The sequence below is a fragment of the Microcaecilia unicolor genome, chromosome 8, assembly GCF_901765095.1.
Source record: "Microcaecilia unicolor chromosome 8, aMicUni1.1, whole genome shotgun sequence".
Taxonomy (NCBI): Eukaryota; Metazoa; Chordata; class Amphibia; order Gymnophiona; family Siphonopidae; genus Microcaecilia; species Microcaecilia unicolor.
The window spans coordinates 189808951-190068938 of NC_044038.1; the positions used below are offsets into that span (position 1 = coordinate 189808951).

The following is a 259988-nucleotide window of genomic DNA, read 5'->3' on the forward strand; positions in this document are numbered from 1 at the left end:
TTTTCATCTCTAAGTGTCAATCTTTTAGAATTCATTTCCTACTTTACTACGACTTGAGCAGAGCTACTGGAAATTCAGGAAAAAAACATTAAAACATTTATTTTTGATTGTTCATAATTTGGTTGCTATATTTCTTTATTGTTATGGGTTTTCTGCTGAACTTTGTTTTTTTTTATGAGTATTTCTTGAATATTGAAATCCTGTGAGATCTTAATTTGTAAATTTTATTGTACACCACATTAAACCCATATTGGGGCTATAGCAGTCTATAAGCATTGTATCTGTATTGGTATTGGCATACAGCTCTTACACTCTCAGAGATACTACTACTACTACTTAACATTTCTAAAGCGCTACTAGGGTTATGCAGCGCCGTACAGTTTAACATAGAAGGACAGTCCCTGCTCAAAGAGCTTACAATCTAACAGATACTGTGAAACTACACTGAGAGGCACTCTGACAGTGCATGTAGCTGCTATACACACACGCATGCATGCATGCACCCCCAGAGCTCTTACAAAATCAGAGAGACTGTGAGACTGCATAGAACTGGTATACACTCACATTCACTGTGACCCTGCACGGAGCTTTTACACATACAGATACACACTCACACCCTGTGACACTCCACAGAACTGCTACCCACTCACTGACATTGTCACACTGCATAGAGCAAAGACACATACATAGCCTGTGACACTGCAGAGAACGTCTACACACACCCTGTGACATTGCATAGAGGTTCTACCTACTCGTGCCCCGATGATCAAAGGTAAATACGGGCACTAGAGGCACTGGGCAGGGCACAGCGTTGCCATTTTGGAGGTGGCGCTGGAAGGAGAAGGGAGTGCTAATCCCTCTTTCAGCATCTGAAGGTACAGGGGTGAGGGTTTGGGGGCACTGCTTTTTAACATATTTATATCAATGACCTACAGATAGGAGTAACTAGTGAGGTTATTAAATTTGCTGATGACACAAAGTTATTCAAAGTTGTTAAATTGTGAGAGGATTGTGAAAAATTACCTTACGAGACTAGGAGACTGATCATCTAAATGGCAGATGATGTTTAATATGAGCAAGTGCAAAGTGATGCATGTGGAAAAGAGGAACCTGAATTATAGCTACATAATGCAAGGTTCCACATTAGGAGTCACCGACCAGGAAAGGGATCTAGGTGTCATCACTGATGATACGTTGAAACCCTCTGCTCAGTGTGCTGCAGTGGCTAAGAAAGCAAATAGAATATTAGGTATTATTAGGAAAGGAATGGAAAACAAAAAATAGGACGTTATAATGCATTTGTATCGTTCCATGGTGCGACCGCACCTTGAATGTTGTGTTCAAATCTGGTCATTGCATCTCAAAAAAGATATAGTGGAATTGGAAAAGGTACAGAGAAGGGCGATGAAAATGATAAAGGGGATGGGATAACTTCCCTATAAGGAAAGGCTAAAGCGGCTGGGGCTCTTCAGCTTGGAGAAAAGACGGCTGAGGGGAGATATGACATGGGTCTATAAAATAATGAATGGAGTGGAATGGGTAGACGTGAATCGTTTGTTTACTCTTTCCAAAAATATTAGGGGGCACGAAATGAAGCTACATTGTAGTAAATTTAAAATAAATCAGAGAAATGTTTTCTTCACTCAACGTGTAATTAAGCTCTGTAATTCATTGCCAAATAATGTAGTAAAAGCAGCTAGCGGGATTTAAGAAAGGTTTGGATGTCTTCCTAAAGGAAAAGTACAATAGACCATTATTAAAATGGACTTGGGGAAAATCCACTGCTTATTTCTAGGATAAGCACCATAAAATATATTGTACGTTTTAGGGATTTTTCCAGGTACTTGTGACCTGGATTGGCCAGTGTTGGAAATAGGATGCTGGGCTTGATGGACCTTCGGTCACTTATGTACTTATAATACACTGGGCAGGGCAGGACAGGACGCTGCCATTTTGTAGGCAGCACTTCTCCCTCCTGCTACAATCAGGTACGGGGGCGCATGGGGCCGCTAGACCACCAGGGCAGGTGGGGGGTGGGGGTGGGTGTGAGGGGGTACTGGGGCTGGAGAACCAACAGACCTCCAGCCCCCTCCCCCATCCTTGGTTTGGGAGGCTGGAGGTTCACCAGACTTTCACCCTACCATGTCGCTGTCTGAGGGGGGCACTAACGATGGTGGGAGTTCAGTCGACCCCCGGGCATGGTAGCAGCCCAGGATGACAATGACAGCCCCGGGTTGCCTCTGATGGGAGGGGGTATGGTGGCAGGATCAAAGCCTTAACCCTAATGCCAGCTCTGAGCTGGCGTAGGGTTAAGGTTCTATTCCCCCCTACGATCAGAGTGCTGTACTGCAGAGCTCATTTAAATAATTTAAATTAGCTTTATGGTGTTCCTGTGCTCTCGCGCCAGACACCCTTTGACCACAGGCGCTGTGTAAATGCGGGCGCTAGTCCGGCACTAGTGGTCTCTAGCACCTGCATTAACTTTTGATCATCTGGGCCTCATAGACACTTTAACTGCATAGAGCTGCTTTCACACACCATGTGGCACTGCATAGAGCTGGTACAAACTCACACACACTGTGACACTAGCCAGAGATGCTACACTCACATACACCATGTGACACTGCATAGAGCTGCCACTCACTCATAGCCTATGATGTGCATGCACACTCAGTGACTGTTCATAGAGTTGCTGCACATGCACACACTTGCAGATTAATTACTTGTTGAATGAAGAAATATTTTATTTTATTTAAGTGTACTATTTATTGACCATTTAACCCTACACTCTGTTTTTAATTCACAATAGGACACTGCCTCCTATCTCATGACTTTTTAATTTCCTCAGGAGTTGTTCATGAAGTATTTTGTTAAATGCCTTCTGAAAATCTAGATGCACAATATCAGCCAGCTGACCTTTATCCATATAGTTATTGATCCCTTTCAAAATTTGTAGCAGATGGATGAAGCAAGATTTCTCTTGGCTAGCTAAATCCATGTTGCTTTATCCCATTACTTCATGCCTATGTGTATATTCAGCACAGACACCAGGCTCACTGCTCTATGATTTCCTGGGTCAATTCTGAAACCTTTTTTAAAAACTAGCTACCCTCCAATCTTCCAGTGATATTAAAGATTACTAATAATAGATCTGCAGTTTAATTTTTTATTTCTGTCAGTACTTTGAGATGTTTACCATCCAGTCCAGGTGATTTGATACTACTCTTTAGGACCCAAGAGGCAGACAGAGCATGGGTGAGGGATATAGATTTGTTAGGAACTGGGCAACATTCTAGGAAAGGAGAAGCCTATTCCAAAAACTTGCTGAAGCTCTCTTGTTTCCTCTCTCCCTCCCACAATTGAAGAGATTTCCCTGAGAAGGGCTTGAAAGCTTGCTTTTCTGCTCTTCATGGAAGTACTGTTTGTTGTTTTAAAGCAATAATTGGGTAGTGATGAAGTATGATAAATGAGGTATCTTTTTAAAGAAAAAAATCTACTTTTTTAATTACATTTATGGGGTTTTTTTGTCCATTCATTCTTCCCCTTTATCTTCTCCCCAGGAGGGGATTGCCTAAGTAAGAAATAATGACCAGACAGAAGACAACATATTAATAATGCCATGTATTAAACATAATAAAATACAGAACAACACGCATACATTGAAATGTCTATACGCAAATGCCAGGAACCTGAGGCATAAGATGGGAGAGCTGGAGTACATTGCACACAATGAAAAACTGGATATTATAGGCATCTCTGAGACCTGGTGGAAGGAAGATAACCAATGGGACACAGTCATACAGGGCTACAAATTATATTGTAGCGATAGGGTGGATAGGATTGGAGTAGGGGTAGCACTGCATGTAAATGAGAACCTTGACTCAGATAGGCTGCAAATATTGCAGGAGACAAAACATCTATTGGAATCCTTGTGAATTGAAATTCCAAGTGAAAAGGGTAAAGGACGGTGATAGGAGTGTACTACCGTCCGATTGGCCAAGACAAGCAGACGGACGCAGCAATGACAAGGGAAATTAGGGAAGCGAATAAAAAGGGAAATGTAATATTAATGGGTGACTTCAATTATCCGGATATAGACTGGGTGAATGAAATATCGGTACACGCAAGGGAGGTGAAATTTCTTGATGAAATCAAGGACGGCTTAATGGAACAGCTGGTTCAGGAGCCGACAAGAGAAGGAAAAATACTAGACTTAATCATTAGTGGAGCTCATGATCTGGTGCAGGGGGTAACGGTGCGAGGGCCGCTTGATAACAGTGATCATATGATCGGTTTTGATATTGGCTGCGAAGTAAGTGAACTCAGGAAATCAAATACATTAGCGTTTAACTTTAGAAAAGGAGATTATGATAAAATGAGAACAACGGTGAAAAAAGACTGAAGGGAGCAGCTGAAAGGGTAAAAAACTTGAATCAGGCGTGGATGCTGTTCAAAAACACCATCCTAGAAGTACAGGACAAATATATTCTGCGTATTAGAAAAAGAGGAAAAAAGACCAAACGTCAGCCGGCATGGCTAAACGGTAAGGTAAAGGAAGCTATTAGAGCCAAAAAACAATCCTTCAGAAAATGGAGAAGGGAACAGACTGAAGACAATAAGATAAAACATAAGGAATGTCAAACCGAATGCAAAAAGGAGATAAGGAGGGCTAAGAAGGACTTTGAAAAAAAGTTAGCGTTAGAAGCAAAAACACATAGCAAAAATATTTTTAGGTATATTAAAAGCAGGAAGCCGGCTAAAGAATCGGTAGGACCGCTGGACGACTGTGGTGTTAAAGGGGCGATCAGGGAAGACAAAGCCGTAGCGGAGAAATTGAATGAATTCTTTGCTTCGGTCTTCACCGAGGAGGATTTGGGAAGGATACCGGTGCCGGAAAAGGGATTTGAAGCAGAAGAGTCAGAAAGACTAAATGATTTAACTGTAAACTTGGAGGATGTAATGGGGCAGTTCTGCAAACTGAAAAGTAGTAAATCACCGGGACCAGATGGTGTTCATCACAGAGTATTAATAGAGCTGAAAAATGAACTTGTGGAGCTACTGTTAGTAATATGCAATTTATCCCTAAAAACAGGTGTGGTACCGGAAGATTGGAGGGTGGCCAATGTAACGCCGATTTTTTAAAAGGGTTCCAGAGGCGATCCGGGAAATTATAGACTGGTGAGTCTGACATCGGTGCCGGGAAAAATGGTGGAGGCTATTATTAAGAATACAATTACAGAGACAAAAGCATGGGCTACTGAGACAAAGTCAGCATGGTTTTAGTGAAGGGAAGTCTTGCCTCACAAATCTCTGCATTTTTTTGAGGGGGTGAACAAACATGTGGACAAAGGGGAGCCGGTGGATATTGTATATCTAGATTTTCAGAAGGCGTTTGACAAAGTGCCGCATGAAAGACTCCAAAGGAAACTGGAGAGTAATGGGATCGGAGGCAGTGTATTATTATGGATTAATAGCTGGTTAAAGGATAGGAAGCAGAGAGTAGGGTTAAATGGCCATTATTCTCGAAGGAGAAGGGTGGTTAGTGGGGTCTCTCAGGGGTCTGTGCTGGGACCGCTGCTTTTTAACATATTTATAAATGACCTTGAGATGGGAATAACTAGTGAGGTAATTAAATTCGCAGATGACACAAAATTATCCGGGGTTGTCTCATCGCGGGAGGAGTGTGAAAAATTACAAGAAGACCTTGTGAGACTGGGGGATTGGGTGTCCAAATGGCAGATGAAGTTCAACATTGACAAGTGTAATGTGATGCATGTGGGAAGGAGAAACCCGAACTACAGCTATGTTATGCAAGGTTCCGCGTTAGGAGTTACGGACCGAGAAAGGGATCTGGGAGTCATCGTGGATAAGACGTTGAAATATTCAGCTCAATGTGCTGCGGCGGCTAAGAAGGCAAACAGAATGTTGAGTATTATTAGAAAAGGGATGGAAACCAAGCATGAGGATGTTATAATGCCTTTATATTGCTCCACGGTGCGACCGCACCCGGAGTATTGTGTTTAGTTCTGGTCGCCTCATCTCAAAAAAGATATAAAGGAATTGGAGAAGGTGCAGAGAAGGGCGACAAAAATGATAAAGGGGATGGGACGACTACCCTATGAGGAGAAGTTAAGACGGCTAGGACTCTTTAGCCTGGAGAGAAGGTGGCTGAGAGATGATATGTGTAGCTGGGTTGCCCATCCAGGACCCAGCCAGGCTCGATCCTGCTTAGCTGCCTCTTCCTCCACACGACTGTTGCCTTCACTCCATAGCAATCTGGCTCCTCTGAGCCTTGACTCCAGGCCCTGTGAACTCCCAGGACTTCCTCCTCCCTCCGTTCCTTTCACAGAGGCACATTCAAAGCCCAATGTTTATAAGTAAGAGCTTTTATTTTCTTGCTTCAAATCAACAAAACACCCTTCACTCCAGGTTGTTTAGGCTAGCAGCCCAGAGCACAATTCAGGTTCAACATAGTAAAATTCAGGTTCAAAAACAGTCCATATAACTTCAAACTCAGGTTCAAAAACAGTCCATATAACTTCACTTCACTTTAGCTCAGATTACTTCACTTAGGGAACAGTACATTCTCAGAGGGAAAAACCAAATAGCTTGGTAGGTTGCAGCCCAGACCTTTTTAGTATGAAACAGTTTACACAGTCTTTCTTGCACCTTCTTACAGCACGGTTACATAGCTTTATTCCCACCTGGTTCAGCTGGGGTTTCAATTGTGCCCAGCTCTCTTTCTCTCCCACAGGCTGCACCTGTTTCCTCTTTAGTAGAGATTTCCCCCAGTGCCTCAGCCTCTCTCCTCCGGTCTTCCACCAGGCTCTCCAAGGTACAGCTAGCCACCCTCTTACAGCAGCTTTTTGGGTTTGAGCCAGGGCTCCAATCTTCATCTGTTCCTCCCCTAGTCCTTCAGTAATCTCCATTTTATCCTCCTCTTCAACTTCCCCCGTCCCCAATCTCTCCAGCTGGCCCTCATCACCTTCCTCAGAGACCATTTCCCAATCTTCTATCTCCTCCCCTAACTCATAAGTACATAAGTACATAAGTAGTGCCATACTGGGAAAGACCAAAGGTCCATCTAGCCCAGCATCCTGTCACCGACAGTGGCCAATCCAGGTCAAGGGCACCTGGCACGCTCCCCAAACGTAAAAACATTCCAGACAAGTTATACCTAAAAATGCGGAATTTTTCCAAGTCCATTTAATAGCGGTCTATGGACTTGTCCTTTAGGAATCTATCTAACCCCTTTGTAAACTCCGTCAAGCTAACCGCCCGTACCACGTTCTCCGGCAACGAATTCCAGAGTCTAATTACACGTTGGGTGAAGAAAAATTTTCTCCGATTCGTTTTAAATTTACCACACTGTAGCTTCAATTCATGCCCTCTAGTCCTAGTATTTTTGGATAGCGTGAACAGTCGCTTCACATCCACCCGATCCATTCCACTCATTATTTTATACACTTCTATCATATCTCCCCTCAGCCGTCTCTTCTCCAAGCTGAAAAGCCCTAGCCTTCTCAGCCTCTCTTCATAGGAAAGTCGTCCCATCCCCACTATCATTTTCGTCGCCCTTCGCTGTACCTTTTCCAATTCTACTATATCTTTTTTGAGATACGGAGACCAGTACTGAACACAATACTCCAGGTGCGGTCGCACCATGGAGCGATACAACGGCATTATAACATCCGCACACCTGGACTCCATACCCTTCCTAATAACACCCAACATTCTATTCGCTTTCCTAGCCGCAGCAGCACACTGAGCAGAAGGTTTCAGCGTATCATCGACGACGACACCCAGATCCCTTTCTTGATCCGTAACTCCTAACGCGGAACCTTGCAAGACGTAGCTATAATTCGGGTTCCTCTTACCCACATGCATCACTTTGCACTTGTCAACATTGAACTTCATCTGCCACTTGCACGCCCATTCTCCCAGTCTCGCAAGGTCCTCCTGTAATCGTTCACATTCCTCCTGCGACTTGACGACCCTGAATAATTTTGTGTCATCGGCGAATTTAATTACCTCACTAGTTATTCCCATCTCTAGGTCATTTATAAATACATTAAAAAGCAACGGACCCAGCACAGACCCCTGCGGGACCCCACTAACTACCCTCCTCCACTGAGAATACTGGCCACGCAATCCTACTCTCTGCTTCCTATCTTTCAACCAGTTCTTAATCCATAATAATACCCTACCTCCGATTCCATGACTCTGCAATTTCTTCAGGAGTCTTTCGTGCGGCACTTTGTCAAATGCCTTCTGAAAATCCAGATATACAATATCAACCGGCTCCCCATTGTCCACATGTTTGCTTACCCCCTCAAAAAAATGCATTAGATTGGTGAGGCAAGACTTCCCTTCACTAAATCCGTGCTGACTTTGTCTCATCAGTCCATGTTTTTATATATGCTCTGCAATTTTATTCTTAATAATAGCCTCCACCATCTTGCCCGGCACCGACGTTAGACTCACCGGTCTATAATTTCCCGGATCTCCTCTGGAACCCTTCTTAAAAATCGGAGTAACATTGGCTACCCTCCAGTCTTCCGGTACTACACTCGATTTTAGGGACAGATTGCATATTTCTAACAGTAGCTCCGCAAGTTCATTTTTTAGTTCTATTAATACTCTGGGATGAATACCATCAGGTCCCGGTGATTTACTACTCTTCAGCTTGCTGAACTGACCCATTACATCCTCCAAGGTTACAGAGAATTTGTTTAGTTTCTCCGACTCCCCCGCTTCAAATATTCTTTCCGGCACCGGTGTCCCCCCCAAATCCTCCTCGGTGAAGACCGAAGCAAAGAATTCATTTAATTTCTCCGCTACGGCTTTGTCCTCCTTGATCGCCCCTTTAACACCATTTTCGTCCAGCGGCCCAACCGACTCTTTGGCCGGTTTCCTGCTTTTAATGTATCTAAACAAATTTTTACTGTGTATTTTTGCTTCCAACGCTAATTTCTTCTCAAAGTCCTTTTTTGCCCTCCTTATCTCCGCTTTGCATTTGGCTTGGCACCTTATGATCTATCCTGTTACTTTCAGTTGGTTCTCTTCTCCACTTTCTGAAGGATTGTTTTTTGGCTCTAATGATTTCCTTTATCTTACTGTTTAGCCACGCCGGCTGACGTTTAGTCTTTTTTCCCTTTTTTCTAATACGTGGGATATATTTGTCCTGAACCTCCAGGATGGTGTTTTTAAACAGCATCCACGCCTGATGCAAGTTTTTTACTCTGCGAGCTGCTCCTTTCAGTCTTTTTTTCACCATTTTTCTCATTTTGTCGTAATCACCTTTTCTATAGTTAAACGCTAGCGTACTTGATTTCCTAGTTTCACTTCCTTCAATGCCAATATCAAAACCGATCATATTATGATCACTGTTATCAAGCGGCCCTCGTATCGTTACCCCCTGCACTAGATCATGAGCACCACTAAGGACTAAGTCTAGTATTTTTCCTTCTCTTGTCGGTTCCATGAAGCTGTCCTTGATTTCATCAAGAAATCTTATGTCCCTTGCGTTTACAGATGTTACATTAACCCAGTCTATATGCGGGTAATTGAAATCCCCCATTATTATTGTGTTGCCCAGTTTGTTTGCGTCCCTGATTTCCTTTAACATTTCCGCATCCGTCTGTTCGTCCTGGCCAGGCGGACGGTAGTACACTCCTATCACTATCCTTTTCCCCTTTGCACATGGAATTTCAATCCACAGTGATTCCAAGGAGTGTTTTGTTTCCTGCAGAATTTTCAATCTATTTGATTCAAGGCTCTCGTTAATATACAATGCTACCCCTCCACCAATCCGATTCACCCTATCACTACGATATAATTTGTACCCCGGTATGACAGTGTCCCACTGGTTATCCTCCTTCCACCAGGTCTCAGAGATGCCTATTATATCTAATTTTTCATTTAGTGCAATATATTCCAACTCCCCCATCTTATTTCTTAGGCTCCTGGCATTCGCATATAGACATTTCAAACTATGTTTGTTGTTCCTAAGTACATCATGCTTAGTACTTGACAGTATTAATTGGCAATCTTTTGTCTGATTTTTATTGTTATTTAAAGATACCTGATCTACTACAATCTCTTTTGCAACCTCACTATCAGGATACTCTATCTTCCCTGTTATGGTGATATCTCTGAAAGATACCTTATCCCGAACCATGCTCTTTTGAGCGACTGTCGGCCTTCCCCCCATTTCTAGTTTAAAAGCTGCTCTATCTCCTTCTTAAACGCCGATGCCAGCCGGGTGGGGAAGAGAAGGATTCTGGGACTGGTAGTTCCTCCCCTTCTTCCTTAACCCAGTCAACCTCTCTGCCTCTGGTAGCCCAGCTTTCTGAATGTGGGTGTTGTGCACATGAAATCTGCCCCATTGGGATTCCCCGGCTCCCTGTACCCCCTTTCTTCATGCCTTCCCGGATCCCCTTTCACCTGCACTCTCACATATGATAGAGGTTTACAAAATAATGAGCAGGATAGAGCGGACAGATGTGAAGCGTTTGTTTACGCTTTCTAACAATAATAGAACCAGGGGACACAAGATGAAATTAGAATGTGGTAGGTTTAAAACAAATTGGAAAAAGTTTTTCTTTACTCAGCGCTTATGGAACTCATTGCCGGAGAAGGTAGTGATGGCAGCTGGCCTTGCTGAGTTTAAAGGGGGTCTGGACAGATTTCTGAAGGAAAAGTCCATTGATCGTTATTAAATTTTGGGGTTTTTTGCCAGGTTCTTGGGGCCTGGATTGGCCGCTGTCGGAGACAGAGTGCTAGGCTTGATGGACCTTTGGTCTTTTCCCAGCGTGGCAGTGCTTATGTGCTAACTTGGGGAAAAAAACAACAGTCACTCAGGAGCACATGGTTCGCAGTGAAGTATCTTTGAAGGTTAGTATGAAAACAGAGAAGTTAGGGCATTCTTTGAAGGATAGATTCTGATAGAGAGGTTGCAACAAAGAGAAAGTGAATCAGAGGCCTTTAAAGGGAAAGCAGATTAAAGATTGCAATTTATCTCTGTCAACTGCTAAGAAACTTGCAGATACAAAAAAAAAAACATACACTTTGAAAAGTTTGTATACAAATGCTAGAAGCCTTAAAGAATAAGATGGGATAATTAGAGTATATAACACTAAATGAAGGCATCTCAGAGACCTGGTGGAAGATGCTGACTTTAAGATTGTAAGCTGCTGAGACTTCATGGGCAGGATAGAAAGCTTTAAATAAACTTGAAAATTAATGGGACACTGTCAGGCATATTTTCAAAGCACTTAGCCTTCCAAAGTTGAAAATATGCCTCCATGGCACTCATTTTCAAAGCAGATGGATTTTCCATGTCTGTGCTCACTTTGCCCCCTGGTGGCCGGACCCTGTGGCTGCTATAGACTGTTTTTTTTGCTGTTTCCCAAGCATGTTTCAGAAGTCATTCCAGTCCGGTTCGGATCTTCCTGCTTGCCAAACTTGCTTGGGTTGTTTGGAACTAAGCAGCACCCTTACCTGTGACCTCACTTGTAATTGCCTTTATTATGCACCTGGCCCTTTCAGCTAGGCCTTTGCAACGCCAAAGGTCGAGGTTAGTTGGTGTGCTGTTAGGAGCACTTCTGCCTTGCTTTGTTGGAGCTTCCCTGCTTTACCCTTTTGTTGCTGATAGGAGCACTTCTGCCTTGGTGTGCTGTTAGGAGCACTTCTGCCTTGCTTTGTTTGAGCTTCCCTGCTGTACTCTTTTGGTGCTGATAGGATCACTTCTATTCTGCCTTGCCTTGTTCTTGTTTAGTCCTGTTTCAGTCAAGCTTGTTTCTTTACCTTGTATCCTCTGTGAGCATCCTGAACCCTAATCCTGTTTCAGTCAAGCTTTTCTGTACCTTGTATCCTGTGTGAGAACCCTGAGTCCCAACCCCCTCTCAGTCAAGCTTGTTTCTGTACCTTGTATCCTGTGTGAGAATCCTGAACCCTAATCCTGTTTCAGTCAAGCTTGTTTCTGTACCTTGTATCCTGTCTGAGTCTCCTGAACCCTGAAGTCCTGAGTCCTGTTTTAGGCAAACTTGTTTAGAATTCTGTGTCCGGTGTGAGAATCCTGTTGTTCCAGTCTGTCTGCAAGCTCAGTCCAGTAAGTCCTGCTGGCCACCTGCACCTGGGGGCTCAACCCCTGGGGAATGGTGGTCAAGCGCAGGTGATGACCGGTTGCTCTGTCCTGCTTATTCCCTGCTTGCCTATCGCTTTAGTTCCAGTTCGGTTGTTCCAGCTTTGCCTGTCTACAGCTTATCCTGCCTTGCTTGTTTACCCAGTCCTGGTTGGGGGTCTTGCCTACTGCTGCCGCTTGTCGGCAGTGGTCCAAGGGCTCACGTTGTTCCAGTGTCCGAGAGCCTGAGACCGTGACAGAAAATATCCAAGTGGGCAAGTTGTACAACCTGTCTTTGGACTCATTTGTTCTTTTTCTGAGTTGGATAGTGGAGAGGTGGATTTGGTCATGGTGTGAAGGAAAGTAAAGAGCTAGAGAGTGGTTTGTTTACTGTCTTTGTCCGCCCCAGTCTGAAACCTTTATCCCCCAAATTTCCTGCCTTGCTTCTTCTCCATCTCACCTCCTGAATCCCTTCACCACACCTGCTAGCCCCTACCCACACCCATCCCCTACTGTCTCTCAGGCCCCTTTCCCCCTTTGCTGTGTCCCTTGCCCAAACTCCCAAACCCCCAACTCCTCCCTTAATACCTCCTTACCTGCTTCTATTGTTTTTCTCCTTGTGTCACGTTTGTGAGTCCTTGTGCCCAGGCAGAGTACAGAGATGAAGACTGGAACCTGTGCTCTGCAGGGCAGCCGAGCAACCCCAAGGCTTCACCTGTGATGGCCGCCATTCCCTGAGGGTTGAGCCCCCAGGTGCAGGCAGCCGACAGGACTTCTGGATGCAGGTGGGGGTCAGACGGCCGCAGGCAGCAGGCAAAGAAGACTCGGACAGCAAGTGGTGAGTGGGACAGGCAGTAGCACAGGAGTCGTTTGGCACAGACAGTGGTCCGGTCAGGCCGCAGGCAGAGATTCTCTAGGAACTGGCGAGAAGTCAGGTCAGGCAGCTAGCAGAGAGTAGTCGAGGTTCAGGCAGTGGTCAGGACAGGCAGCAAGCAGAGAGTAGTCGAGGTTCAGGCAGTGGTCAGGACAGGCAGCAAGCAGAGAGTAGTCGAGGTTCAGGCAGTGGTCAGGTCAGGCGGCAAGCAGAGAGTAGTCGAGGTTCAGGCATTGGTCAGGTCAGGCAGCAAGCAGAGAGTAGTCAAGGTTCAGTCAGTGGTCAGCAACGAGGTAGACAGAAGAGTGAGTAGATGACGAAGTCTCACAATAGCACAAACGAACCTACCGAAGTAGAAGCCGAAGCAAAGTTGATGGGAGAAAGCTGTTCCTTAAATAGCCCCCACCATCAGGGAGACAAGCATCAGCTGGCAGGGAGACAGAAATCAACTGGCAAGGGAGATACAGATTGGCCAGCCGGCAGGAGGAGGCGGCACCAGGACGCAAGTGGCCTTTCCGGGCGTTGGAGGCGTGGCCCGAGTTCCCAGGCCCCACACCCGGAAGAGAAACACTAATCTTGGAGCACGGGAGCTACCAAAATGGCCAGCGCTCCAAACTGCAGTGGTGGCAAGAGCGAGAGTAAGAGCGCCGTGCCGCCAAGATGGTTGTCGTAGCAAGAAGGAGGAAGAGTGGTGTCAGAGCGTCGGCCCAGCCAGCATGGTCGACGCTCCCCCTCACGGAGGCGGGGCCGAGGAGCGGGCAAGACACGCAGCAGGTGAGGAGCGTGACACCTTGCGCCACTGTGCTGTGCCTCAGTCCCAGTTTGTCAGTGTCCTGGTGAGTAAGTGCTATGTGCTGTTGCAGGTGGTGGGTCAGTATCTTACTAGGTGGTGCTGAGCTATGCAGTAGGTGAAAAATTCGATTGGATCTTTGCTGAAGCCAGGAAGGCTTCATCAGCAGCTCCTACATCTCAGGCAGGTGTCAGGTTCTCAGGTTCAGAGCCCGTGGGGCCGGGCTTTGGAGCAAACGTGAGCCCTTGGGCTGCTGCTGAGGAGCGGCAGCAGCAGGCAAAACCCCCCAACCAACACTGGGCAAGCATACCGGCACCGGCAAGGACTGCAGGCACCGCCTAGCGAGCCGGAACACAAGGACTGGAATCCCCCAGACTGGAGGACACAGGACTGGAACACTGCACTGGAACACACCGGACTGGAACACACACCGGACCGGAACACACTGGACTGGAGCACACTGGACTGGTACGAACAGCTTCACCTGCACTTAGCCACTGCTCCCCAAGGGTTGAGCCCCTGGGTTCGAGTGGCCAGCAGGACTTACCAGAAACCGGATGACACAGGGACCTGGACTAGAACAAGCTTGACACTGAAGTGGTCCTAAATCCTAAACTGGCAAAAAGTGTTCCTAAGCCCGACACCAACAGAAGAGCTCCTAAGCCCTACACTAACAGCAGTGCTCCTAACAGCAACTAACAGGGGTGCCCCTACGCCCTACACTAACAGAAGTGCAGGGAAGCCACAAGGGAAAAGCAAGGAAGAAAAAAACACAAGAACTAGCAAAGGTGCTTCCTAAGCACCAAGCTACAGCTGTGCCCCACAGCACTAAACTAACCAAGCACTAAACCCACAGAAGTGCTTCTAACAGAAACTAACAGGGGATCAGGGAAGCCACAAGGAAACAAGCAGGGAAGCTAAACACGAATCAAAGTGCACACTGCACTAACACTAACCTGGACCTTTAGCAAAAGCAAGCAGGGAAACTAGACACAAAGTCAGAAGTGCACACTGCACCACCCTACCTCAAGCAAACGTTGCAAAGGCCCTGAAGGGAAGAACACCACTTCCTTATCAAGGCCCTCCCTGATGATGTCACACTCCCTAGACCCAGGCAGACAGCACACTGAAACCCAGAGAGGCCCAACCCACACCAATGCAGCACCGTGAAGCACTTGAAGCCAGTACACCCAAAGAGAGGTAGAGCTAACTCAGTCCACACACACAGCTGTAGTAAAGTGAAACAATTAGAGTCATGCTGCTGGAAGCTGCCAGCATAGAGAGAGAGAGCTAGCTCAGAAAGGACAGACAAAAGAAACAGAAGCCAGCTAAGAAGCTGACCCCCAGGAAAAAGGTAAGTTTGAGAGGGGTTTTGACCACAATCATAACAGCACCTCCCCCTCAAGGTTCCCGTGTCTCCACGGGAGCTCCAGGTCTCCAAAGAAAATTTAGGTCTCCATGGGTAACTGTGATGAAATCTCCCAATGGGTTTCACAACATAAATCTGGACGGCTGGGCAGGAAGTAACTAGTACATCTGGAACTTGGAAACCAGAGTGGCTTTGGCCGCCACGATTCTCTTTAGGACGGCTGCTAGGCAGGATCAGAGTCTTGGATGCAACAAGTGGAGTCCCATTCAACAGGAACTCTCTCCTGAAGGAGTCCACAACTTCCTTGACCTCCTGGCACTCCACTGTAGCAGCCAGAACTGGGCTAGAGCCAACACCCATCCTGGAATCTGAAGCCGGACAGGAACTCGAACTGGACTTCAGACTAGACCTTGCCTCTTGGCTGGAGCTGGAACTCAGAAGGAGTTCAACATCTTGGCTGAAATGGGAACTTGGAGTAGACTCAGCATCTTGCCTGAGACTGCAACCTGATCCGGCCTCAGCATCTTGGCCGGAACTGCCACTCAATTCGGACTCAGCCTCTTGGCTGGACTCGGTACTCAGCGTAGACTCAGCATCTCGGCTGGCACTGGAACTCGCTCCGGCCTCAGCATCTTGGCCGGAACTGCAACTCACACCGGACTCAGCCTCTTGGCCGGAACTGCTACTCAATTCGGACTCAGCATCTTGGCTGGACTCGGTACTCAGCGTAGACTCAGCATCTCGGCTGGCACTGGAACTTGCTTCGGACTCAGCATCTTGACCAGGACTGCAACTTGATCCGGACTCAGCATCTTGCCTGGGACTGGAACTCCAACTTGACCCGGACTCAGCATCTTGGCCGGGACTGCAACTTGACCCAGACTCAGCATCTTGACCGGGACGGCAACTCTTACCGGACTCAGCATCTTGGCCGGGACTGTGACTCTCACCGGACTCAACATCTTGACCGGAGCTGCAACTCAATTCTGATTCAGCATCTTGGCTGGACTCTGCACTCAGTGCAGACTCAGCACTCATCGTGGACTCATCATCTCGGTTGGGCACTGCACTCGGTGTAGACTCAGCATCATGGCTGGGACTGCAACTTGATCCAGACTCAGCATTTTGACTGGAACTGCAACTCGATCCAGACTCAGCATCTTGACTGGAACTGCAACTCGATCCAGACTCAGCATCTTGACTGGAACTACAACTCGATCCAGACTCAGCATCTTGGCTGCCACTGCTGCACCTCGATCCGGACTCAGCATCTTGGCTGCCACTGCTGCACCTCGGAGTGGACACAGCATCACGGCTGGCCTCAGCACTCTGTGTAGACTCAGTCCACAGCATGGACTCAGCATCTTGACCTGGACTGGCACTTGGTCCGGGACTACTAAGCCACCTTCTTTCAGCTTGGGCCTCAGGAGTATCCCGCAGGGCTGGATCCGATAGGAGTTGGAAGCGGTAAAAAAACAGCTTGGTAGAGGGATCCATAGCAGAAACTGGGTTTTCTTTAAACCCAAGCCAGGAGACACGTTTTCTCTCTGCGGCAGCTTCAGGGGTATCCTTCAAGGCTGGATCAGACAAAAGTGCAACCCAGTAATCCTGGAGTGTCAGAAATGGATCCAGCTCAAAAACTGGGTTGGAACTGAGATCCGAGCTGGAACTAGGAGGCACGGTTTGAAGTGCCACTCGAACTGGACTCAGAGACTTGCCTGGAAGCACAGCATGGACTGGACTCAGAGACTCGATTAACAGCCCCACTTGGACTGGAATTGGAGGCGCGGTCAGCGTCCCTCGGACTGGACTCTGAAGCTTGCGTGGAGGCACCACCTGGACTGGCACCGGAGGCTCGGTGAGAAGCGCCCCCCCCCAGACTGGAATCGGAGGCTCGGTCAGCAGCGTCCCACGGACTGGACTCCGAAGCTTGAGTGGAAGCGCCACTTGAACTAGCATTGGAGGCTCGATCAGAAGTGTCCCTTGGACTGGACTCTGAAGCTTTGCTGGACGCGCTGCTCGAACTGGATTTAGAGGCTTGGCTGGGTGCGCTGCTTGACCTGGATTCAGAGGCTTGGCTGAGCGCGCCGCTGGGACTGGACTGGACTCCAGCTGAGCCCATAGTGTAGAATTCCCAAGACGTCTCCTCTCAGCAACAGCTTCAGGAGTGTCCCACAAAACTGGATTCAAGACAAGGCTGCGGCGATATTCAGAGAGCGTGATAAAAGGGTCAGTGTCCGAAACTGGATTTTCAACGATCCCAAGCAGCCGGACACATTTTCTCTCAGCTGTCGCTTCAGGGGTCTTCTTCAAAACAGGATGAGACAAAAGTTTCCCACGATACTGAAGAAGAGTCATAGAAGGATCAAGAACAACAATGGAGCTGGATCCCAGCTGGGTGGGGGTTCTTGCCGGGCTCATGGCCTTTGCAATCTGTCAGGTTCTCAGGTTCAGAGCCCGCGGGGCCGGGCTGTGGATCAAATGTGAGCCCTTGGGCTGCTGCCGAGGAGCGGCAGCAGCAGGCAAAAACCCCCAACTAACACTGGGCAAGCACACCGGCACCGTCAAGGACTGCAGGCACTGCCCAGGAAGCCGGAACACAAGGACTGGAATCCCCCGGACTGGAGGACACAGGACTGGAACACTGGACTGGCACACACCGGACTGGAACACACACCGGACCGGAACACACTGGACTGGGGCACACTGGACTGGTCCGAACAGCTTCACCTGCACTTAGCCACTGCCCCCCAAGGATTGAGCCCCTGGGTTCGAGTGGCCGGCAGGACTTACCGGAAACCGGATGACACAGGGACCAGGACTAGAACAAGCTTGACACTGAAGTGGTCCTAAATCCTAAACTGGCAAAAAGTGTTCCTAAGCCCGACACCAACAGAAGAGCTCCTAAGTCCTACACTAACAACAGTGCTCCTAACAGCAACTAACAGGGGTGCCCCTACGCCCTACACTAACAGAAGTGCAGGGAAGCCACAAGGGAAAAGCAAGGAAGAAAAAAACACAAGAACTAGCAAAGGTGCTTCCTAAGCACCAAGCTACAGCTGTGCCCCACAGCACCAAGCACTAAACCCACAGAAGTGCTTCTAACAGAAACTAACAGGGGAGCAGGGAAGCCACAAGGAAACAAGCAGGGAAGCTAAACACGAATCAAAGTGCACACTGCACTAACACTAACCTGGACCTTTAGCAAAAGCAAGCAGGGAAACTAGACACAAAGTCAGAAGTGCACCACCCTACCTCAAGCAAATGTTGCAAAGGCCCTGAAGGGAAGAACACCACTTCCTTATCAAGGCCCTCCCTGATGATGTCACACTCCATAGACCCAGGCAGACAGCACACTGAAACCCAGAGAGGCCCAACCCACACCAATGCAGCATCGTGAAGCACTTGAAGCCAGTATACCCAAAGAGAGGTAGAGCTAACTCAGTCCACACACACAGCTGTAGTAAAGTGAAACAATTAGAGTAATGCTGCTGGAAGCTGCCAGCATAGAGAGAGAGAGCTAGCTCAGAAAGGACAGACAAAAGAAACAGAAGCCAGCTAAGAAGCTGACCCCCAGGAAAAAGGTAAGTTTGAGAGGGGGTTTTGACCACAATCATAACAGCAGGGGACTCATATGGTGGGGAGTTATGCCATCTGCATGTTGGCCTCCGAAGTAGAATGGAACAGCAAAAGTCTGGTAGCAATATTTTGGCACGGATTAGCTCAATCCATTAAGGATGAACTAGCAGGGTGAGATCGTCCCTCTTCTCTGGATTACCTAATTGGTCTCTGCAATTGGATCGATATCTGTTTTCAGGAGCAAGCCCGAGAACATCGCTCTGTCCACCAGATGGTTCAGTTGGGGCTCGGCTCCCAACAACAGCCCCTCCTGCTCTTCCAAAGACTCTGTATCACCAGATGCTAGATAACCTATGCAAGAGAGACACTCTCCTAGTTCAGAGTAAAAGAGGCATTGTTGCCAAACCTTGAATATATTATGGAGAGAAGAGTCACTATTGGGCTCATTTTTCGAAAGAGAAGGGTGCCCATCTTTCAACACAAATCGGGAGATGGGCATCCTTCTCCCAGGGTCACCCAAATCAGCATAATTGAAAGTTGATTTTGGGCGCCCTCAACTGCTTTCCGTCATGGTCTGGTCAGTAGCAGGTGGGCAAGACTTGCACACTGCTGCATAGTGAGTTCTAAAGTCCTAGCCCAGGAGGACTATGGATGGCCAATGAACCCCAGATACTTCACCCCCAGGTGCAGACAGCCGGTAGGACTTGGCACTACTAGGGGAATAACTATTTCCCAAGTGCACTCCAATTATAAATATACAAACTTTTTAATATAACAGTGCAAAAACATCCAATTACATTTTTAAATCACACACATATTTTGCAGGGTTCCCATGTACCCATAATCCAACCCTTATTACACAAACTCAATGAAGATGGCTCACAATAATTCGGCACAACCTATTGTGATAAAGTCACATCCAGGATAGTTGGGTTAAGACAGTTTCAGTCTGAAATACAAGTCCCAGAAGGCATTGCAGGCAAGGAGCCAGGGGGTGAGATGATGAACCCGGACTGGACTCCTAACTGCAGAAGCCAGGGATTGATTAGGCAGGTGGGAAGGAGTCCCAGAGGAATCCAGTTCAGGAGGAGAGAAGCAGTTGCAGGCTGAAATTCCTTGGGCAAGAGAGGTCCCTAAAGTACTGAAGCAGGCTGAAATCCCTTGGGTGTGAGGAAGTCCCTAAAATATTGAAACCTCCTGAAGGTAAAGGCTGCTTTGTGATTTAACTGTGATGATGAACTGATTGAACTGTTTGTCTTGGGAATTGAACTACTGCTTATTGTGCACTGGATAAAGAGCCCAGACTGGAGCTGACTGTGAGCCTGTATTGCATCCTGGTATGTGCTGATAGCCTACTGCTTAAAGGGGACTATTTGCCACACACTTTCAGGTGGCTTATATGTGCTTAAGATTGAAGGTGAAGGCTGCTGTTGGAACTGTGCACCAGGCCTACTAGAAACCTGCATGGAATAAAGTCCTTAAGATTGAAGTTGCTGGTGGACATTTATTTCTTGACTGTACCGGGAGCCTGTGGCTGGAGGAGATTGTTCTATCCTTGGCTGCACCTAGAGGTACCTGGTTACAAATGGCACCCCAGATGGGACTGAACATGGATCCATGCAAGCCGGAGAGTCTGGTCGTGGTGGCCTAAATGCTTAAATCCTGGATGCCTCAGGTAAGAGGTACCTAGGGGGGGCCAAGGCTGGATAAAGAGTGGGCAAAGGAAGCGAAGTGGGGAAGACCAGGAGTGGACCAGGCTAGCTTTAAAAGGGGGCCCAGTGTAAAGATATCACACTTGGGTCTCTTTCTTTTTTTGGCTTTACAGGGTGAATGCGGTGGAGATCTGGAGCTGGAGCTAGACGCTGGGAGTGGAAGCTAGGAGATGGAAGCAGGTAGCTTGGGCTGGAATCTCCATGAAGTCGGAAGATAGTGAGGCCCTCTTAAGAATTGCGAATCCCTGGGAAGGTCCCAAAGGGACTCACAATTTCTTAAGTGGGGGGGGGGGGGGTATGTGATAAAGTCACATCCAGGATACTTGGGTTAAGGCAGTTTCAGTCTGAAATACAAGTCCCAGAAGGCATTGCAGGCAAGGAGCCAGGGGGTGAGATGAGGAACCCGGACTGGACTCCTAACTGCAATAGGGGAAGACATGGGTGTAAGCTGGCAGGACGTGTAGATGGGCTGCCACTAGGGGGAAAGAGAGTTAGGAAACCCTGTGTGCAGGAGCTCATCATTAGTCTAATGCTTAACTCAGCTGGTATGGGTGTGGTGGAAGCTAATGGAAGGAGAATGATTGGTTGTGAGAGCAGAAGCCAGGGATTGATTAGGCAGGTGGGAAGGAGTCCCAGAGGAGTTCAGTTCAGGAGGAGAGAAGCAGTTGTAGGCTGAAAATCCTTGGGCAAGAGAGGTCTCTAAAGTACTGAAGCAGGCTGAAATCCCTTGGGTGTGAGGAAGTCCCTAAAGTATTGAAACCTCCTGAAGGTAAAGGCTGCTTTGTGATTTAACTGGGATGATGAACTGATTGAACTGTTTGTCTTGGGAATTGAACTACTGCTTATTGTGCACTGGATAAAGAGCCCAGACTGGAGCTGACTGTGAGCCTGTATTGCATCCTGGTATGTGCTGATAGCCTACTGCTTAAAGGGGACTATTTGCCACACACTTTCAGGTGGCTTATATGTGCTTAAGATTGAAGGTGAAGGCTGCTGTTGGAACTGTGTATCAGGCCTACTAGAAACCTGCATGGAATAAAGTCCTTAAGATTGAAGTTGCTGGTGGACATTTATTTCTTGACTGTACCGGGAGCCCGTGGCTGGAGGAGGAGATTGTGCTATCCTTGGCTGCACTTAGAGGTACCTGGTTACACTATTCAGTCGTTAATTATACCAAGCAGGTCTCATAATTGTCCAAAGGTTCAATCAAAAGCGGGACCCTGACCCGCTATGTAATGATGTCCAAACCTGCAAAAACACTTGTGCTCAGTTTTTTTGTTGACTCAGATATTATTCGTCACTTGTACCATCCAACTCCTATGAGTCACGGGTCACTATGGCGGGTACTGGAACGCCACAAAACCAACAATCCATGCTAAAGAGCAAGGATCCCGCTTTTGATTGAACTTTTGGACAATTATGAGACCTGCTTGGTATAATTAACGACTGAATAGATTGTGACGAATGATTGTGAGCCATCTTCATTGAGTTTGTGTAATAAGGGTTGGATTATGGGTACATGGGAACCCTGCAAAATGTGTGTGATTTAAAAATTGAATTGGATGTTTTTGCGTTGTTATATTAAAAAGTTTGTATATTTATAATTGGAGTGCACTTGGGATAGTTATATAGTACTGTACTCTGATTTAAAACAACATTCCCCTGTATTTGTATACAGATAGGGGAATGCCAACCAGAGGTAGATGCCAGGCTAAGACCATAAGGTTGGCATCACAAGCTGAAGACTGAGGCAAATGCCCTCAGAGGAAGAACTCAGGGAGATACAGGCAGTGACTAGCAACGGAGAAGAACAGAAAAGGTGGAAGTTCACCAGCATTTAGCTCAAGGAATTTAGGAAGAGGTTCAGTGAAAAACATTCTGTGACTAAAAGAGAGACGCTCACAGTGGGATTGTTCAGTGACTTCAGGCAGACGAATGGCTGGAGAGTTCAGTAACTTCAAACAGATGCTCACAGCAGGCAGACTCTAGCTTTCAGATAGACTCTCACAGTAAAAAGGCTTTGAAGCTTCAGGCAGGTTCTCACAGAAGAAGAGTTCTATAACTTCAGGCAGACACTCACAGTAGAAAGAGCGCTAAGGCTTACTGGCAGATGCTCACAGTAGAAAGAGCTCTAAGGCTTTTTGGCAGACACTCACAGTAGAAAATTCTATACCTTCTGACAGACGCTCACAGTAGAAAGAGCTCTATGGCTTTCTGGCAGACACTCACAGTAGAAAGAGCTCTCTGGCAGACGCTCACAGTAGAAAGTTCTGTACCTTCAGGCAGATGCTCACAGTAGAAAGAGCTCTCTGGCAGATGCTCACAGTAGAAAGTTCTGTACCTTCTGATAGGCTCTCACAGTAGAAAGAGCTCTAAGGCTTTCTGGCAGATGCTCACAGTAGAAAGCTCTGTACCTTCAGGCAGATGCTCACAGTAGAAAGTTCTGTACCTATTGACAGATGCTCACAGTAGAAAGAGCTCTATGGCTTTCTGGCAGACACTCACAGTAGAAAGAGCTCTCTGGCAGACGCTCACAGTAGAAAGTTCTGTACCTTCAGGCAGATGCTCACAGTAGAAAGAGCTCTCTGGCAGACACTCACAGTAGAAAGTTCTGTACCTTCTGACAGACATTCACAGTAGAAAGCTCTATGGCTTACTGGCAGACGCTCACAGTAGAAAGTTCTGTACCTTCTGACAGATGTTTACAATAGAAAGATTTCTATGGCTTACTGGCAGATGCTCCCAGTAGAAAGTTCTGTACCTTCTGACAGAAGCTTACATTAGAAAGAGCTCTATGGCTTACGGGCAGACGCTCACAGTAGAAAGTTCTATATCTTCAGGCAGATGCTCACAGTAGAAAATTCTATACCTTCTGACAGACGCTCACAGTAGAAAGAGCTCTATGGCTTTCTGGCAGACACTCACAGTAGAAAGAGCTCTCTGGCAGACGCTCACAGTAGAAAGTTCTGTACCTTCAGGCAGATGCTCACAGTAGAAAGAGCTCTCTGGCAGATGCTCACAGTAGAAAGTTCTGTACCTTCTGATAGGCTCTCACAGTAGAAAGAGCTCTAAGGCTTTCTGGCAGATGCTCACAGTAGAAAGCTCTGTACCTTCAGGCAGATGCTCACAGTAGAAAGTTCTGTACCTACTGACAGATGCTCACAGTAGAAAGAGCTCTATGGCTTTCTGGCAGACACTCACAGTAGAAAGAGCTCTCTGGCAGACGCTCACAGTAGAAAGTTCTGTACCTTCAGGCAGATGCTCACAGTAGAAAGAGCTCTTTGGCAGACACTCACAGTAGAAAGTTCTGTACCTTCTGACAGACATTCACAGTAGAAAGCTCTATGGCTTACTGGCAGACGCTCACATTAGAAAGTTCTGTACCTTCTGACAGATGTTCACAGTAGAAAGTTCTGTACCTTCTGACAGATGTTCACAGTAGAAAGATTTCTATGGCTTACTGGCAGATGCTCCCAGTAGAAAGTTCTGTACCTTCTGACAGAAGCTTACATTAGAAAGAGCTCTATGGCTTACGGGCAGACGCTCACAGTAGAAAGTTCTATATCTTCAGGCAGATGCTCACAGTAGAAAATTCTATACCTTCTGACAGACGCTCACAGTAGAAAGAGCTCTATGGCTTTCTGGCAGACACTCACAGTAGAAAGAGCTCTCTGGCAGACGCTCACAGTAGAAAGTTCTGTACCTTCAGGCAGATGCTCACAGTAGAAAGAGCTCTCTGGCAGACACTCACAGTAGAAAGTTCTGTACCTTCTGACAGATGTTCACAGTGGAAAGTTCTGTACCTTCTGACAGATGTTCACAGTAGAAAGATTTCTATGGCTTACTGGCAGATGCTCCCAGTAGAAAGTTCTGTACCTTCTGACAGAAGCTTACATTAGAAAGAGCTCTATGGCTTACGGGCAGATGCTCACAGTAGAAAGCTCTGTACCTTCAGGCAGATGCTCACAGTAGAAAGAGCTCTATGGCTTTCTGGCAGACACTCACAGTAGAAAGAGCTCTCTGGCAGACGCTCACAGTAGAAAGTTCTGTACCTTCAGGCAGATGCTCACAGTAGAAAGAGCTCTCTGGCAGACACTCACAGTACAAAGTTCTGTACCTTCTGACAGACATTCAGAGTAGAAAGCTCTATGGCTTACTGGCAGACGCTCACAGTAGAATGTTCTGTACCTTCTGACAGATGTTCACAGTAGAAAGTTCTGTACCTTCTGACAGATGTTCACAGTAGAAAGATTTCTATGGCTTACTGGCAGATGCTCCCAGTAGAAAGTTCTGTACCTTCTGACAGTAGCTTACATTAGAAAGAGCTCTATGGCTTACGGGCAGACGCTCACAGTAGAAAGTTCTATATCTTCAGGCAGATGCTCACAGTAGAAAATTCTATACCTTCTGACAGACGCTCACAGTAGAAAGAGCTCTATGGCTTTCTGGCAGACACTCACAGTAGAAAGAGCTCTCTGGCAGACGCTCACAGTAGAAAGTTCTGTACCTTCAGGCAGATGCTCACAGTAGAAAGAGCTCTCTGGCAGATGCTCCCAGTAGAAAGTTCTGTACCTTCTGACAGTAGCTTACATTAGAAAGAGCTCTATGGCTTACGGGCAGACGCTCACAGTAGAAAGTTCTATATCTTCAGGCAGATGCTCACAGTAGAAAATTCTATACCTTCTGACAGACGCTCACAGTAGAAAGAGCTCTATGGCTTTCTGGCAGACACTCACAGTAGAAAGAGCTCTCTGGCAGACGCTCACAGTAGAAAGTTCTGTACCTTCAGGCAGATGCTCACAGTAGAAAGAGCTCTCTGGCAGATGCTCACAGTAGAAAGTTCTGTACCTTCTGATAGGCTCTCACAGTAGAAAGAGCTCTAAGGCTTTCTGGCAGATGCTCACAGTAGAAAGCTCTGTACCTTCAGGCAGATGCTCACAGTAGAAAGTTCTGTACCTACTGACAGATGCTCACAGTAGAAAGTGTTCTATGGCTTTCTGGCAGATACTCACAGTATATAACAAAATGTACAAAACTGGGTAACAATATTCCAATATAGCTGTAGAACTAGCTGCTGCATACACTATCAATCACAGATATACACAAGTTGCAAACCTTTATTATTATGACATATGTAAACATTATAGTACTACATGCATAAAATATACAAAATACTCCAAACACAGTACACTCTCACCACTCATACCACCACACTTCAAACATACATCAACTACTATCATACAGCACTAAAATCACTGAGTCTTATCAAATATTAATGGACACAGTTGGCAGTAAAACACAGAGACATGCCATAACTGTAACAATTGTCCAGCCTAAGGCAGCGCACTTGCTAGAATGCTATTAAAGTGGTCTCAGATTGTCTGTGCAGTTGCAGATTTGGCCAACTAAACAGTTCAAAACAGTCCCACTGTAAATATCACAAACTACAAACACTGTACCCGTCCGCACAGGACAGCATCAAGTCACCGCATCCCTTTATAATGTTCTGTCACTGCCAGCAACATGTCTCCAAAAATATGACTGTTACCAATCATAAAACCAGAAAGTTCTTCAAACTGTCTCAATACTTCTAGCAGCCCAATTTGCCACACCTCTCAGCTGTGACCCTACACGGTCCATGTTTTGCTCCTCCTAGCATCTTCAGGGATCTGTGCAGTTGAAACACAATTATGAAATCACTCAAGCATCACCACATTCATACTAACACTTATATCTCTTAAATATCTAAACACATTACTATTGAAAAGTTTTACCGACCTCAACGAATGACCGGGAAACCAAATCAGGGTCCCATACCAGGCTGCGGGCAGAGCACTTAGGAATGCGCATAAAAGTGTGGCAGGAAACTTATCCTTAAATACCCCACACATCACATAACTAACCACTCTATTTCCCTATTTAGCCCATAGGGGGCCACAATATTCCATTGAAAATCAGCCATTGTTCCTTTCTTACCAATATCAATGGAATATTACCACCCCTAGGAGCAGCACCATATGTAGAACAACAAACTTTAAGTCTTGTATCCCATGACTCATGCACTGACAATGGGAAACAAGGGGAGCTTCCACACGCTGTAGCCATATATTACTTAAGTGTTCCGCAATGCGAGACTTGATCCTGCGTATAGTCTGGCCAATGTACCATAAACCACAGGGACACACAATCCCATAAACACATTGGGCCGAATTACAATCGGTCCAACTGTGCAAATGGAACTTGTGCCCCTGTGTATGAGGAATAACCACTTCCTTAGTCTGTAGAGCATATTTACAGTAAATGCACCGCTCACATCTATAATGTCCCCTCGTACCTTCATCATCTTGTGCATGTGCACTAGAATCCCTTACATGAGGGAACAATATTTCTCCTAAATTCTGCCCTCTAGTGAAGGCAAACATGGGCACTTGCTGAAATTGCGGATGTATTGTCAAAGTCCCCCAGTGTTTTTGAATAATCTACACAATGGAAGTAGGTGCATGTGTATATGGTAGCACACAAATAAGACGAGATGAGGATTTTACTGGCGGGTTTTGTCTCGACCATTCCGGCTGGACATTAAATGCTCAGTTTGCCGCTTTGCGCAGAATTCTAGAAGGATACCCTCACTGCTGAAAGCGGGTTATCATTGACTCCGCTTGTTTCTGATAAACTGAGCGTCAACTGCATAATCTACGCACCCGCAAAAGCTGACTGCTCAGAATATTATTTTTTTAATTCTGAGGATGGATAGTGTAAAATGGAATTGCGGTCAGTGGCTTTACGGTAAGAGCTGGTAATAAACTGTCCACCAGAATAACTGATATTGACATCAAGAAAATTGACATTAGATCCTCCTATATGGTGCTCAAACTGGATGTCACTATCCCTTGAATTAAAATAATCTAAAAAATGGTCCAAGTCTACCCTAGTTCCCTTCCAAATAAGAATAACATCATCAATATATCTAAGCCAACCCACCATGTCAGCAAAAAGAGATGATGAATATACAGCCATATTTTAAAATTGGGCCATGTATAAATATGAATGAAATTCCTAACACAGGCTCACACTCCCTGTGTGAATATATCGTGGAACTCCCACCAAGTCAGCAGCTTAAACAGATATTTTAAATGTGGAGAATAAAAGCCTCAGAGTCGCCGCCCAACCAATCCACCTCAGTGGACTATAAGGCATGAGCTCGGCATGCCATCGTATAGCTTTAAAAAAAACTCCACATGTACTAAATGTCAATCACCAATTCTATTATGTGATCTGCTGTTTACTTTCTGTGTCCACTATAACTTCTATCAATGTACTGTATCCTCTTAGTGAGAACTCTTAAAGCAACCCAAATCCTGTTACATCCTGTTGAATGCAAATCTAACAAGTCTTTCAAGAAGAAGTCACCCAAAACCACTTAGCTCAATGTTATCGCTAAAGTGTCCTTCTCCGGGCAGCACTTCTCACTTCATGACCCGACAGGGAGCCCCCGTTTCGCGAATGCTGCGTCAGGGGTAATTTCCAAAGTTCGTCCTCACAAAATTGCATCCACTGCCATTTCTCTGTTTCCTTCTAAGGCTTACTGCAAAACGGTAAGCCTCTCATTATCACAGACGCCATTTTAAAGCAATCTGGGCTCCTCCCATCTCTTCTTCAAATCCAGATTGCATCATTTCCTCCAGCTGTATCAATTTGAATATGTCAATTCTGGATCTCATGTACTATATATCAATCTCTTAAAAAAAAAAGCTAACCACTCCACTCTCACATTTAATCCTTCTGGTTCAACAGTATTAAAATAGAAGATCCATTTTTGTTCTCTCTGACGGAGCATTCTACTCAAATCACCCCGTCTCAATGAAGGTTTAATTTGTTCTAACACCATACAAGAAAGATCATGAAATTTATGTTGGTATCTTTCATTATGGGTCACCATCGGTGCCTCATGCTTACCCAATTTCATGCAGGACTGATGTTCCATCAGCCTCACTTTTAAACTCCTGGTGGTTTGCCCAATATACAATAGTCCACAAGGGCATTGAATAACATAAATTACCCCAGTGGATTCACAAGTACTTGTTGCTTTCAAAATACATTTACGCCCTGTTCTGGGCTGAATAAATTCACTGCCTTCAGCCATTTAATGGCATACCGTACAACGCCTGCATTTTTTATGATTGCCCACTTCTGTCAATTATTTTTTAGGTGACCACACATCATTCACACTTAACCGATCTCCCACATTACATCCTCTTTGGTATGAGAACAAAATATTCGATTGTGCAAACATGAGATGTGTTCTAAGTAGCTCAAAAGCCAATATATCTTCTTCTTGACATTTGGATTTGTATTCTAATAGTGCTTCCCTTGGGTTGAATTTAGCTCTCTTCGCTTTTTTCCTAATCAACTGTTTCGGATAACCCCGTTGTAAAAATGTCTCACTTATTGCTTTTGTGCTTAACTTGAAATCGCTTTCTTGAGAACATATACGTCTATGACGCAAAAATTGGGCGTATGGGATATTGTTCTTCATATGAGGCGAGTGCATACTCCCATAATGTAACAGGGAGTTCCGATCTGTTGGTTTGGAAAATACTCTCCCTCTTTCTGCACCCATATGTCCAAAAAGGCTATATGTTGTTTAGGACTCACGATTTCAAATTTTATCCTGGGATGACAAAGATTCAGATCACATAATAGAACTGGTGATTGACATTTAGTACATGTGGAGTTTTTTTTTAAGCTATATGATGGCACGTCAAGCTCATGCCTTATAGTCCGCTGAGGTGGACTGGCTGGGCGGCGACTCTGAGGCTTTTTTTCTCCACATTTAAAATATCTGATTAAACTGCTGACTTGGTGGGAGTTCCACGATATAGTCACACAGGGAGTGTGAGCCTGTGTTAGGAATTTAATTCATTGATATAGTGTTGCAGGAATTGAGATAGGAATTTGTGATACTTCAGGAGTCAGACAGCACACACCAGTATGAGAGAGAAATCTTCTTTATTTGCCAGCAAACAAAGCAGGACATCAGTTCTAGCTCTCTTCTCTTCTCTTAGCTCTTTGTGTCTTTCTCTCAGCTCTCTGTGTCTTTGTCTCAGCTGCTTCTCTTCTTATGCTGTCTTCTCCTTCTTCTGTCTGTTCCTTCTGTCCTTCTCTTTCTTCTGAGCTCCTTCTGACGTAAACTGCTTCTGCTCCCACTTAAATAGGGTCCTAAGCCCTCCTCCTAGCCTAGCCCCCTTTACTCCCAATTGGTTAAGAAACTGATTGGCTACCTTGCCTCAACCAATCATTACTTTTGAAATATCAGTTACATAGGTTCCAGACATCCTAGACTGACCTGTGACCTGGGGCCCCTCATGCCAGACATTTGGTCTCCAGTCTCTTACATTTCTCATTATGATTGATGTCTCATCTATAGCTTAAACTGGATTCCCTTAGAGACTAAGAGGCCCCATCTAACATTGGTTATTCTCATATTCCTAATCAGCTTCATACTACCTACTAACTAAACTCTGGCATTCATTAAAGAGGTCAAAAGTCAGTCTTACTTAATAGCATACATATCAGGCTATTACTTTCAAGATCATTTCTACATTTTACCTATAATTAATCAAGGAGAAGAGAGCTGACTAATTCTGACCTCGTTCACCTTTCAGCTTCCTTCACAAAACTAGCTAAGACCACAGAAAACTCAAAACATATGTTGGCCTCTCCACAACAGACAAAGAGTAACATTAGATTTAAAAAGGTATTCTACATTTAACTACACAGAGTAAACATATTCTAAAATAAGCATTCTTATAAGACATATCTAAACATCAGGAATATCTAGAATTATTTAGAATCTAACTATTTCCTTATAACAAAATCTACATATCAAGAACTTCTGAAATAGTATTTCAGCCTTTTAAACTTCAGCATGTCTGGCTCATTCCTTTGTTCATTCATAATAGTTTACAGCTGTGCCAGCATTTAGCAATCCATCCCTCACAAGGGTCTTTCTGACCTTTCTGACCCAGCCCGGCAAGACTTTCAAATAATATGAACCATCTGGCATTCCTTCATTCTGCTTGCAAAATAAAAGCTAGAATTCAAACACCACTTTTAAACCCCAGATTTTAACAGAATTAACCCTTAATATGATTTCTTATATATATAATTATGCCATGGCTGCCTCAATAGCTTGAGTGTATTATTATCCATGTATAAATATGCCACCAAGGCGACCCCCTTCATTTGATGATAAAATTGCTGTCCAAAAACAATTAAAAGTTGTTTTAGATAACTAATTTGTGTTATGATTGGGGTCTGAACCCCTCTCAAACTTACCTCTTTCCTGGGGGTCAGCTTCTTAGCTGGCTTCTGTTTCTTTTCTCTGTCCTTTCTGAGCTGGCTCTGTCTCTCTGTGCTGGCAGCTTCCAGCAGCATGGGGTTAATTGTTTTACTTTACTACAGCTGTGTGTTGCCTGAGTTACTTTGGGTGTACTGGCTTCAAGTGTTTCACGGTTTTGCATTGGTGTGGGTTGGGCCTCTCTGGGTCAGTGTGCTTTTGCCTAGGTCTAGGGAGTGTGACATCATCAGGGAGGGCCTTGATAAGGAAGTGGTCTTGTTTCCTTCAGGGCCTTGGCAACAGTTGTGTTTGCTTTAGGTAGGGTGGTGCAGTGTGCACTTCTGACATTGTGTCTAGGGTCCCTGCTTGCTTTTGCTAAGGTCCAGGTTAGTGTTAGTGCAGTGTGCACTGGTGTCTATGTGTTTAGCTTTCCTGCTTTTCCCTTTGGTTCCCCTGCCTTTCCCTCTTGGTTTTGGAAGCATTGCTATGTGTAGGGCTTTGGAAGCTCTGTTGCTGATAGAAGTACTTCAGGGTTTGGTGTTGTTAGGAACACTGCAGAGTTTGCTGTTAGAAGTACTTCTGGTGTTTGTGCTATTAGGAGCATTGCAGTCTTTGCTGTTGGTGTTTGGTGCTTTAGAAGCACTTTTGGCTTATGTGTTAGCTTCACTGCTTTTTCCTTGTGGCTCCCCTGTCTTCCCCTTTTAGTGCTAGGAGCTCTTCTGGTTGCTTGCCAGAGTAGTGCTTAGGAAGCACCTTGTTAGTTGTATCTAGCTTGCTAGAGCAGTGCTTAGGTAGCTGGTTTAGTTTTGTGTTTAGCTTATTAGTGTAAAGCTCTGCTTGTAGCTTGGTGCTTAGTAGCACCTGTGTTAGCTTTGTATTTAGTACCCTGCTCTGTTAGTTTAGGGCTTAGGAAGTCCCTTTCTTGAGCAGGGCTTAGGAGCTCCTGTTTAGTATAGGGCTTAGGAAGTCCTTTTGTCAGTTTACTGTTAGGAACACTCCTGCTGGTTTAGGGCTTGGGAGCAAGTAGATCAGTTTAGGTTTAGGAGCACTTCTGTTTCCAGTCCTGGTCCCTATGTCATCCGGTATCCAGTAAGTCCTGTCGGCTACTCGAACCCAGGAGCTCAACTTCTGGGGGGCTTAGTAGCTAAGTGCAGGTGAAGCTGTGTGGACCAGTCCAGTGTGCTCCAGTCCCATGTTCCAGTCCTGTGTCCTCCAGTCCGGGGGACCAGTCCAGTGTGTTCCGGTCCGGTGTGTGTTCCAGTCTGGTGTGCTCCAGTCCAGTGTGTTCCGGTCCGGTGTGTGTTCCAGTCCGAGGGATTGCAGTCCAGTGTTCCAGTCCTGTGTCCTCCAGTCCGGGGGATTCCAGTCCAGGTGTTCCGGTTCGCTGGGCAGTGCCTGCAGTCCCTGCTGGTGTGCTTACCCAGTGTTGGTTGGTGGGTTTTGCCTGCTGCTGTCGCTCCTCGGCAGCAGCCCAAGGGCTCACGTTTGCTCCAGAGCCCGGCCCCGCGGGCTCTGAACCTGAGAACCTGACAATTTGGCCATATCAAGCAGCAAAGATGCCTTATTGCCTGATAATGCTAAAGTGTTGAACCACCTATCCAGCATCTCAACTGCTGCTCGCTGGGGTATGTTAGTATATAATGATCTGACATCCAACGTTGCTAATGTGATGTCATGATTATCCAGTGTCTGAAACTGATCTAATAATTGTACAAGATGACCTGAGTCCTTCACATATGATGTGATGTGTGTTAGACAAGGACGTAAATGAAAATCTACAAACTGAGACAAAGGTTCAAACAAAGATCCTCGGCTAGAAACAATAGGGCGACCTGGTGGGTTGGTAATGCTTTTGTGAATCTTTCGAGCAAAACAGATGATAGGACATTTGGGAAACCGATTATACAGGTACTTAAACTCACATATGGAAATGATACCAGATTGAAATGCTGCAGTGAGTAATGAATGAACCTGCTGTTGATATGTCCCCGTTGGATCATCATCCATCTTTTGATAACATTATTAATCTGACAACTGTCTGACAGCTTACTGCTCATAATCACATCTATTAAGCACCACAACACCACCCCCTTTATAAGCCTGAAGTATGACAATAGAATTATCCCCCCTAAGATCATAGTAACATAGTAACATAGTAACATAGTAGATGACGGCAGAAAAAGACCTGCACTGTCCATCTAGTCTGCCCAACAAGATAAACCCATATGTGCTACTTCTTGTGTATACCTTACCTTGATTTGTATCTGCCATTTTCAGGACACAGACCGTAGAAGTCTTGCCCAGAACTAGCCCCACCACCCAAACACCAGCCCCGCCTCCCAATCTCGGCTAAGCTTCTGAGGATCCATTCTCTTCATAGCCGTCAAACGTTCCATCTCACAGATATACCACAAGTTGGAGATCCACCTAACCCCTTCCAATGCTGTGCTAAATTTAGACGGGCAGCATGCATGGCATGTCTAACTAACAAGGACTGCTGAAGTGTAAGACCCAATGGCTTCCGTCCCAACAAGAACACAGCTGGGTGCCACTGGACATCTCTACCCACCCACAATTGAATCCGAGACTGAATCGCCCTCCAAAAAGCTCTAGCTTTAGGACACTTCCACCAAATGTGACCCATCGTCCCCGGGACCAAATAGCCTCTCCAACAATTGGGGGACTCATTGGGAAACATATGATGAAGACGCACTGGCGTAAGATACCAACAATAAAATACCTTCATTGCATTTTCCTTCAAAGCAACAGCTAATGAGGATTTCAAAAGTGCTCTTTCCATGAGCAGCCAATCTGCATCTGATATTTCAATCCCTAACTCCTTCTCCCATTAGCATGAGCCAAACAGTGGTAACCATGACATTAGCATAGATCCAATCAGGTATATCTACTGTCATATTATCCATATCCTGAGGGCACCTATAAAAATCAGAGTATTTCCTGGTTTAAGTTAGAGAGAAGGGTTGCCACTCTCTCTCTCCAAGGGAAACCAATGTGACCAGCAGAATTGACAAATTACCTAATTGCTTTCCCTTGTAAAACCTTTAATTGGTAAAAGAAATTATAAAAGATTAGGAACTAATTAACACCTGTTTGCAGCTGGATTATTATATTCCTATAATTAATTGATTGTACGTGCCTGTTGTCAATCACTGATTTGACTTGTACCTTGGCAAATAAACTCCTCATCCCAAATGATGTTCTGTGGACTTCACTTAATGATCAAAGGCTGTAAGTATAAATGCTTTTGCTGTATCAGGCTATCTTTCGCTGCATTGTATAACTTATAACCTAAATCCAGTTTGTCATAAGGCTGGTATCTTTTCCTTAGACCTAACGTCTCTCTTAGTGGCAATTCCTTTTAGAACTTCACAACTTCTTGATTACCCAAGTACTAGTGCTATTTAGAGATGGAGTCAGCCTTCTTGGGGGTTCTCTCTGCCACTGGACAGCTGAGCTCCAGTACCAGACAGAACCTAGGGGTCTCTGAACTTTATATTAAAACAACACAGGCCAACAAGAAAAGCTATGCCCAAGCTACTAGTAACAAGCTAGAAACTCACAAATTAAGAACTACATCCGGATTGTCCCTAAGGAACAAGGTAATGGGCAGCAAGCCCCGCTGGACGGATGAATCTCGCCGGACTCATGGCCTTTGCATTCTGTCAGTCTTCTTCCCTGGAAGCACTGGGTTTGTGAGCCCTTGAACCACTACCATGGAGCGACAGTGGCAGGCAAGGTCACCTTCAAAGCAGAGACGAGGCAAGGCTGGACCGGAACCCCAGACTGGAGTTCTGCACTGGAATACACAGGACTGGAACGCACCGGACGGGTGCGCACTGGACTAGAACCCACTGGACTGGTACACACTGGAGTGGAGCCCACTGGACTGGAACACACGGGACCGGAACCTGCTGGACAGGAACACACTGGACCTAGGCTTTACCTACGCTTAGCCACCGTTCCCCGAGGGTTGAGCCCTCAGGTTCGGGCAGCTGGCAGGGCTTACAGGAAAACCGGAACTGGAACTAGCAAGCAGGAACAACAGGAATCAGGATACAGAAGTGCCCCCAGGCACCTAGGTGAAAGCAAGGCAGACAGGCAGGGAATGTCTGGGTTCCGGCAATAGGTCTGGCCACAGGCAGAGAATATCCGGGTTCAGGCAGAAGCCGGGTCAGGCAGCAGGCAGCAAGTATCGGGGTTTAGGCAGAGAGTAGTCAGATTCAGGCAATGGTCAGGTCAAGTAGCAAGACTATGGCTGGAGCTCCAGTAGCAAGGAGTACTGGCAGCAGACAGGACTAGGGCTGAAGCTCCAGAAGCAAGGAAAACACACACGGGAAAACCAGAAAGCTAAACGCAAGAAAACTAGTAAAGCTGTACACAAGCTATCAAGAAAGCTATGCCCAAGCTAGCTAGTCACAAGCTAGAAACTCACACTAAGCAAAACACAGGAGAACTAGTGAAGCTGTACACAAGCCAACAAGAAAAGCTATGCCCAAGCTACTAGTAGCATGCTAGAAACTCACACTGAACTGGACAAGGTAGCAGTGCACAAAGCACTCTAACATACGATGGACCTTAGACGATGCAAAGGCCAAGGCTGCAGTCGCTAAGTGATTAATAAAGCCCTTCAACACCTGAGGAGCAGCTGCAGCCATCAGTAAGCAACTACGGAGGCTGTCCAGGCACAAACAAGAGAGACAAGTCCGGCAGCCTGGAAGAACCGGACCGGACTGGGCTAAAGTCTGGAACGGGTAGGAACAGCAAGACAAACTATGGCAGCCACTGGCTCTGGCCACCAGCGGGTGAGAGGAGCACAAACCAAGGAGCAGGCAGAGCGCACACAGAACATAGAGAGACTTAGAATACCTAGGTGCAGCACAGAGGAGCAAACAGAGCCAGGCTGGAGACAGAGGTAGAGCTAACTCAGGCAGCACCCCCAGGTGCAGTAGAGTGGAGTAATTAGAGCCATGCTGGAAGCAGCCAGCACACAGAAGGAAAACTACTCCAGAAAGGATAGGTAGAAGCCAGCTTAGAAGCTGACCCCCAGAAATAAGGTAAGTCTGAGGGTGGTCATGGCCACAGACGTGACAAACACCCACTGCTGAAAAGTGGCCAAAGTGGGATCCATCGGACTATGGGGAACCCAAGTATATGGTAGATGATATTTCTGCAAAAACGTCTGACTAGGGGTCTCTAAAGCAGCTTGAGAATTTAACATACTCTTCTCTTCAGATCCTGTATCTGAAAAATACAATCATAATCTTAATTTGTGGAAAAAAGTTAAATAACCAAACCCGGATATTAAATGGATCATGAAATTGGGTGGGCACAAAGGTAAGACCAAAATCCAAAATTTGTAATTGGACCTTGGTAAGTTGTCTAGATGACAAATTAAATACTATATTTGTGTTTTCTTCCCTTGTCTCTATGGACGCACCACCGGCGCCATGGAAGCTCCCTCGTTTCTCTGGTTGACTGCCCCTAAAAAACTGGAACTCTCAATTTGAGCACTGCCCCCTTGTTCAACAATGGATCAATTGCTACTACTACTTGACCCTTCCTCACCTGAAGAGTAACTAGATTAATTAAGGAAGGACACATGTTTGTTCTTACGATTTCGCCTGGACTTCCTGCTACAGTCCATCCAGGAATACACAAAACCCTTTGTGTAGTCCTGTTCATCACGTTTGTATTTAGATATCTTCTGCATCCTGATTTCATGCTTATAATGATCCATCAACTGAAGATGCTCCCTGTATTTAAGCTCATAAGTTTCTGGGGTTGTCTGCCGTTTCATGTACTCTAATTTGGTATTCAGTTCCTCCGTAGTACTAGTTATCAATTTATTATAGTAATGAGCATTAAATCCAGGGAACAACATGAGATAATGTTGTTCAATAGTGTAACATACTCTAAATCTTCTAAAAAATTAGGTTCCTTATATAAATACAGTCCACGAGGGACCCGTTTAACTCTACAATATATGAAATTCAGACCTAATGACAAACTTATGTACACATTGTATATCATTGCAGTCTAAATGTGTTGCACTATCTGTAGTGTCAAACAAATGTGTGCCCCCCCAACAACGTAGCAATCATATCCATTGTAAATCCCGATTGTTACAGATACGACATACGTTTCTCTGTGTTTTACTACCAACTGTGTCCATTATTATATCATACGACTCAGTGATTTTAGTGCTGTATTATAGTAGTTGATGTATATTTGAAGTTTGATGAGTGGTGGTATGAGTGGGTGAGAGTGTACTGTGATTGGAGTATTTTGTATATTTTATGCATGTAGTAATATAATGTTTATATATTTGATAATAACAAAGGTTTGCAACTTGTGCATAGCTGTGATTGATAGTATATGCAGATGCTCCCAGTAGACAGACGAGTAACTTTGGAGAATAAAGCAGCTTCGGGAGACCCCCTCTAAAGGCAAAGGAGGAAAGCCATTGCCGAAGCCCCGAGTGTCCCAATTCATAGGAATTTAAAGGAATAGGCTGGCATCGGGCGTGACCAGGCAAACGCTGATGGGGGGAAGAATATGATGTCAGTCATTGAAGCGCACGTCCTCTAGCCTCGGGGCTATGCCACAGAATTAATGCGACGCCCCCCCTATAACAGAGGAAAGCTGGTTGTTGTCAGATGCTCTGCCCATTCGCCACCACTGAACGTCCAGGTGAGGAGCGCGACACTGGTTTTGTACCTGCCATGTGGTTGGCAATAACACACCTTGCAAGACATCTAACCACTAGGCACTATCTGGAGGAGTGTTCTAGTGGTTAGAGCACTGGTCTCGACATCCAGAGGTGCCTGATTAAAATCCCACTGCTTCTCCTTGTGATCTTGGGCAAATTACTTAACCCTCCATTGCCTCAAGTACAAACTTAAATTGTGAGCCCTCCAGGGACAGGGAAATATCCAGTGTACCTGGAAGTAACTCACCTTGAGCTACTACTGAAAAAAGTGTGAGCAAAATCCAAATAAATAGAAAATCTGCTATTGTGCTGGCTAAAATTTGTATGTGGCACAGCAAGTGGGGGGAGGGGGGGGATATATTTAGTGACTGGTTTGAGGAAAAAGGTACCAGGACTCATGCAGAGTCTGCCTTAAGGATGTGGAGTAACCATGCCCTTTGGTCTGCCATTTATAGTTTATTTACATTTGCTAGCTACCAAGGCATTTACACTGCAGCTACCAAGGCAGAACGGAGTGCTGTACAGACTAAAAATCAAATTTGAAAGAGAAAAGAACTCCATTAAATGATAGGAAAGAGAGGGAAGCTTAGATTAGCTCCACTGGGAGGAGTACTGCTTCTGATGCTGAGGGTCACAGGCTCAAGGCTGGCTGGTGGACCAATGAGTGAAATAATAAAGGATAGGGATATTGCTGAATTGTTAACGGGTGGAGAGAAAGTTTTGGTCAACCAGAAACAAAAGGTGCCATCCATGGGCGTATTTGGTAATTTCATTTTGGGGGGGGGGGGGGGGGGCAAAGGGTGTGGCATGGCTTATTAGTGGAAGGATCTTCCAACATAGGACATTATCATGCAGGTAATTGCTAATAAAGCCTCTTGAACAATTGCCTGCATGTTAGTGTCCTATGTTGGAAGACCCTTCCACTACTCTCTGTTCCTCCGCTTCAGTGGTTTTTATCACTATACAAAACAGGGAACCACAGAAACACTGAAATAGAAATCTCCCTCAAGAAAGCCAGACTCTGTAAGCAGTGCAAACACTGGTAAAAAAAAACCAGAAATGTATTTTCTCCTGCACTCTGCAAAATACAAAATTAGAAAAGATGTACAATTCACAAAGCAGGCACATCTCAGTCCTTAAAAAGTATAAAATAATTTTTTTTAATTTTTCTACCTTTGTTGTCGGAGTACTTTATTTTTCTAATTGAGCTGGTCCCAGCCTCTTTTCCACTTTCCATGTCAGTCTTCTCTAAATTATTTTCCACGTTGGCATTTCAATTTCTTCTCTCTCATCTTGGCTTCTTTCTTTCCTTCTCTACATCTGTCTGGCAGTGACCTTTCATTTCATGTGTCCCCCCCCCCCCCCATTATTTGTGTTTATCCCACTTTCTCTCACCTTAGTCTCTGTTTCTCTTCTCATCTACCTACTAGCTTTTATCATTGCTCCCTCTGTCTCTCACTTATCCAGTCTCCTAAACCCCTATCTTTCCCCCACTTCTTTAGCCCCCATTCCCATCCTCTTAGCCCTCATCTACCCTCCACTGGATCTCATCACCCTATCAGTCCCCAGCTCCATCCCTGTCTCTCATTCCCTTGCTTCCAAGGTCATTCTTATATCTCTTACCCTATACTCAATGCCCTTCCTTCCTCTCCCCCCTTGCAAGGTCCAGTGCCGCTCCACCTCCCTCCAAGATATGCCCCCCCCCACAAGGTCCAGTGTCGCTTTCCTTCCCTTTCCCCCTCCACAAAGTCTGGTGTTGCTTTCCCTCACTCCCCCCCACAAGTTTGGTGTCACTCTCCCACTCTTCCTCCCTCCCCCCACAGGGTCGGTGTCACTTTCCCTCCGTCTCTCCCTCCTTTCTCACACCCGTCCTTCCTCCCTCCCTCCCTACAAGTCCAGTGTCGCATGCTCACTCGCTCTCCCTCCATCCCTCCCTCCCCCCCACTGCCGCTGCTGCTGCTGCTGCCACCACCACCAGGTCCTGTGTCACACATTCTCCCTCCCCCTGCTGCTTGCTCTGGTGTCATGCTTTCTCTCTTTCCCCTCCTTGCCCCCCCCCCCCAAAGCTGCAGTCTTTCCATCTTCCTGGCTGCCGGCCGCATTAGCAATGTAAGCACGCTGCCTTTGCTCGGCCCAGAAGACTTCTCTCTACAGCGAGCAAGCTGCCTATGCGGAAACAGGAAGTCACAACAGACGGTGCCGCCATCTTGCCATCTACCAGCCTACTGCGGGTTTTGTCCTTTTGCACACTTCTAGTGGCCATACCCTGTCCCTCTCGCGTCGGCTGTTCCCGTTCCGTTTGTGGGCTAGCTGCTCTTTCTTCTGAGGTTTTTATTACACGGATTAAATTTTAATTCACATTGGAGGGTCTGCAGGGAACCGGAGCAGTTCTTTTCAGCGACTGTCTCCGGACATGTCGTCAGCGCATCTTTCTCCTCTAACATTTCTACATCCATCTGTTCATCCTGGTCAGGTGAACGGTAGTACACTCCTATCATTATCCTTTTCCCCTTTACACATGGAATTTCAATCCATAGTGATTCCAAGATATGTTTTGTTTCCTGCAGAATTTTCAATCTATTTGATTCAAGGCTCTCTTTAATATAGAATGCTACTTCTCCACCAATTCGATCCACCCTATCACTACGATATAATTTGTACCCTGGTATGACAGTGTCCCACTGGTTATCCTTGTTCCACCAGGTCTCAGAGATGCCTATTATATCTAATTTTTAATTTAGTGCAATATATTCTAACTCTCCCATCTTATTTCTTAGGCTTCTGGCATTCGCATATAGACATTTCAAACTGTTTGTTGTTCCTATTTACATCATACTCAGTACTTGACAGTATTAATTTGCAATCTATTGTCTGATTTGTATTTTTATTTAAGGACACCTGATCTACTACAGTCTCTTTGCAACCTATCAGGATACCCTATCTTCCCTGTTTTGGTGATATTTTTGAAAGATACCTTATCCCGAGCCATGCGCTTTTGAGCGACTGTCGGCCTTCCCCCGTTTCTAGTTTAAAAGCTGCTCTAGCTCCTTTTTAAATGCTGATGCAAGCAGCCTGTTCCCACCCTGGTTAAGGTGGGGCCCATCCTTTCGAAATAGGCTCCCCCTTCCCCAGAATGTTGCCCAGTTCCTAACAAATCTAAAACCCTCCTCCCTGTACCAGCATCTCATCCACGCATTGAGACTCCGGAGCTCTGCCTGTCTCTTGGGCCCTGCACGTGGAACAGGTAACATTTCAGAAAATGCTACCCTAGAGGTTCTGGATTTGAGCTTTCTACCTAAGAGCCTAAATTTGGCTTCCAGAACCTCTCTCCCACATTTTCCTATGTCATTGGTACCCACATGTACCAAGAGAGTCGACTTCTCCCCAGCACTATCTAAAATCCTATCTAGGTGACACGTGAGGTCCGCCACGTTCGCACCAGGCAGGCAAGTTACCAGGTGATCCTCAAGTCCACCAGCCACCCAGCTATCTATATGCCTAATGATCGAATCACCAACTACAACAGCTGTCCTAACCCTTCCCTCCTGGGCAGCACTTGGAGACATATCCTCGGTGCAAGAAGATAGTACATCCCCTGGTGGGCAGGTCCTGGTTACAGGAGTACTTCCTACTTCACCAGGGTGATGCTCTCCTTCTACACCTCCCTCGTCCAAGGTAGCAGAGGGGCTACCAGACTGGAGGTGGGACTTCCCTACAACATCCCTGTAGGTCTTCTCTATTTACCTCTCTGTCTCCCTCAGCTCCACCAAGTCTGCTACTCTAGCCTCAAGAGAACAGACACGTTTAGCTAGGAGCTCTTTGCATCAGGCACACACATATGACATCTCACCAACTTGGAGATAATCATACATGTGACACTCAATGCAAAAGACTGGATAGCACCTTTCTTGCTGCTGGGCTGCTGACTCCATCTTAGTGTTTTTGAGTTTTTCAATATTTTAAAACTTGCTACAGTATTAAGGATATTAGCCTAATTTAAAAATGTCTTTTAGTTTATATAGTATATGGTATGATTTATTTAGTGTTTCCTTCTTAGATGGTAATGAAATGTATTTAAAACTCTGTAAGAGCACTCCTTGCTTTTTACCCTAATTACAATAACTGACTATAAATGAAGAGTTGTCCTAGGGGTGGGCGGGAAGACTAAACTAGATCCTGCAGTGCCTGCTAGAGTCTATCTGTTAATACTGTGGTACAAAGTTTTTAAAACTAAGTGGAAAAGACTATGGCGATTAGCTGATAAAATTGCTTTTTATATTTTTATTTTGCCTAACACTAACCTACAATTCCTCCTTTAAACCCCAATCTTTAAGTTCCCAAAGCAGAAAGCAAAATAATGTTCACTTACCAGAGAAATGTCCTCTTCTCTCGGAACTTCTCAGAAAGAAAGTTCAGTGGGACCTTTCCTCTTTATATAGTTTTGAATCTAAGGGGCCTTTTCGAAATAGGCTCTTTGAAGCTAACTCAGCAGCCTATGCAAATATTCTACTTTCCCACACCATAGTTAGCACCTAATTGAGGTCGCTGGATGTGCTACCTCTCCAGCAGCCAAAGAACAGAAAATAACTGCCTTTTAGAACAAGAGGTTTTGGCTGTTAAGTTTCTATCTCTAGAAAAGGTTTCAGTTTAAAACTATGGGAAAAGGGTTGTACATTGTACACTATGGCAACTAGTTAATAATGCTTGCTTTTTTTCTCTCTTTATTCCCCCCTTAATACTAAACTAGGTCCTGCTTACTTTTCTTTCTCTCTCTTTTTATTCCCCCTTAATACTAAACTAGATAAAGTCCAATACCACTCCCCTCCTGCCTAGGGTTACCATATGGCTCCAGAAAAAGGAGGACACATTGATCCAGTCTGGGTTTTGCTTCCATTGATAGCAATGGAAGTAAAACCCAGACTGGCTCAATCTGCCCTCCTTTTTCTGGGGCCATATGCTGCGAACCTCCCAAAGCCGTTGGGCGGCCCTGCGGGGCTTTTCTTCTGCTGCGTCCACCTTCTGTGATGTCACTTCCTGAAGGCAGACACGACATGATAAAGTAAATTCTCCGAAGACAAGCAGGCTGATATTCTCACAAGTGGGTGATGTCACATCGGCCCCGGAGGATTTTAAAGCAAAATCTAAAAATCTCTTTAACGGCGTTCCATCGCGCGAGCAATCGCACCGCATATGTGCACACACATCTTCCCACTCGCCGTGCGGACACGCCCCTCAGTTCCTCTTTTTCCGCGTCTGAGGAGACACGGAGTTCGTTAGTGCTTCGTGTTTTCTTCAGGTCCTCGGAGTTAAATCTCTTTTTTATTTTACCCTTTTGGGTGTTATTTTTTCATTTGTACTTTACTCATGGCAGGCTCATTGTAGCTTACATATACAGGTACTTTTTGTACCTGGGGCAAGGAAAGGTTAAGTAATTGCCAGAGTCACAAGGGGCTGTGCCTGAAATGAGAATCAAAACTTATAGGTATTTCTTTATAAGTTTATTTTTTCTTATTAAAAAAGAGTGTGCTGGTAAATTGTTATCTGTGGGCTCTCTCTCGCCAGCAAAGTAAAAGAGAATTCAGGAGGCCAAGCCCACATTTTAGGAATCCATTTGTTAAAGTCCCAAAATTATTAAAAACTTAACAAATGGCTCTCGAGAGCTGTGAGAGCCTGCTCCAGCACACCACTGACTAAGCCTTGTACCCGCTGCAACTGGATGCATCGAGTGAGCCTTGGCGCCTCCTGCTTTGCAGGTCATTTGGGCGCATCGGCGGACGTGTCTTGGGCCGGATCATCTCCCTGAGAAGTGCAAGTAGTGTCTCAAAATGACGAGACGTATGCTACTTGCCAGGGATGCCCAAAGGAGATAAATTTTTGAGTCCTATAGAGACCGATGCACGCTGGGTACAGTGATGCATCGAGTGAGTCTCCACCTGCCTCGGCGCCTCCTGCTTTGCAGGTCATTCGGGCGCATCGGCGGACATCGGTACCATCGGTGCCCAGAGCTTTGCTCCCTCTGTTATGGAGGTATCCTGGCATCGGACATCGGTACCATCGGTACCAGATGTCATGGGTACCATCGGTACCAGGTATCATGGGTACCATCGGTACCAGGTATCATCGGTACCATGGGTACCAGGTATCATCGGTACCATGGGTACCATCGATACCAGATATCATGACTATCATCGGTACCAGGTACCATCAGTACCATGGGTACCATTGGTACCAGGTATCATGGGTACCATCGGTACCAGATGTCAAGGGTACCATCGGTACCAGGTATCATGGGTACCATCGGTACCAGGTATAATCGGTACCATGGGTACCATCGATACCAGATATCATGACTATCATCGGTACCAGGTACCATCAGTACCATGGGTACCATTGGTACCAGGTATCATGGGTACCATCGGTACCTTCGGTGCCATGGGTACTATCGGTACCATCGGTCCCATCTCTGTTATGGACACGGTACTATGGGTACCATCGAGTGCCATTGGTGCTAGCGCTTCCTGCGGCATCTAGCTTTTCACCTGGGATTAGATCTCCTTCACCGATGCTGCCTCCGGTATTGGTGTTCGCAGCCTACTGGGTCGATTCTCCTTCACTGGAGTCGTCTGGAGAGTCAACTTCTCGACCCCGTCGTAGAGGTTACCGGGCCTCCATGTCGGACGGGTTTGGATCTGAGCTGCTCTGTCTGAGTTGTTAGCTCAATTCAATGATGGCTCATCTGATGAACATGAAGGTCATGGGGTTTTCTCTGCTGAGAATTCTCTAGATCTTCTATCTGTCTCGACACATTACAGTGGAGACTGTTAATCAGCCCAAGGCCCCAGATGCTTGAGGTCCTGGACTATCCATCTTCACCTAAGTCTTCTACCACATGATATAAAAAGACTGAATCCCAGTATCGGATCCACGGAGAACCCAGTTTCATTAGGCCTCAGTTACCTCATGATTCTGCGGTGGTGGATTCTGTTCTCAGAACAGATAGGAGTTCTAAAAACTTGCTTCAGCGCCCCCGGGGCCAGAGCATACATCCTTAGCCTCTTTTGGGAGAATGGCGTACCAGGCTGGCATGATCACGTCCAAAATCGAGTCCTGCCAGATCTTTACGAGCATTCCCACTGGAGCAGGCTAAACCTTTTCACCAGGTGGTCAGGTAGCACACGGTGTGTCGCAGGTTCCTGTCCAGGGGCATTTTCGACACTTGTAATGTAACATCTAGATTTCTGCTCTGGGTATAGTGATGCGCAGACTCTCATGACTGCGTGCCTCTCACCTGGAGGAGGGAACTCAGCAGAAAACTGTAGATATTCTGTGCATACACTTCCTCATCTCGGAAGTTCTTTAAATGGAAGAGAAGTTTTCCTTGTGCCTTAAGGGATCGTACGTATACTCCTGCTTCTCGACAGCCGGTTCAGGCTATGCCACAGCACGCTCGTTCTAGTCAACGTCGTGCACCTAATCAGGCCCCTGCAGCTACTCCGCAAAAACCAGGGACGGGTTTTTGACTGGCTCCAATTCAGCATAGCCACCATAAAAAAAAAAAAAAAAATGTCCGTACCGGCTAATCTGCCTGTCGGGGGGAGGTCTAACTTTTCTCCACCAAAGGTGGCTTCTTGTAACCTCCAACCGGTGGGTTCTTCAAATAGTCCGGTTAGGATACATTCTCAATCTGGAATCAAACCCTCCACATTGCTCATTGGGAGCTTAATCCTTTAGCTTCCATCACAAGTGGGTACTTGCAGAGGAACTCTCCGCCTTTCTCAGCGCCAATGCAGTCGAGCCCGTTCCACCAGGGCAAGAAGGGTTGAGATTCTATTCCAGGTGCTTCCTTGTGGGTTGCATCCCATCATAGACATAAGGGGCCTACACAGATATTTGGTTCAGGATGCTTTCCCTGGGCATCCTTCTTCCCATACTGCAGGAAAACGATTGGCTATGCTCTCTGGACTTACAGGATACTTATACCCGTATCAACAGATTACAGCACAGTAAATATTGAGACTTCTAGGCACATGGCTTCCACAGTTCACGTAACTCCCATGGCACATTTACACATGACATCCGCTCAGTGCATCCTGGCTTCCCAGTGGTATCAAGTTCAGGCTATCTGGAGGATGTGACTCAACTGTTCACCAGTTTTCGGAATTCCCTTCAGAGGTGGTCAATTCTCTCCAATTTGATTCTGGGGCGTCCCTTCCAACTTCCTCAGCCACAAAAGCTGCTTACGAAGGTTGCATCCCTCCTGGGGTCGGCTATCCAACCAAATTATTCTAATTCAACCAAACAATCGGGTTGCAATGTACTCGATAACAAAGGGGTACTGGATCTTGCCCTCTGAGTCAGGATGCCATGCAGATGTAGCGGTGGGCCTGCCAACGCGGCATGTTTTCTCCAAGCCACTTATCTAGTTGGCGTAAACAGCAGTCTGGCCGACAGGCTGAGCAGGATAATGCTACAGTCATGGTTGTTGAGCGTGGCTGTAGCTCGAAAGATCTTCCGGGAGTGAGACACCCCCTCAGTGGATCTTTTTGTCACTTAGTCCAATCACAAAGTCCCTCAGTTCTGTTCCAGGCTGCAGGTTCACGGTAGGCTAGCATCGGATGCCTTTCTCCTTCATTGGGGGACAGGCTTTCTGTATGCGTATCCTCCCATACCTCTGGTGGAAAAGACTTTGCTGATTCTCAAGCAAGATTGTGTAGCCATGATTCTGATCGCTCCCTTCTAGCCGCGTCAGATATGGTTCCCTCTTCTTCTGGAGTTGGAATGTTTTCCAGCTCTCATTACGCAGAACGAGGGGGCACTTCTACATCCCATCCTCCAATCTCTGGCTCACACGGTCTGGATGTTGAGAGTATGGATTTCGTTGAGTCTTCCAGAGAGTGTCTCCCGAGTCTTGCTTGCTTCCAGAAAAGATTCCACGAAGAGGTGTTATTCTTTTTCATGGAAGGGGTTTGCCGTCTGGTGTGACAGCAAGGCCCTAGATCCTGCCTCTTGTCTTATACAGACCTTGCTTGAGTTCTTTCTACATCTGTCTGAGTCTGGTCTCAAGACCAACTCTGTCAGTGTTCATCTTCGTGCAATAAGTGCTTATCATCAATGTGTAAAAGGTCAGCCTTTAGCCGTCCACTTCATGAGAGGTTTACTTCTCCCCCAATATTGAGAGAATTCCTTGTATGTGTCTAGGGGGGGGGGGGTTATTTCTGTTGGGCTTAGCACCCCCAATAATTTTGAAAATTGGCTCTTATGCTTCGGTCAAAGCCCTTATCAATCCTTCTCCAGTATCTTGGGGTCTCAATGTCGTTTTCATCCAGCTGCTGAAAGCTCAATTCGGGCCACTGGATTCCTGCCATCTGAAGTATTGGACCTGGAAGGTCGTTTTCCTTGGTAGCTGTTCCTTCAACTCGTAAGGCCGGTGAGCTTCAGACTCTAGTAGCTCAAGCGCCTTACCTTACTTTTCATCTTAACAGCATGCAGCCAAAGTTCTTACTGGCGGTGGTATCGGAGTACCATCTGATCCAGTCAATTGTCTTGCCAACATTCTTTCTCCCTCATCTTACAAGCCCTGGCGAAAGAAAGCTGCGCACTTTTTACGTGGAACAGACGAGCCCCCTCAGACAGTCCGCCCAGTTGTTTATTTCTTTTAATGCCAATAGAGAGGAGTTGCTGTCGGAAACCGCACCATTTCTTCTTGGCTAGCAGATTGCATTTCCTTCGTTTTTGTCCAAGCTGGACTGACTCTAGAGGGCCATGTCACGGCTCACAAAATTAGAGCCATGGCTGAGTCGGTGGCTCATCTAAGATCAGTCACTATTGAAGAGATCTGCAAAGCTGCGGCATGGTAATCAGTCCACACATTCACATCTCACTACTGCCGTCAGCAGGATAGCCAACGCGACAGTCGGTTTGGCAGTCGGGGCTGCAGAACTTATTTGGGGTTTAGAATCCAACTCCAACCCTCCTAGGCCCATTTTTGTTCTGTTCCAGGCTACACTCATTTAGATGTTTCTTCTTTTCAGGTCAATTTTTATTCTGGCCTTGCCGTTGTGAGACTCAATTGACCACTGTTTGTTGTGTTGTGTAAGCCTGGAAGCTAGGGATACCCCACTTGTGAGAATATCAGCCTGCTTGTCTTTGGAGAAAGAGTAGTTACTTACCTGTAACAGGTGTTCTCCGAAGACAGCAGGCTGCATATTCTCACAAACCCTCCCACCTCCCCTTTTGGAGTTGTCTCCTTCATCTTTTGGATTTAACTGAGGGGCGTGTCTGCACGGCGAGCAGGAAGATGTGTGCGCACATGCGCAGTGCGATCGCTCGCGCGACAAAACACCATTAAAGAGATTTTGCTTTAAAATCCTCCGGGGCCAACGTGACGTCACCCACTTGTGAGAATATGCAGCTTGCTGTCTTCGGAGAACACCTGTTACAGGTAAGTAACTACTCTCTCCCTGACGGGGCTGGCTAAAGGCAGCCTGTTTACAGTGCTGCCTGTGCTAGTCATCCTCCGCTGCTGGGAGGGCCGCAGGGAGGGAGGGAGGAAGGAAGGAAGGAGGGGAAGGGAAGGCGGGAACACAGATGTTGGACCCGCAAGGGGGTGGGGTGGAGTGAGGGGAGAGGAAGAGGGATGATGGACTGACTCAGAAAAGAAAGGGAGGTGGAAAGGGAGGATTTTTGGCTGAGGGGGAGGGGATTCAGGGCACAAGAGAGATGCTGACCCTGTGGTGGGTAGCTGTAGCATCGGAAAGAGAGGGAGAAATACTGGCCCCATGGTTAAAGGGGTTGCAGGACAGCGCTAAGTAGCATCCCCTTCCATTGGCAGAGGGAGATGGCCTTAAGACATCTCCTTGTTGGTCCTGAAGCTGAAGTTTGTCAGAGGAGCCAGAAGATGGAGTGGGCAGGTTTAGGGTGTGTGATAAGGGTATTTATTGGGCAGAGTTGGGTGTGGCTTAAATCTGTCTCAAACATCAGGACCTTGGCAGCTCTGCCTTAGTGATTTTCAATGTTATTTCATGATATTGGGATATTTATCTACATATGGTAAGCTTTCAAATAAATAAAAACAATTCCACACATAGGCAGTCATACCCATTTGCTATTGTTTTTATACAAAAATATCTTTATTGTCATCATAAGCAAAAATAACGGCATACAGCGTAGCACTGAAATTCACAATATAGCATTGCCAAATGACAAAAGCAATCTCTTAAGCAATGACAATTTTTTTTTCAATTTAACCCTCTCCCCTTCACAGACCCCTCGAAATCTCTCTCATCCCCTCTTAACAGAAAGAATGCAAAACAATAAAAACTTAATAAGTTTGCTATTGTTTTCGATAGCGTTTGTTAATGTTTGGACGGCTCAATATGGCGACAAGCTCCACTCGCTACCTTCAGCCTAAAGATAAGCTCCATTGCCGTGGTAGCTGCTCTCTACTTCCAACTTGTCTTGTCTTTGATCGCCCAAGCGTTGTTCCCTTCTCTGACGCAACTTTTTAAATTCTGCACGCGTCCTACCTACCCTCCTCTGACGCAACTTCCTGTTTCCGGCAAGGTGGGACGCATTGGAGGAAGAGAAGTAGAGAACGGAACTTGCGTCAGAGGAAGACGGCCGGGGCACCTGAAAAGAAAAGCCGTGGGACTGGTGGTGGTGGGCAACTTTAGGTATGAGTTTGGTGGTGATAATGATGATGATGATGATGGTGGGTGGGGTGAGGTAGGAGGTGCTGGGTCGCGGTCAGGGAGGAGAACTGAGAAGGTTAGATGTGTTGGACTGGGGAGAGCGGAAGCGACAGGGAGAGATAGTAGACCAATGTGTTGGGAGGCCGGTTCACCGGTCCTCGAATGTGTGTGACTTGGTATCTTTGGATATATAAATACGTGTACGTGGTTCTGAATCCATGATCTAAAGAACATTATAACCTTGGGCCTCGAAGGTACCACGGGCTGCCATGTGTAAGGACTGCTTCAAGCTTCTGTTGCTTAGTGGCATCAACGTAAAGCAGTTTACGTCCAGCTCTCATTTTGTACTGGTTCACTTTCTGCTTTTTTAGTTTATCTCCTTCAACTTCTATAATAGGCGTATCTAGAGGAGAGAGTTTCCCTGGTATGTTCATGTCTCCTTTCTTTGGCTTTTAACAAAGGTCAGATGTTTTGTTTTAATTGCATCCCATGCCTGTAGCCACTCACTCTGGGTGCCCATCCAGGTTGGCAAGTATTTTGCTGATAGAGACTGAAATAAGTTATTTTCATGGGATAGGTAAGGAACTTTATTTACATTTAACTGCATGTTCTGATTTCATCAATGTTTTGTACTATATTATAAAAAAATAAGACTATTGTAGATTAAAAAAACAAACAAACTGCAGTCTTTGGGTCTTCATTGCTATGTTCTTTACTGTCCTTTGTTACATAGTGTAACTGTTTTTTTTACCACTTGTGGGAGGATAACAAAGCTGGTTGCTCTTGACTATTGCCTCCTTTTATTTTATTTACCTTTACCAGATTCACTGTGAAGTTTGGACCAGAAGGGGTGGTTTGTAGCTCCTGTAAGACTCCAAGGCCTATACACTTCAAACTTTGAAGTGAAACTTGTTTAGGAAGAGGCTGACTCACAAGAAGTTATGCTGTCTTTCTGAATGGAAAGATGATTACATGGTGGTAGTTTCAGGGAGGTAGCAGAGGCTAGTGCAGGGTGGGTACAACAAGGAAGGCTCCTCCTTGCATGTGATGTATATATCTCAAAAGCTATCCTTTTGTAGCCCTGAAATACTACATGAAAGGGAAGCGCTTGGTTGCAAGCTAGTGTAGAGTGAATACCCAACGTTAGTACAAAAGATAAGTACATCTGGAAAGTACCATTAGAAAACAGGTGATTAAAACAGTAAACATTTTAATGTAAACCTACTTTTCTGATTTGTGGTGTTAAATATTAACTGTTATTTTTCTGATCCTTTTATTTAGGAAATGGCTGTTAATGTGTATTCCACCTCTGTAACCAGTGATAACTTGAGCCGACATGACATGTTGGCCTGGATCAATGAATCATTGCAACTCAACCTGACAAAAATTGAACAGCTTTGCTCTGGTAAGGAATATATGTCCCTGATATGCTTGAACTTTTAGCAAAGCAAGTATATATTGCAGACTGGGAGTGACCATACAGAAAGCAATATTTGGGTTAGTGAGTAGAGCAGATGTAGGATCAGCTTCTAATAGGTCATAATATGTTACTTTTTAAAGCCTTTATGCATGAATCTTTGGTGTTTTTTAGAACTTGTTCATACATTCACAAGCATGATAACTCTTTAAAAGGGGTTAAACTTCATTCAGAGGTCTTTTCTGTGGTGGTTGCAGTATTGAAAAAAGATCAGAATCTAATCCTGACCAGGGCTCTGCCCAACTTTAAAAGCACTACACAGTTTAAGCCAGCTCAGATTCAGAATGTAGGTTTACTAATAAGAGCGGTGTCACAGCTGTAAGGACTACACCAGAAGGAGCTGTGCCAGACACCCAAAGCACTTAAGTTTGATTTTTATTTGGTATACTGCCTATTACACTATCTAGGTAGTTTACAAACTAAGTGTAAAGGTACATAGTAGAAACAAAATTGGAAAGTTGAAAATGAGAGAGAAGAATTTATATTTTAATTCTCACCTTTCCTTTCCTGCTTATGAACAGTCATGCTATTGAGGGCTCCAGAATCCAGACACCATAATCATGTTCACCCAAATAGCTGGCCCTGAGCAAAGAATAAAGCCTCAAAGGCTTTGGTGAAAAAATAGGTTTTGAGGCCAGTCTTAAATATCCAGTAGGAAGATTCTAACCCTAAATGCAGTGGGAATTTGATTTCCAGGGTAGGCACAGTAACACAAAAAAATGGAGTGACAAATGGTGCCTAAACTAATAACTAATAGGTTTTGTTGAGTGGATCATAAAGTGTATAAAGAAAAATCAAGAACCAGATATAAAAAAAAGAAGAGGATCACAGGAATGCAGTGTTCGGTGTACCAAAAGTAATAGTTAACATGGTATCCTGTAAGATATCGGCAACTAATGCTCTGATTTTAACAAGGTGGTAACATGATTGAACATTTAGGCACCCGTGATGAATTTAACAACACAACTGAGGTTAGATGACCTGGAGTGAATGAGCAGCCTCTGTATCTATTGCCAGACCAAGGACGGGGAAAGCCTGCCAGAAAGTAAAGAGGAGGATAAAGCTGGTTGCTTTTGACTACTTCCTCATGGATTCACTGTGGACCAAAAGGAGTTTGAGGCTCCTGTAAAACTACAAGGCCTGTACTCTTCAAACTTTGAAGTGAAACTTGTATAGGAAGAGGCTGACTCGCAAGCAGTTCTGCTGTCTCTCTGGAGGGAAAGAGGATTACATGGTGGAAGTTTGAGTGGTAGGCAGAGGCTAGTGCAGGGTGGGTACCACAAGGAAGGCTGCCCCCCTGCATGTGATGTACATACCTCAAAGGGTGTCCTTTTGTAGCCCTGAAATAGTACAGGAAAGTGAAACTTTTGGTTACAAGCTAGTGTGGAGTAGGCTCCACAAAGTTACTACAAAAGATTAGTAATTCTGTTTATAGCTTTTTATTTCACCCATATGCCCTTCCTTCAACATCTGGCCAAGATAAGGTTTTGTCCATCTTATCAAATATCTTACCTGGCCTCTTCATCCCATTAGAAAAAAAACAAGACATAAATTGTCCTGAACAATCCATTTTGTCATAACCTTTTACACAATTGGACTGAATTCACTATGTAAATTACCTTTGTTTTGAATCCTTTTGAAAAATGGTAGTGGTCATTGTCTAAGAACTTGATATGCAAAGGGCTTTTTCTGTTTCTGCCTATGGGGAGAAATGCTTTTATTTGGATATCGGTTTTGGTTGCTTTCCATTTTTCATTATAAATCTGTTTCTAGAAGGCTCACAGTCTGTGGCCCAGATGCTCAAAACCTAACGCTGGTGCTAGGAGCAATTAGAACTGCAACTGCACACATGTTAATGAGTGCAGGATGCACAAAACTGTCCAGCATGCATGTTAATCTGTGTGCTGAAGACCCGCACAAATTGTATTTAAATGTATTCATTCCAATGTTCAGAAAGTGCAGAAACTAATGCTGGCCTTAATACTGAAAACACACTGCCAGGTCAGGTATGGCCTTCGGATTTTGAGGAGAGGATTTCTTCTGCATTTTTCATATTACATTTCTGGATTTTGGCTTCTAGAAGCCAGTGCTGATAGAAAAAAACATGTCTGCGAGTCCAAGTGAGGGCAGACCTTGGTACCTGTTTTCCTGTGCTTTGGTGTGAGCCTCTTAGGGGACTTAAACTGCAAAAATGTAGGGGGGGGGCTTTATGTTTCACAGTGCAGATGAAGGGTGCTGATGTGCTCCTGCGTATTCCTGTTTTGTGTGGCACATGCGCACAGGGGTTTCACAGTAAGCTTAGCTCTTGTGCGCATGGTTGGACACGTTTCTCCTTGATTTCGTTTTACTAGTGTGCATAAAATTTGCTTCCTATTTGCTTTGGGCACTGGGGGGCTAGTTTTCATTGCCATTCTTGTGCTGTTGGATGTGCGTTCTTGTCTCTAGTGCTGGAGTTTTGAGCATCGAGCCCTAAATTTCTTGTACTTGATATGGAGGTTGAAATGACTTGCTCAAGATCACAAGGAGTGGGAGAAGTAGGAATTGAACCATGGCTTCTTGGTTAGCTGACTGCTTAACAGCTGCGTATTCACGCCTTAGTACATCTGGCCCTTAGTGTGGGTTATTTGTGTTTGTGTGTGTTTTCTCCTGGGCAGTGTTGAAAGATTTTTCTTTTCTCTTTCTTCCCACCCCTGGACAGGTAGTGCTTACTGTCAGTTTATGGACATGCTCTTTCCTGGCTCTGTTGCACTAAAGAAAGTGAAATTCCAAGCCAAACTGGAGCATGAATATATTCAGAACTTCAAAATCCTGCAGGCTGGCTTTAAGAAAATGGGGGTTGACAAAGTAAGTGTGTGTGTATTTTTTTTTTGTTTTGTTTTTTTGTTAAACCTGAATTGATTTTTTTGTTTTGTTTCCAGCATATACATTTCATGTGTCTGATATGTAACATTTTCAAGTCCTTACCATCTGGAGAAATATTTGTAATAGGGATAGATTGAAAGAAATGTTTACTAATAATATTGTACACTATATGCACATAGTGCATACTCTTTCTTGATAATGCGATGTGCATAAACTATCAGAAAGTGTGCGCATTCTAAGAAAATGCAGTGTAAATATGCATATTCAATGGCATTCATTTTGAAATTTTAAAGGAAAAAAGCCACAAACTTTCTGGCTGCCCATCCACATTTCCTAGTACGGGTAAATGCAATATCTCGGACTAGAGTTACCATTGGCTTGATTCATGCCCATTTTGCTGTTTTCTTGTCGCTGGCACAGTCCTTTAATTTATTTTGTGTGTGTGTGGGGGGGGGGGGGGGGGAGTTCCTGTCTCCCTTGTTAATACTTCTATTCCCATTCCTGCCACTAACTCATGTTCTGAACATAAGAATAGCCATACTGGGTCAGACCAATGGTCCATCTAGCCCATTATCCTGCTTCCATCAGTGGCCAGTCTAGGTCACAGGTACCTGGCAAAAACCCAATTAGTAGCACCATTCCATGTTACCAATCCCGGGGCAAGCAGTGGCTTCCCCCATGTCTGTCTCAATAACAAGACTATGGACTGTTCGTCAGAAAACTTGCTCAAACCTTTTTTAAACCCAGATATGCTAACTGCTGTTACCACATCCTCTGGCAACGAGTTCTAGAGCTTAAATATTCTTTTAAGTGAAAAAAATATTTCCTCCTATTTGTTTTAAAAGTATTTTCATGCAATTTCATTGAGTGTCCCCTGATCTTTGTACTTTTTGAATGAGAGAAAAATCAATTCACCTCCACCCGTTCCACACCACTCAGGATTTTGTATACATCAATCATATCCCCCCTCATCCATCTCTTCCAAGCTGAAGAGCCCTAACCTCTTTAGCCTTCCCTCATATGGGAGCAGTTCTATCCCCTCTATCATTTTGATTGCTCTAACATAAGAACATAAGCATTGCCATACTGGGACAGACTGAAGGTCCATCAAGCCCAGCATTCTGTTTCCACCAGTGGCCTATCCAGGTTACAAATACCTGGCAAGATCCCAAAACAGTACAATACATTTTATGCTGTTTATCCTAGAAATAAGCAGTGGATTTTCCCCAAGTCCATCTTAATAATGGCTTATAGACTTTACTTTTAGGAAGTTATCAAACCTTTTTTTAAACCCCGCTAAGCTAACCGCTTTTACCACATACTCTAGCAACAAATTCCAGAATCCAGTTACACGTGAGTGAAGAAATATTTTCTCAGATTTGTTTCAAATTTTCTGCTTTGTAGCTTCATTGCATACCCCCTAGTCTAGTATTTTTGGATGGAGTACACAAACGATTCATGTCTACCCACTCCACTCATTTTATAGACCTCTATCATATCTCCCCTCAGCCATCTTTCTGCAAGCTGAAGAGCCCTAGTTGCTTTAGCCTCATAGGGAAGTCATCCCATCCCCTTATCATTTTCATCACCCTTCTCTGTACCTTTTCTAATTCCGCTATATCTTTTTTTGAGATGTGGTGACTAGAATTGCACACAGTATTCAAGGTATGGAATTAATGGAGTGATACAAATGCATTATAACGTCCTCATTTTTGTTTTCCATTACTTTCCTAATAATATCTAATATTTTATTTACTTTCGTGTTCCGCCCCTCCCAACACTGGACAGATCTGTTCTAGAGACGTTGAGACATTTGATTGCTACAGATCCCTACTAAGAAACTACATGTTAACAGAAACAAACTACACACCTTTCCCAGGACCATTTGGCAAACACTGAATTGGAAAAGCTAAAAAGCTAGACTGAGAGAAACAGGAATGCATTCCCTCCTGTGCCAAGCAAAATACAAATTGATGAGATGTATACCCAAAGCATGCTCATTCCAATCAATAACTTTAAAATACAAGTTTGTTTATTGTAGTGTTTAGTCTGAGTTGCAAAGTTCTTGCAGTGGTGTATGGCATTATAAGCCACCTGTGACAAATTATATTAAAAAAAAAACCAAAAAACCCCTTTCTAATTGCACTAACTTTCATAGTCCAAAACCACCTTCCTCAGGTCCTTTCAGTCACATCATATATACTCTAATATAAACAGGTTTGTTTTGGCCAAAGAAGGCATTAAGACTTGCATTTCATCAGTTTATATTCGTCTTCCTTACTGTAGAGCCCTGGCATTCATTTTCACTACAGAGGTAATATGGACAGAAGCCAATGGAGATTGCTCGTTCCCTGACTCGCCATTAGACCACCAGGGTGGTACAGTAGGTCTGGGGGAGGGTTGGAGGAAGTACTTGAGCTCTTCCATTTCAGGGTGTAGGTGTTGACAGGGGGAAGGAGAGGAATGCTATAACATAAACCCTCGGCTTATACTTAACATTCCCCCCTCTCAATTTTTTAGGGGAAAATGTTCAGTTTCAGATGGGTTTATTTGACTGTGGTATATTTTTTATTTAACTTTAAAGTGGACTAAAATGGCTATCGCACTACTTTATTTAATCATCATAAATAATTGCCCATATCTAGCTGTGTAAGGTTGCCAGCTACGTTGGGATTCACTTGACAGGGTTAATCTAGTCCTGGGTTTATCCCTTTGCATGCAGGGATTTGTACTTTAAATTTCCCCATTGCATTCCCTAAGAGAAGCAATAGTACAAATCCCTGCATGCAATGGAGTAAACCCAGGACTGGATCAACCTGTTGGGAAAATTTGGATCTAGTTGGCAGCCTTACTTGTAAAAGCTGTAGTAAATTGCCACTAATTTTTTTTAAATATATATGAACATAACCAAATAGTTGCATCAACTTCTAGACTGTGTTACCAATAAAGTACAAAAAAATACCAAAAAGTAGAAATAGAAAAAAAATACAAAAGCACCCTGGTCTAAATAAAGAAAATTTGAAGGAGAGGTAACAATAAGGAAATAGAATAAAAGGAAAATAAGACACAAACTAAGCCCTATTGCTGTCCAGTGCTGATCAGAGTAGGTATTCTTCCATAATCACCTGATCTTTTTTTTTTTTTGTTACATTTGTACCCCGCGCTTTCCCACTCATGGCAGGCTCAATGCAGTAGGCAATGGAGGGTTAAGTGACTTGCCCAGAGTCACAAGGAGCTGCCTGTGCCGGGAATCGCACTCAGTTCCTCAGTTCCCCAGGACCAAAGTCCACCATCCTAACCACTAAGCCACTCCTCCATCTTGTAAGGCTTCCTGAGCTAGAACCAACTCTTCGAATTGTGAATGTTCAAGAAGAATGTTATCTTTCCCCTAAAATCTCACCTGGCACTGCCTAGGGAACTTCAGGAAAAAAGGTATACCTAGAGATAAAATTCTGGGTCTTAAGAAAATCCCTTCATATTGTTAGGGGAAAAGTGTGCTGTGCTATGTTTTTAACCCCTTTCCAAAGCTATGCCTTTTACCCAGAGGCGATGTTAAAAGGAAGAAACCTTTCTTTGTGAAAATTAAGAACTTTCTTTCTAATTGATGCCTGAATAATCACAATGTAGAATTACTGATACAAGATTAAGATTTGTAGTATGACAAGAAGCATGGCTGGATCAGTAAAAATATATTTTACTGATTATTTTTATTTTAGCTAAGCTTACAAAACAAGCTAATCATTAGCAGAGTCAGTCCTAGGACAACTAAAGAGCATCAGTTTCTCCATCATACTGATTGTTTGCGTAGCTAACCGATACACTCACCAAGCCTGTTACCCTGAGGTGATATCAAAGTTCAGACCAATAACACAGGGACGAGGGCTTTTCTGGATGCCTGGATGTGAGGAAATCAGTCAGTGAGACTTTCTTCCTTCATCTACTCATCATCACGAAGATTCTCAGCGGGGAAAAAAAATCCCTTTCCAGTTTTTATCTGTTATAATAAACATATTTAATGGACCCTAGTGGGAAGCTCCACCCCTGTTCTATGTGTCCTAGGGCATCTGATGATGTGGACGATATTGCAGTAAATAGTCCAAGGAAAGTTCCAGGGAGGAAAGTATGTATTCAGACATCTTGTCAGTTTACCATTCGTCACTTCCAATAGGTTCACCTTACATCTCCCTTTTCAAAACCTTCCATTGGTCCAGTTCATCACTCTCATTAGCGTATCTTAGGGCACTGGGCCGAATATCCTTCCCACGGATCTGGGTCAGCCTGGCCTCTTCTGTAAATACTGCTTGAGCAAACGCAAACATTACTTACATGAATGCAAACTTTGTCCTGGTTGTTCCTGAACAGGTGAGCCTTTAGAGAGTCCAACTCAAATAACGGGACTTAAAAATAACATCCAAAGGTGAATTAACAGGGAACCAGCTATGCCCTGTATACTGTGGCCTAGCACTTTATAATCATCTCAAAATAATATGGCTCTGCTGTCTTCCATTTTAAAATCCCTAAAATCCTATCTTAGCCTAAGTATCCCCTGTTATCTCATGAAATCTTGAATAAATTTCTTTCCTACCAATATTATGAGTCCTTCAGGAGAACCATGAAAGTGGACTGAACTTTTCCTAAAGAAATTAACCAGAACCAAATCTGTCATGCTTAACTATTAACATTCCTCTGGTCTCTTTCAAATAGTTGTCTACAACACTGTCAGGTTCGCATCTAACAAGGAATCCACCATTCCTTAGTGTAAGCAGCAGACAAATCCAGAGACTTGTGGGTTGTGACCATCTACCAGCAGGTGGAGATACAGAATTGGGGATTGGGGAGCATTCCATCCTATAAGACAGTGCACCAGTAGGTGGAGATACAGGATTGGGGAGCATTCCATCCTATAAGACAGTGCAGCTATCTTCAGTAGGCGGATGGATGGTCTGTCCACGAGCTCCTGGTCTCATCTGATCCAGCTCCTATTTATTTAATACATTTATAACCCGCCTATCTAGCCATCTAGGTGGGGTACAACATAATACTCATTAAAAAACCCCCCAAAAGAAACGATAACATGTAAAAAAGTGTGTGTGGGTTCTCTCTCCCCCCCCCCCCCCCTCCATATCAACCTCTCTCTGACTCCTGGAGGTGCTGGTTTGTTGCCTAATTTGGGAAGAGGCACTGTAGTGTTGGACTTTCCTGGAAAGCAAGGTGTTTCTGCATGGCTGTCTGTGGGTATCAGAAGGACTCAGAGAAGAATCATGAAGAAGGGTTAAAGATGGTGGAGAGAAGCACCCCTTCCTTGCCAACAGTGGGATCTGCTTGGGCGTTGGAAATAGTTGCTGAGGTCGGCCACGTAGTAGAGCAGGCCCTGGGCACACAGTTGCAAAAGTTTTTGGCACGGAACACCAATTTATTACTATTACCAAATACCTTCAGGAGGTCCAACAGAGAATTGGAGAGGTGGAAACCTCAACCCAAGCATCTTCTTTGGAAATCAAACGCCTTAAGGATAAGGTTTCGTCCTTGGAGGAGAAGGTTGATGACTTGGAAAACTGCTTTCGAAGGAACAATCTGAGACTGGTAGGATTGCTGGAAACGGTACATGACGCAGAAATGTACGGCTTCCTGGAAGCATGGTTCCCAAGATTCTTACAACATCAAAGCACGGCTTGCCCTTTGCATATAGAACGTGCACATCGGCTGGGCCCCAAACGCTCGACTATGGAGCGCCCCAGGACAGTCATTGCTTCACTATCATCATAAGATGGAGATATTGGCTGCTATTCGAAGTGGTAAAAGCCTGGATTATGAAGGTCATAAGATTTTATGTTTTCAGGATTGTTGTTCCAAAGTATCTCCAACGGAAAGTTTTCCCCGCTTTGTAGCCGCTTACACCAGTTGCGAGTACAGTTCAGCTTGTTCTATCCAGCTAAGCTTCGGATTCAACATAATGGCACTTTCCATTATTATGTCAAAGTAGAGGCGGCCCAGGCCTATGTGGATCAGTTGGAATGAGAGAGTCCGAGCACATCCCAGTGACTCCTGTGACTCTCTCAGTATTACGTCTGCGACCTTTTTGATTGTGGTTGGGGGGGGGGGGGGGGGGGCGTTTAAACACTCTGTTTTGTGTTTGTTTTATCCCCCTAAAATTCTACAAGATATATCTTTGCTTCCCATGCTGTAATACTAGGTGGGGATAGGGGTTGAGAACCACTTGCCTTTATCAATCTTAGCCTGCAGCTGGGGTACAGAGGTCGAGCACCTTATTGTGCCTTTTCGGAGAGGGGAGGGAGGGAGGAAGGGGCAGGGGAGGTGGGGCTGGGATTGTGAGGGTATGGAGGTTGGAAGTATGTAAGGAACTCCAGCTTGTCATGGGAGGATGAGCACCAGAAGATGGTCAGGTTGGGGTGGTGTGGGCAGTGACTGGGATGCCCTGACCACCCTTTTAGAATGGTTATCAACTTATTATATTATTTGTATACTGCTCTCAAGTAATGCCCTTCAAGATGGTGACCTGGAATGTGGGAGGTATCTCATCCCCAATTAAGCGTTATAAAATACTTCACGCTTTAAACTGACAGCGTCTGTCGCCTTCCTTCAAGAAACACACTTAGATGCTAAGGAGCATCAGAAGCTATGCCGATGGTGGGTAGGTTCCAATTTTGAATCCCTAGCACAGGCCAAAAAGACTGGTGTTTATTATACTAGTTCAGAAAGGGATCCAGCTAGTTACTCATAAAATTATTCATGATGATGCTGGGCGATTTCTGCTGGTTCACGTCATGTTGAACGCCATCATTGCTGCCTTTGTAATGTTTATGCACCAAACGTGTATAGTAAAGCCTTCTACAGCAGCTTCTTCATCATCTTCAGAGTTTCTGAAGGGGGGGGATTTTCTGTTAGGGGAGATTTAATGAAGTGGAAGACCCGAGGCTAGACAGATCTCATGGGACAGGGAGTAGCTTTTACCCTACGGCTCAGGGTATTCCAATGCTATGTGAAGTCCTGGACTTGGTGGATGTGTGGCGTACCTTGTACCTGGTTGAAAGGGATTATACTCATTTGTCTCAGGCGCATGCCACCATGTCCAGAACTGACTATATTTTCATTTCTTGTTGTTTGTTTACAACAGTACAGGGAGCAGAGATTGGACCTATTAACATCTCTAATCATGCTATGGTCTCCGCTAGCTGGGAGATCCCCGCGGCGTCTTCACGACATCAACGGAAGTTCCCTGTATGTTTATACAGGGATGGAAGATTTATAGGCTTTATCACGCAGAAATACCAGATATTCAAGGAAACGAATGCTGCTCATGTGGATAGTTCTCTCTCCTGAGCACTGCTTTAGCGGTATCCTAACACAAAACAGATTATAGCATATGTTAGTCATCAAAAGAAAGACTAGGGACAGGGAGCTGTTTTGTTTGGAAAGGGAGATAACACGCCTGAGACATCTCTATGGGATCCATCATAATGCACAGGTTAGGACCCAGCTCCTAGAGTTGCAACAAACCCTAATGAATGAATTAATCATGCTATCCAAAAGTCACGCAGTTATTTTCAGTATCAATTGTATAAGTATGCAAATAAGAGTGGTAGGCTACTAGCCCGCTTGGCTCAACCCCGCAAAGGTCAAGATTGATGCTCTGTACTCCTCTGCTTGGGGTTTGGAGAACAGATGTTTTAATTGTATTCTGAGGGATTACTACACCCAGTTGTATTCATCCCCAGATCCTTCTCCGTTGGAAAGCTCTATGTTTCTCTGCGGTTTCGATCTTTCACGGTTGGCGCCAGACAGTTTGGCCATACTAAATGCTGCTTTTGCAGCAGAGGAGGTATCTTGGGCTATACAGCGGGGACCTCCTGGAAAGGCTTCTGGACCTGATGGCTATAGAGGGGAATTTTATAAGATTCTGAGGGAGGAGGTTGTACCCCCCTGCTGATCTCTGTACTTAATTGTATAGTGGGAGAGAGACAACTGCCTGAATCCCTAAGGCTCACCCAGATAATTGTTTTGCCAAAACCGGATCGAGACCCACAAAAACCAGAATCCTACCGACCAATTTCATTGCTCAATTATGATGCTAAATTGTTTGCAAACGTCTTGGCAAATCGCCTTTCTTGTATACTTCCTGATTTACTTGAGGAGTTGTTTTTGTGCAAGGCAGTAACATCACAAAGAATATGAGAGAGATTCTTACTACTCTACAGTTAGCAGCGGGTCAGGATGTATCTTCAGTGATGGTCAGTTTTGATGCGGAAAAGGCGTTTGATAGGGTAGTGTGGGTGTTAGAGGCTTATGGACTATGTGATTTTTTTTTTTTTTTCAGAAAGCAATCTGGGCTTTGTATTTTCTTCCTCAAGCTCAAGTTTGGGCAAATGGACTGCTTTCTACCCCCTTTTCAATATATCAAGGTACCAGACAGGGTTGTCTGCTCTCACCGCTGTTTGTTCTAACGTTGGACCCTCTGATACGAGATACTCAGAGGAAGCCTGATATACAAGGTTTTCAGTTAGGAGCAGATACTTTTAAGATAGCAGCATTTATGGATGATTTGTTGGTACGTGTGACCAGTCTCCAAGTATCAATAGGAGCTTTGTTAGAATCTATGGCAGAATATGGGGATTTCTCAGGTTTTAAGTTAAATGTCGATAAATCAGAGATGTTGCAGCGAGTGGTGGATCGGGGAATGGCCTGGCAAAGACTTGACCCAGTAAGATGGTCTGGTGACTCTTTCCATTATTAGGGGGTGTTGTTGATTATGGAGACTTCAAGTCTGTATCGTTTGAATGTTGATAGGCTGTTGATACAAGCTTCATTTTAGAATGGAGTCATTTGCCTATATCTTTGATGGGCAGGATAATCTTTTTAAAATGCTTATTTTTTCCGCGATGGCTCTATGTTCTCCAAGTTTTACCATTGCGCATCTTGAGGTAGGACTTACAGCTGTTAAATAAGCGGTGTAGGAAATTTGTGTGTGTGGGGGGGGGGGGGGGGGGGGGGGGGGGGGGGGGGGAGGAAATAAAAAAAAATGCGTCTAGAGTATCTTTATGATTCCTGGCCGCAGGGAGGTTTAGGTTTACCTTGCCTTAGACGCTATAACCAGGCTTGCTTCCTGCGACACCTTAGGGATTGGTTGTTTGCAACAGAGCAGTTTATTTGCTGCATTTGTATCCCACATTATCCCACCTGTTTGCAGGCTAAATGTGGCTTACATCATGTCGCAATGGCGATCACCATTTACAGAATAATTCAACATATTACAATTAAGGTGTGAGGAATAACAGGAAAAATAAGGGTTAATGAATAAGTACTACATAACATATAAGTGAGAGCAGGAATAAGATATGATGCTCAATATGGTAATGTGATTAAGGTAGTCAAATTAAGAGATCAGTATTAGTTGGTTCTAGTGTGGTTAAGAGCCAAGGCATTATGGAGGATTCTTCTTGTAGGTCTCTTTGATCAGGTTCATCTTCAGTAGCTTTCGGAAGGTTGTTGGGTCATGCGGTTTTATGGTAGTCGGTAGGTCATTCCATAATTGCGTGCAGAGGTAGGAGAACTAAATGCATGTATTGATTTTGAATTTAAGTCCTCTACAATTGGGGTAGTGGAGGTTTAAGAAAGTACATGAAGAACTTTTTGTATTTCTTGATGGTAAATCTATTAGGGTCAGACATGTATGGTGGGGCCTCTCCATAAATGATTTTATGCACCAGGTGCAAATTTTGAATGCAATTCGATCTTTCAATGGGAGCCAATGTAATTTTTCTCTAAGGAGTTTGGCGCATTCATATTTCGCTTTTCCGAATATGTGTGGCTGCGGTGTTCTGGGCAGTCTGGAGTTTCTTAATGGTTTGTGCTTTGCATCCTGCGTAGATGGAATTACAGTAGTCCAAATGGCTCAATACCAATGATTGCACCAGTTTGCGGAATACCTCCGTTGGGAAAAAGGTTTTCACTCTTTTAAGTTTCCCCATTGCATAGAACATCTTTTTTTATAAGATTTTACATGACTATCTAGGGTAAGATTTTGATCAATTATAACACCCAGGAGTTTCAGGGTGTCTGCAACAGAAAGAGTGTGGCTTGGTGTATTTATATTGGTATAGTTGATTTTGTTATACTGCGATGAAAGGATAAGACATTGAGTCTTATCTGCATTAAGCTTAAGTTGGAATGCATCCGCCCATGAGTTCATTATTTGGAAGCTATGGTTGATAGGTCGTGTTTAAACAAAATACAAATCGTAACATCATCAGCATAAATAATAAGGGTTTAGGCCTTGGTTGGATATTGATCTGGCCAGTGGTAACATCGTTAAATTTAAAGAGAATCGGTGAAAGTGGTAATTCCTGAGCATTCCACATACCGTCTCCATGGTGATATGATCGATTTAGAAATCGTACTTGTACACGGTGGGAAAATACAAGCCGTAGCATCAGAATTATCTCTTGCATGTCCAAAACCAAAAAATTTGACCCAATTGTTGTCGTAGAGTGTTTGCTGCAATCATTGAGGCATTTGGATGTTCTCTTGAAGTGCTGGAATCGGAACCTGAATGTTAGTGACTTACTGCCATGTCAGGGTAATCCTGATTTTCCACCAGGGCTGTTTTAAAAGATGGTCAGATATGGGTATCATTCTAATTGAACATTTTTGCAATGAGGAAGGTGTCTTGTATTCTTTTCAGGATCTACAACAGCGGCTTTCTCTGACCTATAAGGATTACTTCGCTGAATTCCAGCTTAGATCATGAGGCTCTGAAAACAAGAAAGCAACAAAACGAGCGGAAGATATCCAGAAAGACCAAACTGAAGTCACAGATGTCTATGCTTTACTTGGATAGCACCAAGCGATCATCTCATTTTGTGAGAACCTTTGGAGGAACATCCATATATGCCAATTTGTAGACCCCTGAAGAAGGCCTTTTTTTTTTTTTTTGGCCGAAACACAGACCGTGTTGGGTCCTAATAAATTATTTTGGTTTCTCAACATCTGTGACTTCAGTTTGGTCTTTCTGGATATCTTCCGCTCGTTTTGTTGCTTTCTTGTGTTTTTTTTGCAGGAGATTTTGGACTCTTTGTTGCTCTGAAAACAAGGCCAGAGACAATTTTTTTTTTTTTTTTACAAGGAGATGTTTTTGGACAGGTTTCAGTGTCGGTTTTACATAAAGCATTGGTTTTCTCTTCTTCCTCCCCGAGAAATATGGTTCTCTTCGGAAGACTTAGAGTAGAGATCTTGGGCATGAGCTAAAAGGGGTAGACTTTTTAAAATTGATTAAAGCTATCCCAAAGCAGGTTAGGAAGCGGAATTACAGGAGAGTTCATGTAGAGTACTCATAGGGCCTATGTATCCCATATCAGGCTGCAAGAGCAGGTTGGGTGCATGTTGGTCAATGTCCCAAATGTCAGGGGGGGAGACAATGACCTTTTTTTTTTTTTTTCATGCATTTTGGCGATGCAGTGGCATCCAAGCTTTTGAGGTTGCTTCATCGGTATTTAGGAACTGTACTTGACCAACGTGTAATATATTCTTGGAAGGGAGTTTTGCTGAATAAATGGGAGGCATATGGGATTTCGGACAAAAATTCCCGCGTATTTCTTAGTAAAGCTTACGCAGTGGGGAAGAAATGCATACTCAAACATTGGGTACATGACGAGCCTCCATCATTCTGGAATTGGAGAAATAGATTGCATGCTTACGTGTTATGGGAGGCAAGACCTGCAAGGGGTTCTCCAAAAGGGCGAAGGGGCTTTCATATCTATCTGTAACAGTTATTTGCAAGCTATCTTCCATAAAGCTAGAAGTGCTGTACTGAATATGTTTGAGTGTTCCATGAGTAGGTACCCTTATGTTGTCACGTCTGTGGCCGTGACCACCCTCAGCCTTACCTTGTTTCTGGGGGTCAGCCTCTGTGCTGGCTTCTGTCTGTCTCTGTGTTAGTTTTGTCTCTGGCTCTATGTGCTGATTACTTCACTTGACCTCACCTGTGTGGGCTATGATTCTCTGGGGAGCCAGCATCTAAGATGGCTGCCGCCTACTCTGTGCCACCTTCCAAGATGGCTCCTGCTTGTCTTTCCTGTGTGTTCACTTCCTATGTGTTCCCAGCCTCCCCTTGGTGTGAGTGTGTTTCCTGCTCCTGTCCTGTGCAGGTGACATCATCAGTGAGGACTTTCATAAGAAGTGCTGTGCTAGCATTCAGGGCCTTTGCATGGTGTTATGCCTTTAGGCCAGTTCAGGTTAGTTAGTGTTGTGCTGCACTACTGCTTAGCCTTTCTCTGGGTTCTGGCCCAGCTTCTCTTTGTGTCTGTGGACTGCTAGTCCTTCCAGCACATAGGTTGTGTATTATGAGGGAAGATTCTTATTTAGAGGACTTATGCGAGGACTCTAGGAGTACTCGGGGGCTGGTTACCTGTTTGTATGGATACCTGGCTAGACGTCTTAAACCTTATACTCTCCATAGGCGGAATTGGGAGAAGGAGTTAGGGATTGAAATATCAGATGCAGATTGGCTGCTCGTGGAAAGAGCACTTTTGAAATCCTCATTAGCTGTTGCTTTGAAGGAAAATGCAATGAAGGTATTTTATCGTTGGTATCTTACGCCAGTGCGTCTTCATCATATGTTTCCCAATGAGTCCCCCAATTGTTGAAGAGGCTATTTGGTCTCGGGGACGAGGGTCACATTTGGGGGAAGTGTCCTAAAGCTAGAGCTTTTTGGGAGGGCGATTCAGTCTCGGATTCAATTGTGGGGTGGGTAGAGATGTCCAGTGGCACCCAGCTGTGTTCTTGTTGGGACGGAAGCCATTGGGTCTTACACTTCAGGCAGTCCTTGTTAGTTAGACATGCCATGCATGCTGCCCGTCTAAATTTAGCACAGCATTGGAAGGGGTTAGGTGGATCTCCAACTTGTGGTATATCTGTGAGATGGAACGTTTGACGGCTATGAAGAGAATGGATCCTCAGAAGCTTAGCCGAGATTGGGAGGCGGGGTTGGTGTTTGGGTGGTGGGGCTAGTTCTGGCAAGACTTCTACGGTCTGTGTCCTGAAAAGGGTGCTAGTTCTGGGCAAGACTTCTACGGTCTTTGTCCTGAAAATGGCAGATACAAATCAAGGTAAGGTATACACAAGAAGTAGCACATATGAGTTTATCTTGTTGGGCAGACTAGATGGACTGTGCAGGTCTTTTTCTGCCGTTATCTACTATGTTACTATTATGTTTTATGTGGCTCTGCCCTTCTGTTTGGGTCTGTGGACTGCTTGTCCTTCTATTCCCTTGCTCTGTGTTTGGAGTCTGAAGCCTTCAGCCACTCTCCCTCGGTTTGTAGTGGGAGTCTGTAGCTTCAGCCTGACTCTGCTAGTTCCTGGTGTATTCTATAGTCTGCTGCCTGTCTCTGATTATTGCCTGAACTCCGATACTCTCTGCTTGCTGCCTGCCTATTGCCTGAACCCCGATATTATCTGCTTGCTGCCTGTCTCTGACTATTGCCTGAACCCCGATATTCTCTGCTTGCTGCTGCCTCTGACTATTGCCTGAACCCCCGATATTCTCCGCTTGCTGCCTGCCTCTGACTATTGCCTGAACCCCGATATAATCTTCTGCCGCTGCCAGCCCTAAGTCTGTTAGTTCCTGATTACTCCTTCTGTTTGCCTGACGAGTTTGACTCCTGCTTGTTCCCTGACTTTCCTCTCGCTTGCTGCCAGCCCTGACCTTTGCCGGTTCCTGTCGAACCCTGCATCTGCCTAGCTAGGGCGTTTACCCTGAGGGTTTATCCTGAACCCTGCTTGTATATCCTGAGGCTATATCCTGAACCCTGCTTCTGCCTAGCTAGGGCGCTTACCCTGAGGGTTATCCTGAACCCTGCCTCTGCCTAGCTAGGGCGTTTATCCTGAGTGTATATTCTGAACCCTGCTTGTATATCCTGAGTGTACATCCTGAATCCTGTCTCTGTCTAGCTAGTGTGTATTTCCTGGGGGTTTATCCTGTATCCTGCCTCTACCTAGCTAGTGGGTTTACCCTGTGGGTATTCCCTGAACCCCGTTAGCTTGCTGCGTGCCCTGGTCCTTGCTCCTGTTACGCTTTGATTCGTCTTGTCTCCCTGGTCTGTCTTGTGTTCCTTGCTAGTGGCAGCGCAGCAGCTTTCAGTCTGAGTCTAGTAGTTAGTCTAGCTTCCTCATGTTCCCTGACCCAGTGGTGGGTCCTCTGATCTCCAGTTCCGGCCTCTTCCTGCTGGCCACCCGCACGCTGGAGCTCAACTCCAGGGGAACGGTGGTCAAGTGCAGGTGAAGCTGTTCCTGTTCTGCCGGTTCCAGTTGCCTGCCTCAGTCCCGACTCCAGTCCAGAGGTCCAGCCCTGTCCTTCCGTGTTTACAGTTCCAGGGTGGTCTTGCCTGCCGCTCCTCGGCAGTGGTCCAAGGGCTCACGTATTCCGGTTCTGGCTCGAGGACCTGACATATGTATAGGATTGTTTTGGGGTTCTTAGCTTGGGCAGGGGAGGGAGGATTTGGAGTATTGGATGTTATTGTTCCCAAGATGGCCTGGAGTTATAAGAGTCCAAACCCCAGTCATCTTAAAAATCTGACAAGGTAAAGGTTTTGGTAGGGAAGGGGGAGGGGGGTTAACTTGAATGATAAAATTGAACGGAAAATGGGGGTGGGTGGGGAGGGATTACATGGGAGAGATATATGATAGGGTTCTTGATGGTAGATATTCTTGTCTGTAGTTCTGTCATGATTGCTCATCATTATGTAACCATGTGTTTGCTTAGATTTGTTGACCAGCTATATGTTAGGTTTTCTCAATCCTGAATAAAAACCAGTGAACCATAAAAACTTGGGGGGAAAAAATGTACCCCCCCCCCCAAAAAAAAACCCCAACCATATAGGTAGTGTCCCAGAAACACCTGAAAACTTTCAGCTCAAACAAATGCTTTACAAAACAACCAGGTTTTAAACTGACTTTTTAATCGAAGACATAGAAGCGAATGGTGCATGGCAAAGGAAGAGAGTTCCACAAAGAAGGGCCAGCTACTGCAAAAAATTGAGTTTGAATTTCCTCTAAATGAACTTGATGAAATGAAGGGACAAACAGCAAATTCAAATCTTGAGATCGCAACACCCTGGGAGGGACAGTAAGTCTGCAGACACTGTACTAAAGCCAGCGGAGCAACACCCTGATGCGCCTGGAATACCAATAACAAAATCTTAAACTCTGTACGCTGGACCACTGTTTGGGGTCCCCAGGTTTAGTAGAGTTCCAGGTGTACTCCCTAAAGGGCGGCTGAGTGGTGCCGCCTTTTGGGGGTACTCATGGTCACACCCAGTCCCTCACCCACACTTATGCCTTCTCCTACCCTTTTCCATTCTCCAGGCTGTGACTCTCCAGCTGAAAAAAAAACCCCAGATAGTGCCAAGTGGTTTGGGTGTTATGCCTTGCTTGGGCTTTCACCCGGGTGCGAGAGAGATACTGGTGCCTTCAGTATCAGGGCTGTGGAAGGAGAAGATGTTTGTCTCTGGCTGTCCTGCTGCACAGACAGAACTGCTGTCGGTGCTCTGGGTGAGTCTGCAGTTTGTGTGTCTGTGCTGCTTTCCACAGGCAAAACCACTTGGGATTGTGGGGTATTACCACTGGTTTATTCTTGGATTTGCTGAGGAAGCAGAACCGCTCACCCACCTCCTGAAAAAGGCACACTGGATGTGGCCTTCCAAACTCTAAAGAAGGCTATTTGTTCAGAGCCGGTGCTGGTCAGCCCAGATTTTAACCAGCCCATTATTGTCCAGACAGATACATCGGAGGTTGGGCTCAGGGCCATTCTAGCCAAGGAAGTCAATGGGGAAGACCATCTGTTGGCATACATTAGCCGAAAGCTGTTCCCGCGAGAACTACTTGGTGATCAAGAAGGAGGCTTTCACAGTCAGATGGGCCCTGGAGACGTTCCAGTATTACCTACTGGGCTGCAATTTTCTGTTGATCACTGATCATCAATCCCTGCATTGGCTGGCCCTCCATAAGGATTCAAATGCACATGTAATGTGGTTCCTCAGGCTTCAACTACCGGGTGCAACACCGGGCGGACTGAAAACATGCGAATGTGGACTTTTTTGTCCAGGGAGGTAGACCCTGAAATAGTAGGTGCTGACTGGTACGGTTGAGCTGAGGAGGAGGCTATTTGATGGGGTTTATAGGATATTGCTCCACATTAACCTGAATTAGGTGTGAATTAAGGTGTGAGGAAGTAGAACTGTTGCTAAGATTACTAAGGGCAATTTGATTACTGGGCTAGCTTCAAAGGGTTTGTTTGAAATAGTCTCCTTAGAATCCAAACTATATAGATAGGAAAGGTCCCACTCTGAGAAGAGGACATCTCTGTGGGTAAGTGACATTCTATTCTGAGCTTGGTAACTTAAAGATTAGGGTTTAAAAGAGGAATTATAGGATATTGATAAACACAGAATTAAAAAAAAAAAAAAAGCAAACTTTATTAGCTAGTCTCCATAGCCTTTTCCCCTAGTTTTAAAACTTGAAGTTTCTGCCATAGCTTAAAGATTAGGGTTTAAAAGAGGAATTGTGAGATATTGATAAACACAGAATTTAAAAAATAAAAAGCAAGCAAACTTTATTAGCTAGTCTCCATAGGTTTAAAACTTGAAGTTTCTGCCAGAAGCCTAAGAAATAAGATGGGAGTGTTAGAATATATTGCACTAAATTAAAAATTTAGATATAATAGGAATCTCTGAGGCCTGGTGGAAGGAGGATAACCATTGGAACACTGTCATACCGGGCTACAAATTATATCGGAGTGATAGGGTGGATCAAATTGGTGGAGGGGTAGCATTCTGTGTTAATGAAGGCCTCAAATCAATTAGATTGAAAATTCTACAGGAAACGAAACACACATCTTGAAATCCCTGTGGATTGAAGTTCCATGTATAAAGGGGGAAAAGGATAGTGATAGGCGTGCACTATCGTCCACCTGGCCAGGATGAACAGACGGATGTAGAAATGTTATTGGAAATTATGGAGGCTAACAAACTGGGCAACACAATAATAATGGGTGATTTCAATTACCCTGATATTGACTGGCTAAATGTAACATCAGGGCATGCTAGGGAGGTAAAATTCCTTGACGAAATCAAAGATTGCTTTATGGAGCAGCTAAAAAAACAAATCAAGGCGTAGCCCGTAGAAGTCTGCCCAGCACAGGTTTCGCTTCCCAGTTACTGGATTCTTTTGTGTTTATCCCACACATGTTTGAATTCCATTACCGTTTTCATCTCCACCACCTCCCGCGGGAGGGCATTCCACATAGACCTAGTCCTTAGTGGAGCGCATGATCTGGTGTGGGAGGTAATGATGGGGCCACTTGATAACAGTGATCATAATATGATCAGATTTGATATTGGCTTTGGAGTAAGTATACACAGGATCCAATACGTTGGCATTTAACTTCAAAAAGGAGACTATGATAAATGAGAAGAACTTTGAAAAAAAAAAAAAACTTAGAGGAGCGGCTGTGAGGGTCAGTATTTACAGGCATGGATGCTGTACAAAAATACCATTCTGGAAGCCCAGGTGAAATATATTCCATGTATTAAAAAGGGAAGGGAGAAAGACCAAATGACAGCCGGCATGGTTAAAAAGTGAGGTGAAGGAAGCTATTAGAGCTAAAAGAAAATCCTTCAGAAAATGGAAGAAGGAACTGACTGAAAATAACAAAGAACAGCATAAAGAATGTCAAGTCAAATGCAAAGCGCTGATAAGGAAGGCAAAGAGGGACTTTGAAAAAAAAGATTGTGTTAGTCAAAAACACATTGAAATTTTTTTTAGGTATATTTAAAAGCAAGAAGCCGGCAAAAGAATCAGTTGGACCGCTAGATGACCCGGGGTAAAAGGGGGCGATCAGGGAAGACAAAGCCATAGCGGAGAGATGAAATGAATTCTTTGCTTCGGTCTTCACCGAGGAAGATTTGGGAGTGATACCGGTGCTGGAAATGGTATTCGAAGCTGACGAGTCTGAGAAACTGAATGAAATCTCTATAAACCTGGAGGATATAATGGGGCAATTTGACAAATCAAAGAGTAGCAAATCTGGACTGGATGGTATTCATCCCAGAGTACTGATAGAATTGAAAATTAACTGGCAGAACTATTGTTAGTATATGTAAATTCTTTAAAATCGAGCATGGTACTGGAAGATTGGAGGGTAGCCCATGCATCACCGATATTTAAAAAAGGTTCCAGAGGGGATCTGGGAAATTATTGACCGGTGAGTCCTGATGTCTGTGCCGGACAAAATGGTAGAGATACCATTTTATAAAGAACAAAATTAGAGCATATTCAAAAGCATGGATCAATGAGACAAAGCCAGCGTGGATTTAGTGAAGGGAAATCTTGCCTCACCAGTCTATTACATTTATTTGAAGGGGTGAACAAACGTGGATAAAGGTGAGCCGGTTGATACTGTGTTTATCGATTTTCAAACTGTGTTTGACAAAGTACCTCATGAAAGACTCCAGAGGAAATTGGAGAGTCATGGGATAGGAGGTAGTGTCCTATTGTGGATTAAAAACTGGTTAAAGGATAGAAAAGAGAGTAGGGTTAAATGCTCAGTATTCTCAATGGAGAAGGGTAGATAGTGGGGTTCCTCAGGGGTCTGTGCTTGGGCCGCTGCTTTTTAACACATTTTTATAAATGATTTAGAGATTGGATTAATTAGTGAGGTAATTGAATTTGCTGATGACACAAAGTTATTCAAAGTTTTTAAATCAGAGGATTGTGAATAATTACAAGAGAACCCTGGGAGACTGGGTGTCTAAATAGCAAATGATGTTTAATGTGATCAAGTGCTAAGTGATGCATGTGGGAAAGAGGAACCCAAACTATAGCTACGTAATGCAAGGTTCCACGTTAGGAGTCACAGACCAGAAAGGGATCTCGGTGATGGTTGTTACGTTGGAATGCTCTGCTCAGTGTGCTGCGGCGGCTAAGAAAGCAAATAGAATGTTGGGTATTATTAGGAAAGGAATGGAAAACAAAAGTGAGGACTTTCCTATGAGGAAAAGTTGAAGCCTCTAGGGCTCTTCAGCTTGGAGAAGAGATGGCTGAGGGGAGATATGATGGAGGTCTATAAAATGAGTGGAGTGGAACGGGTAGACATGAATCGTTTGTTTACTCTTTCCAAAAATACTAGGACTAGGGGGCATTCGATGAAGTACAAAGTAGTAAATTTAATACGAATTGGAGAAAATGTTTCTTCAGTGTCGGGTTCTCGAGGCAGAACCAGAATTTGTGAGCCCTTGGACCACTGCCGAGGAGCGACAGAGGCAGGCAAGACCACCCTGGAACCGGATACAAGGAAGAGCAGGACTGGAACTCCAGACTGGAGTAGCAACTGAGGTGGGCAAACTGGAACAGGCAGAAGAGGAACGGCTTCACCTGTGCTTGACCACCATTCCTCAGGAGTTGAGCCCCTGAGTGCAGGTGGCCGGCAGGACTTGCAGGGCAGGAACTGAAGGCCCAGAGGACCCCCCCCCCCCCCCCCCCTCTGGGTCTAGGATACATGAGGGAGGCTTGGCTAGGTACTAGACTAGGACTGAAGGCTGCTACGCAACCACTAGGCCAGAACACAAGACAGACTAAGCGGACAGGGCAAACACAAAGGCTAGGCGGAAGCAAGGGCTCGGATACACATACAAGCTTGGCAGAAGTAGAAGTTAGGAGGTACATACAAGCTTGATAGAAGCAGGGGTCAGGACATACATACAAGCTTGGCTGAAGCGGGTTCAGGATATGTAGACAAGCTTGGCAGAAACGGGGTTCAGAATAAGCATGTAAGCTGGGCAGAAGCGGGGTTCAGGATATACAGGCAAGCTGGGCAGAAACAAGGGACAGGATGTACACATAAGCTGGGCAGAAGCAGGGCTCGGGATATACGTACAAGCTGGGCAGAAGGCAGGGTTCAGGATATACGTACAAGCTAGGTAGAAGCAGGACTCAGGACAAGGACATAAGCTGGTCAGAAGCAGGATTCAGGAGTTACATACAAGCTAGGAAGAAGCACACAGAGAGTATCCGGGTTCAGGCAATAGAGACAGGCAGCAAGCAGAGAATATCCGGGTTCAGGCAATAGTCAGAGACAGGCAGCAGGCAGAGAATAAACCAGGAACTAGCAGAGGTCAGGGTAATGGCTGAAGCTCCAGTAGCTAAACCACAGACAGAGAACAAGCAAAGGCTTGAAGCTCAAAAGCTCCAAACAGACAGGGATCAAACAAAGGCTGAAGCTTCAATAGCTCCAAACACAAAGTAAAGCACCAGAAGGACTAGCAGTCCACAGACATAACAAGCAGAAGGGCAAGAGCCCAAAGCAGGAAGAGCAAGAGCCCAAAGCAAGGCTATGTAGCAGCTAACTAACCTGACGACCTTTTGGCAATGCAAAGGCCCTGAATGCCAGCACAGCACTTCCTTATAACGGCTCTCACTGATGTCACCTACAGCAGGACAGAAGCAGGGAACACACTGACACCAAAGAGAGGCTTGAAACACATAGGAAGTGAGCACACTTGGAAGCTGGAACAGAACAGGCGGAAGCCATCTTAGATGCTGGCCAGGCAGGAGCCATCCCGGAAGCTGCACTTTGAGGGATCAGGTGAGCAAAAGAGGAGTCACGACCATGGACGTGACAATCAGCGAGTAATTAAACTCTGGAATTCGTTGCCAGAGAATGTGGTAAAAAGGCAGTTAGCTTAGCGGGGTTTAAAAAGGGTCTGGACGGCTTCCTAAAGGAGAAGTCCATAGACCATTATTTATTTATTTGTTACATTTGTATCCCACATTTTCCCACCTATTTGCAGGCTCAGTGTGGTTTACATAGTACCGTATCGGCGTTCACCAATTCTGGTATGAACAGATACAAGGTGGTGATGTGGTAGAATAAGGTTCACGTGTGACAGATACATTAGGGGATCTTAGAGAGGAAGAGTTATGTCCATTACGAGCTTTGGTTTCGTTGTGTTGCAGATATTCAGGCTTTTTATGTTGGGTCGGTGGGGTATGCCTTTTTGAACAGGTTTGTTTTTAGTGATTTCCGGAAATTTAGGTGGTTATACGTTGTTTTTATTACTTTTGGCAGTGCGTTCTGTAGGCATGCTAGAGGTACTTATGTTTCAATAGTTTTTATTCAAGGTGCAAAACATTAACCAATTAACATTCGTTGTTCATAATCTTTTTATAACATATCTTTCCTGGTTAAGCAATAATAAAACTTCATCAACTTCCCCCCCCCCTCCCCCCCCTAACCAGTTAAATAACATCAGGCTACCCGCCTAGATTATGTAACTTTAACAGTAGCTAGATTTCTAACATCATTGTACAATATTTTTCTTTTTTTTTCAGAAGATGATTCAATTCTCTAACTCCCTTTTTCCTTTGCTTCGTAACAGCTCAACTACCACCCCTCCCCCCTCCCTTCTCTCTGCATTATAAGTTCTCTCCTGCGGTAATCACAGTCAACATTTCAGTCAAATATTCAGTAAATAACTTCTGGCTGTTGGGTCAGTGTGTCCCAAAAGGGCTCCACCTTTGTTGAAACTTTTTTCCTTGTTCAGAGTCAATTGGTGTTGCACCTAGTCTCTCCATGCGCACCAAAACCAGCATGCGTGTGCGCCATTGCTGTTTCGTTGGGTATCTGTTTGTTAACCATTCCGCCAAAATGACTTGTTTTCCAATTATTACCGATCTCTTCACAAATGCTTTATAGCCTTTCTTTAATGGTAATCCAAGGTCCAAGCTTCCGACAACATGGCCGGGTCCTTCCTCCAGGTCTGCCTCCACATGCTGGAGACATTGTTGTTATCAATGTCCAAAAGTTTTGGATACCTGTGCATGTCCAGAACATGTGGCCCAATGTTGCTCCACTCTGTCCACATTTTGGGCATTCCCCCAAGAGAGAGTCCCATATGGAACGCCCGTCTTGGTGGTATATATATGCGCAAGGCCATTTATACTGCATCTCCCAATGTGAGGACCAGTTTGTAGTTTTTTCTAATCTCCAGTAAATGCCTTTTTTAGCAGTGTCTCTTGTACCGGTGTTTGTAAATCCGTGGTCCACCGTTGTGCCAATTTGTGGAATTCCAATTCCGGTGTTGTCTCTCGTATCTGCCGGTGATGGAACGACATGGGCACTCTTTGTTGCGATCCTAATGAAAAAACTGATGATAATTCTTCCTGAATGTCCTCCGTAAGAGAAGTCCCATGGCAGAGTGGATACGTAATGGCTCAGCTGCATATAATAAAATTTGTCTTTATTTGGGATGTTGAATTCCTGTTGCAAGTCTGCAAATGACCTCATACATCCTTCCCGGGTCACCACCTGCAGCAAATACATAATACCTCTCTTTCGCCAGTTTTAAAGACGGCGTACATCTGGCCAGGTAGAAAAGCTGAGTTGCCACATATTGACAGAAATGGTGTAGTTTTTGCTGAGAAACTATATAGATTACATATCCATTTCCATGTTGTCTTTGCATTCCCCATAATTCCAGATAGTTGCAAGGCATATGGTATCCGCATTCCGGTCCCATGTAGAAAATTGCTGAAATGAGTCTTTGGTGTTAATCCCAGCTCTAAACTCGTATTTGTATAGTCCTCGGTATTCCGATACCAGTCATTAATAATTCTCATGCCTGCAGCTATGTTGAGATACTTCACATTTAGTAGCCCCAGGCCTCCGTATTCTACTGGGATACTCAATATTGAGATGGGAAGCCGAGCCTTCTTCTTTTTCCAAAGAAACTTTTGTAACGTTGCATTATGAATACGTTCATCCTTTTTTTTAAAAGATACTGGAATTGTTTGAAAGATATATGTCCATTTTGGTACTATTATCATGTTGTATAGGGCTATGCGTCCCAGCAACGATATAGGAAGTTCAGTCCAGGCCTGTAGTTTTATTTTACTTTCCGACATCAATCGTTGTATGTTTAACTCATATAAGTCTTCTAATCTAGCTGGGACACACACTCCAAGTATTTAATGTGTGTGGTAGCCCATGTGAACGGCAGCGTTTGTTTCCAGTTGTTACTATTAGACTCTACCACCTCCAGGGCTGATGACTTTATTAAGTTCAGTTTAAAACCTGGCATTTTGCCAAATATTTCTAGTTCTTCCAGTAATTTTCCTATAGATCTTAATGGTTCTTTCACCGTCAATAATAGGTCATCCGCAAATGCCAATACTTTTACTTCTTTTTCTGCCACCTGGACTCCCATGATATCTTTCTGTGCCCTAAGTGCACATAGTAATGGTTCTATGGACAGTACAAACAATGCGGGTGAGAGGGGACATCCCTGTCTTGTGCCCCTCATTATATCAAACTCAGGTTCCTTTATACCATTTACTAATACATTTGCCCTAGGGTTGCTATATAGGGTGCGTACAGCTTGTTGAAACCATCCTGTTATTCCTATTGCTGTTAGTGTGTGAAATAGGTAGTCCCATCCCACCCGGTCAAAAGCCTTGTCAGCATCAAGGCTGACTACCACTGCCGGTGTTCCATTTTCCTGGCATGTTGCCATTGCCAGCAGCAAACGTCTGACGTTATGTGTTGCCTGCCTTCCTTTAATGAACCCCACCTGATCTTTACCCACCAGCTTAGGTAGATATTGAGCTAGTCTGGCAGCCAACATACTTGCTAGTATTTTGATATCCACGTTCAACAACGAGATTGGTCTGTAATCTTCAGGTTTGTCTAAAGTTTTTCCGGGTTTCGGTATTAGAGTAATGAGGGCCCTGTTGGCGTACAGCGGAAATTGTCCTTTGTCTATAACCGTTTCATAATAAGCCAAAAGTGCCACATAGGCCTCCGCCGGGAGGACCTTGTAATACTCTCCCGTGTACCCATCAGGGCCAGGGGCAGATCGTAATTTCAGCCTCTTAATTGCTTGTTGTAGTTCTTTTAATGTTAGGGGTGCATTAAGGCTGTTAATTTCTTCCTGCGTCAGGGTCTTAAGTCCTGCTTTCTGCAAATAGGTTTGTATTTCCTGTTCTGGTGTTGGAGTTATAGCGCTATATAGGGAGGTAAAATATTCCGTGAAAAGTTGCCCAATTTCTTTTTGATTTGTGGTAAGTTTACCCGTGTTGTCTTTTAATGAAGCCACCGTTCGTGTCCCCCCCCCCAATTTTTTATCACTTTCGCTAATAATCTGCCTGATTTATTGCCATAACGGTGTAGCCTATATTTGTAGAAAATGAGTGCTCTGGATTCAGTTTCATGAATTAGTGAATTTAATGTGTTCTGTATTGTTTTCCATGTCTCTAGTGTCTCTGATGAGGGGTGGCATATGTGTGCACCCTTAGCCTTTCGTAGCTGTTTTTCTAGTTGCAATATACTAGCCGCTCGGCGTTTTTTCTTTGCGCTACAGAATGCAATAATATCTCCTCTGAGAACTGCCTTAGAGGCTGACCAATACAGTGTGGGATCTACTAGGGCATGCTCTCCATTGTTTTTTCTATATTCTTCCCATCTATCTGCTAAGTACTTCCCTAGCTGCGGGTCTGTATGTAGATATGCAGGATATCTCCATCCTACTCCTCCCAACTTATCCACCGGGGCTTCCAAGTCTACCCAAACTGGGGCGTGGTCTGAAATTTCCTCTGGCCCTATCGATGTTGCTTTCACCATTGGGAATACGGAGCGTTCCATTAATATGTAATCTAGTCTCGCTAACGTACCATGGGCACGCGATCTGTGAGTATAATCTTTCTCCAGGATGATACGTTCTCCAAACATCTACCAAATTCAATGTCTTAGCAAACCTCTGAAGTTCTCCAGCCCTCTGTCCAGAGTAGTGAGCTGAATTTGGGTTAGAGGAATCCTCTTTAGGATCCCGAACTAAGTTGAAGTCTCCCAGAACTATCAAATTTGAATTTTGTAAACATTTGTTCTCTAGAGATCCAAAAAATTTTGGATCGTGTTCGGTAGGGACCATAAACCAACCACCAACGAGATTTCTACTCCATGTAGCCATACTCTCAATGTTATGGTTCGCCCCCTCTCCCCTTTTTCTATCTTAGTTACTTTGTATGTTAGCCCTTTCCTAAATAATATTGCTATTCCACCTTTCCTTCCTTTAGAGGCCACCGCATAACACTCGCCCACCCAGTTCCTTTGTAGCTTTGCGTGCTCTAGATCACTTAATCTCGTTTCTTGTAGGCAGGCTATGTCCGCTTTATGTCTTTTTAAGAATTGCAATATTTTATTTCTTTTTATGGGAGACGTTATGCCCCCCACATTCCAGGTTATTATCCTCGCTGGCATGGCACTAGTCTGTGGGTGTTGTTTCTATCTTTCGAATTCCCTGTTCTCGTTAGCTAAGTGAAATTGACTTTTTCCTGAATATTTTCTGTTCCTTATTCCTTTAAGCACTTTAAAGTGTCTGGAGTTTATTAGTGTTGTGTCCCTTTGATTGTGCAGAGAGAACCCCCCCTTTCCCACCCTTATCCAACCCCCCTGTTCCGAATTCTCCCCTACCCCTCTAGTACCCTGCCTCATCTCCCTAGTTCCCTTAGTAAGATGAGAGTGACCCCGGATTCGGCCAGAGACCCCAGCCCCGCATTTACTATAACTGTATGTATTTTTATATCCATTCCTGTACTGTAGCATTACTTTTTATCCCAAAGACCATTTTGTCATTGTGCAGTTTTGGATCATTTCAATCTTCTTCTATTACCTTGTTTTCCATCAGTTGCTTTCTGGCTTCTTGCACAGTTGTAAAGGTTTGCCATTTATCCTGATAGAAAACTTTTAGTTGGGCCGGGTACTGCAAAGCAAACTTTACTTTCTGATTTGCTAGTTTTGCACATAGTGGGTGGTATAGCTTCCATTTTTCTTGTACCAGGGCTGAAAAGTCTTGGAATATTAAAACATTCTTGTCTTTGTATTTGAGGGTGTTTCTTTTAATTTTGAAGCCTTGGATGACTTCTATCTTATGCTTGTAATTCAAAAGTTTTGCGATAATAACCCTCGGCCTGTTACGATCTGGCATCCTTCGGCCTACTCGGTGTGCCCTTTCAATCACAAAGGGGCCTATGGTATCCGTTATCGCAAGTTCGCTAGAAAGCCAGTTTTCTAACCATGTGTCCAGATTTCGTTCCGGAAGACTTTCATCAAGTCCTACAATCCTGATATTATTCCTGCGCGCTCTGTTTTCATAATCGTCAAGTAAGTCTTTTGTTCTTTCAGTTGCTTGCGCAAGTTAGCAATGTCGGGTCCATACCCCCTCGTTTCGTCTTCCGTTGCCGACACTCTGGCCTCTAGGTCCCCCACACGAATTGTTATGCCATCTAGTTTAGCTTGGTATGCTTCTAATTTGGCCGTTAATTCAGACCATTTTGGAGTCCATGCCTTTTCGATCGCCTGTGTCAGCTGAGCGAGTTGCGCCTCCGTGAACGCGGTTCCCGGCGGGACCTGATCGTCCGCCATCTTGGCGTCTCCGCTGCTCGCTTTAATTTTCTCTTTTTTTTGGCTTTTTTGCGCCATTCCTGTAGGTAAGGTGGTAAGGAACTTTTCCATATACTGATTTAGGTCTTTGGGGTTTTTTCTCTCTTTCGTTCAGCGATATTGCAGAGCTGGGTGTCTCGGAGCTTCGGTAGTGCTGCTCCTTAGCTCATGACGTCACCGGAAGTCTCCCGCTAGAGGTACTTATATATCAGAGAACATTACCAGATAGCAATACTCTGGACTCGTGTCTAGGGGGGGGGTGTATCTCTATAGTCCAAATGACAAGCTAGCTGTTGTGAAAGGAAACGTGCCACAGATGGAATATATTATTATTTATGTTTAAACGTTTTTTATTGACATTGCAGCAACACAAACATTGTCATACAGGCTCTGCATATAACGTCCATCCAACCTCGATCTAACTATACAACAATTGCTAACTAACATTCAACATTTGTGAATTTTATTCCAACACTTATTACCCCATCAAGATGTACCTATTCTCCCCCCCCCTTTTACCCCTGACCTGGAAAACCATTCAGTAACAGCCCGTGGAGTTCACCCTTCATTTAAAAGTAAACTACGACCTCTATGGCTTAGACTTTGCAGATAAGGGCCCCAGACAGCCAAAAATGTGACTCTCTTTTTCTGTGAGAACCTGGATTCTCCAGCCTCCCAAGACACCAGCTGATGTAACTGGTTTCTCCAGTGCCAGTATGCCGGAGGATCCTTGACTGTCCAGTACTGTAAGATACATTTCCTGGCCAATAAGCTCATCTTACGGAGCATTAATGTTTCAAATCGATTCTGCCCTCTAAAGGACCCTGGAATGTCTAAAATCAATTGTTCAGTTGTCCCCAGGATCCGTAGCCCCAACCGCTCCTCCCAAAAACCTCGGACTTGTGTCCAAAACCTTTTCAAAATTGGGCAGCTCCAAAACATATGCAGCATTGTGCCAGGGTGTCTTCCACATTTGAGACAATCTGGGCTGCGATTCCCTCCCATATATGCTAGTTGAGCTGTAGTTACATATCTTCTATGAATACAGCGGTAGGCACATTCTCTCAAACGAGCATCTGATACTAACAGGGGTATTCGTGCTATCGATTTGGTGATGTCCCACGATGTTACTACAACTCCCAATTCCTTTTCCCAAGCACTCCTCAGCTGTCTGTAGTCCCTGGGGGGTCGCCATCCTGATACTATTTTATGAAGCAAGGATATTGTGAGTTCGCCCTCACCAAAAGAGTGAAAAAATTCTCGTACCTTTTCCCCCAACCAAGTTCTCAGAGGATCTCCTGGCAAAGAAGTGATATAGTGTCGCACTTGCCGTATAGCAAATCTATTCCCCCAGGAGTCGCCTACCTTTCCCAATAATTCCTCGTCTGTAAGGGGCTGCCCATCTCCACCCACCAGGTGTGCCAAACTGGAAATCCCCCGCCTAGCCCATTCAACAAAGTGTCGGCTCGACAATCCTGGCAAAAATGCACAATTCCCACATATGGTTATCAAATCCGTTGTTGTTGGGTCCCCCCCTAATTGCCGTATGAGCACTTCCCACACCTCTCGGAGCAATCGCAACAGCACACTTTTACTTAGTCCTTCCGGTAAATCACGTGTTTTGTGGTGTAAAAGCGAAAAAAGCTGATAAGGTTCCCAAAGTGCTGCCTCCAGCGTTGCGGGGGTGTGTCATTGTGTATCTAAACACCAATCTCCTAGATAACGCAACTGGCATGCTTGATTGTATAGCTCTAGATTTGGCATGCCCATTCCTCCTCGGCTCCAGCTGCCTACTAACCATGAGAAACGAACCCGTGGCGTCTTGCCTCTCCAACAAAACTTTGATGCTAGCTTGTAAAAACTCTTCAAGTCTTTCCGTCGGAGCCAAACTGGGATGGTCTGCATCACATAGAGCCACTTGGGGAACAACACCATTTTAATCAAGTTTACTCTCCCTAACACTGACAAAGGCAAGTCCAGCCATCCTTGTAGCACCTTCTGGGTCTCCTCTAACAGCCAGGTAATATTAAGGTCATACAACCGTGAAGGATTCATAGGCATCAAGATTCCTAGATATTTGAAAGAGGTTTGTGCTTTCCTCAGGGGGAACTCGCCTCTCCACCATCTCCACACTTCCTCTGAAGAGGCCAAGGCCTCCGATTTCTCTAAATTCAAACTGAGGCCCGCATAGTGTCCGTATTCGGAGAAGATCTCTAATAGAGCGTTCAAGGATTCCTGTGGGTCTGTTAAATGGACCAAAATATCATCTGCGAAAGCTGCTACTTTAAAGACCTCTTTCCCTATCGCTACCCCCACTACCGCTTTCTGTTCCTCAATTTCTCTCAACAAGGGATCCAGTGTTAGCACAAATAATAAAGGTGACAGAGGACAACCTTGGCGGGTTCCCCGGCCTATTTCAAAATCTTTTGTCAGAATCCCATTTACCGATATTCTGGCCTTTGGCTTTGAGTACAATGCTTTGATCCCTGATAAAAATCTATCCGTGAATCCATATTTCTGAAGAACAGCATATAGGAAATTCCATTTTACTTTATCAAAAGCTTTTTCAGCGTCAAAGCTTATTAACAAAGAATTTATATTCCCTCGACTTCTGGTTTCTAATGAGGTCAAGACCTTGCGAACATTTAGTGATTTTCCGTCCCCTTACAAACCCCACTTGGGAATCGTGTATAAGATTCGGCAGGATTCTCGCTAATCTGTTTGCTAAGATTTTAGCCATCAATTTCACCTCATAATTTAGAAGTGAAATAGGCCTGTATGATTCAACTAGTTCCAGATCCTTCCCTTTCTTGGGGAGTACTATGATACAAGCTGTATTTAAATCTGGAGGCATCCTTTCCTGCTCTATTAATGTATTAAACATTGCAGCTAGGGGCTCAGTTATCTCTTCTCCCATGATCTTATAAAATTCCACTCGGTAGCCATCTACTCCCGGCGCCTTAAGCAGTGCGCTTTGGTTAATCGCCAGAAACACCTCATCTGGTGTAATAAGAGTATTAAGTCGCTGCGCCTCTTGAGGAGACAGTGTTGGTAATCCTATCTGATCTAAGTAGGAGTCTCCCAACAGACCATCATCAGGCGGGGCCTCATATAATCTTTTGTAATATTGATAAAAATTCTCACCAATTTCCTTGTCCGTATGAACTCGTTCTCCCTGCCTCTTCTTCATAGTCAAGATCCTAGTTTTACCTTGTTTGGTTGCAATCAGACGCGCCATCAATCGACCACATTTGTTCCCATACTTATATAATTGATATTTATAATAGATTTGCGATTTAACTGCTTTATAATGAAGTATTTCATTTAATTTCGTCTGCAAGAGTATTAAATGTTGTCTATTCTCAATGGAGGCCTGTTGTCCATATCTTCTCCGAGCTCTGCATACTAACTGACTCAACCTCAGTATCTCTCTATTCCTAGCCTTACGTTTGTGAGCCATATAGCTGATGATTTCTCCTCGAAATACTGCCTTGGCCGCCTCCCAGTACAGGACCGGGTCTTCAACGTGTATTGCGTTGTGTACTTTATAATCCCGCCAACTCTGATGTATGGAGACCCTAAAACCCTGATCCCGATATAGCTCCGCGGGAAACACCCATCTCCGTTCCACTCCCCTCTCCTCCTTAGGCGCCCAGCTCATTTCCACCCAGGCGTGATCAGATATCACATCTGCTCCTATTACTGATGTCGTCACTGAATTGAACATCTGTTCTGAAATCAACAAATAATCAATTCGTACCTGTGTGCCGTGTGCCCGTGAGAGGTGTGTATAGTCTCTCCCCTGCGGATTGAAAATCCTCCAGACGTCCACTAGCCCCACCTGTCGGCAAAGATTAGGCAGCCCCCGAGACTCCTGTCTAAGCTCATTCCTCCGAGTCCCGGTACTATCGATCAAGGGGTCCATCACCATATTAAAGTCCCCCCCCACTATTATGGGCAAAGATTTGCTCGTTAACAGTCGTAAGGTGATCATCTTATAGAACTTCCGATCATATTGGTTCGGAGCATATACGTTGCCAAACAACATGATTTGGCGCTGTATATGAGCCTCACAAAGTATAAATCTACCACCTGGATCAGTGAAGTTCACCTCCACTTTATCCACTATTCCTTTTCAAAACAGGATGGCAACCCCCCCCCCTTTCTTTCCCTGTGCAGCTGCGGATACACAATCCCCCACCCACCAAGTTCGCAATTTAGCATGTTCCCCAGCCGATAGATGGGTTTCTTGGAGAAGGGCTATATCTACTTTGTCTTTGCAGATGCTGTAAAATTTTTGAACGTTTAATTGGGGACGAGATCCCTCCCACATTCCATGTAACTATTTTCAGAGGTCCCAGTTCACATAAGAAATCTGTTCATAAGATGTATACCATTTATTCAAGGAAGAGGGATGTCCTAGCCCCCACCCCTCTTCATACACCTTCCTAAGCCATTTTAGTTCATTCCCGAACCCCACTAGCCGTATTCCCCAGGTCTCTTCCCCCCCCAAACCCCCCCCTCTACCCCCCTCTACCCCAACCTCCCTTCTACAGAACCCAAGTCTCTATATGAGACCATGACGTATAACACCTCCTACCCCCTCCCTCTCGTAAACCAACTAACACAAATTGCTCTTCCTCATCTTCCCCCTCTTCAGTATGTCTCTAACTTTATGGTTGTGCAACTTATCCAGTTAGGCCAAAAAAACAGCATTAAACAAACTTCACAAAACCTTATTCCAGAGTTCTCAGGCTTTCTCTCTGGTCTGTAAGGAGGATCCTCCATGGCCCTCTGCAAGAACGTCCCTGGGGTGGTCTTCGGCAGTATCACTCTGATATTAATCCAGGCCGCTCTGGCAAGATCAACACAATTCTTTGGTATAAAGGTTATGTCTCGGTTCTCTATGGTATTCTGCTCAGTGATCCCAGTCCTCGGCCAAATCCATTTTACAGCACACGCCCCAGGGATTCCTAGTTGCCCAATAAATTCTCCTAGGCTTCCTTCCGTGATCGTAATCTTGCCGGTCCACCAAATTCAGCCCATCAAATTGAGCATTAACATCTTCCAATTTTAATTAACATTTTGTAATCCAGTTTGTTGTAGCTATGCTTTCTTCGATCCCATCTTCCATGAGATATCTGTTGATCCTCCGCTTGTCCTCTCAATCAGCGGTGTTCCACGGAGTTCAAAAAAGCTTGTGCTTGTTCAATCGTTGTATAAACCTGCGTGGCCGCCTGATAGGCGACTCTTAATTTAGCTGGATATTGCAGTGCAAATCGAATTTTCATTTCAAAAAGTTTTGTGCAGATAGGAGAGAACTTCCTTCTCTGCATCGCCACCGCTGCAGAGTAGTCCTGGAAACATAAGATCTTTTTGTTCCCATACTGCAGCTCCTGATCCTTCCTCAAAGCCTGCAGTATTGCCTCTTTGTGCGCAAAATTTAAGATGCGGCAGATCACCACTCTTGGGCGTACGGCTTCCGCGTGCTTGGGCCCCATACGATGTGCTCTCTCTACCTGGAGAACTCCTAGGTCTTCTGGGAGTTGTAGTTGTTCTGGCAGCCATTTTTCCAAGAATACTCGCAGGTTTGCAGTTTCTAAGGCCTCAGGCAGACCTACAAATCTTAAATTATTCCTCCGCGATCGATTCTCGAGGTCTTCAAGCTTTTCTTCATAGCCTTCCACCATGGTTTTAAGCTTAGTATTTTCCTCTTCCATTTTGTGCACTTTGTCTTCGAGGGCTCCATGACGCTGCTGATACTCCGCCAGTTCTTTAGTGAGTTGTCCCAAGTTTTCTTGAACTAGCGTTATTTTACTGTCGATGGGTCCCAAGCGCCGATCCAACAAAGGCTCCATGGCGGCCGTCACCGCCGCCGCCACCTCCGCCACCCACATGGAGCTCAGGGCAGTCGCGGCCGGGCTCGCCGGAGCCGCCATTTTTTCCTTGTCGGCTCGCGTCTTTTCTTTTTCTCGGCGAACGCTTTTCGCCGCCATGGAATTCCACTGTGAGTAGCGCCGATTTGATTACCTTTCCTTCTTGTTACGGGGTGATGTGTTTATCGATTCTTTACTAGGGCAGTTTCCTTGATTTTGAGGGTTTAGTGGGTAAGCTGGCCGGAGCGGAGATGTCAGCAACCGCTCCTGGTCATGGCGTCACGTGATCCTCATATATTATTATTTATTATGTAAAGGAAAAAATATATATAAACAGTACTGAAGCAGAATGCCAAGCAAAATACAAAAATAACTTGCTATAAAAATAGATTATCATCAGAATAGATAATACAATATAATTACCCTAACGGAATAACTAAAGGAGTGATTATACAACCCAGTACAGTCCTGAAATCCTAATAATTCTTTTTTTTTTTTTTTTTTGTAATTTATATATTTTATTGAAAACACAATATCACAACTGCGTTATATCATAACGTAACACTCCATTTCTCATAATAATATAACAATGCTTCTCTATATTTTATACATTTTCTCCCTCCCCTCCCTCCTCCCTCTCCCTCCCTCTCCTCCCCCCCTCCCCCCCCCCCCTTCTTTTAATCCTCAGGATATTATATCACCTTCTTCTTATTCCGTATCTTTCAAGAGTACTTGTAATTGTGTCCATTCTTTTGCTTCAGAATTGTATCTCCCTATTCTTTTGTCTGTTAATTTATCCAACTCTATGAGCTCCCTTAATTTAACTTTCCAATCGGTCTTTGTGGGCCCCAATTTACTTTTCCAATGGCGTGCTATGCCCGTTTTCGCTGCTGCTAGCCCTATCCGTTTTACTCTTTGTTGCCATTTTTGCCCTCTGTGGTTTCCCCACCCTAGTAAGCACCATTTAGGTTCATGAGGAAAGGGAATCTCCAAGACCATTGATAATTCGTTCACAATGTCTTTCCAATACTCTTGTATCTGGCTACATTCCCACCATATATGGTAGAATGTACCTTTCTCTTTCCCACACCTCCAGCATTCCGCAGAGGCTCCTGGGTATATTTTATTAATTTTTTCTGGTGTATAGTACCATCTACTTAGTATCTTGTATGCATTTTCTTTGATCAGCACACAAACTGATGTTTTCTTAACTTCGGTACACACCCTCCTCCATTCGGTCTCACTTAATGTCTGTCCCATGTCTTTTTCCCATGCTTCCATAAAAGCATGTTTTCTAAAAATTTGGCCCCGAAGGTGCCCATATACCTTGGAGACTCCCCTGCCTGACACATCAATTTCTCTCCATATATTTTCGAATTTCTCATGATCTACTGGTGGGTGTTTTGTCCATTTTTCTGTTATAATAAAGTGTTGGACTTGCAAGTATGCGTATTTATCTGTCTCTTGTAATTCATATTTCTCTTGGAGTTCTTCAAATGCCCTTATGCGACCTCCGTCCATTAAGTCACGAAATCTGATCAGACCCTTCTGAAACCATGTGGAGAAGACCCTTGATTCTTTCCCCGCTGGGAATCCCTCCTCCTGTGTGATCCACGCATATGAGGATCTCTGTTGTGTCCCCCTTAATTTCTTTTTTAAGGTACCCCAAAGTGTTAGTAGATGTGTTATAAACGGGTTTAGAGTCAGTTTCCCATAACTTTGTTCAGGAAGGGAGGCCCACAGAAGACCCTCCAAATATCCCTCTCTGACAAACACTTGTTCTAATGTGGTTATATGTGACAAGTCTACCTTACACCATTCTGCTATTTGTGTGATTTGTCCTGCCCAGTAATACCATTGCATGTTTGGCATTTCTCTTCCTCCTTCCTGTACTCTTCCCCACATTATCCTCTTGGGTAACCTTGCCGGCTTTCTCCCCCAGGTAAATTTCCCTAATTCTGATTGCAATCTTGTCAACTCTCTGGTCGGTACTGGGATGGGTAATGTCTGAAACAAAAATAGAAGTCTTGGCAGGATATTCATTTTTATTACTGCTATTCGTCCCCACCACGACAGCCATCCTGACCCCCATCTATTCAAATCCCTCCTCACTGAACTAAGCAGGGGTTCATAATTCCAAGCATATAGATTCTGTAAATCTTTGGGAATTTTTATTCCTAGATACCGGAAACCCAGTTCCGTTATTTTAAAATTGCACCTTTCCTTCAGGTAATTACTCTCTGCCTCTGTTATTGTAATTCCCATTATTTCAGATTTGTCGTAATTTACTTTAAATCCTGCTTGTCTCCCATATACTTCAAGTTCCTTAACTAGGACAGGTAGAGTGTGCATCGGTTGGCCCACGTAAAATAGGATGTCATCAGCGAATAACGCTATTTTATGTTCCTTTCCACCTAGTTTTATTCCCCTCACCTCCTTCATGGTTCGAATTCTCTGTGCCAGGGGTTCAATAGACAACGCGAACAATAGGGGCGATAGCGGGCATCCCTGACGTGTACCCCTCTGGATATGGAAAATTTCAGAGTATCCCCCATTAATCTTTAATCTTGCAGTCGGTGATGTATATAGCCCTTTTATCCTAATAATTCTTATAAGAACTTATTACACGTCTTATGCAAAATACAATGATCAGCTGAATACCCAGACCAGAAGTCCTGACATAAATCTGTCTGTCTCAGACAAAAACTAAGGACTAATTATCCCCGTGACCTTAGGTAATATATCCTGTTATCTCACCTTGCAGTCTCACAGACTCCCAATGGCAGAGAAGCAGAGTTCCTCAGAGTCTCGAGCTGAAAGTCTCAGCGAGCCTCCCAGTCCAGGAATAAGGTCCAAGAGTTGAGTTCTGGATGCAAATGGTACAGTCTTAAGGCCTGATGTTGTAGCTGAGCAGGCCTTGCCAGTTGGTTACAAGGCACGCACGCAGTTCACTGGTGTTAGGAAGCTCAATCTCTGGCTCTTCCGAACGTTCTGTTCACCTGCAAATCCTCTGGTGTTTCTCTTTTCTTGTGTTCTGTCTCCAACTGTGGTGGTCTCATTTCAACTGAATTTTCTTCAGTCCAAACTTTTGGTATCCTATGGACCAATCACATATGATAACATAATGTCCAACCAGCTTCATGGTCAAGAAGTGAGCCTTTGTTCAATGGCATGCAAACTCCCTGTCTGCTCAGATACTCCTGGAGCCCTGTGTTTCTCTCCTACAGTCTTCCCAGGAGATAGCAGCTAGTTTGCAACAAAGAATATGTCCTTGGCTGAAGTAATCTTGCAATGCTCAGCAGTAATTTTCCTTTGCAAGAAAGCTGGATTCTGATGGTTACAGATGTATTCAGTTCACAGGCTTATTGTTATAAGAATGGTTCAGGCTTGTATAGGCCAAGAGTGGAGGAGTGGCCTAGTGGTTAGGGTGGTGGACTTTGGTCCTGGGAAACTGAGGAACTGAGTTCGATTCCCACTTCAGGCACAGGCAGCTCCTTGTGACTCTGGGCAAGTCACTTAACCCTCCATTGCCCCATGTAAACTGCATTGAGCCTGCCATGAGTGGGAAAGCGCAGGGTACAAATGTAACAAAAAAAAAAAAAAAAAGGTGAGATCTCAGGTAAATACCCCTACAGATTCCCTCCCCCCCTTGGAGATGGAAATTACTACAAAGGAGTAAATGCCTTCGCCAACCTAACTAACAATACAACTAGACAGGTTAGAACCAGGACTCATGGTCAAGACTATAGAGAGAAGCATACACAGTAAATATCAGCAACTCAGAACTAACACGCTGTCAAAATGAAGACTAGAAGCAAATACTTCATGCAATCATATAACAATGTTCAACAGTAAATTAAAAAATGCTAATACAGCAAACTACTGAATACTGGAACACTAATATGGTGTTAGTAATAATGTCTTAACACATGAAAATATAATCAACATCAAATCATGATACTACATAATGCATGGCAAAAGCATCAGCAAAAGTAGTACAGAATATGATCGTTAAACAGATGTTGCATAGTGGAGAATTACTCATGATTGGACTTCACAAAATATAACAAAGTCAATGGTGGTGGACCTTTATGAATGTTGAGGTGTAAATGGACAACTTCTTGCACCAAGAAGGCAACAAACAGGAACACAATGGTCCACGTAATGGTGATGATGAAGAGAGTCTTAAAACATAAGAATTGGACACAGTTCAAAAAGAAAGTCAATGAAATGTCCAAAAAAACACATCCAGAACTTCAATGTCAGGAACACTGGATCTGTGAAGATAAAAATAACCCCCCCCCCCCCCCCCCCCCCCCACAACAAGAAGAAAAATTCTTGGGAAAAGAAAATCCAATAGTCATGACTAGACAATGGAAATGAGGAACAAAGGGAAGGAATGTTCAAAACCACAAATGGATTAGGAAGCAGGGAGTCAGGAACATCTTGAAGAACGACATCCGGTATGGGAACAGGGTCAATCCGGTTGGCAACAGCACCGAATCTTCAAGATTGTTTCTGTAGCTGAAAAACAAAAGAAGGTATTCTGCTTCATGGTTAGTTTTGGTCATTTTAACAATGCAAGTATCTGGGGCAAAATGACTGGGATGACGTGGTCTCAATTGATTAATGTGGACCCATTTAAGGACATCTTCACCTTGAGAATTTTTCTTGAGGTGAATTTGGTAAGCCATAGGTGAAGCTTTTTCCACTATAGGGACTGGACCATTCCAACTGGGCAGAAATTTATTTTCTTTAACCTTGTTTCTGTCAAAATTGAAATAGAATACCTTGTTGCCAATTTGGTATTCTTTGGAGGTAGTCCCTTGATCATAGTAGGCTTTTCTACCTCTAGCACTACTTTCCAAGTTCTTTTGGGCAAAGGCACTTTGCAAATGTTGATGCAAATGAGTGACATACTCATGAGAGGTAGTAATACTGGACAAGTTCACATCATTAGTCCTGTACAGCAAATGAATTGGTAACATCATTTCCCTACCTGTCATCTCAAAAGGTGACACTCCTGTAGAACGGTGGGGTGTGGCACGAATAGCCATGAGGACCAATGGTAACTTCATGTCCCAATCCTTACCTGAAGATGACACATACTTCTTTAGAATGGTGATGATGGTACGATTAGCTCTTTCCACTTGTCCCGAGGACTGAGGCCCGTAGGCAATGTGCAATTTACTCTTCACTCCGAGCATTTTCCACATGTGTTGGATTACTTCTGCAGTAAACTGGGATCCTTGGTATGAATCCACTCGCATGGGCAGACCCCACCTGCTGAACACATGATTCAGTGGTAGCTGTGGTTTCTGCAGTGCAATTGGGTGCAGGTATGTACTCCAGCCACTTGGTGAACAGGCAGGTGACAGTAAGCATATACTTATTGCCACGGGTGGATCGAACCACAGGGCCAATCCAATCAATCGGGATATCTGACCAGGGCATAGCAATACCCCTCTTCCTGAGTGGTGCTCGATGTGATGGTGAAGTTGGCTGGAAACGACAACAGGTCAAACAACCTCGAGTATACAGCTGCACATCCTGATGCATGTGGCGCCAATAAGCCACTTGCTTCAAAGTCTCATAGGTGATGTCTTCACCTCGATGCCCTGCACACGGTTCATCGTGAGCATGTTGTAACATAATGCCAAGATATGCCTGAGGCACAACCCATTGCTCAATGCCATGCTTACTCGTCCGAATAAGCAGGTCCTGATTAGAGAGTTGCACGGGGACAGAAATCTTACCCATCCCTGTAAAAATTTAATGGTACATAAAAGAAAATTCCAGTCAGCTCCCTCAGTCTCTCTCTGGATTTGAGCCACAGCAAGGCAAGGAAGGAACGGAAGTTGGAACACTCTGGTGCATACATGTAAGATTTGTCTCTGATTCACTGGCACTGTGTGCTGAGAGGTCGCCACATGCACGCGCCAGTAGATCAGGTGACATCTGATTCTCGTGCCTGTGTCAGAGCTGAGGTCTGTGCACCAGCCTGGGAGCAAAGAGGATTAATAGTAACATAGTAAGTGACAGCAAATAGACCTGGACGGTCCATCCACTCTACCCAATAGTCACACTCATTATCAATTCATCATTAAATCAACGAGTGTGATATTATATACTTGATTATGGTCTTTATTTCGTGTTTCTGGAACAAAGACCACAGAAGCCTATCTGGCCCTATCCTTATGTTCCAACTGCTGGAGTTGCCGTTGAAGCCCACTCCAGTCTATTCGTCTTTTCATTTGTGGGACACAGACCATAAAAGTCTGTCCAGCACTGTCCTCATGTTCCAGCCACTGAAGTTGCTGTCTAAGCCCTTTCCAGCCCATCCTAAACCAGATTGCCATGTATGAGAAACAGACCATACAAGTCTGCCAGGTATCAGCCCTAGTTCATCACAGCCAGTCACCATCTAAGCATCACTTGACACATCCACACACATGCAGCCATTTAAGGTTAGGTTTTATATAACTTCCATTTTCTAATTAGAGATCCTCTGTGTTCATCCCACGCCTTTTTGAATTCTGTCATCATTTGTGACTTTACCGCCTCCTTAATGGAAGATTTTCCACATTTGTGCTGTTAAAGCAAGGAAGAAGAAGAGGAGGAGGAGACAGCACTCAAAGAACTTGGTATTTGGTAGATGAGAGGCTGGTGCAGGTGCAGCTTATACTTCCACGGGAAGCCCGCAGAACTGCTTCCGTCCCCGTAGGAACCCCGCAGAACTGCTTCCGTCCCCATGGGAACCCCGCAGGAACTGCCTCCGTCCCCGCGGGAATCCTGCGAACCCTGTTCCCGTGCAGCTCTCTAGTCCTGATAGAGCTTAAACATCTCTCGGGAGGCATAGAATATCCTCAGTTCTTCAGCTTGACACTCCTCTTCTGACAAAGGATGTTCTTATGGATTCTGGATGTACTCATAAAATCGTCCAATAACTGGATCTGCTTTCTGAGCCATGACAAGATCAAATGATGGATGTCACTGCACCACTGGAACAGTGGAGTCTCACTAGGCTGTTTCGTTTGTTGTCGAGTGACAGCATGAACGGCCAGTGTCTCAGACTCTGAGAACTGCCATAATTCTCCTGTGAGCGCACCTCCCTTGGCGAGTTGATCTGCCAGGTCGTTCCCTATCTTGTCAGGATTATCAACTTTTGCATGACCCTTGACCTTCTTCCAATAGATGGTCATGTCATGGTTCCGCACCAGTTGTCAAGGCGAAGTTGATCTGTAGCCCCAGTCTGCAGTACTCCCACACAATGTTGATGAGCATTAAACTCCAGATCCAGTTTATCCAAACGATCATGAGCAGCATTAGTCAATCTTGCATTTGCTGTAATTTTGCATCCAAGGCAGCTTCCACTACCGCTCACACTTCTGTCACAATTTCCTTAGTCCATTTGGAATAAACAGAAGGAATTGGTGGTGCCGATCGAGTCGCCAAATTGGCTTCAGCTCTCCTTGTTTTCTCCTGGGTCCTACGGGTCAGTCTTGATGCCATATAATAAGCAAATTCTTCAAACTCTGCACCACTGCGATCCATCTAGCACAACTTTAAAAGCAGAAAAGCTTTATTCCGAGGGAGGAAGTGACGTCACCAACCCAGATGAACGTCTGAGAGACGAGCTCCGGCTGTCCCGCGGCGAAAACAACTAAAATCGCGCCTTTAAACGCAGTCCAAGAGCAAGAAATAAAACTTGCTGGGCTCAGGATACAGCGCGGCGCCTGCCTATGCAATCGAACTACACGGCGGCGGATCTCTCCCGATTTGCCTTTGTGGGCACTGGGTCGAAGCCCAAATCCAAGATGGTGGACGCGCGCAAAACAAAAGGCACAACAGATGCGGGGAGTGCTCAAATACAAGACTTCCAGCTGGAACAGCAAACCCCCACGGAATTAACCGAGGGGGAGCAACTCAGTCTGCAGCAGTGGCTACAAAATATCAGCTCCAATCTTAAAGCCCTACGAACAGAAGTGGCAACGCTAGGAGCAAACTTGCGGGGTGAGATCCGCGAACTGGGTGCGCGCCTGGAAGACACAGAGGCACAGGTGGAGGCTCACGGGGAGGCCCTGGGAGCGCTGGACCATCATTTCATAGGGCTGCAGAGCGAACAACAACAACTACTGGATAAAGTAGAGGACCTGGAAAATTGGGGCCGTCGCAGCAACCTTAGATTCCGGGGCCTCCCTGAAACCCCTAATTATCAGAACTGAGAACAGGTAATACAGCAAATTGTGCAAGACCTATTCAAAGCGAATGGCGAAACGATAGAACTTGAAACAATACAGATTGAAAGAGCACACCGGGCACTAGGAGCTATGCGCAATAATAGGCCAAAGGACATTATTGCTTGCTTCACTGGATATAAACAAAAAGAACAAGTGCTGAAACTGGCACGTCAAACGCAAGATTTCAAATGGAATTCATACGCCATCGAAATATACCAAGATCTGGCAGCAGTGACGTTGAAAAGGAGAGGGGAACTGAAGCCATTCACAAGACATCTTAGAGATTTAAAGATTCAATACAGATGGAGACATCCCTTTGCTCTTGTGTTCTATAAAGATGGAAAGCTACATCAAATTAAATCTTTGGAGGAAGCACAAGAATTTTTCCCGGAGACAGCGATGCCAGGGGAGAAATCAGGGACAAGCTCTGGGACGAGGCCCGGTTCTCACCTTCCCCCACCGAAGTGGCAGAGGGTGGGGAAGGGGCCCAGAAGATTACAGCGCCAGCAATCAGCAACACGAGTTACCTGAAGAAATATGGACGTTACTGTTGGTAAAGTTATTGAACATTAGGTAAAGTTATTGAACATTAAGTAAGAGTTGTTTAAGAGGTTGGTTGTAACAAGCCTCCGTTTGGGCTCTGGACAAAAAGAGGTAGTTTGGGAATTGTTGATGCGGGGTGACCGGGATGGGACAGGTTGTACCTTCCTCCTAGATTAGGCATTCACTGGGATAGCAAGTGATGCCTATAATCTATAGGAGTGATATGGGAGGGGGGAGGGAGGTCCGAGGGGGGGGGAGGGGAATAAGAGTGGCGTGGGATATAGGATAATGCTTAATATGGCTGAGGAAATTAAAGGAATGATTTCTGTACGTTAAGATGAATTGGGGCATTAAATGTATGTTGCTAAACGTCAGGAGGCTGAATATACCTAGAAAACGACAACTGATGTTCCGGGAATTGCAAAGACATGGGGTGGACATAGGGCTGATACAGGAGACCCACTTAAAACCTAGATATGAACTCCTTTGCAAACATAAGGCATATCCCCTTATTCACTTCGCCTCTAGTATTGATAATACGAAAAGTAAGGGTGTTCTTATAGCTTTTGGCAGGGGGAAATCCTGGGATATAAAAAAAGTTATAAAAGACAAAGGCAGGCAATACCTGTTGATCGTCTTCACACTGATGGGACGAACATACACATTAGTGAACATATATAGTCCAAATACAAGGCAAGGAGATTTCATTAAAGAAGTAGATCAAATACTAACCAGACACATAGAAGGATCACTATTGTTGGGAGGAGACTTTAATCTCACACTGAATCCACAAGTAGATAATACGATACGTAGAATAAACTATGCAAAAAGCGATAGAAGACAGCTTCACGAGTTTATTACACGTTGGCAACTTCAAGATTACTGGCGTAGGGACAATCCCACTCAGAGGGCCTACACATATTTCTCTATGGTCCATCAATCTGCATCTAGAATAGGTATGTGGCTGGGAGATACTTCATTGTTGGGAGCAATTGGAGAACACTCTATTCTACCAAGGACCTGGTCGGACCACTCCCCGGTGCTTCTGTGGCTCCGGGGCATAGGTCCGCCCGGTGGACGGCGACCGTGGCGCCTAGATAACACCCTGCTGTCAGATCCAGCGAACATAGCTCAGATAGAACAACATATCAGAGAATATATCCAGTTCAACGATAATAAGGAAGTTTCCCCAACAATGGTGTGGGAGGGGACTCAAAGCAGTGCTTCGGGGCCACTTAATAGCCTTGCGCTCTAAGCGATGGAAAGAGAGATGTGCGAAAGATGAGGCTTTGCGCCGGTAGCTAGCCCAAGTAGAGAAGCAGTTGCAAGAGGGGACAGCCCAAAACCCGTTACGTCTAAGGGGACAGGCGAATGAGCTGCACAATTGCATGAGCTTGAGCTGGCTGACATAGCAGAAAAATTACAACGAGTGCGTCAAATGCACTTTGAATTTGGCAATAAAGCCAGCCGGTTACTGGCCCATAAATTAGCACAACACACCAATAGGAACATGATAGGGGGAATTAGAGAAGCTGGAGGAGGGGTACACTCGGAGCCTGAGTTCTTAGAAATGGCATTCAGAAGATACTATAAACACTTATATAGTGCAGAGGGGGGAGGTGGAGAAGAGGAGATAAGGGCGTATTTAACAGGCATAGACCTCCCAAGGTTACCAGAACAAGCTGTGCAGACATTGGGAGCGCCTATCACATTAGAAGAAGTGGAGCAGACGATTCGGGCGTTATCCCCGAACAAAGCTCCAGGACCAGATGGGTTCACCCCCCCCAATTCTACAAACTATATGAGAAACTGCTAGCCCCAATGCTGCTCCAAGTATTTAACTCGTTAGATGGGACCACAAACTTGCCACACACCTGGAACATGGCTACAATTACGGTCTTACCTAAACCAAGTAAAGACCCTCAATTATGCAGCTCATATAGGCCGATTTCACTGTTAGGGGTGGACTATTTTTTTTTGTTTTTTTTTGTTACATTTGTACCCCGCGCATTCCCACTCATGGCAGGCTCAATGCGGCTTACATGGGGCAATGGAGGGTTAAGTGACTTGCCCAAAGTCACAAGGAGCTGCCTGTGCCTGAAGTGGGAATCGAACTCAGTTCCTCAGTTCCCCAGGACCAAAGTCCACCACCCTAATCACTAGGCCACTCCGCCACAAAGATTATGGCTACACTACTTCAGAAATACCTTCCACAACTTATACATGAAGACCAGTCAGGCTTTGTCCACACACGGCAGACATTTGACAACATCCGGAGAATATTGCAGGTGATACAGGGGGCCCATATACTTAAATCACCACTATGTATATTATCTTTAGACGCTGAAAAGGCTTTCGATAGTCGGTTGGCCTTTTCTGTTCTGTTTGCAGTACTGGAAAAGGTGGGCATCAAAGGGAGGTTTGTAGAGTGGCTTCATCTCATCCATCAAAGCCTGTCGGCAGCAGTGCGCATTAATGGGACACTGACACGCCCATTTCTTCTACATAGAGGTACCAGACAGGGTTGCGCACTGTTGCCTTTACTGTTTGCGCTAGTGATGGAGCCATTGGCTGCCAAGATTTGAGCGAATCAAGAGATAAGGGGCCTTAGAAGAGGGGGCATTGAAACCAAGATACTCCTTTTCGCAGATGACATTCTCCTCACCCTTAAAGATCCTCAAACAGCCCTCCCGGTGGTAGAAGAAGAGATACAAAATTATGAGGCAATATCGGGTTTTAAAATTAATTTTGACAAATCCGAGGCACTTGATGTGAATATACCTAGCTCCACACTAACCTTACTGAAAAGGCAATTCCCTTATAAATGGGTTACTAATTACATTAGGTACTTGAGGATAAATATAACACGCTGAATAGAGGACTTATTCGAGTATAATTTCCCAGGTAGGGTACGTTAATTATTTCAGGAAATGGAAAGATGGGAAGGCCTGACACTATCCTGGGTGGGCAGGATTAATGCTATTAAGATGATAATGCTTCCAAAATTGTGTTATTTGTTCATGGCATTACCCATAGACATACCTGATGCCTTTTTTTGAGGCCTACAAGGCAAAGTCTTTTCCTTTATTTGGAGGAAAAGACCACCCAGGGTAAAGTGAGACACAATGTACCAACCCCGAGACAGAGGAGGTATGGGGGTCCCTTCCTTTTACGATTATTACTGTGCGGCACACATCAGACTTTTAGCAACTTGGTCCCAGAACATAGAGAAGATATGGGTTGGCATTGAACAACTTTGGCTGGAACCATACCCACTTAGGGCGATCCCATGGCTGCCCAAACAGACACTTAAGGAGCTAAGCCAGAGAAGCCCCTATCTTCTACAATGGCCATTAGCAGTATGGATTAAGATAAGGGAACAATTCTTCCCAGAGTGCACTTACTTTCAACGTACTTACCTTAGATTTTCCCCTCAGTTTGGCTCTGAAGAATTTGGCAGGGTATATAAAGACTGGGAAGAAATGGGGTTGTATGAACTGGGACAAATGTGTAAAGAGGATAGGATTCCTACATATCAGGAATTGTGTCAGGAACATGGGCTCTCCCCGCTTCAGGCTTTTCAGTATTTCAGGGTGCAAAATCTTAAGTGAAAAGCGGGAGAGGAACTTGAACTAATTGAAACACAGTTGGAAAGGGGGATGACGGGAGGAGGAGGACGGGGGTGCATTACTAGAATATACAAGGCTCTACTGGCACGAGAGTACCCAGTAGAATATTATACACAAAATGGGACCTAGCTAAGGGAATAACCCATAACCCTTCACAATGGGCAAGGGCTTTTAAGTCTTTGCTGCGGGTGTTGGTATCCAGCACTATGGTAGAGAATGGACACAAGATTTTATATAGCTGGTACTACACCCCTAGCCGTCTGGCTAAAATGTTTCGACTAAGCTCAGCAGAATGCTGGAGGGACTGTGGAGAGGAGGGTGATATGTATCATGTCTGGTGGTCCTGTATACATGCGCAAAGATACTGGGCAAGCATCGTAGATTTTATTTGCTCAGTGACTACTTTACGTTATCAATTGAAAATGGAATATTGCCTATTACACTTTAAACCACCCAGTACACCACGGCATATACATCAATTTGCCACCCAGATGTTTGTGGCGGGCAAATTAGTACTTGCAGCGGCTTGGAAAAAACCGAGACTGCCGGACATCTCAGTGGTATTGGGAAAACTGGAGTACATTCAATTGATGTCCAAACTTACTGCCTTAAGAAAAGGGCGTTTGACTCAGCATCAAAAGATTTGGGAACCTTATACAGCCTGGATGGCTTCCACTGTAAAATCCTAATGCCATATAATTTGCAGAAGAGTGAAATAGGGGAGATGGGAAGAGGGGGGGTGGGGGGGCATGGGCATTATATTGGTTAAGATTTGGCAATGTTAATGATTTGATCAGTTAATGTACTTTGGAGAATTGTAGTGTTTGAACTCTGGCTTGTATAACTTTGAAAATGCAAAATAAAAGATTAAAAAAAAAAAAGAGAAGCTTTATTCCCTGTTTCTTGCAGAAAACCTACAAGATATATAGCCGATTTGGTGGGTAAACTGGGGAACCAAGCAGGCAACTTCCACTCCTGCTCTAGGCATCATGTGCTCTCCTCCCATCTTAATAATGGCTTTTGAACTTTTCTTTTAGGAAGTTATACAAACCTTTTTTTTAAAACCCTGCTAAGCTAACTACTTTTACCACATTCTCTGGCAAGGAATTCCAGAGTTTGGAATAGCTATAGTTTGGTTTCCTCTTTCCTACGTGCATCACTTTGCACTTGCTCACATTAAACGTTGTCTGTCATTTAGATGCCCAGTGTTGTGGTCCTCTTGTAATTTTCACAGTGCTCTTGCAGTTTAAGAACTTTGAATAACTTTGTGTCATCAGCAAATTTAATTACCTCACTAGTTATTCACATCTCTAAATTTATTTATAAATATGTTAACGGGGCTGGCTTAACCACTGGACCAGGTGAGGCTCTGGCCCAGGGCCTCTGTTCTCTCCCCTTCTTTCTCCTTCCCCCTCCCCACGGGTCCAGCACTGCTCCCTCACCTCTCCCTTGAAGTCCTGTAAAGTTTGCGCTAATCATTGACCGTGTTCTTCTGCTTCTAATGCAATTTCCTGTGGGTGGGATGCAGCAGATGGAAGATCCAAGGCTGGCTGAAGGCAGCCTGTCATGCTGGTGCAGTGGTCACTAGCAGTAGACATAAACATAAACTTTACAGGACCGCGGGGCAGTGAGAGAGATGAGGGAGTAGTGCCAACCCTGTGGAGAAGGGGGCTAGAGGAGGAGGAAAGAGACTGAACTGGGGGGGGGGGGGGGAGACCCAACCTGTAGGGGAGGGGTGCTGGAAGTGATGCGATGGGGGAAGGGAGGGGTACCACCAATGCAAATTGGCACAGGGTGCCACTATCCCTTGAGCTGGCCCATTGAGAATACTGACCATTTAACCATGCTCACTGTTTTCTATCTTTAAACCAGTTCTTAATCCACAATAGGACATTACTTGCTTTCCCATGACTTTCTAACTTCCTCAGGAGACTTTCATAAGGTACTTTGTCAAATGCCTTTTGAAAATCCAGACACAATATAGACCGTCTCATCTTTATCCCACGTTTATTCACCCCTTCGAAGAAATGTAGTAGATTGGTGAGGCAAGATTTTCCTTCACTAAATCAATGTTGGCTGGAGGGGCATTTTCGATATGACATTTGAGTTTGTCCAGAATCTGAATGGCGAATGTAGCTGTTTTTGAAATGGCAAAAACATCTTCCTTTTTTTTTTTTTTTTTTTTTTTTGTGAAAATGGCCATTTGCTAGATGTTTGTGCTCTGTGTGTTGATCATCTTTGTCCATTTAAAAAAAAAAAAAAAAGTCCCCATGGAAAAATGCTCAAAATCAAGCCAGTGGGATGAAGGAAGAGCCAGCATTCTTAGTAGACTGGCCACACAGACATCCAAGCAGAGCAGTGGTGCACCCTAGGGGACACCGCAGTGGAATTCATATAAAAACTCCCAGGTATGTATCTCGCTGTTCTTTCCCCCCCCCCCCCCCCCTTATATTGTATAGAGAGCAACCTAAAACCCACCAAAAACCTACTATACCTAACTATACACTGCTACAATAGACCTTATGGCTGCAGGTGTCACCTATGTGTGGGTATAGTAGGTTTTAGGGGGTCTGACACTTTCCACCACGTGTAACAGAGTGGATTATGGGCCAGGCCTGGGTCTCTTCTCCACAGTGCACTTCACCAACCACTAGGCTACTTGTGTTGGGTTACTTCTGCAGTAAACTGGGATCCTTGGTATGAATCCACTCGCATGGGCAGACCCCACCTGCTGAACACATGATTCAGTGGTAGCCGTGGTTTCTGCAGTGCAATTGGGTGCAGGTATGCACTCCAGCCACTTGGTGAACAGGCAGGTGACAGTAAGCATATACTTATTGCCACGGGTGGATCGAACCACAGGGCCAATCCAATCAATCGGGATTGCTGCTCGAATAGAACTGGCCATAGCATATGAAGCTGTCATAGAGGCTAGTATGTACTGTTTCCATATCATCAAGCTGATCAATCCATAGACTGGTGGGTTGTGTCCATCTACCAGCAGGTGGAGATAGAGAGCAAACTTTTGCCTCCCTATATGTGGTCATGTGCTGCCGGAAACTCCTCAGTATGTTCTCTATCTCAGCAGGTGGTGGTCACACACAGCAGCAGCTCTGGCTAGGCCTCCAAGCCTAATTTTTAGGTTTTGTTGAGTGCCTGGGGTTGAGGGCTCCTTTGAGCAAGTGCAAACCTGGTGGTGCCAGGTCCCTCCTTTTCTCCCCCCTCCCGCTGGCTCCGTTAAAAAAAAAAAAAAAAAAAATTTTGAACGTCCTTAAAGGCGTTTATTTCGACGTTTATTTAAACGTTTATTGCAGCTACTCACTGGGACACCAGGTCGTTACAGCTCGGAGCGGACAGCAGGTAATTTTTACCTTTTTATAGCGGGCAGGGGTTCCCCGATTTATCTCCACGTGGCATATGGCGTCGGAGGGCGAGGGCGTAAAGAGTCGCTCCCCGGATCGCTTGGGCGCTTCTAGAGGGGATGCGGGGGTCTTAAAGCCTGATTCGCCCTTGTTGGGTGACAGTTTCGTGACCGATGAATGTCCCGGTCCTTCCTCCGGCGTGGCGGTTTTTCCCGCCATAAACGCCCATCCCCCGCTCCTCGCCTCCGCCATCTTGGCCGGCCACGCGGCTCGGACGGCTTCTTCTTGGGCCGCCCTTGAGGTTGGAGACATTAATGCCATGAACGCCCTTAATTTGGGCGACGGCACAAAAGCGGCTAAAGTTAAGCGACGTTCTTCCCGCGCGGCTCCTTCGCGGAGTGTTGCGCCGGACGCCATTTTGGATGCGCAGCATGTCTCTCCCCCGCTCTTGCGAGCGCTGGTTGAGGGTGCGTCTAGGGCCGTTGCCCAGGCTGCGGAAGTGCACAGTCTGGGGGGTTTCTCCCCCGAGTTTGTTTTGCTGCTGCATCAGGCCTTCCTTATGCAAAACGCTGCCCCTGCTCCCTCGTTTGGTAAAGAGGTTGAGGTTCCCAGAGGTAAACGCCCTCGGGTTGATTCCCAGGCCTTGGAGGACTTTGTCTCCTCCGATGTAGATGAGGGCAGCGTATCTGAGGTCTCCCAACGGTCCTTTGCGGATTCCTTGGAGGAGACGGATCCCCGCTCGGATGGAGCGGATGACCCCTCTGCAGCACGGATCTTTCGCTCAGAGGATTTGCCCAACCTGTTAATGCAGGCCATGAGCATTTTAAAGATTTCCTCTCCGGAGGACGTCTCTCCCTCAGCCCCTGTTGGCTCCGCCATTATGCTGGGGACGAAGCGCCCGCCTAGAACCTTCCATGTGCATGATGCCATGCACACCTTAATTGCGGCTCAATGGGATGTCCCGGAAGCGAGCCTTAAAGTGGCTAGGGCTATGTCCCGCCTCTATCCTTTGACTGAAAGCGAACGTGAGGCCTCTCTGTGGCCTACCGTGGATTCTTTAATCACTGCGGTGACTAAGAAAATGGCGTTGCCGGTGGAAGGTGGCACGGCCCTAAAGGACGCCCAAGACAGAAGATTGGAGGCGGCCTTAAGGTCGTCCTTTGAGGCGGCTGCTTTAAGTTTGCAGGCCTCAGTTTGCGGCTCCTATGTGGCCAGGGCGTGCCTGACTATGGTGCAGCGGGCTTTCCCCTCGGATCTTTCCTTGAGGGCTGATTGGCCGGCCCTGGAATCGGGCTTAGCCTATTTGGCAGACTTGCTGTATGATGTCTTGAGGGCCTCAGCGAAAGGCATGGCTCAGACAATCTCTGCGCGGCGGTGGCTCTGGCTGAAACATTGGTCTGCTGACCACGCCTCTAAATCCCGCCTGGCTAGATTGCTTTTTAAAGGCAAGCTGCTCTTTGGGGTCGAGCTGGACAAAATCGTGACCGATCTCGGCACGTCTAAGGGCAAGAAGTTACCAGAGGTCAGGGCTCGGGCTAGTACTCGCCCTGGTACCTCCAGAGGACGGTTTCAGAAGCCAGTCGGTACCGCCCGGGCAGGTCGGGCTCCTCTGCCCCCTCTTCCTTCAAAAGGAACTTCTCCCCCAAGCAGCATTCTTTTCGCAGAGACCGCCGTCCCGGAGGTGCTCCCTCCGGTCCTCCCCCAGGGTCTCGTACCCAATGACGGGGCCTTGGTCCACGCCCCAGTGCAGATTGGAGGACGGCTGTCCTCGTTTGTGGGCGAGTGGACCACAATAACTTCAGACGCTTGGGTGCTGGAAGTCATCAGAGACGGCTACAAGCTAGAGTTCTGCCGACCCTTAAAAGACGGGTTTGTACTCTCTCCCTGCAAGTCTCCGGTCAAAGCTGTGGTAGTGCAGCAGACCTTGAACAATCTGATCCGCCTGGGGGCGGTCATTCCGGTGCCAGAAAATCAGCTTGGCAAGGGACGTTACTCCATTTACTTTGTGGTACCAAAGAAAGGAGGTTCTGTACGGCCTATCCTCGACCTTAAAGGGGTCAATCGGGCCTTGAAAGTTCGGCACTTTCGCATGGAGACCCTCCGCTCTGTTATAGCGGCAGTGAAGGCAGGAGAGTTCCTGGCATCCTTGGACATCAAGGAAGCGTACTTGCATATTCCCATCTGGCCTCCTCATCAACGCTTTCTGCGTTTTGCAGTACTGGGCCGACACTTCCAGTTCAGAGCCCTCCCGTTCGGGTTGGCTACTGCTCCGCGGACCTTCCCCAAAGTAATGGTGGTCATCGCGGCCTTCCTGCGGAAGGAAGGAGTACAAGTCCATTCTTATCTGGACGATTGGTTGATCCGAGCCCCTCTTATGCAGAGTGCGGCAAAGCTGTGAACCGGATGGTTGCTCTTTTGAGCTCCCTGGGTGGATCATCAACTGGGAGAAAAGCCAGCTGCGCCCAACTCAGTCCCTGGAGTATCTGGGAGTTCGATTCGACACCCAAGTGGGCAGAGTGCTCCTGCCAGACAATCGGATTGTCAAGCTTCAGGCTCAGGTGGACCAGTTCCTAGTAGCCTCTCCTCTTCGGGCTTGGGACTATGTGCAGCTGTTGGGCTCTATGACGGCCACGATGGAAGTAGTGCCCTGGGCCAGGGCTCATATGAGACCACTACAGCAATTTCTGCTGCAGCGCTGTACTCCGATGTCGGAGGAGTATGCTGTGCGCCTTCCCTTGGTCCCAGCAGTGCGCAAGGTGCTGAGCTGGTGGACGCAGACAGTCAAGTTGTCTGCAGGAATGCCTCTGGTGACCCCGGAGTGGATTGTCGTCACGACAGACGCCTCTTTGACGGGCTGGGGAGCCCACTGCTTGGGAAGGACAGCGCAGGGGCTCCGGTCTCCTGCAGAGGCAAGTGGTCTATCAACCTCCTGGAACTCAGAGCCATTCGGTTGGCGCTGCTGGAGTTCATCCCGGTACTGGCGTTGAAGCCAGTACGGGTCCTGTCGGACTATGCCACGGCTGTGGCCTATGTCATCCGCCAGGGAGGTACCAAGAGCGCCCCTCTAGCCAAGGAGGCTATGAATCTCTGCCAGTGGGCGGAAGTGAACCTGGAGCAGCTGTCAGTGGCCCACATTGCCGGAGTCATGAATGTCAAGGCAGACTTTCTCAGTCGCCATACCTTGGAGCCCGGAGAGTGGCAGCTATCTGCTCAGGCGTTCTTGGACATCACGAAGCGCTGGGGCCAGCCGAGCCTAGATCTCATGGCGTCATCGGCCAATTGCCAAGTGCCACGCTTTTTCAGCAGAGGACGGGACCCTCGATCCCTGGGAGTAGATGCTCTTCTCCAACAGTGGCCGACACAAGAGCTTCTCTATGTGTTCCCGCCCTGGCCCATGTTGGGCAGGGTGCTAGACCGGGTGGCAAAGCATCCCCGGCAGGGTAATCCTGGTGGGTCCGGATTGGCCCAGACGTCCCTGGTATGCGGACTTGTTCAGGCTCTGTCGCCGATCCTCTGCGGCTGCCAGTGGAGCAGGACCTGTTTACATCAGGGTCCCGTGGGGATGGAGGATCCCTCCCCCTTTGGTCTTACGGCCTGGCTATTGAGTGGCAGCGCCTGAGAAAGAAGGGTTTCTCAGACAAGGTCATCGCCACTATGCTGAGAGCGAGGAAGCGCTCTACTTCTACTGCTTACGCCAGGGTTTGGCGTATCTTTGCAGCGTGGTGTGAAGCAGGCTCACTTTCTCTCTTCACTGCTCCAATTTCTTCAGTGTTGGCGTTCCTGCAAGAAGGTCTGGAGAAAGACCTGTCGCTCAGTTCCCTTAAAGCCCAGGTAGTGGCTCTGGCTTGCTTCAGGGGCCGCCTGAAGGGTGCTTCCCTGGCTTCGCAGCCAGATGTGGTGCGCTTTCTCAAGGGAGTTAATCACCGGCGCCCTCCTCTGCACTCAGTGGTGCCTGCGTGGAATCTCAACCTGGTGCTAAGAGCATTGCAGAAGCCGCCTTTTGAACCCTTGTCGAGGGTATCTCTGAAAGACCTGACGTTGAAAGCAGTCTTTTTGGTGGCTATCACTTCAGCCAGAAGAGTTTCCGAGCTCCAGGCACTCTCAGGTCGAGAGCCTTTTCTGCAGTTCACTGAGGCAGGAGTGTTTATTCGCACAGTGCCTTCCTTCCTGCCCAAGATTGTTTTTCGCTTCCATGTGAATCAGCAGCTCTGTCTCCCTTCCTTTCGTAGGGAGGTCTACCCAGAGGAATACTCTGCTCTCAATTTCTGGATGTGAGACGAGTCATCATCAGATGCTTGGAAGTGACCAATGATTTCCGGAAATCGGATCTTCTGTTTGTCCTGTTTACAGGTCCTCGTAAGGGTCTGCAGGCTTCTAAGCCTACAGTGGCAAGATGGGTCAAGGAAGCCATTGCAGCGGCTTAGGTGGCCGCGGGGAAGGCCCATACCTTTGCCAGGCATTACCGCTTGACTGTGGCTGCTCGGGCGGAGGCCCGGTTTGGAGCTTCAGTGTTGCGGTCAGGGATTTCTATGTCCCGCCCTGGGTGAGTACTGCTTCGGTACATCCCACCAGTCTATGGATTGATCAGCTTGATGATATGGAAGGTAAAATTATGTATCATACCTGATAATTTTCTTTCCATTAATCATAGCTGATCAATCCATAGCCCCTCCCAGATATCTGTACTGTTTATATTCTGGTTGAATTTTAGGTTCAAGTTTAGCCTTCAGTTACTTCAGGAGGACTTCGTGTTCAAGTTCTTCTTTCACCTGGATTCTTCAAGAGTTGAGACGAGTTTGTGTTACAGTGAGCTGCTGCATTCCTCTCCCCTCCGTTTTACGGGACTGGATTGAGATTTAAATTCTGCCGGCACTCCCTCCCGCTTCGTGCGGCTGTAGGGCAGCTTTGTACCCCTCCCGCTTCGGCGGTGTTAGGGTCAGTCAGCTCCTCCCGCGGTTGCGGTTGCAGGATAAGCCAGATCCCCCCGCATCGGCGGGTGTGGTGTCCCTCCCCCGCTCCGCGGGGATGAGCTGGACGGATTCCCCTCCCCCACTTGTGTGGGGATGAGCTGGGTTAATTCCTCTCCCCCGTTTCGGCGGTGGTGAGCTGGGCAGAGTGTCCCTTCGTGGGTGTAATTCTCTAAGTGCTGAGTCCTGCGGATGGAGCTTTGATATCGACATACTGAGGAGTTTCCGGCAGCACATGACCACATAGAGGGAGGCAAAAGTTTGCTCTCTATCTCCACCTGCTGGTAGATGGACACAACCCACCAGTCTATGGATTGATCAGCTATGATTAATGGAAAGAAAAGTATCAGGTATGATACATAATTTTACCTTCTTTCACATCTTTGGGGGGTGGGAGTGGTTCGGTGACCACTGGAGGTGTTGGGGGTTATTATTTTATTACTCCAGCGGTCATTTGGGGCATTTTTTTTGTGGCGTAGTGGTTATTAAGCAAAACAAACAGCACAAAGGGCCTTTAAAAACACAAGGGAAGCGGTGCTTATGTTAAAACCTTTAATAATCCAAATTTGATTGAAGGAAGACCCGACACGGGCCGTGTTTCGTTGCTTCTGCACCTGCGTCAGGGGTCACACGAATGATAAGGAGACTTATACAGACAAAGTCAGTGCATCTGTCGACTTGCAAAGTTGTCTCTAGATATATTCCTCCTTATGTAATACAATATTAAGCTTGCGCTTGCTTCAAAAGTCTATTTGAAATTCACTTTTGAAGTGAGCGCGAGCTTAATATTGTATTACATAAGGAGGAATATATCTAGAGACAACTTTGCAAGTCGACAGATGCACTGAATTTGTCTGTATAAGTCTCCTTATCATTCGTATGACCCCTGACGCAGGTGCAGAAGCACCGAAACACGGCCCGTGTCGGGTCTTCCTTCAATCAAATTTGGATTATTAAAGGTTTTAACATAAGCACCGTTTCCCTTGTGTTTTTAAATGCCCTTTGTGCTGTTTTTTTTGCTTGGACTTTGTTTTGTGCTTTGTTCCCTCTCTTCGTTACACTGTAGTCGTTATTAAAACAAGTCTAGTTCAAAATGTCTTTGTTTTAGTCTTGGACGTTTTGATTTTGTTCCATTATGGCAGAAAAAAATCCAAGTGTTAGGATCGCCCTAATTCCATACCTGGCATGCCCCCTTGTGATTTGGATGCACTGTAGCTGAAATGCATAAACATCTGCAAAATAGGTTTTGAAAATAGCGATTTGAAAGTTTTGGTAAGCAAAATGTCCAAATGCTGCTTTATGCCACCTTTTTCATTTTTCCTTTTTCGAAAATGAGCCCTTTTTGTGTTGTTAGTTCATGCTTTTGTATATGCTCTGTAATTTTGTTGTTTATAATAGTCTCTACCATTTTGCCCGGCACCATCAGGTTCACTGGTCTATAATTTCCTGGATCATATCTGGAACCCTTTTTAAAAATTAGCATTACATTAGCTGCCCTCCAATCTTCTGGTTCCATGCTTTGATTTTAAAGATAAGTTACATATTACTAACAATACTACTACTATTAAACATTTCTATAGCGCTACTAGACTTACGCAGTGCTGTACAAATTAACATGAAATGACAGTCCCTGCTCAACAGAGCTTACAATCTAAATTGGTCAGATGAACAGACAGCTAAGGGTGGGGAAATTGCAGTGGTAGGGGTGATAAGTGAGGGTGTTGAGTAAGAGAATCATGGTTAGGAGTCGAAAGCAGTAGCAAAGAGGTGGGCTTTAAGCCTATACTTGAAGACAGCCAGAGACTCTGCAAATTCATTTTTCAATTTTATCAGTACTCCAGGATGAATACTATCTGGTCCTGGCAATTTGCTGCTCTTCAGTTTGTCAAATTGCCCTATTACATCTTCCAAGTTTACAGAGATTTGTTTGTTTCTTACTCATCGGCATTTGATACAGTTTCTGGCACTGATATCTCTTCAGAATCTTTCTCAGTGAAAACCAAAACAAAGAATTCATTTAATCTCTCTGCTATGGCCTTGTCTTCCCTGAGTCCCCCTTTACCCTTTGGTAAACTAGCAGTCCAACTTTTACCGGCTTCTAATATACCTAAAGTTTTTACTATATGTTTTGCCTCCAATGCATTCTTGTTTTTGTTGTCTTTGCCTTCTTTATTAGCGCTTTGCATTTGATTTCCCATTCCTTATGCTGTTTCCTATTATTTTCACTCAAATCCTCCTTTTTTCCTGAAGGATTTTATTTTAGCTCTAATCGCTCCTTCACCTCAATTTTTAACCATGCCAGCTGCCGTTTGGCCTTCCTTACTCCTTTTTTTAATACATGGAATATATCTGGTCTGGGCTTCTAGGATGGTATTTTTGAATAGCATTCATGCCTGATGTAAAATTTTTGATCTTTGCTGCTCCTCGGGGTTTTTTTTTTTTTTTGACCATTCTCATTTTATTATAGTCTCCTTTTTGAAAGTTAAATGCTAATGTATTGGATTTCTTTTGTGTACTTCAGAGATTATCGGTTCCGATCATATTTTTATCACTGCTATCAAGTGACCCAGCACCAGATCATGCACTCCATTTAAAGGCCAGGTCTGGAATTGTCCCCACCTCTTGCTGGTTCCTGAACCAGCTGCTCCATAAAGCAGTCCTTAATTTCATTAAGGAATTTTATCTCCTTAACATGCCCTGATGATAACATTTACCCAGTCAATACTGTGGTAATTGAAATCGCCCATTCCTTGTCATCAAGCAGATGAAGCCATTACGTATGGGTTGTGTCCATCAACCAGCAGGGGGAGATAGAGAGCACTCAACTTTTCACAGTGCCTCATGGCCAGCCAGCTCCACTGCCTCTTCAGTATTCTCTATCTCCCCAAGCAGGGTGGCTGCAGCTTCTTCGATCTCCATCAGAAATCTGCCTGGGGGTGGCTCCTGGCTTGCCAGTTGTTAGCCGGGGTGTTAGAGGCTACAGCAGCTTCACTTTGAAGGCACATAGGTCAGCCCTTTTCCTGCCTTACCCATGCCCCCATGGATGTGGACATATTAGCTTGCTTTTCCCTGTCCTTTCCCACTCAGTGGATGCAGGCACATTGGTTTGCCTTTCCCTGCCTTTCCCACTCATCTGAGCCTCGAGTTCTTATTACCTCTGCTTTCCTCACAGCGTTAAAAAAAAAAAAAAAAAAAATGGAACAAAGGTTTTCCTTTGATTCTTCTGTGGGACTGGAGCTGTGATACTCGGTCCGGTGAGGTAAGAGTGTTTTCTAACTCCTCCGGGGTGGGCCCGCGATCGGGGCGTTTTTGGCGCGAAACCGCCATTTTGAATTTTCCCGCTGTTTTCGGCGATGGCTGCAGAGACTCTAAAGCGCTGTTCCCGGTGTGGCAAGCGCAAATCAGCAGCGGGGCTATGTAAATCGTGCTGTACAGGCGTAAGAGATGGCCCGAGCATGGTGAGCGATTGATTCTTTCCGCTCAGAGCTGGCAGCGGACGCCATTTTACTTCCCCACATGGCGCGGCCTCCGTAGAGACGGAGAGCCCTGAACCCGGGGGAGGGGGGGGACGGACCTTGAATTGAGGCTATTAGGGGAGTGGCTAGCCCCGGACGGGATCTGGGTGCCCAGGGCGACTTTTTCTCCCCTGATTTTGTGTTATTGCATAAAGCATACATGCTGAAAAGAGCTCTCCCTCAAGGGTCATCTGAGGCCCCTTCTATTGTCTTCACCCCTGTTGAAATTCTTTCAACAAATCCCAATAAAATTACATGTCCCAATAAATGTATATACAGAGAAACAAAAATAAGAGAAACAAAAATAGTAGAATTTTTTTCTTTTTATTCAACTGCCATTTGGATGACAGGGCTATGCAAGAATATTACATAGGAAGCAAGTAAAGGAACAATCTCATCAAATACAGAGATGAAGTTGCCTGTTAAGAAGTTGCTTGCTAATACAATTGTCTCCTTTCTTATATGTACATAATTCTGGCATCATCACACATTCCTTGCATTTCATTTAGCTCGTTACTAGTTTATCTCAAACCTTCTGGCGTCTAACTTTCTCTCCCCTTTTTTTCCCTTCTGCAGTACTATCAGACACCTGTTTCACATGTCTTGCCAACCTCTGTTCTTACTTTCATCTCATGGTCATGCTGTAGACATCCTGTTACTCTACTCCCTTCTTTCTCAGGACTCTCAGCACATTCTTTATAAAGGTTATTATAATGTCAGATTTTCAGTGTCAGCTATTCCAGCTGCACTTCTGGAGTCCATTTTATATTTGTGACTCCATTTTGTCAGTTTTAATATATACAATCCTCCCTTGAACGCTGTACGCAGCGTTCACATATTTAGGCAAACACTATAGTATGTCTAGCATGTTTGAGCTCTATAGGGATATAGTATTTCTCATTACTCCCTTTCTAGAGGCCGTCATAGCTAGCATACAGTTTCTGTCAAGTGTTATTCATGATTAATCTTTGAATAGATTTTATTACATGCCATTCTTTCCTTTGTCCATGTCCTGGATATATGTTAACATGTTCCCTATGTGTTATCATAGTAGTATTTGTTATCTTTATCATCATGTTCCCACATAGTTTCATACAGCATGGGATAAGACAAAGCAACAACAGTATTACAACTATGAAGACTATTACTATTGAAACAAGACCCTTTAACCAAGGACTCAGGGATCCAAACCATCCAGTTATTGAATCCCACCAAGATGTGTCTAAAATTCCCTTATAATCACTCACTTCAATTCTTGCCAGTGAAAGAATGCGCTGCATTGCATTTTTAACAATTATTGATTTCCAATGGAATGATCAAATCAAATAAATTTAGTTGAACAAGAGTGCAGAACTTATAACATGATGGAAGATAGGTGTACAGGATATTATCACATAACAAATAATCTCCCAACCGTAAAGACTGTAGAGAAGTTAGGTTATGATATAAAGCATAAGTTTGAGAGAAAGGAAAAATAGGATTGTTTAGTGCCTTAAGTGAAGAACATGCAGTAGGTACAGCAGTAATGGCTTGTATAGAAGAGGCATTGAATTGACATAATGAAAAGACAAAAGTCAAATTTGTAAGAGTAAGATTAGTAGAGGTCACATAAGAGGTTGTCAGTGTCCGGTTACAGAACATTTTGTTAGCACAAGCTATAGATGTTGCAGTCTGATTTATAACATAGGATCCCTGTAACACAGTCCAATTTCGGGATTGTATGTCATAAGTATAATTACATAAAACATTAGGTATCTTACCCTGAAGTGAACTAGAGTTTATCAGACATCAATAGTTCAGTGCAGGAATAGTATGAGCAAACAAAGAAGGCAGACGTTGAGCAGTAACATTGGTCCAATATTGTCTATGTTCATGTCCCATTACTGAAACAGTTATGAATACCTTGTAACTTAATCATAGAGTAAGGATGAATATGTGCTGGAATGGTAAGTACGGAAGTGACAAGTGGAGTGCAAACAATACAGTTAGTCAGATTAAGAGTCTTTGAGGCATGTTGAATTCTCTCAACATATGTATTGAGTCCATAAGTAAGTCCTACCAGCAAACAGATTACAAAAGCCTTCATAATCCTTTTTCACTGGTAATGTTGTTAATCAATGTTCTCTACTCTCTGGAGGTGCAATAGTGGTTTCTATTTCCTCAGGTAGTCCTGGATCATGAACCTTACGTATATCAGATAAATGTACCCAAGTGGTATGGTCTGATAATCTTGCTGTTGTATGAGTTAATTCCTTGATCTCAAATGGTCCTACGTAGATAGGATCTTTCCAGGTTTTGTGTGTGAAATTCTTCCGAAGAACTTTCTGACCTACAGAAAAAGATGAACAAAAAGTCATGTTAGGAACTTCTTTAGATTTGGCTATTGCCATATCTCTGGTCAAATTTATTATTGGATTTATTTGTTTCCAATAGTTAGTCACTCCTTCATTATCGTTATTAATTTCTTCGACAGGTACCCCTCTGGGGTCTCGTCCTGTATGCAACTGGAAGGGTGAAATCTGTAGCTTTGTGCTAGGATGGGATCTTAATTGAAATATCGCCAATGGTAACACATCCATCCATGTATATTTCTTTTCCTTTCCTGCTAGTGCTTGCAATAGCACACGTAATCTAGTCTTTAAAAGACCATTGTATCGTTCTACTAGGCCATTGGAAGTGGGCCTATACACTGCCACCCTTCGGTGCAGTATCCCACACAATTCAGTCATATCTTTGACCAGTGAGTTTACAAAATGACTTCCATTGTCCGTTACCAATTTTTGTGGACATCCATGGGCTGGTAATATATATTTCAAAAAGGTGTCTATTACCACCTGAGCTGTTTCCTTTGAACACGGAAACGCTTCCACCCATTTTGTAAATGCGTCGACCCACACTAAAAGATACCTTTTACCTTTTACTGGTATTACCATATCTGTAAAGTCCAAATGCCACTCTACTCCGGGTCCCGTTGGAATTGGAATGGATCCAGGAAAAATAACTGGTCCCCTGTGTACTATATTTTTGGAACAAACTAAACAGTTTAGTACAATTCTCATGGCATAAGAAAGCATATTAGGATGCCAAAACGAGACTTCCATAGCTTTACTCATGTTAGAGGCTGGTAAGTGCAATGTCACATGCCAATTATAAAAATTATTTATCAATTCAGAAGTAGATCAGGAATGGTAGACAGCAGGCCTTAACACAGACTGGTGCCATCAGTGATCACAGTCAAATGATGTCACGTCCTGCCTGCCAACTAAGGTGAGAGGACAATTTGATGAACCTGAAAAACAAGAGAGAGGACTCCAAACGATAAATCAGAACAGGGCCTCTATGTAGGCCTCAGGGCATAAATGATAATAATTCACTCAATATCTGGTCAAACCCTTAACAAAATGCCATTAGCTTAATTCTATACTCAATGAAACACTTCCACATATATCCACTTCCACAACCCTTCTATCTAACTTACAAGTGTACTTTCGTAGCACATAATCATGTACTCCTGCCATGTGGTTATTCACACTATTCACACAACTTGCACATTGGCAGTATATCTTTTACAAGCTTCAAACATCTCAGTAACCTTTCAATGAATGGGAACTTGCTTCCATCTTCTTCATAATGTAATTCCCTATGATTTAAAACTTACATTTAGATCTTTATCATGGTACACCTCACCTCTCTGGACAACCAGGTTTAAGCGTCCAGCTAAAATCATGAGACATATGATTTATGGAGAAAAGTTAGAACAAGGATGATGTCAGCAAAGTAGGCAGGTGCCTAGAAATGTTCTATAGTAGCACAAAGCATTCTCATTCAAGGTACATTAACAACTTCTTAATCTGAACATTCAGCTAAATTCCTTTACCCTGGAGGGGGCAATATCTCTGGAGTCCCAATTGCCCAAGGTAAAGTAACACAGAAATATATTTATCACAAGCATGATGAATTAAACACATTAAGTAGTTTAGTAGACAAACGGTTCCTTGCATAAATCACATTATTAAAACAAAAGTCTGTAATTGTGAGTCTTATCTGTCTGCCCTAGTCTAGACCGCAAGCTCCTCTGGGCAGGGACTGTCTTCCTTTTTTTCTTTTCTCTTTCCCAAAGCAACTTGTGCATGTAATACACACAAAGATCAGCAGAGGGAACAAGTCATCAATAAAAGAAAGAAGAGTGACATCATAAGTAAACAACTGAACACAAACAACGAAAATCCACATGAAACCTAAAACTTATCTCTCTGAAATCTCAATTACCTGGGGTACAGAACATACACGTGGGATATTTCACTAGACAAACATTTATTGTACAAATCCTACTGAGGTAGGTACAGAGAATAGGCAAGAAATAGTTTGCAAATCTCATGAATAACTTAGGAATTTGCATCCCTCCCCTGCAGTGGAGGAAAACAAATTTAGTGCAATACAATTAAGCAGCTGTGATTTGCACTGCCTACGAGACTCATAAGGTTTGCATAAAAGGCAACTGCTCATGGCTACAGGCAGCTGATATGTCCCTGAAGAAAAGCACAAACTGGACCCTTTTTTTTTTTTTTTTTCTCCGAATGAAGGGTTTGTTTAATGTATCTGTGCAGAAGCGGGAAGGAAACAAGCTGCAACAAGCTGTCTCAGTAACTTTGACATAAGCTACAAATCTGAGTTTTAAAATCCAATGTTTTAGCTTTTGGGGTGTAGGATACCTTCTGTGGTTTTCTTTACATTCTTTAGGGACTATAGTCAGTAAATGAACACAATACCATAAATCTCACAGTAAATTACAACAGATGCACCGTGCTTTGAACCCAAGTGCAGCATGGAGCTATAAGAATACAAATGTTAAATCTAATGTAATAAAAGAGAAACAAAGTGAGGCAACCCAGGCAGTTGCCTAGAAGGGCACTGGGATAGCACAAAATCCTGGTATACAAGGTATATAAAATTTGTAATAACTCCATAATCCAAAAACTTAGCTAAATAATTCCTATTTATTTATTTATTTTAAACCTCAGAAAATGCCGTCATGCACCTTTCAGTAAATCACAAAGTTGAAAGTTAACATAGCGTGACAAAAACAGCTAGAGGAAAATCAAGGCTACATTCCTGAAGGGAGGCTTTATATTTAACCTCCGTAATACTATACCCATAGACTTAAAGAAAAGCATGAATTGTCATACCCTTTTTAACAACCAGATTCAAGAAAGATAAACAACATTATCCCCAGCAACGAAATCCTGGTGCTGCATATACAAAGCTTGCACCGTCTGCTGTAGAAGAGACAGGAACCTCAATATCAATATTAATATTAGCCATTTTACAACAAATACAATAATATTGTAAATAATATCCAATAATAAACAATAAAAGAAAATATAAACAAAAAAGCGGGAAAAAAGAAAGCAGCGTTAAGACGTGAAGAAAAGAATTAAGAATGACGTCAATATTTTATACTCACCGTCCGTTGGTATCGGAAGATTGCAGTGGACCTCTCACGAGCTGATCAGTATCGTAAGACCGGGACACCTTAATGCAAAAATCGAACCAAAAATAATGGCTGTGCGTGCACGGTCCTGCCGCGCAGGTCGCCAATTGTTTAAACCTCCTCGTTTAAACTTGTTTACTGAGTATCTTCACCAAAAAAGAATAAAGAATAAAATAAAGAAATGAAAGCAAAAATTCTGTTGTGGCCGCCTCACACGGGGCACCAATTGTTGAAATTCTTTCAACAAATCCCAATAAAATTACATGTCCCAATAAATGTATATACAGAGAAACAAAAATAAGAGAAACAAAAATAGTAGAATTTTTTTCTTTTTATTCAACTGCCATTTGGATGACAGGGCTATGCAAGAATATTACATAGGAAGCAAGTAAAGGAACAATCTCATCAAATACAGAGATGAAGTTGCCTGTTAAGAAGTTGCTTGCTAATACAATTGTCTCCTTTCTTATATGTACATAATTCTGGCATCATCACACATTCCTTGCATTTCATTTAGCTCGTTACTAGTTTATCTCAAACCTTCTGGCGTCTAACTTTCTCTCCCCTTTTTTCCCTTCTGCAGTACTATCAGACACCTGTTTCACATGTCTTGCCAACCTCTGTTCTTACTTTCATCTCATGGTCATGCTGTAGACATCCTGTTACTCTACTCCCTTCTTTCTCAGGACTCTCAGCACATTCTTTATAAAGGTTATTATAATGTCAGATTTTCAGTGTCAGCTATTCCAGCTGCACTTCTGGAGTCCATTTTATATTTGTGACTCCATTTTGTCAGTTTTAATATATACACCCCCCCCCCCCCCCCGGTGGATTCTGGCCTGGGACTGCCCGCTGAGTCAGGTGCAGAATTACCACAGGATCTGGATGATCCCTCCGCGGTGAGGATTTTCCACTGTGATGAGCTGCCAGCGCTTATTTCAGATGCCCTACAGGTCCTTTCTATTGAAGAGCCTGACAGTGGCACAGCCTCCTCTGTGAATCCTAGGATGGCTAGTACCAAAAAGCCTGCTTGAGCCTTTCCTTTGCATGACTCCATCCAAGAGCTTATTTCCGCTCAGTGGGCTGACCCCAAGGGACCTTTGAAAGTTTCCAGGGCTATGGGGCAATTATACCCTCTGCGTGAGGAGCATTTGGCTCGCTTTGCAGTGCCTAAAGTAGATGCCCTAGTCACTGCGGTGACAAAGAGAACTACCCTCCCTGTGGAAGGAGGAGTTGCCCTGAAGGATATACAAGACCGTAGGCTGGAAGCAGCACTTAAACGGTCCTTTGAAATTGCAGGTCTTACTGTTCGGGCGTTGCATGCAGTTGTTATGCTGCTAGAGCCTGCCTGGCGTGGTTGCAACAGGCAGTGGAACAGCCCGGAGATGGAGCGGAGCCCTTCTCGGATGTGGCACCGCGGCTGGAGTCGGCCTTGTCCTTTTTGGCTGATGCCCTTTATGATATTGTCAGAGCTTCGGCTAAACAAATGGCAGTAGCAGTGGCGGCTCGCCGTCTTATTTGGCTATGACATTGGGCAGCGGACATGGCCTCTAAGGAAAGGTTGGTGAAGTTGCCTTTCAAGGCCTTCTCCTATTTGGTGAGGAGTTGGGGGGAAAAAAAATTGTTAAAGGCCTGGGAGATCCTAAACCCCAGCGCTTGCCCAAAGATAGGCCGAGGCCTTCCTCCAAGGGCCAGGCGGTCCACTCCTCTTATAGACCTCGCTTCCGTGAAGCTAGAAGGTACCGCCCGGGGCATTCTGCTGGGTTCACTTCTCGTGCCCATTTTTCAGCAGAGGAACTCCTTTCGCTCGGACAAGCGTTCCGCAGCCACCGGCTCTAGGCCTGGAGTTCAGGGGCGACCCTCTCAATGATGGTGCGCCAGCCCCCTCCTCGCTTCCTGTCATCGGAGGACGTCTTTCCCTCTTTGCCGAGGAGGGGGCCAATATTTCCTCAGATCAGTGGGTTCTGGACCCGATCAGAGATGGCTACAGAATAGAATTCAACGCCCCAGTAAGAGACGTGTTTGTGGAGTCCCGATGCGGTTCTGCCGCCAAACGGGCGGCGATAGAGGAGACTTTGCAAGGTCTGATTCAGTTAGGGGCCGTGTCCCCGGTACCTCCCGCCGAACACGGCTACGGCCGATACTCCATTTACTTTGTGGTGCCGTAAAAAGGTGGGTCTTTTCGCCTTATTCTGGACTTAAAAGAATTAAACAAGTCCCTGAGAGTGCGGCATTTCCACATGGAAACCCTGCGCTCCGTCATTGCTGCGGTACAGCCAGGAGAGTTTCTCACGTCTCTAGACCTGAAAGAAGCTTACTTGCACATACCAATTTGGCCCCCGCACCAGAAGTTTCTGAGGTTTGCGGTGTTGGGAAAACATTTCCAGTTCCGGGCCTTGCCTTTTGGCCTCGCCACAGCTCCCCGAACCTTTTCGAAGGTAATGGTGGTAGTAGCTGCTTTGCTCAGGCGAGAAGGTATCAGGGTTCACCCATACCTAGACGACTGGCTCATCAGAGCAGACTCTGTAACAGAGAGCTATCAAGCTACAGCCAGAGTGGTCTCAGTACTTCAAGCTCTAGGCTGGGTCGTCAATATGGCCAAAAGTCACCTGCCCCCCTCGCAATCTCTAGAATATTTGGGGGCCAGGTTCGACACAGACTCGGGCTATGTATACCTACCCGAGCTAAGGTGGTGCAAGCTTCAGAATCAGGTCCGTCTGCTCCTGAGGATGCCCCGCTCGCGAGCTTGGGACATTGTCCAGCTGCTGGGATCGATGACAGCCACATTGGAAGTAGTGCCCTGGGCGAGAGCACACCTGAGACCTCTACAGTATTCCCTACTTCAAAGATGGTCTCCAGTTTCTCAGGATTATCAGTGCAGACTTTCTTGGCTCCCTGCGGCCCGACTCAGCATGGAGTGGTGGCTCTCAGACAGCATGCTGCGGCGAGGAATGCCGCTGGCGCTCCCCGATTGGTGTCTAGTAGTGACAGATGCCAGCCTGAAGGGCTGGGGCGCACATTGCAAGGGGAAGCATGCCCAGGGTCTATAGACACCCGAGGAGTCGGAGTGGTCCATCAACCGCCTGGAGTTGAAAGCGGTGTTTCAGGCGCTTCTGGCCTTTCAAGTGACCCTGGAAGGATTGGCTGTCAGAGTGATGTCGGACAACACGACAGCAGTGGCCTACATAAATCGACAAGTTGGCACTCAGTGCCGAGCACTGGCCGCGCAGGCCAAACAGATTTGCCACTGGGCCGAGCTGCATCTTCAGTTTCTGTCGGCAACGTGCAAGCCGATTATCTAAGCAGGCATCAGATCGATCCAGCAGAATGGGAACTAGCAGACGAAGTATTCCTGCTGGTATGTGCCAAATGGGGCAATATCGTGATGGATCTTATGGCGACAAGTTCAAATGCCAAAGTCCCGTGCTTCTTCAGCAGACGGAGAGATCCTCGCTCGGCAGGGTTGGATGCCTTGACTTAGCCCTGGCCTCTGGGCCTACTATATGTGTTCCCTCCGTGGCCCTTGATAGGGCGCGTGCTCCTGCGGATTCGGCTGCACCCAGGAGAAGTGGTCCTCATCGCCCTGGATTGGCCCAGGAGGCCTTGGTACGCGGACCTCCGACAGATGCTAGTGGAGGCTCCCCTTCCTTTACCTCTGGTACCGAACCTGTTGTCACAGGGCCCGGTAGCCATGGAGGACGCCTGCCGCTTTGGTCTTATGGCATGGCGATTGAGAGGGTGCAATTGAGGGACAAAGGCTATTCAAACACAGTCATTTCCACTCTCCAGCAGGCCCGCAAGCGTTCCACTTCCGTGGCTTATGCCAGGATTTGGCGCCAGTTTGAGTCTTGGTGTGCTTCAAAAGCGATCACACCCATGCGGGCTCCTGTCTCGCCGATTCTGGACATTTTGCAGGATGGTGTACAGATAGTCTTGGCCTCTAATTCCCTGTGGGTGCAAGTGGCAGCGTTGGCCTCCCTTCGTGGTAAGGTTGAAGGCGTGTCTTTAGCTGCTCATCCAGATGTGGCATGGTTTCTTAGTGGGGTGCTTCGGCTCCGGCCTTCCGTGCGAGCACCCTGTCCAGCTTGGAACCTGGGGCTAGTTTTGAAGGCCCTGCAGGCTTCTCCTTTTGAGCCGCTTCGGCGAGCATCGGAGAAAGATTTGACACTAAAGGCAGTTTTTCTTGTGGCCATTACTTCGGCGAGACGGGTGTCAGAGCTCCAGGCGCTGTCCTGTAGAGACCCATTTCTGCAATTCTCAGAGTCCGGGGTCACAGTTCGGACCGTGCCTTCCTTCATGCCTAAGGTGGTTTCAGCGTTTCACCTAAACCAGCCTAGTTTCTTGCCCTCCTTTGATAAGGAGGAGTTTCCAGAATCTTTTGGGCAGTTGCACCTGTTGGATGTGCGCAGGACTCTGCTACAGTATCTGCGAGTTACTATCTCTTTCAGGATCTATGATCATCTGTTTGTTTTGCTATCAGGTCCTCGCAGAGGGTCTCCAGCATCTAAAGCCACTATTGCCCGCTGGCTCAAAGAAACTATCTTTTCAGCTTATCTGCTTGCCGGCCGGTCTCCACCTGTAGACTTTAAGGCACATTCTACCAGAGTGATTGCTTCCTCTTGGGCTGAAACTGGAGCACTCTCTCGTCAAGAGATATGCAGTGCAGCAACATGGGCTTCTAAGCTCTCTTTTGCCCTACATTACAGGCTGGATGTGGCTGCTAGGAGGGATGCGCGTTTTGGAGCACAAGTGCTAGCGCGTGGTGTGACCTGTTCCCACCCTATATAGGGATTGCTTTGTTACATCCCATACGTAATGGCTTCATCTGCTTGATGACAAGGAAGGGAAAATTAGGTTCTTACCTTGGTAATTTTCTTTCCTTTAGTCATAGCAGATGAAGCCATGAGCCCTCCCTGTATGATTGTCTGTATGCTGTGAATCTGTTTCAGGTTCTGTTCTTGTTTCCTGAAGTTCCTTCCTTGGGAGAAAGTTGGAAAACAGTCTTCAGGATTCATGTTCACTTATAGGAGGATGAGTCCATTCCCTCCAGTTTGTTTTGGAAGACGAGTTTATTCCCTCCAGGAGGATGAGTCCATTCCCTCCAGTTTGTTTTGGAAGACGAGTTTATTCCCTCCAGGAGGATGTGTTCATTCCCTCCTTTTGAGTTCATGCCCTTGTTAAGGGGCCATCGTTCGCTGTGAGGAAAGTTCATGTTATTCCCATTGCGGTTTGCCATACTGCTTTGGAAGCTTCAAATACTGAAGAGGTAGTGGAGCTGGCTGGCCATGAGGCACTGTGAAAAGTTGAGTGCTCTCTATCTCCCCCTGCTGGTTGATGGACACAACCCATACGTAATGGCTTCATCTGCTGTGACTAAAGGAAAGAAAATTACCAAGGTAAGAACCTAATTTTCCCTTATTATTGTGCTTCCCAGTTTCTTAGTTTCCATAATTTCTGATAACATTTCTGCATCTGTGTTCATTTTGTCAGATGCCCTTTATGACCTGCTCCATATGTTTGCTAATTCCATGGCACTCAGTGTGGCAATTAGGTGACCGTGGGGGTGGTTGTGGCCTCTAAAGTCTAAGTTTAATATGTAAATCTCCTTTTTGTGACATTTTCCATTTTGGAGAGGAATTGGACAAGCTCATTAATTAAGAGTCTTGGAGAGACTAAGGTCCCTCGTCTTCTGGAGGACAGGCCTAAGGTGGTTAACAAATTACATTGGCTTCCATTCAAAGCTAGAATTACCTTCAAATTATGTACCTTTATCTTTCAAATACTAAATGGCACAGCTCCAGACTATATGGTACCATTAATAAACTTACCTCAAAGAAACACTAAATATGAGGCAAGAAACTATCTCGGACTACACCTCCCAAATTGCAAAAAAGTGATCTACAAAACTGTCCACTCTGCAGACTTCACTTACCTAGGAACCAAATGGCGGAACTCCTTACCACCCAAAATAAGAAATGTACAGGAGAGGAAGTGACGTCACTGTTAAGATACGGCAGCTTGATTCCAAAGCTCCATAGTAGCGGGATTAAAAAATACAGTACATCCATTTAAATAGCGTTATTACCTGGTCCAGGGAAGTCCCAAGAAAACAAAGAAAGTGGAAAATAAAAAGGAAAAAGAAAAAATAAGAATATTAATAAAAAAATAAAAATTATTATTAATAAAAATGGAAAAAAATGAAAAAAATTTGTTGAAATGAAAAAAAGAAAGAAACCAGATCAGAAAGAATCCATGTATGTCCAATCGGAAGTAAACCGTTATTCTCACAGAAATGTACATTATAAAAAATGTATAAGTTCTAATTCCTTATTTAGACCATTCGGAGTTACTGAATTTAATTCGTAAATAGCACGTTGTTCTGCTTTTAATAATGTACTATCTAGGTTTCCTCCCCTCCAACCACTTTTAAAGGTCTTAAAGATGAAAAATTTTATATCCTCACACTTGTGTTCAAGCCTGTATCCAATGGTCCACCAATGGTGCTGTCTTAATTAGTCTCTTAATGCAGCTACGATGCTCTATAATTCTAACCTTGATCATCCTACTGGTCTTACCAACATATATCAGGCCACATGGGCACAAAATAATATATACCACATTTTGTGTTTGACAATTACTGTTAAAATTTAATTTATAGCATTTTTTAGTAGTGGGATGAACAAATTCTTGAAGGGTTAATGAGTTGACACAAACTGAACATTTATCACATGGTTTATGGCCTACTTTAGCTTCAGCCATTCTATCAAGTGTAGGAAGGGCCGATGGAACTAGAAAATCTTTCAGATTTGGATTTCTTGAAAGAGCAAATGTTGGTGTAATGTCTCTAAAACAGGGAAGTGTCTGTATGATGTGCCAATGTTTTTTGATGATGTCTTTAAAATGATGACTGATGAGAAGCGGAAATTACACACAATATCAGGAGTCACCTTAGTTTTATTACCAGTTAGTAAGAGATCTTCTCGTGTTCTGTCACATGCCCTATGGAAGCCTTTCCTAATGCATGCTTTGGGATACCCTCTCTGAGTGAACCTTTCTGTAAGAATTTTAGATTGTTCCAAAAAATCTTCTGTGTTGGCACATACACGTTTAAGTCTCAAAAATTGACAGGCAATGTTTTATCTTGCACACGTCACTAATTGACTGAGACAGTTTGAAACGTCACCTTATTTTCTTTTGAACATCTGTTTTCTAAGTCATTATAGGCTGCCATACAAGGGTGTACGTCACTAATTATCTCAGACGATTGGTGATGTCAGTCCATTTTCTCTAGATAACAGTTTGTTTCGCTTCTGCCAGTCTTTTGTATACTAGCAAGTCTATTCGGACAGTATTAGCGGTAAGATCTCAGTTTTGTCCTAAATTTCTTTCCTAGTTTGCTAGTTTAGATCTGTGTATATTGATGCACATGTGCGCAGATAGAATTTGTCCTTTTTTGTTTCCGATAGCCTGGTTTTTATCATATCGGTGTTTTCTATTCATTTAGATTTGAAGCATATATATGTAGGCTTTCATCTTATCCAGGTCTCTATTTAGCCAGATATTTTAAAACCCTATATATATCCTCTATTTTTACTTTAGTATTTTCACTTTACTATTTATTCATAGTGCATAAAATTACATTTGATGAGGAATCTTTCAACATTATATTGATCAGCTCAGTTCCGTCCGGTTTCTCACAAACCATTACACAAAATAGTACAGTTGGATATATTTTTCTTTTAATAAGTACATCGTAATAACAAGTTCCTGTGTTACAACTAGCTTTTCAACTGTTCTTTAAATATATGGTTCATTTGGATGGCATTCGGGACTTAGTTTCAATTTGACATATGTCATTAATTGATCGAGACGGTTTGAGACGTCATCTTATTTTCTTTTGAACATCAGCGCTCTCAACCAATATCAGCTCTTACACACTGCATACGTCACTAATTGATTAAAATAACAGTGCTTCTCGCTACTGCCGGCTATTGCAGACTGGCAAGCCAACTTTTTATTTGAATAGCATTAGCGGTAATATTTTAACATTTTATAAAAAATGTTTTCTGAGATTATTGATACATTAGTGCTTCTAACCGTGCACTTGCATATGGATAGTTTTCGCTATTTTGTAACTGATATCTTATTTTGTTACGGATATCTTATTTTACATTATACCGATGTTTCTTATATATCCAGGATTGAGGTACATGTTTATACCTGTAGGCTTTATACCAATTTAATTAGATTTCAGATGGCTATATATATATATATATATATATATATATATATATATATATATATATATATATATACATTTTTTTCAAAAAGCTATATACCTTTTCATTTTAGCACTTAAAGTACCCGTGATAGGTATATACTTTCACATTATATTTTTTTACACGTGTCGCCACCTGCTCAGTATCTTTTTTTCTATTATCTTTCTACTTATTATTATTTTTTATATTTTTTATATTTTTAACATCATTATTTTCTTCCGTTTTTATTTTTATTCATATTTGCATTTACTTTTGTCCAGATTGTCTCATTTGTGTGAGATTCTTTGAAGGAATACCTGTATATGCCAATCTGAAGGTATGACGAATTTTGAATAACATTTATGCAAGTGTTGGTGTCTTTGTAACTGTCACTTATCTCTTGAGTATAATATTACCTTCATACATTCGCCTGTTACCCCGTTGTTTTTATTCTTAAATAGACTTTTAGTATTTGTACGTACTCCTATAATTGTAAATCTCATATTTTGCCTCTGTATGCATGATGTGCATGGCCATCATAACATTACTATTTCCATAAGCCTTTCCGCCTTTATGACGTGAATTTAATTTTAATCTTATCTGTACTTTTTACTGCATTTTTAGTTATTTTAAATGTCATATTTTTATGTTTTTATAAATGGTTTGCAATTACATATATATCCTTTATATGTACATTTTTATTTTAATGCCACTGTTACATACGAGATATGTTTCTATATTTTTATTATATATGTTATATTTCTGTTTCAGACCCCTGAAGAAGGCCCTTTCGGCCGAAACATGGACCGTGTTGGGTCCTAATAAATAATTTTGGTTTTGAACATCTGTGGCTTCAGTCTGGTCCTTCTGGATATCTTCCGCTTTCTTTGTTGTTTTCTTGTGTTTTTTTGCGGGAGATTTTGGACTCTTTGTTGTCCAGGGAAGTCCCAGACTTGTATGAAGTTGGCAGCAAGGAAGAAGCTTGATAAATTTAAATTCTTGGTGGAGAAGCGAGGCAGTGGTTCAGCTGTACAGCAGAAGCAGGCAAGGTTCTGTTCCAAGATTGCGGATGAAGATTCAGAATCTGAGCCTGACCGTGCGGAGCTGCTGGAGAGTGACACTGAACTCACCAAAAAAGATGTTACTGGTTGGTTTAAAGACTTAAAAGCTGATTTGAGAGCAGTGAGAGGATATTCAAGCAGCGATTTCAGAATTGCATGGAGAGGTGAGAGATATTGGCAGCAATCTAGAGCTAACTGAAGGGCGAATGGATGGATTTGCTGAAGAAGTGCAAACACTTCATACAGAGCTAAAAATGGAAAGCAAGAAGAGGGAAGATTTACAAACTGCTATCAAGGATCTTGAAAACAGATCCCGACGCTGCAATTTACGTTTTAAGGGAGTGCCTGAAGAGGTGCAGTTCAAAGACAGCATGCAATGGTGCAGGAGATTTGCACCTTATGAACTCTGGTGAGAACACCCCTGATGTTTCTGAGGGTGTTAGTTACGTTGGACAGGGCTCATAGGAGTTTGGGGCCCCAGAGGGATGCTGTGCCACGAGGTATCGCATGTTTCCATGACTATTTAGTGAAAAAAGCAGTGTGGAAAAAGGCGAGATCCTTGGGGGAGATTTTGTGGAATAATTGTAAAGTCCAGATTTTTCAGGATTTGGCCAGAGCCACTCTTCAGCGCCAGAGTGAGCTCCGCGAGGTGACTTGCTATTTACAGCGGTCCGGCCTAAGATACCGCTGGCTTTTTCCATTTGGTTTACAGTGGGGGCTGTAGGTAGAATAATCTAAATAATTCTTATAGGAAAACTCCCAACAGATTATTTAGCCATGGCCCTATGGTGCAGAACTCTGCCCAAGCAAATATTCTGTACTCTGTCTAGGGGAATATAGGACCTTGCTTCTGGCACCTAGCCAGGCTTGCCGTTAGAGAAACAAAACTAAAGCCAGCTGATATATATTATATTTATTATAGATAAAGGAAATGTACAAATATAGAATAACTCTGCAGCAAGACTTAGCAAAATGCAAATCTACTATAATAAAACTCACCCTCAACATTCTGAAGTCACTCACTGAAGGGTTCATGGATTCATGGTGGTGAAGCCAGAACACTGACCATGTCTCTCTGCCCCGCCCTCGCATGACGGACCAATCAGAAAAAACACCCTCAACATTCTGAAACACAAAGGACCATCACAACACCGTTCCCAGGCAACACTAGGCAACGTAAGACGGACCAATCAGAGGAAACTACGTGACAATAAGGGAGGAGCATTCCCCAGCAGAATGGCTCATTATCTGTGCAGCACGGAGAGCACAGAACCACCGCTGGAACGAGAAAAGAATATTCCTGCTGTGGGTATGTGCAAAAATAGACCAGGGGAGAGGGGGGGAGGGAAATTTTTAAATGCCTAATGCCAGTACTGAAGAGTGCCAGAGGGCCTATAGCACAGACTATATTTGGGATCGCTTGACATGAAGTCAGAGGAGCTGGAAAACAACGTGCCCGTCACCATCTGGGACAAGGACAAGCTGCGGCCCAGCTGGAAGGATTACCCGCGACCCAGCCAGCAGGAAACGGCGACCAAGGAAGGGGGAGGAATAGGGAAACACGCGGAGCGTGTTTCCCTACTCCTTCCCTGCCTAGGAATCGCTGGAGATTGGCTGCCAAACTAACGAAACAACCGCACACCGACGCACCACCTCCATCATTAGAAAGGCATCCACTCTTTCTTCAACAGAAATGCAAACTAACAATACAAAACAAACAAAGAATACATGGTTTCTCAGGCGGCTGCAGGTAACTCCCCACCCACTTCCTCTTCCCCTTTTGCCGAAGCGGCCAAGGACGTGCCCAACCATCCCCAGCCTCAGGCAAGCTGTCTCCCACCTCGGGGATTCCCCGAGCACCCGGAAAAAGACGGCGCTGATTCCTGCAGTGCATAAATGTTCCAGCATTCCCCTGCAGCCGGCCTGAAATGGACCAAACATACCGGATCACCCCCCGACGGCCCGAGACCGTGCTCTTCTCCCTTCCGCCAACTTAAAACAACCATCCCCGTCCTCAGGCAAGCCGTCACCCACCTCCAGGATGCCCAGAACCCCAGCCCAATGGAAAAAGATGGCGCTGCTTCCAACAGCACATTTCTCTTCCAGCATTCCCCTACAGCAGCCCTGAAACGGCCAAAAAATACCGACAGACAAAGAACGTGCTCCTCAACCTTCCGCCCATCTAAAACAACACTGCTGCCTCAGCACAACAAAAAAAAAAAAACACTCAACAAAGGCTGACACCCCCTACAACCACATTTACATTTCACCAACAGAAAGACCCCCCTCCACAAACCTCCTTGACAGACAAAACCACACACACACAATACAACAGAAACACACCCTCAAAGCCACACACCAATCCAACCCACTTTGCCAGCACAGCACAGCACAGCACATCCCCCAACCCCCAAGCAAAAAACAAAAAAAGACACACATCAACAACCTACACACATACACACACAAAATAACTCTGTGACACATACACACAAAAAAACCACATGCTGGCGCCCGTTTCATTGGTTTCGGAAACGGGCCTTTTTTACTAGTATATATATATATAACTTGCTGATAATAATAAAAAGAACTAGATTGCTACGGAATAAAGACTATACAAAATGATTATTCCTGGACTACTAGGTAATTACACAACCTGATTTGTAACACTGAAACTACAGTTCTTATGCAAAATACAAAGGTTAGCAGCTAATTCCCTGACCACAAGTTATGACGTAACCAATCTTTCTTAGATAAACAGCAATCACTAATCCCAGACTGTAGAAAGTAAATCACCATTGTCTCACCACGCTGTCTCTGCGGTAGCCTCTCGATGAGGGAGGTGCAGATTTCTTCTTAGACTCGAGCTGTCTCCAAAGCAAGTCTCCGTCTCAGATTTAGTGCAGGGTCTCTCTGCAGAAAGCAGGTGTCACAGTCCCTCCGTGCTGGTATAGCTGAACCAATCGGTATCTTCACCAGATATGCAGTTCACAAGGTTAGAACAACACAGTCTCTTGCTCCCTTCGAGCCTTCTAACCTTGAAGGGTGTCTTTTCAGGTCTCTCCTGTCTTCTTGCCAGTTCCAACTTCTTGTCCCGACTCCGACTAACTCCTTTGCTTTAGTTCCCGCTTTCTTAGTCCCTCTCCATCAGATGACCCTCCGGGACCAATCATAATCCTGTCCAGCTAACTGAAGAGCCTTTTGTTCGTGACCCTGAAGTGTTACTTTCGGGTCTGCATATCTGTCTCCAACCAGGCTTACTGGTGCCATGGGTCTCACTCCCCTTTCAGCTTCTCAGGGTGATTGTAACACAGAATGTCCTTGGATGCGGTCTGCCTGCTAGTAATTTTCCAGAAGCTGAAAAGCTGGATCTTGCTGACATAGACGTGTTCAGGTCAGAGGTTGTACAATCCATCTTGTTTGTAACAGGATGCATTAGGCTTGTATGAACCAAGACCAGCTCAGGTGAGATCACAGGGAAATACCCCTACAGGGCCCAGACCCGCAAGGCTCAGGCATCGGTAGAGGCTTGGAAAGTGCTTGCTGAACTGGGTTGCTTGGACCTCCTGGCCTCTGCCTCTGTTGCACATGCATCGAGCTTATCTGTTAATCTTTAGTCCACTTGGCAGAAGGTCCGAGGGGGCAGAGGTCGAACACCCCGAGGTCAGAGGATTGAGAGCCAGGAAACCTGACCGATTCTGTGGTCCGAGTGACTATAATTACAAAGTGGTGCAGCTTGCTGTAGGACTTACCGTGTTGATTCAGTTGGACTATCTGAAACGGTCTCAGATGTTTGGTACTATTTGGGGAGTTGTTTGAGGTTGGCCGGGAATGTGGTTGAGTGATGGATGGTGCGGGTGATATGGAGCTCATCTTGGATTCTTGGGTTGATTTATAGGAGTTGGGAGGGGTGTTTATTGTGCTGATGTGCATTTGCCCCTACGATGGTGTCCTTCCTCAGGGAGTTCTGGCTGGTGGGGGTGGTCAGTTGATTGAGGGGTCCAGGGGGGGTGGGGGTTTAGGACTTGGGGTGGGTTCATGGAATGTTAATGGTTTGAATAATCCAGGTAAGAGAAGTATTATTTTTTGAGAGTATAGACGCCTTAAATGGGATGTGGTTTTGCTTCAAGAAACTCACATAAGGAAAAAAGATGTAATTTTGCTTAATAGTAGAGGTTATAATGTTTTGTTATGCACATGCAGATCCCCAGGGGGGGTAAAACAGGGGGCCTGGCAATTTATATTAAAACTGGACTGCCCTTTGTTAAAGAATCCAGGGATGCTTATGGAAGGTGTCTTGCTGTTGTGGGTCGGTTACATGGTCAGCGAGTTACATTGATTAATTTATATGCCCTGAATGTAGGGCAGGGGGAATTTTTTGACTCTGTGAGGGAGGATCTGTCTCATTTTGTTGCTGGAGAGGTGGTTCTCAGTGGGGATTTCAATTTAATATTAGCTACTTTAGACCATTCCAAAGGAGGTGGGGGGGACTGCTGTAGCTCACAGAGAGAAATTATTACAATTGATTAAAGAGCTAGATTTGTTGGATGTGTGGAGATTGCAGCACCCTGGTCAAAGGTCCTATTCTTTTTACTCTCATGCGCAGCAAGCTTACATGAGGATTGATATTCTTTGGTGTGGCCGGTCATTGTGGGGTCAAGTGCAGGATACCAAAATTGGGAGTATACATGTTTCTGATCGTGCCCCAGTTTTGGTTCAACTTAGTGGTTTGCAAGGGGAACGCGCCTTACTTATTGGAGGATTAATGAATCCATTCTGGGTGATGTGAAGATCTGTCAGGAGATACAGGAGGTTATTAAATCCTATCTAGAATTTAACGACACGGGAGTAGTTTCTGATGGTACTCTTTGAGATGCCTTGAAGGCAGTGGTACGGGGCCACCTTATTAAGTGGGGAGCGTGGAGAAAGAGAGAAAGGGGTGTCGCTCGCAGTTCGTTTAGAAGCACCGCATAAAGAAGGGGGGCTGATTATAAAATCTTATCCTAATTGTTGGCCTCTCGGCGTGAACTACAACAGTTTCAGGTGGGGCAGAAGTATTTTGAATTTAGTAATGGGGCAGGGCGAATGTTGGCTCGTCATCTTTGGAAGCTTCGGTTAATGTATACTATTACAAAAATTAAGGAGCCTAAAGATGTTCTTAATTTCCGTGACGTAGACATTTAGCAACAGTTTGTCCAATTTTATACTAAATTATAGTCTAAGGAGGTGGAGGTTCCACTTTCTATGATTTCAGAGTATATAGCTGGGGCTAGATTAGTGGAGTTAAAAACACTGATTGAGAAGGGTTAGAGGGTTTCATAACTGTTGAGATTCAAACGGTGATAAAAGATCTCAAAGGTGGCAAGGCACCTGGGGTGGATGGGTACACTGCAAAATTTTATAAGCTTTTTGCTACAGATCTGGTCCCACTTTTGTGGAGGGTAGGGAATGCTTGTTTTGAAGGTAAATCACTCCCGCCTAGTATGCATGAAGCAGGGATTTCAGTAATTTTAAAACCAGGGAAGGACCCTACTGTTTGTGGCTCGTATAGGCCGATATCATTGCTTAATGTGGATGTAAAGTTATTGGCAAAGGTTATGGCTAACTGGCTGAGTAGGGTTCTCTCCCAACTTATTCACACTGATCAATCTGGTTTTGTGCCCCAGCGACAGGTGGTGGATAACATATGGAGGACTTTGAATATTATTTAGGCAGCGCAGACCCAGGGGGATTCTTTGGCTTTATTGACAACAGATGCTGAGAAAGCATTTGATATGGTGCAATGGCCCTTTCTTTGGGAGGTCTTGTGCAGAATGGGTTGTGGACCTAAATTTCTGGGTTGGTTGTAATTTCTATATGAGGCCCCTGTAGCTTGAATTAAAATTAACAGTTTCAGGTTTTGAGGGGAACACGGCAGGGTTGCCCACTTTCGCCATTATTATTTGCATTATTTATTGAACCTTTTGATAGCAGGGTTCAGCCTCAACCTGATATACGAGGATTTTCTGATAGAGAAGAGGAACACAAGATAGTGCTGTTTGCTGATGACGTATTGTTTTATGTACACATGCCTCACCTCACTTTGCCCATTATAACCCGACAACTTGTTAATTTTGGGAACCTATCTGGATTTAAAGTTAATTTATGATAAATCAGAACTTCTGGGATTACTGTTCCAGAGGCAAAGGAGAGTAGATTGCTGCTTTTTTCTGCTTTCCGTAGAGCAAGAGTTAGTTTTCAGTATCTAGATACCCAGATTCCAAAAGATCTCACTAAATTATATGCTTTGAACTATACCCCCTTGTTGACACAGTTACGTCGGGATTTGCATAGTTGGAAGGACGGATGGATTTCATGGTGGGGCAGGATTGCAACACTTAAAATGAATCTGTTGCCTCGATTGTTGTTTGTTTCAGTCTTTGCCTCTGTCGATGCTGAGATCAGAGCTTTTGAGGCTACAGTCTGACATATTTCTGGTTTTGTTTGGTGGTGGTGGGGGGGTGTCCATCGCAGTTAGCTAAGAAGGTGATGTGAGGATCAGTAGAAGTGTGTGGTAGGGGTATGCCTGATATAGTGTGGTATTATCGGGCTGCGCAATTAAAGCTTATTTCTATTTGGAGCCATGGGACTCATTCTCCCGCAGTCATATTGGAACAACACTTTGTGAAGGATTTCTCTCTGGATGCAGTTTTATGGGCTTCCCTTTCCACTCCAGCTTATGAACGACTCTCTCAAACCATTTGTGTCTCATTTGCTATCCCTGTGGGGTTTTCTAAAGTCTAGGTTGTGGGGTTCTTGTGACTCATCATTTGCGCATGTTGCCCAAGAAACAGCTTTTTTTGGTGGGGGTTAGGAAGCCACTTTTTCTTACTTGGGCCCAAAGAGGGCCTTGTTTGTTTTAGGGATTTTTTTGGATGTGGGGGAAATGCGCTCATTTGCGGAGTTGCAGGAAACTCACGGGTTGTCCCCATCTGATGTATTTCCATATTTACAACTTAAGCATTATATGGGCTGTCGGGTTGTTAAGAGAGGATCTGAATGATACGGGGCACTTTGAAAATTTGTGGGGTTCCCTAAGGAAGTTAAAAGGGACAATCACATTTAAAGATTTTTTTTTTAGAGGGAATGTGTTAAGCATCCTTATATGAAGGCTTGGAAGGGGGATTTGGAGTGTGAATGATTGGAAGGCAGTGTGTATGGAGGTAAAGAAAGCCTCTTTGTGTATTGATAAAATGCATTTAAAGTTTTGAGTAGGTAGTATTATACACTGGACAGGATCAAAGTTATGTTCCCTGGATCCATCTATGTTGGAGATGTGGCAAAGAAGTGGGTTCGTTTTTTTTTTTTTTTTCATATTTGGTCCTGAGTGGGGGTTTTGGCAGGCTATTACTCAATGTATGTCTACAGCTTTAGGCACTCAGTGCCCATGTGATCCTAAGTGGTATTTGCTTGGTCTGGGCAATCAAAGAAGTCTGAAATGGCAGCGCAGGCTTAAGCGCCTCTGTTTTGCTTTAGCAAATACTGTAATTGCCGCCAATTGGAAGCAGGACAATGGCCCTATATTATTTAGTTGGATCCTGAAGTTAAAGTTGATGGGAGAACTACAGAAATTAATGGATCGTTGGGTGGGTTGTTTTGACCCATCGGCAGATGAGTGGTCTCACCTGGATCGATTACTGCAAGATCGTTGGAGGGGGGTGGGGAGGGATATTATGTTAAAGTATGTTGTATGCTATGTGCATTGATGATTTTTTTTTTTTTTTTTTTGTGTTTTGCTTTCTTGCATTGAAAATGGACAAATTTGTTCTTTTTATTATTCATAAAAATTTATTGTTAAAAAAAAAGAGAAAAAGAAATATACAGGAATATGCTAGATTCTGCAAAATCCTCAAATCGTTCCTATTCAAACAAACCCTCACAAAGAACAACCATATCGCAAACAATTACTACCTGAATTGGTTATTACAATATTTACCATTAACTTTCTCTTGGGTTCATGTACAATTTCTCATTCATAATAGATTTTCTTTTTTTTTTTAATTTTTATTTATAAGATTTGCCAATTTCTTACAAGCCTATCACTTGTTACAGAAAAACAGCAAAATACAAACGTTAAAGAAATAAGTATAAGAAAAATTGTAAATGCTTCCTTAGACCTCAAATTGAGGGGGATGTTACAGTTTAGTGGCGTTTTATACAGGCATAGTAACATAAATATGTAGAAAATGCGGTTTGTGTGTAATCGTCACATGTCATTTAACTAATTCTAGGTTAAGCTGTTTCATGTCCAGAAAAGATTTTAGCTGTTCTGAGTCATAGAATACATACTTTATCCCACTAAACCTGACCAAGCATTTGCAAGGGTAAACTAACAAAAATGAACCACCCAATTTAAGAACATCCTGTTTCAATGCCAAAAATAATTTTCTACGTTCTTGCGTTACTTTAGTAACATCTGGAAATATCCATACTTTTGTTCCATAAAAAGGAACCTTTGAGAATTTAAAGTATAATTTCAATATTGCATTGAGATCTTGTTCAAATACCAACGAAACCAAAAGAGTGGCTCTTTGCGGAACTATTTCAATGGATTGTTCTAGAATTTCAGACAGATTGTTAAAGTCTATAACATCCAAACCTTCTTTCTTTTCTTCTTTTATTCATAATAGATTTTCTAAATGTTAAACATCCATAGCTATCCCAGTATGTTTATGTATTGTAAAATTGGATTCTTACAACAAATTACTTTCTTTGTATTATTCTTTATGTATCCTATACTGTTTATTGTAAGCCACATTGAACTCAAACTAATTTGAGATAATGTGGGCTATAAATGTCACTGAGATCAATGTTGGAATCAGTAGAATATCAATCAATTATTATCTAATAAAAATTCTACCTTATAAACCCTGGTATTGGCGGTGTATCACAATTTGAGTGATTTATTATGCCCAGCAGATACGTGGAATCGACTGAATACTGTAGAAAATTTAAAGGGATATCATAATGCATGTGGACAGTGTTCAGTATGTCAGAATATGATCAATGGAGATAACTGCACTGATGTGCACACGGGAAAGTTGTATGTGCTTAAAGCGTCTACTAATTGTCAATCTATGAATGTGATTTACCTCTTGACATGCCCTTGTGACTTTTATATTAGGTGGGACAGACGTCACGTATGTTGAAAACACGTCTAATTGAACATCGACATTGTATACAAGCAAAAAAAAACTTACGAACCTTTAGTTTCTCATTGTTTGTTGAACCAACATGAGTTTTCAGAATTACAATGCATAGTTTTGGAATAGATCCACGTGACAGAGCGAAGAGGAGATGTTAGACGTACGCCAAGACAAAAGGAACAGAGATATATTTATTGAAAACTGTAATTCCTAAAGGTTTAAATATATCAATAGAGTGGAAAGCATTTCTCTAAATGGATTGGGTTGTTTTGAATTTTCTAAATGCTGATTGGTACACGTCTTAGAGGAAGGTTGGCGAAATGGAGGAAACTTCAAACAGCTAGACTCATATTTGGCAAAACAAAATTTGAAAGTGCTAAGCCCCTACAAGAAAAATTACACTGGCTCCCACTTAAGGAACGCATCACGTTTAAAATATGCTCACTAGTTCACAAAATTATCCATGGTGACGCACCAGCTTACATGCCAGACCTGATAGACCTACCACCTAGGAATGCCATAAGATCATCCCGCACATTCCTTGATTTGCACTTCCCCAACTGCAAAGGTATGAAATACAAACTAATGCATGCATCAAACTTTACCTACCTGAGCACACAATTATGGAACGCGTTGCTGCGCAGCTTGAAATTGATCTACGAAAGAACGAACTTCCGTGTACTACTGAAGACCCATCTCTTTAATAAAGCGTACCACAAAGATCAACCAATGTGAATATGCACAACTCGCCCATTTATATTCAGAACTGTATCATATCTGCTTGTATACTATTACTATGTCTTATTATCATCATGTTGACCAAGATCCTTCTGTAATACTAAATGTTTATTTTCTAGCATTCTTCCACTACTCATGATGTATTGTAAGCCACATTGAGCCTGCAAAGAGGTGGGATAATGTGGGATACAAATGCAACAAATAAATAAAATAAATAAATTGTGAAGGGAAGTCTCCCAAGAATTTAAAAACGCCAAGAAGAGGCAATGAGCGTGGTGATTGTGTGGAGCTGTGGATAGAATTTTTGGATACAAAGTCTAGCCCTTGAAACAGCCTGATTGAGGCGAAACAGGGTTCTCCTGTTGGGCGTTAAAGCTAATGTATGCTGTTTGAAAGTAATTTACATTTGCTGCACGACTACTATCCAAGCTAAGTACTGATTTAATGTTTATCTCACTGAAGAAATGGCGGTTTGAATGAGCCTCTACCATATAAGAGGAGCTCTCTGAATATTGAAAGGTTTACCTATAACAGAGATAACTCCATGGTTTCTGAAGTCTTTTTTTCTCCACAATTTAATTCATGTAAAATTGTGATACACCGCCAATACCAGGGTTTATAAGGTAGAATTTTTATTGGATATAAATGTCACAAATAAATAGCGAGGCTCACCGGTGTATGCTAAATAGGGGGAAGGTGGTTCTCAGTGCAGTCATTCTTTCAGAAGGTGCAGTCCTTTCAGGGGGGGGGTAGCAAAGGGGGGCTCACATTCCGATTTTTCTTCATCTGCCCCTTGGCTAACCTCCCAATGAAAGTGTTTGGGTCCAACCTTTGCTCCCAGTAGGTGCAAGGTTAAGAGACTTATCGGAGGTGGACCCAGATTACTTCAGACCAGTGGGATCTCGAGGCTATTCGGGAAGGCTACTCCTTGGAGTTTGCCCATCTATTGTCGAGACGCCTTTCTAGAGCCCAGTGGAAAATGAAGGCTATCTGGGAGACTCATCATTTTGCTGGGCATGGTTTTGTTATTCCATTTACACTGTGGTTCTCAAGATTGGTTATTGTGGCAGTCCAGCCTGGAGAATTTCTAATTTCTCTGGATCTCATGGAGGGCTACCTGCATATCACTCACCAGGCTCACCAGAGATTCCTTCGCTTTGCTGTTTTTGGACAGCATTATCTGTTTTTTGTGCATTCCCCTTTGGTTTGGCTACTGCTTCCCGCACATTTTCAGAGGTGTTAGAGGTGAGACAAGATGCCTTCCTTGCGAAGGGCTGTTGCCACTGACACACCACCATCTCTATAATTGGCTCATCTGGGCGAAGTCCTTCCAAGAAAGCATCAGTCACAGCTAGGATTGTGCAAGTACTGCAGCCTTCTGGGCTGGGTCATCAACTGGGTCGAGTCATCTGGATCCATCGCAGACCTTGGAATATCTGGGAGTGTGCTTTGACACCAAATTGGGCAGGGTATAATGCACGCGGCAAGGATTCAGAGGCTGCAGCCACAAGTTTTCCTTAAGTTGCAATCCAACAGAACTGCTAACAACCAAAAACAGAAAAAAAAAAAAAACCTACCTTGCCCCCCTCCCCTCCTCCCTAATTAAGAGCCCAACCATTGAGGACCAGAGTCCATGTGATGCCCTTCCTCCTCGGCCACAAGTACTACAAGTCGTCCCTCTGTATCACAAAAGATGGCTTCAATAATAACTGCTGCAAAAATAAAAAGAGAAGAGAAAGACAAGTGGGATTTAACTTCATCCCTAACAAATTTAAGGTAATGCCAATCATTAGGAGGTATGAAGCAAGGCAGCCAAAAAGACAAGAAAAAAGGGATTAAACTCCATCCCTAACAAACATAGGGCATCATCAATTATCTGTTGGTATGAAACAAAGCACACATAGGGAAAGAAAAGAAATTGGATTTAACTCCATCCCTAACAAATCTCTACTATAATAAAAAGCACCTCCAACGTTCTGAAGCTGACTCTGTGGCTTCACTGAAGTGAAAGGTTCATAAGCACCGCCAACGTTCTGAAGCTGACTCCGTGGCTTCACTGAAGTGAAGGGTTCATAAGGTTCATCAGATTCGTGAATCTGTAACCATCTCTCTCGGCCCCATCCTTGCGCCTCTGATACGTCTGCTGCCCTCAACGTTGTCACGTTTTGACGTCCGCAACGTCATCAAGTTTTGACGTCTAGGGCGGCGGACCTATCAGAGGCGCTAGGGCAGTGCCGAGAGAGATGGTTACAGACTCAAGAATCTGACGAACCTTACCAACCCTTCACTTCAATGAAGCCACGGAGTCAGCTTCACAATGTTGCAGGTGCGTTTTGTTACACTACACAGCTCCCTAATTTTTCACTTAAACATCGCAGGGTGGCTGGAGGGTGGGGGGGTGGGGAGAGGGGGGCAATGACCCTGGAACTGGGAGGAAGGGAGAGAGGGGGGGCAACGACCCTGGAACTGGGTGGGTAGGAGGGAGGGGCCCCTGGCACACACTCTTTCTCACACACACACACACACACACACACACACACACACACTCTCTCGCACACAGTCTCACTCTCTGTCACACACCCTCACACATTCACTCTCTCTCTGTCACACACACTCACACGTTCTCTCTCTGTCACACACTCACTCTCACACACACTCTGTAAAACACACACAGTCCGAGGAACACCTTGCTAGCGCCCGTTTTATTTGTGTCAGAAACGGGCCTTTTTTCCTAGTATAAAATAACATCAACCATCAGTTGTTATGGGACTAAACAAAACAACAAAAAAAACAAACACTTCCTTGGAATAAGCAGCCAAAGGATAGTTCTAAATATCCCATAGCAAAGTATATGAAAGAAGATGATCTAGTTGTCCACACACCAGGGGGATGTCTGTAAACCCAAAGGAAATTATTGGCAGTCTATAGAAAGAAAGGTTGATGCTTCAACTACCGAGAATTTCCAGGATCTTGAGCACAGCCCGCCGGGGCATCTGAATGAGCACCTACTCCTCCCAGTCACCAACACTATAACCCCAAAGTTGTTCCCTGGCAATACATGTAGATCACAATAGGAGACCTCTCCAAACCTCCCCCTGGGACTCTCCAATTCCTGCCACTTCCCAATATAAAAATGCAAGAAAGGCAAAGTTAGTTGTAAGTTCCAAAGGCAAACCAGTCAAGCGATAGGACCAATATCTGTAAAGTCTACAGTTCAAGGAATAACAAAGACAATGCTCCAAGTCCCAAATCCGCCTAAATGCAGGATTCCAAGGCACACAGTCACACCACAGACAAAGTAAAATCAGCACCCTTAAGCCACAATAGTCAAAAATTCAGGTTAATTCCAATCGGCAGTTCTCTAAGATCTGGTATCTGTTCAGCAAAATGCAGGGCCTTTGCAGCCTGTGAAAAAATATGCACTTTACAGTCATTCTAGACTCATAGCTTGGCGGGATAAAGCAATATGGAAGGGACTGTTTTCTTATGTAGCAAGGAGCAAGCTGGCACAAGCTTCTTTCACCTTACCGCCACTGCTACAGAGAAATCCTGAAATCACAGAATGACTTTCATATTTCAAAGAGCCTGTTGCTGTCATAGCTCTTGGGATCTCCTGCTTGAGGGCATAATTTATAAGCTTAGTAATGACTGTCTATGGTGATCAGTCACTTTCAGTGGGCCCAACCGGTACACTTTCTATGCACAACTGACCTGCAGTAGCTTGAATTTTCAGCTCCTGCTTCAGCCATGTTTCCGTAAACCCCACAGGTCTGACTCCTTGATGAAAATGGAGATTGCTGCATCTGGTGCGGTTCTCTAGGTCATCCATTTTCTCCTCTAAATGCTCTAACTTGGTCTGCAGACTCTGCTGTTGCGTCTCTTGGTGTTAAAAGCTGATCCTCAACATCAAAGAGGCGTTGGTACTGTGAGAAGTTAGATTGTAACTGTTCCATCTTTGAGTCCACCGATCCCAGAGCCGCTGATGTCTCAAAGTTGTAATTCAAGAGCAGGAACAAAGGCTGCTTTAACCTCTGCTGCTATCCCCGATACCCATGTGGAGCTGACTGCATGAAACCCGGTCACGTTGTCCTCCGCCATCTTGGAATCACTTGCCTTCTGGCGAGTCCACTCTGTCCGGGAAATTTTAGATGCCACACCTGCTGAAAACTTTATCTCACCCCGACAAGATTGCTAAACTCTTACAAGAAGGCAGAAAGAGGAATAGCGAGGTAAGAAAGTTGATAAAAGCATTGGAGCCTGGGAATAGTTCTCACCTGTGCCTGCTTAGCAGTTCAGCATCACATGAGATTTCTCTTACATGGCGTGATTTGATTAAAAAAAAAAAAAAAATCATCCCAAGAAGGATAAGCCAATAAAATAGTGTTGGGTCTACCTTGCATACGTTGCCCGGTTTGTGCTGGTTGCTATATTGGCTCTAGGCAGCGCAAGCTGGAGTCCTAGGTCTTTTTAGCCCTAGGGCGCTGCATTCTGAGAAGGATGCTCGCTTGGGGTGTGTTCTCTTTCCTCTTCAGGGGTTTCTGCTTGGCTATTCATAGACTGACTTTCAGGGGACTGCACAGCTCACTTGTAGGCTTATTTAAAACTCGGTGGTTCTCGGTATCAGTAGGCTGGTAGAAGTGTATAGCCCATTTGTGCTGGTCTAGAGGAGCTAAAGGAAAGCAGATTAGCAGGTAAGACCTAATTTCCCCTTAGACTCTGCTCAGCTGATTTATTTTGGTTCCCTATACTTATAGTTATGCCTCTTGGCTTGTATGCATTTACTTCCCTCTTTGAACTGCTTTCTTACATCCCACAAGTGGACTAATCTGTTGGGATGATAAGGAAGGAAAAATTACATTTGACCTGATAATTTACCTTCCTTTAGTCTCAACAGATCCACAAGCCCTCCCTTAAAAATTCTGGCTACCTTTAGGGGTAGGATTTTTACTATCCTTCCATTATTCACTTTGTTTCTCTTTTGGGTTTATCTGCCTTCCTTTGTGGAAGCTTGTATCCTGATTATGCCTTAGCTCCTACTTGGTAGATCTCTAATTCAACATACTCCAGTAACTGCTGATGTGATTCAACTGTACAGTATTTCATTACAGATTTTTATACCAAGGACTTTCTCCTTACATTGTTAAATGTGTCTGCAGGCTTTCTTGTTCCTCTTGTCATATTCTCTCAGGAGAGGGAAGTGACCTTGAGAACTGGCACTGAGGAAACAGCAGTCCATTTTGTGCCTCAGTCATTTTTTCCCTTGGGAAGGAGTGCTATTTCATAAAATATTGCTCGTGGTGTGAGTTATATTAGAAAAAAATATATAGTACTTAATATTAAGAACCACCAGTTATTTCTGGAACATAATCATTAGGAATTACTTAACCACAAAGTCTAAATGGATTCTTACTGTAACAAACGCTTAATATTTAGGAATTTGAGAAACCCAAAATGTTTTTCATTTTCTATGTATTTTCATATAGTTAGATTCAGATCTAATAACTAAAGGTAGATCATTCAAGGATTTTATAGCCCGATAAAAAAAATTGAAAAGTTATATCTTACCTGATAATTTACTTTCCTTTAGTCCCAACAGATCAGTCCACTTGTGGGTTATACCCATCAAACAGCAGATGAAGACAGAAGAAAGTAAAGTAGTTTTTTGTGATGCGTCCTCAGTATTTCGAATGACTGAGCAATGGATGTTTGTCAACAGAAAAGATCTAATCCATACACTCAAACATTCAAATTGCAGCAACTTCAATAAATCCTCCTATCCCCTTAAGTACGTTGAATGCTTGATGGAAAAAAAGTTTTGAGCGGGATCTTAAACTTTCTCAAGCCAGCCTCAGCTCTCAAGTCTTTTGGTAACTCATTCCATAATGAAACTGAATGGCAAAAGAAATACAGTGGTGGTGTAATATGTTTATTATTGAAATTGGAATAAATACAGTTGGTAATAGAATAAGCCAGGCTGGTTATGGGGCACAAGGAGGCATTTAGAGATGAAAGTAAGAAATGCTCTCTTGAAACAGCTCTGATCCTTACCTTGAACTGAAGATGATAGATTGTTTTCTAGAATCTGTTTTTCTAGTTGACAAAATCTTTATAGATTTTTTATTTTTCTATGTAGATAATCCCTGTGGACAAACTAGTGAAAGGAAAATTTCAGGACAATTTTGAATTTGTTCAGTGGTTCAAGAAGTTTTTTGATGCAAATTATGATGGAAAAGAGTATGATCCTGTTGCAGCTCGCCAAGGCCAGGAGACAGTGGTAGCACCTACTCTCTCCGCTTCCGTTTTGAGCAAACCTAGGAAAATGCTCAACTCCAGCAGTGCAGGTAAGTGCATGTCATGGAGAATTTTGCAAGATGCCATATCCCATTCTTAATAACATTTCTAAACTGTTTTAGAATGTAAGTGTTGCTGTTAAAGCGTGATTTATTCTTAATCTGGAATGCTTCCTTTGAGAATGGAGAATTGAGCCAGATGTGGGGGTGGGCTGATAGTATTTCCCTTCAGCCAAAAGAGAGCAGTGATTTGGAATTACAATAATAGCCAAAAGAGAGCAGTGATTTGGAATTACAATAATGAACTTTCCTCAAGCTTCTTCAGGCTACAAAGTGTCTGTCTGTGTAACAAGTTGCTGTACCTCTTCTAGATGACAGTTTGGTTGGAGCAACAGAGGCAAGATCTGCAAGAACAGAATCCACAGCTGCTTTAAAGAAAATGGCTCGAATTGGTACTTGTACCACTGAAAGGGAGAAGGGCTTGTGCACAGGGAGACTCGGGGGGGGGGGGGGGGGGGGGAAACAAATCACTTTTCTCTATAACAGTTACACTGCTCTTTCGGTGAAAGCTGGCTCTGAGGGGGAGCACAATGTCTGGTCTCGTCTGCCTGGCTTTTGTTGTAGTAATAATGATTATGTTCATTTCAGCTCCCCAAAGGTCTGTGGTTGCACAGCGGACTAATGTAGCCCCTAAAGCTGGTCCAGGAATTGTCAGAGAGGAGTCTGCAGAGTTGATACAACAGGTATGCTTAGATCTCTGTATATAACATTGATGTGATATTCACTGATTTTGTCAAATTACTTTTTATGAAGGCATGTTTCCAAAGTAATCTTGACTGTCTGCAAAAGAGGAAATGGGAAACTTAGATACCAGTCAATTTTTTGAGCTTGTGAAAACTTTCCTTGCTGTTTCCTCACTCTGTTGCTGTTTTGCATGTTGTGTGGTGCCTTTTTTTTTTAATCTACTTTTGCTTTCATTGCTTTTCTGAATTTTAGACACCAGGTACTGTGGCTTTTGGAATATTTTCAGCCCTGATTGCCATTGTGTCGGGAAGTAGATTTTCTGTAGTGTCTTCCCAGACTGACAGAGGTATATGAGTTATGCACTCCTTCCAGAAAATGGAGACTGAGAACCACTGACATCTAATTAACTTATAAGTGATCTGTGCAGTCCCCATAGAGCCAGTCAGTCTCCAGCAGATGGTAGAGGTGGTAAGCCTGTGCAGTCCTAGTCTGAAAGTTAGTCCTTGGGGGGGTTTTAATCTTTGAGTGTTGGTGTTTTCCAACTATTTAAAAAAAAAAAAAAAAAACTTCCTGCAGAACTCGAATGCTTCTTTGCTTCTTTGCCCACCGACCACACATCGGAAACCCCTGGAGGTCGCTGAGGCCCCCGGGGATACCTCCTGTGGTGGTGCAGCTGATGTATGACTCCGGAGCACTGGGAAGCAGCTATCTCAGCCTTGAGCCTCTGGGTGTGTGGACCCAAGTCGCAAGAGGCAGGATGAGCGAGCCGCAAGAGGCTCACCACAGCAGGACGGAGAAAGGAAGCTGACTAGGTGGATACGGCGATGCCTAATCGGAGACCCATGTAAGGAGTGCTGTGCCCCCTTGGCTGATGGGGGCAGGCTGAAGGTTCGCCCAGCCCAGGTCATCTGGCCAAAGAGAGAGTGAGAGGACTGAGGTGTCTGCTGAAAAGAGGCCCAGGTGAGAATTGTCCCACTGAAACAGCCCATGCAAGAAGAGCTCTCAGAGGGATCCCCTCTGGTGCTCTCTCTAGCACTTGTAGCTGCAATCTGTGGAGAGGAAAGACAACGGGAGTTGGTGAGCCAGAAAAGTCTAGACATGCTCCCTCTGGTTCATGGTGGCTCAGTCTTGAGATTGATAGCCTTGAGGAGTTTTACAATCCTGTTGCTTGTTGGCTGGATCTTCCCTTAGACCTCAGGGACTCATAAAATGTGAGGGCGAATCGCCCTGCTTCCATTAGACATTTATGCAGCTAAAGTGGGGCACTTAAGTAGAGGTCCCAGTAGTCCAGCTAAGTCTACGTCATCTGCCCCAACAGCTATGGCTGTGAGAGATGACATACTACGACGCCTGAAGCAATTTGGGACTTTGTTCTTAAGGAAATTAGAGGGGCTAAGCCGGAAATCGTAGATCTGGTGGTGGTCAGATTGGAAGACTGATTTGAAGCCCTTACTACTCACTTGGATGTGTTCAAATCGAAAATACATGTACTAGAGCAAGACTGGGAGAGAGATCCTTGAGAGGCACATTACAAAAACAGGTGGAACTCCTGTTGGGAAAAAAATGGAGGAGCGGACACTTTAATATCTGAATTCTTGACATATCAGAAGGCAGAGAGGGTAGAGACCCAGTGACATATGTTCAAAATTTGCTCCGTGCCTGTTTCCCTGAGACGACTGCATCACTGAAGTTTGAAATTGAAAGGGCCCACAAAGAACTAAGACCCCTTCTGAGTTGGCATTACCCCCACGCGCATTTGTAGTAAAACTTGTGCTTCCGAGAGACTGACCTCATGCTGCAGAGAGTGAGACAGTTCAATCTGTTATGGCAGCGATTCACATTTTCCTAGATTTAGCTTGGAAAAGTTATGGAAACAAAAAGAACTGTTTCAGTATAAATTGTAAATACAAAACAGAGGTTTACGTGTGGGCATGTGGTATCCTGCCAAACTGGTGGTGGTGTCCAACGGCAGGAAAAGATTCTTGGCCACCCCAAAAGAGGCACGAAAACTTATTTGAGCTGCTCAAGGAGACTCTAACCTTCCACGACACAATCAACTAGGCCCATGAGAGGCATGTTGAGTCAAGATGGCAGCCCAGTGAGATCACCATTTGCTTCCGAGGACAGGGGAGAACAGGTTGGGGAGTGAACGATTATCCCAGGCTGCTTAAACTTCACGCTGTGACGGAGGGATGTTAACTTTGAAAACTCTTATAAATATTGAAGTTACTAACAGATGCACAAAGATGCTACGTTATATTGAAGAGCTGTATTACATGGTATTAATGCTGTCTGAATTTAGATGTGATAATGTATTTACAGTTTGTTAAATCTTGTATGCTGTAAAGAGTGCATTTTCAATAAAGACTTCGTATAAATAAAAAAAAAACAACTTCACGCTGTGACTGACAAGAGGAGGTAAAGCCAAGCTTTGATGTTGGAAAACTTGATTTTTGGGGAGTCTGCTATACCTCAAGATCAAGAACTGGAGGTTCACCATTCCCCAGTGGGGTATGGCTCCACATCCCTAGGGTGATAGCCAGTTTGTGTCTAAAGAGCAATGTCTAATTTGTATTACAGGTTACTGATCTTTGTGGGGGCAACGGGAGAGGACTCTGGGTATGGTGATTTTTGTGGGGGACAGAGAACGGGAGGTGCTCTGTGAGGAAGTCTTGATCCTTTTTTAGGTGCAACATCACTTTTACATGGCTTGTGGGTGGGCGGAAGGGAGAGGGGGCAGGCGGGTATTACATAAAAGCTGATTCTTCGAGGACAAACGGGCCGTGTTGTTCTCAAACAGGCCATGTTCTCATCCACATCATCCAGTGCAGAACCCTTTTACAGTGTAGTACAGCTTTTAGTTGGAATACTTTTTATTGATGACTAGTTATTAACAACAATTGTCGAGAAATACAAGGTGTGGATACATAAGACAAGTAATTATGGTACAATGCCATACAACTCGTTATCAAAATATTTTCTCAATTTCCCCCCTCCCATCTACCCCCTCTCCACCTCCATGTGCATTTCCAAGATAACATAATTGATAACAATCCTCATCCCATATAGAGCTCCTCCTAATATTGCAAATCGGGTATACTAAGCATGGGCGAGTTCTGACTTCTGATTCTCCCCTCTTTACAAATGAAAAGGAAAGGAAAAACTCATCTCCCCACATGCATGTGCCAGTAGGTCAGGTGACATCTGATGCTTCTGCCTGCATCAGAGGTGTGGTGTGTGCATCAGCCCAGGAGCAGAGAGGATTAACAGTAACATAGTAAGTGACAGCAGATAAAAACCTGAATGGTCCATCCAGTCTGCCCAATAGTCGCACTCATCAATTCATAAAACAATGAACGTGATATTACGTACTTGATTATGGTCTGTCTTTGGCATTTCTGAGACATAGACCATAGAAGTCCACCTGTCCTTATTTTCCAGCTGCTGGAGTTGCCGTCGAAGCCCACTCCAGCCTGTTTCTATTACATTTCTTTGAAGGGGTGAACACGTGGATAAAGGTGAGCCGGTTGATATTGTGTATCTGAATTTTCAGAAGGTGTTTGACAAAGTACCTCATGAAAGACTCCAAAGGAAATTGGAGAGTCATGGGATAGAAGGTACTGTCCTATTGTGGATTAAAAACTGGTTAAAAGATAGAAAACAGAGAGTAGGGTTAAATGGTCAGTATTCTCAATGGAGAAGAGTAGTTAGTGGGGTTCCCCAGAGGTCTGTGCTGGGACCGCTGTTTTTTAACATATTTATAATTGACCTAGAGATGGGAGTAACTAGTGAGGTAATTAAGTTTGCTGACGACACAAAGTTATTCAAAGTTGTTAAATTACGGGATGATTGTGAAAAATTACAAGAGGACCTTACGATCCTGGGAGACTGGGTGTCTAAATAATCAAAACCAGGAACTCCAACATATAATAATCAATAACAGGAACTCCAACACATTACTTACTAGAGAATCTGTTTTTTGATTTATCGAATTGTTTAATCAGTCTGTTTCTGATTTATTGAATTGATTATATCCATTATGTTACACTTGCTCTTTATGTAACCAATTGTTTTATCTACTCTTAATTGGCGATTGTCAGGATGTATTATTGTAAGTCACAATGAGTCTGCAAATAGGTGGGAAAATGTGGGATACAAATGCAACAAATAAATGGGAGGTGACGTTTAATGTGAGCAAGTGCTAAGTGATGCATGTGGGAAAGAGGAACCCGCATTATAGCTACGTCATGCAAGGTTCCACGTTAGGAGTCACTGATGAAGAAAGAGATCTAGGTGTCATCGTTGATGATACGTTGAAACCTTCTGTTCAGTATGCTGCTGTGGCTAAGAAAGCAAATAGAATGTTAGGTATTATTAGAAAAGGAATGGAAAACAAAAGAGGACGTTATAATGCCTTTGTATCGGTCCATGGTGTGACTGCAACTCGAATATTGTGTTCAGTTCTGGTCGCCGCATCTCAAAAAAGATATAGTGGAATTAGAAAAGATGCAGAGAAGGGCGATGAAAATGATAAAGGGGATGTGACGACTTCCCTATGAGGAAAGGCTAAAGCGGCTAGGGTTCTTCAGCTTGGAGAAAAGGCGACTGGGGAAGATATGATAGAGGTCTATAAAATAATGAGTGGGGTTGAACGGGTAGGTATGAAGTGTCTGTTTACGCTTTCCAAAAATACTAGGACTAGGGGGCACACGAAGCTACAAAATAGTAAATTTTTTTATATTTTAATTTTTTTATAATAGCTTTTATTGAAAAAAAACCCCACCGAACACAGCATGTCATAATCCACATTAGATGTATCGTCAACTGTAAACGGACTAGCTTACTAACATAATGAACTTCCTATCAGTACCCCAAGCTATTCCATAAAGACCCCCTTCCCAACCCACCACCCTACCCAATCTCCCAACTCCTCTCATGCAAGAAGGAGGGAGGAGTCCGGACAAGAAGACCACTTCACATAACTGTCCTACACTTTATGATACGATGCCAAATGTCCAGTTTGCATGGCTGTCAATTTAGACATCAGATGTATAAAGTCCAATCTCCACACTACTACTGCAAGACTTGGCAGTGCAGTTTGCCTCCAGGCCGCGGCTAACGCCATTTTCCCTATCATCAAGCCGATCAATCCATAGACTGGTGGGCTGTGTCCATCTACCAGCAGGTGGAGATAGAGAGCAATCTTTTGCCTCCCTATATGTGGTCATGTGCTGCCGGAAATTCCCCCAGTATGTTCTGTATCTCAGCAGGTGTGTGGTCACACAGCAGCAGCTCTGGCTAGGTCTCCAAGCCTAATTGTTTAGGTTTTGTTGAGTACCTGGGGTTGAGGGCTCTTCGTGAGCAAGTGCAAACCTGGTGGTGCCAGGTCCCTCCTTTTCTCCCCTCTCCCGTTGGCTCCGTTAAAAATAAAAAAATTTTTTTTTAAACGTTCAAAAAGGACGTCCATTTGTAGCTGCTCACTGGAACAAGTCGTCGCTGCTCGGAGCAGGAAGCAGGTAATTTTTACCTTTTACTAGCGGGCAGGGGTTTCCCCGAACGGTCTCCACGTGGCTATGGCCGCGGATGGCAAGGGCGCGAAAAGACGCTCCCCGGAACGCGTTTGCGCGCCTATCGGGGAAGCTACTACTACTACTACTATTTAGCATTTCTATAGTGCTACAAGGCATACGCAGCGCTGCACAAACATAGAAGAAAGACAGTCCCTGCTCAAAGAGCTTACAATCTAATAGACAAAAAATAAATAAAGTAATCAAATCAATTAATGTGATCGGGAAGGAAGAGAGGAGGGTAGGTGGGGGCGAGTGGTTACAAGTGGTTACGGGTCAAAAGCAATGTTAAAGAGGTGGGCTTTCAGTCTAGATTTAAAGGTGGCCAAGGATGGGGCAAGACGTAGGGGCTCAGGAAGTTTATTCCAGGCGTAGGGTGCAGCGAGTCAGAAGGCGCGAAGTCTGGGGGATCGAAGGTAGTCGCCCTTTTTGGCACCCTTTCGGAACCGGGAGAGTTCACCGGTTTTTCCTCCAGTGCGACGGCCTTTCCCGCCTTAGGCGCCCATCCCCCGCTGGCCGCCCTCCCGGTCGTGACCGGCCACGCGGCTCGGTCGGCTTCTTCTTGGGCCGCCCTCGAGATGGGAGACGTTAACAGCTTGGTCGCCCTTAAATCGGGCGACAGTAAAAAGTCGGTGAAATTAAAATGAGCTTCTTCCCGCGTGGCTCCTTCTTGGAGTTTCGCGTTGGACGCCATTTTGGACGTGCAACACGCCTCTCCCCCGCTACTAGGAGCGCAGATGGAGGGCGCCTCTAGGGTTGCGGCACAGGCTGCAGAAATGCACAGACTGGGTGGTTTCTCCCCTGAGTTCATTTTGCTGCTGCATCAAGCCTTTCTTATGCAGAATACTGCCCCTGCCCACCCCTCTGATCGGGGTGATGAGGCCTCTATGCTTAAGCGCCCTCGGGTGGATCTTCCACCCTCAGGGGACTCGGTCTCCTCTGATGTGGATGACGGCAGCGTGTCTGAGTTCTCCCAGAGATCCTTAGCGGAATCGATGGAAGAGACGGATCCTCGCTCGGATGGAGCGGACGACCCCTCTGCAGCGCGGCTTTTTCGCTCAGAGGATTTGCCCAACCTGCTTGTGCAGGCCATGAGCATTTTGAAGATTGCCTCTCCGGAGGAAGGCTCTCTCTCAGCCTCTACTGGCTTCGCCATTATGCTGGGAACAAAGCGCCCGCCTAGAACCTTCCATGTTCATGAAGCCATGCAGACCTTAATTTCAACGCAATGGGATGCCCCTGAGGCGAGCCTGAAAGTAGCCAGGGCTATGTCCCATCTGTACCCCTTGCCTGAGGGGGAACGGGAATCCTTTGTCTGGCCCAGGGTAGATTCCTTAATCACTGCCGTGACTAAGAAAACGGCGCTGCCGGTGGAAGGTGGCACTGCCCTGAAGGACGCCCAAGACCGGAGAATGGAGGCAGCCTTAAAGTCGTCCTTTGAGGCGGCCGCTCTGAGTTTGCAAGCCTCGGTTTGCGGCTCCTACGTGGCTAGGGCGTGCCTGACTGTTTTGCAGCGGGCTTCCCCCTCGGACCCTTCCTGGAGGGCGGAATGGCCGACCCTGGAGTCGGGTTTGGCCTACTTGGCCGACTTGCTGTATGATGTTTTGAGAGCCTCGGCCAAGGGCATGGCTCCGGCGGTGGCTCTGGCTTAAGCACTGGTCTGCTGACCATGCCTCTAAATCTCGCCTAGCCAAGTTGCCTTTTAAAGGCAAGCTGCCCTTTGGGGACGAGCTGGACAAGATCGTGACGGAGCTCGGCACGTCCAAGGGCAAGAGGTTGCCGGAGGTCAGGTCTCGGGCCGGCAGTGCCCGTCCTGGTCCCGCTAAGGGCCGATTCCAGGAACCCCGTAGGTATCGCCCAGGCAAGTCGGCCTCCTCTGCCTCCGCTTCCTTCAAACGGAACTTCTCCCCCAAGCAGCATTCTTGTCGTAGGGACCGCCGTCCCGGAGGTTCATCCTCCGGCCCGCCCCCAGGGTCGCGTACCCAATGACTGGGACCTGGTCCATGGCCCAGTGCAGATAGGAGGAAGGTTGTCCTCGTTTCTGGGCGAGTGGACCAGGGTAACTTCAGACGCTTGGGCTCTGGAAGTCATCAGAGACGGCTACAAGCTAGAGTTCTGCCGACCCCTAAGAGACGGGTTTGTAAACTCTCCTTGCAAGTCTCATGTCAAAGCAGCTGCCGTGCAGCAGACTTTGAGCAACCTGATCCGCCTGGGCGCGGTGGTCCCAGTGCCAGTAGATCAGCTTGGCAAGGTGCGCTACTTCATTTACTTTGTGGTGCCAAAGAAAGAAGGATCTGCTCGGCCTATTCTCGACCTCAAGGGAGTCAATCGGACCTTGAAAGTTCGGCACTTCCGGATGGAGACCCTCCGCTCCGTAATAGCTGCGGTGAAAAAGGGAGAATTCCTGGCCTCCCTGGACATCAAGGAAGCTTACCTACATATTCCCATCTGGCCGCCTCATCAGCGCTTCCTGCGCTTTGCAGTGCTGGGCCGACACTTCCAGTTCACAGCCCTCCCGTTCGGGTTGGCTACTGCTCCGCGGACCTTCTCCAAAGTAATGGTGGTCATCGCGGCCTTCCTCCGCAAGGAGGGAGTGCAAGTCCATCCCTATCTGGACGACTGGCTGATCCGAGCCCCTTCCTATGCGGAGTGCGGGAGAGCTGCAGACAGGGTCATTGCTCTTCTGAGCTCCCTGGGATGGATCATCAACTGGGAGAAAAGCCAGCTGCGCCCGACACAGTCCCTGGAGTATCTGGGAGTTCGATTCGACACCCAAGTGGGCAGAGTGTTCCTGCCGGACAACCGGAGCGTCAAGCTTCAGACCCAGGTGGGCCAGTTCCTAGCCTCCTCTACTCTTCGGGCTTGGGACTATGTGCAGCTGTTGGGCTCCATGACGGCCACGATGGAGGTAGTGTCCTGGGCCAGGGCTCATATGAGACCACTACAGCACTCTCTTCTGCAGCAGTGGACTCCAGTCTCGGAGGATTACGCCGTACGCCTTCCTTTGGATCCAGCGGTGCGATAGGCGCTGAGCTGGTGGCTGAGACCAGGCAACCTGTCCGCAGGAATGCCTTTTACGACCCCAGAGTGGGTTGTCGTCACAATGGACGCCTGCTTGACGGGCTGGGGAGCCCACTGCCTGGGACGGACAGCGCAGGGGCTCTGGTCTCCTGCAGAGACGAAATGGTCCATCAACCTCCTGGAGCTCCGAGCCATTCGGTTGGCACTTCTAGAGTTTCTCCCGGTACTGGTGCTGAGGCCTGTACGGGTCCTGTCGGACAATGCCACGGCTGTGGCCTATGTCAATCGCCAGGGAGGTACCAGGAGCGCCCCGCTAGCCAAGGAGGCCATGAAGCTATGCCTGTGGGCGGAAGCGAATCTGGAACAGCTGTCGGCGGCCCACATTGCAGGAGTCATGAATGTCAAGGCAGACTTTCTCAGTCGCCATACCTTGGATCCCGGAGAGTGGCAACTGTCTGCTCGGGTGTTCTTGGACATCACGAAACACTGGGGCCAGCCGAGCCTGGATCTGATGGCGTCCTCGGCCAATTGCCAAGTGCCACGCTTTTTCAGCAGAGGACGGGACCCTCGATCCCTGGGAGTAGATGCTCTTCTCCAGCATTGGCCGGCACAGGAGCTTCTCTACGTGTTCCCGCCCTGGCCCATGATGGGCAGAGTGCTAGGTCGGGTGGCAAAGCATCCGGGCCGGGTGATCCTGGTGGGTCCGGATTGGCCCAGAGGTCCCTGGTATGCGGACTTGGTCAGACTCTCGGTGGACGGCCCTCTGTGGCTGCCATTGGAGCGGGGCCTCTTACATCAGGGTCCCGTGGTGATGGAGGATCCCTCCCCCTTTGGTCTTACGGCCTGGCTATTGAGCGGAAGCGGCTGAGGAAGAAGGGCTTCTCAGACAAGGTCATCGCCACTATGCTGAGAGCGAGGAAGCGCTCTACTTCCACCACTTACGCCAGGGTTTGGCGTACCTTTGCGTCATGGTGCGAGGCAGGCTCTATATCGCCCTTCACTGCTCCAATATCTTCAGTGTTGGCGTTCCTGCAAGAGGGGCTGGAGAAAGGCCTGTCGCTCAGTTCGCTGAAAGTCCAGGTGGCGGCTCTAGCCTGCTTCAGGGGTCGTCTGAAGGGTGCTTCCCTGGCTTCACAGCCGGATGTGGTACGCTTTCTCAAAGGAGTTAATCACCTGCACCCCCCTCTGCACTCGATAGTGCCTACGTGGAATCTCAATCTGGTACTACGGACCTTGCAGAAGCCGCCCTTCGAGCCCTTGCCAAGGGCATCGCTGAAGGACCTGACGTTGAAAGCAGTCTTCCTGGTGGCTATCACATCAGCCAGAAGAGTTTCCGAGCTCCAGGCGCTCTCGTGTAGAGAACCGTTCCTGCGATTCACTGAGGCAGGAGTATCGATTCGCCCAGTGCCTTCCTTCCTGCCCAAGATTGTTTCTTGATTCCATGTGAATCAGCAGCTTTACCTACCCTCCTTTTGTAGGGAGGATTACCCAGAGGAGTACCCTGCGCTCAAATACCTGGATGTTAGACGGGTCATCATCAGATACTTGGAAGTGACCAATGATTTCCGGAAGTCGGATTATCTGTTCCTGCTGTTCGCAGGCCCTCGTAAGGGTCTGCAGGCATCTAAGCCTACAGTGGCACGTTGGGTCAAGGAGACGATCGCATCAGCTTATGTGGCGGCGGGGAAGATTCTGCCTATTCAGCTGAAGGCACACTCTACTAGAGCACAAGCAGCCTCGTTGGCGGAGTACAGATCTGTCTCCTTGGAAGAGATTTGCAGAGCGGCTACTCGGTCGTCGGCTCATACCTTCTCATGACATTACCGCTTGGATGTGGCTGCTCGGGCCGAGGCCCGGTTTGGGGCATCAGTGTTGCGTTCAGGGATTTCCATGTCCCGCCCTGGGTGAGTACTGCTTCGGTACATCCCACCAGTCTATGGATTGATCGGCTTGATGATATGGAAGGTAAAATTATGTATCATACCTGATAATTTTCTTTCCCTTAATCATAGCCGATCAATCCATAGCCCCTCCCAGATATCTGTATTGTTTGTGTTCTGGTTATATTTCAGGTTCAAGTTCAGTCTTCATTTCCTGTTCACGAGGACTTCGTGTTCAAGTTCTTCCAATTGAAGTCTCTTCGAGTTGAGACGATTTTGTGTTACAGTGAGCTGCTGCTTCCTCTCCCCCCGTTTCGGCGGTGGCTGGATTGAAACTAAATTATGCCGGCGCTCCCTCCCGCTTCGCACGGCCGTAGGGTAGCTTTGTATCCCTCCCGCTTCGGCGGTGTTAGGGTAAGCCAGCTCCTCCCGCGGTTGCGGTAGCAGGATAAGCCAGTTCCCCCCACGTCGGCGGGTGTGGTTTCCCGCCCACCGCCCTGGCGGTGGTGCGCTGGAATATTTCCCCTCCCCCGCTTCGGTGGTGGTGAGCTGGGCAGAGCGTCCCTTTGTGGGTGTAATTCTCTAAGTGCTGAGTCCTGCGGATGGAGCTTTGATATCGACATACTGGGGAATTTCCGGCAGCACATGACCACATATAGGGAGGCAAAAGATTGCTCTCTATCTCCACCTGCTGGTAGATGGACACAACCCACCAGTCTATGGGTTGATCGGCTATGATTAAGGGAAAGAAAATTATCAGGTATGATACATAATTTTACCTTGCTAGCCACCAAAACAAAAGTGATCAAATGATGTACATGTGGTTGCATTCCCCTTGGCTTTACATGTAGAAGACAATTCTCCATCTTCAGAGGGTATGTAAGCTTAGTAATGCTATGGATCAACCTTAAAATATTAGACCAATATTTCTGGGCTATGGTGCAAGTCCACCAAATATGGTACATATCACCCTCATTTCCACATAGACGCCAGCACAAAGCTGACAGAAGGAAAACATTTTATGTTAGTCGTTGGGGAGTATAATGCTAGTTATATAAGATCTTATATCCATTTTTCATTAAGGCACTTGAAACAGATACCTTCAACAATCACTTAAAGATCTTCTCCCACTGTAAAAATTCATAGGATACCCCCATAGCCTGCTCCCATCAGAGGTGTAGCCAGGTTTTGATCTCAGGGGGAGCAGACTTTTATAAAATAGGCGCCGGTTGATGTCAGCTAGACAGCAGTGTCTGTGTTGTTGCTCAGGTGCTATGGCGGGCAATGATTAATACAGGCTGTCTCTGTTGCGTCCTGCCTACAAGGAAACAGTAAGTTGCATCAGGAGGCAGGACACAGAAGAGGTCCCTGGAGTGGCCAGAGCAAGCAACCTGTCGTCTTAACTACAAAGTAAAAAATATTCAGGAATAGCACACACATTCCTCCCACTCCTAGACACCTTGTTTAAATCAGATGGGCTTTTGTTTGTGTGGTGACTGGCAAGGGGGTACTCCAGGACTGCCCTAGAACACAAAACTTACCACACCATAACAGCCCTAACCCACCTATCTTATATATTACACTGGACTGTGGAGCACCCCAATATATCTACTATTGGGAAACTGGAACAAACTGCACTGTTACACATTCCTACACAGACACTACATGCTATCAGAATCCTTCGCCTCAGTCACACATGCAGAACATGGACAGACCCTAATCTATATAAACATAAGATTAGCCATACTGGGTCAGACCAATAGTCCATCTAGCCCAGTATCCTGTTTCCAACAGTGGCCAACCCAGGTCACAAGCACCTGGCAGAAACCCAAATTGTGACAACATTCCACTCTACCAATCTAATACAGAATTGGGAGCCACAAAAAAAAAATGTTTTTTGAAATAGAGACCCCCCACCACCACCATCACTCTGTCCAAGGAAGCCAGACTCTATAAACAGTGCAATACTGGTTAAAAAAGGGACAGAAATGCATTTTCTCCTGTACATTTTACAAAGCAGGTACATCTCAGTCTTTACAAAGTATTAAATAAAAATTTCTACCTTTGTTGTCTGGGAATTTGGCTGGTCCCAGTCTTTTTTTTTTTTTTTTTTTTTTCCATGTTCCATGAGTCACTTACAAATTCTTTTCCAGTTTGGCCTTTCCATTTCTTCTCTCTCCTCTTGTCTCCTTCATTTCCTTCTCTTCATCTGTTTGGCACTGATCTTGCATTTTACATCCCTACTATCAAATAGCTGTGTATAGAGCTGCCTCGTGATCCAGTTCCAGAAGGGAGATTTTTTCAACCAGTCCTAGTGTGAACTCACATCCCAAATTCATATGGGATTTGCAGTCCCTGGTTCTACCCATCAAAATCTGTGCTGCAGTACATCCAAAATGACTTAAGAAAATGTACTTGGACCCCTTTACTGTTTGAACAATTTATTTTCTCATTTGCTTTGGTCCCGCTGTCTCTTTTTTTTTCTGTTTTTCTCTGTTTCTTCTGCCTTTACAGGGTTTCTTGCCCATCTGACATTTCTTCCTCTGCACCATTATTTGTCCTGTCCAGCATCTTTCTCTTCTGTATCCCTTGTCCCTATCCTACCCCCAAGTTCAGCATCTGCCATTTCTGTGTCCCCATCTCCCCCCCCTCTTTTTCAGCACAAGCCTACCTGGTCTCCTCATCTCCCCCTTTTCTAGCATCTGCCATCCAGGTGTCCCCCATCTCTCCCTTTTACTAGCATTGCCGTGTCCCCATCTTCCCCCTTTTTCCAGCCCTACCCGTGTTACCATCTTCTCCATTTTCCAGCATTACCTCTTTGTCCCCATCTCACCCCTTTTTCACCATTGTTACCATATCTCCATTCCCCCATCCAGTGGTGCCCCTCTGTGTCCCTATCCCCCTCCTTTTCAGTAGAGCCCCTATCTTCGCTCCCCCTTTTTCAGTAGCGCCCCTGTGTCCCCATTTCTTCATTTTCCAGCACTGCCTCTTTGCGTGCCAATATCCCTACCCTTTCCCTGTCCCATATTGACTCTGTCTCTTTCTCTCTCCCTGTCCAGCATTTACCCTTCTCCCTCCCCATATTAACCTTCTTCCCCGTCTCTTTCAGCGCTCCCCATCCTCCTTGGGGCCACATATCTCCCTGGCCTGCTCCCACGGTCCATCCTCTGGCAGCTCCAAGGAGGTTTAATAGACAGGAGACCAAGTGACATCAAAATGTTGAAACCAATTAGGCCAATCTCACTTTCCTTAGCGTCCCTCCGGACCGGACCAGGATTGGACTGATGGGTTGTGCTCGCCTACCAGCAGGTGGAGACTGAGAAAAAACTCTGACTCTAGAGAGCCAATAGGAGCCCTGGCCATGTGACCTTAGCCTCAGTATTTTCTCAGTCTCCCAGCAGGTAGGAAGTGAGCCCTTTAGTCTCTCTCTGTCTCTTTCTCTTTTAGAGGTTAATAATAACAACAACAATGCTACTTCTTTTTCTGTGCCTAGGAATTCTCTGTTAGACGCTGGTCAGATAGGGATTTCTTTTCCTTTCTTTCTTTTACAGCCTCTGGGGGTGTTAAACTCGGGTGTCCCCAAGTCCCTCCCCCTTCCACCCCATCTCCCATATGTAGCTGGGAAGGGCTACCTTTTGTTTAGAAAGGTGTATGTCTTTGGGAGAGTCAGCCACTATAGAAAGTTAAAAGTACAAGTATTTTTCCTTCCCCAGCATTTTAACGAGCAAGCTGTTTAAAAAAAAAAAAAAAATCCCCAGGCTCCTAACGAGCAGGCAGCTGTGTGTTGTTCTATTACTCTTCAGCAATTTTCTTTCTCTATTTCATCTCCTTTAAAAAAAAAAAAAAAAGAGCTCCATTATGCAGGAGAGGCTGCAGCAGGTTTTTGTCACCGCTGGAGTCTACTCGTTTTCGGCTCCAAGTTTTTTCTGCTGGGGTAGACGTCTTTTTGGGATCTCTTCTTCGGGCGCCGTCAGCAATTTCATGTTTCTTAGTTGCCCGGTTTGTCGCTTCTGTTTGTAATACCCTGCTCACCACCCTGCCCTCCATTATTTTCTCCTTCGCGCTCCCTGCATACTTTTAATTTTGGCGCGGAAAATTGCCACTCTGCCCTCCATTATTTTCTCCTTCGCGCTTCTCGCATACTTTTAATTTTGGCGCAGAAGATCGCCACCCTGCCTTCCATTATTTTCTCCTTCGCGCTTCCCGCATACTTTTAATTTTGGCGGAAGATCGCCACTCTGTCCTCCATTAATTTCTCCTTCGCGCTTCCCGCATACTTTTAATTTTGGCGCGGAAGGCTGCTATTTTATTCTCTCAGCTGCAGTTTTCAGAGAAGCGCTGTGGGGCAGTTGAACAGGGTTACACTCCCGCCTCAGTTTTTTTTTCTATATTGCAGCCTGCTCCTTCAGAATCTACAACGAATTATAGAAATGAGAATAGACGAATATCATTCGTTCAGGGGAACTAGGGGGTTGAAGGCATGATTTTCCAATAACATCAATTATCCAGGAGAGAAAAGCCAAAAAACACTATACTATGCAGTCTAGGTGGTACGTGGAAGGCTTGTGTACTTGCGCATTTATGCACACCATTTGCACAAATGGTTTGAGGCTGTTTGCTCTACAATCCAGGATTATCTTTGTCCCTGGTTTCCCAGTGTTGCGGTTCTACCATATTTCTTATTCTTTTTCTGCCTTGAGACTATGTTGATTCTGCACGGTTGTAATTTCAGTCTTGACAAGGTCATGATTTTAATTTATGTATACACAGAGTTTGTTCCTTTTAAGAAATTTTCTCTATAGGCATAGAGTAGCTTGTTTTAGATGCCATATGAATATATAAGCTCTCTCATATTCTCTGAGGGACAGCCCTGTCTATCAAGCTCCAAATTACTCAACTGCAGGCATGCTTGGTTTATTTATTTATTTATTTATTTATTTATTTATTGCATTTGTATCCCACATTTTCCCACCTATTTGCGGGCTTAGTGTGGCTTACAATACATTGTGAATGATGGAAATACAATTTGTTACAGTACGATTATGGGTTACATCTTTTTTGAGTCTGCCCCCCTTCAATCTCATTTCATGTCCTCTCGTTCTACCGCCTTCCCATCTTCAGAAAAGATTTTTTTGCGGATTAATACCTTTCAAGTATTTGAACGTCTGTATCATATCACCCCTGTTCCTCCTTTCCTCCAGGGTATACATGTTCAGGTCAGCAAGTCTTTGTTCATACGTCTTGGAACGCAAATCCCATACCATTCTCGTAGCTTTTCTTTGCACCGCTTCCATTTTTTTAACATCCTTCGCAAGGTACGGCCTCCAAAACTGAACACAATACTCCAGGTGGGGCCTCACCAACGACTTGTACAGGGGCATCAACACTTCCTTTCTTCTGATGATCACACCTCTCTCTATACAGCCTAGCAACCTTCTCGCTATGGCCACCGCCTTGTCACACTGTTTCGTCGCCTTCAGATCCTCGGATACTATCACCCCAAGATCCCTCTCCCCCTCAGTACCTATCAGACTCTCCCCGCCTAACACATAAGTCTCTCGTGGGTTTCTACTCCCTAAATGCACCACTTTGCATTTCTTCGCATTGAATTTTAATTGCCAAACCTTAGACCATTCTTCTAGCTTCCTCAGATCCCTTTTCATGTTTTCCACTCCCTCTGGGGTGTCCACTCTGTTGCAAATCTTAGTATCATCCGCAAATAGGCAAACTTTACCTTCTAACCCTTCGGCAATGTCACTCACAAATATATTGAACAGAATCGGCCCCAGCACTGATCCCTGAGGCACTCCACTACTCACCTTTCCCTCCTCCGAGCGAACTCCATTTACCACCACCCTCTGTCGTCTGTCTGTCAACCAGTTCCTAATCCAGTTCACCACTTCTGGACCTATCTTCTGCCCATCTAGTTTATTTAAGAGCCTCCTGTGGGGAACCGTGTCAAAAGCTTTGCTAAAATCTAAGTAGATTACGTCTATAGCACGTCGATGATTCAATTCTCCAGTTACCCAATCAAAGAATTCAATGAGATTCGTTTGGCACAATTTCCTTCTGGTAAAACCATGTTGTCTCGGATCTTGCAGCTTGTTGGCTTCTAGGAAATTCACTATCCTTTCCTTCAGCATGGCTTCCATTACTTTTCCAATAACCGAAGTGAGGCTTACCGGCCTGTAGTTTTCAGCTTCTTCCCTATCACCACTTTTGTGAAGAGGTACCACCTCTGTCGTTCTCCAGTCCCTCGGAACCTCTCCCGTCTCCAAGGATTTATTAAACAAATCTTTAAGAGGACCCGCCAGAACCTCTCTGAGCTCCCTCAATATTCTGGGGTGGATCCCGTCCGGTCCCATGGCTTTGTCCACCTTTAGCTTTCCAAGTTGTTGATACACACTCTCTTCCGTGAACGGTGCTATATCCATTCCATTCTCAGGTGTACTTTTGCCAGTCCATCGCGATTCTCTATGGTAATCCAGTCTAGTATGTCTACTGAGTTGCTTACTGCTGATCTAGCATTGATGTATCCTATTCGGATTGAGCGGTATGGTTCTGTAGGGAGGTTAGCTGTGTTTATTTTTATTAGTTGTCTGTTTCTTCGGTGGTTGAATTTGTCGTCGTCTTTTTTTTCTCTTTCTGTTGGTGGTGTTCGTATGTGGAGATTTTTCCTTTTGGTTGGTTATTGTATTTTTGGTCTGGTGAGTTGTTAATAGGTTGTACATAGAGTTGGTGGATTGTGGTTGGGTTGTTGTTGATGTTGGGGGTGGTCCATGTGTGGTAGATTATGGGAATGTGATTATTATCAGTAGATTATTAGTGTTCATGTTGGATTTTTGTGGACGGTGTTCGTGGGAGTGTTGGGTATTGGTGATATCAGTAGTTTTGTGGGCAGTGTTTGTGGGAGTGTTGGGCGGTGTTGGTGATATAAGTAGTGCATCAACAGTCTTAACAATTGGTCCATAACAGTAGTTGGATCAACAAAGTATGGCAGTGCTTAATACTAGCCTAATGCAATTAAAACATTTATGCTAGCATTTAAATAATAAGTATAGCAGTCAATTGTAATACAGGCACTTAAAGCATTTAGAGTAAGGCAGCTAGACGCAAGGCTTAGAAGCAAAACAATATGAGAGCCTTTTAGCATGTGTTTGAAGGCAGTAATGCAATTAAAACATTTATGCTAGCATTTAAATAATCAGTGTAGCAGTCCGTTATAATACAAGGCACTTAAGGCATTTAGAGATAAGGCAGCTAGAAGCAAGGTTTGTAAGATCTTGAGGTGCATTTAAGAGTAACAATGCAGTAAAAAAAAACAAAAAACTTTATGCTTGTTAGATTCTAGAAAGAATCTTGCAACAATATTTCGGCAACCAGCAATTCGATTAAAGCATCTATGCTTACAGTTTATCACTAGAGCTTCTTGCTACAATGTTTTGGCAGGCAGTTAAACAAGGGTTAACCTGAGCGGCAGAGGTCTAAGGGTGAGTTCCACCGTCTGCTCTCTGGCCCACGTCCGCACTCACTTGCCTCTCTGTTCACACGAGTGGGATCAAGTCCAGCACCCTTCAGGCAGGGTCCCATCCTGTGCAGGCTCGCTGGCGGTGCCTGTCAGCCAAGGTCCGCACTAGCGCCGAGCAGTCGTGTTCGGTGCGATTCACGTGGTCCAGGCATGAACTGCTGCGGGCTTCTTGTTTGCTGCCTAGCGCTTCTTCCAAGCATTCGTCGTTTCACATGCGGGAAGGTCGGTGGGAGGGCTCTCTTGCCTTTCTGGTGTGTCTGTGCGGCGTGGTCATCGCCGGTTGTCCAGGCTTTCAAGGTCCTCTTTGTCACTCGATCCTTCCTTCGTTCTGTGACTCTACCTCGAGGCGTTCAGTTTGTCCCTCGGTTCCTTCAGACGTCGGCGGTTCTAATCGACCGCTGGTTCTCTGATCCCTGTAGGGGACGACGCCGGCCTCCAGTGCTTAGGATCTCCCTTGCAACTCAATCCGCCACCCGATCTGTGGTCCTATCGCAGGACTTCACCTTTCCGGCCGGGTGTGGTTCCAGATGGTTGCCTGCTTCCTGATCCCTGCAGATCCTGTAATCGCTGATTACTGGTTGTTAGGATTGCCGGATGTAATGTCTCGCGGGTGTCCTGGGTTCGCAGTGCGGCGCGCCTCTTTGTTCATGGCTTCCCTTCTTTTCCAACTGTCTTGAAGCCTCTCGTATTTCATTTTAGCTTTCTTCTCGTAATTACAGGACAGCTGACCACTTAGAGAATGAGGTCACCCTTTCATTTTGCATATTTCCCACTTAAAGATAGTGGAAGGTTCTCAAACCATCTAATGGTGTTTTTCTCTACGCTATCAGTTCAGCATTGGCAGATTGTAAACTTTCTGGTTTGGTCCAGTATGCCTATACATACCATCTACTATCCCTTCCTCTTCCTTAGAGATCTTATGTTCTTGTCTCAGGCTTTCTTGAATTCATATACAGTCTTGTCTCCCCCGCTTTCTCCAAGTGGCGGTGGCTCAAATTCACCTTTTCCGTTTAAAGTATTTTGCAAGTCTGTTCTTTTTCCATTTTCATTCTATGCGCCCTCACTCCACAGCCGCCTTTCAATTGGAAGGGAACTCTCTCACTTCCTGTGCTTTTATGCCTTAGGTACATAAGTATTGTTGTACTGTGAAAGACCAAAAGGCCATCAAGCCCAGCATTCATGTCTAATGGGCATAGGTATATAAGTATTGCCATACCGGGAACAAAAGTCCATCAAACCCAGCATTCATATCTAATGGGTGTGGGTTTAGTACATCTTAGTGACGGAGGAGGCATGTCCATGGTACGAGGATTGGGGAGATCCAGGAAATTAAAGGCCTGTGAATCAGGTGTCCATTCTGAGCAAATGGTTGAACCTACTCAAAAAAAAAAAAAAAAAAGAGCGTGCTTCCACAGCTGGTGGACACCTATATTGAAAGTTTAACCAGCCATGACACGTCACAGAGATGGGGCTGGGGTACGGAGTCCTATTTCGGTGGGGTCCTTGGTCACCCTTCCTCTCCTCTTTCAGCAGTACTCTCCCTTCCGGTCTATTTTAGATCTAAAAGGATGTTCATCACGCTCTCAGGGCCACATCTTTTTGTATGGAAACTCCTCAGTCAGTCATAGTGACAGTTCGGCGAGGGGAGTATTTAACAACCCTGGATATGCCAGAGGCTTATTTACATATTCCTATTCGGAAGGTTCATCGCAGGTTCTTGCGCTTTACGATTCGGTCTCGCGGCAGCTACACACACTTTCTCCTAACTTATGGTTGTAGTAGCAGCGCCGCTCATGGAACAAGGGATCCTCGTTTCATCCTTACCTAGATGACTGGTTAATTGGAGAAAGTCTTATCAGCAGAGTTCTCAGGTCACGCACCGGGTGGTGCATTTCTTTCAGTCTCTGGGTGGTGAATGTAGCCAGGCCTCTTATTTGATCTCTCATTTGATCTCTCATCAGATATCTCTAATTTTCTCTCATTGTTTGGTCAGATTGACACAGTCTTTCGTCTCCTCTGCAAGCATCCCAGTTTATATTTTTTCTTGGGGACCTTGGGCCTTTGGTCATTTCCTTGCTGTATTCTGCAGAGTACAATTTTACTTTCTAGTTCCCAAGAAGGAATTTTTCCTTCATCCTATTTGGAATCTCAGGGCCATCAATCACATTTTTTTAATGTATCTTCTAGTTATCACAAGAACCTTAGTTCCCTCGTAGGGATGCTTCGTGCAGTACATTTTTTGGCAGAAGCTTGTTTGTATATATTTTTTTCTGGGAGACCACAGCAATTCGTTTACCTTCGGGTGAATTTTGTTTCCCTACTGACAAGCAAGGCGGGGAGAGCTATATTGGTCTTTGCCATGGCAATCGGTTATGTCATCCGCCAAGGAGGAGCTAAGAGTATACTTACGTTTGTAGTCAGTGAGGGGTGGACATTCGCTTAACTGTCTTTTCAGCCGCCCCTGTGGTGGCAGTCGAAACGTTACAAGTCATTTTTTGTTAGTTGTCTTACCCTGCATTCAGGTGAATGGACTCTCATCTTTTCAGCCTTACTTTCTTACGCCGACACTTCAGGTCTATCTCTTTTGGCCTTCAGGCTCACGAACATCTCTTGCTTATTCCGTTCAGCAACAGTCTTGATGGAGACAGGGATAGACGCTATCGTTTAGCAGGGGTCTTTCAACCTTCTTTATGTGTTTCTTCCGTCAACTCACTATTTAAAAAAAAAAAAAAATTCCATCTTTCTTCCATACCAGGCTTTATTTGGTCATAGGTTTTGGCCCTGCTTCAGTAGTTCTTTCTATGCGGCGGTTCATTTTTTGTTGTTTTTTCATATAGGATTACTCTCTTTTCTCTTCTCCTGCAGATTGCAGGTTTTTTCCTGTTTCTGAGGTCCGATACGGCCTCGTCTTTTTGGAAGTTCTCGTTTATTGTAAAGTTCTTAGTCTCCTTCGCCTGACAGGCCGAAATCCTCTTCAACTCACAATCTTAATCTTTCAGCTCTCGTAGGTTCTCGTTTTGGGCTGTTTTTCTTCTAGTGTCCTTTAGGGTTTTCCTTTTAAAGCTCTGTTTTCTAGTAGCCATTGTTTTTTCTTTAAGATCTTTCTCTTAAACCACTGTTTTCTATTAGCCATAACTTTTTCTATAAAGTTTTCCTCTTCAAGCAGTGTTTCCTAGTAGCCATTGCAGCAAGTGGGTCTATATGTGGAGTACTTCTACAGTTGGTAACTTCTTTTCGGTCTGCTGTAGTTTCGAGTTTTCACCTTTCCCAATTGGTTTTTTTCTTATTGGTTTTGTCCTTCTAGCCAGTAGGCGTAAGGGTTTGATGGTTTCTAACCCGCTATATCTCGATGGATTAAGGAAATGAGAACTTCTATTTCTCTTCTCTCTGAGAGGGCAGTTCCACAGCGTATTACAACATATTCCACAACTTCAGAAGCGGGCTCTATTCTTACTAAAGCGATTTTTTGGTGCTCTCGGTGCACATTGGTAAGGGGGCAACCTGATCCTAGCTTCATTCTTTTGCTCATTGGGACACACTACATGTTGTCGCCAGGTGGCCTATGCAGCATGAATATTTCTCGGCAGTTTTCATAGGGTCCCTCCCTTCAGATTACTGCTTTGGTACTTCCCATCAGTCCAATCCTGGTCCGGTCCGGAGGGACGCTAAGGAAGGAGAAATTAGATCTTACCTGCTAATTTGCTTTCCTTTAGTCCCTCCGGACCGGACCAGGCCCCTCCCATGTTACATTCTTTTATTCAGTGGGAAGTGTATTCATTCCTTTACAATTCGTGGAACAATTAAAAAAAAATAACCAGATGCTTCGATGCTACTATATATATACAAACCTTTACGTGGTACATACCACTTCTCTGGTGGTTGCTGGTGAGCTCAGTTGCTGGAATCTATATATATAAAACCTTAAATACACCATACCACTTCTCTGGTGAGAGTTGCTGCTGAGCTCAGTTGCTGGATTATATATTCAACCTTAAATATGCCTTACCACTTCTCTGGTGAGAGTTGCTGGTGAGCTGTAAGACGAGTGAGCCCTACCACTTCTCTGGTGAGAGTTGCTGGTGAGCTATAGTACAAGTGAGCCATACCACTTCTCTGGTGAGAGTTGCTGGTGAGCTCTAATACAAATCGGGCCATACCACTTCTCTGGTGAGAGTTGCTGGTGAGCTCTGATACTTGGCATTGCCGAGTGCTTTGTGGCTGCTAGGATTCCATATGGCACAGAAGGTCTGTCTTTCTTTTTTTCCTGCTTTGTTATTCAAATACTGAGGCTAAGGTCACATGGCCAGGGCTCCTATTGGCTCTCTAGAGTCAGAGTTTTTTCTCAGTCTCCACCTGCTGGTAGGCGAGCACAACCCATCAGTCCAATCCTGGTCCGGAGGGACTAAAGGAAAGCAAATTAGCAGGTAAGATCTAATTTCTCCTTCCCCACGCAGCTGCGATTGCTGTACTCTCAAAACAAAGCAAGCAAACCTATGCGCTGCTGCATCCACGTTGTCACTCTTTATTGTTGGTAGCATTTGTATTTAATCTCACTTATATTTTCAAACATGCCGATTTGTGCAGTATACGGATGTACACAGAAGTATAATAACAGAATGACAATTCATCGGTAGAGTAGTAATTTGTTATAAATCGTAATCAGTGTGCCATTTGGAGGGGCTGATTATAGAGACACTCTAGCACGTTATATTTATGCAGAGATTTATTTTCTCCTGGTAAAGTCCACTAAAACAGACATCATGTTATGAGAATCAGGTGCTCAATATTCAGAGTTTCTATCTATTTATTACATTTATACCCCACATTAAACATGAATTAGGTTGAAACCTGGGAGCATTTATTTATTTATTTATTTTAAAGACACAGTGGCACTTTATTTCAAGGGCACCTGCCCATTTGCACAGACCAGAACACGACTGTAAAGTACAGAAACTCCTTGCACTAGTTTAGAGAGTTTACATGATCATGAGATGCTATTTCCAAGCACATATCCTCACAGAAGTTCAGCAGAGGCAGAATTTCCATAAGTAACACAACCGTTTTGCACTTTTTAAAAGTTTGTTTTTAGTTTTTCAGAACAGCAATGTGACAATATATGTCCACATTTTTTGAGTTTTAACATTTTTATTGATGACACTCTGAAAAATACATCATTGTACGCACATAACTGATGTGACATAACACACTCTCAAAGAAGAGGATATTGAAGCAATACAATCAACACACGTATCATCAGCAGTTTTCCAATTTCTTCCCCCTATAAATCTGACACCCGCCCTCCCATCCACCCTCTATTCCCAAACTTCCAGATGTGAAAAGGCTAGTACTAGCGACATTCAAGTGACACCTGCTTTGTAAGGATCAAATAACAATGTACACATAACAAGTAAGTTAGATGTCAACTTGCCTCACATTTTACATGGCCTCCCCCCCCACCCTTTATGAAGTGCCTATGCAAAAGCCTCTAACCAAAGCCTTATACGCCCCCCTCCTGGGGAAAGCCCTAGGGCCTGTGCTCTGATAGCCCCTTACCCCAATCCTGAGAGCGCTGTTCTTAAGGTAACATTCTTGTATTTCTGAATGCCAGTCAACACTTTACTCCAGTGATAACATAACTACATGGTAACAGTATATTGGTTAAATATTTGTTCAAAAACTACTTTGTCTTAACAGTCAAAACCTTTGAAGTGCTCATCTTTCCTCTCCTCACCCTCCCTTCACCCACCCCTGTAGAATAAAATTTAAAAAAAAAAAAAAAAGGTCTAATGTGGGATCCTCAGAGACGGTTTAGGATAAAACTACGAGCTTTTGGTGCCAAGGACTGTATATAAGGTTCCCAAATCTCCAAGAATGCCTTCTTTCTCTTAGGGGAGGATCCCACCCCTCTCCTCTCCATCATCAACAGCTCATGTAGACTATTCCTCCAGTGCCAGAAGTCCGGTGGATCAGTTTGTACCCAAACCTTTAAGATTAATTTCTTACCCACTAAACTTGCTTTCCTTATGAACTGCCGAGCCCCCCTGTTGTGCAGCACAAATACTTCGTATTTGTCTAAAAGGAGGCCCAGCGGGGACAACGGAACCCTCCCCTTCAAAACAGACTCTAAGAACCCCACAATTTGCCTCCAAAAGGTCTGTGACTTGTGACACTCCCAGAGGGAGTAAAACAGTGTGCCCTCCCTCTGCCCACACTTAGAACACAGAGGATCAACCACACCCCCAAACTTGAACATTTGGTATTTTGACATGTATGCCCTATATAAAATCCTGTATTGACATTCTCTCAAGGATGCGTTTCACGACAATGTGGGTATTCTAGCTGATAACTTCTAGAAGTCCAGTTGCAGGTTCGGGCGCCTAAGATCTTGAGCCCATTTTTTAAAGATTCGTCCTGTGTCTCTACCCTTACCTAGCTCCCCTAGTGCTTTTTGTAGGCCTGATACCGATAGATGCTCCCCAGGCACTGAACCAAAGAATTCCCGTATGTGACGTCCATGTCCACTGCCCAATTTCCCTTGCTCCAAAGATCTTACATAGTGTGCAAGCTGATAATACGCAAATTGATAACTCGAAGTGATTCCCACCCCCAAAGCTCCAAGGTCTAATAGCTGACCTGTGGAGCCCAAAACATGCTCTAATCTAGTGATCCCCATCTCTGCCCACCTACAAAATACTTTATTCTCTGTGCCTGGTGTGAACTGGGGATTACCCTGCAGGGGCAAAAGGTCTGATACATCCGCTGCTAGGCCCCAGGCTTTATTTAACTCTTTCCATTCTGCTCTCAGGGGGCTGACCAATACACTGTTGCATGCCCATGCCGGAAGCTGATGGCTTGGGCACTGCAGCAAGAAGTACAAATGATATGGTTTAAAGTGCTCCAGTTCTAGCCTATGGGGGGTAAAATCTCGCCTAAGTGGCGGAGCAAACTGGCTTGATTGTAACGACGAATGTCTGGAAGTCCCATTCCTCCCTCTCTCCACGACCCCATCAATAACCTCAAAGGGAGTTTCGGCTTGGACCCCCTCCAAATAAATTTCCGGACGTATTTAAATATTTGATTCAAGCTCTTCACCTTTAATCGAATGGGGAGTACCTGAAATAGGTAAAGCCATCGTGGGAACTCCACCATGCGAAATAGTTGCACTCTCCCATGAAGGTTGAGCGGCAGTACCCTCCATTTGTCCAATCGGTCTTTCAGAGCAGTAACCATATTGTTAATATTCACGGAGTACAGGTCTGATGTTTTCATGGGAATCCTTACCCCTAGGTACTGGAGCGACTCCGACGTCCAGCGCAATGGAAACGCCTCTCCCCACATCTGCCTCACACCTTGATTAGCTGCTAACGCTAAAGATTTGGAGTAATTGATTTTAAAACCAGCAAAATCACCATATTCCTGGAATAGTTCCAGCAGTGCTTCCAGCGAACGTTTTGGTTGAGTAAGGTGAACTAGAATATCGTCTGCAAAGGCAGATACCTTAAACCTTGTAGTCTCCCAATTTACCCCCTCTATTTCCGGGTGCTCTTGAATTTCCCTGATCAACGGATCTAGGACCAATACAAATAGTAAGGGCGATAAGGGACACCCCTGTCTTGTGCCTCGCCTAATTGGGAATAAGGTTGACTGTTCCCCATTGATCCAAAGATATGCCTGGGGATTTACATAAAGTGCTCCTATCGCGTCTCGAAAGGCCCCCTCTATACCCATCTGCGCCATCACAGCGAACATGAATCCCCACACCACCTTATCAAAGGCCTTCTCGGCATCAAAACTAACTACCAGAGAAGGCCTTTTCTGTCGCTGCACAGTCTCCAAGGATGCCAACAGAGCTCTTATATTACTGGCCACTGTCCTACCTTTCACGAACCCAACCTGTGGAGATGCTATTAGCTGAGGTAGTATCCTTGCCAAGCGATTAGCCAAAATCTTCGCATAGAGCTTCAATAGGGAAATTGGTCTATAAGATCCAACATCCGTCTCATCCTTCCCTGGCTTGCGCAATACTATAATCTTAGCTACATTGAGGGAGTCTGGTATAGTCCCCGTTGACACCATGGTATTAAATAGGTGTAGCAATGGAGGTGTAACCTGCTCTTGTAATATCTTATAGAAGGCTATACTATACCCATCTGGCCCCGGTGCTTTATCTATCTCACTCTGCTGCAAGGCTACTAACAGTTCCCCTTCTACAATCGGATTATTTAAAAACTCCCGTTGCTCCTCCGTGATCTTCGGTAGTATTTGGTTTGTTAAATATAGACTACTGTTCTCTATAATGTCTTTTGGTTCTGCATATAGGGCCTGAAAGTAATCTCTGAAACTCCCTATAATACTCCCAGTCTCCCTAAGAAACCCTCCTCTGCCATCCTTCACTTGCAGAATCCGCGAGGGCCCCTTTTTCCTTTGTACCAGCCTACCCAACAACATACCCGCTTTGTTACCATACTGGAATAGCTGGTGTTTATAGTAATTTTGTGACTTCTGCGCTCTTTGATGAAGCAGCTCATTTAAATTTTTCTGAGTTGTGAGCAGCACCTTCTTGTTATCTTCCGTGACCTTCCTACTAAGCCTCTTCCGCAACACCCTAACCTCGTTTTCCAAGCGGAGGATCTCTTTGTCTCTCTGCTTTCTTGTTCTTGCTCTGTAGGCTATCACCTCCCCCCGCATCACTACTTTGGCTGTTTCCCAGTACAGGGCTGCGTTATGCCGATGTTCTCCATTAAACTGATCAAACTCCTTCTATTTTCCACTAATATACGTCTTAAAATGAGGGTCTCTGTATAGTTCAAAAGGGAATCTCCATCCCCCCCGCCCAAGCCCACCCCCAGACACCTGCAACTGGAGCCATATCATCGCGTGGTCAGAAATTTCGCATGGGCCTATCTCTGCAATTGGCACTTGAGGAAAGAGTGCCCGGGATATGAGAAAATAATCAATGCGTGATTGAGTCAAGTGCGCTCTGGAGGTGTGAGTATAATCCCTCTGCCCTGGGTGCAACACCCTCCACACGTCGATCATACATAGAGCCGAGCAGAGGAAAGGCACACCCCCCGGACGAGATCTGTGCTGCGGTCCCAGGTCTCCACTTCTATCAATCCCGGGGTCCATCACCATGTTAAAGTCCCCTCCTAGTATGACATTACCCCCCTGATGAGGGCTCAGCAGTTCCAGTAACTTATTATAGAACTTATGATCATACACGTTAGGTGCGTAGACGTTACAAAGAATATAGGTAGATGTGCCCCTATCTACTTCCACCAGCACTATCCTGCCTCCCTCATCCCTTTTTATTGCTTTGACTCGCAGTTGTAGACCCCTTCGGATTAGTATCAACACTCCTCCTTTTTTCCCTAGTGCCGGTGATCCCACTGCCACCTCCACCCAACCCCCCTGAAATTTGCTATGCTCAGTTGTGGATAAATGGGTCTCCTGGAGGAATGCTATGTCCGCTCTGTGTCTCCGCAACGCCTGTAGGACTTTTGTGCGTTTTACGGGCGATGAGATCCCCCCCACATTCCAAGATATTAATTTAAGTGAATTCAGATTCTTGTCTTATGGCTGACCAGAGTATGATAGCCCCACTTACTGAAAGGTGCCCCCCAGCCCAAAGGCACCCTCCTTCCCCTGTCCATCTCGGCTCCCTGCTCCACATTCCAATATTCCGTCCCCGAGTAACCACACACAATGAATACAATAACAAAACAAACAAAAAAACCCCAAACAAACCCTATAACTACCCTCCCTCTCCTCCCTCCCCTGAACTACTCCCCCCTATCTTCCGAAGCGTTCTCGCTAGAGAACCAGCCACCGCTCCGCCCCGCTTAGCCCTCCCAGCACCATTTGTTTAATTAGCCATTTACAGTTTAGTGTGCCCTTTTCCCCTTTCAACATTTCTTGCAGAGTACAAACTTATTTACACCTATTATGCATACTTATAGTACCAACCATAGCCCCCCCCCCTTTTATACCTACGATCCTTACTCCTTCTTCCTTCCTGCACCATTTAACTATATAGAGCCTAATATCTCTCATGCTTATACAACCTGATAACCCACTATCAATGTTCCATCCTGGCTTGTTGTCACTGCCTCTGTCTTACACCTCCACCTGTGGATCCTCCAGTTCCTTCAAGTGCTCTGCTGGCTGCTGGAGCCTGTCTGGCCATTCTCTGTTGGTGTTTCACTGTCCATTTGATTGATGAACTTCAAGGCCTCAGCGTGAGATTGAAAAAAGTGCTGGACGCCCTTGTGTTGAATTCTCAATTTGGCCGGGAACATCAGGGCAAAACGTGCTTTTTTGTTGTACAAGCGCCTGCAGACCTCCGCAAACTGCCTGCGTTGCGCCACCACAGATGCAGAAAAGTCTTGGAAGCAGAGAACAGTATTATTTTCATACTGCACTTTACCTTTCAAATGCCACTCTCGCAGGATATCTTGTTTATGGGCATAATTTAATACTTTACATATGACTACCCTTGGCTTCTCCATGCCTTGCCCCGGTCTCCCCAGCCGATGAGCCCGCTCAATTTTCAACGAGTGTTCTAATTGTTTCATGCTGAGCGCTTTAGGGATCCATGTTTCAAGGAAACTTCGCAGATCAACCTCTCTTAGCGATTCTGGGAGGCCTATTAGTCGTAAGTTGTTCCGTCGTGACCTGTTCTCCAGGTCTTCTACCTTCTGTTCCAACTGCTCCAGTTTTTTCTCTAGGGCTTGCTGCTTATGATCTGCTTGCTGGCATTGGTATTCCACATCCGACATCGGTTGCTGGTAGCCCGCAAATTCCTCCTGTAATCCTCCGAGTTTCCCATCCATCTGCGCTATTTGGTCCGAAATTTTCTGTAGTTTTTTGTCCACGGACCCCTCTAGTAAGGATGAAACTTCCGCGGCCATCTCCGCCGCCCAGACTGTGCTGACCGTCTCACCGGCCGGGGTTGCGTCCGCCATTTTGCTGTCGCCCACGCGGCCCCGCGCTCCTTCCTTTCAAGCTGATTTAAGTGACATTGCGGTAAGTCTGTAGGAGCCCGGACCGTCCACAGACTGACCCGATATTCCGCCGCTGTTTCCGTTCGTTGGGGGCTCTATCTCCCGATATTTAAGGTGCTGGGGGCTAGATGTTTTCAGCGGGGCCTCGGAGCTCTGAAACGCGGCGTCCTACCCACAGCCTAGCATCAAGTGACCTCCACCTGGGAGCATTTTAAATCTTCTTTTTTTTCCTGTGCTTACATCAAAAGAAAAAGATGGCGTGTGGGAACTTGCTCCTTTTGTTTTGTGGATTGCAGAGGTATATTATAAAAATGCACTTGATATTTTTATTACTATTATTTAAAAGACAGATATTGAATAGTAGGGACAGAGTTAAGTTTATGCAGAAGTCCAGAGTCAGTCTAAATGTGTCAGCATTGTCCAGTTCAGCACACTATTAGCTGCCAAGTTCATACAAAGTTAATTATGTTCAGTGGAAAATAAATCTGTTGGCTCAGTCTGCCTGCTATGTGAATATTCCATCGTTTCATTATTGCTACCACTATTACACATGGGCATTTGCTTTAAACTTTGATTGTTTTAATTTATTTATGTAGACCTTACATACACATGGTTTGCTTTTTAAACCCGAAGGAGAGGCCCAGACGCTGGCAGAAGACTGACTTGAGAATCGCCTGTGCCGTGCTTCAGGGCAGTAAAAGTGACCACGCGGACTCCGGGGGGGGGAGGGGGCAGAAAAAATATTCACATGAGGCGCATAGGCGCCATTTTTTGCAAAAACCTGTTTGGGGGAGCGACTGCTCCCCCTGCGCCCCCCCCCCCCCCCCAGCTACGCCACTGGCTCACATTTCATTAGATAGAACATAACTGGTCTTGTATGGGAGAGGAGGGCTCTAATCAGTTTGAGATCCCCCCTCCCCCAAACTCAAATCCCCTTTGGCCTTTCTAGAGATGAAATCCCGCACTTGGTAGTATTGAAAGGATTGAGAGTTTGGGACCCCATATTCCTCATGCAGATGCTGAAATGACAAAGTAGTAAATTTAAAATGAATCGGAGAAAACTTTTCTTCACTCAACGTGCAATTAAACTCTGGAATTCATTGCCAGAGAATGTGGTAAAGGCAGTTAGCGTAGCAAAGTTTAAAAAAAGGTTTGGACCGCTTCCTAAAGGAAAAGTCCATAGATCATTATTAAATTGGACTTGGGGAAAATCCACTATTTCTGGGGATAAGCAGTATAAAATGTTTTGTACTTTTTTGGGATCTTGCCTGTTATTGGTAACCTGGATGGCCACTGTTGGAAACAGGATGCTAGGCTTGATGGACCTTTGGTCTGTCCCATTATGGCAGTACTTATGTACTTATGTTTTTCCCCATGGACTCTTCTGGGCAGTCATTTAGAGGATTGAGTTCCACAAGGGCCTATCATCCTGACGGAACCCGATTTGCCGAGGAGGCCTTGGTATGGGGATATGGTGCACCTTGTAGTGGTGGAGGACCTTCTCCAACTTCTGATCTCGGAGGACTTTCATCTTGTCTTATGGCTTGGCTTTTAAGAGGATATTTTTTTTTGACAAAGAGTGCATTCTAATAAGGTTATTGCTACTCTTACACTGTAAGAAGAGTTTTACCACTCTCCCTTACGTGCGAGTGTGGCGACCTGTGGGTTGATGGGGACATGCTAGTGCAGATTCTGGAGTCTTGTTTTTGTTTTTGCAGGATGGGATGGACAAAGGTTTTGCTTTGACTTCTCTTAAGGTGCAGGTGGCAGCTCTGGCTTCTGAGGACTAGTTAGCAGTAGCAGTAAGCAGTAAGTCCTTCCATATCATCATGCTGATCAATCCATAGACTGGTGGGTTGTGTCCATCTACCAGCAGGTGGAGATAGAGAGCAATCCTTTTGCCTCCCTATATGTGGTCATGTGCTGCCGGAAACTCCTCAGTATGTTCTCTATCTCAGCAGGTGGTGGTCACACACAGTAGCAGCTCTGGCTAGGTCTCCAAGCCTAATTTTTAGGTTTTGTTGAGTACCTGGGATTGAGGGCTCTTCTTGAGCAAGTGCAAACCTGGTGGTGCCAGGTCCCTCCTTTTCTCCCCCCTCCCGCTGGCTCCGTTAAAAAAAAAAAAAAAAATTTTTGGACGTCCTTAAGGGCGTTTATTTCAACGTTTATTGCAGCTACTCACTGGGACACCAGTTCGTTACAGCTCGGAGCGAGAAGCAGGTAATTTTTACCTTTTTGTAGCGGGCAGGGGGTTCCCCGATCGGTCTCCACGTGGCCTATGGCGTCGGAGGGCGAGGGCGCAAAGAATCGCTCCCCGGACCGTGTGTGCGCTTCTAGCGGGGATGCGGGGGTCTTAAAGTCTGATTCGCCCTTGTTGGGTGTCAGTTTAGAGGCCGGTCAGTGTCCCGGGTCTTCCTCCGGTGCGGCGGTTTATCCCGCCATAAACGCCCATCCCCCGCTGCTCGCCTCCGCCATCTTGGCCGGCCACTCTGCTCGGACGGCTTCTTTTTGGGCCGCCCTTGAGGTGGGAGACGTTAATACTATGGCCGCCCTCGATTTGGGCGATGGCAAAAAAGCGGCCAAAGTTAAGCGCCGTTCTTCCCATGCGGCTCCTTCGCGGAGTGTCGCACTGGACGCCATTTTGGATGTGCAGCATGTTTCTCCCCCCGCTCTTGCGAGCGCCGGTTGAGGGTGCGTCTAGGGCTGTGGCCCAGGCTGCTGAAGTGCACAGTCTGGGGGGTTTCTCCCCCGAGTTCATTTTGCTGCTGCATCAGGCCTTCCTTATGCAAAACGCTGCCCCTGCTCCCTTGTCCGATAAAGGGGTTGAGGCCCCCCGGAAGTAAACGCCCTTGGGTGGATTTCCAGGCCTTAGAGGACTCTGTCTCCTCTGATGTAGATGAGGGCAGCATATCTGGGTTCTCCCAACGGTCCTTTGGAGATTCCTTGGAGGAGACAGATTCCTGCTCGGATGGAGCGGATGACCCCTCTGCAGCGCGGATCTTTCGCTCAGAGTTGCCCAACCTGTTAGTGCAGGCCATGAGCATTTTGAAGATTTCCTCTCCGGAGGACGTCTCTCCCTCAGCCCCTGTTGGCTCCGCCATTATGCTGGGGACGAAGCGCCCGCCTAGAACCTTCCACGTGCATGATGCCATGCACACCTTGATTTCGGCTCAATGGGATGTCCCGGAAGCGAGCCTCAAAGTGGCTAGGGCTATGTCCCGCCTCTATCCTCTGCCTGAAAGTGAACGGGAGGCCTTTCTTTGGCCTACAGTGGATTCTTTAATCACTGCGGTGACTAAGAAAATGGCGTTGCCGGTGGAAGGTGGCACGGCCCTAAAGGACGCCCAAGACAGAAGATTGGAGGCGGCCTTAAGGTCGTCCTTCGAGGCGGCTGCTTTAAGTTTAGAAGGCCTCAGTGTGCGGCTCCTATGTGGCCAGGGCGTGCCTGACGATTGTGCAGCGGGCTTCCCCCTCGGATCCTTCCTTGAGGGCTGATTGGCCGGCCCTGGAATCGGGCTTGGCTTATTTGGCAGACTTGCTGTATGATGTCTTGAGAGCCTCGGCTAAAGGTATGGCTCAGACAGTCTCTGCGCGGCGGTGGCTTTGGCTGAAGCATTGGTCTGCTGACCACGCCTCTTAAGTCCCGCCTGGCTAAGTTGCCTTTTAAAGGCAAGCTGCTCTTTGGGGTCTATCTGGACAAAATTGTGACCGATCTCGGCACGTCTAAGGGCAAGAGGTTACCAGAGGTCATGGCTCGGGCCAGTGCTCGCCCCGGTAACTCCAGAGGACGGTTTCAGGAAGCCCGTCGGTACCGCCTGGGCAAGTCGGGCTCCTCTGCCCCCTCTTCCTTCAAGAGGAACTTCTCCCCCAAGCAGCATTCCTTTCGCAGAGACCGCCGTCCCGGAGGTACGCCCTCCGGTCCTCCCCCAGGGTCTTGTACCCAGTGACAGGGCCCTGGTCCATGGCCCAGTGCAGATTGGAGGACGCCTGTCCTCGTTTCTGGGCGAGTGGACCAGGGTAACTCAGACGCTTGGGTGCTGGAAGTCATCAGAGACGGCTACAAGCTAGAGTTCTGCCGACCCTTAAGAGACGGGTTTGTACTCTCTCCCTGCAAGTCTCCGGTCAAAGCTGTGGCAGTGCAGCAGACTTTGGACAATCTGATCCGCCTGGGTGCGGTTGTTCCGGTGCCAGAAAATCAGCTTGGCAAGGGACGTTACTCCATTTACTTTGTGGTACCAAAGAAAGGAGGTTCTGTACGGCCTATCCTCGACCTCAAAGGGGTCAATCGGGCCTTGAAAGTTCGGCACTTTCGCATGGACTCTCCGCTCTGTTATAGCGGCAGTGAAGGCAGGGGAGTTTCTGGCGTCCTTGGACATCAAGGAAGCGTACTTGCATATTCCCATCTTGCCTCCTCATCAACGCTTTCTGCATTTTGCAGTCATGGGCCGACACTTCCAGTTCAGAGCCCTCCCGTTCGGGTTGGCTACTGCTCCGCGGACCTTCTCCAAAGTAATGGTGGTCATCGCGGCCTTCCTGCGAAAGGAAGGAGTACAAGTCCATCCTTATCTGGACGACTGGTTGATCTGAGCCCCCTCTTATGCAGAGTGCGGCAAAGCTGAGGACCGGGTGATTGCTCTTTTGAGCTCCCTGGGGTGGATCATCAACTGGGAGAAAAGCCAGCTGCGCCCGACTCAGTCCCTGGAGTATCTGGGAGTTCGTTTCGACACCCAAGTGGGCAGAGTGTTCCTGCCAGACAATCGGATTGTGAAGCTTCAGGCTCAGGTGGACCAGTTCCTAGTAGCCTCTCCTCTTCGGGCTTGGGACTATGTGCAGCTGTTGGGCTCTATGACGGCCACGATGGAAGTAGTGCCCTGGGCCAGGGTTCATATGAGACCACTACAACACTCTCTGCTGCAGCGCTGGACTCCGGTGTCGGAGGATTATGCTGTGCGCCTTCCCTTGGACCCAGCAGTGCGCAAGGCGCTGAGCTGGTGGCTGAAGACAGACAAGTTGTCTGCAGGAATGCCTCTGGTGACCCCGGAGTGGATTGTCGTCACGACGGACGCCTCTTTGACGGGCTGGGGAGCCCACTGCTTGGGAAGGACAGCGCAGGGGCTCTGGTCTCCTGCAGAGGCAAAGTGTTCTATCAACTTCCTGGAACTCAGAGCCATTCGGTTGGCGCTTTTGGAGTTCCTCCCGGTACTGGCGTTGAAGCCAGTACGGGTCCTGTCGGACAATGCCACGGCTGTGGCCTATGTCAACCGCCAGGGAGGTACCAAGAACGCCTCTCTAGCCAAGGAGGCCATGAATCTATGCCAGTGGGCGGAAGCGAACCTGGAACAGCTGTCAGCAGCCCACATTGCCGGAGTCATGAATGTCAAGGCGGACTTTCTCAGTCGCCATACCTTGGATCCCGGAGAGTGGCAGTTATCGGCTCAGGCGTTCTTGGACATCACGAAGCGCTGGGGCCAGCCGAGCCTAGATCTGATGGCGTCATCGGCCAATTGCCAAGTGCCGCGCTTTTTCAGCAGAGGACGGGACCCTCGATCTCTGGGAGTAGATGCTCTTCTCCAACAGTGGCCGACACAGGAGCTTCTCTGTGTTCCCGCCCTGGCCCATGTTGGGCAGGGTACTAGACCGGGTGGCAAAGCATCCGGGCCGGATAATTCTGGTGGGTCCGGACTGGCCCAGACGTCCCTGGTATGCGGACTTGATCAGGCTCTCAGTGGACGACCCTCTGCGGCTGCCAGTGGAGCAGGGCCTGTTGCATCAGGGTCCCGTGGTGATGGAGGATCCCTCCCCCTTTGGTCTTACGGCCTGGCTATTGAGCGGCAGCGTCTGAGGAAGAAGGGCTTCTCAGACAAGGTCATCGCCACTATGCTGAGAGCGAGGAAGCGCTCTACTTCTACTGCTTACGCCAGGGTTTGGCATACCTTTGCAGCATGGTGTGAAGCAGGCTCACTTTCTCCCTTCACTGCTCCAATTTCTTCAGTGTTGGCATTCCTGCAAGAAGGTCTGGAGAAAGGTCTGTCGCTCAGTTCCCTTAAAGTCCAGGTAGCGGCTCTGGCTTGCTTCAGGGGCCGCCTGAAGGGTGCTTCCCTGGCTTCGCAGCCAGATGTGGTGCGTTTCTCAAGGGAGTTAATCACCTGCGCCCTCCTCTGCACTCAGTGGTGCCTGCGTGGAATCTCAACCTGGTGCTAAGAGCCTTGCAGAAGCCGCCTTTTGAACCCTTGTCGAGGGCATCTCTGAAAGACCTGACGTTGAAAGCAGTCTTTTTGGTGGCTATCACTTCAGCCAGAAGAGTTTCCGAGCTCCAGGCACTATCATGTCGAGAGCCTTTCCTGCAGTTCACTGAGGCAGGAGTGTCTATTCGCACAGTGCCTTCCTTCCTGCCCAAGATTGTTTCTCGCTTCCATGTGAATCAGCAGCTCTGTCTCCCATCCTTTCGTAGGGAGGACTACCCAGAGGAGTACTCTGCTCTCAAATATCTAGATGTGAGACGAGTCATAATCAGATACTTGGAAGTGACCAATGATTTCCGGAAGTCGGATCATCTGTCTGTTCTGTTTGCAGGTCCTCGTAAGGGTCTGCAGGCTGCTAAGCCTACAGTGGCAAGATGGGTCAAGGAAGCCATTGCAGCGGCTTATGTGGCTGCGGGGAAGGTGCCACCTATCCAGCTGAAGGCTCACTCCACTAGAGCTCAGGCGGCCTCGATGGCAGAGGCCGGGTCCGTCTCCTTGGAAGAAATTTGCAAGGCGGCAACTTGGGCATCGGCCCATACCTTCTCCAGGCATTACTGCTTGACTGTGGCTGCTCGGGCGGAGGCCCGGTTTGGAGCTTCAGTGTTGCGGTCAGGGATTTCAATGTCCCGCCCTGGGTGAGACTGCTTCGGTACATCCCACCAGTCTATGGATTGATCAGCATGATGATATGGAAGGTAAAATTATGTATCATACCTGATAATTTTCTTTCCATTAATCATAGCTGATAAATCCATAGCCCCTCCCAGATATCTGTACTGTTTATATTCTGGTTGCATTTCAGGTTCAAGTTTAGTCTTCAGTTCCTGTTCAGGAGGACTTCGTGCAAGTTTTTTCAATTGGATTCTTCAAGAGTTGAGACGAGCTTGTGTTACAGTGAGCTGCTGCATTCCTCTCCCCTCCGTTTTACGGGGCTGGATTGAGACTTAAATTCTGCCGGCGCTCCCTCCCGCTTCGTGCAGCTGTAGGGCAGCTTTGTACCCCTCCCGCTTCGGCGGTGTTAGGGTCAGTCAGCTCCTCCCGCGGTTGCGGTTGCAGGATAAGCCAGATCCCCCCGCATCGGCGGGGTGGTGTCCCTCCTCCACTCCGCGGGAATGAGCTGGACGGATTCCCATCCCCCACTTGTGTGGGGATGAGCTGGGTTAATTCCCTTCCCCCGTTTCGGCGGTGGTGAGCTGGGCAGAGTGTCCCTTTGTGGGTGTAATTCTCTAAGTGCTGAGTCCTGCGGATGGAGCTTTGATATCGACATACTGAGGAGTTTCCGGCAGCACATGACCACATATAGGGAGGCAAAAGGATTGCTCTCTATCTTCACCTGCTGGTAGATGGACACAACCCACCAGTCTATGGATTGATCAGCTATGATTAATGGAAAGAAAATTATCAGGTTTGATACATAATTTTACCTTAGTTGCTCATTGTGAAGTGGTCCACTTATTCTGGGGCGTATGACTTCTTCATCCCCTTCGCCCGTCGGTTCCATCATGGGACTTGTCTTGTTTTTGTCGATCCCACTATTGGCTCCTTTTGAGCTTTTGGACTGTATTCTCAAGGATCTAACATTTAAAAAAACGCCTTCTCGGTTCTTATCACCTCTGCGTGGAGAATTTCTGAGCACGCTCTGTCATGTTTTTTTTTCTGCTGTTTTCTAAGGAGAACGTTGCGCTGTATCCAATTCCCTCATTTCTTCCCAAGTTGGTGACTACTACTACTACTATTTATCATTTCTATAGCGCTACAAGGCATACGCAGCGCTGTATACCATATTGACTGAGCTTCATATCAATCAGTCTTTCTCTCCCTGTGCTGGGAGACCATGAAGGTTTGCCAGAGCAGAGACATTTACATCATTTGGATGTGTGGAGAGCTTTCTAGATCTATTTGTCAAGGACACAAAAGTTTCAATGTTCTGACAGTCTGTACTATTAGGCCATAGGTAAGTGAGATGGCCTTGAAGGCTCCTCTCGTTTTAACGCCTTCCCATCTCTGCAAACGAACCATTTCCGGAGATGGGAAGGTGGTAAAATGAGAGGACATGAAATGAGATTGAAGGTGGGCAGACTCAAGAAAATGTCAGGAAGTATTTTTTCACGGAGAGAGTGGTGGATGCTTGGAATGCCCTCCTGCAGGAGGTGGTGGAGATGAAAACGGTAACGGAATTCAAAAATGCGTGGGATAAACATAAAGGAATCCTGATCAGAAGGAATGGATCCTCAGAAGCTTAGCCGAGATTGGGTGGCAGAGCCGGTGGGGGAGGCGGGGCTGGTGGTTGGGAGGTGGGCCTTGTTCTGGGCAGACTTATATGGTCTGTGCCCTAAAAATGGCAGAAACAAATCAAGGTCAGGTATACACATCAAGTAGCACATATGAGTTTAAATTGTTGGGCAGACTAGATGGACCGTGCAGGTCTTTTTCTGTCGTCATCTACTATGTTTCTATGCTATTATGTATGTTACTATTGCTAGATGGATTAAGGAAACTATGGTGGCTGCATACCTGCTCAAGAGGAAGCTGATTCTGCCACTGCTTAAAGTTCACTCCACTAGGGGTCAGGCAGTCTCTTGGACTGATGTTCTGCTCTCTCTCCTGATAGGCTCTGTCTGCTCAGGAGATTAGCAGAACAACACCTCCTGTTAACATTTGTAAAGCAGCAGTGTGGTCCTCTTTACATATCTTTGCACATCACTATCGCGTGGCTGTGGAAGCTTGACAGAATGCCACCTTTGGGGCTAGTGTCCTGAGGCAGGACTTAGAGGATCCCAGCCTTAATAGTCGCTGCTTTGGTATTGCCCATCTGACTGTGCCGGTCTGGAGGGACAGAAAGAGAAATTTAGGTCTTACCTGCTAATTTTCTTTCCTTTAGTCCCTCCAGACTGGCACAGGATCCACCCTATTCAGGTGTATATAGATTAATTCTGTATTTTCTAGGTATTCGAGTTTTGTGATTTCTAGTTGGATTGTCTTTCTGGTTTGGGTCTTCTAGGCCTGCAGTGTGTGTTCAAAATGGGGGGGGGGGGGGGGAGGGGGGAACAAAAAGGTAACATTGGAGATGAAGGCAGCAGCAGTTTGCAGCCCTTACTTTTTGGGCTGAGAAATTTGGTACAGAAGGTGAAGGGGAGTTTGGTCATCTGCTTGGCTATTTGGGGACTGGGTTCATGAGGGACTGAACAGGTATCTTATAAAGTTCTCCGAGGACAAGCAGGCTGCTTGCTCTCACGACTGGGTTGACGTCCACGGCAGCCCCTCGAAACCGGTAGAAAAATCTTGCGGGAGGTCCCGCACGTGGGGTACGCCCACCGCGTATGCGCGGCTGTCTTCCCACCCATGCGTGACCGCTCCCACTCAGTTTTCTATTTTTCCGCACTAGAGAGAGACGCAGTTTCGTCCCTCTCCGTGTCAGCCCCGGAAAACCGTTTTCGCGGCCTAGTGTTTTCTTTTTTATTTCGCTTCGTCGTGGCCTTGTGGCTGTGCGTCCGATATTTTCTTTGTTGTGGTGTTCTATTTTTACCGCCACCATCGACGGTTTTGACTTTGCCGATGCGATTTTTCCGTCGGTGTCCTCGAAGATCCCGAGCGGATTCAAAAAGTGTGGTCGTTGCGGCCGGCAGATCTCGCAGACGATCCTCACGTTTGGTGTCTCCAGTGCCTCGGTCCGGAGCATAATTCCAAGGCGTGCACCTTGTGTCTCGGCTTTAAAAAGCGGACGCAGGTGGCGAGGCAAGTTCTTCTGGACCGTCTTTTCGGAACTTGCGCCGGCCGCGGCATCGGTGTTGGCGGCTGGGACCGGTATCGGTACCGATGTTGCCGACTTCGACGCCGAGCATGGCATCAACCCCAGGAGTACAGGTTCCCTTGGCCTGACGACCTGCCAGTGATGGCGGTGATCGACCAAGTGGGCAGTCCGCCTCGGCTGGTCCCGCCGCCCAGGGCCATCGGGACCGAACCCTGTTGGATCCAACCCCCATTGGGCGCGGGGACTCCACCTCCTCCTCGTCCATGCCGCGGAGCGCCGATGACGGGCATCGGAAGAAGCTTGCGAAGAAGCACAGTCATCAGTCACCCACGGCGCATGTCACGGGCAGCTCAGGGGACGTCGAGAGAAGATTCAATCCCTAAGAAGCGCCCACGCCGGGAGGAGCGCTCCCCCTCTGAAGAGGTGTCAATGCGCAGGTCGTCGGGTACCCCGGTACCGTCTCCTGGACCCGGGCAGCTTCGAGCACCAACGCCTGCACCGGCTCCCCAGCCTCTCCCGACAGCGGCCCTAGACGAGTGTCTCCGAGCCATCCTCTCAGGTATCCTGGAGGGGCTGATGCGCCAGGCCCTGTCGGTACCGGGGGTGCTTGTGCCCGCGGTGCCGTTGATGGAAGTGCCGGCTGGCTCTGGCCCTGTGATGCGGTCTTCAGCCCGGCACCAGTCTCAATCGCCATTCATTGGCACCATCATCGAGGACGCGGTTCCTCGGGGTCGACACGGGCCCGGTTGCAGTCTGAACTCAGGGAGCTCATGTCCGACACGAGGAGGCCTCGTGGGGGGAGGAGGAGGATCCCAGATAGTTCTCCTCCAAGGAGTCTGCGGGTCTTCCCTCCGACCCCACGCCTTCACTGGAGAGGAAGCTCTCTCCTCCAGAGAGGAGCCTCTCCTTTGCCTCCTTTGTCCGAGACACGTCTATTAGCATTCCCTTCTCAGTGGTTACCGTAGATGAGCCGAGGGCTGAGATGCTCGAAGTCCTCGACTATCCATCACCACCTAGAGAGTCTTCCACGGTACCGTTGCACAATGTCCTGAAGGAGACGCTTCTTCGGAACTGGTTGAAGCCCTTATCTAATCCCACCATTCCCAAGAAAGCAGAGTCCCAATACAGAGTCCACACAGACCCGGAGTTGATGCGGCCTCAGCTGCCACATGACTCAGCGGTCGTAGGCTCTGCTCTCAAGAGGGCCAGGAGTTCGATGGATACCGCCTCGGCGCCCCCGGGGCGGGAGTCTCGCACTCTGGATTTGTTCTGGATTCGTTTGAGAGGAAGGCCTACCACTCTTCCATGCTCGTGACCAGAATCCAGTCATACCAGCTCTACATGAGCATCCACATGTGGAACAATGTGCGGCAACTGATGGACCTGGTTGACCAGCTCCCGCTGGAGCAGTCCAGGCCTTTTTAGGAGGTGGTCAGGCAGCTGAAGGCTTGCAGAAAGTTCCTGTCTAGGGGTATTTAACACCTGTGATGTGGCATCCAGAGCCTTGGCTCAGGGTATAGTGATGCGCAGGCTCTCATGGCTGCGTGCCTCTGACATTGATAACCGGACTAAACAGCAGCTGGCGGATGTCCCTTGCCGGGGGGGATAATATTTTCGGCGAGAAAGTCGAGCAGTTGGTGGACCCAACTGCACTAGCGGGAAACCGCTCTCGACAAGCTCTCCCACCTGACGCCTTCAGCATCCACCTCCACAGGTGGACGTTTTTCCCGGGCCCGGCGGGCTGCACCCTACGCTTACAGCAAGAGTAGGTACAACCAGCCGGCCCGTAGGTCTCCTCAGGCACAGGGACAGTCCCAGCGCACTCGTTCCCGTCAACAGCGTGCGACTAAGCAGGCTCCTGCAGCTCCACAGCAAAAGCAGGGGCCGGGCCTTTGACTGGATCCATGGGAACATAGCCGCCATAAAAGTAGCTGTGCCGGACGGCCTGCCGGTCGGGGGGAGGTTGATAGTTTTTCACCAAAGTTGGCCTCTCATAACCTCCGACCAGTGGGTTCTCCAAATAGTGCGGTGCGGATACACCTTGAATTTGATCTCCACCCCACCAAATTGCCCACTGGGAGTTCAATCCTTCAGCTCCCACCACAGGCAGGTACTTGCAGAGGAACTCTCCGCCCTTCTCAGCGCCAATGCGGTCGAGCCTGTGCCACCCAGGCAGGAGGGGCAGGGATTCTATTCCAGGTACTTCCTTGTGGACAAGAAAACAGGGGGGATGCGCCCCATCCTAGACCTGAGAGGCCTGAACAAATATCTGGTGCGAGAAAAGTTCAGGATGCTTTCCTTTGCACCCTTCTCTCCATGATTCAGAAGGACGATTGGCTGTGTTCCATGGATTTAAAGGATGCTTATACCCACATCCCGATACTGCCAGCTCACAGGCAGTATCTGCGATTCGTCTGGGGACGCGTAACTTCCAATATTGTGTGCTGCCCTTTGGGCTCGCCTCTGCACCACGGGTATTCACGAAGTGTCTCGTAGTGGTTGCGGCATACTTTCGCAAGCTGGGGGTGCACATGTTCCCGTTTCTCGATGATTGGCTGGTGAAGAGCACCTCAGAGGCAGGAGCTCTTCGGTCCATGCAGTGCACTATTAAACTCTTGGAGCTGCTGGGGTTTGTAATAAATTACCCGAAGTCCCATCTCCAGCCAGTCCAATCTCTCTAATTCATAGGAGCTCTGCTGAATTCACAGACGGCTCATGCCTACCTTCCCGAGGCGAGGGCTCAGAACCTTCTGTCCCTCGTCTCCCAGGCCAGAACATCCCAGCAGATCACAGCTCGGCAGATGTTGAGACTCCTAGGCCATATGGCCTCTACAGTCCATGTGACTCCCATGGCTCGTCTTTACATGAGATCTGCTCAATGGACCCTAGCTCCCCAGTGGTGCCAGGCCACGGGGAATCTAGAAGATGCTATCCGCCTGCCCATCAGTTGTCGCAATTCGCTGCACTGGTGGACGATTTGGACCAATTTGACCTTGGGTCGCCCGTTCCAAATTCCTCAGCCGCTAAAAGTGCTGATGACTGATGCATCTTTCCTGGGGTGGGGAGCTCATGTCGATGGGCTCCACACCCAAGGGGTGTGGTCCCTCCAGGAGGCAGGTCTTCAGATCAATCTCCTGGCGCTCCGAGCGGTCTGGAACGCGCTAAAGGCTTTCAGAGTTCGGCTGTCCTTCCAAATTATCCAAATTCGGACAATCAGGTTGCAATGTACTACATCAACAAGCAGGGGGGGCACCGGATCTCGCCCCCTGTGTCAGGAGGCCATCGGGATGTGGCGCTGGGCATGCCAGCACGGAATGCTTCTCCAAGCCACGTACCTGGCAGGCGTAAACAACAGTCTGGCCGACGGATTGAGCAGACTCATGCAACCGCACGAGTGGTCACTCCATTCTAGAGTGGTACACAAGCTCTTCCGAGAGTGGGGCACTCCCTCGGTGGACCTTTTTGCCTCCCAGACCAATCACAGGCTGCCTCAGTTCTGTTCCAGACTTCAGGCACACGGCAGACTGGCGTCGGATGCCTTTCTTCTCCATTGGGGAAGGGCTTCCTGTATGTGTATCCTCCTATACCTTTGGTGGGGAAGACCTTATTGAAGCTCAAGCAAGACCGCGGCACCATGATTTTGATCGCGCCCTTTTGGCCCTGTCAGATCTGGTTCCCTCTTCTTCTGGAGTTGTCCTCCGAAGAACTGTGGAGATTGGAGTGTTTTTCCAACCCTCATTTCGCAGAACGACAGCGCTTCTGCACCCCAACCTTCAGTCTCTGGCTCTCACAGCCTGGATGTTGAGGGCGTAGATTTTGCTTCCTTGGGTCTGTCTGAAGGGGTCTCCCGTGTCTTGCTTGCTTCTAGGAAGGATTCCACTAAGAAGAGTTACTTTTTTAAGTGGAGGAGGTTTGTCGTTTGGTGTGAGAGCAAGGCCCTAGAACCTCGCTCTTGTCCTGCACAGACCCTGCTTGAATACCTTCTACACTTATCAGAGTCGGGTCTCAAGACGAACTTAGTAAGGAATCACCTTAGTGCAATTAGTGCTTACCATCATCGTGTAGAGGGTAAAGCTATCTCTGGACAGCCTTTAGTCGTTCGATTCATAAGAGGTTTGCTTTTATCAAAGCCCTGTCAAGCCTCCTGCAGTCGTCCTCACCCAGATTCTGCAGATCTCAACGTCGTCCTCACCCAGCTGATGAAACCTCCTTTTGAGCCTCTGAACTCCTGCCATCTGAAGTACTTGACCTGGAAGGTCATTTTCTTGGTGGCAGTCACTTCAGCTCGTAGAGTCAGTGAGCTTCAAGCCCTGGTAGCTCATGCTCCTTATACAAAATTCCATCATAACCGAGTAGTCCTCTGCACTCACCCTAAGTTCCTGCCAAAGGTGGTGTCGGAGTTCCATCTTAACCAGTCAATTGTCTTGCCAACATTCTTTCCCAGACCTCATACCCGCCCTGCTGAACGACAACTGCACACATTGGACTGCAAACGAGCATTGGCCTTCTATCTGGAGTGGACACAGCCCCACAGACATTCCGCCCAATTGTTTGTTTCTTTTGACCCCAATAGGAAGGGGGGTCGCTGTCGGGAAACGCACCATTTCCAATTAGCTAGCAGATTGCATTTCCTTCACTTACGCCCAGACTGGGCTGACTCTTGAGGGTCATGTCACGGCTCATAGTGTTAGAGCCATGGTGGCGTCAGTGGCCCACTTGAAGTCAGCCACTATTGAAGAGATTTGCAAGGCTGCGACATGGTCATCAGTCTACACATTCACATCTCATTACTGCCTCCAGCAGGATACCCGACGCGACAGTCGGTTCGGGCAGTCGGTGCTGCAGAATCTGTTTGGGGTTTGAATCCAACTCCACCCTCCTGGACCCGGTTTTATTCTGTTCAGGCTGCACTCCCAGTTAGTTGTTCTTCAAAGGTCAATTTCTGTTATGTCCTCGCCGTTGCGAGGCCCAATTGACCCTGTTAGTTGTTTTGAGTGAACCTGGGAGCTAGGGATACCCCAGTCGTGAGAACAAGCAGCCTGCTTGTTCTCGTAGAAAGCGAATGATGCATACCTGTAGCAGGTGTTCTCCGAGGACAGCAGGCTGATTGTTCTCACCTTCCCTCCCTCCTCCCCTTTGGAGTTGCGTTTTTTCCTCATTTCTTTGCTTGTCATTTAAGTGAGCGGGAGCGGTCGTGCATGGGCGGGAAGATGGCCGTGCATGTGCGGTGGGCGTACCCCGCGTGCGGGACCTCCCATGAGATTTTTCTTCCGGTTTCGAGGGGCTGCCATGGACGTCAACCCAGTCGTGAGAACAATCAGCCTGCTGTCCTCGGAGAACACCTGCTAAAGGTATGTATCATTCGCTTTATTTAAACTCATGTTCTCGGTCTCCATCTGCTAGTGGGAGTGCAAAACCCATCTGTCTATGCTGGTATGGAGGGACTAAAGGGAAGAAAATTAGTTGGTAAGACCTAATTCCTCCTTTTTTTGGTCTTCAGCTGAGTCTGAATTGGCACTCTGACATCATGCATTCCATTGGTAGATGGTGTTTCTTGGTCCTTTAGGAGTAGTCTAATGTTTAGTACAGTGGGCTGAGAACATGGAGAAATGGGTTAGATTCCCACTGTAGCTCATTGTGACCCTGGGTAAGTCACTTAACCCAACCAAAAAAAAGTAGGGGAGGACCAATAAGAAAAAAATGAATAATAAAAAAGAATTAATAAAAGTTAATTCTTGACTCCTAGGTTCATTTTTATTATTTATTCATTGGTCCTTTCCTAGTTCTTCATTTTGTATTTTTGTCACAGGGGATACTTTTCTCCTTTTTTTTTGTTTTTTGTCACTTTCCTCCATTGCTCCAGGTCTGCCCCCCCCCCTCACTAAACTGCTGTCCCAGTTCACCCACAGATTGCCCCATCACCCTGCACACTGCCCCTCCAAAACAGCCCCTGCAACTGCCACCCCCATATCCAGAAACAACCCCTGTGTTCTTCTACTACCCCCACCAATTCCCCCTCCCCCCACATCTGTCCTGCATTAAAAAAAAACCTTTTGCAAACTCTCTCTCTCTGTCTCTCTGCCTCTGTCTCCTACCAGCTATTGCCATGGCAGGGCCATTTTAAGGGAGCATTGTCAGATGTACTCAGGGGGTTAGGATTACTAACTTTTTAGCTTTTTTTTTTTTTTTTTTTTTAAGGGATTCTACTGACTTTTCATATCAGGAAGCTGGAAGAATGGACACTTTCCCAAATTTAAACTATTTGTAGATCTCTAATCACTCTCTGAGCCTGCCCTGCCTGTTTTCCAGGGTAGCTAGCAACAGTAGTTCTGGGGGCGGAGCACTGGAAGGCTGCTGTAGTCACATAAGAGGTTGAGTGTTGTACTGTAGAAATGAAGTTTATACATGTAGTAGGAGATGGAAGTGAAATGAAGGCAAACCTAACAGCTTCAGCATAAAAATACAAAGCAATTATGGAATTGCACCTTTGCAGCAATCCTAGGGAGGTTGGATCAGTTAGAAATTATTTCATATAGGTGTAAAAAACCTTTTAATTAATAGAAATGTTTTAGCAATTGAGGGTTCTTAGGCAGCTTTTATTGATATGATTCTTTTTTTTTTTTACTGTAATTTAATCTTATTGTAAGCCACATTGAACTGAAACATGTTTCATTTTATTTCTGCATTTGTATCCTACATTCTTCCACCTAATGGTAGGTTCAGTGTGGCTTACAGCCATCTAAAATTAAATGGGTTACTGTGCTAGTGGGAGAATGTGGGGTACAAATGCAGAAATAAATAAATTAAAACATTTTACAGTAAAAAAAGAATCATATCAATAAAAGCTGCCTAAGAACCCGCAATTGCTAAAAAAAAAAATGTCTTAAAGAAAAAAAGGTTTTTAAGCCTTTACAAAATAATTACTAATTGGTCTAACCTCCCTAGGATTGCTTCAAAGGTATGGTTCCATAATTGCTGTATTTTTATGCTGCAGCTGTTAGAACTGCTTTTCCCATCTAGGGTGCCTTCATTTCACTTCCATCTCCTACCACATGTATAAACTTCATTTCTATAGCACAGGGCTCAACCTCTTATGTGACTACAGCAGCTTTCCAGTGCTCCACTGCTGCTAGTTACCCTGGAAAGCAGGCAGGTGGGATAAAGACGAATAAATGAAATGATCCCAGATAAACACACTGTTAACATATCTGTTCCCCTACAGACATACACATACATACAAACATACATGTACTGACACAAATATGTTGATACATATAAACATACTAGCCCCCAAAGAGAGTTACATACCCAACAAACATACAAAATAGATGTAGGTATGCATACATATGCAGAGAGGTTGGAAAGAATTCCATGAGCCATGTTTGTTCCCACTTTTATGTTTGTAGGTTGTTTTTGTTTACAGAAGACAATTTTCTAAATGTATGAGTTGGCACATCTGTACCACAATATGAGCCCTGGCTAGAATAATCCTTAATATTTTCTTCTCTTCGCAGCTCAATGCACTAAAAAGTGCAGTGGAAGATCTGGAAAAGGAGAGGGACTTTTATTTTGGGAAGCTGAGGAGCATTGAACTGATCTGCCAAGAAAATGAAGGAGAAAACGATCCAATGTTACAGAGAATTGTGGAAATTCTTTATGCAACCGATGTGAGTTACTACAGAAGCATTTTATTTTCCTAGTTTTATTTTAGTAAGTCTTTTGGACTAATATTGATTCATGTTGTATGTTGAGGATAGGCTGAGACAGAAGGTATTGGGCAGTTGAAGAGATATGAAAGGTCATGGTAGAATGTCAGTCCCTGCCCAGGCGCGTTTTTTGGATTTCCACAATGAATATGCATGAGATCTATTTGCATACACTGGAAGCAGTATATGCAAATAGATCTCATGCATATTCATTGGGAAAATCCTGGAAACCCGACTGAACAAGGGCTCATCTTGGATACCCCTGACATAAGTAGTTAACGGGTCTGGAGTTGAATATTTTTAAAGTGGTAGCAGTAAGAATGTCTCATTTTCTAACAGGTTTCAAGGGGGAGATAATGGGAGCGAAAAGGCTTGGATATAGAGTAGGAGTGTTGCTTAGGGAGCATGGGACAATGGGAATAAGGAACTTCAGTTTTGTCACTTAATTCTCTAAACCAAGATATGTTACAACAAATTTACATAAAGGTAAGTTCCTGCCCAAAATTGCTTGCAACCTGGGGTACCTGAAACACTGGGAGGGATTTTGTCCAAGATTTGAATCTAGTTCTCCTGACTCCTAATCAATGGTTCTAATACAGTAGATACTTCTGTCCTAGAGAATTTGCAACTCAGTGCAGTGTGAATAGTTTGCCCAAGGTCATTTGAACGTTAGCTAAACTGCTGTTCTGCCTCCTACACCTCAAACAGCACTATGTTTTTTACAAGATCTAATATGTTCATCAGTACAGAAGTGTTCATTCTGAAGAAAAGTGAAAACTATTTAAAAGGCTCTGTAAAGTTGCCATGAGATATATCTGCAAATATAGAACACAAAGGTACCTCTCCTAGTGTGTGTGTTGGGGAGGGAAGGACAGTGTGTCACTTTAGCACCCTTTGAAGTTTTCAGTAATACCATATATGAAGAAAAGATGAAACCAACCTTGTAAATCTTTTGGCAACAATGTAAAAAAAAAAAGTGATCTTCTGAGTTTACCAGTCATATTTCAACCAAAGAAAAAGAGGACAGGAGCCCAATAAGAGGGCTCTTCAGTTGTATATACAAACAAAACAGCTTAAAATTTTATCCATTGTTATGCTGACTTTTAATATTATCTCTTGCAAAAATATTAACCAACCAATCATCAAACTAACTAGCTACTGAATTCTACCCAAGTCTGAAACAGGAATGATTTTAAGATAAGTACATTTGCATCTGAAATGCTCAAAGGTCATACTAGACCAGCTACTGAAAATAAAGTAACTTGTGCATCAGCAATTTTGGCTGTTAGAACCACAGGCCGTTTGCAGGTACAGATTGAAGGATGTGTTGGTATGTACAAACCAAGCATTTTCCATGGACAAGCAGGATGTAATCGGCCACACATGGGTGACATCGCCCTGATGGCACATGACCAATGTGACTCCCTCCCCCCCCCCCCCCCCATCCCAGAGCCCATAAGACTGTGTGAGTGTCTGGGCGTGTGTGCCTGCTGCCTCCTGTACAACTAACGCCCAACCTCCTCAGTCTACTTCATCCACCTGGAAAGACAGGATTAGATCTCTCTCTCTTACCCAATGTCAGCCTGACCCATCCCAGAAACTCAATATGAGTGGGCCATGTGGAATTGCATGGCTGCATCATTCAAGCAGCAGCACAGTTTCTCTCCCCCAGTAGCCCAGTACCGGCACTGCTGGTGGAAGTTGATGCATGGAGCTTGCCTGCAGCCCACATTATCCCTCAAAGCTTTAAAGATTAGGGAATGAGCTTAAAATTTTTATTTTTTGCAATATTGGCAGCCAGAGCAATGACTCGAGTATAGGAGGACTAATATGCTTCTGTAAACTATACCTGACATGAACTGAGCTGCTGCTACACTTGGTACAACTGTGTAGTTCACAAACATAACTAGCAAGCAGTCATCCAACAAGTTCTAATATGTAGAGGACCGCAGTTACTGCTTTCACCTGATCATTCGGGCATCTAACTGGGGGAGGTAGGCAGTTATCCACACCAAAGGGTTTTATCCACAAAAAGTTGTCCTGCTCAAATTCAGGTCTAGCTTGTTACAAGCTATTCAATTCCTCACAATAAACACTGCTCCAAAATGTTCAGAATATTACCAGACTTGGCACATAATCAGTAGTTTGTGTGTTGTTATATATTCTGAAATGAAAACCCTCTAGATATTAGCCCTGACCTGGCTGTTTAATATATACCTTCAGTCCCATACTGAGACTTGGAATTCTGTAGAGATTCCATGGCTGAGATGAGTCCTTTGGAACTGGAAATGGTAATGGACGCAGACAGTGAGAATTCTGGTTATTTTGAGAGGGGGGAAGGGAGGGAACCTATGCCTTGGAGAGTAGTAGGTCCTCTGCTGCGCTTTGCTAGAATACTTTCTGGATGTGGAGGCCAAGCCAGGTGTGGGCTGGGAGGATGTTTTGATAGTTTCAGAGTACTTCTTGATGTTTGTTTATTTATTTATTGCATTTGTGTCCCACATTTTTCTCTATCTCCTCCACCTTGTCACCAAAAAGATTGTTTTCCCAGCACATAACGTCTGCCAGCTTTTCCTGAACTATTGGTTTCAGGTCTGAGGTATACTGCCAAGCGAGTATGCGCAACCCAATACCCATGGTGGAGGCTCTGGATATCCTACCAAAGGAATAGGTTGCTGGACCATGTACTTTCTGCATGCTTGCTCTTTTGACTACTAGATGATGGAGCTCCCGAGGGAGTGTGTCCATGCGCAACAGGGCAAACTTTGCAGTGTTCCATAAGTTCATTCTCAAAAAGAACTGGTAAGAAGCTGAGATTTTTTTCTCCAAAAGATTCCAAGGTCCGAGCCTCCCTCCCTGGGGCACTGAGAAGTGAGTCTTGGAACTCTTAGCTCTTTTGAGACCAAATTTTACTCCTGAGAGAAAGCTTGAACTTCTCGAATCCCGGAACTTTTTGGACTCTGTACATAGTCAGCCTTCTTATTAACCTGTGCAGAAACTACTTCATCTGGACTAGCTTTAAGGATTCTGTGCACAGGCACAGTTGCAGCTTCCTGGTGGAGGGGAGGGGGGGCATCAAACTGGAGGATGTCCTTCTTAGCCCTGGGCTCATCCTCAAATTTCTGAATCAAATGGGATAGACTTGGCCATCTCCTGTATAAAATCAGAAAGGAGAGCTCCTCTGGAAGGGCCTTTCTCCTTTCATGTGGAGGGGATGGGTCTAAGGGAAGGCCAAGGGACAGTGATGACCCTACCATTAGGCCACCTGAGTTGAGGGCCTTAGGCAGCATCATCCCCTGCCCTTCCCTCCAACCTCCTTCCCCGAAATTACCTTTTTTTTTCTTGTTTTTGAAAAGAAGGCAGTGGCAATGACTCTCATAGGCTGCCTTGCCGCCGGACCTATCACCTTCTCTCTACTGCAGGCAGCCCACCTCCGAGGAAACAGTAAATTTACGTCAGTGGGGCAGACTGCCCGCACTAGAGAGAAGGAGCCGGGACCGGTGGCAGGACAACTTATGGGACAAGAAAAGAATAGAAAAGGTAATTTTGGGGAAGTGGGTTGGGAAGGGTGGGGGTAGTGGTGGAAGAGCTCGGGTGGCAGCTTTATTTTCTGCCTCAGGCAGCAGATTGTCTTGGGCTACCCCTTTCAAGGGACATCTTGTACTTCCTCAGACACCTAGAAGTGGTCAGAATCCCTCATAAAAGTACTCCCCTGAATACATTGGTGTCTCTGCCAGCTTTGCACGACTGATACCCTTGGCCAGGGCTGGAATAGGGGTGGCTAGGAATCTTTGGTTCCCTGATGAGCCCCCCCCCCCCCCCCCAGGGGCTAGAGAACGACATCAGTTTGGAGCACACCCACTCCAAGGTCCTTTGAGATCTCTGTGTCTGTGCTCCCTGCAGCAGTACATGGACCAGTCAGGATAGACTGCAGTTTTGGAAGAGCTGGCACAGACACCCTTGATACCATAGTATCTCTTTCTGGGCAAGTAAGCACTCCCATCTGCTTCTGGAGCATGGTCCTGGGCTACATCTTGAGGACTGCCATCAATGAAGGCCTAGGCTTAGCCAGAGAGGTCATCAGGTTGATATTAGTGATCTGGTCTTAGCTTGATGGAGCTGCCACACCCATCCAGTTCCTAGGAGTGTGAGCATCCCTTGTGTCAGGGGTGGTTTTGAGGACATCGGTAATCTTGGTACTCTCGACACCATACTTGGAGGACATTGATACCGATGCTGCTTGGCATCAGTCACTCAGCTCAACAAGAACAATGATGAATCCTTTCTCAGCCTTGGGAGGGAATTAGAGGTTGCCCAATTCTGGCAGTCTCTATCGATACTTGATGTCGAAAGGGGAGGCCTTCTCAATGTCAGTGAGGTCTCAGTGCTCAACACAGCTTCTGGATACATAGAGACTGATTTTACCTGTTCCAAATTCAAGGGACCAGACTTCTTTGCACCAAAAATTCATTTGTGCTTCTTCTGTAAACCCTTTATACCTCCTTTTAACATCTGTGAACAGAGTTTGCAAGGAGAAGGGTTATGATCGGACCCTGTGCAATGAGGCACCAGTTACGGTTGCCCGTGAAGGACATGGTCATTTGCTTGCAGTTATGAAGTCCAGGAGGGCAGCGGGTTAGGGAATGGGTAGGCTGCAGGGAGAGGGAAGGATGCAGTCCCTATTTCCTGTTGCTGCTGCAGATATGGGAAGGCAGCAGTGAGTGGATGTGAAGGGTGGGTGGAGGTATCTGTATAGTAATGAGTGACCCGGGTAGGGGGGAAGGAAGGAAGGAGAAAGATGGGGATATACTGGATAGAGGAGTGATGCTAGAAGTTGGGGGAGAGAAAGACAGAGATGACTCCAAATGGCAAGAACAAGGGGGGGGGGGGGAGATAGGGCTGATGTTGCATGGCAAGGTGGGAGAGTGGAGGGGTTAGAGGGATGAATTTTGTTTGGTGGGGGGTATGGACAGAGAGGAGATGCTGCATAGTGGAAGAGAGGGACACAGGCAAGACATCCTGGATGGGGGGAGATATGCTCATAAAGATACTGCATATCTTGGGGGGAGAAGAGAATTGGGGAGGGAAACAAAAAGTAATTTTGTTTTCTGTGTTGTGGTTAGAATATGTTCATTTTCCAAAGCTGATCGGAGCTTGGGAGTACTCATTTGAATTTGAATTGAATTGAGGAGTGGAGGAGTGGCCTAGTGGTTAGGATGGTAGACTTTGGTCCTGGGGAGCTGAGGAACTGAGTTCGATTCCCACTTAAGGCACAGGCAGCTCCTTGTGACTCTGGGCAAGTCACTTAACCCTCCATTGCCCCATGTAAGCCGCATTGAGCCTGCCATGAGTGGGAAAGCGCGGGGTACAAATGTAACAAAAAAAATTTTTTTTGTTTGACTTGAGGGGTACTTGACATGAAGTTGGAAAACACTGATCTAGATTAAATGAAATAGAGGGGAAGAGGGAACGCTGACGAGACACAACGTATAATTTAAAGAAATAAGCATCGCAAACTGTGAAGAAACACACAGACGTGAGCTGTGAAAAAACATGTTTACTCTGTGGAGAAAAAACAGGACTGAGTTGGTCCTACATGGCAACGGCAGGCGGAAATATGTACACATACATGGTGGGATGCTTCCAAATGCCTCTAGAAAGAATGCTGAAGAGCATGTGCCATGCTGGGCTCCATTGGGTGACATCACCCATCAGTAAGAATATTTCTCATCCTGCTTATATTAGATATATTTGTGGATTTTTTGCAATTGGAGACATTTTTTCATAAACATAAAGAGTGATGTGCTGAGCTTTTGAAATGTTTTTTTTGTATTGCTAAAGGTCAAGGGATATGCATCGGGTGGGGTTCAGTCTGCCAAGTAAGAGAATTTTTCCTTTATTTGGTAGCACCCCCCCCCCCCCCCCAAAGACATAAGGGGAAAATTCCCTTATTTGGTAGACTGATCCATATCAGAGTTAGGAGTTTTTCCTCAACAGGGGGCAACTGAAGTTCTGTGTTTTAGGGGAGAAAACTCGTGTTCTGGTGGGATCCCCGATCTTCGATTGCAGGAGCTTACTGTGCGGCGGCCATCTTGGCCGGCAGCTCCACCGGAAGTCTATGATTCAACAATTTATATTATTGATGATTTTCAAATACAACATCACAGTCAAGGTATAATAACAAAGCATACACAAAATTATGCTTATACACAGCATAAAGCTATCTGAAAACAAACTCATCATCAATAACTGCCATTTTCCAAGATGTTGGTGCTGAGGCAGGAGTGAATGAGCATCCCTCTACTTGAGGGAGAGGGGGTGGGAGAAGAATCACCAGGGAGAGAGAGATATATTATTATTTATATATCTATAGAGAGAAGCCAAAAGGGCACTCGGAGGATAAGACCATAGTGGAGAAACTGAATTCTTTGCTTCATTCTTTACGGAAGAAGATGTAAGAGATCTGCCTGTACTGGAAATGGTTTTCAAGGGTGATGATGCGGAGGAAATGAGAGAAATCTATGTAAACCTGGAAGACGTACTGAGCCAAATTGACAAATTAAAGAGTATTAAATCACCTGGACCAGATGGCATACATCCAAGGGTACTTACTCAACTCATGCATGAAATTGCTGATTTGCTGTTAGAAATATGTAACCTGTTGTTAAAATTGTCTGCAGTACCTGAAAATTGGAGGGTTGCCAATATGGCACCAATTCTTGAAAAGGGTTCCAGGGGTGATCCTTGAAATTAAAGATTGGAAAGCCTGACATCAGTGCTATGAAAAATAGTGGAAACTATTATAAATAAAATTATGGAACACATGGTTTAATGGGACAGAGTCAATGGCCATGCGGCAAGTGCTTCACTTGCCGCATGACCATTTCTTTTTAAAAAAGACCTACCTTTTACCAGCTGCGGTAAAAGGGGGCCTTGGCACGCATCAGAAAGATGCACCGACACCAGCACAGGCCCTGTTTTCCTGCAGCTTTGGTAAAAGGGGGCCCTTAGTGAGTTGTGCGTGTAAATTCTAATTATTGCCAATTAGTGCTCATTGTTGCTTAAGAGCGGTTATCAATGCTGATTAGCTTGTTAAGCTAATTAAGTTACGCGCATTGTTATAGAATACACTGGATTTCAGCTCAGAATACTAGGCGCAGTATATAGAATCGTGGGGAAATGAACAGTAAGCTGGTATTCTATAAAGGATGCTCTGTACAGAGCAAAGAAAAAAATGGTATGGGATTTGCATTGCAAACTGTACGAGGAGAGACTTGCTGACCTGAATATGTATACCTTGGAGGAAAGGAGAAACGGGTGACGTGATACAGACGTTCAAATATTTGAAAGGTATTAATCCGCAAATGAACCTTTTCTGGAGACGGGAAGGTGGTAAAACTAGAGGACATGAATTGAGGTTGAAGGGGGGCAGACTCAGGACTAATGTCAGGAAGTATTTTTTCATGGAGAGGATGGTGGATATGTGGAATGCCCTCCCATGGGAGGTGGTGGAGATGAAAACGGTAATGGAATTCAAACATGCGTGGGATAAACACAAAGGAATCCTGTTTAGAAGGAATGGTTCCGTGGAATATTAGCGAAGATTGGGTGGCGACGCCGGTAATGGGGAAACAAAACGGGAGCTGGACAGACTTCTACAGTCTGTATCCTGAGAAAGGCAAGGACAAATCAAACTCTGGTATACATATAAAGTATCGCATACCAAGTAAAATGAGTTTATCTTGTTGGGAAGACTGGATGGGACCGTACAGGTCTTGATCTGCCGTCATTTACTATGTTACTATGTAACATGGGTTCAGCCGAGTAAAGTCTTACCTCACCAATTTGCTTCATTTCTTTGAAGGCGTGAATAAACAAACTTGTGGATAAAGGTGAGCCGGTTGATGTAGTGTATCTAGATTTTCAGAAAGCATGAGAAAATTAGTGTTATGGGATAGGAGGCAATGTTCTGTTGTGGATTAGGAATTGGTTATTGGACAGAAAACAGAGGGAAGGGTTAAATAGACATTTCTCTCAACGGAGGAGGGTGAACAGTGGAGTGCCACAGGGATCAGTACTGGGACCGATGCTATTTAACAGCCAACCGATCAGCAAGCAACACCTTGTGACAGGAAAACCAGGTTTGTTCTCTCTGTGGATTAACTTGTTTTTATAACCACTTGTATACGAGAGTCACGTGATGCGCTGTGAGTGAAAGGTGCATTGCAGCATCGCTCCGAGGCCTCTGCTCTACATATCGTTAATTGTGACCATATACCAGCCGCATCGGCGGGAGTTTTACCTGTGATACGCTGTGGGAACAGTGTAAGGAACAATATCTGATCTCGATGCCGGCAGGGAGCTCCAAAAAGGCTGCAAAAGCAGAGAAAGAAAAGGTGACACCGACCATCGGCGAATCCAAGATGGCGGGCGGAGCGCCGAGCGCGGATGAAGAATTCTCCGCCAAACAAATGAATCAGATCACAGCTGCGATGGGAGCGGCACTGGAACCCAAATTTGTTGAATTGAATGGGCGGTTTGAAAGGCTAGATGCCTTATTGCTGGATTCTAACAAGCGACTGACAGAGGCAGAGCGGAGAGTTTCAGACATGGAAGACACGTGTAACCGCGTGGCGCCAGAGCTCGACCAACTAAAAGAGACTGTGCGAGCACAACAAGACAAGATTGAAGATCTAGAGAACCGGGCACGAAGGAGTAACCTACGCATTGTAGGCCTGCCAGAAAAGCTGCCAGAAAAGAACTTAAGTTTCCTGCTGGAGCAGTGGTTTAACACGGAATTTGCCTTGTCTGATAGTTATGGCCCCCTGTGCATTGAACGGGCTCACAGGCTGGGCCGGCTGAAACCTGAGAACCAAAAGCCACGTGTTGTCATCATTAAAATTCATAATTATTCCCACAAAGAGGAAATATTGCTTGGGTACCGTGCAAAGAGAGACACACTAAAATACGATGATGCGCAGATCCGGATCTTTCAGGATTACTCTGCGGGGGTGCAAGAGAGAAGACGTCGTTTTCACCCGCTCTGCACTTCCCTAGTAGAAAAGAAAATAAGATTTATGCTATTGTATCCTGCCACGCTGAAGGTGCTGCATGAAGGAACGTGGTCTTCATTTGATTCGGTACAAGGGGCAACGGAGTTCCTGAACCGTAATGGAAAGGTGGTGGCCATGACAGATAAGTGAGGCAGAAGATCGTTACAGAGGATTTGCTGCCTTGTGCAGATGGTGGGGAACACACTGACTGCATTAAGTTTAATTGTTGAGTATTTGATACCGGCTGGAGAACAGACTGATGGACGGTGGAGTGGGGGCCTCAGCATTCAGTGACTACCTGTGAGATGGAAGAAGTTCCACTCAAGTTCAGGGTAACAGTAGGGGTAAGCGGGGGGGAGGGGGGTGGAAGGGAGGAAGGGTGGGTGGGAGGGGGGAGGGGGGAGTTTGGGGCGGGTAATAATGGTATCCTGATATTGAAGATGTGGGAGATGGACATGAGGGTTTGGGGGGAGGGGGGAGAATCGTGTGTGTATTATGCTTCTCAAGATGATGTTACATGTATCAATTGTGGTGGCAGCGTTGTTAAGCAGATGTGCTACACGTGGGATCCGGGGGGAGGCTGGGCCCCTGGATTCACAGCAGCAGGGAACCTTGGTTTGCGACATGTTTTGGGATGGGACCCCTAATTGCAGATTAGTAACTTGGAATGTGGGGGGAATCACCTCCCCGATCAAAAGAACGAAAATCTTGGCTCACTTGAGGCGCCTTAAGGCAGATATAGCATGTCTGCAGGAGACAAGATTGTCAGAGGAAGAACATGCAAAGCTGTGCAAATCCTGGGTGGGCCAGGTGCACTCGGTATCATCGGGAGGGAGAAGGAGCGGAGTGGCTATCCTGCTTCATAAGAGGTTGATGGTCACTTCCGAGGTACTTTTACAGGACCCCTTAGGCAGATATATACTGATAAAGATGTGCCTGCAAGGTAGAGAGGTATATTTACTAGCAATATACGCCCCCACGCCCTATGATAAGAACTTTTTCCCTGAGCTGCTAAGGGCTCTGGTGCCATATCAAGGTAAAAGCCTTATTCTTGCAGGTGATATGAACCTCTTAATAGATCCTGAGATTGACTGTACAGGCTCCCGTAGCGACGGGAACACAGGAAGAGCAGCACAGGGGGTGTTGGAGGAGTTTGCAGTCTCACTGGATTTGATAGACGCTTGGAGGGTACTACATCCTGGGGAGCAAGACTTCTCTCACAGGTCCCGGGCCCATGGATCCTGGTCCAGACTAGATTATATATTTGTATCATCAGTGCTCTTTCCCTGTGTGCTAGCATCCCATATAGAGGAAGTGGTGGTCGCGGACCATGCACCTGTTTGGGTAGAGCTGGAACCGCCGGGGAGCTTTAGTCCTGTCCCGACCTGGAGATTCCCAGGATACTTAACTAAGAACAAAGATTTTCAGGAATTTTTGAGGGGTCGATGGGAGGAATATGTATCCCACAATGAGCAGCATCAAACTAACCCCCAATTGTTTTGGTGCGCTGCGAAGGCTGTACTGAGAGGGGAGATAATATCATATACAGCGGCTCGTCGAAAGAAGACGGCCGCGAGCCTTGTAAATTTACAACGACAATTGAGAAAAGCCAAACTCTTAAGTCTTCACTCCCCGACCCAAGCTAATAGGGATGCATATGTAGCACTGCAAGTGTCTATTAATACTATACTGCATGAGCACACACAGCGTAGGTGGTTATTTCAAAAGTTCCGCTTTCATAGATTTGGGAACCGCACAGGCGGGCTATTAGCTCGTCTAGTTAAGAGTAAACGGGGCACGCGGACTATCATGGCTTTGAAAGACAGTACAGGAGTGGTGGTAAACCGACCAGAGCGTTTACTGCAGATATTGCAAGATCACTTCCAGGCAGTGTATAGAGGGGGAGACCGGGCAGATAGGAATTCAATGAATGACCTATTAAATCGGGCGGACATGCCCAGATTGTCAGACCAAGCGGTAATGGAGTTGGACATGCTGCTACAGATGAGAGAGCTACAGAAAGCAATTAAGGGATTGCGGCCGTTAACAGCACCAGGTGAAGATGGCTTCTCGGGAGAGTTCTTTAAATTGATGCAGGCACCAATGGGGGGAGCATTGCTTGATTATCTGCAGGCCATCATACAGGAGGGCACGATCCCGGGTAGAGAAAATACAGCCCTCATTTCACTCATATTAAAACCGGGTAGGCCGCCCGAAGATCCGACATCGTATAGGCCTATCTCTTTGATCAATGTGGATATCAAACTCCTTGCAAAGGTAATGGCCAATAGACTGGCTACCCGGATTGCAGAGTTGGTGGATGTGGCACAGGTGGGCTTTATTCCTCTAAGACAATCAGTATTGCATGTCCGCAGAATCCTACTGGCTATGGCACAGAGCAAATGTTCACAGACACCGTTACTAGTGGCAAGCTTAGATGCTGCTAGGGCTTTTGACCAGGTGGACTGGAGATATTTGTTTCATATGTTGGAATGGGTGGGGCTCCCTGAGGGGTTTTTGAGAGCAGTCAAAGCACTCTACTCAGGTATGATGGCGCAGATTGTAGCGAATGGGAGTAGGTCGGCACCATTTGAAGTACAACGCGGTACGAGGCAGGGCTGCCCATTGTCCCCGCTCTTGTTTGATCTTTCTCTAGAACCCTTGCTGCGGATACTTAACAAGACAAGTAAGATACAGGGCATTAATGTAGGGGGGGAGGAGCTTCGTGCGCTGGCGTATGCGGATGACATCATGCTTTTGCTCGCGGACCCCCAAGCCTCTCTAGAATGCGTTTTACAGGTAGTGGAACAATATGGTGAGGTGTCAGGGTTTTCCCAATCTCCAAAAGTCATGTGCAATGGCACCGGATGATGACACGTTCCGTGAGTGGAGAGGTCAATTCCCACTGCGCCGGGAAGAGGTAGCACTAAAATACTTGGGGATCCTAATACCTAGAGATTTAGCACTCCTATATGAACAAAATGTCAGAATACTCATGGAGATGACGAAAAAACAGTTGCTGCTCTGGCAGGCCCTCCCTTTATCTTTGTGGGGAAGGATAGCGCTGTTTAACATGCTGATAGTGCCGAAATGGGTATACGTTTTTCAGCAGCTCCCGCTATTTCTAAAAAGAAAGGATGAGAATAAACTGGGGAAAATGTTGCAAACATATTTATGGAAAGGGAAACGCCCAAGACTAAGGCTCTCAATGATCTGGACACCCAGGGAGTATGGGGGTATGGGAATGTTGAACCTTCGATCGTTAACGGTAGCATGCTCTATGCGTCACATAAGGGATTGGTTCCGAGGATCCTCGGACTTCTCCCTGACGGCTATAGAGACCTCGGTTTTCCCGGAGATTCAATTTAGTCACTTGTTACATACTGGGGGTAAATTACCTCAGGCGGCGCTAAAACGCCATCCATTGCTGGGATCCCTGCGAGCGACTTGGAGGTGGCTTTGCCGTCGCCATCAGCTTTCCGCTAAAGTAACGCCCTACCTTTCAATCTGTAATAATCCGGATTTCCCACCAGGTCAGGGAAATAGCGTGTTTAAACAATGGGAAAAGAAGGGCATAATATATTTGGTGCACATCATAGATGAGGAAGGTAAGATACGGCCTTTTGCCACCTTGCAACAGCATTATGGGATCTCAAGGAGGCATTTCTTTGCGTATCTCCAATTAAGACATTATGTGCAGACTTTACCCTGGACGGACTTGACGGAGGATGTGTCCGACATTCTCTCAGAGGCCTATACGTTGGGTGCCCAGCTGTGTGTGCCATTAAGATTTCATCACCAGCAGTTGAAGGACACGACTGTAGAGCTGCAGTATGCATCCTTGGCAACAGACTGGTCCAAAGATTTAAATTGTGAGGTGACGGAGGAGATGTGCAAAGCATATTTAAAACAATTATATGCGCGGCGTTTGTCAGTACTACAGCGCGAAAAACTATATAGATTCTTGTTAAGACTGCACATCTCTCCCCTGCGGGCATTCAGGGCAAAAATTTCCAATTCCGGGGTCTGTCCAAAGTGTGGGGCGGTTATGGCCTCCTTAGGGCACATGTTCTGGCTCTGCCCGGAGGTACAGCGCTTCTGGGGGGCAGTGCTACAGATTATAGACTTATGGTGGGGATGTACTCTCACTTGTGACCCCTTGCTGCTATTTAATAGCTTTAAATTTACAACACAACCTCCGGCGGGGTTCAAGAGATTTGTACAATTAGCAATTTTTTGCGGCATTCATGCCATCTTGACAGCCTGGATGATGCCGCAAGGCCCTCACATCTGGAGGTGGAGATTACAGTTAATTCACCAAATGAGAATAGATAGGTGTGGGGTGCAAAACATGGACAGTGTCCCAGGCACCAGGTTTAGAGAAATGTGGGAACCAGTGTGGAGCGCCTTGCCACCTAAAGGGAGAAGTTACATCCTAAACATTTAACCATCTCAACATTTAATCAGCACGCATGAAGGGAGGGTGGGTAGGGAGGGAGGGAGTTGGGTGGGAGGGGATAGAGGGGATGGGTTTCTGTGCTGTACCTATTAGTGTACTGTAAGAGAGGGGAAGACTAGGTCTGACATCAGGGGAGTATACATCTGGTTTGATCATTGAGAAGGTCTCATCCCCATGCTAAGTGATTGGGGAAGTGGGCTGGAGGCTATAAGAATCAAAGCCTCTGGTCTACGTGCGGAACACTAGTCATTGACTTATAAAGTGTAAATGGTTTTCTTAAAGTTTTACTTGTTTAGTTGTTTGGTTGCCGGTACAGGGGAGAGGGGGGGGGGGGGAGGGAGGAAAGAGGGAATGCAAATTTGTTGTAATCCTTAAGCACATGGCATCTTGAAGCACATATGTGTTGATTTTGTGTTGTGATATTTACCTGCAATATATGTATTGGATTACTAATAAAAAGATTTAAACATAACCACGTGTATACATAAAGGATTTATTCAAGCCAATCAGCTTCATCTCCGAGAAAGTTGTTTGTGACCCCTGAGGCAGGCGCTTTGACGCCGAAACACGGACCGTGTCGGGTCCTTGATATGAATATTCTGAATAAACTGTTTCTTGATATTATTTACACATTTGTCAGCCTCTACTTTTGCTGTTTTGCGTAGATAATACACTGAAATCTTATGCTCAGTGTGCGGTGGTGGCCAAAAAAGCAAACAGGATGCTAGGAATTATTAGGAAAGTGATGGTGAATAAGACCGAAAATAATATAATGTCTCAGTATCACTCCATGGTTGACCTCGCCTTGAATACTGCGTTCAGTTCTGATTGCTGTATCTCAAAAAAATATATATAGCGGAATTAGAAAAGGTTTAAAGAAAAGCAACCAAAATGATAAAGGAGGTGGAACTCCTCTTGTATGAGGAAAGGCTAAAGAGGTTAGGGCTGTTCAGCTTGGAAAAGAAATGGCTGAGGGGAGATATGATTGAGGTCTACAAAATCCTGAGTAGTGTAGAACGGGTAGAAGTATTTCTTTTTTTTTTTTTTTTTTTTTCTCTTGTTCCAAATAGAGTAGGGACACTCGAAGTTACATGGCAATACTTTAAAAACAAATAGGAGGATAAAGCATTACAATCTTTCCCTAGCCCAGCTCTATAGTGATCTTATCTCTAAATGAAGTTGAGATTTAGGTATTTCGGCTACTTCCTTGGATTTGCGTGCGCTTATTAGGAGAATTCCGGAGGTCTCGGTGAGCGCTGAGATACGGTAGTGTCAGTTTCACACACTGCATAGGGCATATTTTACACAGGAGCAAGTATTCAAGGCGGGTGGTGTGGCATCTCCAATTTGTCAGAAATGCTGCCAGGGGGATAATTCTTTCATGCTATGTGGAGTTGTCCAAAGATAAAACAGTTTTAGAGAGCTGTATATTAAATTATCTTGAGAGACTGGTGGGTCGGACCTTGCCTCGTACACAGGTGCTGCTTGTTCGAAAGGCGGGAGCAATCGGCAAGCGGATTATTTTGGGTGCGTGGGTTGTATAGGAGTTACCTTCTTTTTGGGCCTGAAGGAATTGTATACATAGTTTAATGTTGTTGGAGCAGAGATCTGCTAAGTGCTCACCTAAGCAAAGGAAGTTATTTTTTTAAGTATGGGGGGGGGGGGGGGGGGGGATATATCCAGTCCCTGTCGAATAGGGCCAGGAGTTTGATTTTAAATTCCTTTTGATGTGCTGATATCAGTACAAGGAAGCACCACTGCATTCCTAAGACCTCTGATGGCGCGCACCTTAGTCTTGTCTCTGGCTTTTGTTTTTGTTTTTTTGATTAGGGGGAGAGGGATGAGGGGGGGAGGGGTTGGGATGTGCTCACAAAAATCGTTATTGATGATGAGTTTGTTTTCAGATAGCTTTATGCTGTGTATAAGCATAATTTTGTGTATGCTTTGTTATTATACCTTGACTGTGATGTTGTATTTGAAAATCATCAATAATATAAATTGTTGAATCATAGACTTCCGGTGGAGCTGCCGGCCAAGATGGCCGCCGCACAGTAAGCTCCTGCAATCGAAGATCGGGGATCCCACCAGAACACGAGTTTTCTCCCCTAAAACACAGAACTTCAGTTGCCCCCTGTTGAGGAAAGACTCCTAACTCTGAAAATGCACTGCGAAGCTTGAAACGAGCAGACGGCACGGAGTAATCCAGTGTACCCGCGCGCACCCGCCTCCGTGAAGAGCAGCGATCAGCATGAGACGGAGAGAGCCCTAAGGCGGAGATCAGCCACAGGCCCGAAGTAAGCGGGGAAAGGACACAGGCTGGCAGTTGAAGCGGCGGGACCTAGAGCAGGTAACTAGACCGGCGATCCAAGCGGACGGAGGGTGTGGCGGCAAGAAGGAGAGAGAGAACGGGAAACGTGGAGCAGGGGGCAAGGAAACGATTAAGTTCAGCCTGAGGGACTGGTGTTGGACACGAGGCAACTGCATACGGGGAAACAAGAAATCTCCAGCTGCTGCTTCTGGTAAGCACATCAGAACATTTAACAAGGAGGAAGAACCCTTTAATGTAGAGTGGAGTAACATGAAGCTGCGCAGGGGTCTATTAAAATACAGAGCCTTCGGTAACATGTATAAGGCGGTCTGAGCCTTGGCAGTCATCCAGAAACAGATGTGAACAGCATTCACGTAGCACGCAACACGGTCTAAAGATAAATCTTGTCCGATACATCGAAGCAGATTGCTCAGCAGCGGGGGAGCAGACCATTAATCCTAATAGGCAGACAAGAGTATAATTGCCCCCAGAACTTTTGAATTGCGACTAGAAGCTCCAAGAAAGAGCTAGATAAAAATAAGAACGGGGGAACAAAAATGGCGGGGAAAAATTTGCCATAGTCACCATCAGTGAGCTGTGCCTGGGCTTTAGAAATTGTTGCAGAGGTGAAAATGGCAGTGGAGGATACCATGAACCACAAGTTACAGCAAATTATTGATAAGCTTGATGGCATGGATCAAAGATTTACCACTTTTACTACTGAGCTCCAGGAAGTCCAGCAGCGACTAGGAGATGTGGAAAACTCTTCACAAGAAGCCTCAAAGTCTATAGAGCACCTCCAAAAAACGGTTTCAACGTTAGAAGATAAAGTGGACGATTTGGAGAATCGCTCTCGCAGAAACAATCTCCTGGGACCGAGAAAAGAGACCAACACCCGCCCTAGAGTGGTCATTTTGCGATTGCTCAACTACCAACATAAGATGGATGTTTTAGCAGCTCTCCGGAAGGGAGAAACGTTGGAAGTGGATGGACACAAGATACTATGTTTTTAAGACTATTCTACTAAAGTATCCCTCCAGCGTAAGCAATTTTCGCAAGTATGTGGGCGACTTCACAAAATGCAGATAAGATTCAGTTTATTATATCCGGCAAAACTCAGAATCCAGCACAATGGAACAGTAAGATTTTGTGACACTGTAGAAGCCGCTCAAGCATGGGTGGAGCGATTAGAGGAGGACAGGTCAAGAGCATCAAGAAAAACATGAACAATGCCCAAGAAAGACAACAGAGAGATTGATGCAGATGCTGGAAGAGGAGCAGAAGAAACCAGAAGACTGGTGAATATAAGTGGTTGAGTTTAACAGTTTTGAAATTGTGTTTGCTGTTTATGATGATTGCATGGTTGATGAGGTGGGAGAAAAGAGAAATATTTAGTGTCAGTGAGGGTGGGATCCTGGATTGGAGACATGGAAGTAGGGCACTCTAGGTGCCGTTAAGAGATGGGGAGATTGGGTACACAGGGGAGGGGTGGGGGAGGGAGGGAAGGGGGGGTGAGGGGTATATGGGAAGGCAGGAAACTCATGGTTATAGTGGAGAAGGAAAACACAGGCAACATACTAGGAGTTATATGAGGAGTGTATGTCAGTGGAATCTTGTTTAATCATAGGTGGTGGGGGTAGAGGCTGGGATGCCTCCCATACCCACTTAGAGCAAGCATCGCGATCAAAGCCTTTGTGATGCTTGACAATACGTAATGGCTTTTAAAGTGGTAAAGCGGAATGTGGGGTTATTTCCTTGCCGATTAAACGGCAGAAAATACTTCAAGCACTTCATAAGCAACAGACATCAATTGCACTACTTCAGGAAACACATCTAACAGCCAAAGTGCATGAGAAACTATGTTGGTGGTGGGTGGGTTCATATTATGAATCTCCAGCGCAGGCGAAAAAAGCAGGGGTTATAATTTTAATTAAGAAAGGGGTCCAAGTCATTACACATAAAACTATCGCGGACAAGGAGGGCAGATATGTATTGGCACACTTAACAATAGAGCGGCAACCAGTAGTTATATGTAATGTGTATGCTCCCAATACGTACAATAAGACATTTTACAAAAAACTTTTACATCACTTAACAGCTTTGAGGGAATTCCTATGTTGATAGGAGGGGATTTCAATGAAGTTGGAGACCCTACATTGGACAGATCTCAAGGGGGCAAAAAAAGATCAAGTGCGGAATCCAGAGGAATAGGTATGTTGAGCGAAGTCCTGGACCTGGTGGATGTGTGGCGCACTCTGCACCCCTTAGAGCGTGATTACACTCATTTATCTCGTGCGCATGCCACCATGTCACGGATTGATTATATTTTTATTTCTCGTTCACTATTCACAAAAATCAGGGCGGCAGAAATAGGTCCCATTAAAATCTCAGATCATGCAATGGTGAAAGTCATATGGGACATACTAGAGGGAAGCCCTGGTCAGTTCCAATGGAAATTCCCCATCCAGCTCTATAAAGATCAGGGTTTCCGGGAATTCATACTAAATAAATACAAACAGTTTCAAGACACTAATTGGGAACACATGGCAACCCCAATACTCTACTGGGATACAGCTAAGGCCGTACTTCGGGGTGAGATCATTGCTTATACAAGTTATCAGAAGAAGACACGGGAGAGGGACCTGTTTAGGTTAGAAAAGGAAATAACGCGGATACGGCGTGAGTACGGGCGCCAACATGACATTACATTAAAAGCTTCATTATTAAATTGTGAAGCTAAACTATTCACTAAAGTTTTAGCAAACCGTCTTTCTCGAATACTGCCAGATGTCATTGAGGAATCACAGGTGGGATTTGTACAGGGCAGGACGATCACTAAAAATGTGAGGAAGATATTGGTCACCTTGGAGGCGGTGTCTATGCAAGCCACACCATCAATGTTAGTCAGTTTTGAAGCCGAAAAGGCGTTCGACAGGGTGGTTTGGGATTTTTTATTCAAAACTTTAGATACTTATGGTATACGGGGGTTTTTCCAGGAGGCGGTCCGTGCATTCTACTATCTTCCACAAGCCCAGGTGTGGGTAAATGGAATCTTGTCACCTCCCTTTCCTATACTTAGGGGGACTAGGCAGGGATGCCCCCTGTCACCTTTACTGTTTGTATTAACACTAGACCCACTGATTAGAGACATCCAACAGACGCCTGATGTACAAGGGGTACGGATCGGAACAGAAACGTTTAAAATAGCAGCCTTCGCTGATGACTTGCTGGTACATGTAATCCACCCTGAAACATCAATGACGGCTCTCTTAGAATGTATGACAGAGTATCGTGATTTCTCTGGCTTTAAGTTAAATTTGGAGAAGTCTGAAGTTTTACAGAGGGAGGGAGACCAAATTGGAGCTTGGCGAGAACAGCTCCCACTGAAATGGGCAGAGGAATCCTTTAGATATTTAGGAATACGGCTTGCGATGGACACTACTACACTTTATAAAATTAATATAGAAAAGCTATTACAGGACACCAGATGTTCTCTTGAGAGATGGAGCCATCTACCCATCTCGCTAATGGGCAGAATCAATTTATTTAAAATGATCATATTCCCGAGATGGCTTTATATTTTACAGGTGTTGCCAATACATATACTTGGTAAAGATCTATACAAGCTGAACAGGATGTGTCGGAAATTTTTGAGTGGGGGGGGAGGAAGTCTAAATTACGATTTGAATATCTGTATGATGGATGGGCACAGGGAGGGTTAGGATTCCCTTGTATTAAACGATACAATCAGGCGTGTCTTCTGAGACACCTTAGGGATTGGCTGCTTAACACAAATCAACATACGCCACTTAGCTGGGAACGTACATTATTTAGACCTTGGCACTTGAATTTCCTTCTGCAGGCTAAAACAAAGAGTTTGCCACCTGTTTGCAGGAAAAGCATATTGTTGCAACCACTGCGATGCATTTGGCAATTTCTTATGCGATCCTGGAGACAAGATCCCAATATAAGTGATCAACTCCCGCTGAGAGGGAACAGGGATTTCCCCCCGGGATTAGAGAAAGGGATATTTGAAAGATGGTCGGAATTGGGAATCACTTTTCTTGATCATTTGAGGAATGAAGAGGGGGGACTGTATGGATACCAGGACCTGCAGCAGAGGTTTTCACTTACCAATAAGGATTATTAAACATATCGACAATTACATCATTATTGATTTAGTTTGGACCAAGCAGCTCTGGACACGAGGTTAGGCCAAAGGTTGCGCGACTTCCTGAGAGGGGATGCATACGGACAGGTGTCAATATCGAGCCTACACAGAGTTTTAATGATGCTCAGTCCACCTCGAGCATATGAGAAGCTTAGACACATGGAGTAAAGATTTGGGATATGAGTTGAAGGGAATAAATTTTGCCAAATTGATTAAAGATATACCCAAACAAGTAGGTGGGGCGGAGCTGCAGGAGAGTCAATATAGGATCATGCATCGGGGATACATAACACAATCACAGGCAGCAAGGGCTGGTTGGATATCTGATGCCCAATGCCCTAAATGTGGCAGAGAGAAGAATACCTTTATGCATGCATTCTGGAGATGTGACAAAATAAAATCATTTTGGAAAGCAATACAGAACTACCTTGAAAAATTATCGGGGCAAAGGATGCTCCCCTCCTGGAGAGGAGTACTTTTGAATAAAAATAATGCATATGGAATTTCAGATAAAAATCTGGAGTTACTCTACTGTAAGGCACGCAGTGGGGAAGAAATGTATACTCAGGCACTGGATACAGGCGGAACCACCGTCAGTGTTGTTCTGGAGGAATAGACTCCATGAACTAATGCTCTGGGAGGCCAGATCGGCCCTTAGCAGCCCAAAGAGAAGAAAGCATTTTATTACTATATGGAATCCATATTTGCAAAATATCTCTCATCTCTCTATATAAAACGCACCTCCAACGTTCTATTGAAGCCTCTCTTAGCAAAGTGAAGGGGGTGAGATCGCATTGTGTCTGCCCCGCCCACGCGTCAAACGTGATGACGTCGAGGGCGGAGCTATGACACAACCAATCGCATCGCTCGGCAGCGAAGCGTCAGGGAAGGAGGCGGCGCTCTCGATGTCTAGCCTTCCCTTCGCTGTGTTCCGCCTTCTTCTGACGTCAAGGATGACGTCAAAAGAAGGCGGAACACAGCGAAGGGAAGGCTAGACGTCGAGAGCGCCGCCTCCTTCCCTGACGCTTCGCTGCCGGAACCGCCACGGAGGTAAATTTAAAGACAAGGAAAAAAAAACGCATGTTGGGGGGAGAGAAGAGGGTGGCCAGTAAACTACAACAATGGGAGCGAGAGGGCAGGGGAGAAACCACAGCATGGATGCGAAGGGGGGGGGGGGGGAGAAGAGGCCGGCCCAGGCTGCCACATGGGAGAAAGAGGAGCATGGATGCGAGGGGGGGTCATGGAAGGGAGAGAGGGGACTTGCTGGAAAAGGATGAATGGAGGCGGCAGGGGACAGAGGAGCATGGATGGGCATGGATTGGGCGGGCAGGGCTCAGGGAGAGAGGGGAATTACTGGAAATGGATGAATGGAGGGGGCAGGGGACAGAGGAGCATGGATGGGCATGGATTGGGAGGGCAGGACTCAGGGACAGAGGGAAATTGCTGGATAGGGATGAATAGAGGGGACAGATGGGCATGGATGGATATGGATTGCAGGGCAGGCCTCAGGGAGAGAGGGCAATTGCTGGATAGGGAAAATGGAGGGGCCAGGTGACAGATGAGCATGGATGGGCATGGATTGGAAGGGCAGGACTCAGGGAGAGGGGAATTGCTGGATAGGGATGAATGGAGGGGACAGATGGGCATGGATGGATATGTATTGCAGGGCAGGCCTCAGGCAGAGAGGGGAAATGCTGGATAGGGAAAAATAGAGGGGCCAGGTGACAGAGGAGCATGGATGGGCATGGATTGGAAGGGCAGGACTCAGGGAGAGGGGAATTGCTGGATAGGGATGAATGGAGGGGACAGATGGGCATGGATGGGTATGGATTGCAGGGCAGGCCTCAGGCAGAGAGGGGAAATGCTGGATAGGGATGAATGGAGGGGGCAGGTGACAGAGAAGCATGGATGGCCATGGATTGGGAGGGCAGGGCTCAGGGAGAGAGGGGAATTGCTGGAAAAGGATGAATGCAGGGGGCAGGGGACAGATGGCCATGGATGGATATGGATTGCAGGGCAGGCCTCAGGCAGAGAGGGGAAATGCTGGATAGGGATGATTGGAGGGGGCAGGTGACAGAGAAACATGGATGGCCATGGATTGGGAGGGCAGGCCTCAAGGAGAGAGGGAAATTGCTGGATAGGGATGAATGGAGGGGCCAGGTGACAAAGGAGCATGGATGGGCATGGATTGGAAGGGCAGGACTCAGGGAGAGGGGAATTGCTGGATAGGGATGAATGGAGGGGACAGATGGGCATGGATGGATATGGATTGCAGGGCAGGCCTCAGGGAGAGATGGGAATTGCTGGATAGGGATGAATGGAGGGGGCAGGTGACAAAGGAGCATGGATGGGCATGGATTGGAAGGGCAGGACTCAGGAAGAGGGGAATTGCTGGATAGGGATGAATGGAGGGGCCAGGTGACAGAGGAGCATGGATTGGACTCACACTTTCACTCTGACTCTCAAACAGTCACTCTCACATACACTCTCCCAAACATACACACTCCAAGGAAAACCTTGCTAGCGCCCGTTTCATTTGTGTCAGAAACGGGCCTTTTTTACTAGTAAAGCAAGAAGTGCGGTACTTAATAATTTGGGTAAACCCTAACTTGAGGAGAACCCAGTCGACATATGCTCCTTGTGTTCATTAGGTAAAGTGTGGAGTTAGATTTTGAAGGAATGATACCATAAAGTAAGAAGTTCAGAGTAGAGGCTATGGGGGGGGGGGAGGGGGGGGGTTGAGTGGGAGTTAATGGAATAAAATTGATGAAACAGTTAAGATGTATATAAATGCATAAGCTGTATTACTATGATTATAGAATGTTTGTCTTTTATAACTCTGTTCCAAATGTTTGATCATCAATAAAAATTGTTTAAACAAAAAAAAATTGTTGAATCATAAATAGGAGGAAATATATTTTCCCTCAATGAATAGTTAAGCTCTGGAACTCTTTGCTGGAGGATATAGCAACAGTGGTCAGCATATCTGGGTTTAAAAAAGGTTTGGACAAGTTCCTGGAAGAAAATTCCATAGTCTACTATTGAAACAGACATGGAGAAGCAACTGCTTGCCCTGAGATTAGTAGCATGGAATGTTGCCACTATTTTGGTTTCTGCCAGGTACTTGTAACCTGGCTTGGCCACTGTTGGAACAGGATACTGGACTAGATGGACCGTTAGTCTGACCCAGCATAGCTACTCTTATGTTCTTATTTTCCCATGTCTGTCTCAATAGCAGACTATGGACTTTTCCTCCAGGAATTTGCCCAAACTTTTAAAAAACCCAGATACACTAACTGTTGTTACCACATTCTCTGGCAAAGAGTTCCAGAACGTAACTATTCGTTGAGGGGAAAAAATATTTCTGCCTATTTGTTTTAAAAGCATTTCATGTAACTTTTTTGAGTGTCCCCTAGTCTTTGTACTTTTGGAATGAGTAAAAAAATTGATTTGCTTCTACTCATTCTGTACCACTCAGGATTTTGTAGACCTCAATCATATCTCCCCTCATTGTTCTTTCACCAGATAGATATCTCTCTCGGCTTATTTCAGTTTCATCTGGTATTCTTCTGTGTTGCTCTTCTTGAGTTTTCTGTGTTTAACAAGCGCCAACTCTTTAGCCTTTATTTTCTCAACCACTTGCTTGGAGAACCATATTGCTTTTCTTTTTCTTTTGCTTTTATCTACTCTCTTTACATAAAGGTTAGTAGCCATATTTATAGTTTTTTTTTTTTTGTTTTTTTTTTAGCCTGGACTGTTGCCTTTCCACTTCTCGTATGTCCTCCCAACCCATCTGTTATTTCTCAGTTATTCCCCCATTTTACTAAAGTCAGTATGTTTGAAATCCAGGACTTTGAGTTTTGAGTGGCTGCCCTCCACTTCTGCAGTTATATAAAAATAAATACATAAAAAATGTGCATGTGTGTATATATATTTTAAATGTTAGGGGTGGGGTGGTGCTGTTGGGCTGATGCGGAAAGCTAATTTGGATGAGGGGAGGGGGTTCCCTTACTTTTCTATGCCACCTCAGACCTGGCTGGAGACTTCTTGCATTGTGCTCCCCTGGCAGACAGCATATATTTGTGCATTGCTTCAGATTGACTAATTGCCTTATTTCCATATATTTTAATATGCTGTGTCCTGATGTCTACTAGGCAAGTTAACTGTATTGTTAAAATCCTCTCTGCATGGTTTGGCCAGTAACAAGCACGTAGACTACTTGTTAACTGTGTTTCTTCCAGTAGTAGCTTTCTGCATAGGTCCCTCAGCCAGGTATTTCTGATGTTTAAATTAATGAGGATGTTAAATGCTTTTAAATTTTAAAGATGTGTAAGTTATTTGAATGTTGCATCAATGTTGAGCTTATCTGGAGACAGAAAAAATGTTTAAAAAGTCTCCCTTAATTTCATCTTTGAAGATTCTTTAGCCTTTCACATTTAAGGGTTTTTTTTTATTTACTATGAGTAAATTATGGAATGTTTGCCAATTAAAAATGGTTTTGTTAATAACATCCAAAAGCAAAAATTGAACTTTGAAGAGGAATAAAGGAACTGGGGTTTTTGATATAAGGACAGAGGTGAAGGCAAGTCTTTGAAGCAAGTTTCTCTGTTTGGAATGAAAAGGTAATGTCTCCCTTCACTGCTGTAGAATTGGGAGTAGATGTTTCTCCGAGAACAAGCAGGTTGCTTGTTCTCACATGTGGGTGATGTCCACGGTAGCCCCAGGTCCGGAAAACCTTCCTAGCAACAAAGCTTGTTAGAGCCTTCGAGCGCGTGGGTGCGCGGCCATCCTCCTGCTCGTTGTGTGAGAGTCCCGCTTCAGTCTTCTTTTTTCTGCGGTCAGAGCGACTGTTTTCCGGTTGCTCTGTTGCCCCAGAGAAGAAGGGCCTTCACTTCGGCGGGTTTTTCGCCGAGTTTTCTTCATGTTTGTTCATGTCAGCTCGCGTTTCAGCTGTTCCTCCTTGTATAAAAAAAAAAACCAAAACTTTATTTCTTAGTTTGTCCCTATAAGTTTCCTTTCGTTTGCGTGTGTGGCCTTTTTGGCCGCCCGTACGGGTTTTCTCCCTTTTTGTGCCCTTCTTTTGGCACCATCGCGAGTTTTGATTTCGCCGCTGCTATTTTTCCGTCGATGACATTGAGGATCACCAGCAGCTTCAAAAAGTGCACTCTGTGCAACCGGGCAATCTCAGGCACCGACCCACACACTTGGTGTATTCAGTGCCTTGGGGCCGAGCATCGCCCTGACGCGTGTAAGTTGTGTTTTAGCCTTAAAAAGCGGACACAGGCATTGAGACAAGCTCAGTGGGAACTTCTGTTTGGAGCTTTGCCCAGTACTTCGACGTCGGCACCAGAGAGTGCATTGACGTCAGGAGCGCAGGTAATGGCTGTCCAGAGACCATCACACGCTGGCAGCAGTGAGCCATCGAGTGGATCTCCACCTGCCTCGAGGGCTCCTGCGGTGCAAGCCCATCGGGACTGACCTCTTTCGGACCCGACCCCGAGGAGGCATGTGGATTCCACGTCCTCGTCGGTACCGAGGGGTACTGGTGACGTGCCTCGAGCGAAGGCGAAGAAGCACCGTCATCGGTCTCCTTCTCGTCATGGTACCGAGAGCTCTGGGGCGTCGAGGGATTCGGCACCCATGAAGCGTCGACACCGGGAGGACCGCTCAACCTCCATTCAAGAGGTGTCAATGCGCTGGTCTCCGGACAGCCCAGTACCGCCTCCTTGTCATCGGCAGATTCTGGCTTCGACTCCTGCACCGATCCCACAGCCTTTCTCGACAAACACTCTTGACGAGCGCCTCCGAGCCATTCTTCCAGGGATTCTGGAAGGGCTGCTGTGACCATCTGTTCCGGTACGGGGGGTGCTTGCGCCCACAGTACCGTTGATAGATGCGGCGGCTGGCTCCCTGCCTGTGGTGAGGTCTCCGATGTCGGTGCCGCTTGCAGCGTTGGCCTCGGCTGCCACCCAAGTTGACTCCCCGTCGACATCGATGGAGGGAGCTTCATCGCTGCCGGCACGAGAGTCGACTTCTCGACATTGCCATCGAGGACATGGTTCCTCGGCATCGAGACGGGCCTGGCTTCGGACTGCAATTAGAGAACTCATATATGACACTGAGGGAGAGGCCTCGTGGGAAGCTGAGGAGGACCCAAGATATTTCTCTTCTGATGAGTCTTGTGGTCTTCCTTCTGACCCTACTCCTTCGCCAGAGAGAAAGCTTTCTCCCCCGGAGAGTCTTTCTCTTCATTTGTGCGGGAAATGTCTAACGCCATTCCCTTCCCTGTGGTATCTGAGGATGCGCCCAGGACCGAGATGTTCGAGGTCCTGGACTATCCTTCACCACCTAAGTAGTCCTCCACTGTTCTTCTGCATAATGTCCTCAAGCAGACATTGCTCAGGAACTGGATGAAACCATTATCTAATCCCACCATCCCTAAGAAAGCGGAGTCCCAGTATCCGATCCATGGAGAACCTGAGTTGATGAAGTCCCAGTTACCTCATGACTCTGCGGTTGTGGATTCCGCTCTCAAGAGAGCCAAGAGTTCTAGAGACAATGCCTCGGCGCCCCTGGGACGGGAATCTCGAACTCTGGATTCTTTTGGGAGGAAGGCCTATCACTCCTCTATGCTCGTGTCCATCAGTTGTACCAGCTCTACACGAGTATCCACGCGGAATAATGTGAAGCAACTGGCGCACTTGGTCGATCAGCTCCCTTCAGAGCAGGCCAAGCTGAAGGTCAGGCAGCTGAAGGCATGCGTAAATTCCTGTCCAGGGATGCTTATGACTCTCTTGATGTGGAATCCAGGGCCGCTGCTCAGGGTATAGTGATGCACAGACTGTCATGGCTGCGTGCCTCTGACCTGGACAATCGAGTCCAGCAACGGCTTGCGGATGTTCCTTGCCGGGGGGATAATATTTTCGGTGAAAAAGTCGAGCAGGTGGTAGAGCAGTTCCACCAGCGGGAAACTGCACTCGACAAACTCTCCCACCGGGTGCCTTCAGCATCTACCTCATCAGGTAGACGTTTTTACGGGGGAAGGAGGAATGCTCCCTATACTTATAATAAGCGTAGGTACAATCCACCTTCCCGACAGCCTGCTCAGGCTCAACCCCAGCGCGCTCGTTAACATCAACAGCGTGCGCCTTGACAGGCCCCTGCAGCTCCCCAGCAAAAGCAAGGGATGGGCTTTTGAATGGCTCCAGGCGAGCATAGCCGCAATAAAAGTGTCCGTGCCGGACGATCTGCCGGTCGGGGGGAGGTTAGCATTTTTTCACCAAAGGTGGCCTCTTATAACCTCCGATCAGTGGGTTCTCCAAATAGTCCGGCTAGGATACTCCCTCAGTTTGATCTCCAAACCTCCAAATTGCCCACCAGGAGCTCAGTCCTTCAGCTTCCAGCACAGGCAGATACTTGCAGAGGAACTCTCCGCTCTTCTCAGTGCCAATGCGGTCAAGCCCTTGCCACCGGGGCAAGAAGGGCTGGGATTCTATTCCAGGTACTTCCTTGTGCAAAAGAAAAACAGGGGGGATGCGTCCCATCCTAGACCTAAGGGCCCTGAACAAATATCTGATCCGAGAAAAGTTCAGGATGCTTTCCCTGGGCACCCTTCTTCCCATGATTCAGAAAAACGACTGGCTTTGCTCTTTGGACTTAAAGGATGCTTATACACACATCCCGATACTGCCAGCTCACAGGCAGTATCTTCGATTCCGTCTGGGAGCACAGCATTTTCAGTATTGTGTGCTGCCCTTTGGGCTCACCTCTGCGCCCCGGGTGTTCACCAAATGCCTGGCGGTCGTTGCAGCGTCGCTACGCAGGCTGGGAGTGCATGTGTTCCCTTATCTCGACGATTGGCTGGTGAAGAACACCTCGGAGGCAGGAGCTCTACAGTCTATGCAGATGACTATTCAACTCCTGGAGCTACTGGGGGTTTGTCATAAATTACCCAAAAGTCCCACCTTCTTCCAGTTCAGAGACTTGAATTCATAGGAGCCCTGCTGGACTCACGGACGGCTCATGCCTGCCTGCCCGAAGCAAGGGCAGACAATCTTCTGTCGCTGGTTTTCTTGGCCAGAGCGTCTCAGCAGATCACAGCTCAGCAGATGTTGAGGCTCTTGGGCCTATGGCCTCCGCAGTTCATGTGACTCCCATGGCCCGTGTTTACGTGAGATAAGCTCAGTGGACCCTAGCTTCCCAGTGGTATCAAGCTGCAGGGGATCTAGAGGATGCAATCCAGTTGTCCACCGCTTCTCACAATTCCCTGCTATGGTGGACAATTCGATCCAATTTGACCTTGGGACGTTCCTTTCAAATTCCTTAGCCACAAAAAGTGCTGCCAACGGATGCATCTCTCCTGGGGTGGGGAGCCCATGTAGATGGGCTTCACACTCAAGGACTTTGGTCCCTCCAGGAAACAGGTATTCAGATCAATCTCCTGGAGTTGCGAGCGATTTGGAATGCTCTAAAGGCTTTCAGAGATCGGCTGTCCTATCAAATTATTCAAATTCAGTCAGATAATCAGGTTGCCATGTACTATGTCAACAAGCAGGGGGGCACCGGATCTCGCCCCCTGTGTTGGGAAGCCGTCCAGATGTGGCTTTGGGCTCGCCGTCATGGCATGTTTCTCCAAGCCACGTATCTGGCAGGCGTAAACAACAGTCTGGCTGACAGGTTGAGCAACCTCACGAGTGGTCGCTCAACATGGGCGTGGTTTGCAAGATCTTCCGGGAGTGGGGCACCCCCTTGGAAGATCTTTTTGCCACTCAGATCAATCACAAGGTCCCTCAGTTCTCTTCCAGGCTTCAGGCCCATGACAGACTAGGGTCAGATGCCTTTCTCCTTCATTGGAGGAGGGGCCTTCAGTATGCATATCCTCCCCATACCTCTGGTGGGGAAGACTTTGCTGAAACTCAAGCAAGATTGTGGAACCATGATTCTGATTGCTCCTTTCTGGCTGTGTCAGATTTGGTTCCCTCTTCTTCTGGAGTTATCCTCCGCAGAACCATGGAGATTGGAGTGTTTTCCAGCCCTCATCACTCAGAATGAGGGGGCATTTCTACATCCCAGCCTCCGGTCTCTGGCTCTCACAGCCTGGATGTTGAGAACGTAGATTTCGCTTCCTTGGGTCTTTCTGAGGGTGTCTCCCGAGTCTTGCTTGGTTCCAGGAAAGATTCCACAAAGAGGTGTTACTCTTAAATGGAGGAGGTTTGCCATCTGGTGTGATAGCAAGGCCCAAGATCCTCGTTCTTATCCTACACAGACCCTGCTTGAATACCTTCTACACTTGTCAGAGTCTGGTCTTAACACCAACTCTGTAAGAGTGCTATCAGTGCTTATCATTATCGTGTGGAGGGTAAGCCTATCTCTGGACAGCCTTTAGTTGTTCAATTCATGAGAGGTTTGCTTTTGTCAAAGCCCCCCCATCAAACCTCCTACGGTGTCATGGGATCTCAACTTCGTTCTCACCCAGCTGATGAAACTTCCTTTTGAGCCACTGAATTCCTGCCATCTGAAGTATTTGACCTGGAAGGTCATTTTCTTGGTGGCTGTTACTTCAGCTCGTAGAGTCAGTGAGCTCCAAGCCTTGGTAGCCCATGCTCCCTATACTAAATTTCATCATAACAGAGTAGTCCTCCGCACTCATCCTAAGTTCTTGCCAAAGGTGGTGTCGGAGTTCCATCTGAACCAGTCAATTTTCTTGCCAACATTTTTTCCCCGTCCTCATACCCGCCCTGCTGAACGTCAGTTGCACACATTGGACTGCAAGAGAGCATTGGCCTTCTATGTGGAGCGGACAAGCCCCTTCAGACAGTCCGCCCAAATGTTTGTTTCTTTCGACCCCAACAGAAGGGGAGTGGCTGTCGGGAAACGCACCATTTCCAATTGGCTAGCAGATTGCATTTCCTTCACTTACGCCCAAGCTGGGCTGACACTTGAGGGTCATGTCACAGGTCATAGTGTTAGAGCCATGGCAGCGTTTGTGGCCCACTTGAAGTCAGCCACTATTGAAGAGCATTTGCAAGGCTGCGACATGGTCATCGGTCCACACATTCACATCTCATTACTGCCTTTAGCAGGATACCCGACGTGACAGTTGGTTTGGGCAGTCGGTGCTGCAGAATCTGTTCGGGGTTTAGAATCCAACTCCACCCCCACAAGGCCCATTTTTGTTCTGTTCCAGGCTGCCCTCTGTTAGATGTTTCTTTGTAGGTCAATCTTTGTTATGTCCTCACCGTTGTGAGGTCCAATTGACCACTGTTTATTGTTTTGAGCGAGCCTGGGGGCTAGGGATACCCCACATGTGAGAACAATCAGTCTGCATATCCTCGGAGAAAGCAAAGATACTTACCTGTAGCAGGTATTCTCCGAGGACAGCAGGCTGATCTCACAAACCCGCCCGCCTCCCCTTTGGAGTTGTTCCTTTTCTTTGGTTTTGCTTTATAAGTTGACTGAAGCGGGACTCTCGCGCGATGGCTGCACATGCGTGGTGCGCGTACTCGATCGCTCTAGCAAGCTTTGTTGCTAGGAAGATTTTCCGGACTTGAGGCTGCCGTGGACATCACCCACATGTGAGAACAATCAGCCTGCTGTCCTTGGAGAATACCTGCTACAGGTAAGTATCTTCGTTATATAGAGAGTTCAGTTTGACCTTTCCCTGGATGATAATGGAATGTTAAATGGTTAGAAACATGAACTTAAACAAAAAACCATTAACTTATGTTTTTAGTGATCTATTGCACACCACTTTAAACTGTTATGCAGTTTAAAGCCAATTTTTATATACATATGTTTCTCTTTAGGAGGGCTTTGTGATTCCTGATGAAGGAGCACCACTAGAAGAGCAGGAAGAATACTAAAACCAACGGGACAGAGTGAAATCATGTGTTTAACTGTAAAAGATTTTCTTTATTCAGACTGTTTCTTGGCAGAAGCAAAAAGTACCTCTCTTCTTGAAAAGTGCACTTTGAAATTTCACTCCTTTCATGTGGTCTCATGTTAATACCTAATCAGTGTATTTTGGGGAAGGTCAAAGGCAAGGGCATTGTTGGAGGTTGTGCAGTTGCTGGTCTGAAAGTTAATGTGATGCACTGAGTTAGAAATTTGATATTATGTAAGAAGCAGAGACTACAGTTACTGAATGAACTCTGATTCTGAACATGGTTTCTACTGATGTGAAAACTCAATGCAAAATAAACAAATGCCTTAGGAGTATTTAAAATATGCTTTTCAGCGTGTGAAATTCATGTACTGATTGACCAAGAGAGTCTTCTATGAAGCTTTTATGCGCTTTGTCATTAAAACTTAATGAATTTCAGTCCTTTCACAAGCTGCTTTAAACATGTTCAGTGGTAAGTCACCCTACATCACGAGAAAGCTATATGGTGACAGTGAAATTAAGTACCACTGGCTTTCCTCTTAACCTAGGACACAGATCTGGCAGTCTTGTGGACAGCTTTGTATCCATTCTAGCTTAACATATATATATAGAGAGAGAGAGAAACTTTTTTTTTTTCCCTTGCACGGCCCCTGCTTACCCCTTCCTTCCGCTTTATCCCTGCTGAGAATGACTCCTGTGTTCCTCCGGTTCACGTATAGCTGTGTAAAAAGGCAAAACCCTTTCTGACAAACCTATCGTGTAGTGCATGAATTTGTGGAATCCAGAGATGAATCCAACTTGATTAAAAATAATACAGTGACAATACAATGCCAAAAATGCAAGTGACGAGCCATTGTTTACTCTATAGTGGTGCTATTTCTGATTCTTGTGTGGCCTTTTAAGCCTGTAGCCCTGAAATTTCATTTTGCTGAAGAAACATGTTCCTTATGGAGATTCTCAACAGTGTTTTTTTTTTCTACTTTGAAACAGTTTTTAAATAAAATTCTGTATTTGAAGTCTTCATGTAGTGGAATTTTTATTGGACTATGGTGGCGAGAGGCATATCTGACTTCTATAAAGCTGTAGTAAGTCTGAGTCCCATTTACTTTTTTAGGTAATGTAGGATATCAATCTTAAATAGTCCAGCTAGTCTCCCTTGAACACTGCATATGGGATCATTTCTTCAGATACAATAAATTTGTTTTGAAAACATTTTGATCCTTGCTGATATATAGTGGCCATTTTTAACTGTACTACTGTCTTGCATACAGTTACTGCTGATCTTACAACATGGATATTTGATTTGTAAATGAAGATGTTTTATAGATGTACACATGTGGGGGTGGGGAATGCCCTTTCTTCCTGTTTGAGCTTCCTGCTCTGTCAGGATCTGCAGCCCAGTCAGAGCGACTGACCTTAACCTGGAGGCATTATGGATCTTAACTGGCCAGTGAGTGTTGCCTGTCAGAGACATCTTCCCCATAGGGGCTGTGAGCTCTCTCCACTGCACTCCCAATCCTGGCCAGTCTGAGCAAGTCATCTGCCCTCAGTAAATATTTTGGCATTGTCTTGTGCTCAGCCCTGAATGAAATCTTTATAAGCAGCTGCAGAAGACTTATGCTATCTAAGCTCTCCTTTTGGCAAGGGCCATGATCTACCCTGCTTTGACTCTGGGACATGTGTGACAGCCCGTGCCTGCTCATGTTTAGATGCCAAAATGAAGCCTGCTATGGGTGATGGGCTGGTACCAAGTAGGGTAACCACTTTGATCAATTCGAGTATAAACCCCCAAATCCTATTACACTTTAATGTTAATTGCATTTTGAAATATTGATAGCAATTATGTCCCATTATGCTTATTGTACATTGTTAATGTTGGCAAGAAAAAATGAATAGGTTTAAGACCATAGAGGTAAAGGTTACCCTTTTGTGCTGTTTGACACTTCTCCCTTGAAATATTCTAGGTAGCTATCATCACATGTGGGGTATCCCTATACTCTCGTCCCTTATGTGGTATACTCATATGCTGTCATCAATAACCTGCCTAGCACAAATCAGGGATGTCTGTCATACTGCTATGAATATGTACTGTTTTTAGGTCTGTGTTTCATGTGTTTCTCTGCATTTGTAGGTACACTATATATTTAAACTTCCTTATCCCTCCAGACTGGCCCAGATTGATGGGTTATGCACTCCTGCAAGAAGGGAGATACAGAATTCTAAATGAGCCTATAACTGCCCTGTGCAGTCCCTTTGAGTCAGTATTTCTCAGTCTTCAGCAGGTGGTAGATGCTAAACCTTTGCAGTCCAGTCAGTCTTGGGGAGGGGGGATATCCAGGTTCTTTAATATTATTTTCTTCCCTCTCATGACCCTGGAGCAGTGCTAATGTCTGGATAGGGGTTGAGAGCCTCAGGGGTTACTGGTGCCCCAGGGGTGTTCCCCCCCCCCCCCAAAAAAAAAAACAAACAAAAAAAACAAAACAAAACCCAACAACAACCAAAAACCAATTGTCCTGGAATTTCCCCTCTGTCTCAGGAGGAGTGGCATGACTGTTTTTGCCTTGGTTCTGTGTACCTCTGTGGAGGTAAAGGAGCCTTGAGTACCTTTGGGACTAGCTGCCTTTTGTTTTTTAATTACTTTGCTTTTCATATGGCTAGTCTGAAATTTGGCTAGTCTTGGGGCAGCTGTAACTTATTGATTCTGTTGTGTTTCTGGCTTTTGTCAGTCCCAGTGCATTGTAGTTGGGGACATTTGCCCCACTTATCAAATGAGTATCGGTAGCTTTTTTTTTTCTTTTAGGATGGTTAATGTCGTGGCTACATTTATGCTTGGAACTGGGAGTTTACCCTTATTTAGGTCATATTATTCTTACCACAATAACCACAGTACCCTGTTACTTCCTAATAAATAATATGCTTTATTTAAATATACCCATAAACCCATAAAATGCTGTGGTGCCTATGTACTCACACACACGATGCATCCAAAACCTTTAACCTCATTACATTGCACTGTTGTATCAACTTTTTATACAGATAAAATATCAGTATAATTAAATTAACTTAAAAGCTCTGTGTCCATTATGCTCCAGAGTTCAGCATAGCCTTGTATCCCAAACTCATAACAATCTTGTAATGTTTCAAAGCAGCCCGAAGCAGTCTCTTACTCCACTACAACCGGTAGAGACTTATGTTGTCCAATAAGTCAATGGAGCCAATTTTACATAACAGGACACCCGGCTTCCTCAAGGACCATTCATGGCTTGGCGAAGGCTTTCCATAGGCGCCCACTGTGAACCCCTTCCAGTTTCACTTAGATTCACCCAAGCTCCTCTAGCTCCTCGATGCAAAATCGCATTTTGAAGTATTCGTCGTCAGGAGGAACCATTTACAATCCCAACCCTACAATAAATAGCACAAATATATATGTGTACTAAATGCTATGCTCAAACAAAACACAATCATCAAGTCATTTATCATAAATCATTTCACCCTTCGTTTGGCTACTCACTCATAGGGTTAAAATGTCCCCGGCAGCCACCTTTCAGATCACACCGCTGACCCTGACTGCCACTAACCCTGTTCCCAGAAGTTAAATGTTAACGCAACTGCACTCGCAGCTGACAGTAATCACACCTCGAGATTGAGACCCCTGGGAATCACCGTATTCCACGAAAATATAAATCTCTGCTTAATAGACAAGAGCGCTGCGCTTACATCACCACCACACTCCATAGAAGCCAATTGGATTAATACCACACACTGTAGATCTTCAACGGTGTGGTTATACTCAATCCAATGGGAAACTAATGGGGCGCCCATTTTTCCCCGTCTTATATTGCTGGCATGCTCAGCCGGTCTATGTTTGAACTGGCGCTTAGTATGCCCAATATAATACAAAGAACAAGGGCACCATATGCAATAGATAACTTTGTTCACTTGCGCAAGAGGTAATATTACATAGATAGAACTTGTCAGTGGTCCCAGGCATCCCAACCCATTCTTACACCAATTTAAAAAAAAAAAAAAAACAATCTGGGTATAGATCCCTGGTTAGTAATTATAGACCACTAGATCCCTCTGTTTTCAAATATTTTAGAGGTGATAATTACATAATAGCTTGCTGCATGTTTAGACCAGTATGACAGCCTGTCTTCTCAATCTGGTTTTAGGAAGAACTTCAGCAGAGACAGACCTGTGGGCTTTACTAGCAGAAATGAAATACTAGCTTGATAGGAAGGATATCAAGTATTACTGATCCAGTTTGATTTATATGTGGCCTTCGATGTAATCGTTCATAAGATATTTCTGTGTATATTAGATGATATCAGTCTTGCATTGCAGGACTGGTTTGGAACTGGTTTAAGGGTTTGTGTTTTGTTTTGTTTTTTTAACTTTTTTAGTTTTTAAGTCGAGCAAAATTTCAGTTGGTAATATCCAACATTATAGTAAGTAAGAAATAAACGCTCTACCTGCCTAGACACTTTATTTGTACCTAAACATAAGGTCCCCTCCCCACCCCCAAACTAACATCACAAGAGAACCAAGAGCTGAAGATACAATGGTTCTAGAAAAATAGGAACATAAAACTAAGCAGAGTATGGGTAAAAAATCCAGTTGTCAAAAAGAAAAAAAACTTGGGACCCCAAGAAAGTAGTCTGATACTAGGTAAGAAAGGGTGCTGAAATATGCTGGAAAAATAGCCAACCGGCCTTTTCTCTATGCAGTTGGTTTACTAAGTATACCACAAGGCATGCCGGAGCTGTATCAACATCAGAAGCGCTGTGGACCTCCAGCACTTAGCCACCTCTTGACAAAGAACTGCTGTACAGGGGAGAAGCACCTTTACCACATCAGGGGAAAGAGAAACAGGCACTGTGTGCAGCAAAAATTGAGCAGGATCCACTACTATGTGAGCAGAAAGCATTGTGGAAAAGACCCTTGCCCAACCAATCTAAGAAGATCTAATAAGAGGGCATTCCCACCAAATTTGAAAATAAGATCTAACTCTCCCACAACCCCTCTAGCACTCCCCTGCAGATGTGGAGAGAAAACAAGCAATAGTTGCAGTTGCTCTGTACCAGCGATACAGCAATTTGACCCCATTCTCCTGCAAGCTAGCCAAAATGGAGATATGCACTTTTCCAGTCCTGTGGGGTCAAAGAACTCCCAAGATCAATCTTCCACTGACAAACATATAAGGATAGCTGCTGAGGAGGGAGGGAAATCATCTTTGGCTGGTGGAGGCCTTTAGCTAGAAACTCTTCAAACAGAGTAGAAGGAGCTTGAAATCCCCCTTCCCAACCCCGATAAGGTTCACTGCAAAGCAAATGCCTAAGCTGCAAATACAGTGTAATGCAGCTGTAAAAGTGAAATGAGAAGGCCTCCATCCCCAAGGATCTGACTTAGGGAAGCCAGTCCCTTCTGCTCCCAATTTTGAAAAGCATGTTTGGGCCAGCCTTCAATAAGAGGAGCTAGAACAGAGAGTGGGCCGCATGTGAAATTCGGCTACCTTTTCAACAATATGTGAAGCCCATGGGACGCAGTCTCGTATTGATTATTGGTTAGTGTCATCCTCGCTTTTCAGTTCTGGAGGCAGGAATTGGGCCATATAGCATGTCTGATCATGCCTGGGTGTGGTGCTCGATTACCTTAGGGGCCGGGTGGGGTAGGGTCTTTTAGATAGCGGTTCCCGATACACTTATATTGGGATGCGGAATTCCAGGAATATCTGTTAAATAAATGGAATGATTATCAGACCAATAATGCTGAACATATACACGACCCAGTACTCTTTTTGGGAAGCAGCCAAAGCAGTATTAAGAGGAGACATTATAGCTTATACGGCATTTAAGAGGAAGGCAAGAGACCAGGAAATATTACGACTGGAAAAGCAACTCATCAAAGAGTGGATCCAATATGGGAAGTCCCCAACAGCGGGAAAACGTAGTTCGCTGGTGGCTTTGCAGACCGCTTTGGCGGAGTTGCTTCATGCCCGGGCGGTTAAATCCATACAGTATTATAAATTCCAATTATATCGTCATGGTAACAAATCCGGAGCACTATTGGCAAAGTTAGTTAAAGGAGCAAGGGGTTCTTCTAGAATAACTCTAGTAGATCGTGGAGATGGGGGTGTTGGTAAGAGTGGACTCAAATTGCAGATTTTTTTTTTTTTAAATATTATAAAAAGTTATATAGCCATCCAGCAGAGGAGGCCATGGAGGGGGAGATATTCTTAAATAGTGTAGATCTTCCACGGCTCTTGGAGGAGGATCAGAGAAAGCTTGGGGAACCAATAACAGAAGAGGAAGTGGCATTGGCCATTCAACAAAGCCCCTTGTGTAAATCACCAGGTCCGGATGGACTTTGAGCTGAGTTTTATAAATTGCTGTCTCCTTCTGTGGTGCCCTTGCTACAATCGTTGTTTATGCACTTTGTTCAGGATGGGGCTTTGCCCGGCTCCCTTCAATTAGCTCAGATTATTTTGTTGTTGAAGCCTGGGAAGGACCCCAAGCAACCATTCTCATATCGGCCCATCTCGTTATTAAATGTAGAAGCTAAGTTGTTTGCTAAGGTTTTGGCCAATAGGTTGCCTCGGGTACATCAGATCACATACCTAGTCGAAGTAATTTGCAATTTTCCCCAGGGCAGGATAACGCTAGTTTTAGGAGATGGGCTGAGCAGGGGTTGATTCTTCTGCAACATGTTATGAATAATGAGGGGAAATTGTTCACTTGGGCCCAAATGCAGGCTAAACAAGGAGTGGACACTAGAGATGTGTTAGCATACTTACAGTATAAACATTATCATAAGTCTGTGGCTAGAAGGGGGTATGCTTTCAACTTAAGTGATCACCTAGAGGAATTCTTGGTCAGTTCAGAGAGGGGGGGTTGTCTGTTTCATTACTCTATAAGGAGTTACAGCGACGGTCAGCAGTTGAGTCTCGACCGATGCTACTAGAGAGGTGGGACCGAGATTTGGGACAGTCTATCTCTATGCAGGACTTTCTGACCTTAATTAAGAGGATTCCAGAGGTTTCTATTAGTGCTGAGCTGAGAGAATGCCAATTCCGGGTATTACGTAGAGCATACTTTACACAGGAGCAGCTGTTTCAAATTGGGGGAGTGGAAACACCGATTTGCCTGAAATGTAAACAAAACAGCAATTCCTTCTTTCATGCATTTTGGGAATGCCCCAAGGTGAAAATATTCTGGGGAGTGATCTTACAATATGTAGGGGGACTGTGGGGCTTCTCTTTGCCGATGGTGCCTGCAGGATTGCTCTTGGATAAATATGAACAATTTGGTATGTGCAAGTGTGAGAGAGTACTCTTCACGCGGAAAGCGGTAGCCTTGGCGAAGAGAATTATAGTGAGAGAGTGGATAGGTGACGGGAAGCCGTCTTATTGGGCATGGAGGAATCGCCTACATGCTTTTTTTTTTTTTTTTTCTTTTGTACCCCGCGCTTTCCCACTCATGGCAGGCTCAATGCGGCTTACATGGGGCAATGGAGGGTTAAGTGACTTGCCGGAAGGGGGCATATGGTTCTCCAAAACAAAAGAAGATGTTTTTAGAAGTATGGGAGGCTTATCTTCAATCACTTCCACATAGAGTGCGGAGCTTGATTCTCAATAATCTGTAGCCACTGACTCCGATGAGGAGAACACTTGACATTAATGAGTTGGCATTGGACTGGGGGGTTTCTTCCTGCTGCACGCGCTAGCATTTGATAGGGGTTGTGAGTTTTGTTTTGTTACAATGGTTATCAGATGGGAGGGGGAAAAGGGGGGTACTAGGAGTTGGTTGAGGATACTCCACATCAATCGTCCTGTGGGGTCATCAGAGTCCAGACCTCGCGGGGCCCGGATGAGGGCGAGAACGCAATAGGAAGAGAGGAGTAACATGGATGGGATAGATTGCATTTTATGAAAGGAACCGGCTACATACTGACAGGGCCGCGCCCCCTGCAGACTATCAGTTGCCCCCCCCCCCCCCCCCCCCCCGTGAAAATGATCGCTCACCACTTGCCACACTGACAGGAATTGTCAGCAATATTCTTAGAAACAAATTGCTATACATTGCAAAATAAGATAGCAGATGTAAATTCTCAAAGTGGACATATTCCAAACACTAAAATGAAAATAAAAATTATTTTTTTTTCTACCTTTGTTGTCTGGTGACTTTCTTTTTCTGATTATGCAGGCCCAATATCTGATTCTGCTGCTATCTGTCCTCTTAACTCCGTTTCCAGAGCTTCCTTTCCATTTATTTCTTTACTTTCCTCCTTTCTTCTTCATTTCTTGCTCTATATCCCCTGCCCCCTCCATTCATCCCTATCCAGCAATTCCCCTCTCTCCCTGAGCCCTGCAATCCATATCCATCCATGCCCATCTGTCCCCTGCCCCCTCCATTCATCTCTATCCAGCAATTCCCCTCTCTCCCGTCCATGCTCCTCTCTCCCCTCCCATCCATGCTTCTCTCTCTCCCCTGCCCTGCCCTCCCACTCCCATGTCCCAACTGCCCGCCCTCTTCTCCTCCCCCCCCCCCAAGATCCCTTTCCTTTTTTTTTCTTTTAAATTTACCTCCGTCTGGCAGCGCAGCGTCAGTGAAGGAGGTGGCGCTCCCGACGTCTCTAGCCAGCCTTCCCTTCGCTCAGTGTCCCGCCTTCTTCTGATGTCATTTCCTTGACTAGATATCTGACCATTCAAACGCTTCACAAGAACACTAGTCAACAATTTAACATCCAGGTTGAGAAGAGAAATTGGCCGGTAGGAACCACACTGTTTTGCATCTTTCACAGGCTTGGGTAAAATAGTGATGCCTTCTTCCATCATGGAGGAGGGCAAATGGTCTCCCCCCAGGATTCCATTAAAAACTTGAGTCTGCAGTGGAGTCACAAGCCCCTGAAACTTCTTATAAAACTTGACAATAAGACCGTCCAACCTGGGAGATTTGTCTGGTTTCAATGACCAAATGGCCAAGTTCAGCTCCTTAATTTTCATGATCTAAACTTTCCTGTTGACTATCCGTAAGACGGATCAGAGCTATCTCATCCAAGTACTCTCTCATAGCAAGTGAGGTAGCTCGCATCTCAGAAGTGTACAAATCCGAATAAAAACGCAAAAAACAGGCCCTTAAATCCTCAGGTTTGTTCCATCTACATCACGGATGAACACAACCTGTGTATGTACTTGCTGCCTCTTCAAAGTGTATTTGCCTCACATTATTTTTGTTAAACACAACCTCATCTGCCCAAAGAGCTTTCAAGTGACTGATGGAAATCATTAACCTGATGCATCAGAGTAGGGGTTGGTCTTTGATCTAGTTGAGAAAGTGCTGCCTAAAGTCCCTATCTTGACTTTCCCATTCCCTTTTCAGCTTGCTGGCCCACATTCTGAAATGGCCTCAAACAAAAGCATTTATTGAGTCTCCAAAAGCTATGTCTCTGATCCTCACACAGACCCTTATATTTAACCCAGATCGGGGCATGGTCAGACCACACCATGGTGTCAATTTACACCCGTTCTACATTGGAAAGGAAGCCTTTATCTAGAAAAAAAGTAATCTGTATGTGATGAGGAAGCATGAGGAACCAAATGATATGTAAATGTTCTATTTGTGCCATGAAAATACCTTCAAGCATCTATAAGCCTCATATGATCCAGCAGATGTAACAAAGCTTTTCTATTGGACTGTTTATACACCAATTGCACTGTAGAATCCAATTTAGGGTGTAGTGTCACATTAAAGTCGCCTCCTAAAACCCACAAACTAATAGGTCATTCCATACCACCCCAGCTCTAGATAAAAAGGCCTCTTGGTGTCACTTGGAGCGTGCATGGTGACTAAGTTATATATATCTATGCCCTTGGAGTTCAATTTGTAAAGCCAAAAAGTGGTCATTGCAATCATGCAGGACCTGTTTGATTATTGGGTGAAGGGAGTTCAAGATCAAAATGCTCAACCCCCCCCCCCCCCCCCCCCCCAGCTTTTTCACAGAAGGATGGGAGGCAAAAAATTGCAGCGAACACCCTTATGTTGTATAAGTTTTTGCTGGCATTTCAATAGATGTCTCTCCTGCAAAAAGCAAATAGATGCAGATAGCCTAGACAGTTCTTTAAAAAGACATTGCCGCTTATATGGTGTATAATTATACTACAGCAAGATGCCCACCGGAAGGGTGGAAGGCCAGATTTTAGGACTCAGGCTGTAAAAATACCAGCTAGGTTTAAAAATCTATGACTGGCTGAGCAAGGACTTGCTCTTCCTGCAAGTTCATAGAATCTGAAAAAAAAAAAAGCAGATGGAAAAAAATGAGACAGAGGTAATACAAAGTTCATGAGAAAGGTATGAGAGGTATTGCAGCCGGAAGATGTGAAACTGTTATCTCAACGTTTCCCAAAACATGTTGATAATTAGCAGTAGCTGAGAACGGAAGGAGGTGGGCACATCAGATCGCAGATCGCATGGGAAAGTATGATCTCAGGAAGTTGAGACATATAAGGAGCTAGGTTCCTCACCATTCACTTCTATGGAGAGGATAGAGTATAAAAGGTGTGAGATTTTGACTTAGTTTGAGAGTCCTCTCCAGACGGCGAAGCCCTGTGCGGTTGAAAGCAGAATTTGATGTCTGTATTTGTACCAACTTGAAGACTTGTCTTTGGGTAAGAAATAAAATGTATTTATTTATTTAAACCTATCTCTGTCTTTATTTCTCTTGATTCTATCTTCTCTGTACCTTACATCTAGCCTACAAGGCAGATCACATACAAGTGACACTCAGTCTTTGGAGAAACTTAGACAGATTTTTAATAGGCTTTATGTGGGAGCACAAATGGCCCAGAATATACCTAGATCCAGAGAAACAGAAAGCAGTAGTTATGGGAATTAGTTTTCAATTACAGCTCCTAATGCCACCCCAGAACAGACCCCCTTATGATTGGGTGACAATGGAGGTTAGAGAAACTATACAGAACCTGATATATGAAATAAGTACCTTTAGTCCCCCGTGTGAAGGAGTCAGAAAGAGGTCTATAAGGAGGGACGATTAAAAACAGTGGTGAGCCCCGAACGCTGACAGTACTCGTTAACCTTCTTCATCTTCTTTGAACGCAAGAGGGGATACTTCATTTTGTGCGTTCAAATGTTCTCTGTTTCTTTCTGTCACTTTATTTTCCTTTTCTCTTTTTTCTCTCATACTCACCTGCCTCTCCCTACCGCTACTTTCTGTCCTTCTGCCTCACACGGACATTGCCCATTAGAGGGGTATTGGGCGCCAATGTTCTGTCCGTTTTCCCCCCCTACTTTAAATACTCTTCTATTCTTCTGTCTTTTTACTTTCTTCCCTGAATGTCTTCATGCCCTGCGCTGACCTAACACACCTGTTTCTCTGCCCTTGACTATGCTGATCTCTATTTGTGGTCAAACCTTCGTTTCTGTCTTTCAATATTCTGTTCTGTTTTTTTCTCACCCTCTTTTCTTTCTCCTATCCTGTCCATCTCTTTGATTTGCGTGATGTGCGCAAGAGTGTGCTTGTTGTGTGAATGAAGCATAACAACGAATCCAGGCGACTGCGATTTGGGGTTTGCTGTAAGTTTATTTCAATGTTCAAAATCTTTGGATTGGTCTTTATGCTAGCATTCTCGCTTAACAATCCTCAGAGATTGCGCATTTTTCTGTTTCCCATTCCCACCCTGTGTTCTGTCTTAATCCCTCCGTATCAAATCCTTCTGTATGTTCCCGTCTCGGGGGAATTTTCTTTACTCTGGGAGAACAGCACGCTTTCAGATTGCTCTCCTCTAAAATCCTTCTGGTTTCTTTGCTCCTAGTACTGACAGCCCCCACCTTTCCACATCTGCTATTGCCTTCACTCTGTGTGTGCGACACATACTTTTGACCTTGTGCTGAAACAGTTATCCACGAGATTTTTTTTTAATGTCTCCGGACTGTCCCTTTTACTCTATTCCTTTTCATTCTTTCCGTTGGACTTCCTACAACTTTCTTTCCTTTTCAGCTGAAAACAGTAATTACGGTGTTCAGCTTTGTAGCTGTTTACCGTCGTCCAACTGCTGTTTTCCTCTTATCTAATCAGTTCCTTCAGTCTTCTGAACTATGCTTTCTCTCTAACCACTCAGCCCACACCCCCCCTTCTTGTCCACACTTTTTCTTTCCTTAAGTCCAATCTGAATCCCTTCCTCCACAACATTTTGTTCTTGTCCCCCTTTTTCTGCCACAATAATCCTCCCTGCCCTCCTCTCTGATGCCCTACCGACTCCTACACTATATGTCTATGGTCCGTGTAAAATGTATAAGGGTGTGGCCCGCACGATACCAATTGGGGTAACTTAATACCTTACATACACCTTTTTGGCTTCTTGTGCAAACCAGAAATCATTTTTTTTGATTTCCTATAAAGCTATTTTTTTTCCTTCTCAGTCCGGAACAAAGCTTATTATATTAATATCCTTATCCAGGCTTCTGAAACTGCCATTTCTTTCTGTGGCTTTTAAAGGTTTTCCCTAACAAGTGCTGTAGTTCACTATCTCAAGGACATGAGAATCTGGGAAGCTTGCCCACTTTAGCTGCCTTATCAGTCCAGCACTGCTTTGGCAGAACAGGCTAGGCAGTTCAGTTTTAAAAGCTAAGAAAGTGATTTTTTTTTTCCTCCCCTCCTTTTCCGTTCGTTTTTGTCCCTGTTCTATGCTGAAGTGGTACAACAGTCATTTACACAGGTATCTTTCAACTCCGGTTTCCCCTCAAAATTGGTTCCTTAAGCAGGCATCATAATGGTAAAATAACTTATCTTTTCATGCCTCACGCTGCCAAGTCCGTTATACGTGCACCTCTGAGCATGTAAGATTGTACGGACGTATTTCTGCTTTCACTTTTAAAATTATGGCACTGCATCTTAGTCTTACTCTGCATTCTCCTTTTATCAGGGCATACTTTTTTCTCCTCTTTTGTGTCATTTTATTAGGACGTTATCTCCCACTCCCCAAAATTCTCTGCTTATACTGCTTTGACTTTTGGGCGTTGCCCTTTATTTCATTTCATCTCCCTTAATCAATAGACGGTCTGATACTGTAATGCTTTCTCATTCTGTCTTTGAGCCATGATTTTCGTACTACAATTGACATCCTGATAGACCTTATTGTGCTACACCATGCGGTTACAAAGTTTTAAAAGGGTATCTTTCCTTCAAACATACATTACTTGACTTTCCCCTTTAAAAACCAGCTTTTTCCTTCTTTGTCTTAGTGTGGTTTCCTGCGATTACATTACAATGCTTCTTAGCACATAAATCCTGTCGTAATCGTCTAGGAAGCCTTAGTCCGGAAGCTAAAAAAATTAACCCTTACTTAACAGAATCAAGCAATATGCTGGTAGTAATGAAATTTAGATTGCCGTTATTTTAAAGACATAGTAAAAGACATTAAAAAAATTATTGCCTTAAGGAAGCTGTCGTATTAAGTTCAGAATTGACAGTTTCAGCTTTCATATGAACACATAATGATTACAGCGGTCTATCTGAGCAATTAAAGTAGCAACGGAGTTAGAATTGTTATACTTCTTCAAACATTAACTCCCTGGTTCCTTATATAATAGTTTCTAAGAACTCCAATATGTTTGATTAGATATATCCTGATTATTTATACCAGCATAAACTTTTTATATGAAAAATTAAACTTCCACGTCAACATTAAATCCTTATAACAATTTTCTGTAAAACTCCTTGATGTTCTGGTTCTTCTTAAACTCTCTACAGGATTACTGCTAAATCATATTAAAAGTTTTACTTTTCAGAAGCAGTCTTTTAACCACAATGTTACCCTCTAGATAAGATTCTCATATGCTTTGGATCTCCGAAACTCTGGTTCTAGTTTCTTGTGCTCTATTTTAATGGTGTACTCGTTTAAAAGAAATATAAGTTACAGCCCCTGCACCGTACTATCGTCTTAGTTTTTTCAGGATGTTTTTTATCTACAGGAAATACTGCACTTCCTCGCTTGCATTGTGGTTTTCGTTCTCCGACTGCATACAGCCTGAACTGGCTTATTTTAAACACTTGTAATAATGAGCTATGTTATAATATTTCTTGATGAATATTTCCACGTCCTGAAAATGACAATCACTTTTAAATAATATGGTTCTATAATGTATTAAATTGTGTAAGTCTTTATAACAAATTTTCTGTTTCTACAGCATTGTAAACCGGGATCCAACACAGACAGTTGATAGAAATTACAGTGGTTTATTGTTACATTAAGAGCTAAATAATCCCTTGTATAACTTATATGATAGTAGAAGTATTATGTACTATATAGAAGCATTTCCTTGCTTTTACCTTAATAGATATGCATATAAAATATGTTTTACCTTTCCGATTGAGAAGATGATGGCTGCGTGCCATGATAATACAGCGTTACTTCACATCTCCAGTTATTTCCTGCTGTTTTTTTATAACCCAACCCACCCTCTCTTTCCTTCTAATGCTGCAGCTGTTCTGTTTGTCATCATTTGGACATATCATTTCAGTCACTGACTAGTATGTATGTTTTATGCCGTATCATTAGAAGTTCTTGGTGTAAGAATCGCATGTTTTAATTTGTTTTTTCCCTTTTTACCTGTTTATCCACAAAAGCTTCCTCCTTTTCTGAGTGTATGGGTATTAATTTGTCATATTTATAGGTATTAACTTGTCATCTTTACACCACGATTTTGCCGTCCTGTTTCAAAATTTATTGATTTATATGCTTCTCTTATATTTTCCTGTTTAGATGTGACTTCCAACCTATCCGGTACCCGCCCCAAAAGCATTTAATATGTATTTAACTTTATTTCATTTATTCTAGGGCTATAACTCCCGACTACACATGTTATAATGTCTTTGTTAATATACATTTTCTTGCCTTTTGTTGAAATCGGTGTTTCCTTTCACTATTTTTCATTGCTGCATGACTTTGGCATTTTTAGTTCTGGCTAATGTGTTCCAACTAATGACTTTTTTATGACTGTGCCTTACCCGAAGAGCTTACATGTGTTTTTCCCCTTTAAAATAATTTCTTTTGCTTGCTACTTCTGGATTAGGTTTCAGAGGTTCTTTCTAGGAACATGCCATATTTATTATTTCCTATTCCCTTTTTCCCTTTATTTCTTAATATTTCTCTCTACTTTATTCTACTAGTGTCATGCAATTAACTTTGATACCGATGTCTGGGACTTACATGCATTGAAGGGGATCCTTCAATGGATGACGGTATCTCAATTAGTAGGAGCAGACTTCCACTCCATTATTGGAGTGGCCTGCGGTTTCGGCATTATTGCCCACCTATGGGTTACCTGTATAGATGATCGCTGTGGCAATACAGGGACGCCTAAGGCATTGGTTGAGATTGTATACAGGTTGACTCGGGCATTCAATATTTTTGGATGGTTAGCTTTTACACGAGAAGTTTCCTAACTTTCCAATGTTGTAGTTTGGTTAGTCATATACGAGATGTTTCCTAACCACAAAATTTTGAGTGGGTTGTTGTACACGAGAAGTTCTCAAACTACAGGTCCTTTGGGGTGATTAGACGCACACGAGAAGTTCAAACGCACACGAGAAGTTCACTAGTCAGCGAAAACCCATTGGACCGCTGCTCTTCGACTCATGACACCTTATTCGCTGGTTTCTTGAGTCCTTTTTGGGAGTGTTTGCAAGGTCCCTTTTTGGGGGCTCTGCCATGTATACGGAATAGTTCTTGGTAGGCTGGGAAACTGGGTTTCTTTACGCCTTTAGAAGCACACTCTGGGGAGTAGTATTTATTAATTTGGGATAGAGTAGTATAAATATATAATAGCTGACACTAATCACCTTCTGCTCTATTTTCTTACACTCTCTTTTCACCTTTGTGACTTTCAATTGCCTGTTTATTTAACTTGCGGCAAAAGCATTGAGCTTTCCGCCAATTCGTAATTTTTATTTTGGGTCCCTTTGTTGGAGCGCATTAGCAGATGTGTGAGTATGATTGTGTTATGTCTCTGCATGTTTTACTATCAGAATAATTATTGCATGTTTTGGAACCTGTTAGCACACTATCATTTCTAGGTCTCCCTACTATCCCTGAAGCTGCCTTTTCAACCACTGATCTTGTACCCGGTTGTAGGACTGATCAATATATATATTATTACTCTAGTTCATTTTCTATAGCATATTACAGGTCTAAAGCTTATTTGCAAACCCTTGCTCACTAGGTCCCGTTATTATATATATTGGGTGATGATGTTCACTACCCATTATATCATATCTTCCTCTCCGCACTCAACACCAGATACTGGTGATCTGACATCTATTCAGGTCTCTGGTAAGGACTTTCCGAAACAAACCTTTCTATTTTGCGGTTGACCTCCCTATGCCACCAAGAGTTCGGAAGGGCGTAGTGATCCCGCCAACTGTTCTCTTTCTCAATTGATTTTCTGCACTGGAAATTACATTGCACGAATCGTGAGTATATTTTCATTTATTCTATGTATTACTATTAAGCTTACCGTTGTATACTTTCATGGCCTGTTCGATTATCTCTAATTTAAATGTTTTATTTTACCAAATTTAGGATTAAAATTTTGTCCTCAATACATGTGGGACAATAACTGCTAACATGTGCTGTGCATCTGTAGTTCATTGTCACGTTAGTTGTGATAATCTACGGAGTTAGTGATTTTTAGTTGTATTCATAGTCGGATTTCTATTGGCAATTGTATATTCGGATTTTTTTGTGGAGATAATATTAACAGATAATAGTGATATCGGTGTTTTATAAGACTAGATTTGCTAATACTATTTGACACAACCCAGATATCGGTGTTCTACCATACCAGAGTTCTGGTACCCAATTCATTATGCTGCCTCTTGAAAGAGTGATAAATCACTTCCCAGGAGACTGCATAAACCTTATAAAGTTTTGCCAAATATGGCATTCCTGGAATAAGTTTCAGTCTGGACTCTCGTGGCCCCGTAAGGGCACCTTTAATACCAAAACTCTGCAAAGGTTATTAAACTTTATTTACACATACACACCCGATTCCACCCGTCATCTCCACTATCAGATTCTCAGTAGATGGCTATCGACTATTACTGATCACGTGATCCCAGACACTGTCGATCTGACATCGTTATTGATACCTGATGAGATTAATCTTAATCCACGACCTAGTAGACGGCCCCCTGCAAGAGGCGATTCACCCCTTCCACATAAATTCAATGCTCCTAATTTTAACAATCAGTGCCGGGACTATCGCTCTCAGCCTACTCCCAGCCACCGAGCTGAAGTACAGTGCAACCGTTGTTTCCAATTGGGACATAACGCCATGGAATGTCCATGCCGGCACTTTCCTCATAGTCAATACCGTCAACCTCCTTCAGACTCCCCATCGCTACGTGTCTCTCGGATGCAGATACGACAGCCACAGAGAGACCGCAGGCGACCGAGTGACCTCCCCTCGCTAGATAACCCACATCGCCAAGACTGTAGGAATGATTACCCTGATAATCGTGGCCGCCGCGGCCAACCTCAGCGAGGTCCCCTACGGGGGCCCCCTGACTCCACTAGACAACCTAGAGACTACTGTTCCCGGCCTAGTCCTGATCGCTTTCCAGATGTCCTATGTTATCGCTGCCAGCAGTATGGCCATTATGCCTTTCAGTGTTCTCAACCATTACGTAATCGGCCCCGAGCTCAAGTTCGGGCAATGCGGCTATTACGCAGCCGTCTGTCCACGACCACGACTACGTGTACCTAGAATACTCAGCTCCTCATTTAGTATCCAGAAACCATTTCTCTGTATATGTATTGATGTGATGTTTCTATTCCTATTACAGGTGACATGTTTTTATTTTATATTTCTCCTGGTTTAATTTCAAGTGTATATTTATGGTACCATACAAATGACCTAACTGAGTCAGTAAGTTATTTATTTGTTTCTATGCATACCTTCCCTGGGGAGTCCTTATCAACTGCAGGGGTGAGCGATCCCCAGAGGATATTCATTTTATGTATTTTATATATATACCTGAACTGACTTATTTATGCCATTTTACTTTATACGGGTTCCCTTTTAAATAAAAGCTATGTATTGCTCATTGTTAAAAATGTTTTCTGCTTTAACTGTTAGGCTGTTTAAATTGATGTGACATTCACTTCCTTAATTTTTTCCATGAATATAAGTCTTCATTTTTAAAATCTCTTTATGATGTTTGTGATATCTGAAGGCTTCTCATTATTTCCTTGTCTAAGAAAGAAGACCTATTTAATAACCATTATCCGTTATATGGAATAAATGCGGAAAATATTCCCTTGAACTGGCCATTCGAGGGAACATTTTGCATTGTTCATAGATTTTGTAATATTCTTGGTGAAGCTTTCAGACATAAATAGGGAAAATTATGCATTCCACCTTCTAATTCCTTTCTATTTAAAACAGGTTATCACAATAACCCCTTGAATGCCAACTATTGCTCTTTTTATCTCTCTGTCTTTCACTGTGAGTGATTGTGAGAAAAACTGGTATAAACTATTTGTGTGTAACGGTCCTGGAATTTATGCTTTATGTATTTAACTAACACCTTGCTTCAACTAACTCTTGCCACCTAGCGATATGCTTCTCCCTACTTCTTTGACTGATTGAAAAGGGTTACTTAAACCCTATGTGAAGGTCAATCAAGAGTGTCTGCACTTTTTAATGTTTTTTCTTCCATTTGTCTTTTTTGAGGAACCTTTTTCTTGCATTGCCATCTGAATATGCCTTGTTGCAATTTTGTTTTATTTTTATTTTTTATTTTTTTTTTTAAGCCTATTTTTATCTTACACCCTTCAGGGTGCTTTTTTTTTAAATATTTTAATTTTTTTAATCTTTTTCATTTTCGATGCTTTGTTTTTTTCCATGCCTCCTTCCTGGACCCCATTTATACTTACGGCCCGCCTCCTAGCAGGATGACTTCATTCAATAAGTTTACCACATAAATTGCACTAATGGTCTGTTTAAGTTTTGCCTTTCCCCAGATGGCTACAGAAATTCCGTTGACGTCCCTCACCGAGGAGACGACTGCTATCAAAGAAGAGCTACCCGATAATGTATCCGATCTGAAGGCTATGTTGCAGCAAAGAATCGCTAAATTAAAAGACAAATGCACAGACCTCAACATTACCTGGTTTCAGAAACGAGACATTATTGAGCGCGAGTTTCAACAGATGCATCAATTGGTCCATGAACAAAAGAGACAGGCTCTCCACTTACTGAAGTTGCAAGAAAATTTGGCCTCTACCCTTCTTTTTGAATCATCTAACTTATAAGTCCTGCTGGCCTCCTGCAGCTGAGGGCTCAACCCTTGGTGAATGGTAGTCATCGTAGGTGAAGATTCCATATCTATTGGCGATAAATGGCGACGCATTGCCCTCCATACATCAATAATTGAACATTTACCATCATCTCTAAATTTTAATTGTTTTTCTCTTTTGTTCCATATACTTTACCATTGTTATTTGATCATGCCTTTGTAATAATTACCAATCTGTCTTGCTATTTATGTAAATTGGCTTTTCATTATTGAACCCTTCTGGGTTCCCTTTTGCATGCCTAGAATAAAGACATGGAAAGATCCCAGTTTGTACACCACAAGTACATCTTCAAGATCTATCCTGGCCCAAATGATGTTAGATCCCCCAAGGTTGTGGCAATGACCTTTACACCTTGCAAACTACTGGACCACAAGTCCTGGGTCCATGTGAAAGATATACGTGTTTACTCAGCCGCAAAACCAGATGTTACCAGCCTAACCATCTCAAGACCGACCACTTCCTTCAGCAGGCCAGCCTGAATATCCAGCCCTGTTAGATCTTCCAGAACTCCGTCCAGATTCTTCAACGCTTCCACCGCCTCAACCATGATCGATGAAAGAGAATTTAGAACTGATACTTAACTTGAGATTTACTGTTGCTGTTTATGGACATTATAGATTCATATTTTGTTTTATTTTCAGTTTAGCAACAATCCTGTCTAGATATTGAAAAGGTTTTATTTTATTTTATTTTCCTATTATTTTCCTATTATTTCCTTTATTGTTCTAATTGTTTTTCTAAGAGTTTCCCCGTTGTTTCTGTTTCTGTAATTTAAATTGAAATTGCTATTGCTCAGATACAAGGGTAACATCAAAACCCTAATACTGGTTATGATATCATAATGTAGATGTAAATTCTGTTAGTATCAACCAGTTATGCAATTGTTTAACTTTGGTGTAGGCTTACTTAAGCTGGATTGACCCTTTTTTTGCTGTATAAGACAACCTCATACCTGTTTAAGGATTCTGAATACCTACGACCTAAAACAGCCTGCAATCTGAGTACTAACCATATATTTGTTGAGCCACCATAACAAGGCTTAATCAAAACCACTATTCCTTCCGAGGACCACTGAGATACATACATTAGATTATCTCCTCCTCCATTGTAATAGATACAATAGAAGTCATAGCAAGACCTGAAAGTGTTTATTAGTATGATTCACCTGAACTTGCTATTACCCACATACCTATACTTCATGAGATTTTGTAGATGAACTCATGGTTTTGTCCCATTCATAAAACCTCTCTCACTACAGGTTTCAGTACGCCTCAAGAGGGGTAACATCAGGATTAAGCCCAAGGGATTGGGTAATATAAAGGGAATTCCATATGCCCAAACATATACCACCTAAGAATGAAATTTCCTGTCTTGCACCATACCTTCTAACAATTTGTAAGACCAAAACTCCCCCTCTCGTTTGATAGCTTGCCACCTTCTGGAATGGATGATGACGAGCTTGACGAGCTTTGTGTCACCCCTCTCCAGAGGGGGTGACAAGTGGGGAATGTATAATTATACTACAGCAAGATGCCCACCGGAAGGGTGGAAGGCCAGATTTTAGGACTCAGGCTGTAAAAATACCAGCTAGGTTTAAAAATCTATGACTGGCTGAGCAAGGACTTGCTCTTCCTGCAAGTTCATAGAATCTGAAAAAAAAAAAAGCAGATGGAAAAAAATGAGACAGAGGTAATACAAAGTTCATGAGAAAGGTATGAGAGGTATTGCAGCCGGAAGATGTGAAACTGTTATCTCAACGTTTCCCAAAACATGTTGATAATTAGCAGTAGCTGAGAACGGAAGGAGGTGGGCACATCAGATCGCAGATCGCATGGGAAAGTATGATCTCAGGAAGTTGAGACATATAAGGAGCTAGGTTCCTCACCATTCACTTCTATGGAGAGGATAGAGTATAAAAGGTGTGAGATTTTGACTTAGTTTGAGAGTCCTCTCCAGACGGCGAAGCCCTGTGCGGTTGAAAGCAGAATTTGATGTCTGTATTTGTACCAACTTGAAGACTTGTCTTTGGGTAAGAAATAAAATGTATTTATTTATTTAAACCTATCTCTGTCTTTATTTCTCTTGATTCTATCTTCTCTGTACCTTACATCTAGCCTACAAGGCAGATCACATACAAGTGACACTCAGTCTTTGGAGAAACTTAGACAGATTTTTAATAGGCTTTATGTGGGAGCACAAATGGCCCAGAATATACCTAGATCCAGAGAAACAGAAAGCAGTAGTTATGGGAATTAGTTTTCAATTACAGCTCCTAATGCCACCCCAGAACAGACCCCCTTATGATTGGGTGACAATGGAGGTTAGAGAAACTATACAGAACCTGATATATGAAATAAGTACCTTTAGTCCCCCGTGTGAAGGAGTCAGAAAGAGGTCTATAAGGAGGGGCGATTAAAAACAATGGTAAATTTAGCCCCTTAAAATTCAGAGAGACAATCTTGCAAATCACCCATAGACACAGCAATCAGAGCCCCAAATCTGTTCAATCTGACCCTTGCCATCTCACCCACATACCCTCAGCATCCATTAAAGAATCTCTTAAAAAGAATTTCCATCATCCCATTGGCCAATCAAGAACAAGTAAATTGAGGATAAAAATCTGTATATAGCATACAAAACGAGAGTCCAGTCCAAAGGCCCCAAGAAGCTGCTGGGTCCTCCCCTGGGGTCCATCGGTAAGACAAGCCAATCTGTAATAATATAGTCCGGATTCAGTGTGGTGGAACCCCTGGGAGGCTTGTTGCTGAGTCTGGCACCGCAAACAACAGCTTTTGCTATTAGAGGCTCACTGCCACTTAGGTCTATTCTGGATCTTGAACTCTGCTCGGGAGACCGATACCTCCACCAGATCTGGAGCAGCTTGCGGGCATAATTGAGTGTCTCCTCGGGGCGAATATGATAAATAATGTTATTTGTGTGCTGCCTTCTGAGCTCTTCATCTGCTTCAAGTCCGCTGCACCTTTGTACATTGGGAGAGCAGTTTCCAACACTCAGAACAGGGAGAAAGCGGCCTTTGTAAAGCAGATACTGGTGGGTGACTTCACTAACTGTATTGTTACTTGAATGTGTGCTGCTTTCTTAGCTCTTCATCTGCTTCAAGTCTTCTGCTCCTTTGTATATTGGGAGAGCAGTTTCCAGCACTCAGAACAAGGAGAAAGCGGCCTCTGTAAAGCAGATACTATATATCTGACAGTGGTGGGGCATATATCTGGTTTACGGACAACTGACTGCTCCCAGTTAAGAAAGCAATGTATATATGAAGGCAATAGATGTGGAAATATCTTGAATGTATTTGAAGACTTGTAATATTACAATGTTCCAGTGAGTTGAGTCTGCATTTCATATAGAAAGAGGAGAGGAGCCCTCATCATCCTAATGAAGGTAGCAAAGTGAAATCATAGTGGGACAGGCCTCAGAAGTGGTGCAGAAAAAGATTCAAGAACCCTAGCCGCTAATCAAATGTAGCACATCTCCCCAACCGAATTGGAAAGCAGGCCAGACAAAGAAACCACTATTTCAAAGGGTGGAAAAAGTGCCAAATCAGAGGATAGGATCCTTACGCCTTAAGGGACAGGTCTCTACCAAGGTCATAGAGGAAACGGAATGGAAGACCTGAAAATAGAAGGTCTGACACTTACAGGATTGTCCAAGTTGCAATTGAAGCCTACGACCTTGGACCCACGAGCAAAGTCCACAACTGACTGTCCTCGAATCACATCAACGCTCCAACATACATTCACCTTCATACATTCACACACTAAACGGCACAATTACCAGTTGACTGGATACGCCCTTGAGAAAAAGAAGCAGAGCATAAATGGGTACCATATCATAAACACCCATGAATTCATATACCCTCTTCCTTCATCATTCTCATACTTTTACACGCACACTCCTTTACTTCACGAACTTAGTCCAGATAAACCTCACTTCATAAAAAACATTACCCCTAACAGCACTCCACTCTCCCCCATGAGTTCATTCTTAGAAGTCATTTAACACGCAACAGATCACATAGGATCCCCTGAGAAAGTGCAAAACCGAAAGCACTCGCTATTACACAAATGAGCCAGAATGAATGTAATGAAATTACTCCTAGGAATCTACTCCTTAACATTGGTCCAAATACTGTTAGCCACACCTCTCGATGATAACACCATACCAATACTACACAGCCGATTCAGGATTACCAGACACATCAACCTCAACCAAACCAGCCACAGAACTTACAACAGCAAATCATTATCCCACAAACAAACTGCACAACCAACACAAAAAAGCTCTAATAAATCGACATACAAACGACAACTAATAAAGGTTCCCACTTTCACCATTACGGAAGATCCATACCTTACAATTCAAATAGGTTACATCAATGCCAGATCAACAGTAAACAAAACAGAAATAATAAAAGATTGGATCACATCGGAAACCTTAGATTTACTCTTCATCGGCGGAATCTGGATCCATGACCAAAAAGATTCCATAATACTGGACCTTTGCCCTCCGGGATACAACATTACACACTGGATAGGTAAAAGAGGCAGAGGCATTGCCATAATCTACAGATCCCATCTTACTTTAGAAACCACTGCTGAATCAATCACACCTCAACTAGAAATTGCCTCAATCAGATTGCAACATAAAAGTGTAGCCAGCAATCTAAATTGCATCCTATTCTACAGACCGCCAGGCACTTGGAGCGAAGCATATATAACCCTAATGGATTTCATATCGGCCACTTGTACATCTAACTCAAACATACTAGTCATTGGGAACATAAGCCTTCACTTAGAAGACCCAAACTCAACTGGAGTCCAAAATTGTAAGGAATTGTTCCAACTATGGGATTTTGAATGCCCACATCTGAATGCCACCCACAGAAAAGGCCACACACTTGACCTGCTAACCCATAAATTCGCATCAGACCAAATCATTAAAGTCATTGACCATAAATGGATGGAAAGTCCATGGTCAGATCACTTTAAATTAAATCTGACCCTACATTGGCTGAAGAATGGGCATCTCAAAGCTGATGGAAAAAAAATCTTACCAAACCAGAGGTAAAGTGGACACAACTGCATTCTGGCAATCAATTTAATTACATAAGTAATGCCATACTGGGAAAATACCAAGGGTCCATCGAGCCCAGCATCTTGTCCACGACAGCGGCCAATCCAGGCCAAGGGCACCTGGCAAGCTTCCCAAAAGTACAAACATTCTATACATGTTATTCCTGGGATTTTGGATTTTTCCAAGTCCGTTTAGTAGCGGTTTATGGACTTGTCCTTTAGGAAACCGTCCAACCCCTTTTTAAACTCTGCTAAGCTAACCGCCTTCACCACATTTTCCGGCAATGAATTCCAGAGTTTAATTACACGTTGGGTGAAGAAAACTTTTCTCCGATTTGTTTTAAATTTACTACACTGTAGTTTAATCGCATGCCCCCTAGTCCTACTATTTTTGGAAAGCGTGAACAGACGCTTCACATCCACCTGTTCCACTCCACTCATTATTTTATATACCTTTATCATGTCTCCCCTCAGCCGTCTCTTCTCCAAGCTGAATAGCCCTAGCCTCCTTAGTCTTTCTTCATAAGGAAGTCGTCCCATCCCCGCTATCATTTTAGTCGCCCTTCGCTGCACCTTTTCCAATTCTACTATATCTTTCTTGAGATGCGGCGACCAGAATTGAACACAATACTCAAGGTGCGGTCGCACCATGGAGCGATACAACGGCATTATAACATCCTCACACCTGTTTTTCATACCTTTCCTAATAATACCCAACATTCTATTCGCTTTCCTAGCCGCAGCAGCACACTGAGCAGAAGGTTTCAGCGTGTTATCGACGACGACACCCAGATCCCTTTCTTGGTCCGTAACTCCTAACGTGGAACCTTGCATGACGTAGCTATAATTCGGGTTCTTTTTTCCCACATGCATCACCTTGCACTTGCTCACATTAAACGTCATCTGCCATTTAGCCGCCCAGTCTCCCAGTCTCGTAAGGTCCTCTTGTAATTTTTCACAATCCTGTCGCGAGTTAACGACTTTGAATAACTTTGTGTCATCAGCAAATTTAATTACCTCGCTAGTTACTCCCATATCTAAATCATTTATAAATATATTAAAAAGCAGCAGTCCTAGCACAGACCCCTGAGGAACCCCACTAACTACCCTTCTCCATTGTGAATACTGCCCATTTAACCCCACTCTCTGTTTCCTATCCTTCAACCAGTTTTTAATCCACAATAGGACATTTCCTCCTATCCCATGACCCTCCAATTTCCTCTGTAGCCTTTCATGAGGTACCTTGTCAAACGCCTTTTGAAAATCCAGATACACGATATCAACCGGCTCCCCTTTGTCCACATGTTTGTTTACTCCTTCAAAGAATTGAAGTAAATTGGTCAGGCAAGATTTCCCCACACAAAAGCCGTGCTGACTCGGTCTCAGTAATCCATGTCCTCGGATGTGCTCTGTAATTTTGTTTTTAATAATAGCCTCTACCATTTTCCCCGGCACCGACTCAGACTCACCGGTCTATAATTTCCCGGATCTCCCCTGGAGCCTTTATAAAAAATGGGCGTTACATTGGCCACCCTCCAATCTTCCGGTACCACGCTCGATTTTAAGGATAAGTTGCATATCACTAGCAGTAGCTCCGCAAGCTCATTTTTCAGTTCTATCAGTACTCTAGGATGAATACCATCCGGTCCAGGAGATTTGCTACTCTTCAGTTTGCCGAACTGCCCCATTACGTCCTCCAGGTTTACCGTGAAGTCAGTAAGTTTCTCCGACTCGTCCGCTTGAAATACCATTTCCGACACCGGTATCCCACCCAAATCTTCCTCGGTGAAGACTGAAGCAAAGAATTCATTCAGTCTCTCCACTACGTCTTTGTCTTCCTTGATCGCCCCTTTTACCCCTCGGTCATCCAGCGGCCCAACCGATTCTTTTGCCGGCTTCCTGCTTTTAATATACCGAAAAAAATTTTTACTATGTTTTTTTGCCTCTAATGCTATCTTTTTTTCGTAATCCCTCTTGGCCTTCTTTATCTGCACCTTGCATTTGCTTTGACACTCCTTATGCTGCTTCTTGTTATTTTCAGACGGTTCCTTCTTCCATTTTCTGAAGGCCTTTCTTTTAGCCCTAATAGCTTCCTTCACCTCACTTTTCAACCAGGCCGGCTGTCTTTTGGAGTTCCGTCTTTCTTTTCTAATTCGCGGAATACGTATGGCCTGGGCCTCCAGGATGGTATTTTTGAACAGCGTCCACGCCTGTTGTACAGTTTTTACTCTCTCAGTTGCCCCCCTAAGTTTTTTTTTTACCGTTCTTCTCATTTTATCATAGTCTCCTTTTTTAAAGTTAAACGCTAACGTATTTGACTTTCTGTGTACAGTTACTTCAAGGTCGATATCAAAACTGATCATATTATGGTCACTGTTATCAAGCGGCCCCAGTACCATAACGTCCCTCACCAGATCATGCGCTCCACTAAGGACCAAGTCTAGAATTTTTCCTTCTCTCGTCGGCTCCTGCACCAGTTGCTCCATAAAGCTGTCCTTGATTTCATCAAGGAATTGTATCTCTGTAGCGTGTCCCGATGTTACATTTACCCAGTCTATATTTGGATAATTGAAGTCACCCATTATTATCACATTGCCCATTTTGTTCGCGTGTCTGATTTCTTTTATCATTTCTGCGTCTACCTGCTCATCCTGGCGAGGCGGACGGTAGTACACTCCTATCACCGTTTTTTCCCCTTTTATACATGGAATTTCAACCCACAATGATTCAAAGGTGTGATTTGTGTCCTGCTGAATTTGTAATCTATCTGAGTCAAGGCTCTCGTTAATATACAATGCTACCCCTCCACCAGTCCGGTCCACCCTATCACTACGATATACTTTGTACCCCAGTATGACAGTGTCCCACTGGTTATCCTCCTTCCACCAGGTCTCAGTAATGCCTATTATATCCAATTTTTCATTTAGTGCAATATATTCCAACTCTCCCATCTTATTTCTTAGACTCATGGCATTTGCATATAGACATTTCAGAGTATGTTTGTTGTTCTTATTTGCATGATGCTTAGTACCTGACACTATTGATTTGACATCTTTTGTCTGATCGTTAGTTGTATTTAAGGGCACCCGGTCTACCATGGTCTGTTGTGCAACCTCACTATCCAGAAACCCTATCTTCCCTGTTTGTGAGGTATCTTTGCAAGATACCTTTTCCCGAACCATGCGCTTTTGAGCGACTGTCGGCCTTCCCCCCATTTCTAGTTTAAAAGCTGCTCTATCTCCTTTTTAAATGCCGACGCCAGCAGCCTGGTCCCACCCTGGTTAAGGTGGAGCCCATCCTTTCGGAATAGGCTCCCCCTTCCCCAGAATGTTGCCCAGTTCCTAACAAATCTAAAACCCTCCTCCCTGCACCATAGTCTCATCCACGCATTGAGACTCTGGAGCTCTGCCTGTCTCTTGGGCCCTGCACGTGGAACAGGTAGCATTTCAGAAAATGCTACCCTAGAGGATCTGGATTTGAGCTTTCTACCTAAGAGCCTAAATTTGGCTTCCAGAACCTCTCTCCCACATTTTCCTATGTCATTGGTACCCACATGTACCAAGACAGCGGACTCCTCCCCAGCACTATCTAAAATCCTATCTAGGTGACGAGTGAGGTCCGCCACCTTCGCACCAGGCAGGCAAGTCACCAGGCGATCCTCACGTCCACCAGCCACCCAGCTATCTATATGCCTAATGATAGAATCACCAACTACAACAGCTGTCCTAACCTTTCCCTCCCGGGCAGCACTTGGAGACATATCCTCGGTGCGAGAGGATAGTACATCCTCTGGTGGGCAGGTCCTGGCTACAGGAGTACTTCCTACTTCACCAGGGTGATGCTCTCCTTCTAGGAGACCTCCCTCCTCCAATGTAGCACAAGGGCTACTAGACTGGAGGTGGGACTTCTCTACAACATCCCTGTAGGTCTCCTCTATGTACCTCTCTGTCTCCCTCAGCTCCACCAAGTCTGCTACTCTAGCCTCAAGAGAACGGACACGTTCTCTAAGAGCTAGGAGCTCTTTGCATCGGGCGCAAACATATGACATCTCACCAACTGGGAGATAATCATACATGTAACACTCAATGCAAAAGACTGGATAGCACCCCTCTCGCTGCTGGACTGCTGACTCCATCTTAGTGTTTTTGAGTTTTTCAATAATTTAAAACTTGCTACAGTATTAAGGATATTAGCCTAATATAAAAGTGTCTTTTACTTTTTATAGTATATTGTATGATTTATTTAGTATTTTCTTCTTAGATGGTGATGAAATGTATTTAAAACTCTATAAGAGCACTCCTTGCTTGTTACCCTAATTACAATAACTGACTATAAATGAGGAGTTGTCCTAGGGGTGGAATACTAAATTAGATCCTGCAGTGGCTGTTACATTCTATCTGTTAATGCTGTGGTACAAAGCTTATGACAACAATTGGTCTATTCCATCTGATTCCATCAACTATCTTGCAGATGGAAATCGAGATGTTATCACCGTTCTAAATTAATTAGCTCCTTTACGAACAAACACCATTCACAAACCAAATAGGACCCTATGGTTCAACGAAAATGTGAAACAATTAAAATCTAGAACCAGTCAACTCGAACGAGCCTGGAGAAAAAACAAAAACGATCAAATTCTAAACGCTTGGAAAGAATCACATAGAAAATACAAATATGAAATAAAAAAATCCAAACGGAACTACTTTAATGAACAACTAGGTTCTGACTACAAAGACATGAAAAAGTTATACAAGCTATTGGATTAATTACTAGACACAAAACCAGTGTCCTCAAAAAAACCAGGAATCCCAACAGCAATCTTGCTAACTACTTCAAAGGCAAAATTGTCAATCTACGTAAAAATATGTCGCAGGACTACACCAACCTTGATACCTTCCTCAATGAGCTAGACCCACGCTCAGAAGAATACCCAGCCGACCAAACTTGGACAAATTTCACCCAGATCACACAAGAAACAATAGCACTAGCAACCAATAAGAGCTCTACAGCCTACTGTCAATTGGACACCTGCCCCAATTATCTAATGACCCCCCCTCCCACGCTCGATTCATCACTGAACTTACCTCCCACCTTAACTTCTTGTTCCAACATGGCATATTCATCAAAGACAAAGGTAATATACTACTCACACCATTACCAAAAAACACCAAAAAGAAAACTAACGATATCACCAACTACTGTCCTGTGGCATCCATCCCACTTACAACCAAACTGATGGAAAGCATTGTAGCTAAACAACTTACTGAATACATCAACAATTTCTCAATCCTTCATGAATCACAGTCGGGCTTCAGATCTCTCCACAGTATGGAAACCGTCCTGGTAACTCTCCTAGCCAAGTTTAAAAAGGAAATCGCATTAGGTAAAAACCTCTTGCAATTCGACTTGTCAAGCGCATTCGATATGGTTGACCACTATACACTATTAAGAATACTCGACAATATAGGCATAGGAGGGAATATACTCAAATGGATCAAGGGTTTCCTAACCAGGAGATCTTATCAAGTAAAAGCAAACTCAAACATATCACCATCATGGAGTACCGATTGTGAAGTACCCCAGCGTTCACCTCTCTCACCCATATTGTTTAATCTGATGATGATCCCCCTTGCTCATGCCATATACAAGCATAATCTTAATCCTTTTCTGTATGCGGATGATGTCACCATTTACATACCGTTCAACTCTAATCCAACAGAAATCACTGTTGCAATAAAGACTAGTTTAAGCTTAATGGATGCCTGGGCATCGGCATTCAAACTCAACAAGGAAAAACCTCACTGCCTTATTCTCTCTTCTCACCACAAAACAAACCTTCCTTCATCCATATAAACCCCTGAACCTAGTCTCCCAATATCGGACAAACTGAAGATCCTTGGAATTACTATTGACACCAACCTAACCCTGGAGAGCCAAGCCTCTGCCACCACGAAGAAAATGTCCCATGCAATGTGGAAACTCAAATGGATCAAACAATTCTTCCCAAGGGAAACTTTCCTTAACATAATTCAAACAATGGTACTATCACATGTTGACTACTGTAACGCCGTATATGCGGGATGCAAAGAACAGATCTTAAGGAAACTCCAGACTACGCAGAACATGGCAGCTAGACTCAGTTTTGGAAAGACAAGATTCGAAAGTGCTAAACCCCTATACGAAATACTGCACTGGCTACCAATCAAGGAACGAATAGCCTTCAAAATTTGCACTCTGGTCCACAAAATAATCCATGGTCTGGCCCCAACCTACATGACTGAACTTATTGAGTTACCAACTAGAAACATGGAATCGTGAAGAACGTTTCTAAACCTGCATTACCCAAACTGTAAAGGACTAAAATACAAATCAAAATATGCATCCAGCTTTTCCTACATTTGCACCCAGCTCTGGAACACTTTACTTAGAAACATTAGAACTGCGAACACCCATCTAAAATTTTGAAAAAACCTCGACTCACCTCTTCTGGAAAGCCTACCCAGCAGACCCAAACTAATTCATGAACAATGCATCACATCTTTCGATCTAAGAAATTAACAATACCCCTTCCACATAATCCTATTACTTCAAACTGTACACATTTTACCACTCCAGTTATAATTTAAGTGTACTGCTACCCTTATCCTACTCTGTATTGCTCACTTAGAAGCTGTAGTCCCATCCCCGGAAACTTATCAGCCTCATTGGGATTACTTTTCTCTATATGCTACTATATATTCGTCCCAGAGTTGTATTCTCTGTTCCGGAACCTTATCAGCTTCCTTGCACCTACTGTTACTCTATTTTCCACTCTGTATATATTCCCGGAGTTGGTACTCTCCTCTCCGGAACCTGTAAGCCACATTGAGCCTATTGCTATGCAGGAAAATGTGGGATACAAATGTAATAAATAAATAAATACAGCTGACCATCATGGGTGAACACCAAGGCAAAGGGGAATTGCCACTTGCACCTCACTCCTTCCGACTGCAGCTTTTCTGTAAGGAAACGCAATTCCCCGCGTCGCAAGGTACAGGCAACTACATCCTGATACAGCGACAGAGTGTAAATGTCCCACACAAAGACATCCTTACTGCGGGCAGCTTTCAGCACCGCCTCTTTCACTTTAAAACTCTGGAAGCAGACCACAATATCTCTTGCTAAATTATCCCTGGCTTTCCCCAAAGATCGACGTAGGCACACTATTTCAGTCTACTCCGCTGGAACTTTTTCACCTCCCTCGGAGAGAAGGGTGCTGGCTACATGTTGCACTACCGACTCAGTTCATATATTTTGAGGATCCTGGCAGGCGAATTCTGATATTTCATCGCTTGGACCTGTTTTCCAGGTCTTCTATTTTGAGAGGCAAGCCAAAGTTAGTATTGGTAGCTTCCAATCCTCCCAAGTGCTTATCTGTAGCAAGAAAAGCCTCAGAGTGCTCCTCCAAACATTGCTTAGAATTATCAATTTGTTTGTCCAATTCGCCTATATCCTTCCACAGATCCGAGCCCAGAGTGGCCAGCTCAGTGTGCACTGCTTTAATGTCAGCCTTAATTGCTTGCAACCACTTGTGAATGTCTCCTGTTGAATCCAACTCTTCGGGGATTGACACTACCCCCGCCAAAGTGCTTGAAGATGCTATAGAGCTGCCCCCACACGGGGACTGCACAGCTGCTGAGTAAAATCAAAACCCCGTGGTTTAGAAGCCATCAAAAAGTACGTCAGCTGGAGCTTAAGGACTCTGATATGCTAAAGAAGGATCCAAATCATAGGATGATTGTGATATAGTGGTGATTAAGTCTGGGGGATGAGGAGCAACAGGCTCAGGCTGCCATCTCTGGTGGTGACATCACTTCCTGGTTTAAGGGGTTTTTGATATTGAGGACATATCGGGTCAGGATGAGCTCTCTACCCCTTGGGGCCCAGAATGTGGTTTCCCCCATTGTATTTAATATAGTAATATCTTCTTTAGGTAAAATCTTAGATGATGCTGCAGTGAAAAAAATTATTTATGCTGATGACATTACTTTGCTTATCCTCTGGGAAGACAGGTCACCTGATGTGGATGCTAAAGTGAAATTCTGTGTTAAACTGCTTGAAGATTGGGTTACTAATACATTGAAATTAAACTTAGATAAAACAAAATGTTTTTATCTTGGCAAACCTTTAACAGACTGTTCAATGCTGAACCATAAGTATTGATCAGACCAGTTTTCCAGTCAAAACTGAGTTAAAGATATTAGGCATGGTATTGGATATGCATTTGTTTTGAAAATCATATGGCTCAACTCAACAAGAAAATTTTCTTCACCTTAAAAGGCTTAAGAAGGATTAGACACTGTTTTGACTCCTTGCAATTTAGACTGGTTATTCAGGCTTTGGTCTTGAGTCAACTAGACTATTATAATGTTCTTTTTGTATGCTGTTTGCAATTGATCTTGAAGAAATTACGAACCTTACAAAAAGCTAAGATACATACCTGTAGCAGGTATTCTCCGAGGACAGCAGGCTGATTGTTCTCACGACTGGGTCGGCGTCCACGGTGGCCCAGGAACGGAAATCTTCCATAGCACAAATGTTTGCTAGAGCCTTCGAGCGCGCGGGCTGTGTGCACCGCGCATGCGCGGCCATCTTCCCGCCCGTCATGCGAGAGCCCCGATCAGTTCGATAACAAAGCAATAACAAGGAGAAGGACAACTCCAAACGGGAGGTGGACGGGTATGTGAGAACAATCAGCCTGCTATCCTTGGAGAATACCTGCTACAGGTATGTATCTTCGCTTTCTCTGAGGACAAGCAGGCTGCTTGTTCTCAAGACTGAGGTATCCCTAGCCCCCAGGCTCACTCAAAACAAGAAAGAAAGGTCAATTGGGCCTCGCAATGGTGAGGATATAACAAGGATTGACCTACGAACTAGAACATCTGAGAGTGCAGCCTGGAACAGAATAAAAATGGGCCTAGGGCGGTGGAGTTGGATTCTAAACCCCAAACAGATTCTGCAGCACCGACTGCCCAAACCGACTGTCGCGTTGGGTATCCTGCTGAAGGCAGTAGTTAGATGTGAATGTGTGGATTGATGACTACGTCGCAGCCTTGCAAATCTCTTCTATAGTGTCTGACTTCAAGTGGGCCACCGACGCTGCCATGGCTGTAACACTATGAGCCGTGACATGACCCTCAAGAGTCAGCCCAGCTTGGGCATAAGTGAAGGAAATGCAATCTGCTAGCCAGTTGGAAATGGTGCGTTTCCCGACTGCGACTCCCCTTCTGTTGGGATCAAAAGAAACAAACATTTGGGCGGACTGTCTGAAGGTGCTTGTCTGCTCCACGTAAAAGGCCAATGCTCTCTTGCAGTCCAAGGTGTGCAACTGACGTTCAGCAGGGCAGGTATGGGGATGGGGAAAGAATGTTGACAAGACAATTGTATGAGGATGGGGAAAGAATGTTGACAAGACAATTGACTGGTTCAGGTGGAACTCCGACACCACCTTTGGCAAGAACTTAGGGTGCGGGTGGAGGACTACTCTGTTGTGATGAAACTTGAGATAAGGAGCACGCACTACCAAGGCTTGAAGCTCACTGACTCTACGAGCTGAAGTAACAGCCACCAAGAAAATGACCTTCCAGGTCAAGTACTTCAGATGGCAGGAATTCAGTTGCTCAAAAAGAGGCTTCATCAGCTGGGTGAGAACGACGTTGAGATCCCATGACACTGGTGGAGGTTTGACGGGGGGCTTTGACAAAAGCAAACCTCTCATGAAGCGAACAACTAATGGCTGTCCAGAGATCAGCTTACCTTCTATACGACAATGAAAAGCACTAATTGCGCTAAGGTGAACTCTTATGCAGTTGGTCTTGAGACCAGACTCTGACAAGTGTAGAAGATATTCAAGCAGGGTCTGTGTAGGACAAGAGCGAGGATCTAGGGCCTTGCTGTCACACCAGATGGCAAACCTCCTCCATTTGAAAAAGTAACACTTCTTCATGGAATCTTTCCTAGAAGCAAGAAAAACTCGGGAGACACCCTCAGAGAGACCCAAGGAAGTGAATTCTACACTCTCAACATCCAGGCTGTGAGAGCCAGAGACTGAAGGTTGGGATGCAGAAGCGCCCCCTCATTCTGGGTTATGAGGGTTGGTAAACATTCCAATCTCCACAGTTCTTTGGAGGACTCCAGAAGAAGAAGGAACCAAATCTGGCGTAGCCAAAAAGGAGCAATCAGAATCATGGTTCCGCGGTCTTGCTTGAGTTTCAGTAAAGTCTTCCTGACTAGTGGTATGGGAGGATATGCATACAGAAGACCTAGTCCCCAATGAAGGAGAAAGGCATCTGACGCTAGTCTGTCATGGGCCTGGAGCCTGGAACAGAACTGAGGTACCTTGTGATTGATCTGAGTGGCAAAAATATCTACTGAGGGGGTGCCCCACGCTCGGAAGATCTTGTGAACCACGCCCAAGTTGAGCGACCACTCGTGAGGTTGCATAATCCTACTCAGTCTGTCGGCCAGACTGTTGTTTACGCCTGCCAGATACGTGGCTTGGAGAAACATGCCATGACGGCAAGCCCAAAGCCACATCTGGACGGCTTCCCAACACAGGAGGCGAGATCCGGTGCCCCCCTGCTTGTTGATGTAATACATCGCAACCTGATTGTCTCTGAATTTGGATAATTTGATAGGTCAGCCGATCTCTGAAAGTCTTTAGAGCCTTCCAGACCTCTTGCAACTCCAGAAGATTGATCTGAAGACCTTTTTCCTCGAGGGACCAAAGTCCTTGAGTGTGAAGCCCATCGACATGGGCTCCCCACCCCAGGAGGGATGCATCCGTTGTCAGCACTTTTTGTGGCTGAGGAATTTGGAATGGACGTCCCAAGGTCAAATTGAATTGAATTGTCCACCATTGACGTGAATTGTGAAAATCGGTTGAGAGCTGGATTGTATCCTCTAGATCCCCTGTAGCTTGATACCACTGGGAAGCTAGGGTCCATTGAGCTGATCTCCTGTGAAGACAGGCCAAGGGTGTCACATGAACTGTGGAGGCCAATATGGCCTAGAAGTCTCAACATCTGCCGAGCTGTGATCTGCTGAGACGCTCTGGCCATAGAAACTAGAGACAGAAGATTGTCTGATCTCGCCATAGGCATGAGCCATCTGTGAGTCCAGGAGAGCTCCTATGAATTCTAGTTTTTGAACTGGAAGAAGATGGGACTTTGAGTAATTTATAACAAACCCGAGTAGCGCCAGGAGTTGAAGAGTCATCTGCATGGACTGTAGAGCTCCTGCCTCTGAGGTGTTCTTCACCAGCCAATCATCGAGATAAGGGAACACATGCACTCCCAGTCTGAGTAGCGACGCTGCAACTACTGCCAGGCATTTTGTAAAGACCCTGGGCGCAGATGCCAGACCAAAGGGCAGCACACAATACTGGAAGTGCTGCATTTCCAGACGGAATCGAAGATAATTCCTGTGAGCTGGAAGTATCGGGATGCGAGTATAAGCATCCTTTAAGTCCAGAGAGCATCCTGAATCATGGGAAGAAGGGTGCCCAGGGAAAGCATCCTGAACTTCTCTCGGACCAGAAATTTGTTCAGGGCCCTTAGGTCTAGGATGGGATGCATCCCCCCTGTTTTCTTTTGCACAAGGAAGTACCTGGAATAGAATCCCAGCCCTTCTTGCCCTGGTGGAATGGGCTTGACCACATTGGTGCTGAGAAGGGCGGAGAGTTCCTCTGCAAGTACCTGCCTGTGCTGGAAGCTGAACGACTGAGCTCCCGGTGGGCAGTTTGGAAGTGTGGAGATCAAATTGAGGGAGTATCCTAGCCGGACAATTTGAAGAACCCACCGATTGGAGGTTATGAGAGGCCACCTTTGGTGAAAAATTTTTAGCCTCCCTCCGACCGGCAGATCGTCCGTCACGGACACTTTTATGGCGGCTATGCTCAACTGGAGCCATTCAAAAGCCCGTCCCTTACTTTTGCTGGGGAGCCACAGGGGCCTGCTTTGTCGCACGCTGTTGACGTGAACGAGCGTGCTGGGGCTGAGCCTGAGAAGGCTGTCGAGAAGGAGGATTGTACCTACGCCTATTATATGCATAGGGAGCATTCCTCCTTTCCCGAAAAAAACGTCTACCAGTTGCGGTAGAAGCAGAAGCGCTCGGCAGGAGAGATTGTCCATAGCGGTTTCCCACTGCATGATCTGATCGACCACCTGCTCGACTTTCTCACCAAAAATGTTATCCCCCGGCAAGGGACATCTGCAATCCGCTGCTGGACGCGATTGTCCAGGTCAGAGGCACGCAGCCATGAGAGTCTGCGCATCATTATACCCTGGGCAGCGATTCTGGATGCAACATCAAAGGAATCATAAGCACCCCTGACCAGGAATTTACTACACGGCTTCTGTTGCTTGACCACCTCCTGAAAAGACCTGGCCTGCTCCGGAGGGAGATTATCAACCAAGTCCGCCAGTTGCTTCACCGTGTTCCTGAAGTGAATACTCATGTAGAGCTGGTAGGACTGAATTTTGGCCACGAGCATAGAGGACTGATAGGCCTTTCTCCCAAAAGAGTCCAGGGTTCTAGATTCCCCCCCTCCCCCCCCGGGGGCGCCGAGGCAAAATCTCTAGAACTCCTGGTTCTCTTGAGATCGGAATCCACAACCATAGAGTCGTGAGGTAACTGCGACTTCATCAACTCAGGTTCTCCGCGAATCCGATATTGGGACTCAGCTTTTTTGGGGATGGTGGGATTACTTAACGGTTTCATCCAGTTCCTTAGCAATGTCTCCTTCAGGACATTATGCAAAGAGACAGTGGATGACTCCTTAGGTGGCGAAGGATAGTCAAGGACCTCGAGCATCTCAGTTCTGGGCTCATCCTCAGATACCACAGGGAAGGGAATAGCAACAGACATTTCCCGGACAAATGAAGAAAAAGAAAGACTCTCCGGGGGAGAAAGCTTTTTTTCTGGTGAAGGCGTAGGATCAGAGGGAAGACCACAAGACTCCTCAGAAGAGAAATATCTGGGATCCTCCTCTTCATCCCACGAGGCATCCTCATTGATGTCGGACAAGAGTTCCCTGACTGCAGTTGAAAACCGGGCCCATCTCGACGCCGAGGAACCATGTCCTCGATGGCGATGTCGAGAAGTCGACTCCAGTGCCGGCGATGAAGCTCCCTCCAGCAATGTCGACGGGGAGTCAACCTGGGTGGCAGCCGAGGCCGATGCCGCAAGTGGCACCGGCTTTGGAGACCTCACCACAGGCGGAGAGCCAGTTGCCTCTTCCATCGACGGTACGGTACGGAGGGCGCAAGCACCCCCGGTACTGGAGTAGACTGACGCAGCAGCCCTTCCAGAAGACCTGGAAGAATGGCTCGTATGCACTCGTCCAGAGTCGCTGTCAGGAAAGGCTGCGGGGTCGGTGCAGGAGTCGGTGTCAGAACCCATGGAGGGTTCCAGGCTGTCAGGAGACTGACGCACCTACACCTCTTGAATGGAGGGTGAGCGGTCCTCCCGGCATCGACGCTTCACGGTTGCCGAATTCTTCGACGCCCCGGAGCTCCCGGTACCGTGTCTGGAAGGAGACCGATGACGATGCTTCTTAGCCTTCGGTCGATACACACCATCAATACTCCTCAGTACCGACAAGGAGGACGTGGAATCCACACGCCTCCTCGGGGTCGGGTCCGAAAGTGGTCTGTCCCGGTGGGCCTGCACAGCAGGAGTCTTCGATGCAGGTGGAGACCCACTCGACGGCTCACTGCTCCCAGCGTGTGGTGGTCTCCGGACAGCCATTACCTGCGCTCCCGAAGTCGATGCCATCTCCAGTGCCGATATCGACATCGCTGACCTTGGTACCGACGTTGACGCCGAAGAACCGGGCGAAGCTCCAAACAGACGATCCCGAAGAGTTTTTCTCGACGCTTATGTCCGCTTTTTAAGGCTAAGACACAACTTACATGCATCTGGGCGATGGTCGGGCCCAAGGCACTGAAGACACCACGCATGGGGGTTGGTACCTGAGATCGTCCGGTTGCATCGAGTACACTTCTTGAACCCACTGGGAGCCCTTGATGTCATGGACGGAAAAATAGCAGCGGCGAAGTCAAAATTCTCGATTGTGCCAAAAGTAAGGGCACAAAAAAGAGAAACCGCGTACAGAAGTGAAAAGAAACTTAAAAGGGTTTTTTTTTAAGTTTTAAAGGGAACAGCTTAACAAGAGAAAAAAGTCAAAATCAGATGAAAAAAATCGCCGAAAAACTAAGGCTCTTTTCAGGCCAAACTGAGAGAGACCGCAAGCAGTCACTCTCTAACCGTGGAAAGAAAAGAACTGATCAGGGCTCTCGCGCGATAGGCGGGAAGATAGCTGTGCATGCGCGGTGTGCGCCCCCCCCCCTTTGCACGCTCGAAGGCTGTAACAAACTTTTGTTGCTATGGATGATTTCCATTCCTGGGCCACCGTGGATGCAGACCCAGTCGTGAGAACAAGCAGCCTGCTTGTCCTCTAAGAATATAGCAGTTCAACTGGTTTACTCTGCAAAAACGTTTGATAAGGTTACCCTGTTATTGATCAGAGCACATTGGCTTCCAGTTCAAGCTAGGGTATATTTTAAAAGCTTATCTTCAGAGGTCAATGGCTATGATGCTAGACGTGGTCCAATGGGCCAGGAGCCATGAGACCACTTCAGCAAGCTCTTTTTGTACTGTTGACCTCCCCCTCCCCAAACTCAAGACTTGGAAATGAGGGGGATCATCTGCAGCTTGGAAGGAGTGCTGCTATGGTATGCAGGCGTTGTTCTGGCTGGAAGGTTTGACCAGTAATGTCACTGAGGTCCTTGTGCACTAGAAGTTCTGTGCCCTTCCACAGGACGTGGGCGCATCAGACAGACGCAAAGCAGAAGCTGCATATTGGATGGAATGTCAACACAGCAGTCCTTTGCCTCAGATATGAGCCTCTACTATACAGAAATCATGTCCCTTTGGAGCCCCTGAGGAGCAAGGAGCAGGAGTTTGTGTGCAGTTTTTCCATATGGAGAAATGTAAAGGAAACAGTAACATAGTAAGTGATGACAGATAAAGACCTGAAGTCACATTCATTATCATTTCAAGATTTAAATCAACAATGAACATGTTATATACTTGATCATGGTCTTTTTTTTTTGTGTTTCTGGGAAATAGAAGTCCGCCCTGCTCTGTCCTTATGTTCGTGTCAAAGCCCACTCCAGCAAATCCAAATCCATCTTGTTTGCGAGACAGGACCGTGAAAGTCTGCTCAGCACTGTCCTCATGTTCCAAACCACTGGAATTTCTGTCAAAGCTCTCTCCAGCCCATCCTAAACCAGATCGCCATATGCAGGACTCGGACCGTATAAGGCAGCCCAGCACCGACCTTCATTGATGTAACCAGAGTCGCCATCTAAGCACCACTTGACATGCAAACATATAAGCAACCTGTTCTGTTTTTTATATCGTTCATTTTCTAATTGGAGATCCTCTGTGTTCATCCCATACCTTTTTTAATTCCTCCAGAGTCTCTTTTTTCCACCACATCCCTCGAGAGTTCATTTTTCCACCACATCCCTCGGGAGTTCATTCCAGGCATACATCATCCTCTCCGTGAAAAAAAACTTTCTGGCATTGCTCTTAAGTTTACCACTCTGCAACCTCAATTCACGTCTTCTAGTTTTACTATCCCTTCTCTGGAGAATATTTCCATATTAATACCTTTCTCAAGTATTTATTTAGATTTTGCTCACACCCTTTTCAGTAGTAGCTCAAGGTGAATTACATTCAGGTACATTGGATATTTCTCTGTCCCAGGAGGGCTCACAATCTAATTTTGTACCTGAGGCAATGGAGGGTTAAGTGACTTGCCCAAGATCACAAGGAGCAGCAGCGGGATTTGAACCGGCCACCTCTGGATTGCAAGACTGGTGTTTTAACCACTAGGCCACTCCTCCACTCCTAAACGTCTGTATCATATTTCCTCGTCCCCCCTTTCCTCCCCTGTAGGG

General features: G+C 45.3%; 1 protein-coding gene across 5 annotated transcripts; it reads left to right on the forward strand.

Moving 5' to 3' along the window:
• The first annotated feature begins 49078 nt into the window (after window positions 1-49078).
• MAPRE1 (microtubule associated protein RP/EB family member 1) lies at window positions 49079-220534 on the forward strand. 5 transcript variants are annotated; one of them, XM_030211661.1, is made up of 8 exons: window positions 49079-49189; window positions 50489-50612; window positions 53383-53528; window positions 141042-141249; window positions 141570-141650; window positions 141847-141941; window positions 188449-188601; window positions 219437-220534. In XM_030211661.1, exons 2-8 carry the CDS (start codon window positions 50492-50494, stop codon window positions 219491-219493), a joined length of 861 nt encoding a protein of 286 aa, XP_030067521.1. In that variant the 5' UTR covers window positions 49079-49189; window positions 50489-50491; the 3' UTR covers window positions 219494-220534. The 5 variants fall into 5 exon arrangements, with proteins under 5 accessions (XP_030067521.1, XP_030067526.1, XP_030067525.1 ...); XM_030211665.1 differs by lacking the exon at window positions 49079-49189 and adding an exon at window positions 49260-49283; XM_030211664.1 differs by lacking the exon at window positions 49079-49189 and adding an exon at window positions 49328-49631.
• The last annotated feature ends 39454 nt before the right edge of the window (window positions 220535-259988 follow it).

What these genes read in the sequence shown, in the direction of transcription:
- MAPRE1 (XM_030211661.1), top strand. Translation starts at nt 50,492, where the DNA reads ATGGCTGTTAATGTGTATTCCACCTCTGTAACCAGTGATAACTTGAGC. An exon ending in GCTCAACTCCAGCAGTGCAG is followed by an intron (nt 141,250 to 141,569) that starts GTAAGTGCATGT and finishes TACCTCTTCTAG; the next exon opens with ATGACAGTTTGGTTGGAGCA. An exon ending in CTGCAGAGTTGATACAACAG is followed by an intron (nt 141,942 to 188,448) that starts GTATGCTTAGAT and finishes TTCTCTTCGCAG; the next exon opens with CTCAATGCACTAAAAAGTGC.